The sequence below is a fragment of the Pipistrellus kuhlii genome, unplaced genomic scaffold, assembly GCF_014108245.1.
Source record: "Pipistrellus kuhlii isolate mPipKuh1 unplaced genomic scaffold, mPipKuh1.p scaffold_m20_p_3, whole genome shotgun sequence".
Lineage (NCBI taxonomy): Eukaryota > Metazoa > Chordata > Mammalia > Chiroptera > Vespertilionidae > Pipistrellus > Pipistrellus kuhlii.
The window spans coordinates 180325558-180613915 of NW_023425529.1; the positions used below are offsets into that span (position 1 = coordinate 180325558).

The window sequence follows — 288358 nt, forward strand, 5'->3', positions numbered from 1 at the left end:
ATGGGCAAATAAAGAATAATAGAAAAGGCTAGGGACCCAAAGACAAATTTGCAGACTTCAAAAGTTCAGTTCAGACAGTAGACCTGGACAAGAGTGTTGATTGAATAGGAGTGAGAAGGTGAGGAGGTGTAAAACCAGGATTAAATATTATGGTTGTGTAATAGAGTTTCATTTGATCATCCGTTCTCTAGAAACAAAATGGGAGGGGAGAGGGCTCAGTTCCACGGGTCCACAGGGGGAGAGCACTTGTGTCCAGGGAGCAGATCTTGCTGGAGGTCAGTTTTGAAAGCGTCATTGGAAATGAGGGTTTCTCATAACATACAACTCAATTGGAAATAAGTAGCCAGGAAGTACACCCTGCCGGTGTGATATAAGTATTAAGTACAGGGATGTCATGTGCAACAAGAGGACCATAGCTAACACTTCTGTGTAAGACAAAAGTAGGTCTACAGTTGTGAGTACATGAAGCAGAGTTTATTCTTGTGTTATTATTTAATTACTATATTATTTTCCATAGGAACAACTGTACTAAATCTACTTTTGCCTCAACCTGTATATAAGCAAAGTTGTTCAGAGTAAATCCTAAGAGTTTTCATCATAAGAAAATGTTTCTCTAGCTTTTTTCTTTTTTTACTTTTTCTTTTTATTATATCTATATGAGATGATGGGTGCTAACTAAACTTGATTATAGTCATCATTCCATTACATGTATGTCAAACTGTTGTGCTGTATACCTTAAACTTATACGGTAATGTGTGTCAATTATACTTCAATAAAACTGAGCGGAGAAAAGAAATTAAACCTTTTTCATAGATTAAATCTCTGAGCCTATGCCTCAGCCTCCCCAGAGTGCATGACTAACAGAAATCAAGGCAGTGATTTTCTCTCTGGCCTAGTGAAGTGTTAACCCAGGTTTGGAAAGGACAGGGAGGGCTTGCTGTAGCTTTTTTTTTTTTTCTTAGAATCAATTGGTAGGAACAAAAAATGTGCCTATATGTCTTTTCCTCCCCTTCACTGTACTCAATTTTTTGTTAACTAAAGCAAACTGCACTTAGCCAGTCATGGATGTTGGGACCATCCAGCATAGAGTCCAGCTTTAGTATGTATGTCTGAGGAGATACTTTTTTCAATATGTTTTAGAGTCCCAATTATACCTACATAACCTTCAATTAATATTTTGGTACTAATCCCAATATTCTCTTTTGGTTTCTCAGATTCACAGATACAGAAAACATTTTGACTGATGCCAGAGGGGCAGAGAATGGGAAGGTTGGGTGAAAAAAGGTGAAGGGATAAAAAAGCACAAGTTGGTAGATACAAGGTAGTCACAGGGATAAAAAATGCAGCATAGGGAATATAGTTAATAATACTGTAATAACTCTGTATGGTGCCAGATGGGTATTAGATTTATTGGGTGATTACTTCATAAGTTAGAGAAATGTCTAATTCCTGGGTTGTACACCTGAAACTAATATATATTGTATATCAACTGTAATTGAAAAATAAAAAAATTATTAAAGAAAAAAACATCTTTGGTTTCTAATATCTTTAGACTGTCTTCATCACTAGATTTTTTCATCTCCATGAAAATTTAATATCAATGTGTTGGGCAAGGAAATGTATCTGCATATAAATAAGTGAAGTTCAGACCTCATCTATTTGGCCCTGGGTGGTGTGGCTCAGTTGGTTGGAGCATCATCCTGTACACTGGGGGATGGCAGGTTCAATACCTGGTCAGGACGCATACCTGGATTGGTCACGTTCAGGAGGCAACAGATCTGTGTTTCTCTCTCTCTCTGTCTCTCTCTCTCTCTCTCTCTCTCTCTCTCTCTCTCTCTCTCTCTCTCTCTCTCTCCCTCTCTCTCTCTCTCTCTCTCTTTCTCTCAAATCAATTTTTAAAATAGTAAAATAAATAAATAAATAAATAAATAAGCCACCTGAGTAACTTGTATGTCACTTGTTTCAAAACAGAAGAGGAATGGGTACACTCTAAAGCACCCATTTGGTGAAGAGGAGCACACCCCAATCTGCAGAGTCAGGGCTGAAGAACGGAGGGTGACTGCCACCTCTGGCCCCGCCCACAGAGGAGAAGCTGGGAACAAGAGTCCTGGTGCTTTGGGCCTGAAGGCAGCAGGTGGGGCCTCTGAAAGGCACAGGTGAGCCTGTGATGAAGAGTTGACTCTACTGATAAGGAAAGTATCAGTTAATGAGCAATAACACCTTACACAAATCTCTACATTAGTGAGATCTGCCAGGGGTTATCATTTCTCCCGTTTTATATATGAATATGTTTGGAATCAGGAGATACATGATTCATTGAAGTCCCATGACCAGTAAGTCCAGGAAGCAAGACCTGAGCTTTGGCCTGATTGGAAGAGAGGTTATGCTCTTTCCAAAGTACCTCATAGTGCAGATCAGATTTGGCCCCTCCAGTGACTACAGTCTGCTTCTTTTAGGCTGTTGACAATTCATGAATACAGTGACCACCCCATCTTTTCTGACCCTCATCAAGCTAGTAAACTTGCATGTGGATTGGGAGAAAATATGGTGTGTGTTTTTTTATTGTTGTTGTAAATAAAAAGGGTCTGTCGTGCTTATATTGTTTGTTGACAGACTGTAAGTAGGTCGTCATTGATTTGCCAAATGCAAACAATATGAAAAGATGATCATCTCTTGTTTGTCCACTCAGCTGTCTTGATCCCTATTCCTGAGTGTTTTTTTCCAGGATAACACCAGGTAAGGGTTAGGGTCCTGAAAACAAGCCAGGCACAGAAATATTTTCCAAGACACCTTAGCTGAGTTTGCTGTGGCTTCTTAACACCCTGCTCTCTGGCTCCAGGTACTGAGCTGGGGTTGGGTGGGACGGGGCCTGGAAGGGCAACAAGGCACCAATAGGTTCATCAAATGCAGAAGCAGCAAGCCAACTTTTGATGCAGGGAGCTTTTCAGAGCCACAGTGACAGGGTTAGATACAGAATTTAAATTTTAGCGATGCAGCTTCTTTTCTTTTCTTTTCTTTAACACTATGTCCATCTGTTGGCCTCATGTGCAGGCAGCTGCTCTAGGACCTGGGTATCAACATTCTTAATGTCAAGAGGTTGTGAAGTTCTGCTTTTGTGACAAGAAGTCTTCAGGGCCATAATTAACAGACCAGGGAATTTCAACCCAAATATTATAACTTCTTTAGCCCATCTGCTAGCCTTATGTCCTCAATTAAGCTTGAGTCCCAGAAGAGGCAGGGGGGAAAAAGTCACAAAGCTTAGTTTTTATTTCGATGGTTGTTTTTGTTTGTCTGTTTTTTTAGAGTAGTGAAGTGGTGATGAAGGAGATGTGGACATTGTTCACAATTTTCCCAGGAAGAAAATAGAACTGTTATAACTGGGCTTCTATTCTGCTCTTAGAAAGTTTCCCAGTGGAAGTAGAATTACAGGTTTGGAGAGCACTGGTCTGAGGTTATACAACTAGCAAAGCTTATGCTTTTGTTATTGCTGTTATCCCCTTCTTTCCTTTCTCCCTCCCTTCACCCCATTCCTTTCCAGTTCCCCCAAAATTTGCAAAGCAACTTTATTTCTCTTAGTAATATAGAAATGCGGATCAGCCTCCTACCAATGCTTCTGGTGGCCAAAACGCAGGCCGTAGAGTTTGTCTTGCACTGAGGTGAGGCAAAAATTGAGTTCAGTCCTTTACATACCATAGGTACATAGGCACAGAAATGCAACTTAAGTTCAGAGAGTTGTTGAGAAATAGAGATGCAAATATAGAATTTATCTGCATAGACGTGAAAACCATGACAGTGGAGGAAATGATCTAAAGAGAATGTATGAAGTGAGGAGAGTTGTTGACAATGAGCCCTAGGCCTCATGCTTCAGCAGCCCTCACAGGTCTAATATTGAAGTCAACATGGTCAATGGTCTCACTAAACCCGTTTAGACATAAATCAAGAAGTACCCACATTCAAAGTACAACAGGTAACTTATGAATCAACCTTTCCTGAAAGGTTGACTAATTGGATGAATCATTCATTTATTCAACAAATCTTTATTAAGCCCTACCAGGCAGTTAACAGTCCAAGACGCTGTGTGTGATGGTAAGAATGTCATGATTGTTAAAATATTGAAATATTTCTATACCAGAGAGCATATTACAATGGCTGTCAGCTAGGGTGGCTTCGCTCCCAGGAGACACGTGACCATAGCTGAGGTATTTAAGGTGGTCAGAATTAGGGGGGAGGGGAGGGGAAGTAATGGAACCTGGTGGATAGAGAAGCCAGAGGTGCAGCCACACCTCCTCCAATGCATAGGACAGCTCCCAACAACTACGGGTCATTGGTCCCCAAATGTCACTGGTGCCAACACGGAGAAACCCTGGTAGAGAGTCACTCTCATGAGCCCACAGGAGCTCCCTCATCTCTTCTCTGCCTCTCTCTTAGTCCATCCCCTCCTTCTCACCTCCTCAGAATCCAGCACCTAAAGGGTTAAAGTCTATCCCCAATGGGAACTGAAGGACTTTGTTCAGCTTCATGGCTCACAGCTATTCTGATTGGTCAGTGCCCCTGCCTTATCAGTTGTTAAATATTTGGAACAGTTTATAAGTATTTATAAAATATGGTCTCTCTCATCAATAAGTGTACCTGAATCCTGTCAGTGATGATATCGGTTGGAATTCCTTCCTTTAAGAAAGTGAATAGCTTTCCCTAAATAACAAGTATCATCAAGAAAATGCAGATTTGATACACCAAGCTCTTTGTGAGGGGTTGGGAGGATAAGATCTGGAAAAACTCTTAGGCTTTTTTTTTTTTTTAATGACCTGGACATAAATAGTTTATCCCAAGGTATATCGAAGTATAAAGATGTAAACAGTTCTCAAAAAGATATTTTTAACATAGCAGGTGGTGATAGGAAAGAAACTTTTCTTACACAGTTGTTGAGCCAATAATTCCCTACCCTTAAGCTTATGTAAATTGTATTAAATATGAGCCACAAATACTATGTGGATAAGCTGCACAATGTTTTAAAGGCTTTAATATGAACACTTTTAAAAATGAAATATCTCAAGGAAATTGCATAGCAAAGGAAGTCTGTTTTGAACATGTCATTTTTTTTTTCACATCTTCCCATGTCGACATGGTTAGTTACTAAAGATAGACATAAAATATTAATCAGCCACCTACAGTGATGCTTTCTGTTCGATGCTCCTGGGAATTAACCAACTGGCTTATGCTTATTAAAATGCACTGTAAATTAGAAAAACAGTTTTGTAAAGACATCATTTTTATGGTCATACAAGTTAAAACAGGGTAGCATGCCTCTCCTTCTCACCAGAGCATTCAGACCTTAAATAGGTGACAGATAGCAGAATTTTTAGCCTACAAGGTCAATATTTTACTTTTGGTGGCTTAAAGAATGTGTCAGTGCACTGTCTTCAGAGCATACTTCTATTTCTTCTGTTATTTGCATTATTTTTAGCAGGCAGTGACTGTCTCCCCAAAAATAAAGTTTGCTCTTCTTCCACATAAAATTTAAGCTAATGTTTGCATGAAAGTGTCATTCAAGAGTTGGCATAAAGGGATGAATACATACAAATTGGTAGTTAGAGATTGGTCACAGAGATTGTAAATTACATTGTGGGGAAGATAGTCAATGATATCCTAATAACTATGTATGGGCCCAGGTGGGAACTTATCATATTGGGAGGGCTACACTGAAAAGTATATGATTGTCCAGCCACAATGCTATCCATCTGAAACTGACACAGAAGAGTGCTGAGTAAAAACTGTGATTGAATAACAAAAAATGAAATAAAAGCAAACAAAGTTTAAAAAATTAAAAAGCAAACATGATAACAATCAAAGTGTTCTAAAAAGTATAAAGTAAAGGGGTTCAAACAGGCTCCCCTCCCTCACAGTGTCATTCCTCCACATGGCACCTGATGCCAGCTGGCTGGCGACCTCCTCACGGGGAGAGACCCCACCTGTATTCCTTTCATTTTCTGTTGCTGCTGCTTGAAAGCTGCCTTGGAAATAACCATCTCTATGACTATGTTCTGGGTCTGTTTTTGAAAAAAATAGATATTTTATTGATTTTTTTACAGAGAGAAAGGGAGAGGAATAGAGAGTTAGAAACATCGATGGGAGAGAAACATCAATCAGCTGCCTCTTGCACACCCCTTACTGGGGATGTGCCCGCAATCAAGGTACATGCCCTTGACTGGAATCGAACCCGGGACCTTTTAGTCCGCAGGCCGATGCTCTAGCCACTGAACCAAACCAGTTAGGGCATCTGGGTCTGTTTTCAAAAAACTTAAGAATCCTTCACTTAAAAATGTAATGAACATAGTAATTAACTTTTCTTAAATTAAATTTAAAATTTGACATGTTTAAAAAATAATCATCTTTGATTGCTTTTGATTAGCTCAATTCATTCAGTTGGTCACTTACAATTTTTTTAATGATAATGGTTGAAGCTCACCTGTCAATGTTGAAACAAATACACAAAAAGGAATAAAGTAAAAAACAAGAATATTTCTCTCACTGTCATTGATGAAAAGTCAAATCTTTAGAGTAACACAGGTTTAGTTTGGCAAAACACACACACACACACAGTATCGCCCTTATAATATTAGCATGCTTTAAGGACATCTGAAATCTCACCTACTGAAATGGCTTTAAACTTGGCAACTTTTTCCCTTAAGGACCATACCTTCATTTTAGCGTCAATGTAATATTTACTCACAGAGTGCCTGTATTATGTACAATGTTCTGTTCTGCACTATGAGTGATTTGGCATTTTGAAGTTTCTCATGGATGCCAGGATATTGATCACAAAGCCAAAATGCACTGTGTGTGGTCTAGTAGGGCAATGACCCTGAAAATCAGGTAACAGACTATCTTAAAGCACCCAAACACTAGGTGTTGACACAATTCCTGTCAAGGTAATTCTTGAACCAAACTGAACATTCAAGTTCACTTGGAACTAAGGGGTCCATGGTGAATACTCACTAACTAGTTGCTAAATGAATGAAGTGGCTCTCTTTACCCTAAGAGATCCTCCATTGATTTCATGACATTTTAGACCTGCTATAAACTATAGATTCATGTGATTCCCTTGAAATTTTAGGAAACTTACCTTTACACACATGCACACACACACATATATATATACACACAAATTCAATTGGAAAGAAATCTATTCTGTAGAAACAATCTGATTATGTTATTATATTATATGTATTGAAATGCAAAATTTTCATAATGGTTAAAGAAATCAAAGTGTTCCAATGTTTCACAGACAGTTTCAAAAGACATCATATTGCTACATCCTTTGAGCCTCCACCACTAACAATAAATATTTACTTATATAAATATTTATTTATATAAATAAATAAGCAAATACTACCACACACATGAAAAATCACTGACTGAATATTTCTACATGAATGAAAATTGGGGGCACACCTAAAGTTTCATTGTTCAACATCCACTGAGAATCTATTTCAGCAGATTATTTATTCTCTCTAATTCTTAGTTTTTACATCTGTTAAATATGAATAATATGTACATCATAAGTTTGTCATAAGGAGTAAATGCAGGTGCATGCAAAGAAATGAGCATTTTCTTATTCCTAGACAAATAACATTTTTAAGCTGTAAAGACCTCAGCCTGCTTCTGCTTCAAAATGACAGGATGAAGTCTGAGAGAGGGTAACTTGAAGAAATCACACAGCTTGTCAGTGGAAGATCCAAATTCAAAACCTGGGTCATTGGACATTCAGTTTGGTGCTATGTCCATGGTATTACACTAGAGTCTGAGCTCAACTAACTTTGAAATAATTTGTAAAGTTCGTGTCATAACACACACCATAAAGTTCTACCCTCAAGCTTGCCACTCATCAAAAAAATGTATCTTAGGTTGGTCTGTAGTGCAAGCCCTCAACAGTGACTAATTTGATTTATTTTCTGGGTTCGTTACTATAGATGCTTCTCAAAATGTTTTTTCACAAGCTTTCTCATGGAAATAAAAGCTAAATATGAACACTCATTAATCTTGTCCTTCTTCCTGAGAAGGAATGTTAATAAAAGTACTACAGGCAGGTTCTCAAGCATCTTGAGTCCTTCTGCATTGCTGAGACGGTGAGTCCATGAGAATAAACCAGTGACCAAGTCTGAGAGTGCTGCCCCTGGGCCTGGGAAAGCAACTGGGGATAGTTCGGGGAGGGGTGGGGAGTAGGAGATGGGGGAGGGGATTGTTCCAGCTTCTCCACACCTGCCTCACCTTCATCCCAGGGTCCTCTCTGCCTAAAGGAGTCCCAAAGCTGAATGACTTGTCAGAACCAACTGGGAAGCTTGTGTGCTTGTTTAAAAAGAACTTGCTCATGTATTTTAACCTAAATAAATAATTTTATTTATTTCAATACATTTTATTTAAAGAAAATTATAAAATTCAAAATTTTATTCATTTACTTTTAAGTAAGTTTAATTTTATTATAAACATTTGCAGCCATACCAAAAAATGCAAATAACAATGTAATGCATGCCATGAATTCCCATCTAGCTTTAATTAACTAGCAACATTTTATCTATATTTTGTCATCTATTCCTCCCCTCCCCCCCCTTTTTTTGTTTCTATTGTTAATTTACTAGTAAAAAGTAAATCCCAGTCATGATTTCATTTCATCCATAGACACTTCAAATACTTTTAACAAATCATCACCATGTCATTATTACACTTGATAAAATTAGCAGCACACCTTTAATATCATCACACACCCAATTTGTGTTCAATTTTCTTTAAATGTAATAAAAGTTTGTTTGAATCAAAATCCTAAAAATGTATTTGGTTGACATGTTTTTTAAATCTCATTGTCTTCCTGTGCCCACTCTCATGTTTCTATGCCATTTACTTGTTTAAAAATGGGTTCATCTAATTTCCTTATTCTGAGTTTGACAGATTACATCCTTACTATGTCCGTTAATATGTCTCTCTTTCTCTCCAATTTCCCACAAAATGCTCCATAAAGATGCTTCCCTTCCCGTTCAGTTTTCGAGGCAGATAGCACTTCAGAGGGACTTCCTGTCTGTAGGACTTTGAAAGTGATATACGTAAAAAAAGGAAGTGGAGGAAGTGTTGAAATAATGACATATACCCCAGTGTTTTTCTTTTCATGCCTTCACTTTTTTAAAAATAAAATTAGGGATTATTTGGCTTAATCCAGACTTTTATTCTGAATTCAAATCAAAATGATGCCGCTGTAATAACCTGGTTACTATTTAACAGGAAAGGAGGAAGGGGAAGACCAGATATAGGCATGCCATTCACATGGCTTTGCCAAAAAGCTGCCTTTACTATCCTCCAAGTCTGTCCCCCTGCAAGTTGGTGGGGGAAGGGACTAGACAAAGGCAGGTTATAGCAGGCCCAGTGAGGTCTGGGTGATTGGAAGGTTGCCCACCTGTCTGCCAGTCATACCTGGGAACAAATCAGTGGCCACCAAAAGCACAAAACCTGAATACTTAAAACTTCCAAATAAGGAAAGAGTGTTCTTTCTCTCTCTCTCTCTCTCTCTCTCTCTCTCTCTCTCTCTCTCTCTCTCTCTCTCTCTCTCTCTCTCTCTCTCTCCTCCCTCTCATGCTCCAGGTCCCAGGCTCCTGGCTCTCCTGTGGCGGGGATGTGTTCCCATGTGGCCCACAGCCATATGTGACTCCACACATGGACTAATGGACTCTAATTAGCTGGATGCTGAACTACAACATGGAACGGACGCTCTGCCCTGGCCTTGTGTCTGGCTCTGCTGGAACCCCTGCTGCACCCTTTCCCGCCTGGCATAAGGGACAGGGACTTTGGAACCTGAGCAATGCAGCTCCACGCCCATACAATCCTCCACATCCCACCCTCCCGAGCGGGCTTCTGAAAATGCTCCTTTCAGCGGCGCCCCGAGAACCCCCACCCCTCTCCCAGAAGCAATAGGGGTTTGGTTCTAGGATAACACAATCAAACTTTCCAACCAAATGAATCGGCATTCAAAACAGGAAGTGGACAGTACATGCACTGTGTGGTATCTGTGTCCCTGATTCACACCCAGGGCCAATCGACAAACATTTGAACCCCTTATTTCTATTGCTTTGTTTTTTGTTCTGCAAGCATTTCAAAACCCCAGCCTCTCATCAGCCACACACCTGAGCTGTTAGACCTAATGAGTTGTCAATAAAACATTACTAATAAAAGTCTTTGCTTTGAGAGATCTACGGGAGGCAGAAGAGGACATCCGTGCACCCAGCACCTAGCTTTGTACAGTCTCCTTAAGGAGCAAGACTTGACAGACACACGGAAGATCTCTGTTCTTCCCTGTCCACAGTCTCACTCTTTTCACTGTCCTTTGAGAGCGAACCACTTTTCCGAATTCAGTATTTATTATTCTATGCACATTTTAATAATTTCACCACAGAGTATATATTATAAGTAACATACAATAGCATTTGACATCTTCTAAAATTTATATAAATTATATCAATACTGTATGTAGCCTCCTGTAGTGTTTTTTTTACTCTTATTGTTGTTTTGAAAATTTATATAATATATTGATAGATATTATATATTGTTCACTCCGTTTAACTGTTGCATTTTATTCTGATCTGAATATTCCACAATTTATTTATTCATTCTTTTTAATGAATATTTAGGTCATTTCTAAATGTCACTATTTGAACAACATTGCCACGCAATGATATGCATTAGTTAGCTTTCGCTGGGATACAAAAAAATCCCCAAATATCAGAGGTTTACGAGACGAAACATTTATTTTTCTCTTAGTGGAACAGTGGCTTGGGAGAGCAGAGAAAAAAGAGAGAGAGAAAAACAAGGGGGTTTCTCTACTCCCTCTGAGCTTTAGGCATTTCCTTTCTTGCCCCTCACCAAGGGCGTAGGGGTGTGAACTTGTTAGAAATGCAAATTCTCAGGCTACAATCTGACCTATTGAATCAGAAACTGTGGGTGGAGCCCAACAATCAGTGTTTCAGCAAGCTCTTAGTGGTTCTGATGCCTGATAAAGTTTGACAACCACCAGCACAGAGAAAGAAAGGACTCACAGTAATTAACATCTTAAGATAAGTAATGTGAGCTTGCTTGCTCTTCAATGTCCTTACTTGAGGTAAGTGACAGATATTTACTAAACAATGAAATTCTTTTTATATTGCTCGGGGTCATCAAGAATTTGCATAAAACACAAAGAACCAAGAGATGCTGCACGAATGACATATTTGTAAATAATTTTGATTGATTTGAGTGTATTGCCACTGAGTTATAGGAAGGCTCTCCTTTGATTTATGCCTTTTTTTTTTTTTTTTATTACTACTGACCTTTGTGTGATCCCATTCTATGAGGAAGTTCTTTGGATCAGAGTACTACAATATTGGTCTCTAAATGAATGCTTCTTTTGGAGTTCATTTTCTGGCTAATTTGCATCCAAATGGCCCTCTCTGAAACACTGATAACAGGACTAAAGATAGTTTAAAGACCCAAACCTTCAGGAGAAAGCTTATCAGAGTTCAGCTGGAAGAGCTGTATTTATGCTAGGAGATCAAATTTCCTATATAACAGTTTTCTAATCTAGGTCTTTTAAACAAATAAACAAGCCTCCAGCTCATTACATAAATATAACTTGCAAACATTTTACAACAGTTAATACATAACAAGTATAGTAAAAAGTGAAAAAAGTTGAAACTTATATTTAAGGACTTGCTATGTCTCAGACTTTAAGTATTTACACATGTAATTTTAATAGCCTATTGAGTAAACATCATGTACAATTTTACATAAGAAAACGAAGGTTCCAAGCTGTTAAGTAACTTGTCCCACATCACAGGTAGATCTGCCTGCAAACCCCATGTCTTCCCAATGGATCACGTGTCCACCTCAGCAACACAGACCTCCCATTGAGCTTCTTCACATGGTTACTGGGTGGATGCACTGAACAAAGTCTTTGCACAGGAAAGTACAACGCAGACTTACTCAGGCAAGGTCAGATCTGAGGCTGAAATAAAGTTAAGTGGAAGGCAATCTCATCGAATGCATAAAAACATCCTCCACATTTTAAAGTGGGGATTTCCAAGAACCTTTATACACTGAGGTATGTAATTTTGCCCCAAACGAATTCACACATCATGCCACGATGGTAATCCCAGGGCCACAATTAGTGATGAAAAAAATTGCTTGATGCAACCACCTGGGGCCACTCTCCCGGATGCTCGGTCTGCTCGGTCCCTTCTCCAGAAGCATCAGGATTGGCTCACTGTGTCCTGTGTATGCAGCCTGTGGCGGGCAGCACACATCATAGGGACACTCCATGGTATAAACACTGTGATGTGAATAATAAGATGCTTACTTGTCCTTGAAACCTTCCTACTTAGCTAGTTATGAAACTGCCTACATTTTACAGAAGTTTTAAAATAAAATGCAACACTAAATAGAAGTTGCCTGAAGAGTGGATTTTAAAAACTAATCATCATCCATTAAGAACATTAAACTTAACAAAGGAAGAACTTTGTGCATCCTGAAGATTCTCAGAAGTGGGTTTACGTGAATTGCTGGACTAGAGTCTACCAAAAAGTTAGCCTTCTTCACAGAATCACTCACTATTTTTAAAATGTACACAGAAAAAACACTGTTCAAAAGTAACTATTCAACCGAAAGTATTTGGACCTAAAAGAAAACCAGAATATGTTTCCATTGCTACACACACACACACACACACACACACACAGTCTAAAGGCAAATTATATACATTTTTACTTAAACAGGACATTTCAAAATCAGAATATATAAATTTAAATGAATATATGTGTGTGTGTGTGTGTGTGTGTGTGTGTGTATATATATATATTTTTTTAAATAAGTACTTGTATTGGCGTTCATTTTCTGGCTAATTTGCATCTAAATGGCCCCATTCGAAACCCTGATAACAGTGCCTACGTGGCCCTCCTACCTTCTCCCACTTGTGCAGCACAGAGAATGCCAGGTAGCTCAGTCATCCAGACACAGGTTGTGCTATTTCCTGACACGATTCCAGAGAATGGAACAAGATCTCAGAATCTGTGTGCCTGTTCTTGGTACCACCATCTCACCATCGGCTCTTCTTTGCAGTTAGGGCTGCTCAACAGAAGGCATGGATTGGCAGGTAGCCACTACGTTCAATGGAATATCATTCAGCCTTTAAGTAGAAGAAGATCCTGCCATTGTAACAACATGGATGAATCTGGAGGACGTTTTTCTAAGTAAAACAAGGCAGGCATAGAAAGAAAAATATTGCATGAGCTCATATATATGAGTTAAAGTGAAAATCATAGAAGCAGAGAGTAGAGCGATGGTTACCAGGGGTGGGAGGTGGGGGAAATGGGAAGATATTGGTCAGAGGGTACAAAGTTCCATTACTTAGGATGAATAAGTTCTGGAGAGCTGATGTGCATAAGCATGGTAACTGTAGTCAATATACTGTACGGTTCACTGGAAACTTGCTCAGAGAGAGACCTCAGGAGGTCCTCTTACTACACACACACACACACACACACACACACACGTAATCACGTGAGGAGATGGAAATGTTCATTAGCTTGATTGTCATGATCACTATGTACATGCACATCAAAGCATTCATTAAAAATTAGCTGCTATTAGCTAGTGAACCATGGTCATTGGTGTCAGTTCAACACCCACAGGACCCCCCCAATTGGGGTGTTATGAAGGAGAAAACTTGGTTCATTGGAAACCAGCTCTCTGTGATACAGCAGGGCTGTGAGGCAGCCCTGGGGCCAGGCCCTGCTCAGGCTACACAGCTCTGCTCTGCTCCATGGTCTGCTCTGCTCCCCGCCGCTCCTGGCTGGGCTGTCTTGTGCTGGGCTGGGCTGCTCCACTCTGCTGAGCCCCAGAAAGGCAGCCTTCAGGATGTGATGAAAAGGGAAAGTGCTTTCTCCCAGCAAGAGGGGGGCTGGCTGATATGGACAGATTCCGCCCCTCTCCCCCCCTCAACTGGTGGGTCTTCTTTATAAGGGCTGGCTCAGATGGCAGGAACCATGCTGGCAGCAGTTAGAACAGGGTCAGGCAATTAAGCACAGGCTTCTTCACAGTTTGCAGGAGAGGCCCCTGTGCAGAAATGGCAGCTAAGCTCAGTGTTGTTTTGTTTTGTTTTGTTTTGTTTGTTTTTTTAAATGGAGTCAAGTTAGCCATCTTTTTGTAGGTGTCTTTTTTTGTCAGTTGCACAAGCTTCATTGGGTTACACTATGCTAGTGTACTCACACTTGAATACATGTCAGAATAATCTGCAGGGTCTACAAAAGCAGATTGCTCCCCTCTCCTCCCCCCCAGGAGGTTTGGGCAGGCTGACCTCTGCCTGTCTAACCAGTCCCCAGGAAATGCCGGTGCTGCTGGTGTGAGACCACACGTGGAGAAGCACTGCTCTATGCGTTTTGTTTACCAGGACTATAGGAGAATAGTATGGTAATGGCTGCCAGGAAACCACACCCAGGATCGCCAATAGCTGGTTTGAGAGTTCATTAATGGGCCTGCTGGTATCATTCATACAAGTTGGGGTCCCAACTGGAAACAGATGGCACACTTTAAATGGGATGAATTCCCGACAGCCAACAAGTGAATGTGCAAACCTTGTTAGGCCCTGGGGCTTTGTCCTGAGGATCTAAACACACAGGGGGAAAAACTGAACTCTGCTCATGTCACACACATCATTTAAAACAGCTGACAGGAATGCATGGTGCCAGGTTGCATCCATGTGCGCTCTAGCAGAAGGCCATGTGGGCGTCTTACCGTGCTCTCTGAAACTTTCGATGTCTTCCTGGTGGCCTTGCCCGCTTTTCCCCACTAATTCATCTCCACTCGCAGCATGACTCGGGTCATTGTAAGTACCTAGAGAAGCTTTTCGTGATGGATCACAGTTTTATCTAGGCAGTCCTGTCTCCCTTCTTCTGATCTATGGCCCCTTCCTCTGCTGCCCGCTATCACGGCCATTCTCATGTCAACACATATGCAGAGGAGTATTTTCTTTCCTTTCATTTCTGTATTTGAGGTCCTATCCATTCTCGCTACCCTCTGCCTCTCCAAATAGCAGTCAAAAGGGTATACAGCAGACACATTGAGAACTTTAGGTAACAGGTGAACTCTATAGAGAACCCTAATTATTACAGTACTCTTCTTTACTTTTGTTTGGGTGTTAAATATTTTTAACAGTAACATGTTAGCAAAAGAACTCATGTAAAATATTTTAAGTTAATAAGCATAAAATGAAATCAACTATTCCCTAGCTCAGAACTAGAATAGCCCTGTACCTTAGTCTATCTCCCTATCCCTCCCACCAGCCTTCTCTCAAGCAACCACTATCCTTATAAAACATGAACACTCCATATCTGATGAATATTCCCCTCAGCAACGCATTGTTTAGTTTTTGCTGGATTTTGAACAAATGTCTACATCTACTTCTCACTCCACATTATATTTTTAACAATCACTCATACTGTTATCTGTAAGTGCACATTCATTTTTCCCTCTGTAAAATTCACAGTGTGAAGATGCTGCAATTTATGCATTCCTTCTCCTATTGCTGGACATGTGTGTGTTTTCCAGTGTTTTTGTTATTATGAACAAAGCTGCTCTAAGTTTTTATAAAGCTCTCTTGTGGTGTACATGGTTTAGAGTCCCTCATGGGTGCACCAATTTGCAATCCTACCAGTACTGTGTAAGAGTTCCTGTTAAGCAGCATATTCACCACGTCTGATATGATCAAGCATCTTGATTTTTGCTGATATGGTTACATGGATGACTTAACTTTCGTTTCTCTGGTAATTAAGGAAAGTATCTCTTCGTATGCACTGTATTGTTTTAGCGTTGCCATAACAGTTTACCACTCACTGAGTGGCTTGAGACAACAAAAATGTATTCTTTCCCAGTTCTGGACACCAGGAGTGCAAAATCAAGGTGTTGGTTTTCCTTCTGAAAGCTCTCAGGAAGATTCCGTCTCTGTAGCTCCCGATTTCCGGTGGCACCAGGCGTTCCTTGGCTTGTGGCTACATAACTCCAGTCTCTGCTTTTGCCTTCGTATGGCTCGTTAGCTCTGTGTGTCTCAACTGAATGACTCTAATAAGGACACTTACAATTGAATTTAGGGACCACTTGGATAATTTAGGAAGATCTCATTTTGAGAGTCTTAATTTAATTACATCTGCAATGACCCTTTTCCCCAGTAGTCCACATTTATAGTTCTGGGGATTAGGACATGGACATATAATTTTTGGGGATGGGAGCATAATTAAACCTACCACATGTATAATCACCATTTATAGTTCTTCTTCCAAAATACAGGTTTATGATTTCCCCCATTTTTTTATTGAAACTTCTTATTGATTGGTAGGACTTTTTATATTAAATACTAGAGGCCTGGTGCAGGGATTCATGCACCGGTGGGGTCTCTCAGCCTTTCCTGTGCCCTTTTGCAATCTGGGACCCCTTGCGGGATGTCGGACTGCCAGTTTCATCACAGTCCCTGCAGGCCAGGCCAGGGGATTGTGCTGAAATCTCTTCCCATTCAGATTCATCAGTCTGTTCCATGTTTCCATGCCTGTGCATTGAGTGTCTGTCCCCTGGTGGTCAGTGCACATCATAGCTACTGGATGAATGGTCGAACAATCACTTAAGCTTATAGATAGATAGATAGATAGATAGATAGATAGATAGATATTAAGTTTTATCAATTATATTTGTGAACTGAGTATTCTCTCAAGGTGGGGCTTGTGTTTTGTACTTTTTAAAATGGTGTCTTTTGGTAAACAGAGGTTCTTAATTTTTATGTAATTAAATGTACCAACCTTTCATGATTATAACATTGTGTATCTCTTCTACTAAATCCTTCCATAGATTCACATAAATTATTTTCTTCTAAATATTTTAAAAATCAGCCTCAAAGCTTTACATATTTAAACCATCAAAAGAACATTTTTATTATTGTATGAGGTAAGGATCCAATTTTCCTTTTTTTATGAATGGGGATAAGGAATTTCCCTTCATCCTCCCTTGAGCAATGCCTAGGGCAGAAGCAGTTATTTTGTTCAACCGCAAGCTTGAGAATGAAAGGCAGGATCTGACATGACAAGGTACTTATGTTAGAGATACAGTCAACAGTGAAGACAGCCAACTTTCTCATAGAGCACAATTCAACATGTATCACTTAGAAAGTACAAGAGAACCCAGGTGGACATCCCTACTCTTCTAACAGCATGAAAAACATGACATCCTGTAAGCCTTAACTGATATAATTTTGTAAACGCTGAAGTCTACCTCTAGTCAGGTTTAACTGTCATAGAAAGTAACCTAGAGTAGTTGTTTTTGCATTTTAGTTACATATTTAAGAAACTGCATCATTGAATAAAGTGATGCCAAGAAACACTCAGGTTATTAACTCTCTCTGACCCACCCTAGGGATAAGTCAGCAGTGCCCTCCCTGTGTAGTTAAGGAATCAGCTGGTTCATCGCATCCCTCTACAATCAATGATGCAAATTAGCCAACTGTGTGAGACAGTTAACTTAATCCGTAATTTCAAGTCTAAGAAATGACACACATACATACAAAAAACAGTGGTCTTAGAAAACTCAGTTTTACAAAAGGTATTGCCCTTCTTTGCACGAGGAAAGAAATAATTGCTTACTTTAACCCATAATTTCCAGATTTCATAAATAACATGTGCCTTCCTTTGTTTTATTTTCAAATTACAGGAGAAAGTGACAGAGGTAGTAGAAGTGAGCCACCTGGGCTGCATGGACTCAGGATACAAGTTACAGAAGCAAAAGAAGGCCCTGGAGCTTAGGAGAGAGAAAGGCAAGGGTAACACCTTGATGGGGGGGAGGGGGGTAGAGGGGAGGAAAGAAAAGGAGAGAGGAAGGGGAAAGGCACAGGTGTGTCTCCCTTAGAACAGTCACAACTGGGAAAGAAAGCAGGCATGTGATTTTTATGTGCTGTGTTCTTTCTGACTGTTTTGGAATAGTCATTGATTGGTTTTGAAACTTCTAGACCAGTTCTGTCCAAAATGGTAACCATGACCTGCCTATGACTATCTAAGTTGAAATGAATTAAAATTAAGTAAAATAAATAATTCAGTTCCCCAAACTTTTGCACTAGCCACATGTCAGGTACCCAATTGTATCACACAGGACAGCGTACGTAGGTAGAACATTTCCATCTTCACATAGAGTTCTTCTGGATAGTGCTGTTCTAGACCTTGTCGTTTACTCTATTCAAATGGTTCTAGCATTCATGGAGTCCTTGATGGTTTACCAAGTGTTTTCTCATCCCTGTTTTACTGAGTCCTCATTTTATTAGTAGAAAGCCATTAGTCCAAATTTTTTATCTATGGCTAAGTAACAAATTCCCCCTAACACTTAGCAGCTTAAAATAACAAACATTTATTATCTCATATAATTTCTGAGGGTCAGAAATCTGGGAGCAGCTCAGCTGAGTGATCTGGCTCAGGATCCAATCAAACTGGATGTTGGGGATGCGGTCATCTGAAGGTTTGACTGGGACTGAAGGACCCACTTTCAATCTTATACCTGTGGCTGTTGAAAGAAGTTTTCAGTTTCTCACCGTGTGGGATTTGGGCTTATCTCAGAACAGATAATCAGATGATAGATAGAGATAGATAGATAGATAGATAGATAGATAGATAGATAGATAGATAAATAGATAGATAGTAGATAGATAGATAGATAGATGATACATAGATAATAGATAGATAGGTAGATACGTCATCATCTTTTATAACCTAATCTTAGAAGTGACAAACCAATCGCGTCTGGCTTTTTCTACTGTTATACAGATTCTGGTTGGGTTATGGGAGGAGACTAACAGGGTGTGAATGTCAGGAGAAGGTAATCATTGGGGCGCATGTTAGAATTCAGCTGATTGTGTTGCTGTTTAAGAAGCTCAGTATCCTGCCAAACTCACACAGCTAGTAAATGTTAGAGGCAGAACTCTCACTCAACCCCTCTGATTTTAACTCCATTCTTCCGCAGCACTCTGGGTACTACCTCAACCTCCTTAAACAATTTGGCTATTTTTGCAAAGCAGTGACATAGACTAATGTCAGATCAGTTTGGCCAGAATTCTCTCTCACTCCTGAAGATTTCTTCCTAGTAATTTCTTATCCACTAATTAACACTTCCCCCCCCCCCTACTACCCCCCCCCCCCCCAACACACTGTTCCTTGGCAACTGGAGGAACAAACAGATTCAAATCCCAAATGTCATGCATGGACCGACAGTGGGCACTCCAGCTGAGTGCTGAATCCTCTGGTAATTATTTGAAGTCAGGCTTTGGTTTACATTCATTGCAAATTCTAAGAAATTACTTCTGGGAGGTCCTTACAAAGAAAATATGCTAGAAAGGCTTTAGACACTTGAGAGGACTGAAGAAAAATCGTTTAGTTGAACCAATACAATTTCGTATTCTTATTTTCATCATTTTTATGTTTTTGTGGTTTTTTTAAAAGGGCAGTTTGCAAGACTGAATCATTTTGTATTTATCAGTTTCTTTCTCACCATTAAGGGAAAGCACCAAGAGTCCTTCCATCTTGTCATCAAAGTCAGTCTCAATTCCTATTGGCCAATGAGTTGAGGAGGTACATCATTTATTTTTTCCCCCCAAATAATTCCTAGTATATTTTAAAAAGGATTTCCTAGCTATGGGAGATGATGCCGGGTACAAGTTACCCAAATACTAGCACAATCCAACTTAAATAAGATGGAAATGTATCCTCTTCCATGAAAAGAAGCCTTGAGAGAGTTGATTCGATTCATTGAGAAGCCTCATCTGCCTTCCCTGGTTTAGGCCTCATCCTCAGCGAGTAAGAGGGTGTCAGCAGTCCCAGGCATGGCATCCTAACCTGACCACACCCAGTGAAACATATGCTGTCTCTGGCAGATCTTTCTTAGGAGGGAGAAAGATTATTTCAGAGGCCTCCAGCAAACTTCTTCTAATATCTCACCCGCTACAATTGGTCTCCATGCTCAGGCCAAGGGGCACAGGACTACCACCCATGGCTTAGAGCACATGTGTCAAACACAAGGCCCGCGGGCCAAATCCGTCCCGCCAGGCCTTGCAGTGTGGCCCGCACCGCGTTGTCATCACTGCACTCCGCTGCGTTTCCATCACAATGACAGTTTATGACTGTTCAGTAAACCATTCGGCCCGCAATTTAGGCTGGATTTTAGATTTTGGCCCCTTCTCTGATTGAGTTCAACACCCCTAGCTTAGAGAAGGGATGCTAGGGTCTATACAATCCTCATTTTCTAAATGAGATCCTTTTAATTTCTACATCAGACTAGCTTTTAAGAACAAAAATTTGTATGTGGAGGATATGGGTTCTTAATAGTAAAAATAAATACATATCGATGAAGAGAATTTCCCATGTTGTCATATGAAAAAGAATAAATGAAAGGAAGAAAGGAGAATTGGTGAGATCAATGAACATAAGTCTGTCCAGACCAGCAAAGGGAAAAACAAAGTATAAATTTAAATGCTGATCATGAAATCCTGGGAGATAGTCCCTGTCAGAATTCATTGAGAATCATTGGTGTGTATTTTTCTGCTGTTCAGACTAAACAAGTTAAAAGCCAGGCAGCGATTTTGAATTGAAAAGAAATGTGTTTAAGAGCGTGTATATCTACCTAGGAAAATATGTAAGCCCCACAAATGATGGATGTACAGTATTACATATATATTTCTAGACACAATCAGTGATGCTTTCACTCTGTGATTAAAGGACCTGCCTTTAAATGATTTTTTAAAATCCATACTCAGGGTAGCTGCTGGAAAAATAGAATCTTTCTTAGCCATCACTGGGTAGTTTTCTGTTCTCCTCTTAGGTTGCTTCTTAAACCACAACATTGCTGCAATAGCAGCCTTGGTTCATAGAGGGAGTATTAGGAGCTAGCATATAACAAGAGTGCTGGCTGTGGACACAGCTAGCCTTGGGGTCAGTCCAAAAGGCGATTCAGTGTGACTTGTCTAATCTCCTAAACCTCAGTTCCTCATCTGTAACATGGTGGCTGGCTATTCATCGCTGCCATCTTACAGTATTTTATAAAAATTACATGAGATTTGCATATAAAGAAGTTGGAACCGAGTGTGGAGGATAATTGGCATCACATCGATGTTACTTATTGCTCTTGGTTCTACAAAGCCTCATAACTGAGTTGGGAGTGGTAGAGTGAGAAACAGTGGGTACATCTGAGTAGAATAATGGCATTACCGTGGTTATATTCCTTTTTTTTTTTTTACTGGTATCTCACAATTAGAGAGGAAGATTAAATATGTATTATATATATATATACTAGAGGCCCAGTGCACAAAATTCATGCAAGGGTGTGTGTGTGTGTGTGTCCTTCAGCCCAGTCTTCACCCTCTCCAATTTGGGACTGCTGGCTCCCAACTGCTTGCCTACCTGCCTTCCTGATTGCCCCTAACCACTTATGCCTGCCAGCCTGATCACCCCCTAATCATTTCCCCCCCACCCCAACTGCTCTCCTCTGCAGGCTTGATTGTCCCCAACTTCCCTCCATTGCAGGCCTGGTTCCTCCCAACTGCCCTCCCCTGCTGGCCTGATTGACCACAATTGCCCTCCCTTGCAGACCTGATCCCTCCCAACTGCTCTCCCCTGCTGGACATCTTGTGGTGGCCATCTTGTGTCCACATGGGGGCAGCCATCTTGTGTATTGGAGTGACGGTCAAATTGCATACTATTCTTTTATTAGACAGGATTGATTACAAGGGGAAGAAAGAGGGAGAGAGAGATGGAAACATCAATGATGAGAAGAATCATTGATTGGCTGCCTCCTGCACACCCCACACTGGGGATTGAACCATGACCTTCTGGTTCGTAGGTCAACACTCAACCATTGAGCCACACTGGCAGGGTAAGAGTCAGATTTTTTAAAGACCATTTTAGAGATGCACTTCTATAGAGGAAAGTACTGCTTCTCAATTTCTGTAATAACCAAATCCATTAAATTTTATGTGGTGAAGATGAAACTCAAACCAGATTTACTGACTTCAAGTGTACTGTTCTTTCTACAACCTCTGTTGAGAAAATATGTTTACATTTCTGCATGATTCACTGCTTACTGTTCAAAAAGGTAGACTTAGAGTCCTTCAATCACTGAGCTGGAAAAGCATCACAGAAATTATATTTCTCCAGCAAGATCTGTTCCCTAACCACTAGGGAATTTGTAGGGACAGAAAACCTGCAACCAGCCTGTTTCACTATGTATTTATCCCTAAAGTAAAGGTATACTTTCCCTTTGTTGTTGTTAACACTAGGTGATTTGCAATGCCTCCAAATATTTTCCCAACTGGCTATGGCATCTGGAATTCCACCATTAAGGGTTACATTTCATCTTTAGGGTAGCTTTAGAAAATCCTTGTTCTGGTGAACATGGAAGGGGTCAGGAATGTTAACATATTCACACCCACATTAACCTACTTTTACCAGTTGACTAATTGTCTGCTCTAACGGCCTTCCTTCAAGATCCCAGAGGAGAGCTGTGCTTCAATGCAAAGGGTAAAATAATCCAAAAACTAGGGAAGTGGAAAGGAATGATGATTAGTATGTCAGCTTCAGGAAGTGTAGGCAGTAAGGGATGCAAGCCAAGGAGAAAGCAGTGTCAAGGAATGGAGAGCATAGCATGCTGGGAGTCAGTCACCTAACAGATGATTATGAAGTTACAGTGTGCAAGACTTTGCTATGGTTTTCCAAGGCTGCATCAAGTATCATAACCTTGATATCTTGATGCGTTCAATACTGAGCCACTTCCAAAGTAAAAAAAAAAAAAAAAAAAAACACAGAAGGATTCACGCATTCCACAAATATTTATCAAGTACCAACAATATACCAAGTGAAATTAGAAGGGCTCAAAATTTAATGAGTTGAGTATATTTGATGATTAAGAGATATTAACATGATTAACATAGCTTGCCCAGGCCAGGTGGCTCAGTTGGTTGGGAACTTCCTCCTATGTACCAAAAGTGACATGAACTATTCCTGGTCAGAACACAGACCTAGGAAAGTTATGTTGCTCATAACAAAAATGTTTTCTCACCGGCCCTGAACAACACGGAAGACACTACCCACAGGTTTATATTGAGTACTTGACAGGTAGCTAGTCAGACTAAAGAACTGTCGTTAAATTTAATAATAGCCCTTTGTGGTTAGTAGCTACCTATGGCATTGGATCTGGCAGGTCTATAGGTTTTATTAAATATTTTCTGCCCCTCTCATTTTGTTTCTGGAAGTAACTATGTTGATTAATTCCATCAACTATTATTTATAATGTTCCTCTCACGTGCACTTTTCTTTTTCTTTTTTTAATAGGAATAATTAGATTTATCTATGATAACTCCAAAGACTAGGATAGCAAACCCAACTGCCTTGCAGAGCAGTGTCTGGGGGGATTTATGTGTATCATTTACAGAACTTGTAATACATGGTCAGCTTCTAATCTCAACTACTGACATAAAAGGGTGAGCATGTGCTTGAAAGAGGGAAGCATGAGGAGTCTGTCCTCTGCTCGGACACACTGGCCTTTCCAGCCAGTCTTTCTTTTGATGGCCTCTTCCTTCTTCTACAACCTGGTACCTCGGGGCAGCCCCCTGGCTCTGTGGGGGCCTCTAAGTTTCTTCCCCAGAGCTCTCCATTCTCCTAGCCTCTCCTTGCTCCCCCCGCCCTTCCAAATAAAAATGTACCTTGAATGATGTGTGATAACCTCCCTTGAACTCTTCCTAATTTATAGGCGAGAAAAGAGTGGGTAAGACAACTAATCTTACCCATGTGCTTGCTAGACACGTCAGACGATGCTCAGCGAGAGGACTGCCTGCATGAATGCATGCTATGCCCCAGGCAAGCAAGTGGCATGCATTATAAATTTTTTGAATGGGCAAACACGAGTATTATACATCCTTACCTTGTGGAACAGGCATTATTCCCTTACCACGGATGAGGAAACTGACCCTTAGATAAGTTATATGACTTCCGTAAGGCTAAGCACATACAGCACTCCAACACTTAATCTTTTATTCGCTTCGCTGTTCAATTTCTTGTCTCGCTTCCTGTGCCCTCCGGGGTTTGCGCTGTGCCTTTCAAAGACAGGGACCCGCTAAAATGACCGCTAGATTTACATCCACGGCTGCCAACAGCAACGTGGGCAGCCGCTTGCAGTACTCCCCCCAACCCAGCCACCCCCAGCAATCTTGGGATTTCAATGCCAACTTTCTGGGGATAGTGTCAACCAACTCACAGAAATGGCTCCCTGGAGATTTCCGCTGTTCAGGAGAGATTTTATTTTGGCATTTTAGCGACATTAAAAAAAAAAAAAAAATCCGCAACAGATTTTTTTCCCCCTGGGGTCTGGACCATTACGTAAAACGACGCATTCATTTATACATTAAACATCAACACTGCTTGCATGTATTGCTTACTATGCTAAGAAGAGCAGACAACTGATCAGTGCATTGGCCCGTGTCACGCTCAGAAACTGGCTCCTCCTCCGCTCTCCCCCCACCTCTCGGCGCCGTCTCAGCTCCCGAGTCCGGTCTGCAAACCCAGGCTCTTTGGGAGAGGATTTGCACATTAAAACATGGCTCCGTGATTCTCCACGCCGAGACCCCCGGCTGCGCCAGGGCTCAGGAGCTGTTTCCAAGGACCGATCCCCTCCCGAAGTTGGAGGCTGCAAAGTCCAAGGCCGGGCTGCAGAGGCTGCGGGCGCGTCCTCCCTGCGAACCCCGGGCGGGCAGGCGGGCGGCGGGCGGCGGCGGCGGGCTCCCGCTGCAGAGGGGGCAGCGCATCACCTGCAGCTCCCGGTGTGGGAACCGCGGCGGAGGGGGCTGGAGGGACAGAGACCCGGAGAGGGGCGCGCAGCGGGGGCCCTGGGATCGCCCGTGCTGGGTGCGGGGATCGCCAGCGGCCGGAGGGAGAGGGGGGCCCAGGCTGCCCGGGAGGCACGGCGGCGGCGGCAGGTGAGCAGCCTCCGCACAGCCTCCCCGCTCGCCGCCGCCGCCGCCCGGGTCCCGGAGGCGGGCTCCGCCCGCGAATCCCTCCCCGCAGCCCCCGGGCCGGGCCGGGCGGGGCTCTGACGTCACCCCCCGCCCCCCGCGCCTCCGAGGGGGCGGGCGCGGGGAGAGCCGGGATCCGCCGCCGCTCCCGCCGCAACTCTCAAAGTCGGCGGCTCGCCGCCCGGACAAGTCCGGACAAACTTGGCTTCGTCGCGGCCGCCTCTCCAGCCGACCCCTGTGCGTCGCAGCCCGCCGCGCTCTGGTCCCCAAGTTTTTCCCCCGGACGGACGCCTCCGGAGGAGGAGATGCGGCCGCCGGGGTCCGGGAGGCGCGGGTGGGTGGCCCTCTGGCTGGGGACATGCTGAAGATCGGAGGGAAGAGGCGACGTGGGCACCTCGGACCCCAGGGCTTCTAACCAAAAATCCACATCTCGTGGGGATTACCGAGCGGCCCAGGACTTGCAAGCGGAGCCCCCGAGGACCCGGCTGGACCGGTGAGTTCTTTGATGCATGCAAGCCTTCGGTGTTTAAGTTTCAAATTAAATTAAATTAAATTAAATTTGCGTGGGGGTATCTGGCTGTCGGCGAGTGCGGGAAGCGTGTGCACCCTGCGGGCTCTCCGCGCGGCCGGCTGCGCGCCCCGCGGCTCGCGGATGGGAAAGGCCGGTGCGCATCGGCTTGGGAATTCGTTAAACACACACCCAGGCTGTTCAAGGAAACTTGAAAAGCTGCGCTGTCTGTGCGTTATTTGGAAATGTAACTTCTTATGGACACAGTGCCCGGGAGGGCGCCTCCGGGCCGCGCCATTCGCAGGGGCGCAGCGCCCCCTAGGCCGGGCGCCGGGCACCGCGCTCCCCGCCGGCCGCCGGCTCCGGGCCGCGAACTGGGCCCCGCTCCTGGGACCGGGGTGAGCCCCGCGCCCGCCGCCCCGGCCTCCATCGCCCGCCGCCCGGCCCTTTCGGTCCGCAGTGTACAAACCCTGGGTCTGGTGGACCGGATTCGGAGGCGGTGCTGGTTGGGGGAAAGCGTTTTTGTGTTTTTCGGGCGTCCTCCCCCAACCCCCTGATCCACGAGAGCCTTTGGGGTCAGGGATTTAGGGAGGAGCGACCGTGGGAAGGACAAACGTGGAGTCTGCACTACATCTCTCTTTCGGGCGAAGGTAATCCGATGGTTTGCAAAAAAAGGCACCCCCGTTTCATTCATCGGGGCGGAAGGATCGGGGGGACCGTGGCAGCGCCGGCATCTGAAGTCTTCATCTCTGCGTTTCGGGGCGACCCCAGGGTAACTTCTTCCGGGCAGTCCGGTTTCGCAGAGGCCGGAACGTGGGGGCTCCCGAGCAGCTGTGTTAGCCTGAGTGACCCTTTCATGGATTCACGAACGGTCATTTTCTCCAGGAATTCTTGTGTGCCGTTTTTTTGTTTTTTTTTTTAAAAACAACCCTGTAATTTTATGTTGCAGGATGGTGTCTTTTGACTTTTTTTTACTCCACCCCCACCCCAGCGGTTGGTGTATCTGGGGTGATTGTGTTTGGCTGAGCTCGAACCGGGCGAAGGGCGCAAACCGGTTGAGCTTGGGGATCCGGTCACCCACTGTCGAGGTGTTCCGTGCCTGGAACCGAGCCCTTGGCGCTTCCATCGCGGCCGCGGCCCGGGGTCTGGGTGATGGGATGCCGGGTGCGATCCTGTGTGCGCGCTGCACCAGGCGCAGGGCACACTCTGCTGTCGCCTTACTGCCACGTTCCCATGGGCACCGCACTCTGCAGGCGTTTTCCTTCCCGGCCAGCCTCTGCCAGCCCCCCCCGCCCCATCCCCTCCGGATGGGTTAAAGGCGGGCTGCGTGAACGTGGGAACGGAGGGGATGGGGATCCTCTCTGGGAATCTAGACCCCCTCGCCCCCGTCAGCCTCGCGTGCGCCCCGCAGTCCCCGCCACGGGTTCCGGGGAAGTCAGATCGTTGTGCTCAGAGAGTTAACATGTTCTTCGCGCCCCAGAAACTTTCTGAGGTCACGCCCGGCCTCTCCTCTCCGCGGGGCGGGGTCCCAGCGCCCGGAGCAGCGCCGGCTCCGGCTCCGGCGGCGCCTCCGGCTCCTGCGCGGGGCCCGCGCCTGGCGCTGTGCGGGCGCGGAGGGCCGGCGGCCGGGCTGCGCCCCGGCGTGGCGCAGGGGGGGTGTCCGGGGGCAGGGGGGTCCGGGCTCCCCTCTCTCCCCAGGGAACGTGTAGTTTCTAGTAAGAATGGGCTTTCGGGGTGCGGCTTGCCGGCTGGAAGGCGCACGAGGCGGCAGGACCGCCTTTTGTCCCGCCGGCCGGGGAGGGAGTCGGGGGTGTCGGTCCGGGACGGCGGGTTCTGGGGGCGCCTCACCTGGGCTGGGGAAGCTTCGGGGTCTCGCTAGCTCCGCGCAGAGGTCGCGGAGGGAGCGCTTTCCAGTCCCCGGACCCTCTCTCGCTGTCGATCGGAGGAGGAAGTCATTCCGACCCAACCGCATTCCTTCCAGACCTCTCTGAGGATGTGGTACCCCCTCCCCCTAAGCCACGGCAGACCCGGAACCCAGGCATTCAGATGCAGATGGAGCCATTCCCCGAAGCTTCTGGAGGCGCTACCAGGAGGCGTGGGAAGCTTTTCCATTGGCCTGAGCTGACTTTTTTTTTTTTTAAACTTGCCCTTTCCTAGCAAGAAGCATTCATTCCGGATTCATTCTCCGTGCAAATCGGTGCTGGCCTTACCCACCTCGGCCCCAGAGCCAGCCCCTCCCTGCCCCTGGGACCGCCGCCAGGTCGCCCCCGGTGCTCGCTCCCGCCGCCCAGTGCCGGCCGCCGGGGCGCTCGGACCCGGGACCCGCGGGCTGCGTGCCGCCGCCGCCGCGGCCGGGAAAGTCTCGGCGAGTTTCCAGCCGCGGAAACGAGCGCCGGCGCGGGCGGGCGTGGCCGCGGGCGGAGGGATCTGCGCCGCCGGGCGGGCGGGGAGGGAGCGCGGCGCCGGGGCGGGTGCGAGCGGCGATCGGGGCCACCTGGCCGGCCAGCCATGCGGACCTGCGCGCCCCCGGAGCCCCCCGGCCGCCCGGACCCCCGCTGCTCCGGGGCGCGCTGAGGACAGGAGGTGCAGCCCCTTCTCCCTCCCGAAAGCGCCGCCGCCGCCGCCGCCGGCGCCGCCACTGGAGCCAACTTTGCTGTAAGTTTGATCGGAGCGAAGTGGGAGCCCAGGGCGGCGGGCGGTGGGTGCCGGTGGGGTGGGCGGCGTGCCGCCTGCCGCGCGGGGTGGCCCGCGGGGGGATCGGGGGGGTGCCAGCCCCCGATCGCCCGGCTGCGGACCCCGCTCCCAACCCGCGAGCCCCGGAAAGGGGATGAAAGAAAGGGCCCGACTGGCCGGTGGCGCCTGCCCGCCCGCCGCAAAGTTCAGAGCCGGCCCTGGAGGGGCGGGGCGCGGCGGGCGCGGGGGGACGCCGATCGGCGGCTGGAACGGAATGGGAATGGGCGATCCGGGCGCCGCGGAGAGCCGGCCCCGGCCCGGAGCCACTGCTGGGAGTCAGCGCCGCCGCCGCGGCGCGGGGCTCCGGGCTCCGGGCGGCCGGGCGCGGGGGCCTCGGCTGCTCCCCGGAGCCGGGGAGCCTCCGGCGCGCTCCCCGCGCCTCCCCGGTAACCCTCGGGCCCGCGGGGGGCTTCAGCGATCGATCTCTGCTGGCTCCGTCCCTCCAGTTTGTGCACAGGCTCTCACGGCGGAGGGGAGATGGAGAGAGAGAGGCCGGTCGCCAAGAGGTGGCATCTTCGCAATGGAGTCGCGGAGTTCGGCCAGATGTTGTGCGCCCCGAAGGGGTGCCTGCCCTGAGCTTTCTGTGCTAACCGGTGGCATGGATAGGCGCGATTGATAGATACATTTATAGGCGCGATTGATAGATACATTTATAGGCGCGATTGATAGGTACATTTATAAGCGCGATTGATAGATACATTTCGGGCTAACCCTTTGCACAGTGTGCTGGTGATCAGTGTGTTTCTTTTCCTGAAAAAGAGAAGAGGCTTTTAGAGAAAGATTTTGGTTCTTTCATGATCTTTTTTCTTTCCTTCTCAAAGGGCCTTCTGGGAAGCTCGCTTGCTGTTGTCTGTAAGATTGTTTTGTTCCCACTGATGTGAACCGCGGGGCTTTGGAAACAAGGACGCGATTGTATGCATTAGGAAAGTAAACTCATAAATATTTTCTGTGCAGTTAAAGGGCTTTTTTCCCCCTCGTGCTTCCGAACTATGGTTTCATTAAGTGGTTTTGTTAAGCAACTCTCTGGTGCCTGGTAGAGTAGATTTTTTTTATTTTTGAACTGGATAATTACAGTGACTATTACAATTGAAGAAAAAAAAACAATGTAAAAGGCAAGTTATCTGTTATGTATTTATCTTTACAAAAGCAGATTTTTAAGTCTTTTATGTATTCAGAGGTCGGATTCAGTTGTTTAAGGAGATAGCTGCACGTGTTAGATGGAGCGTGGTGATGGTTTTGCAGAGTATTCCTGAAGTTGAGGGGGTTACTCAGTACATCTAGTTAGTGAAGTTACTCATGAACATGCGTTTCTCCAGTGATACAGGTTACTTCTGGTACTTGGCTTTGGTCTTTGTGTTTTAGAGGGACCAGCTCTGGTTCCACAATTACTCCTCTTTCTTTGAAGCTTTAAGATGGATGTAAAAATACTTAAAACGTTAGATAACTGTAAAAACAGTTGACATAACTCTTAAGTTATGCTAAATATGGCATTGAACAAGTTCAATCCAAGGTTTGATTTGAAGCAATGTGCATTTGGGTACCCACGCCTGGCAGAAATGAACATCTCAAAGGAGCCAGATTCTTTGTCACCCTGAGAGGAAGTGAGGCTGTTGGAGGACTTCATAAAACCAGTCAGGTCAACTGCGGATTCATTTGTGTCTTTTAATTAATCACTAGAGCCATCCCAGTAGGTTCTTACCATGTCGATAGGTCATTTAAATCCATATTTTGGACAGGTGCCAAAAGAGGAATCCAAGTTCTGTGCAGACTAACAGTTTTCATTCCTTTGATCCCTTGCCTTAGATTTAGCTCTTGAGCCACCAGGGAGGGAGCAGTCGCTTCTCTGAATGTCAAAGGTGAAAGGGACCTTACAGATCAGGTGTTTTCACTCCCTTATCATGAAGTCTACCACAACCTGTTTCACCCAGGCTTGGCAGGCGTTACACAGAGGCAACAGGTTGAATCAAATTAGTTCATTATTGTTGCATTCGGTGTTGTCTCCGTGGCCTAGACCTGCCTGAATAGCTGGAAGCCATCAGGCTAGGTGTGTGTTTAATCTTTATGAGAGGGAAATTGCGGTAGGTGAGCTCTCTTTTGACCAAATTATATAGATGATGAAGCCAAGCTGTATCTTTCTCTCGGACTTAATTGTTCAATTTGCAAGTGTCAGTGTATCCTTAGGCACTGGACAGGAGTTTCTGAAATGAGTTGATGCAGGGAACTCATTTAATGAAGGTCAGAAGGTGCCATTTTTTTTCTTCTCATATTTGAGAGGAGCCTTTTATGTCAAACATGTATTTGATCAGATGAAGACTCTGAGTATTTCACATTTTAAACTTAAAAAAAATTCTATTTTTAAGTGCAAGATTTAAGTGTATTGCCAAAATTCTTCCTTAATTGTATAGTTTATTATAATAAGTGTGTTCTACAAACCTCTTAGGGAAATCAGTCATTTTTAAATCCTTATCCTTCGTGGATTATTCAAGTATGGCGCCTCATAATAAGCTGGGCAGTGTAGACACTGATCTAGCATCACCTCTAGCCCAGTGGTCGGCAAATTCAGTCAAAGAGCCAAATATCAACAGTACAACAATTGAAATTTCTTTTGAGAGCCCAAATTTTCTAAACTTAATTTTAAACTTCTTCTAAAGCCACTTCTTCACAATAGACTCTCCCAGGCCGTGGTATTTTGTGGAAGAGCCACCCTCAAGGGGCCAGAGAGCCCGTTTGCCAACCAGGGTACTAGCCAACCGGGAAGCTTTGTGAGGTGGGTGGCGACCTCTTTCTGAGCTGTTGGAAATGAGAGCTATCTGCAGTCTGCAGTGTTGTTACTGGCCTGGTGGTTGCACCTGGATTTCCTGTTAATTTTGGAGCAATGGATGTATTGTTATTATCCCTTGTTATCCCCCCCCCCCTTCCCTCTGCATCCCTCCCCTTTCCTCTTCAGTCCTGTCTGCCATTCTTCATCCCTCAATCCTCATCCATCTGTTCATTCACGAACCCATCAACGGTGGCTCTCCTCTGTGCCACACGTGGATTGGGCCAGACCTCGTGCATGGTGTGAACAAAGAATGAGTTCTGCCTTCAGGGAGCTTACAGTCCAGGCAGGAGGGGAGATGAGGAGTTAATACCCAGTGTGAGGAGAGCGATGCCTCCCGGTGAGGGCAGTTCATCATGACAGCTTAGTGAGCTGGGGTGTGGGTCGGGGAATATTAGGATGCTCTGAGAGAAGGTGAATCTGGAGCAGGCGTCTTCAAACTACGGCCCGCGGGCCACATGCGGCCCGCAGAGGAGTCTGATCCGGCCGCCAGGTTTTTTGGGCAGTGAGCGCAGCCGAGGTGTTACAGTAGGAATTAGTAGTTCATATAGTCCGGCCCTCCAGCTCTCTGAGGGACCTTGATCTGGCCCCCACTTGAAAAAGTTTGAGGACCCCTGATCTGGAGGGACTGATTTGGGGAGCGCAAATGACACGCTGTAAAGCAAGTCTTAGAAATGTTAATTACTTGCCAAGTCTTACTTGGGGATTAGGGATTAGTTGCGATTTGATTGTGGTGTGATAAGTGGTGAGAAGGGAGACCCGGGATTTAAGCATACCGTGTTATCTTTAGGAAAAGGGTTGGTCGGATCATCACTGCTTCTTTAATTCTCTTTTCGCCTGATGACGAATTGTCTTTTTCCGTTGTGTGGGTCTATGAGTAGGGTTCAAAAAGACTGGGAGGATCATGTTATGGGCAGTTGAGAAGAGAAGGAAATAAAGAAAAAAGGTGGAAATAACTAAATTGTATGTGAGGACTGAAGGGCGGGAGAAAATAAAGTGACAGTGTTTGCATGATCTTTTAGAAGGTATGAGGTGGAGATGTTACAGGTTAGATCCATCACCAGTAGACAGTTTCCTCAGCTCAGGACAACTGGGTTCTTTCAAGCTGTAGGACAAGCATGTCAAACTCAAAGACTAACACGGGCCAGATAAACAAGGTGAAGTGTGTGTGGGCCACAAACAAACAAAGCTTCCATTTTCATAGACACGTAGGTTTATTTCCACAGAGACACGCTGAATACCAAGGGCTGAAATAAGCGAGTCATCGTTAACATAAAATAGCAGAACATTTTAATAAAAATTAATATTCTTTTGAACATCAACTTATCAGAACTGAATAACTTCACAAATTAACAAGGGTAACGCTATTAATAAACCTATTTCTCTTGTTCTCTGAAAGCGAAATATTTCCCGTTGAGCACACCAAACAAGTCGGTCCAAGACTAACGACGTGTCCATCGGCTGCTACAATATTCGCTGCTGGTATTAGTGGAGAGAAATGAATGCAACACGATTATAGTAACCAGTCATTATCGAACGGTGTAGTTGGTTACTAATAATTATGTATAACAGGATATTGTTTGTGAAAATTAAGTTATGAAATTTTTATTAAAACGTTGCTTATTTATCGTTATATTGGCCGAAAAAATATTCCCTGTGGGCTTCATGTGGCCCCAGGACACAGAGTTTGACATACTTGCTGTAGGATATACTCTTTTGGTGTGAAATAGGAAGTACCAGTAAGCTTGGGAGGTTAAATTAGTGGAGTAGGCAGTGGTTGGATTATCAGAGGTCTTTAATGTAAGGCTGAAAGGAATATTCTTAATCAGCAGGCTAAAGGGAAACTGTTTATGAACTGGGGGCTGATATTACAAAGACGCTTGAATGGGATTAGCTTGATTGCAGTGTATAGGCTCAATAGGGTGGGGAAGGCAGGAGAACTGAAAGGCTGTGCAGGTGCTGTGTGGCACACACACACACACACACACACACACACGTGAACTAGGTGACAACGTGAGGAATGGAAAGGGAACAGCTTTGAGAAAATGAGAAAGAAAAAACAGTCTAGATAACTTGGTAGATCTGGAGGTTTGGAAGTGAAGAATGGAAGACCATAGACATCTGGATTTTCAGATGAAGAGCATTTGTGGGTGCATTTACAGAGGGGTATGTGTAAAAGGTTATGTATCTGTGAGGGGAGCGGAGGAGGCTGTAAAGATTTTAGTCCAATCTCTAGTTTTTCAAATACAGAAATTGCATCCAAGGATTAAGGAATTTCCTTCAATTCACAGAGTTGATTAGTGACAAAGTTGGGACTGGATCATAGGTCTTATGTCTCCCAGTTCCTTCTTTTTTATTTAAATTACTATTTTTTCCTGAAAAGCTTTATTGTTTCATTCGGTCCAATGCATGGGTGAGGGAGGTTAAAAGAACGGCTAGTAGTTTGGGGAGAGGCTCAGGCAAAAGCCAGACCCCAGGGGCCCCCAAGGCAGAGGGGTCCCTCCAAGGCCTCTGGGCTCCAGAGGCTCCTGGCGGAGCTGGGGGGGAGCTTCTGGGAGAGACTCGCCCAGCCCAGCCTGGGCGGCAGCCTGTGGGGTGAGGCAGGTGGGGCCCATCTCCTTGATGAGTTTCACCTCCTCACCCGGAAGTGGTTCTGCAGGAAGTCACAGAGACAAGAGTGACTGCACTCTATTTCATTTCTTAAATTGCAAACTTGGGTGATTAGGGAAGAGGTGAGACTTCTCCTTAGTAGGAAAATACAGTGGAATCCCTGCTCCAGGCACACCTCATTTTATTGCTTTCCACAGATACTGTTTTTTTTTTTTTAACATATTTTATTGATTTTGTACAGAGAGGAAGGGAGAGAGATAGAGAGCCAGAAACATCGATGAGAGAGAGTCATCGACCAGCTGCCTCTTGCACACCCCCTACTGGGGATATGCCCGCAACCAAGATACATGTCCTTGACCGGAATTGAACCCCGGTCCCTTCAGTCCCCAAGCCAACGCTCTATCCATTGAGCCAAACCGGTTTCGGCTAGATACTGTTTTGTACAAGTGAAGGTTTGTGGCAATCCTGGTCAGGCAAGTCTGTGGGTACCATTCTCTAATAGCGCTTGCTCACTTCTTATTGCTGTGAAACATTTTGGTAATTCTCACAGTATTTCAGCTTTTCATTGTTCTTTTTGTTATAGTGGTCTGTGATCAGTGACCTCTGATGTTAATAAATTCTTCAGGTTACCACAGACTTCACTCATACACGACCGAGAATGTAATCCATAAATATGTGTGTTCTGGCTGCTCCACTGACCTGGCCTTTCCCCCCTCTCTCCTCCTCTCCTGGGGTCTCCCTGCCCCCTGAGACACAACAGTATTGAAATTAGTTGTTCAAGTAGAGGAAGGGGTGCATGTCTCTCACTTTAAATCAAAACTAGAAATGATTGATTGTAACGAGGAAGACATATCAAAAGCCGAGTTAGAACAACAGGTAGCTCCAAACGGCCAAGTTGTGAATTCAAAGGAAAAGTTTTTGAAATGATAAGTGCTACCCCAGTGAACACAGGAATAATAAGAAAGCAAAACAGCCTTATTGCTGATTCCGAGAAAGTGTTAATGGCCTGAAGAGAAATCCAAACAGCCCCAGTATTCCCTTAAGCCAGTGGTCGGCAAACTCATTAGTCAACAGAGCCAAATATCAACAGGACAACAATTGACATTTCTTTTGAGAGCCAAATTTTTTAAACTTAAGCTTCTTCTAACACCACTTCTTCAAAATAGACTCGCCCAGGCTGTGGTATTTTGTGGAAGAGCCACACTCAAGGGGCCAAAGAGCCGCCTGTGGCTGGAGGGCCCCAGTTTGCCGACCACGTCCTTAAGCCAAAGCCCAATTCAGAGCACCATCTCAACGCTCTTGACTGAGGGATGAGGGAGTTGCAGAAGAAAAGCTTGAAGCTAGCAGAAGTTGGTTCATGGGGTTTAAGGAAACAAGCCATCTCTAGAGCATGAGAGTGCAAGCTGCAACTTGAAGTGCTCATGCAGAAGCTGCGGCAAGTTATCCAGAAGATCTAGTTAATATAATGAGTCAAGGTGGCCTCACTAGACAGTAGATTTTTCAATGTAGACAGAGCAGCCTTATATTGGAAGATGCCATCTAGCATTTCATAGCTGGAGAAGAGAAGTAATGCCTGGCTTCAAAGTTTCAAAGGACAGGCTGACGCCCTCGTTGGGGGCTAATGCAGCTGGTGACCAAGTTGAAGGCGGTGCTCATTTATCATTCTGAAAGTGATAGGGCCCTGAGGAATTACGCTAAGTCTGCTCTGCCCGTGCTCTCTTAAGTGGAACAACGAAGCCTGGATGGCAGCACCTGTGCTTATAATATGATTTACTGAACACGTGGAAAGGCAAAAGTAGGTTTACAGTTGTGAGTATGCAAAACTCAGAGTTTAATTCTTACATTTATTACTATTTATAATGCCAGACTTTATATATTTACAGAATTGGTATGAAAGCATGGAAGAGAATCGGGAAAAGTGTGCCCTTGATTCCCCATATGTTATAGATTGCCTCTGTGTTCTGGGCAGCCTGTGACAATACAGAAGGCACAAGGGTGCTAGGGATTAGAGATGAATAGTGTCAAAAGTGACCCCAGGTCCAGGAGGTGAGCACTGGGGAAAGGTCATTTGAGTTGGCCTTGGCTGGTGGTGCCGGAAGGAACTTTCTGTTGCTGGGTGGACCTGCGATCCTGTGGGACAGGTGAGGGCGGAAGTCAGCTCTTTAGAGGGGAGGGAGTTCTAGGGAAGTCAAGGTAGCACAGGAAACTACTTCTTTTTGGAACTCTTTGCCAGTGAAAGAGAGAGATAGCGTGTTGGTTTGAATGAAGTTTATGGTTAAGTAGGGATGAACCTGCACTTGTAGACTCTGCAAAGAGTCATTGGAGCGCCATGTTTGAGTGGGAGAGGATTTAGGAAAGAGCCTCAGATGAGGTAGAATTTTAGGGCCTCAAGGATTCCTTTATTTATAGCTGAAGGCGGATTGGGGGGGGATGGGAGGGAATTCCCATCTCTTAGATGTGGGAAGAAGAGAGAATAGGGGAAGAGGATCTTGTAAGAAGAAGAGGAGGGATCTTCTACCTGGTCACTTTCATTTTCTTATTGTACACTAGAGGCCTGGTGCACAAAATGTGTGCACTGAGTGGGGATGGGGGAGGCCCTCAGCCCAGCCTGCACCCTCTTGCAGTCTGGGAACCCTTGGGGGATGTCCAGCTGACGATTTAGGCCCCCTAGTGGGCCTAAGCCATCAGACGGACATCCTTAGCGCTGCTGTGGAGGCAAGAGAGGCTCCAGCCACCACCGCTTCGCTCACCAGGGCTTCTGGCTGAGCAGTGCTCCCCCTGTGGTAGCACACTGACCACCAGGGGGCAGCTCCTGTGTTGAGCCTCTACCCCCTGGTGGTCAGTGCATGTCATAGCGACCGGTTGTTCTGCCGTTCAGTCTATTTGCATATTAGCCCTTTATTATATAGGATTGAACGTTCACATTGCTCACCCATTATTCAGTGAGATACCTGGATGTGTACCAGAAATACACAGAAACCGTGTCCTTTGACCTGTACTAAAACCTTATTAATTCAGGCTTGGCAGAATTGGCCAGTGTTCATTACTGCTTACCCTGCCAAAACATCATTTGAATGATTTCTGTTTGCAGAGAAAAATAGGTCCAGAGAGATCATCTTCAATCACAAGAGGTACACAGACTGTCTGCCTCTGTGGGCAGAGCTTGCCTTGGAGTGTGGATGAGGAGAAGGTGTTGGAGGATGAGCGGGAGATGGCGGTCGTGACAGCGAGGAAAGAGAGAGAAGGGGGCAGCTCAGGGCCGCCTGGTCCCGCCGGAAACACACCCACAGCCCTTGGTCGCCTGTCTCGTGTCTCAGGTCACAGCAGCACGGAAAAGCCAGAAATAGTCATCTTCGAAATGCTCACAGACATGTTTTATGGGCTCCTGCAGCCGGTAAATTACATGGTACATTTTACAGGGAGGCTATTTAAAAAGCGAGGAAGTCTGTTTAACTTTTTCTGCAGGGCGAGAAAACTTTAAAAAAAATTATTTGGGATTAGTTAAATCATGCAAATGCTGACATTCACTTTCTGAGAGAGCGGTAACGTGCTGAGGAGAGAGGTTGGTGGTAGTTTTTCCCTGTCAGCATCAGTAGTTTAAGGACTGTTTTCGGTTAACTTGGAATCGGTTGTTGATCATCTGAAGGCAATATGGGAATTAAGTTATTGCTAGAGCAATCAGACTTATGGCAGCAACAATAAAAACTTAACAATGCACAGAGTTACCAGAAGCAGTTAAATATACACTGAGCCTGAGGCTGCTGTTCAATGCTGGGTTCATAGCTGGGCCCCCACCCAGTTTTATTGAAAAATGTATTAAGATTGCTTAAAAAATTTAGTATGCGCCCAGACAATAAAGATCTACCCATTAATTTTTTTCAGTGTGAGAACGAAAGCTTTTAAGAGTCCTGCCTATGACTATTATAATGTAATTAGAAAATGCAGATTTTCTCCCCTGATATAAATGTTATCTGGAAGCTGTGAATTAATTATAGCTGAGTAACAAATAGGCTTTCTTAGGGAGATGCAAAGCTTTTATTTGACTCCTCTATTAAGTGACTTTAGAGAGCATAAAACATCTATTTAATATACAATATTTTAAAAAAGGAGTATTTAATGTCATATTTTGTTTCTATTTGAAAATGCAGTGATCGTCCTTGCAATGTAGACATCTTTAAAAAATACTCAAAAAATGTGACGCCACTGAAACCGAACGTGAAACTCTAACTTTGAGTGGTCCGTTACCTTCTAGCTGCGTCCCTGGACTTGGTAGGGATGGGAGCTGCAGGAGACAGGAGGAGGATCATGGGGTTCTCGGATGTTGTTGCGTGTTTTTATCATACGTGCAACAGAAAAGTTTAGCATTGCTCCTCTATTGCATCGAGAGCTAGAATGACTAAATAATACATATACGACACCGAGTAGATGTGTGTGTGTGGATAACCCTGTGTGCCACGCAATGCCCGGTTTCCCAGCACAGGAAACTCCTCTGAATCTGCAGCTTTCCACCTAAACATGCAGCCAGGTCCTCAGCACGGGGCTGGGTTCTGATCTGGGAAGACTGTGCAGTCACAGGAATTGATTGGATCTCTTTACAATGAAGCTCTCCCTAATGAAAACATAGGAGCATATTAATAGCTGAGCTCTACCAGAAAAAAAAAAATTGTTTTTCCCTTCTTTTTGCATTTTCAAGGATCCTGAGCTAAAGACAGGTAAGCTTTGGACCCGAGGCCCTTTTCCCTAAAGTCTGCCCTGGGTGAACATTCTTTGTGTTCCCTTCCGGGACTGCAAGTTCCAGTAGCTGGTCCCCTTCTCAATATCAAAGGATAGCCTTTGGCTAAAAGGGGTTTTTGAGTTTAATTTTCATGAGCACTCGTGCTCTAGGTGATAATGTACTGTTTAGGCTTTTTAGATGACATGGTATTATGGTATTGGTATCTTCATTCCCTTCAGCTTAATTGTTTGTTATGCATAGCATAGCAGCCATAGTTTTTTATTGTTTTTTGATCAGGGCATTTTATAGTGAAACCTGAGTTCACTGTTCTTGGTTATATTACTGCAAGGTTAACAATAGCTCCTAAAAAATGGCCTTTTTTTTTTTTTTTTTTCCTGATCAAAAGAACTACCCTTAGTCATTTATTCTCATTGCCCTGGCATTCGGTTAGCCAGCTTTGCTCAGAACACTCAGAGTCTTTAAAGGTCTTGGTTAATAACGTGGTGCGGTCAGTTGCTTCCAGCTGTGCTGGGTCCCGCGAGAAGGGTGGTGGGTGAGCTGAGAGAGGTAGGTGACTGAGGTGTTTGGGGATCCCGATGTGGGAAGGAAGGGGGTGCTGGCGGAGTTGTGGCTGGAGTGAGTGACTGAAATGCATGGCCATAGAACAGCTGTAGAAACTTGACATGTTTGGTGTTTTCCTAGTGACCTGTAGGGGTAAGGGAGGACATTGGGGGGTGTAAAGAGGGTATCCAGGACCTCTCAGTGGTGGTGGTGGTGGTGGGGGAATAGCAGCAGGGCATGAACTGTATGGGTCCTTCATATCCAGGTTCTAAGGTCAGGCTTCAGATGTTCAGGAAGACTGATCTCCTTATGTCTCCATCCCACCCCCATTTCTTGCTTCTCCTTCCTCAGCTGCTGTCTCCTTCGCTGGTTCTTCTCCTTTGCTGTCTTCTAAATCTTGGGGAGCAACGGGGATTGCTTTCTTCTCTATCTGGGTGGCTGTCCATTGGTGATCTCGGTCTTGGGGTTTTCGATACCATCTTCTATATTCTGACCATTCTCACATTGATGTCTCCAGGCTGGCCCCTGCCACACAGCTAACCGCCCGTTTAATATTTACAGCAGGCATTTCCACCTTGACTCGTCCAAAGCGGAACTCCTCATCTTCATCTTACTCCCTTCAACTTATTCTTCCTCCCTCTTTTAGTACCTGACAGTTTTCTTACTCAGCACACCACACTTGGAATCTTCTCCGATATTTCTTTCTCTCTTTCTCCCCTCCCCTCCCCTCTGCCTCCAGTTCTTCAGCAAATTATGAAATAGATCCACAGTTTGACCACTTCTCCCCATCTGCCTCCACCGTCACCACGTTTGGGCTAAGCCACTGTGGCCGCTCACCTCGAACTGGCCTCCCTCCAGCTTTGCCCTGGCCACCCTGCATTCTGTTCCCAACACAGGCACCAGAGCCACCCTTTTCACTTTAGGTAGGGCATGTCACTCCCTGTTCAAAAATCCTCAAGTAAAGTTCAAAGTCCTAAAAGTCACCTTTCCTCCTGATCTGAAGGAATGATTGAGTAAACACACAAGTGAGAGAGACTAGGCAAATCTCCCCAGGAGAAGAAGCCTATCTAATAAAAGAGGGAATATGCTAATTGACCCTCACACCATCGCAAAGATGGAGGCACCCACAGCCAATAAGGAGGGAATATGCTAATTGCCACGTCTTCAAAGATGGTGGTACCCAGTCCCCTTAACCCTCAACCTCCCAGGGCTGGCCCAAGGTGCAGGCAAACCTCAGATGGCAGCTGCCCAGCCACCCAGGGCCTCCCGAGGCTTAGGTAACCAGGGCTGACTGAGGCTTGTGCTGCCGGCAGTGGCAGCAGCAGAGGTGTTGAGGGCTCCTGGACTGTGAGAGGGGGCAGGCCAGGCAGAGGGACACCCCCCCCCCCCCCACTGCCAGTGCATGAATTTTCATGCCCAGGCCTCTAGTTCTAAATAATTGATGAAGCATACCTCTCTTCCCTTAAGTTTTAGCTGAACATAAGAGTAACTTCATCACGGAGAAACCTGACAAGCACTACTTAAGTAACTGAGCAAGATCAGCATCAATGTGGAGAAGTTATGGTGATGGGATGTGATTAATATGACACTTCACCCCCTCCCCCAGACACACAGCCCCAGTTACTCATGGGAAGAACATCAGGCAAATTCCACCTGAGGGACATTCTACAGAATATATGACCCGTACTTCTCAAAACTGTCCAGGTCATTAAAAATAAGGGAAATCTGCCGAAACCGGTTTGGCTCAATGGATAGAGCGTCGGCTTGGGGACTGAAAGGTCCCGAGTTTGATTCCAGTCAAGGGCATGTACCTTGGTTGCTGGCACATCCCCAGTAGGGGGTGTGCAAGAGGCAGCTGGTCGATGACTCTCTCTCATCCATGTTTCTAACTCTATCTCTCTCCCTTCCTCTGTAAAAAATCAATAAAATATATTTAAAAAAAAAAAAAAAGGAAATCTGAGAAACTGAGTCCAGAGGCGTTGGAGATATGGTGACCCAGTGTAGTGTGGTGGGCTTGGGCTGGGATCTCGGGACTGAAAGAGGGCCTTGGGATTTAAATAGTTGATAACAGTGCATCACATTCGCTCATTGGTTGTGGCAAAGGTACCATAATAACGTGAGATGTTACCCATAGGGGAAACTGGCCTTCCTAACTTCTCTGTAAATCTGAAACTTTGCTAAAATTGATGGATTATATAAAAAATGGTTCACTTCCTGTCCTCCCCTCCCCCATGTGCTCTAGCCACAAGAGTCTCTGCTGTTTCTCTAACTAGGCTTCTCTACTGAAGCATGTTTTGAGCCCAGTATATATCTGAAGACACTTTTAGTCGGTGGGGAAGAGATGCTACAGGCTGGTCATGGGTGGAGACCAGGAATAATACTAACATCCTATAATGCATGGGGCAGCCCTCTAAACCTTACTCACCTCCCAAAATCCAAAATGTCCATAGCGCTGAGGCCGAGAAACCCTGGATCTTCTGAATTTAGGGTTCTCTCTTTCCTTCAGGTTACTGACCAGTGTCTCTTGCCCTGCTTTATTTATTTTTCTCCTTAGCACTTAATAGCCAGCATCCGATATGCGATATGCATGGTTTTCTCGTTTGTCTCCAAGGAAATGTATCACCATGGGGGTTTATTGGTAGGTTGTTCGGTTCACTTTTATAACCCCAGCACCTACAACCGTTCCTAGCACGTAGTAGATGCTCATTTAACCAGTTAACTGCCATAAGCATTGGACCTTTTTAAATTAAATTTAAAATATCGTGGCAGTTAACTGGTTAAATATTTGTTGATTGAATCAAATAATTGATGAAGGGAGTGAATGAAAAAGAAAACATATACTTATGCCAAAAAATTCGGATAGGAAAGTGAAAATGTGAACATTTCTCCAGCCGCCGAGTCTCCAGAAGTTACCACAGTTAACAATTTATTTTTTAATTTGTGCCCCGAATGTTTCAGTTCAGTTTTAAGCACATTCATGTACTCTGCACACAATTTATCTCTGGCCCATTTTTTTTTTTTTTCCCCAAACATACATGGGATCAGTTTAGATTTTCCAGTTAATATATCTGGACATCTTTACATATCGACATATACTAGTGGAGTGCGTTCTTACTCCTTTTAATGCATAATATTTTATAGATAGAATTAAGCAAAAATTTTTCAGTTGCTTACAATAGAATCCTGGTATAATATTCTGTTGTAAAGTGGGTAACAGTAATTATGTATTTCCTAAAACAAAGAAATGCTTATTTAACATCATCTCTCTGAGTGTTCTTTAAAGCATTTTGTGTATATGTTTATTTCCTCCTCATTTGTAAATACCTCAGGATGGGAATCTGCACGATCTGTTCCATAGCAGGCTGGCAGTACCTGGGGGCGGGATGGAATTAAGTTTTCACTTGTTTTGATAAAATTACTGGATCATTACAAAATATTAAAGTTTCACTGGGTTGTAGACATGATGACTAAATTAAGAATAAATAGTTCTGGGAGGAGATGGCTTTGTTATTTTGTTTAAATGAGAATTTCTCTTTCAGAGGCCAGGAATCTAATTTCCCTCCTTCCCTTGCCGAGCTGAGGGTATGATGATATCTGAAGAACAGGTTAGGGTGCCCAACTTGAACCTGATTCAGTATCAATTACGCTTCTAATTGCTTTCAGCATATCTGGCCTTTTCCTTTTTCCCCCTGATGAAATGGGCAATGGGGCAAAGCTGGCAGTAGCCAGCTGAGCTGAGATACTGTAAGTGAATGCTGCCATTTCCATGTGGCCGTTAAAGCAGCCCTCCAGGCTGCTGTCCCTTCCACCTCCGGTAGTGTTCACACTCCGTGACTGGCCACTCTGCCAAGGGTCCAGCCCTGTCCTCGCCTCAGTGCTGGCATGTTTTGTGAAGCTGCACTGAGGTACAAGGTGAGTTTGCTGGCATTTAGGCGAACAGATGGTGGAGAAGTAATTGTTCTGCTCCCCTGCCAGACCTCAGCCGTGGAGTTCCGCCCTTCCAGCCGTCTCCCTCTGACCTGCAGTGCCTACCTCCTCGTTGCATTGATTGGGCATTAGCTTAGCGATTTGGCTCTGTGTGTGTGTGTGTGTGTGTGTGTGTGTGTGTGTTGTGTCCTGGTGACAGGCTGTTCAGTGCCCTCAGGACAGTACTGGTTGTTGACAGTGGAAGTGAGAAGACGTTGGTCAGATGTGCTTGGTGGACTGGGAGAGGCAAAGTTCTGTTCATCACCAAACAGCGGGTTTTCCTTTTGTAAACTGACTTTTTTTTTTTTTTCCTTTTTTTTTTGGCTTGTGGTGGTTCAGAGATGTCCTCAGTGTGACACTTGAGTGATATAATTATTTTAATACACATAAGTTGTTGTTGAGCACTGAGACAGTAAACCCTCCCATTATGTAGGGAGTGAACTTGTAATCGCGTAAAGAAATAGTTTCAGGATAAATTCTGGGAAATGAGACTGCACGCTGTCATTATGAGAGGTGATATACAGCCACCGTTGAATGTTTTGTTGTTTTACATTTAGTTGTCCGAAGCTTCCCATGCTTAGGAGAATGTAGTAGCATGAAGTTGGTGAGCCTTTGAGCATTGTTGTATGTAAATAAATCGAAACAATGTACTTATCCTTCTTTTTAACAATTGCTTATTCGGTATTTGCCTTGAAGATTTAAGTATAAGAATACACGTTAGTTTGTATAGTTGCCAATCTTTCATCTGATGCACATTAGTATTCTTTTATTTGTTTTTTTAAATTAATTTAAGAGAGGAAGGCAGAAGGAGAGAATGATAGAAGCATCGACAATGAGAGAGAATCATTGATTGGCTGCCTACTGGGGTTTGAGCCCACAACCTAGGCCTGTGCCCTGACCAGGAATCGAACTGTGACCTCCTGGTTCATATCAACCATTGAGCCACAGCAGCCAGGCACTTACTAGGATTTTTTAACTTGAGTCATTAAAATATGAAAAAAAGTGTATCCTTAAACTTAGTATCTCTAGACATGTAAGGGTTGATATACCTATATGGTAAAACAGGAAAAAAAAAATCTTCAGCCACTGCATTCATTCATATTCCACAAAGATGGAAAACGCTTTATTAAAAATCTGGGGTCTAAAGCAAAGGGTAAGAAAAACAGCTTACATCCTGTGGTTTGATTTCCCCGAAGTAACGGTTCTGATCTCTCCCTCCCGCCAGGCCCCTGCGAGCGAGCGGAGCGATGGGGAGGCACCTGGCGGCGCTCCTGCTGCTGCTGCTGCTCCTCCAGCACTTCGGACACGGGGACGGGAGCCCCGCGCCGGCCGCAGCCCCGCTGCAGTTCACCCAGCCCCACTACCACGTCACCGTGCACGAGAACTCCGCCGCCAAGACCTACGTCGGGCATCCCGTGAAGATGGGCATTTACCTCGCCAGCCCGTCCTGGGACGTACGGTACAAAATCGTCGCGGGGGACAACGAAAACCTGTTCAAGGCGGAGGAGTACGTCCTCGGCGACTTCTGCTTCCTGAGGATCAGGACCAAAGGCGGGAACACCGCGATCCTCAACAGGGAGGTGAGGGACCACTACGCCCTGGTGGTCAAAGCCGTCGAGAAGAACACCAACGCCGAGGCGCGGGCGGCGGTCCGGGTGCAGGTGCTGGACACCAACGACCTGCGCCCGCTGTTCTCGCCCACCTCCTACAGCGTCTCCCTGCCCGAGAACACGGCCCTGAGGGCCAGCATCGCCAGGGTCAGCGCCACGGACGCGGACATCGGCACCAACGGGGAGTTCTACTACAGCTTCAAGGAGCGGACGGACATGTTCGCCATCCACCCGACCAGCGGGGTGGTGGTGCTCACCGGGAGGCTGGACCACGCCGAGAGCCCGCTCCACGAGGTGGAGATCCTGGCGGCGGACCGCGGCATGAAGCTGTACGGCAGCAGCGGCGTCAGCAGCCTGGCCCGGCTGGCCGTGCACGTGGAGCAGGCCAACGAGTGCGCGCCCGCGGTCACCGCCGTGACCTTGACGCCGTCCGAGTCCGACGGGGACCCCACCTACGCGGTCGTGACCGTGGAGGACTGCGATCGGGGCGCCAACGGCGAGATAGCGTCCCTGAGCATCGTGGCCGGCGACGCCCACCAGCGGTTCAGGACGGTGAGGGTCTCTCCGGGGAGTAAAGAGTACAGAGTCAAAGGCACCAGCGGTGGCGGCGGCGACATCGACTGGGACGGCCATCCCTTCGGCTACAACCTGACGCTCCAGGCCAAAGACAAAGGCTCGCCTCCCCGCCTCTCCGCCGCGACCGTCATCCGCGTGGCTTCTCCCCGGTTCCGCGCCGGGCCCGTCCGGTTCGAGAAGGATGTGTACCGGGCGGAGATCAGTGAGCTGGCGCCCGCCAACACCCCCGTGGTCATGGTCAAGGCCACGCCTCGGTATCCCCACCTGAGGTACGTCTTCAAAAGCGCGCCCGCCAAAGCCAAGTTCAGTCTGAACCCCACCACGGGCCTCATTTCCATCCTGGAACCGGTGAAGAGGCAGCAGGCGTCCCACTTTGAACTGGAAGTGACCACCAGCGACCGGAAAGCCTCCACCAGGGTCCTGGTCAAAGTCTTAGGGGCCAACAGCAACCCCCCGGAGTTCACCCGGACATCCTACAAAGCGTCCTTCGACGAGAACGTCCCCGTGGGCACCACGGTCCTGCGGGTGAGTGCCGTGGACCCCGACGAGGGCGAGAACGGGTACGTGACGTACAGCATTGCCAACCTGAACCCCGTGCCGTTTGCCATCGACCACTTCACCGGGGCCGTGAGCACCTCCGAAAGCCTGGACTACGAGCTGATGCCCCGGGTGTACACCCTGAGGGTGCGGGCGTCGGACTGGGGCGTGCCCTACCGCCGGGAGGTGGAGGTCCTGGCCACCCTGACCCTCAACAACCTGAATGACAACACCCCCTTGTTTGAGAAGATCAACTGCGAGGGCACCGTCCCCCGGGACCTGGAGGTGGGCGAGCAGATCACCACCGTGTCCGCCATCGACGCCGACGAGCTCCAGCTGGTCCGCTACCAGATCGAAGCCGGCAACGAGCTTGGTCTGTTCAGCCTGAACCCCAGCTCCGGGGTGCTGTCCTTAAAGCAGTCGCTGACGGAAGGTCTGGGGGCCAAGGTGTCCTTCCACAGCCTGAGAATCACAGCCACGGATGGGGAGCACGTCGCCACGCCGCTGTACATCAACCTCACGGTGGCGGCCAGCCGCAAGCCGGCGCACCTGCAGTGCCAGGAGACCGGGGTGGCCAAGATGCTGGCCGAGAAGCTGCTCCAGGCCAACAGGCTGCACGGCCAGGGGGAGGCCGAGGAGGTCTTCTTCGACTCCCACTCTGTCAACGCGCACGCACCGCAGTTCGGCAGCGGCCTCCCCGCGGGCATCGAGGCCAAGGAGGACCTTCCCGTGGGCGCCGGAGTCCTCCTCCTGAACGCCACCGACCTGGACACCGGCTTCAACGGGAAGCTGGTGTACGCCATTTCCGGGGGGAACGAGGACAGCTGCTTCGCCATCGACATGGACACGGGGATGCTCAGGGTTTTATCTCCCCTGGACCGGGAGACCGCAGACAAGTACACCCTGAACGTCACCGCGTCCGACCTCGGCCTGCCGCAGAAGGCGGCGTGGCGTCTGCTGGATGTCAGCGTTCTGGATGCCAACGACAACGCCCCCGAGTTTCTGCAGGAGAGCTATTTCGTGGAGGTGAGCGAGGACAAGGAGCTGGGGAGCGAGATCATCCAGGTGGAGGCCGTCGATCAAGATCTGGGGCCAAACGGACACGTGGCCTACTCCATCCTCACCGACACCGATCAGTTCTCCATCGACAGCGCGACGGGGGTGGTGAAGGTGGTGCGGGCCCTGGACACCGAGGCCCAGCCGGTGCATTACCTGAAGATCGAGGCCAGGGACCAGGCCACGGAGGAGCCCCGGCTGTCCTCCACGGTGCTTCTCAAGGTCTCCGTGGAGGATGTCAACGACAACCCCCCCAGGTTCATCCCGCCCAACTACCACGTGAAGGTGCGCGAGGACCTCCCCGAGGGCACCGTCGTCATGTGGCTGGAGGCCTACGACCCCGACCTCGGCCCGTCCAGCCAGGTGAGGTACAGCCTCCTGGACCCCGGGGAAGGCCACTTCGACGTGGACAAGCTCAGCGGGGCGGTGAGGATCGTGCAGCAGCTGGACTTTGAGAAGAGGCAGGCGTACAACCTCACCGTGAGGGCCAAGGACCGAGGGAAGCCGGTGTCCCTGTCGTCCACGTGCTACGTGGAGGTGGAGGTGGTCGACGTGAACGAGAACCTGCACCCGCCCGTGTTCCCCAGCTTCGCGGAGAAGGGGGCGGTGAGGGAGGACGTCCCCGCGGGCTCGTCCGTGATGAAGGTGTCCGCCCGGGATGAGGACGCGGGGAGAGACGGGGAGGTCCGCTATTCCATCAGAGACGGTTCTGGCGTCGGGGTGTTCAAGATAGACGAAGAAACAGGTAACCGTGTCCCCCATTTCTCTGCTTGGTCTCCCCTCCCGTTTTTTCTGCAGTGACCCCTGGCCTGTGCTGGCTCCTTCACGGTCCCCAGGCCTCGTAGGGTTGGGGGTAGCAGTGGCCGTGCCCGCGCATGCTTCCTGTCCTCCTGCAGGCGTCTGTATGTAGAGCACATGTGTCAAACACAAGGCCCGCGGGCCAAATCCGTCCCGCCAGGCCTTGCAATGTGGCCCGCACCGCGCTGTCATCACTGCACTCCGCTGCGTTTCCATCACAATGACAGTTTATGACTGTTCAGTAAACCATTCGGCCCACGATTTAGGCTGGATTTTAGATTTTGGCCCCTTCTCTGATCGAGTTCGACACCCCTAATGTAGGGTGTGAGTCAGGAAGATGGAACCGGTGGAACCCGGATGAGCTGCCCCGAGATCAGCCAAAAATAAGGAAGCATTGAACTCATGACCACTGATAACGGATGTCTATCTGTGTTGCTGCTCTTATCTGATCAGAAGCATCACTGTGGTTTTGCTGTCACTTAGAGACGCCTTGGCAGGGTGTTCACAGCTGGAATGTTTGCAGACTTCAGGCCGTCACTGCCACCCCCTCTAGCCTGCTGTGCAGAGGTCACTGCACTGTGCAGTGCACTGAGAGACGACTCTGCTGAAACTTCCGCCCCATGATCTGCTTTGCTCAGGGCCCCTGCAGGTGTTGTGTGAGAGGCTGATAGAGAATGTGGTGTGGAGGAGACCTGGCTTGGCGTTCTGGCTCCTTCAGTTGTTAAGTGGGTGATTTTGGACACGTTCGTTGTCTTCTTAAAACGGACTTTCTTCATCTGTAAGATGGTCGCACTCAAAATGACCACAAGGTGTACATGAGGATGCGAGGGAAGAGCACGGGAGGGTTGTAGCAGGAGTTAGGGTCTAATGGTGCCTTGGCCATGGTAGCTGTGCTCTGTTAGGATAGTCTTTCACCTAGCAGAGGTCCTCACACACAACATCTGAGGCAGCCAGTGCATGCTGGAGAGTGTCCTGTTTTGCACTTTGTACATAGCTCTTCATTTAGCTGCTTTTCCTAGCTGATTCCTATAGTTCTATGTCCTTCTCCTCTGATGGGATGTGAACCTTTGCATTACTTTGCTGCGGCTGCCGTAACGAAGCACCACAGACGGGGTGGCTTAAACAACACGAGTTAACCTTCTCACAGTCTGGAAGTCCAAGGTCAAGGTGCTGCCATGGGAGGCTTCTTCAGAGACCTCTCCTTGGCTTGTAGATGGTTGTCTTCTCTGTGCCTCCACGTGGCTTTCCCTCTGTATGTCGCTGTCCTAATCTCTTCTTATAAGGACATCCGTCACATTGGATTAGGGACCACGTTGGTAACCTCATTGTAACTCTTCAAGCTCTGTCTCCTAGTTCAGGCATGTTCTGAGGTACAGGGATTAGGACTTCCGTACACGAATTTTGGGTGTTATAATTTACCCCTAAACCACTTTGAAGGGCAGGCGTTATAATTTCAGCTCATGCATTCTTTATCCTCAGCACCTGGCCAGAAGTGCCTGCCGTGTAGAAGCTGCTCACTAAAGATTAAAAGGCTGAGTGATTGCATTAATGGCTACTTTAGCTTTGAATGGCCCGCCCTCTGAGAAGGAAAGTGGAAACAGAAGGAAAGTGGGTAATCACGGCATTTGTCAGCATAGATGGAACTCATTTTGTTTACTAATCTCATTGATGTTTCCTTTATTACTGATTCCATTCTAAAAAGGGATGTTTTCGTATTATAGTAAAAGTTTTTTTTTTTTAAAGTAATACCTTGGGTATTCAGTCAATACCACTCCCGGTACCCACTCCCACATCTAATAGGTATATAACACATGAAAAATAGGATATTCTCCTAGAAGTAAGTTATTTTAGATGCTATAATAAATAATGTGCTCTGGTTTATTCAAGGGATTCTTTTTCTCATGAATTAAATACTACCAGCATGTATCACACATTATTTATCACCCATCTAAAATACCCAAAATAGTTAAATTCAAGAGAAAATAGCATCATCAACAGCAATTAGTAGTCCTTCATCAGAAGAGAATAAATTTTTTTCCTTGTTGTCATATTCTCCAACATGAATTAGAATTTTCAGGTGTAGCCGAAACCAGTTTGGCTCAATGGATAGAGCGTCAGCCTTCGGACTGAAGGGTCCTGGGTTCGATTCTGGTCAAGGGCATGTACCTTGATTGCAGGCACATCCCCAGTAGGAGGTGTGCAGGAGGCAGCTGATCGATGATTCTCTCTCATCGATGTTTCTAACTCTCTATCTCTCTCTCTTCCTCTCTGTAGAAAGTAAAAAAATAAAAAAAAGAATTTTCAGGTGCAATGTCAACAGAAAAAAATACCCCCAAGTTAGAAACTGAAACTCTGAAGTGTTTTGAATCTCCTCAGGATAGTTACCCCTACTTTCTTCCCTTTTCCAAAGTGGGTCTTAAAAACCTAAAAGGAGCTGCTGTAAGTTAAAGTTCGAACAGAAAATAGAACCAAAACCTTAATTTACATTTCTTTGATGACTTAAATTATATGAACACCGCCTTGCTTTTTTTTTTCCTTTGCAGTGAAAAGAGTATTTTCGTTGCTTTTTTAAAGCCTCGTTTAGAAATGAGTACTTTTCACCTATATATTTAAGAGACGGAGATATTTTTGCTACCAAGAGAGAAAAAAGAGGGAACAACCCACCCATCCAACGCTGCCGCGACCTGAAATAGATCCCCAGTGGTTTGCAGGCTCCGTGGCAGGCCAGCCTGTCCCCCGGGTGACTTCTGGGAGGCAGGGGTGATGGGCAGGGGGGCTGGGAGTATATAGGAAACTGTTCTGCGTTTGTATAAATATTGACACTTAAAGGTGAGAGAAAAGTTGGCCGTTTCTAGGTCACCTGTTCTGTCATTCTTGCTTTCCAGAGCAAAATACGTCATCTACAGTAGACTTAACATTTAGATGCGTTTTGAAATGAAATACAAGTGATGTAATAATTATGCCTTGGCCTGGTATACATTGCAAGGGGTATTTTTGGCGGTAGAATTACCAGCGCATGTTATTTTGGAGAATCCTGATAAGTCAAAGGGGATCATGATGTAGAATTCCTTCAGGGAAGGTCAGTGGGTTTTGTGCAGTAGAAGTACTAAAATTGGATATGCTAATTTTTGTTTGGGGGTTGCCTGATTGATTTCTAGGACTGGTTGGAGGTGTAGAGTGGTGCCTGTCAGATGAAGGAAGGCCGGGCAGTTCAGGGACACCAGTGGGGATCCCCGTAGGACTCAGCACTGGCACTTGGTCTGGGTTGAGCTGGCTCAGGTTGGGTGTATTAGCGCCTGCCTAGAACCTCAGTGTCCAGGCTCTGACTGTCTCTCCTAGTCATGCCTTTCCTGTTGGGCTCACTCAGTGGTCGGCAAACTCATTAGTCCACAGAGCCAAACATCAACAGTACAACGATTGACATTTCTTTTGAGAGCCCACATTTTCTAAACTTAAAAATTCTTCTAATGCCACTTCTTCAAAGTAGACTCGCCAAGGCCGTGGTATTTTGTGGGAGAGCCACACTCAAGGGGCCAAAGAGCCGCCTGTGGCTCTCGAGCCACAGTTTGCCGACCACGGGGCTAACTCACATGGGCCCACACAGGAGTCCTTTGCCTCGAATACCAAGAACCTGCCCACGTAACTGGTTACTTCTTGCCCTTGACTTTGAGTAACGTAACCGAGCATTCGGGATGTTCTGCCCATTTCAATATTGTCAGGTATGTGTATCATTTATATACTTTTCATAGAACAGACAACATATCCAGAAATCTGAATTTAGTTCCTACTGTTTTTTTAAGATCTTTTTTTTTTTTTTTTAAAGGAGCTTACATTTGAAACGTCCCTTGAAAAGTAGTTTTGTTTTTTATTTTTAAAGATAAAATTCTGTGGACTACCTAAAATATGTGCAGTCCTGTCAGGTTTAGGTTTTGTAGGTACTTGATAATGGGTTTTGCTGAAAGTTCACAGTAATTGCCCTGTGGGAGTGACAGCTGACTCATCTGCTAATCTCTGTATCACATGCTCTGCCTGGCAGGCCTCTAGGTGGGCGGTGGGAATTGTTCTCACAAACCCTGCCCACACGATTGCTCTTCCATTTGAGATTTGGAAGGGTAGGGAGTGATGTGAACAATTACTCAGAAAGTCAGTCTTGTTAAGAGCCAATCTCCAGTGCTGTCAGTGAGATCCCCCTCTTCCCCTGCTTTTTGTCCCAACATCTACAGCAAGAATGTCAAACTCAAAGGCTAACCCGGGCCAAAGAAACAAGATTTAAGTTTATGTGGGCTGCAAAAGAACAAAAGCTTCCATTTTCATAGAAACGTAGGTTTATTTCGACAGAGAGATGCTGAGTACAAGGGCTGAAATAAATGAGTCATCGTTAACATAAAATAATAGAACATTTTAATAAAAATTAATGTTTTCTTAAACATTAACTTACCAGACACTGAATAACTGCGCAAATAGGCGACACGTTAATAAACCTATTTTTCTTGTTCTCCGAAAGTAAAATATTTCCTGTTGCGCACGCCAAGCAAGTCGGTCCAAGACTAATGACGTGGCCATCGGCTGCTAAAATATTCGCTGCTGGTATTAGTGGGGAGAAATGGTGTGCCTGCCTGTAAGGTGTGTAAGGGAAATGAATGCAACATGATTATAGTAATCAGTCATTAGGGAACGTTGTAGTTCATTATTAATAATTATGTATAACAGGACATTGTAAAAATTAAATTACAAAATTGTAACTAAAACATTTCTTATATACCGTTATATTGGCTGGGACACAAAAATGTTTGTTGTGGGCTGCGAGTTTGACATGCTTGACCTACAGCGAGGGTTACAAAGCAGGTTTAATAGGTGTTAGCAGAGCAAGTATCTTTAAAAGGAGTGTAATTTCACATTTACGTTTGATTTGCCTCACTTTCTACCTCTCAGCATTCACTTCATTCTCACTTCAGATGTGTTCCCAGTTCCCTTTGTTGTAAGCTTCCAAGTTGAGTGGAATCTTGAGCATCTGTCCCTAGATTTGTGGAATTCAATTCAGTTTAGTGTTCCGGGCTAACGGGTACCCTTCCATGTTCATTGCTACTCGAGCACCAATAAAAAGTTCAGCTTTTTGCCAATTTTGAAAAATGAAGGATATGTCCAGAAAAATGGCTGGTCACAGACTCTCCTCAAATGGTTAACGGAAATGTGAGCACGTCTGTCCCCTGATGTGGGCATTATAACGGAATGCCTGCGTGGGTTCCCCCTTCTGTCTCAAGTTCTTCGATTCAGGGTTTGGCAGTTTTTATAACGCAGCCCCATACGAGTGTTTCCCTCTCTGACAACTTATTTGGGGAGACCATGTTTCTCACTAAGATAAGGGCAGATTCTCAACTTTCTGAGCGCCGTGTGACTTTTAGAATCCCACTCGGGGTTTCAGGATTGAAACGGACGTTTCGATGAAAAGACTTGGAGTGAATGAATATGGAAATGCAACTATGGCAACAAGATAAATCACCGGCGGTGAGATCTGGGAGGGGGGATTAGGACTCCCCTTTTCTTAAGAGACTTTGGCCACATTCTCATTGCGGGGGAGTGTCCCTGCTCCATTCCTGCCTTACCCATCGGGAGTCTGGCCCCTGGCCTTCCTTCATCAGCGGGACATGCAGAACGAATGAGTCTGTGTCGTGGGGAACAGAGAGAAGGGCCTTCCAGGAGCGGGGGAATGCTGCTGGGGCTTCTGTCTGTCTGGCAGAATGCTTGAGCTATTTTAATTATTTATTCCACATTTTAAAACAATCTTCCTCAACGGACAGCGGGATATTCAGTGTAGCACAGGGACCTCTGCTTTTCCCCAGGGCTGGTTCTCTCAGGACAGTAGAACGAGGAGGGTGTCCATGGGTCACGTGGCATGACCATAACGTCTGGAAGAGTGGCCGCTGGAAGTGTGGTTCACTGGTGGGGAGACCAGCCACCTGGATGGAGCTGGGCCCGGAGCTCCTGGCAGCAGGAGCCCGTAGATGCAGTGGGAGGCCCCGGGAGGGAGCTGAGAAATGTGCTGGTGAAAGGGCTTTTGTGTGGCTGCCTTCTCCCCGCTTGGCTGCAGCTGCTGACCTGCTCTCTCTGTCCTCCTAGAAAAGGTGAAGAGGAAAGAGGGATTTCCCAGCCACAGTGCCACTGGCAGTCTGGCTTAGGCAGACGTTCTGGTAGATGTCCAGCTGTGGCCGTGTTGGGGGGAGTATCAGTCCGCGCTTCTGTGCCCTGCGATTCTGAGTCGAGGCAGGGCCCAGAGTAATTCCTACTGAGGAAGGGATCCTCCTGTGAAGCAGGAGGGTGTTTAGGTGCCTGTAGGGTCTAATTAGCAATCCTGAGGAAATTCCATTTTTGTTTTCAGAGAAAACAGAGGATCAGCTAGTCTCTGGTTCTGTGCGTGGTTATTTGGCTAAGGGACTCCTTCAGGCCGGATGGGCGCACTGGCTGGGTTAGGAGGCTGCATGGCCTGTGGCTCAGGGCGGATTGTGCTGGGACCAGGACGTGGGGAGGCTGCGCAGTGCTTCTGTGCGATCTGAACGATGTGTGAGGGCCGGGACATGGGTGCCTTGGGGAGAGGCAGCTTCCTGTCTGGTCTCCGTGGCCTCATGCTTTCAGTGATGACGATAGTAATGACCACGGCCATTCGGATAATCAGAAACCACAGACACGGTGACAGCCAGGTGCTGTTCCAGGCACTTCCTGTGTGCTCATTTCTTTAATCCTCACACCTCCCAGACGGAGGACCCACTCACGGAGAGAGGCAGTGACTTGCCTGAGCCCCCCGGGGTGCTCAGTGGCCGGACTCCGGAGCCTTGCTTGCAAACACAGCCTGGAACTGCCTCTCACTTATAAAGGACCACGGTGAGATGCTCTGCGGACGCCCCTGTGAAAACTGCTAGGGGAGCAGGGCTCTGGGCTGAGCTGGGTTGGGTCAGGCTGGAGACCTGAATCCTAGATTTGAACTTTATCTTAAAAGGAGTAGAGTGTCTAAGAACCTTCATCATTTTTTTTTTAGAATGACATGTTGCTCTTCAGCACATTTAGGAGAACAGGCTTTTGGTGTTTCAAAGTGGTGGCATTTCAGCAATTTGAGATTATTCCAGGGATGTCACCGGTGAGTGGTGGGAGAATCCGCTCCAGTTGAGGTGGACAGGTATCTCACCTGTGTTTTCAGTTGTGATCTCCTGATCTCATATAAAAACACGGGTCAGAATGCCAATTTGAGTGTCTTTTCATAAAACAAAGCTCGAGATGGTTGTTGGGGTTCTAGCTAACCTTGGAAACCAAATCAACCCACAGGGTAGCTGAAGTCAACTGAATCTGCACTCGCCCTGTAAGCAGGTTACGTGCATTGTTCTCTGGCCTCGCCCGCCGGGCTCCCCTGGCTTGGCAGTTGGCTCACCCGCCATCCGGTGCGGCATTTACATGAGGGCACGTGGCTCTCCTTAGCCCTCTTGGCAGGGAACCATTTTTTTTTTGTTCTCAGAGTTGTGCTCATAGCTTGGTGAGTGACTATGAATAGAGATGTAATGCTCCGTTGATATCTGGCCTGTTTTTTCCATGTTGTCCACCTTGCACACTTATTGACACTGAGTAGATTTTAAACTTCAGGTGTTTGTCCCTGTTGGATTTTTTTTCCTTACCCACTTAGTTCCTGTCATTTTGACTCTGTGGATTATTTCAGTACGGAAGACTGGACTTGTCAAGCTCTTGGTCTCTATGAGCGTCTATTTTGCAGAGTGCGTTCCATTGCATTATGTTTTATGGCACTTCATTGAAAAAGAATCAAACCATGTTGGTTATAAAAACTGCATGCTCACCCTACAGGACATAATACCACAAAACACACGCTTTCGTGCCTTTGTTACCGGGAACACGTGAACTTGGGAAGATTGCCATGCGGGGCACATGCCTGTACTTGCTGACTTGGCAGGTAGCCAGCTTCGCAGCAGTGATAGAGTCTGGAAGCCATTCACATATTTCCTTCAGGGGCCGGCCAATCTCATCAACTAACCCGCCTTGTCAGTTATTCTACGTGCTCTCCCCTCAGAGTATCTGATCCTGGATCGAACCCATTTCATTGCTAGGCCTTTTATTATTTACTTACCACAAGTAAAGGTCAGGAATTGTTATCTCTCTTTTAATTTGTTTTTTCTGTGTCACCTCATTACTGCTGTGTGTGTGCTCCATGTGAGGAATGTAGGTGCTTATGCAGGTGGGCTCCGACTTATGGGGAAATGACGTTCCGTCGCTGTAGGAACGGATCTCCGCCATACCCGAGGACCTCTGTATGTCCCTTTCCTCTACATGGCCAGCTTTGTGCGGGGTAGAGTCTGAATCTTCTCTACCGGCCTCCTGGAACAGGCACTCAGGAGATATTTGGTAGGATGGCCAGGTAAGCCATGGTTATCTCTTCTGAAAGTTCTTTCCCAAGACCCCACCCATGCACAAATTCATGCACAGGGCCTCTAATACACACACGCACACGCACGCACACGCACACACACTGAGTGGCCAGATTATTATGTGTTCAGAGATCATAATCTAGCCACTCGGTGTATAGTCAGCAGGTATTTCTATGTGTACTGTGTAGCATGCCACTTTGTCTAGTATATGTTTATTTTATAGTGGGTTTTCTTTCTATTTTGTAAGTGAGGTAGGTCAATACTTTATAGTGATGACATAGGAATCACTTTTCTTTAGGTTTATACATGTGCTTAGAGTGATTCAAGAGAACCTGGCATTCAAGGTTGCCTTCAAGTGAGATCATAACCTGTAGTTCTTTACAGACCTGCATCGTCAGCTAGCCCCGTCTCTCTGTTGAGGTGTACGAGACAAACGATTCTAATAAACTAAGTATAATAAACAGTACACCTGTTTTTAAATCAAGCAGCCCTCCAGGCCAACATTTGAGCTTCAGTGTCGCCAGCTTACCATGGAAGCCTTCCTCTGCTCACCTACTGGTAGAAGTAAAATAATCTGTCAGAAAATTCTAATAATAAAGTTAATTTTCTTGATAGACTGGGTTTTTACTTAAATGAACTTAACAATCAGAGCATTTGGGATTTAATAAACCGTTTTAGGTTTCTAAATCGTCCCTTTATTCAGCACAAAAGAAAAGTTGGTAAATAATTCCTATTTTTATGGGTTAGTGTTCATTGTAAAAAAGAACAGTAAACAACTTTATGGTGAGAGATGAAAGAAATGCCTGTGTGGCAAAATGTTTTGAAATTTGATTGATAGGCATTAATTTTTTATAATGTCCAGTCAATACGTTTTTTGACTTTTGTGGAGGTCCTTTTTTATTTTATTTTATAAACAGTGATTTTGGAAATATTCATGAAATAACATGTTTTCTGTACCACAAGTTGAGGGCGTTTCCTTAGTTGAAAACAGCTTTTTGGAAGATGACGTTAAAACAGTTCCACCATAAATTCTGACTTAAATGATTCTCTAACAGTCCACTTGTTTTTGGCTCTTTACTAAGTTTCTTACTAGGTTCTTTACTCTTAAAGCTGCTTGATAGCAGGATGTTCAGACATTTTTATTTCTCATCTCAGTGCTAGCCAACAGTTGGTGCTTAGTAAATAGTTGTTTCATAATGTTCATCTTTTGGTAAAACTAATAAATGTTTGTCATATGATGTTCTTTTTTTTATTTGTTTCTCAGATTGAAGGTGTTTACATGTTTAAATGGGGGGGAAAAAGATGAGTTTGTCATGTAAACACCAGGTTAGTTTCTCAGTTGAGACATCAGCATGGAAATCAGTTATTTTCAAAAGATCTAAATTTTTTAAAAGTATTTTTTTCTTAGTAGAGTGATAACCACATGTAGAAGTAGAAAGCTAATTAAGAAGGCATGAATACAAATAATATTCATGTTTGGTTTTAATTAACTCAATATTGTTGGTTTTAGAAAAAAGTCAAATTTAAGTATCACATCTACAGAATATGAAGTTCTATAATCTAAGACCCATGATTTTAAAAGTATGTTTTGCATATAGTGTAAATTTTCCTAATAAAGTAAAACAGATTTGCTTTTCTTATTTTACTGACACCACAATAAAGGCTTCATGTATTGCTGGTGCCCAGTGCTCTGCCTGGCACATGGTAGCACCCAGCTAGGCTTTGTGGGTGAGTACAATTTCAAATTGAAATAAACTATCACAAAATCGTAAAAGGGAACCCTAACTAAGTAACTATTACTGGGAAAGACCTTCTTAAATTTGTTATATTGGGTAAATAGGAAATTTTAATTGGTGGTATAGTTCTGCCTGTTCTTTTTTGAATGTATTTTTATTGATTTCAGAGAGGAAGAGAGAGGGAGAGAGATAGAAACATCAGTGATTCTATCAAACAATCATTGATTGGCTGCTCCCTGCACACCCCACACTGGTGATTGAGCCTGCAAATTGGGCATGTGTCCTGACTGGGAATTGAACCGTGGCCTACTGGTCCATAGGTCAACTCTCAACCACTGAGCCAAGCCAGCCGGGCTGCTCTTCCGCTTAAAGTGCCCTCTTTCCCACACCTATGAAGTAGCTAAAAACAAAGCATTAGAACATCAGCCACAGCAGAATGTCAGTAACAGTGCCAAGTGCCTTTTTAAATTTTCCTTCTCTTGACGACACTTCACCCAGCAGTCTCGCCAAGACTTGTTCGTGTGATGATTTCAAGGTTCCACAAGCTAGAGGACAGAAGCCTCAAGCTCTCTTGGGGTCTGCCTACCTTGTCCCTTCCACATTCTGCTGGCTGAGTAAGGTGATTCAGCAAATTGGAAATTAGACTTGTGGAAATATCTACTGTGGTATCTTAAAAAAATTCTGTCGTATATAGTCAGCTGTATGTAAGATTTTTTAACACTGTAAAACGTTTCATGGCGTTAAAATACTTTGACATAATTTTAGTGTATTTCAGTTTAAGCTAGAATTTAACCAGGCGTACAAGATGTATGCGTGATGCCTAAAGATACCAAAGCAATAGTGCTCTATCCTTTCTCTATTTTAGTTTTTATCGCAAAGATTTCTGTTTTCTTTCTCCCAAGGAAACTGAGGATCCCAATTTTTGAAGAGCGTTTTAATACCAAAGGAATATCCGAGGTGAAAGGCAGCAAGGAGTTCTTCACAATAGCCTTTGGCTTCTAGATGTTACCTACCTCATCAGCACCATTTTTCTTGCTAATTAATTTGTCAGAAATTATTTCATTCTCTTATTGCTTTCTCCAGAGCAGTGGTCGGCAAAGTCATTAGTCAACAGAGCCAAATATCAACAGTACAATGATTGAAATTTCTTTTTAGAGCCAAACTTTTTAAACTTAAACTACATAGGTGGGTACATTGTTATTAATTAGGGTACGTGGTATTTTGTGGAAGAGCCACACTCAAGGGGCCAAACTGTGAGCCACAGTTTGCAGACCACTGCTTTAGAGTAGGGGTGTCGAACTCAATCAGAGAAGGGGCCAAAATCTAAAATCCAGCCTAAATCGCAGGCCGAATGGTTTACTGAACAGTCATAAACTGTCATTGTGATGGAAACGCAGCGGAGTGCAGTGATGACAGCGTGGTGCGGGCCACATTGCAAGGCCTGGCGGGACGGATTTGGCCCGCGGGCCTTGTGTTTGACACATGTGCTCTAGAGGATGGAAGACTTGGGGGAAATGGAATGGGAAGTAGATAGGAGATTTAGGAGACATGAAAATAGAAACTGAAATCAGGAGAAAAGAGGAGTGTTGCTTTGATATCTGTTGCTTGATACCACTCCTCAAGTTTCAGCTTAGATGGAAAGATATTAAAAATAACTTAAAGATGTATTAATGCTATGGTATTATATTAAATTTTGCTTGTGTTGGAGTTATAGGGCATATATGCAACAGAATAACCAGAAAAAGGCCCTGTGTGAGTTGAAAACAAATCTCATGGTTTGAAAAGAAAAGAAAAAAAAGTTAAAACAGTTCTGATTCACAAAGCATCCCAATGTTTTTGTCTGGAAAGTTTTGAAATTAATATCTATTAACACTGTGGAGAAGGAAACTTGGGGTTGTCTTATAAGGAAGTAAAAAAAATCATCATTTGGATGATGGAAAATATAGGTGACCTTGGTAACGCATAATTTTTTTTTTTTTATTGCTTGAAAATAGTTCAGAGCTCATTAAATATCAAAATGAATAGTCTTGTTTCTAATAAAATTCACTGGATGAAATTAAGGTTCTACAACAGAAGTGTATTGGGTTTCATTAGAAACTTAATTTAGAGTTTAAGCTGACCTAAAATTTGATATTTTAATAGTGAGTCTTGATATAGTATGTAGAAGATCATTATATCTCTAGAAATAACAATCTTAAATTCTTTATGTTGGCATTTTTATTATAAGCACCCAATCAGCCTATATAAACTAAAAAACAACAAAACAATTCATGTCTCAGAATACACCATAAAAACATTTATTAGAAATGTTCTGTTACTTAGATTCTATTATTTAGATACAAGGGTCAGTTAAGTAAGGTGATTTTTACCATTTCTAGTAGCACCTGTGTGTAAATTCTGCCAGTATTTTTTATTTTTTGGATCATCAATGGATTAGTTTAACAGGTTAGGGCAGCACTGCTCAATAATACTGTCCATATATGTAATTTTCAATGTTCTAGTTGCTACAGTAAGAAAAAATAAAAATAGGTGATATTTCAATGATATATTTTATCAAAAAGTATCGTTTCAGCATGTAGTCAACATAAAAACACTAGAGGCACGAGATTTGTGCACAGCGAGTTTCCCTCAGTGCAGCCTGCACCCTCTCCAATCTGGGACCCCTCGAGGGATGCCCACCTGTACGTTTAGGCCTGATCCTCCTAAATGGGCAGTCGGGCCTCCCTCTTACAATCCAGGACTGCTGGCTCCCAACTTCTCACCTGCCTGCCTTCCTGATTGCCCCCAACTTCTTCTGCCTGCCAGCCTGATCATCCCCTAATCACTCTCCTGCCAGCCTGATTGCCCCTAACTGCCCTCCCTTGAGGCCTGGTCACCCCCAACTGCCCTCCCCTGCTGGCCATCTTGTAGCAGCCATCTTGTGTCCACATGGGGGCAGCCATCTTTGACCACATAGGGCAGCCATCTTGTGTGTTGGAGTGACAGTCAATTTTCATATTACTCTTTTATTAGATAGGATAGTAATGAGGTAGAGCTTTCACGTTCCTGTGTTCATGTGAAATCTTGAAAGCGGTGTGCACTTTACACGTGGAGCACACCTCAGGACAGGTTAGAGATCTATGTAGAGTTCAGCTACTTTACAGAATATTGATCCGTGTAAAGCAAGGCTGGGGCACCCGGGGGGGAGAAGGAGGTGGGGAGTTAGTAGGTGCCCATGTGGAGTTCAGTGTTGTGAGGGAGCCAGATCCCTTCTCCTGATGGCATTCAGGAGAAGCATCACACTGGTGTTGCAAAAAACCCATCACACTGGTGTTGCAGAAAACGCCCTGTCAAAGATGCTGATGGTGTCGATCCTGGCATGGCTTCTAAAATATTACACGGAAGTGATTCCTATGATTCAGACTAGCTCCAAGCTCGATGGAGACGCATCCTGCCATCCTTTCACCTGGGCTCACTCTGTGCTAATGGATGTTGGAAAACAACTAAGCAGTTCATTGCAAATTGGAACTGTGTTCTCAGTTAAACATTTTCCACTGATGGCTTCTGTAAAATTCTGAGTGAATCGAAAGTCTTTTTCTTTTCTTTTTTTTTCAAGATAAACCTGTTATTAAACTTGTCCCATTTACATTGTTTTTTGGGGGCCTCTTTGGGGTCAGTAATTCTAATGTAAAGATTAGAAATTTATTTCACCAGTAAAACAAATGAATCTTTTTTTATGTGAAAATATGTGAGGTCACAAGACAGCTAGCTGTTTTCAACCCTTTTCATCTCATCTCATGGCACACATAAAATAATTATTAAAATTCTGCAGCACACCAAAAACATATTTACTGCCAGTGTCTGACCAAAAAAAGGTATAATTTTGATTCATTCACACTCGCTGAACAGCTATTATTGTTGTGTGGCTATTGTCATTTTTAAAAATTTGACAGTCTTAAGGGAGAAGAGGTCAGTGCCCCCGACTGAGTAATCAGGTGCTGCGTGTTTAAAAATTCTTGCAGCACACCGGGTTGGAAATTGCTGTCCTAAGACATTGTTTTACAGAGTAATTTCCCCCAAGAGTTGATTAGATCAGGTCCACCATGTCCAAAGGGAAATAAAGCCCGTGGTAATTAGCCAACAAGTTCCTGCAGGCTTGCAGAACTCGAACCTGTGTAATTCATTCAAAGCTCACAATATCCATCCTTCTCTCTGGAACGAAGGACCATAAAGTTGTCCTTCTGCAGACCTGCCCTTGGTGTTGATTCAGGGTCCCACTTCCGGTGTGGGGATCTTCTGGGTAAGTTTTGGGACGTGCACAGGATACTTTTCAATGAACACAGACTGGGAAAGCCCACGGTGCCCTCCTGCCCCTGGTCGCAGCGCACAGACCCACCTGTCTGCATGTGGGCTTCAGCAGCGTCCCACCCAAAGCAGTGAGTGAGGCCTAAGTAAATATGTTTGTTCTGTGCCTGCTGCTGGCCGGGAAATCTGCTGAAGCAGCTGGAGATTTTCTTTAACCTCCTTGGCTGCCCTGCCGGCTGAATCATCACCGTGACAGGTAAATAGCATTCTTCTGGGATGCCAGGTCCCTCCCCCCTGTCCCCAGCCCCTGCATTTCTTAGGGCTGTTGAATGGAGGGATTGTCTTGTTTGGAACCCCGTGGATCTGGTCACAGCCTGGTCCTCTGAGAACTGAGCTGCCCCAGGCCATCTCCCTTCAGGGGGCATTTTGGAAAGCCCGTGAAAGGGCCGCCTGGGGAGTCACTATTACCTTCAGAAGGGCAATCAGTTTGGACCTGGGAGTGCGTATTCAGGACCTGTTAGCTTGGGCAGGCTTCTGGGGGTAGAGAACAGCCCTGGGGAGGGGAGGGATAATCAGAGGAAATGGTTGCCAAAGCCACCAGATGCATCTGCCACCTTCTCTGTGGGAACACCCCTTCAGTTGCAAATGTCTTTTCTGCAGGGGCTGGCTGGCTTTGGAAACCCCCTAGGAGGTCCGGGAGGAGTTGGAAATGCTTACTTAATGTTGGTTCTTTGAAGAGTTGACTCCCCACCGCATTTGAGCAAAATTAGCAGAGAAGTACCCTCATTTTAAAAGTGAGCTTTATTTTTCAATGAAAAAAAAAAAGATTAATATATAACCATTGTAGAAGTCTGTGAAAAGGCAGACTGTTGTGAAGAATAAAGAAACTTCTAAAGCTCTGCTCCTTAGAGCACCATTGAAATATTTTGCAATTTGTGTACACACACACACACACACACACACACACAACCACAACCACCCCTACCTCTGCAGCTCCTGGTGCTGGATTAAAAATAAAAGTAAACATATACTGCACGTTGTGTTTTGTTGACCGTCTCTTAATATGTCCAGACCCCTTAAGATTCTTGAGTTCACTTAGAGAACATGGTATGTTATCACAGAGATAAACTATATGTATAATACCCAATATTGGAATATTCAAATTACTTGCTTGTTGGTGTGTTACTCTGTCACACTAGCATGAATTCCACAAAGTGGAATTAGTAGATGAAGGAAATAAAAGTGTAAGCTTTTTTATGCCAAACAAATTGCCACATTTTTATCAAGGAAAAGACTCATCCGCAGCCCAGAGCACGCCTCTCTGTATTCTTGGCTGCAACTGAATATTTGGATTTAAAAACAAAACCTAAAAAGGCCCCAATATTGTTGGTGAGAAAATGACCCCATTCAGGGAACTATCATAATCAAAACAGTGGTGGTGAATTTTGTGCCTATAGTTCCGTGTTGAGAAAAATTCTCATTTTTATAAACCAACCTTTTGAGATTGTACTCTCTGATTTAACTTAGCTTTTTCAGATCTTTGTCCCCATTGGCATCTGAAGAGTTATTTGTGTTAACTTACTGTTATTTTTAGATGAGATTTTCCTTATGTGCCAAATAATGGCCCTGTGAAAAAAGAACTCTAAAATGGCGATTGACTTTATTTCACTTGGTTAGATACTGCTTATTCTACACTGAGTGGCCAGATTATTACATCTGAACGCATAATTATCTGGCCACTCAGTGTATATATTAGAGGTAGGCCTAGTGCATGAATTCGTGCATGGGTGGAGTCTGGCCAGCTTGGCCAGGGGGAGGGGATATGGGCAGTTGGCCAGCCTGTGTGCTGTTCGAGGGGACAATTTGCATGTTAGCCTTTTATTATATAGAATATACACTGAGTGGCCAGGTTATTTTGCATTCAGAGATCATAATAATCTGGCCACTCAGTGTATAAAACCACGTGTTTAGTCACCAACAGGAATCCCCCATTTGGGGATGCAGTGAGGAAGGAAACTTTACTCAGTCTAAACAGCTCAGTTGTGATACAGCCCTGCTGTGCACAGCTCCACGGTGGGGTCCAGTTCAATTGTGAAGCAGCATGGCTGGCTGTGAAGCTGCACAGCTGTGAGAGGGCCCTGGGGTCAGGCCCCTCGCCAGCTAGACAGCCCTACGTGCTTTTCCAGTGAGACATCCTTAGGGTTTTAGCTCGGGCTAGGAAATACAGCCTTCAGTCATGGGTGGAAAGAGAAAGTATGCTCCCTGAGCCAGAGGCCACCAACTTAGATACACAGAAGCCCCCACCCTGGTCCCTGATTGGTCCATCCTCATGCAAATGAGGGCTCCAAATCCTTTGATTGGTCTAAAAGACACTGTCCTGATTGGCCAGAATGGAGCTATCTGATGGGCAGATGGAGATGTTGATAGGAATACGGCTTTGAAGCTCTGATTGGCCAGGGAGAGCCTCAGTCCTATTGGTTGAAATGGGATCCCAGGAACTTCTCTAAAAAGGCTGGACTGGCTCTGGTGGCAGAAATGCAATGCAGGCGGGCAGTTCAGTGCCGGAGTCAGGCAGCGTAGGCCAGGCCTCTCCCTAAAGTGAGGTGGGTTAGAGGCCCCTGAGTGGAAGTTACTGCTAGGCTCTGTGTTTTAAGTTTGAGTCCAGTTAGTTGCCAAGAGTCCTTAGTAGGTATCTTCTTTTTCAGAATCCACTGTATGACTTTCTCATTTTAGCTGCTGTGAGGCTTTACAAATAAAAAAAATATGATTTTATAGTTAAAACCAAGAAAAACAATTTTCTCTCTTTCCTGGATGGTCAGTGTAAATTAATTCACCATCTTCATAGCTAGTATACACTGTATGGCCAGATTATTATGATCTCTGAATGCATAATAATCTGGCCACTCAGTGTGTGTGTGTGTGTGTGTGTGTGTGTGTGTGTGTGTGTGTTAGAGGCCTAGTGCATGAATTTGTGTATGGGTGGGGTCCTGTCAGCAGCTTGTCCAGGGGTAGGGGACATGGATGGTTGGCTGGCCCACCTGCTGGTGGAATTCCTGGTCGAGGGGACAGTTTGCATATTAGCCTTTTATTATATAGGATATATAAACTCAGCACCACCGTGTGAATGAATTAAAACAAATTATCCTATTCACAGGGTGATTTGGTAAGAGATCAATGATCTGCTATTGGGCAATAAGCAATTCCTTGGCAGCTGTGAACTCAGTGTCTTGGGAGAGCCTGAAGTAAATAAAAGACAGATTTCTATTCAAAACAATTGGGCAAAGAACAGTGTTTATTTATTTATTTATTTTTAATTAAATTATTATCTGTGTACATATCTTACCATTCTCCCAGCCCCTCCCCAGAACAGTGTTTTTAAAAAGAGCAGAGTGATAACGGTTTAAGTTAATTGCTCACGTAATAGATAGAAGAATTAAATATGGAAATTAGCTTTGGAGTGAGGCAGAGTGCTGCATTTACATGGATTAGGCCTAGATATCGGAGGCTCATATATTGGTCTAGATGTGCCAAGGTGACTTGATTGAACCCTGGAAAAAAGAACACTCATTCAGAAACTGATATTTTATTCTTTGTTAAGTTCATGTTTCGTGCTTATCATTGCAGTCACTCAAGAAAACTGCATTTCAGTCTAACGTGCCAATAGCATGAAAGAGGCGGGAGGAGGGAGGTACGCAGGGGGAAAAGCTCCTACAGGTTGCTAGAGTGTGGGTGAAAAGAAATTCACCAGTAATGATGGCACCCGCACTTCTGCCTTCCCACGCCCTGGGGGACTGCTTCTGAAGGCACAGCCCTGACTGATGCATCTTCACTCACGTGGAAGTAGGAATTCCATTATTTTTCTAAACCAGACGCTGGCTGTCTGTTTCAGGGAACAGTTGGTTGATTGCATTTCTTCAGGGCTTCATTTGCCAGTGCGTACTTCTTGTATGTATTTGAATTCCAGCTTTAGGGGTTGAGAGAGTCAGAGAATGCAGAATAGGGATCCGAGGTGGATTAATCTGTTTTAGTACTTTTTATGACATGGCAATCCGACCGTTTAAGGGAAGCAGATTTCCTGACCATACCGTAGGTGTTTAGCAATGGACTCATTTACAAATGCACAAGCAAAACTTTCCTATGTAATAATGTGACCTGCCGAGTAGAAGAGAGAATTCAGTGTCTGCCAGTGTTGTTTTTACAGTAGAGAGAATAATACTTCTTACTCTCCTTGAAGGGAATAAAATAGTCTGTTGTAGAAGTTAACAACAACAACAAAAAACACCTCCACTTTTTTTTTTTAAAGTAACCAAATATATGCTTTATGGAAAGCTCTGTTCTGTTTTAATTGCAGACTCCCATATATAGAAAGCATTTTATGGGTCGAAAATTACTGGCTCAGTGCTTCAGAAGGTTAAAGAAAGGAGCCTCTGAGATGTATTAAAAGGAGAAGCTCGCTGGAGTAAATAATACGTTGAACGCATAATCCCTACCTACGGGGTAGCTAACAGCACCAAAGCAGTCGCAGGCTGGTGGTTGAGATCCGCTGCGATTTTAAGAAAACCTTAATGAAGATTTTTCATTTCCAGGTGGAATTTTTAGGCCTTCGTATGTTCTCCGTTCTTACTAAACACGAAGGAAGTTTGCTTTCCCACGGACTTTCTCATTGCAGTCCCTCGGTGATGGCATGTGAGCATTCTCTGATGGCACTCTCAGCTCTTTGAAATGGTGTTCAGGACACAGCAATGCTTCATTACAGCTTATTCATTCATGAAATGGGAGCTTGCTCTTTCTCTCCCTGGGAGGAGAGGTGCCTGTGAGCGCCTCCTGTGCCTTTTAGGAATGCTCTGTTTGATCTCAGGGGAATGCCCTTGGCATCCCCTTCCTGCAGGGAGAGAAAGGTGAGGTGGATCAGGCCAGATAAGACAGGAATGCGCTTCTTGCTTGCTTGCCTCTCATTTTGGCTTGGAGACTGCAGCTATATATTTATATCCTTTCCCTTTTTTTGCCTAAGCAGGCAGCGAAGTCAGATACAGGGTTCCACCGGCCTGCTGAGTTCCTGAAATTCATGACTTGATTTGGGACATAAAAGAAGCTGCCAAAAATAATAAAGAGATGCTGGCATTTTCAGTTGGTTGAAATGGAACTCGGAATAGCAAGGGAGAACTATCCTACCTCTCCTTTGTGTCCTAGGTCGCCCTGCCCAAAGGTTACCCTTGCTGTTCGGATTTGTTTCCTTTCTGTTTAGCTTTGCCACCCTCTTCGGATTATTGGTCTGAACATGTTTGTCTGCCTTCATTCATACTGACCGGTGGGTTCAAGGGATCTGTGATTTCTCTTTTTTTCTTTCTTTTCCTGTTACCCCTCCAAGTTAATGATTAACACGTGGCCATTCAGTTGTGAAAGGAATGTTGATTGCTTTGGAAAAATACATGGTCATTATTTAAAGTTTCCTGAAGAAGCTTGCTAGTTATTTCGTTCCGTTGAACGCAGGCCCAGCGCCAGGTCCATTGGTGCTGGCTGGAAGGCACAGGTGTGGGAGGCAGCCCGGCCAACAGTAGCTGGTGAGGCTTGTCCCGGAGCCAAAAGGAAATTCACAAAAGCACTTTCTTCCTCTGCCGGCCTCCGGCCCTGCCTTTCTAAGCACTGAGCACCCCTGAGGGTTGTGCCAATGAACCTCAGTACTGGAGCTGGAGGAGAGCGCTGGTCTAATCACAAGCTTAAATAAAAATTAAAAAAATCGTGTAATTAAAAACATCTTGAAAACAACTTTTTTAAAATTTATTTTTTTATTGATTTCAGAGAGGAAGGGAGGGGGAGAGAGAGAGAGAGACACATCAGTGATGAGAATCATTAACTGGCTGCCCCCTGCACGCCTAGGGATGAAGCTCCAAACCTGGGCGTGTGTCCTTGGCCAGAATCTAACCTGGAACTCTTCAGTGCACAGGCCAACACTCTATCCATTAAGTCAAACCATCTAGGGCAAAAAAAAAATAAAAAAAAAAATGAAATTTTTAAAAAAAGAGATAACAGTTTATTGTTATCAAATACACATTGTTCATAATGACTTAATGGAGTGGGGTAGTGAAGAAAAATTTCTTACGTACTTAATCCATTCTTAAATACAAGAAACATGACAAGTTCCAGCTTATACCTATATAGTTCTGTCTAAGCTATTCATTTGCATGTTCAATTCTTTGCATAAGTGAATGACATAACGCCTATAATGTGTTGGCCTAGTGGAATTAATGGTATGGTAATCTCACTAAGCCATAACTCTTGGAAACAACTGGAAAATTCAGTTCCATTACATGTTATGTGAAATATCTTGTCATTTTTGTTTTTAATTTTCTGCGAATATTTTGCGGGTCCCTGTGGGAATTTTATCTGTTTGCAAAGGGATCTCTTGTTCCTAAAAGGACTTAATCACTCTAGAAGATGAGACGAGAGAGTGAAGAGCCAAAGAGCGAGCTGTGATGGCCCTGGTGGGGGAGGGTCTGTGTGTGACCTCCGGGGGAAGAGCCAGTCCAGTTGTCTGTCCTGGGCTGTGGGAGGAAGAGATGAGAAAGGGAGATTGAGGGGGTGGGAGGTGGAGTGAGGACGTGGTACCGAGTCTGAGCATCAGTGACTCATGTACTGCTTGGGTCCCCAAAGCGGGAGGACTTTGAAAAGGAAGCTCTGGGAGAATTTCACAGCGGCAAGATTTGAGAGGATTAAAAAAAAGGCCTCGGTGAAGAGTTCATTCATTCGCTTATGACTGTTTACTGCAGGCTGCTACCTGCAGGAACCTGCCCTGGTGTCTGAGATCCACACACTGTGTGGTCCGCTGGTCTCTGGGGAGAGGAGGTGGCTAATGCCCACGTACAGATAAACACACACCGCTCCCGGCACAGACGGGCTGCAGGGAAAATGCACGGGGCCAGGTGACCGGGGTGGTGTGCAGGGTGGGGATGGCCTTCTCTGGGTTGAGTGGTCAGAGGAGGACTTCTGAGGAGGACTTCTAAGGAGGACTTCTAAGGAGGACGTAGTGCTTGAATACCAAGGAGGAAGAGCCAGCCATGTGAGGACAGTCTGTGATCGGAGAGAGTAGTGGCCCCCAAATACAAACAAGCTGCTGATGGTGGGAGTCTGAGGCGAGGGGGGTGAGAAGACAGGGCCAGGTCTATGACGACGGTGGGTCTATGGCAAGGTGAGCAGGTGAGCAGTGGGGATGCAGGACAGACCCTGGGGAAGGAGTAGCCTGCCCTCTCGCTTTTAGGATAGATTCTCCTTTTTCCCCTACGACTGTCATGTCCCGGAAGCCCTGTTTTGAATTTTGTCCCAGCTCAGGCTTTCCGCCTGGCTCTTGGGGACCACTGTGCTCACTGGTAATCATTGGTGACAAGGAGGGAGGCAGCAGAGTGTTCTTCCAGTCATCTGACTGCTCTGTTCATTTTTGATGCTTTTCCCAAACCAGTTCTCTTCCCAGGTCACACACAGGCTTTCTTTTGGATATAAACCCGTGAAATCGTGTTGCTGTTTTAGCTGCTTTAAACAAAAATCAGTAAAAGCAAGTTGCTTTTTCTCAGAAGTTATTTATTGTGCATATTCGATTTTTCCCCTAATTCTTTAGTTTTTTTTTTAATGTGACAGTATTCTTTTTTAAAATTTTTATTTCAGAGGGCAAGGGAGAAGGAGAGAGAGATGGAAACACCAATGATGAGAGAGAATCATGGATCGGCTGCCTCTTGCAATGCCCCCTACTGTAGACCTAGCTCAGTCCGGGCATGTGCCCTTGACCAGAATCGAACCTGGGACCCTTCAGGCTGGAGGCGATGGTCTATCCACTGAACCAAACCAGCCAGAGGACCGATGGATTCTTTATAGAGCCTTTTATTATCTCAAGTTAAGAATTATGGCTCCATAGTCTCTGAACTGATGAATTAGCAAGAATCCTTCTCCAGGAGCCTCAGTTCAGTGTTTCAAAGTAGGTACTCCCTGAAAAATTTCCAGATTGCTTAAAATAGTGCAGATTATATAATTCCTATGCATGGATCACAGGCCCACTGGGGAATCTTGGCTGGGATTGTTCTGTAGGTGAGTGTATGCAGGATTTCATAGATTTGTTCAGTCTTGATTTTTCTCTCTAGTTTAGAATCCACTCATAAATGTAGGTCTTTTGTGATTTTTTAAATAAAATATTTTTATTGATTTTTTTTGGGGGGGGAGGGAGAAAGAGAGAGAGGAATAGATAGAAACATCAATGAGAGAGACACATCAATCTGCAGCTCCCTACACGCCCCCTACTGGCGATCATGGCTGGGTCGAAGCTCTTCCACTGAGCCACACCAGCCAGGCTGCCTTCTGTGATTTTTAAATATGTAGCAAGTGAGTCATCTTCAGCTGCAGTTAAGTCTGTCACTCATGCCTTTCTTTATGGAAAAAAAAAAATCTGAATTTAGAAAGATAAATTAAAAGATGATATGTATTTACAAATTGATGTTTTGCCTTAACAAAGAATCTTAGTAAGGTTTCAATAATCAGATCTTGCAATGCTTTTAGGTCCTTATTTACAGGTGACGGATTTAATTTGGAGTGTTTGTTAACACGAAACATGGTATACCCGGAGTTCCTCCTGAGTTATCAGACTCAGTGAATCAACTCTTAACTAGGTTAGCTTTCCCTAACTTCAGTTTCTGAGTTCTTACGGTATCTGGTTCGGCAGCAAATTCTATATTGAAAGTAATTGAATATTGTCTCTACGTTAATACCTTTTCAATTTGTACACTCATTTGGATTTTTAAAATGTAAAAACTGCTTGGTGGCTGAAATGGAATTGAATGGAGAAACCAGTTTGTTTTTTCCCTTGATCAAAAGTTAAAGAGAAACACCCGCTGGGAGTGGGTGGGAAAGGGGCTTATGCAGGTTCATTACCCCCCTGAGCCAAGAAGTAAATGGGATTTTACTTCCTTTCACTGCTGTTCAATTCGTGTTCTACACACCTTCCTTTCTGCAGAGCCGGGCTGCACGTGGGTCCTGGGCTTTATTTTAGGAAAAGTAAATACTCCTTGCGGCGTCCTGGGTTTAGAATCTGTTTCACAGAAGCCTTAGGAAGAGGGGCAACCTGCCCTTTCGCGCCCCCCCTCGCATTCTGGAACTCCCAGGCGGCCGTCTCCTGGAAAAAGCCCTGTTTACACAATGGCCAGTGTGATGCTTGGCTGGCGCAGGAGGAATCTCATTCCATTCCTTCTTTAGCCAGTGAGCGCTCGAAGGCGTTCGGCATGAGGCTTAGTCATTTCCACTGACATTTTCGTCATTGAATAGTGCCTTGTCTTCGTGCGGGGACACACTGCAATACTGATGCCTCAGCCCGTGGTTACCCAGCTTATGGAGACCTGGACTCGCTTCTTAAACCTTTCAAGGCTGCTTTCATGTTTCTGGAATGTCTCAGTTCCGCTAGTATACTTCAGATTAATCCTTGATACAGGTGGGTTTTAAAAACATCTTTATGCAATGGGTATGTGTGTCTTGTAGAAAAATTAGAAAATAGTGACACAAAAGAAGAAAGCACTCATTCCTGTAACCCACCATGTTTAGTGTCTATACACACCTTCTCCTTATCTTTTCTCACAGAGTGGAATTAGGATTTATTTCAAAAGTGATATCATTATTACATGTTGCATCATAACACGCAGGCCCGGACTTCACCACCTCAGAAGGGTTTGTTTGACCTTTGTGTAAGAGATAAAATAAGGGGAAGTCCTTATCAACGTGGCAGGGGTAATGCTGCCCTTTTGAAACACGGATGGTTTCTCTTCCTCCTGCTCCCCCCGCTGCTCCAGGGATACATTACCCTCCACTGAACTGTCTTTTCCTGACCGACTCTTCTTGGATTCTTCAGCACCGTGTGCCATGTTGGCAGGCAGATAGTAGGCATCCTGTGCCTGTTGAATGAGTGAAGCAGGTTCCAGATGAATTTCTGGCGAGATCCAGGCCACTGCCACAGCACTAGATCCCTTTTGATACAGAGAACAGTATAGGGTCCCGCTTTTTAAAAGTCTATTACTTAGGTATGGGGGATTGGATTAAGAAGACCCCAGGTTTCTTTTCTTTTTTTAAAAAAATATATATATTTTATTGATTTTTTACAGAGAAGAAGAGAGAGGGATAGAGAGTTAGAAACATCAACGAGAAAGAATCATCAATCAGCTGCCTCTTGCACACCCCCTACTGGGGATGTGCCCGCAACCAAGGTACATGCCCTTGACCAGATTCGAACCTGGGACCCTTCAATCCTCAGGCCAACGCTCTATCCATTGAGCCAAACCGGTTTCAGCTAGATTTCTTTTAAGAGGGATATTTCCTAAGACGTTCGTTTTTATCTGGCACAGAACTTGGGACAGCTGGCTTGTGATTTAGGTCTCTGGTCCTACCACCCAGCCACCCTCAGTATTTTGAAATTAATAACAGTATCTGCAGTCACTACTCAAGGGTCACACAGGTGGTAAGGGCCAGGCCCGAGTTTTATGATGCAACATGTAATCCCTTTTTGAAATAAATCATAATTCCACTTTGTGAGAAAAGATAGGGAGAAGGTATGTATAGACACTAAAGATGGTGGGTTACAGGAATGAATATTTTCTTCTTTTGTGTCACTGTCTTCTAATTTTTCTACGAGAAATACATACGCATTGCATAAAGAGGGTCTCGCCATGATTCCGGTATTATGTCGTGCTGTAGACGACCTGTGTTTCACTGAACATAAATTTAGTCTGCATTTTTACATTAACGAGATGGTGTGATAAAGGCAGCAAACTCCTGAATATTAAACAGAGTTAGATTCTGTTTTTCTGTCTTCCTTTTTTCCCTTTTTTATTCTAAGTGGACTTGGTTACTTGGATTCTTGATCTCTGTTCAGGGATCTATTTGGCCCACAGTTAGTTGGGTTTATACTTTGTTATGCCTTTCCTCCCGCCACGGGCCAGTGATGGCAAACTTTTGCAGCATCAGTGCTGGTAAACTCTTGCGGAAGTGGTTTTATTCCCCCCCCGTTAACAGTGATGGTTTATTTCTGGGCTTACAAGGAAAGAACCGGGACTTGAGAGTCAGACATGGCTGTTGTGTTACACTCTGCCACCCCAGCCTGTAGGAGTGGGAAAAGCAGAGCCCCCTGGCAGTTATGAGTGTGACTGAGGACCTAGCTTAGGGGTGTCGAACTCAATCAGAGAAGGGGCCAAAATCTAAAATCCAGCCTAAATCGCAGGCCGAATGGTTTACTGAACAGTCATAAACTGTCATTGTGATGGAAACGCAGTGGAGTGCAGTGATGACAGCGCGGTGCGGGCCACATTGCAAGGCCTGGCAGGACGGATTTGGCCCTCGGGCCTTGTGTTTGACACATGTGACCTAGCTAGTCAGCCATGTTTTGCTTCTTGCTTCTCTATAACTAGTTGGGTAACAAGACAACTTACTTAACTTTTGAGTCTTAAACGAGTTACTCAATATAAAGCATTGTGGAGGCTAATTGGTCAGGGAATACAGTAATGGATTTGCTGATTGATTTATTGCTGTTATAATGATGAGTAACTGACTCAAACCGGTGACTTTTCAGCTGTAGGCCTCTACATGCACGTATGGAAAAAAGGGCCAGACCACCGAGTTTACAGACTGATTGTGAGGATTAAACAATATGGCATAACTGCAACATGTGCTGAGTGTGTGTCCAGTAAAGACAAAGCAGGAAGAGTAATAATGAACACTGGTTTCTAAAATATAAAACAAACTACTAGGAACATTGCCTCTGGCATCTGAAATGTTTCCTTTGAATTTTAATGTTGCCAAAGGCCATCTTATGTATGTGGTTTTGTCCAATTAACATGTGTTCCAATGGTACTTGTGATACCCAAGGATGATCTTCTGTAAGAGAACGTATCCACGAAAGCCCTCATTAGCAATATTAATTATTCTAATATGGAAATCAGAACTTGGAATCACTTCTCGACCAAGCATACACACGTGGTTTAGCAGAGCTGACCGTGGGAGTGACTTTTTGCAAAGCTAAAGAAATCCCTGGACTTGAAACCTGATGCTTAAAATCTGATTATGAACTTAATTAATGTTAAGTTCTAGTAAGTTTGTAAGTGAAAAAGCCTCCTCAGCTAATTTTAAAGTTATTGCAACCATTTTAATGGAAAGAGCCGACAGACCTACATTTTAATTAAAATGATTTGAACAATCTGAATAATGAATAAAAAGATTGACAGTTGCTATTACAAACAAACTTGCCTTTTAATGATTAACTTATGACCTAATTCTGGGCATAACAATGATAGAATTTCCTAGACCCAAAACTTTGCAAGTCTTTTCACACATAAATACTTTTGGAATAGTAAATTGTTGAAGTTGTCAGAATATACATTTAATCATCTACTCATATTTCACGAAATAAATACAAACTTGAAATGGAACAATGTCTGAGATACAAAGGTGAAATAAAACACAAAGGTTATACTAACTACACTTCTGAGGGACTCGATGGTACATTTTATTCGGCTTTTTATGATGTCCACTTTAAATATGGCTTAAAACTTATTGTTACAGAAGCCCACATCTTAAAAACATTAGTGTATTAGGTTGATTTTCTTAATTGCCCCTTCATCACCTTATTCGTTCTAGACTTTTTTTTTTTACTCTGTGTGTGATTGAGTAGCTTTTACATTTTGAAAACGGAACTAAACAGAACCACGACTGTGCTTTATACACTTTCATAAAGATTTACATTTTTCACTCAATTTGTGTATCACTGACATTCTTCCATGTGATGAATGTACACATCTCATTGTAAAGCTGTATCTTCGTTAACCGTTACACATGAAAGCAGTCCTCCTTTTCTGTAGACACCGTGGAATGCTGAGTGTCCTAATGGCACAGAGCAACTGGGGTTCTGCAGCCCCACTTTACCCACATCCCCCAGTGTCAGGGAAACAGCAAAACCAGTTTCTCCCATCTGGTGACTCCACTCTGCATTCCATGGCAGCCAGGACTTCTTCTCTGGAAACTGCAGCTCGTGTGCAGTTGCTGTCCTGTTTCTCACCAGTGAGAAGACCCAGCCAGCCACTCCGGGTGTGAGCAGGATGTCTGGATGGAGTCAGTCTCCGTGGGTTGAATCCCAGTCCCCTTACTAACGAACTGTGCGACCTTAGGCAAGTTGTCCAACTGCCCTCTCAGTTGTAAACCAGGGTGATCGTAGCACTTCTGAGGGCTGCTGGAAAGACTCGGTAAGGTAACTAACGTGTGCGAGGTGCTCAGAATGGTGGCTGGCACACCGGGAGCTCCATGTGTGTATTTGCTGTTTGGTGATGTCTCCTCGCCATCACCATTTCCCCGAGCTTGCACATTTCCCCATTTCAGCTGTTTCCCACAGATGGACTTCAGGACAGGTCCTCTTGGTTTTGAAAGGTTGGCTCTTGGGAGTAATCAGTGCCATGTTTTTGGTGACACTGGGGAGAGGATTTTACAACTGAGTTCTCTCTGGTTTCAGTAGCGAGAGGGCAGAGAGGTGTCTGGTGTCTAAGTAGCCCGCCGAGCTGTTGCTTGGCCCCTGAGGGCTGCTTCTTAGTTGGCTTTATTTTACATACTTTGATCTATTTTAAAATTATTAAAGGCATAGGACATTCACCTTACATTTGTGGTCTCAAGCACTTAAAAATTAATTATTTATGCCCCAGGCATTAAAAAAATAATTGTATCTTTCTATTTTTGGAAGTGCTGGGATTTTTTTTTGCAGAGAAATGTTCTCTTCAACGTAAACTGTTAAACACGACTGTATTTTCCATCTGTTTTTATGATTACCAGCCAGTAAAGGAAATAGGAATGTCTTGTGTAATTGAGGTGAAAGGAAGTATAAAGTTTTAATTTGAGCACTGAAAGCATTTCTCTGTCATTTTCTAAGTGGACTGGATAGCCATTGTAGAATCTGAAAGGCCTTCCACTCAACACAGACTCTTGTCTCACTTGCTCTTCATTAGTCGGCAGTAGGAACACAATTTTGCCAACTAATGGCAGAAACAGGCAGGAGCACTGGATGTACATGTTATCCATTTATATTATGTTTTACTATACTTACATTTCGTAAGGAATTAAAGGGCGAGCATGTCTCATGCTTGTGTCTTGATGTACATCCTTTTCCCACACATGCTTACTGTGCATCTCTCTGTGGACTAGCCCCTGAACTAGACAGACAACAAGCCCGTGCCCTCATAGGGCTTGCATGTCAGCAGGAAGCTTAGAGTCTACATTTTAAACTTAATTTCAAGGAAGAAAGGATGTCTTATAATAGATTAGTATTGAGTAGAACAGTTGTGGTACCTCTGATTTTTTTCTGTAATTATCAGGAAAAAATTGAGTAACTGTTTATGGGTTAATTGCAAAAACCTGGGTATTACATCTCTAGTATGTAGAAGATATTATTCTTTTTGTTTTTGTTAATCCTCACCAGAGGACATTTTTCCCATTGATTTTTAGACAGAGTGGAAGAGAGGGGGGCGGGTGGGGAGAGATAAGGGGTGGGGAATAAGAATGAGAGAGAGAAACATTGACGAGAGAGAGAGAGAGAGAGAGAGAGAGAGAGAGAGAGAGAGAGAGAGAGAGAGAGAGAGAGACATGCATCGATTGATTGCCTCCTGCATGTACCCTGACCGGGGCTGCGGATTACACCTGGAACCCAGGTACATATATCCTTGACTGAGAGTCGAACTTGATACCCTTCGGTGCTTGGGCCAATGCCCCAATCATCGAGCCACACCTGCCAGGGCTGTGCTTTTGTACTTGGGAAGCACTTATTTCCAAAAGAGTTATTCTGTTTATGGCGAGGCCGTAGAATTGGAGAGAAGAGTTAGTCAGTTCCTTGTTGCCTCCAGAGAAATACCATTAAAAAAATTACATTTTATGTGTAGTAAGTTTATCTTGTGATGGACCAACGATCGTTGCCTTAAGCTTGGTTCCAGAAAAGTGTGTGTGTGGGAGGGGGAGGCGGAGGGAACACACACACACACATACACACACACACCACATGTAGCATGGTATACCAGAAAGGTGGAAGGGTTTATAGCAAATTTAAGTTGTCAGGCAGTTGGTGATTTTAAGTATTTTGGAGTTGGAGTAGCTGAAGAAATAGTAACATTTTGTGGAAAGCTTTGGCACTGGGACTTGAGAGGGGGCCAAAGCCCGTTACACAAAGAAAATAGGAACATTCCGGGAAGAAAGGTGTTCTGCGGCCATGGAAATTGGAGTCAGTGAAGTTGTTGTTGGCAGAGACGTGGCTCCATATAACTTTATTTTTGTCTTAGAAATGACTACGTTGAAAGGACCTTGCTCCACCCATGGCAGGCAGAGGGCTGCTGTCTTTTCCTGTGGAAGGACAGTTTGCTTTAACCGCAGCCTTAGCCCTCAGTGCTGGGCGGTAGACATGAGTTATTTGCTGAAACCTTTATTTACCTTTGGGCCCCTTGCCGGAGCCCCTGATGTTGTCCCTGTGACCTTTGCATAATCATCAGGCTGTCGGAAGATGACATCAACCCCTGTTTAATTAAATGTAGGGACATGAATGAATCCTTTTAGAAAGAAATTTTGCCCTGATCTGGATTTTCAGGTCCGTTGGCCAAGCTCTTTGAACAATTGCATTGTGTGTGTTTTTTCTTCCTTCTGTCTGTTTTTGCCACTGTGTTCACATGGAAAATCAGTTTCCATAGTGACATCTGGTGGTGGCTGTGGAACCCCGGAGGGTATGTGTGGAATGATAAACATTTTTACTTAATAACTCCAAATTTTCAGCTTCTTTCCATTGTTTCATCTTAGGAACAACTTTTCCTGAGTATGTCTTCGTTGTGTTCTTGAGTTTGGAAAGCTGGGCATTGACCTCTGTTGTTTCCTTAAAGCAAATACAAAGCAAATACAAAATTCTTTATACCAGGGCTGGGGAAGTGCGTCTGGCAAGCTCTGTGGACTTGTCTTCTGTGCTCAGAATATACAATAAAACACTACAAAGAGAATGCAGAGTTTGTAGATTTCATATATATATATATATATATATATATATATATATATATATATAACAAATAAGATGCAGTATTATTGTAAGTATGTGTTGAGGAGAAATATGTTTAAAACTGGAGCTTAAACATGTAAAGTTTTTGTTGGTTCCATAGAGAATTATTTCAGGAAAAGTGAGTTTATAACCCAGGGTGAAAAAAAGTAGTTACTGCCTGTTGGATGGTAGGTGATCCTGGATTGAGTGAAGTCGGGGTGAGGTAGAGTTTTGAGAATGAACCCAGTGGGTTGATGGGTTAACATTCAGTGATGGCCCGGAGTGCAGCTATGGTTGTTTTCCTATGTTACTTGCAAAGCTACTGAGTAGAAAGAAGTCTTTACAGTACAGTTTTGGAAAGTTGTGTTTCCCTTTTGGGAATTCAGGTGACTGCTGAAGTTACAGGAGAAACCCATCCACAGATGCTAGTTGTGGTTTAGGAAGGCTGGGGACAGAAGTGTAGGAATAAAGATTTGAAATGACGGAAAGAATGAAGACGGCCTCCGGTGAGTCATCTAGACAGTTGGTTTACTGGTTGCCTCTGCACCAGGGGCCGGTGAAGGATGATTGGGATTTTGATAAGCCCCTGACTAAGGAGGCACCTGGCTCTGGAATCTGCAATCTCTGTGTTCAGCTTCCTGAAGTTGGGCGAATCGTTTCAACTTCCTTACAAAACGAGAGCGTTGCAATGAGGCTTTCCAAGGGGTGGCCAGTCTACAAGTCTTGAGTTTGAGACGCCAAGGCAAGGTCTCTGGGTCTCCCTTCGCAGGTATCTAGACTGTCTCCTGCCATGAATTTTCATGCACTGGGACTCTAGTTTATCAAATTAAGAAAATGGCAACAGCCAACACAATAGTAGCCCTCCAGTGTGAAGGGATCAAAATCATACCTTTTTTTCTTGTCAGATCAGAAAATAATAGAATACATTTTTGTGGGCTGCAGGATGTTGGTAGTTTCTATGTGCTGTGAGATAAAAAAGCAGGTTGGAAATCTCTGCCTAGCATCCTGCGGAAGAGCCTGAGTTTGGGAATCAAATGGCTCAGATCTTGGTGCTACCAAGTCACTGCTGATCTTGACTTTGCTTCTTCAGCTCCAACGCTTGGGCAAGTTGATTACTTTATCTGAGCTTCTGCCTCCTTATTTGTGAAATTGGGAAGAAAATAACGGTTTTTATGTCTATTACATGACTTAATGCACGTAAAGCACGCAGTGAGATCCTCGGCATACTATAAACATTTCTATTATTAAATGGCTATAAATACAGTGAATACACTTGTATTAACATGAATTTGAGCATTTTTCAATATGAGACTTTTCAATATGCCCACATTCCCCTTTGACGGTCAAAATTCACTTTATAGTTACGCAGAAGCTGAATTAAATACTTTTGTCCTTTTACGAGGATGCAGTAATTAAAATCCATCACAGCATAACTATCTTAAAATCACCACATGATATGAAGAAACAGAGTCTATGAATTAATGAAACATGAACGTCTGAGCATCTCACTGTGCATAGTTAATATTTAAATGGCTAATGAATGCAATTTTAGTTTTCGTCCATACTTGTGTAGAGCCACTGAGCTATCTCACATGTAACTGTCATTAATATCCGGGGATTACCCCTTTCGTGGCTGGGAGGTCACGCAGGGGCTGCGGTGTGCCCCCAGGGCGGCCAAAGAAGGCATCAGTGATTGCACAGGGCAGTCCGACACTCGCACGCCAGGCCAGAGTGGAATTCGATGGAAAAGAAATAGCTGACTCGCCTGTGATTGAAGCCTCACACTATCCTTTCCTTTTCTATCTTTTCTTTCCTACGCCGACACTAGGAAGAGCTATTTCTAGTCTAGATGAACGAACACCGAGTACACTACTTCTGAATCCTGACATGTTAAAAAATGAATGAAGTATGAGGTTCAGCTTGGCTTTTCACATAAATCTTGCATACTCCACTCGGGTCATAGGAACAGCAGGACTGACGCGGAATCTGCTGGCACTGCAGTCAGGGATCCGTGGTGTCTGAATGCCAGTTCGCATTTACTGTGAGCCTGGGAAAGTTCTCTCTCTCTCTCAAAAAAATAAAATAAAATAAAATATATATGGATTTCAGGCAGGAAGGGAGAGGGAGAAGGAGATAGAAACATCAGTGATGAGAGAGACTTATTGATTGGCTGCCTCCTGCATGCCCCCTAGTGGGGATGGTGACCGCAACCTGGGCATGTGGCCTGACAGGAAATCCAACCGGGACCTCCTGGTTCATAGGTCGACATTCAACCACTGAGCCATGCCGACTGGGCCCTCCTCTCTTAATCCAAGTTTTGCATCCATGACTTAGGGATAATAACACCACATTTGTAGGCAGGTTGGATTGGGTGTAAGGATTAAATGAGATAATGCCTGCCAGACAGTTTCCGAAGTGCTTGGCATATAGCAAACTGAATGAATGTTTCCCCATAATTATTGTTGTCATTAAACGGCTACAAATCGCAATTGGAGGGACACACTTTGCAGAAGTGGATGATAGCAGCATGAGCTGCCTGAGGATTAGAGCTGGAGAGGGGCGAAGACATGCACCATGTACCTGTCCCCTTCAGATTTCCCACAATCCTTCACCTGGCCAGTGACTTAGGTTATACTGTAACGAAAGGCAGGACTGTGCACTTGTGTGTTAATAAGTGATCCCAGCAGAGAGAACGTTCTGGGATCCCCCAGCTGCCCTGTATCAGCCAATGGGTGTGATGGAAAACTGAGAGCGGAGGGGAGTATTTCCTCTTGTTTACTGAGAGCACTCTCTTCCAAGCTGAGGCATTCTATTTTAGCCTGGCCGCAGGGGCCCAGTGGGCTCAGTCCCTCGTGGGGGACGTGGTTCTCTCTCATCATTGATGTTTCTCTCTCTCTCCCTCTCCCTTCCTCTCTGAAATCAATAACAATATTTAAAAACGAACCACACATACTGATTTACTAGTTTAGGGTGTAGAGTGCATAGACGGTGTTTGGACCGGAGGAAAAGGGAAGCTTGCTTGAGTTTACCTGACAGTGGGCTCTGCTCCATGGAGAGACCAGGTGGCTGGATTTGATTTAAGAGTTCTGAGACTCTGTTCCGTATTTCTATGAGTGTCATTCTCCATCCATTTATAAACTTAAGTACCTGTCCATTTGAAGTAGTCAGTAGGGAGGGAAATGTCATTTATTTTGCATATTAGATAATATCTAACACTACCAAAAAGGTTTACCACTTACAAATAGCAAAGTTCCCAAATGTGAAATAGATGATAAAAAAAAAAGAATGTTTATTGCTATTCAGAAGCATTATAATTATTATCGATTCCTTAATTCATAGCAAACCTTCAAAACAGAATTGCATCAAAATGGGAAATTTCAGGACTCAAGAGTTGTAGAGTTTTCAAAATCCAACCTGGACCACAGTGTTGAACCCTAAAAGCAGAACCAGTTTGGAGTGGTTCATGCACATGGGAAAACGCAGTGGTGTATTTTTGGCAAGCCCTAGGACATGACTACACGACGGGGTTAGCCTAAGAGAAATGGATGTTTTCTCTGTTCCTCACCCTGAGGAGAGGTTAATCCTGGGATCAAGTGAGATTCTAGCTAATTTCAGTGGTGGGGCTGAAATGATACACTAGCCCTCTTCTTTGTAATTATATCATTCCATCTTTTACTAGGTGACTTAAATGAGATAGGTGTCCTCGTTTGGGTCTTCATTGAGGACTTTTCTGTATCAGTTCCAGATACCTATTCATTTTTGTTCACTCACTTAAGGAGTGATTATTGGGCTTTGGGCAAGGTGCTGGTACACAGATATTTGAGAACCATGTAGGAGAAAGTATATTTCTGGCACACTGGTTGTCTTGTCATGTGCTTACGATGGTGAAGAGAAACTGAAGGTTTCAGCACAGAAGACACCTGAGCAGTTCCTTGTTCTGGATAAGGCGTCCTCAAACTTTTTAAAGTGGGGGCCAGATCACGGTCCCTCAGAGAGCTGGAGGGCCGGACTATATAAACTACTAATTCCTACTGTAACACCTCGGCTGCGCTCACTGCCCAAAAAACCTGGCGGGCCGGATCAGACTCCTCTGCGGGCCGCATGTGGCCCGAGGGCTGTAGTTTGAAGACGCCTGTTCTGGACTCTGACAGACTGTCCTCTGGTTCTTAGCCACTAAGCAGGGAGTGTCCATCAAACTAAGAGGAATGTTGTACAGCCTCTTCCTCTTTACTGTAGTGGGTAGGGGTCACATGAGTGCAGCATGGGGAACAGGAGTGCTAGACTGTGGCCCTCAGATCTGGGTCATATCTCTGGTCTTGTCTCTGGTTTCCAGATTAAATCTAGAAAAGTGGACTCATCTTAACCAACCATAAATGCCATCCTCGGAAAAGCAGATTATGGGGCCATTAGATAATCTTGTTGTACCCTTCCGTCTCATTTGGGTTGTTTTGAAATGTAAATGAGGTAATATTTGCAAAGTGCTTCACAGAGTACCTGCCACCCAATACCAATAACGACAAATACTTTAATATCCGGTATTGTGTACCAAGTCCCATTCTAATCATTACATGTGTAGGCGTTCATTCAACTTGGGAAGAACATACTGTCATTATCTCCATTTTATAGGAAAGGAAACTGAGGCATAGAGCTGAGCTAACTTGCTCCAGACCTCATAGCGGTGACCCCTAATCAGAGTTGTCATTCAGGTTGGCACTCTCTCAAATGGGCAGCTTTTGTGATGGTTGACATGCCTCCTCATGGTCTCCTTCTCTCTCCCAGGTGTCATTGAGACGTCAGATCGCCTGGACCGCGAGTCGACCTCCCATTACTGGCTGACCGTCTACGCCACCGATCAGGGTGTGGTGCCCCTCTCCTCATTCGTAGAGGTCTACATCGAGGTGGAGGATGTCAATGACAACGCACCCCAGACTTCAGAGCCGGTTTATTACCCAGAAGTCATGGAAAATTCTCCCAAGGATGTGTCCGTGGTCCACATTGAGGCATCCGATCCAGATTCTAGCTCTAATGACAAGCTGACGTACAGAATCACCAGTGGAAACCCACAAGGCTTCTTCTCTATACATCCTAAGACAGGTATGCCTGAAAACTACCGGATGACATGCTCTTTTTATACTCTCCCAATAGGGGAGCATTGAAGAACGAGTGCTCCGATTTTCTTTAGTTGTTTTTTTGTTTTGTTTTGTTTTTAATATATTGTATTGATTTTTTTACAGAGAGGAAGAGAGAGGGATAGAGAGTTAGAAACATCGATGAGAAAGAATCATCGATCAGCTCCTCTTGCACACCCCCACTGGGGATGTGCCTGCAACCAAGGTACATGCCCTTGACTGGAATCAAACCGGGACCTTTCAGTCCGCAGGCTGACGCTCTATCCACTGAGCCAAACCGGTTTCGGCCGATTTTCTTTAGTTTTTAATAAGCTGTTTCCCTTTTGAGTTGTTCACAACAAGTCTATTGCCAGATGAAATTTTAATCCAAATAGGTTTTTCCTTTGAATTTGCTTTTATAAAGCTATTTTATGATTTTGCATATGAGTGGAGTTTCACTTGCAGGTTAAAAAGCAAATATTGTTTCAGTAATAGCTCCTCAATTAGTGGTATCTCTTTTCCCCCCCATTAATTTATTCCCTGTATTTCTCTTTGAATAGGTAAATGCTTAGGACCAAAGTACGTTTTAGAACCTCATCCACTGAGAATTTCATGCTGAATTTCAAAAAAAAAAAAATTTGCACATTTCTTCCTAGGCCTATTAGCTTCCAAACTTACTGCAAACTTTATGGCTGTTAAGTATTCCAGTTTTCTTAACTACTTTTTTTTTTTCCCCCCAATGTATATTTTTACTAGAGGCCTGGTACATGAATTCGTGCACAGGTGGGGTCCTCTGGGTGGCCGGCGGGGATTGGCCGAAACACACAATCCAGTGCCGCCTGCAGCTCCTCCCTGCCGCTCCCCTCATCCCCACCCCAGTGTGCCTGCCTCCGGCTCAGTCCCGATCGATCGGGAGAGGCTCTCGATCGATCGATCGGGAGAGGCTCTCGCTGCCCAGCAGAGCTCACCAGCCACGAGCCCTGCATCTGGCGCCCTCCCAAGGGGAGTGGCCTGTAGGATCAGGCTGAAACCGGCTCTCCAAGATCCCTCTAGGGTTCCTGGATTGCGAGAGGGACAGGCCAGGCTGAGGGACCCGACCAGTGCAGGATCGGGCCGGGAGGGACTGTGGGAGGGCTCCAGGGTGTGTCTGGCCGGTCTTGCTCAGTCCAGATTGGCCGGACTCCAGCACCAAGCTCACCTACTGGTGAGAACATCTGCCCCTGCTGGTTAATGATCATAGTTGACTATCTGCCCCGCCCCCCCCCCCCCATGGTCAGTGTACTTCATAGTGAGCGGTTGAACAGCCTTAGCATATCTTTAGTATATTATGCTTTGATTGGTTGTTCAGTTCTGCCATTTGGTCTATTTGCATATTATCCTTTTATTATTTAGGATTGATTTCAGAGAGGAAGGGAGTAGAAGAGGGAGAAACATTAATGATGAGAGAATCATTGATTGGCTGCTTCCTGCATGTCCCCAGCATATGCCCTTGACTGGAATTGAACCGGAGACCCTTCAGTCCGCAGGTTGACACTCTATCCACTGAGCCAAACCAGCTGGAGTCTTAATTACTTTTTATGAAGAATATCTAGAGTTTGTTACACAATTCACAGTCATTTATTTTGTGTTGTTATGTTGCTTGGAGTTTTTCTTTAGAGCAGTAAGGGTCTGGACTCATTGTTTTAAAATTGGGAGAAGTTACTTTCTTGAACTGATAGCTTGGGTTTTCTGTTTGCTCCTCTCAGTGTCTGAACCCTTGCTTCTAAGCAGAAGGCATGTTGACTCCGAAATCCTCTTCCAAAATTCTACAGACTTCTAACCTTTATTTCTTTACATTAGACAATACATCTACGTGTCTCTTAGTCCTTGCTTTCTTTTCTTTTTTTACATTATTTTGCAAAAGAGAAAGAGGTTCACACTAGATTCATTTGTGTAGGGCAAAGTTGGCTATTGCTTATGCCCTGAAAATTTCACATGTGGAAACCTCAGGTTTCTTAATTAGAATGGAAACAAAAACCCGCCATGTGACATTGAGAAGACAGTTTATTGAAAATAAAGCTTCTTATTGAATAGATCACCTGGCCTTTGAGCCAAGATGCTTTGGCTACGTGTTCGGCTGAATTCTGCCATGTTCCTCTGATGGAGCCTCGGAGGAAGGTTTGGAGACACAGGAAACCAGGAATTGGTTAATGACTGAGCCATGGAAGAACATAATTATACGGGGCAGAAAGGGGATCTGAGGGTTTTTCTTCTGGGAAGCATTAGGGGCAGGGCGCAGGACCCCAGCCTATGAGAAGGGGCCAGAATTGAGAGGGTATACAGGAGCAGGAAGGCCTGACACAGCATCTTTAAACGGTTAATAAAAGGCTCGTATCAGCAGTGCAGTCGCACACTCTTTACTGCACAAGTAGTAGCCACATTCCGCCTTCTTTCTGCAAAATCAACTGAAAGAAAACCGCTAAAAAAATCAGGGCACTGCCAAATGTAAAAGAAGCAAGATGAGAAATGTATACCGATTTGGAAGGAGGATTTCAGAGTTAAGAAACTATTTGCCTGAAAGCAAGCCTTGAGAAACAGCGAAATTTAAAAGCCAAAGCCGCCAGGCGGTAATTCAAAAACTAACATAAGCACTCCTTTTAAAACATTGTTTGACGATGTAGACTTCAAGATGATTTCATGTTTCTTTATGTTGTCTTTTAGATTAGGTTAAGTTCTCTGTTGAAGAGACGGGCAAGAAAGCCATCAATGGCCTTTTGAATGTCTGAGCAAACATAGGTCTGGACATGATGTATATCGGAGGAGAAAGAAACTTAAGGAAATTCTCTCTGTCAGAGCCCTGGGGCTCTGAAGCAGTGATAGCACTGCTGTACTGTTAGGTCTTGTGCAAACAGGATTCGTGTGGCATTGCCTCTCCCTGTTACATCCCTCTGTCCGGACAACACTTGGGAAACGATGTGTGCAGAGACCTCTTCCTTAGATGAGGGAGAAGAACCCGTCCCAGCCAGCTCCCAACCCTGAGCAGGAAGCACATGCGTCCTGCTGCCAGGACAGCAGAAGACAATTCCTAAGGATTACAGAGAGGGTTTATTTTCTTTAGGATTTGGGCAGGTAACAGTGGGGAATAACTACAGTTAGCACATAGGCATGTTTGTCGTGAGGTATATCATAGACTGTGTAGCTAGTGAAGAAATCTGATAGTTCTGCCAATCACCTGATGGCTTTCAAGATCAAGAAATAATTGTATTGTGTCTGGCCGGTGTGGCTCAGTGGCTGAGGTCATGGTTCAATTCCGGATCAGGGCTGGATCCCCAGGGTGGGGCATGCAGGAGGCAACCGATCCATGGTTCTCTCTCATCATTTGATGTTTCTTTCTCTCCCACTTCGTTTCTCTCTGAAATCTGAAAAAATATATATTTTAAAAAAAGAAATAACCACGTTTTAACTGAGTATTGCAAATACAGCTTCCCAAGGCCTGTGTCTAGATGGCTCTCTTCCCTCCGCTCGGCAGAAAATTGGCACATGATCCTCAGGGTCCAAAAGGGCAACGCTTCAAAGAATCCTCCTTCCCCAAGACTTTCAAAGCAGACGGAGTCCTAACAGGGAGGCCAGATGGGGAGAGCTGATGAAAGGCAGTCTGGTCGAGAGAGTTCCCATGAGTTACTGACCCAGAACACCACCTGGAGGACCTGAGTCATGTTGTTTAATAATTACTGGCTGAGTGAGAAAATTACTGGGCTGGAAACCAAGAAGTCTGGGCGACAGCGTGGCCTTCCCTCGGGGACCCTGGGGAAACGGGCTCCCGGCCCTGGCTCTGGCCCCGGCCCTGGCCTTGTGTGACCAGCGATGGTGCTGGCACGCCTGGTGAGTGAGGCCCTGTGTGCAGAGGGCGGCGCTCAGACCCAGGTATGGGGAGGATGCTGCAGCCTCTCTCACTGGCATGTGCTACTTTACTGCTAAACAGAAGAGAACATACGTGTGCATCTCCTTTGGATAAACAGCGCTGACCAAGTACAATGAGTGTAACGTGCTGCTTAGGGGTGAAGGGGTCTTTAGGACCCTGGGGAGTGTCCAGGCCGGCGAGAGGAAAGCCTAGTTCATGGCCATTGAGATCATGTGTTTATGCAGCAAGTGCATGTGAGCCTCATTTCTGTATGCAGCGCATTCAGAAGTGCTTTGGCCGAAACCGGTTTGGCTCAGTGGATAGAGCATCAGCCTGCGGACTGAAAGGTTCCGGGTTCGATTCCAGTCAAGGGCATGTACCTTGGTTGCGAGCACATCCCCAGTAGGGGGTGTGCAAGAAGCAGCTGATGGATGATTCTCTCTCATCGATGTTCTAACTCTATCCCTCTCTCTTCCTCTCTGTAAAAAATCAATTAAAAAGAAAGAGAGAGAGAGAGAGAGAGAGAGAGAGAGAGAGAGAGAGAGAGAGAGAGAGAGATGCTTTGAAAAGTGATCGTCAACGAGGGTGAAAGAGCAGAGAGAAAGAGGGGGCGTATAAAGGGGGGGGACCGATAGTGGGCTAGAGGTTTCATACACACTTGCGGAGGAAGTAGGGGGGGCACATTTGGAAGGAGTGGTGAGTTAGTGGCCAAGAGACGACGTTAAACGACATACACTTGCTGGAAAACCTTAGCTACCAGAGGAAGGGCAGAAGGGTGTTTATGTGGTGTTTACAAACAGTGACCTGTTTTTGAGTGTCTCCAAGCCATCCCTTGGAACATGTTGTGTAAACATCAATGCGGCGACCTCGCTCTGTCACTTGGGAGAGGAGAAGACTCCACAGCACCCGTCCTCCCTCTGGCGTGCGATGGCAAAACATTTGAAACCGAAACCAGGAAATCGTCCTGGGGCTGGATCTGATCATCTGAGTTTTGGGTTCCAAATGACAAGTTTGAATGAACATTTTTTTTAAATTTTTATCTCCCAGCCAAAGTTCTGGTGCTCGGCGGTGGTGCCAGGAGCCGTCTTTCTACATCTCAGATGGTTCTTATTAGGGTGTTTATAAGCAGAGGGATGGGGTGTGTTTTTGTGGTGGTGTTTTTCCAGATTGTACAGGCGAAAGAGACTCGATCCATGTTGTTGGCACCAGAATGTTTTATAAGAATTTTGTATAACCTCATTTTGTCTGATGATGTTCAATATCAGTTAGGGTGAAATTTGCTTCTTTTAAGATAAATTGTGCGGTTGCTGAGGGTGGGAGACAGATAAGGGTGCAGAATGTCAGATTGTCTGAACCTCACCGCCCCAGCCCCTGCTGACAAGCGCGTCACAGCCTCCTTGTGGTATGTCAAGGCCAGCTGAGGAGGGGCGTCCCGAACAATGGGGACCAGTGTGTCTCAGGGGTTTCATTGTCCACCAGTGGCCTCGGGAAATCGGAGTGACCCTCGCAGGCGTCTTCTTAGCCCATGTTTTCCATGTGAAGTTCGGAGGCGGGATGTGCCACTTACAATGGGCAGATACACTGTGGAAAAGACCAGCGTTTTATTCTCTTATCGGTACGTTGGGTGTTTTCCATGCGTAGGACACAAAGCAAGAATTGCTTTTTATTCTTCAGAAGTGTTGTTGAAGTCTAACTGACGCAGAGTAAATTGTGCAGAGGGAAAGCAAGCCTATGGTGAGTTTGGGCAGAGCTATCGAATGGTGACACCATCACCCCCATTGAGTGGTGAACATACTCATCACTTCATAAAGTTTCCCCTTCTCTTCGCCACCCCCCCCCCCCCGGCCCCAGGCCACCCCTGCTCTGCCTTCCGTCCCTGTGTAGTGGTCTGCATGTTCTTAAATTCTAGATAAATGGACACGAACTGCTTGGATCATGGGGAAGCTTCTGGCACTAGGCACGTGTACTTTGTGATCTGTGCACGTTGTAGTGAACATGCGTTCATTACTGTGTGTGCCCGCGTCTATGTTCTGCAGTTGGATTGTGCAGGACCCGCTGATGGACGTTTGTGTGGTGGCCACTGTTTGGCTGTTACAAATAAAGCTACTGGGGACATTCGGGAATAAGTCTCTGTGTGGACACAGACGTCCATTTCTCTTGGGTTTCACCACGGAGTGAGTGACCGTGGAAGCTGTCTCAGGGCAGTAGGCCTCACCCCCTTTGGTTCTGAAAGGTGAAGTCATGGCATGCGGGCAGGCTGAGGAGCCATCTCATCTCAGACGGTGATGAAAGAGAATGGAATTTATGGAAGGAAAGGGGGATGGGAGACGGATATCCAAGGAGAAGGGCTGCACAGAGCAAAGGGGGCCTCGGAGGCAGGTTCAGGGGGTGAGCCTGGGATGAGCGGTCACTGCCATGGCTCCCCTGGTTGTGAGTCTCCTGGGGTCCTTTAGAGGGTGGGGGGTACGTGCCTGTGGGAGGATGGCACAGGGACGATCCTTGGAAGGAGAGCGTGCACGGGATATTTACCTCTTTTCTGCAGGTGGAAATCTTAGGGGAGGGCTCAGGGGAGAATCTCAGTAGAGAATTCATCAGGTTTCCAAGGATGCTCTTTCAGGGTCCTGGTCTCCACTGATTGGTGGTGTTGGGGTGGGCTGTGTGTGTGTGAGAGAGACTAGTCAGTGTAGCTGGTCCTGAGGCAGCTATGGCACCACCTGTCTGGTTTTGCTGCTTTCCTGGGCCTGGAGCTGAAATACAACTGAGGCCGATGTTATCTTCAGGGAGGAAAAGGACGGGGTATAAACCACCTGATCAGTGATACGCTAGGGGAGGTTCTTGTTTTCCCAGGCTTGCCCTTTGCCCTGTCTGGGCTTTTCTGCCCCAGGAGTTTCTGTTCCTGGCCCATCCTCCTCGCTCTGGGGGTCCAACAGTTCCCCATCTCTCAGGATCCGCCATCTTTCTTTGCCTGTCCGGTGTCCCAGAAGCCAGATTTCATGTATTTTGTCTTGTGTTTTGTTTGTTTCCTGTTGGAGAGTGAATCTGATTCCCTGGCTAGAAGTGGAGGGTCAACAATTGCTTTTTATCTGAAAGGAAAAAAAATGCTTATTTAGCTTTAGAGCTGACACAAATATGTGTATACTGTTCGACCCTCATTTAATAAACAGTAGGAATCTTCTTAACTAAGATTTTGTTTTGTGTTTTCAAGGAATTAAAATTGAATTTCTAGATTTATTTTAAACCTGAACTTAACAACATCCTGAGTATGATTCTAGAGTTTGTAGATGGCTGTACAGTTTCATCTGCAAAATTGTGTCACCGTGTTGTACCCAAAGCCCAGAATCCTGATCCTCCAGCTCTGGCTGGTCCTCCTTCCTCAAAATGCCACTCCTTCTCGGTATAGTGGGCTTACCAAGACCAGAAAGTAGTTGCGTGTGTGAGGGTGTGTTTGTGTGTAACTAGACTTGATAAATTATATTACTTGTTATAAATACGTAATGCATTCACACAGTACAAAATTAGAAAGGTACGAGAGAGAGGATGCCCATGGAAATGTTTGTTCCCAGTTGAGTTCCCCAGTCAGTTTTCTTCCTTACTATATTCGCTCTGTTTCATTTTCTGTGTTCTTGCTGCTCTGCTGTCTGGATTCTCACTGTCAGAGGCTGCCCTTCTCAGGACTCGACAGTTCTTAGAGGCAGCAAATGACTCACCTTTCATGTGCCCGCTGGCCAGTCCAGACCCCATCCTTGGGACCAGCCTTTATCCAGCCAGTATCCCCTGCCCTCACCTCCCCAGGGCCTGCACCCCGAGCTCCAGGCCCACGGCAATCCTCAAACTGGCCGGTGCTGCAGAAACCACAATAAAGGCTCTTGCCCGGCCCTGGCACAGCCTCCGTGGCCCAGGTGCTCTGGACAGGCGTGCCCGGTGGTATTGCTTTGCATGTCCCTCTTGGGGATTGTGGGTAACCAAGTGTCTTTTCAGTGACAGTTGCCTTCTGACCTGTTGGCTTCACCATCTATATATATAAAAGCCCAAGTGACCAGCCGACCGTCCCACCAGCCGACTGTCCAGTAGCTATGATGAGCACTGACCACCAAAGGGCAGATGCTCAACTTGGGAATGGAAACCACAGGCATGACAGGAGCAGGCTGATGAATCTCAGAGGGAAGTGGAGGGGGATGGGCAGGAAGAGATTAACCAAAGATCTTATATGCATATGAGAGGCCCAGTGCATGGATTCGCCCACTGGTGGGGTCCCTCGGCCTGGCCTATAGGGATCGGGCCAAAACCGGCTCTCTGACATCCCCCGAGGGGTCCCGGATTGTGAGAGGGTGTAGGTCAGGCCAAGGGACCCCACTGGTGCACAAATCCGTGCACTAGGCCTCTAGTACCTGCATAATAACAAAACCTACATTGGAAAGCATGGTAAAGCCATACAATGCTGAAGTAGCTAATAGGTATACTCATCTATGTTCTAGTCCAGGATCGCACTATTATACTATTTTTTTTTTTCACCATCAAAGTAAGTGGCATTTTATTGTGGCTGGAACAGAAGCTGGACGAAGTGCAATAGGAAACAGCTACAGCTGCAAACAACTTCCAAGGGTTTCCGGTGACATTTGATAGCGGCAGCGGAAGGAAACGGAGGCCGGTCATTCACAATGGCAGGAATTCATTTAAAAGGAAGAAAAAAAGTCTACCTGTTTGTAGTTTTTCTTCCAAAGATATGCAACTATTATAAGGAAGAATCAACATATCTGTCTTACCTAAGCTTATTTTTAATTTTATAGTGAAATGTGTTATCCTAGAAATCTGAAGGAAGTCAGATGTTATTCAGTGCCTTTTCTCTACACATGTGAAATGCTGACATGCTTTTCTCTTAAAATCGGTTGGTGGTGAACCCTTAGGATTCAAGTGGTATTCTATTTTTAAAAAATATATATATTTTATTGACTTTTTACAGAGAGGAAGGGAGAGGGATAGAAAGTTGGAAACATCGATGAGAGAGAAACATCGATCAGCTGCCTCCTGCATACCCCCCACTGGGGATGTGCCCGCAACCAAGGTACATGCCCTTGACCGGAATCGAACCCAGGACCCTTTACTCCGCAGGCCGATGCTCTATCCACTGAGCCAAACCGGTCTTGGCGGTATTCTATTTTTTTAAAGCATGTTGCTGAAACTATTTTTAAAGACCAATATTGTAAGATTTTTCATGTTGAAGCTCACCTTTTCTTGTCACCTTGAAAGTGGGTAAACCTTGAAAGTGGGCTGAGTTTCCTGCTACAGCTGACATTATAGGCACGATGAAGGCAATTTCCAATAAAGCACATTTGGCTTTTGATCATATGTCTGTCACGGTTTTCATGCCACCGATTTCCAACAAGAAGCAGTTACTCAGATAGAATGAAAGCCAGCAGAGAAGCCTGGAGGTTTCTGGGTGTCAGTTCTTGATCAGCCGCTGCCTGTGTGACTTGATCTGTTTGATGAGCGCTCTCCCTGGGCCTCGGAAAGTTTCAACTCCCCGAGGCCTGGGCTTCCCTACACACCGGACTGTCTGTGAATAGAATTCCGTTTTTGGCTCCAGGCCTAATCTTGCCGGCACCAGGGTGACAACAATAGCTGCTCAGATGGCCACAGCTGCCAGGGAGCCCTCTGCGGCCAGAGGCAGACTTAGAACAGCCGCTAAATAAAGGCATCGCGATGCTGGGGCATCTCTGAGCGCGTGACCTACAGCTCCAAGCTGGTGGATGTGGAGTGATAACCGTAGGAGACACTAAGCATTCGCTTTTGGCCTGTCAAGCCATCGGGGTTTTGAGGCCGGGGCCCTGGGTAGTGCTGCCCAGCCTCCCTGCCTACCTTGCAGGGCTGATCTGCCTTTATTCTCAGGGTGGCTGCTGGTCTTGCCTGTTGGGGATGCAGTCCAGGCTCAGGCCCTCGAGGGCCAGGACCACCCCATATTCATCTGTAGCCTCCCGAGAGCCAGACATGGCACTGAAAGTGTGGCTGCTGCTTAGTACTTACTTGCCATTCGACTCACACAGATGTTAAAAGTGAGCAAAACGGACACCTGTTGGAAGAGACAGCTTCAAAGTCTGCCCAGGAGAACATGGTCCCTGGTGTAGTGTCTGCCCTTGTCCCTCCTGCCTGTGGGGCCTCTGCCCACCTGCTGTGCAGACCTCAGGACCTCAGCTGTGACCTTGGTAGATGGCAGGGAGCAGCCTCGCTCTGAGTACGTTTTTACTTGGTTCAAGCTGGTTGGGGAAGGTACGGATAGAGCAACAGGCTTGTGCTACTGGGAAGCTGGAGTTGCCTTCGCCTGCTGCCCCCTGCTTTGCTTACTTGAATCATTTATTTTAAAAATTAGAATGATTGCCGACTGTCTTGCCTCCTTTGTTTTCCATACATTTGATTAGTCCCTGTAGTTTTTTGATAACTAATTCGAAATATGTTATATTGTACAAGTGTACATGAAAATTAACAATGTGTATTCAGGAGCTCAATATCTCAAAGTTCTAAAACACTTTTAACTTCCAACCTCTTATATGTTTTATATTTATTTTAAAGTTTATGCTAATTTTTCCTGGTAGTAGGCATTTTATTGTTTTTCCCCACTATCTGCAAGAGAAAAGAGAGGTCATGATGTCTAAAATAGAAAGGATAGTTTGGGCAAATGTAGGGCAAGTACAGGTAAATTTTTTCTGACTAAAGAGAAGATTTTATTGGGTATAGTATTGAAAAGAAAAACTGTTCTCTTATTAATCTCATTGTACCCTGAGACCCACAATGCTTGAACTTTAAAAAACAAAACAAAACAAAAACACACAAAACAAAACACAGAGAAATTGTTTTGGTTTATTCAGAATAAAAGGGCCTTTTCTATTTTTCTATTCTTAGTTAAAACAACTAAAAAAATGGGGCTTTGTATTTTATAGGCATTACGCTAGTATTTGTAATTATTATAATGAGATTACTGAAAAAAAATTTGGGCCATTTTTACTTCACTATTCTGTTTTTGAGGAGGAAAGAATATGATAAATAATAATCAGTGGTACAGTGATATACAGTTTGTGGCATATTTAATATATTAATTTTTTAAAAAAGAATAAGACAGCTTATTTGGGGTTCTCAGCTGAGCTGTTTAGGAGGTTCTCCAAGAGCTGGGGCAGCCTGCTTCCTCTTCCCTTCTTTTTAGGAGGAAACATATAATTAACCTGGGTAATTTTGAGCATTTGGCACTTTTCTGCCTCAAAAGCATCTTTGGACCTGAGACTCTTTTTTTTTATTATTTTTTTTTTAATTCTCTGCCTTTTATTCAATAATTTTCTTGTGTATAGAATAATACCCTGTAAAGTCATACAACATTTCAAATGAAGACAACAGTACAGTCTAGAAAGCAGTCTGAGTGATTATCTTTGGATTATGGGACTTTGTACAGTTTCAGTTCTTAGAAAACTCCTACAGATCTCAAGTACTTGCTCTCTCCTTGCAGTTGGATCTTAAAAGAAACCACCCAAAAACTCAGTGGCTTACAACAACCACCAAAAAATAAAATTAAGAAAATTTTTAAAAATGTGAGTGATGGGCAGGTCTAATCTTGTCCACATTTGTCTGATCTCCCGCGCAGTGGTGGCCATTCGGCCGGTGGGCTTGAGGCTGGCTGGTCGTGGGTGGCCTCACTTGCATGTCAGGTGGTGGGTTGGTTATCCACAGGAGCAGTGGGGCTGGCTACACTACATGTCTCATCACCCAAGTTCAAAGTTATTTGAAATGCAGAGCCCTGAGCAGGAGCCCTTGCTGCCTCTCCCCCGGTTTCAGTATGCACCCTACACGCTAGGCCCCTCTTGTTGTTTCTTGAATGTTGTCTTTGCCTTCTCCCCTTCACCCTTGTGTCTCAAACACTCTGAACACAAGACTGTCTTAGTCATCTGCGTTCTTACTGGACAGCACAACGTAGCTGAAGAATGCATAGAGGCAGTCTCACGTATGAGGACTATCTCCGATTATCTGTACCTACCGATCCTCCAGTACTCACCAGTATGTGCATTCTAGTCCATGAAATCTATTTGATCTCTTAAACTGGGCAGTTTGCCGATGGTATCTGGTACGGATTTGTAAGAAATGTCAGAGAATAAAAGTTTCTAGTGAAGCATGCAATTAATCTACCATTCTCTCTTTTCTTAAAGGAACTCTTCTCTAAATGTCTAGAGTGGCATAGAGAGGCTATGGATCATTTTTAGTAATATTCACAAAATATAGGAAGGTTTGGCTTCTTAGTCTTACATATATGTATGGGGGTAAACTTAATTTTATATACATGTATGAGGATGAACTCCAACTGATAAATTGATGAGAAGATATTGTAATCTGTCCTCTCAGCCCACCTATTATATATTTATAATAGTATTGGTCTACAGTTTTCAAAGTGGTGTGCCGCAAAAAATCTTAAAAAACATGCAATTCCTGACTGTTCAGTCAGGGGCCTGAACCCTTCTCCCTTAGATTGTCCAATTAAAAAACAACAACAACCAAAAGAGCAATAGTTGTCCAGTGTTAGTGAATTAGAATTATAGCTATTTTTTTGTTATATCAGCAAAAAATATACTTTTTGGTGTGTCACAGAATTTTAGTAATTAGTTTATGTGTGCCATGAGATGAAAAAGGTTGAAAATTGCTGGTCTACAGAAAGGGATGTTTTTCTAGGTCAAGGAAAGAAAATTTTTTATTTTCATTTCTATTTTTAATTTAATAGGGCTTCGCAGAAAAGAAAGATAAAACACAAAGTTACAAAAGCCAGCACTTGCGTATGCATTTTCCTGCTTTCAGCCATCCTGTTTTCTTTTCTAACTTGCATTTTTTGAACCCGTTAAGTGAATACTGATTGACTATGGCTACCAACTGCTCCCTTTCCCCCCTTAACTTTTATGTAAGTCACAGTTCAGAGTTTATGAAGCGTTGAAATGCCATAATGCAGTAAATTATGCAGTGTGTAGTGGAATGGGGACGGGGAAGAACAAAACAAAACAAACCCCTTCTCATTGGGGCCACAGAAAAGCTAAACTCTAAGCCTGGCCTTGATAACGACTTACTGGTGACCTTGGAACAATTTAACTTCTCCTTGGCTCACACACCTGAGCATTGGGTTTCTCTGCAGTTTGGAAATATTGTGCTGTTTCAATGAAGCATATGTCTTCCTGGGATTTAGTAATAAACATTACAGATGAGCACAGATGTTTAAAATGAAAGAAATGGACGCCCTTTTTAGACTATTGAATACCTAAGGTTAATAGCATGGCTGAGGTACATAGAAAAGGTATACACTGGGCTCCTTTTTGAAGTGAGTGTTTATCACAGTGGTGAGGGCGGGAGAGGGGTTAGAGGGGTCATTAGCAGGGTCACAGAGGTGGAAGTAAGTGTGAAAGGCAGAATGAATTCTACAGCGGAACCCAGGTGGTCAAAGCAAGCTGTTGTCCTAGTGAAGTGACCACTGATGATGATGACTTTTTGATGGACACTTTGGGACAATTGTATGGTACTCATCCCAGTGACTTCCTGTCGTTTTTGAATTATTTAAAAGCACTAACAGAAGGGATGTTAGCCCTAATCGGTTTGGCTCAGGGGATAGAGTGGCGGCCTGCGGACTCAAGGGTTCCAGGTTCGATTCCGGTCAAGGGCCTGTGTCTTGGTTGCGGGCACATTCCCAGTAGGGAGTGTACAGGAGGCAGCTGATTGATGTTTCTCTCTCATCTGTATTTCTAGCTCTCTATTCCTCTCCCTTCCTCTCTGTAAAAAACAAAACAAAAACCAATAAAATAAATTAAAAAAAAAGAAGGGTTGGTAAACTTTTGATGGGGGGAAAAAAAGAACTTAAACTTGAAAAGGTTTTTAAGAAATGGGCATTAAACTTGTGCCAAAGCAACATACTCACACCATGAAGCTTTGGAAAGCATTTTCTTGGAACCTCTATTAATCCACGGGTATGTTTTAGGGAAAACCTCAGATTCTAACTTACAAAATAGTCCTTTGTTGTTCTTATTCAAAAGAGAGCATTGCTTCATTGAAGGAAGTATGGCGAATACTTCAATCTGGATTTAGATTATTAGTGACTAGTTAAGAAAAAGAAATACCTCAAATTACATGAAAACACAAGCCCCTCATTTACAAATGTAGAGAAACATTTTGAAGAGCCTTAAATTGGTAGTTTTGTGAAAATAGGATACTAGAGAAAATCCAAAAGAGGGATGAATTCTGTTCTTAAATATGGATTATTCGAAGTATTTCCGTGTGGAACCACAGAAAGCTGGGCAGCGGGAAGGTTGGCGCTAACTGTGGTCTGGCCACAGGAGGCTGAACCTGACCTTCAGAGCGAATGCTGGAGCCGCCCCGCACCCGCCTGTCCGTCATCAGCACGGGGTAGGGAGGGTATTTCAGGGGCTGGGCAGTTTTGTTTGTACATTTTGTGAAGTTCAAGAATAAATTTATCAATTTTAGTGGTCCTCTTGGTTCCAACATATGTTGACAGTTTACCACACAGTTGTCATAATTCAGGAGAGAGATATAAATTCAATATTATAGTTTGGTAGAAAAATCAAAGAAATAAGGAGGTCTCAATTTTCTTTTTTTGTTAGAAATGAAACAATTGTTATTTGAGCAGCTGGAAAGTCACATTTCTTTTATAATAAATCTTCATTTTTGGAGAGTAGATGTTGCAAAGGTAATGAAGCATAGTCAGATACATTATATTTCCCGATGGCCTTTCTCTTTTATATATATATATATATATATATATATATATATATATATATATATATATATGTATGTATGTATATATGTATGTATATATATATGTATGTATATATATATGTATATATTGATTTCAGAGAGGAAGGGAGAAGGAGAGAGAGAGAAACATTAATGATAAAAGAGAATCATTGATCAGCTGCCTCCTTTTGATGGGGAAAAAACTTTTGATGGAGAATAAAGCAACCCAGGCATATGCCCTTGACTGGAATCGAACCTGGGACCCTTCAGTCCGCAGGCCAACACTCGATCCACTGAGCCAAACCAGTTCCAATGGCCGTTTTCACTAGTGATAGCAATTGCTTCTGTCAATTTTGTTTTTAAATCCTCACCTGAGTATATGTGTGTGTGTTTTTTAATATTGATTTTGAGAGAGGGATAGAGGGAAGGGGGAAGGAGGGAGGGAGGGAGGGAGGGAGAGAGGGAGGGAGAGAGGGGGAGAGAGAGAGAGAGAGAGAGAGAGAGAGAGAGAGAGAGAGAGAGAGAGAGAGAGAGAGAGAAAGAGAGAGATGGGCCCTGCAGCAGTTGAAGGAGATATGGATGAGTCTGAAATCCTGAATAATTCCATCTCGTGTTCTAAATATCTTTTTTTGACAAGGCAGATTGAAACTACTAAACCAAAAAAATGTAACTGATTTGAGTTCTTCACTTTCTTAATACTTCTGCAATATACCTACTGAGTTTAAGAATTGTTAAAATGAAAGTTTTGTATTAATCATTCTTTTCCCTTGAGAATAACTTAAGAGGTTTGCTCAGACTTACACATGGACTGTGGTGATGTGTTTATTGTTGTGAGGACTAATGAATGAACTGTTATGCCTTATAGGTCTCATCACAACTACATCGAGGAAACTAGATCGAGAACAGCAAGATGAGCACATATTAGAAGTAAGCATTTCTTTATTTTCAGTTGTTTTGAAAACGTAGTCGTAAATATCTTGGGAAAGAACATTCTTGTTCTCATTTACTAGTATTCACAGCTGTTAATAGTCTGTGAATACATTAGCTTACTGTCATTAATAAAAAGGAATATAAAACATTGCGCATATATTTTATGCCCCTTTTATTTCCCTTTGTGTCCCCAGCATGCAAGACCACTATCCTAAGTTCCATTCTAATGTTTGTACTTACTCGTGCACACACAGAGAGTATAAGCAAAACTGAAAACAGTGATTTGAATTTAAGTTTTATTTACATAAGTGGTTTTTTGGTATGCTTTCTACTTACTAGTATTAAAAGGCGTGCTGCTTAGCATATATTTTAAATTGATGACTTAGCTTATTTTATTGAGGAAGCTTAAAAATGATAGTTTTTTAATGGACTATGTGGAGATTTTACTTTTAAGTATATGTAATATCTACATCTTTTAAGAAGACTTTTTAGATACTTAAAGCAAAATCTTCATGTATCTCTTCCTTGGCTTAAAAATAATACATCTCGATAGCTTAGCATTTTGGTGACATTCACAGTAGGGTAACAATTACGTGAGGGCCCTGGCCTGGTAGCTCAGTTGGTCAGAGCACCGTCTTGATAACACCAAGTTTGCAGGTTCGATCCCCAGTCCAGGCACATACAAGAATCAACCAGTGAATGCATAAATAAGTGGAACAACAAATGGATGAGTCTCTCTCTTTCTCCCTCTCTTGCTCTCTAAAATCAGTTTCAAAAAATGGCAGTGTGAGGAAGGGAGAGGTTAGGGCTCACAGCCAGTTCTTCCTTAGCCCTTGCCCCTCCCTGCATTTCTATCTGAAAATGGAGAGGTCGTCCCGCCTCCTCACAGGGCTGAGAGGAGGTGGTTTGTGGTTAGAGCTGTGTGCCCTGGAGAGTTTGGGAAGGTAGATTGTGTACTTGACAAGTACGGTCAGGATCCATCCACGGTCGTGTAAATAACAGGATATACCCCTGTCAAGCTTCAAACAGAAAATAGTTCCCTGGGAAACTTCAGTCCATTTTAGTTTTTAGCATCCATTCTCGTTAGGAAGAAAGCATCACTTTTATTGAGTGTATTTTAAAAACGTTGCTGATCTCTCACCTTTAAAAAATAGGTTACCGTGACAGACAATGGCAGTCCCCCCAAATCAACCGTTGCAAGAGTGATTGTGAAAATCCTCGATGAAAATGACAACAGACCTCAGTTCCTGCAGAAGTTCTACAAGATCCGACTCCCCGAGCGGGAAAAGCCGGACCGGGACCGGAACGCCAAACGCGACCCCATCTACCGGGTCATCGCTGCCGACAAGGACGAGGGTCCCAACTCCGAGATCTCCTACAGCATCGAGGAGGGCAACGAGCTTGGGAAGTTCTTTATTGAGCCCAAAACCGGACTGGTGTCATCCAAGAAGTTTTCTGCAGCCGGAGAATACGATATTCTTTCCGTGAGTAAAGATCTAGTCTTTGAATTTCTTATAAACGTTTATTATCAGTCTAGTCTTAGCTCTCGTTCTCTTATAACTTTATCTGGAAATGGCCTCAGTAGGACAATGCGAAGTATGGGTTTGTTTTCCTCTTCTCAGTTGTCACTCCAGTTGTTATTTGTTGAGTGTGGCGGGAAGAGGTTGCTTTTTAAAAAAATATATATTTTATTGATTTTGTATAGAGAGGAAGGGAGAGAGATAGAGAGTTAGAAACATCGATGATAGAGAGAAACATCGATGATAGAGAGTCATCAATCAGCTGCCTCTTGCACACCTCCTACTGGGGATATGCCCGCAACCAAGGTACATGACCTTGACCGGAATCGAACCTGGGACCCTTCAGTCCCCAAGCCGACGCTCTATCCATTGAGCCAAACCGGTCCCGGCGAGGTTGCTTTTTGATCAAGCATTAAACGCATGGAATATGCAAAGACAGATATTAAGTGATTGAAATTGGCTCCGTCTAAGACCAACCCAACCCACGCCTCAGTGACGGGATGTTACTTCTAATCATTTGATCTTTTGATCACCTCTGCTCATACAGATCAAGGCGGTTGACAACGGTCGCCCCCAGAAGTGGTCAACCACTCGCCTCCACATTGAATGGATCTCCAAACCCAAACCGTCCCCGGAGTCCATTTCCTTCGAAGAATCGTTTTTCTCCTTCACTGTCATGGAGAGCGACCCCGTCGCTCACATGATCGGAGTGATAGCCGTGGAGCCTCCAGGCACCCCTCTCTGGTTTGACATCATTGGTAAGCGCTCCTCATGGCTGTCATCGTCCTTGTCTGGGTTATACCGTGGAGAGCCTGTGTATGCTTTTCTGACTTTTGTGCATGTCTCAGAAATGGAAAATCGGAAAGAAGACCAATCTGTTTTAAATTGCAGTATCTTGATTGCAAAGTTTGTCACGGTATCCAACGTATATTCAACTTGTCTAAAATAGATGCTCTATGTGTACCATCTCAATATGAAAAAATAGGGTTTTTAGAAGTACGTCAAGGACTTAGAGAAATGTTAAACATTTTGGTCCAAAAGTACAGTTTCTGATCCAAAAATACGGCTTTTTAATTTTTCCCTCTAGAAACATAGCATATGGCAGATTGCTATTTTCAGTGAATATGATTTAAATGTTTAAAATAACTATGTGTGGTGGTCACGCATCAGTATTTTATAGAGAAGAAGCTTAAAATTTTTTTATGTTATAACTTAAAAACGATAGTGGCAATCATGACTTTTAAAGTTTTATTTACCTCATTTTCAGTAGGAAGCAAGATTCACTAGATTAAATTACATGCGTAAGCCAGTGGTTTTTTTGTTTTTGTCACTTAATTCAGTATAGACATAGGATCTAATAACCTATTCCAACACACTTTTAAAAAGTTCACATTAGACTTTGATACGTTTTTATGGTTTCTTCACACTATTTTAATGATAAGGATACTTAAGGTCAGAAGCACAGATTACAATTCATCTCTAGTTGAGATTTTATATCCCTTTTCCCTCATCCACCTCTCAGCCATGGTAGCCCCAGATGCTGTTTCAGCAAGCTGAGCTGGTGGGCCATAGGCTGAGGGACCACAGGTATACCGGTACAGCTTTTCCCCTTGAACTTGCACACTGGACCGTTAGGCTGTGTTCATCATGCGGGTCAATGTATGGGATTGTGGTTGTCATCAACACTTATGAAACCATTACAGGTTAGTTTTAAAGAAAAGAAATGAGACTGTGTTTGTAGTCCACCGCAATCAGAATAGTTTGTTTGCTGTCTTTTAATCCCTCTCACATTTCCAGATGAGCAGGCTGCTTCCGTGCAGCCTCTAGCATCACCATATAACCCTGCCTGCCCTTGGAAGCGGTCTGATTGACGGCTCTGCCTTGTTCTCTGCTTTCTTCCATGCTTGCTTGCTTCTTTTGGGCTGTGCCAGGAGACACACTGGCTAGAGACGTGTTTCACATCTTTCAGATGACTTGTGACCTGAACTGTACAGCAGAAGGTATCTGCTGAGATCACATAATTTGTCTCGGATTATGAGATCTGCAATAAACGCATCACTTTTTTAGAACTGTTTTATTTCCAGGGCCTTCCTTTCATTGAGTTTTCTTTTCATAGTGTGCACGTGGTCATCCATTTTAATTGCAAACTTACCAACTTTTCATCCATCCCTAGATCCTTTGTTTTAACTGAAGACTTGGCTGTGTATGTGTGTGTTATTTTTATTTTTGGTAAGATTTAGCAATAGAAATTCATTGTGATGTCAAGACATTTTCATTCCATTTCATTGATGTAAGTATCTCAAGTTCAATGGATTTGAAAAGAGTTTATCAAGGATATATAATTGGCATTGTATTTGGATAATGTAAGGAGCACAGAAATATTTGCTTCATTCCTCTTTGACAACAATGGAAAAAAATTCACATACTAGAGTCATGGCTAACTCTTGATAACCATCGCTGTTTTTGTCCAAGTTAACATTTGTTTTTAATAAGTATTTTATTAGGGCCATATGCCCAAAGTGTTACAGTTGTTATTTTCTATAAATAAACTTTTAAACCGCCAACTTTGGTTACCAAATGATATCTTACATAGCTACTGCAACATCAATTAAAGAGATTTTTAGAACCCCTGAAAAAGTAAATCCGGAATCATTCATGGGCAATATTAGCCATGTTTTCCTCTTTTCAGAGTTGCTTTCTTGCTTCCTTTTGCTTAGTTGTTGCCTTGACAGTTAGGTCTCCACTTTGCGTTCCTAAAAGCAGTGTCTTGGTCTTCCTTGTTTTCAAAATGAAAGCTCCTGAGAATCACAGTGGCCAATATTGATTGATATATCAGAAGTGTTCTTTTACTGGCATTCAGAACGAAAAAGCCACAAAGCAGTTGGCAGGCTTTCATCCTGTTACCTGTTCTCACTTGTTTGTCCTAATTGAAACCAGGCGGCAACTATGAGAGTCACTTTGACGTGGACAAGGGCACGGGCACCGTCATTGTTGCCAAACCTCTGGATGCGGAACAGAAGTCAGATTACAACCTTACAGTCGAGGCGACAGATGGAACCAGCACGATACTGACTCAGGTTAGTGGAGGATGGGGCAGTGCTTGTCAGAGGAGGATCTGAGCAGTTCATCCTGCCCCCCCGAGGTTCTCCAATCAGAAGTTGCCATGTGACTGTAGTTAACACACATGCACACCCAGGACTTTTATTTAGGGAAAGAAAATGAACTGCAAATCCCGATTTAGGTTTTGCATATATTTAACCAATTTTGAAGTTTTTGAAAGAAGACTTAAGAGACCCACATATCTTGTTATATTATCAAGATAATTTTATATATTTCTGTTGCCCTGGCCAGTTAGTTCAATGGTTAGACCATTGGCCCAGATGGTCTCCGATTTGATTCCAGGTCAAGGGCACATATATCCATTGCAGACCCAAACCCCAGCTCCGGCCAGGGTGCAAACAGGAGGCCACCAGTCGATGTGTCTCTCTCATCGCTGTTTCTCCCTTTCCTCCACCCTGCTCTCTAAAAAACAAACAAACAAACAAAAAACACAATGGAAACAATATCTTCAGGTAAGGATTACAAAAAATGTGTCCCTGTTGAGGATGATTTGTCCAAGTCGTTTTCATCGAAGCTGGTTAAAGCCTTGGCTACCTTAGTGAGGGCTGTGTAAGATAACGGGTAACATCCTTCTGATAATCCCTTTAGCATCTTCCTCCTACCCAAATAAATGTACATTCATCTACCAACCCCTGACCTAGGCAAGCAAAGCTTTACTTCTTCCTGAACAGCTTCTCCGAAAGACTTACTTGGTCGTGTATGAAACCTCCTTAGACTTTGCCTGTACAGGACATGGCCCAGGAGGTTGGGAGGTGCATGAGGCGGGATTGCCACATTTATTTCACACGCTCAGAGCTGACCTGTTGGTGCCCAAAGTGTCAGTGGCATGGCCTTACCGAGAACGGCTGGTCTTCCTTCAGCGGTTCCTGCTCACTTGTGATGAATGGATCTGGGAGCAGGATCACACTGTGTCTGCCCCGCACTCCATGAGAAGAAGCGTTTCTAAATTTATAGTGGGAATAAATACATAACGATTTAATCTATAGGAATTGCCTTTGGAGCCATCCCTTCTGCATCACCGTTAACATTGAAGAGTGAGGCCTCTGTCGCTTTAAATATTTACATAACTTTCACATAAGAGCTTGCTGCACTTGGGCGATTGCATTTAGTGTTCATATAAAGTCTGATGTGACGATCCATCATGGGCTCGGTGTGCTCTGAGCGCTGGTACAGGCTTCTTGCACCAGCTGCTGGTTCACACGCCCCCCAGGCGTTCCTGGGGCCCAGGCCCCTGTGCCATCGGGACCAGCAAACCCTTTTTTCCAGCAAAACCTAGCTTGCTTGTTCATACTGTAAATCGCTTTAATAGGCAGTGGTCATTTCTACTTTGCCTCATCTGAATGCGCCTTTGCAATCTGACAATGACTCCTCCTGGCATGGAGAAAGATTTTACTGGGGACGGAATTTTTAAAAAAATATATATTTTATTGATTTTTTACAGAGAGGAAGGAAGAGAGAGAGAGAGAGAGAGCTAGAAACATCGATGAGAGAGAAACATTGACCAGCTGCCTCTTGCACACCCCCTACCGGGGATGTGCCTGCAACCAATGTATATGCCCTTGACTGGAATCGAACCTGGGACCTTTCAGTCCGCAGACCGACGCTCTACCACTGAGCCAAACCGGCTTCGGCAGGGACCGAATTTTTTTAACATCAGCTTTTTTCTTCTAAGGTTTTTATTCGATGCTGACATGTTTAAGAGAGTTTATCTTTTCGTTGTACTTCAGTTGCTTTTAGGAAATAAATGTGTTTACTGTTTACACATAGGTTTCACGATCACAAAAAGATAAGGATTTAAAAGCGCATTTCTTACCTTTTTCATAAATATAAAAACAGTCTGTCGATAGGAATTTGGAGTCTCAAAGATTGGAACAAGAAATTTAGATCCTGTGACGGTCTAGTATTTCCTCTCTCAACAGCAAGATAGGTACAGATTCATCGCTGATCCAGGAAATTAGTCTTCTGTAAACCTGAAAGCAGATTCTCTGTTACCGTTATCTAGGGATCTAGAAATACCTCTGCTGCATTTCATAAATAAGTGTGTGAAAGATATTACATTTTCTCTCCAAAGTTGGTCTCAGGAATTTAGGAGGGTCCTCATTATCATACTCATGTATAGAAATAATAGATCCATGAAAAATCTAAAGAGACTTTGATTTTTGTTACCTTTCTCATGTTTGCATTTTATTTTTGCTAAAAAAAAAAAAAAAAATCAGTTTCTTAAAATGTGCACCTGATCCACTGGTTATTTATTAAAAGGCCAGACTTAGGAATATGATCATGTGACCCGTCCTGTCGTTATAGGTATTCATCAAAGTCATAGACACCAATGACCACCGTCCTCAGTTCTCCACGTCCAAGTACGAAGTTGTGATTCCGGAGGACACGGCGCCAGAAACAGAGATTTTGCAGATCAGCGCGGTGGACAAGGACGAGAAGAACAAACTCATCTACACCCTGCAGAGCAGCAGCGACCCGCTGAGCCTCAAGAAGTTTCGCCTGGACCCTGCCACTGGCTCCCTCTACACCTCAGAGCCCCTGGATCATGAGGCCATCCACCAGCACATCCTCACTGTCATGGTACAGCTCTCTGCCCCTGCTCCGGCCGCCCTGCAGCGCCGAAGGGTCTCATGCATTCGAGAGGGGTTTTAAGTCAGGAAAATCCCGACGGGATCGATCGATCACGTTGCTGTCTTGCAGGTACGGGATCAGGACGTCCCCGTGAAGCGCAACTTCGCGAGGATCGAGGTGAACGTCAGCGACATGAACGACCACGCGCCCTGGTTCACCAGCTCCTCCTACGAAGGGCGGGTGTACGAGTCGGCGGCCGTGGGCTCGGTGGTGCTGCAGGTCACCGCACTGGACAGGGACAAGGGCAGGAACGCCGAAGTGGCGTACTCCATCGAGTCCGGTACGTGGGGAGCACTCCCGAGGCTCAGAGCTTTGCACTTTTTTTTTTCATTTTCATTTCTTTATTGGTTTCAGAGACGAAGGAAGAGGTGGAGAGAGATAGAAACATCCATGATGAGAGAGAATCATGGATCGGCTGCCTCGTGCACGCCCCCCACTGGCAATCAAGCCCGCAGCAACCCAGGCATGTGCTCTTGGCCAGAATCGAACCTGAGCCCGTCAGTCCACAGTCTGACTCTAGCCACTGAGCCACACTGGCGAGGGCAGAGCTTGGCACTTGTTAAAAAGTCTGTTTCTTCGCTTCTAAAATCGGTTCTGGGGGTTAACCCATCCCCGTGTCTCACTGTAGGAGAAGCGAAAACAATTTAAGCGCTAGCTCTTCAGGAAGCCAGGATAGAGTGCTAACAAGTTTGGGTCAAGTGCGTGGAGACAATATGAGCATAACTCAAAGCTGAGAGGTCCTACCACACAGAAAACTTGATTTGATCAATTCAGTATTTCTAAACTTGTGCTGTTTTTTTAAAAATATGTTTTTATTGATTTTAGAGAGGAAGGGAGAGAGAGAGAGAAACATCAATGATGAGAGGCAATCATTGATTGGCTGCCTCCTGCACACCCTCCAGTGGGGATCGAGACTGCAACCCAGACACGTGCCCTTGATTGGAATTAAACCTGGGACCCTTCAGTCTGCAAGCCGATGCTCCATCCACTGAGCCAAACCGGCTAAGGCTGTATTTTTTTTTAAATATATCTTCATTGATTTCAGAAAGGAAGGAAGAGGGAGGGATGGAGGGAGGGAGAAAGAGATAGAAACATCAGTGATGAGAGGGAACCATTGATTGGCGGCTGCCTCCTGCACTCCTCCTCCTGGGGATGGAGCCCACAACTCAGACACGTGCCCTGACCAGGAATCAAACCGCGACCCCCTGGTTCATAGGTCGACGCTCAACCACTGAGCCACACTGGCCGGGCTCTAAACTTCTTTTTAACCATGTAATCATTTTCCTTCTTAAACTAGAAAGCGTTCTTAGGAAAATGCTGGCCTCTTAATGTCATGCTTGACTTGTAGTCGGGGTGTTTTCTCCTGGGCAGAGCAGGAATTTCATGGTGGAGTGCTGACTATTCCAGCTACGACCCACTCAGGTCTCACAAGAGAGAGGGTCACGCCCCTGCCCTTCCGGGGTGAGTGTTGCTGCCACAGTGACCCCCATGCAGCTTGAACAGTTGCGTGGCTGTGTTCAGGTTGCATGGGGGTGGCTCCTCGTGGTCGGTCCCAGGGATGGGATGTGGACTCAGTGATGGTTGAAAAGCTGAAGGGGCTGGAGCTGGGCAAGAGGCACAGGGCATGGAGAGCAGCTGGAAGTGAGGGCAGATGCAGGGATGAGGAGGCAGGAGAGCCGAGTCTTGCCGGGGGACACAGGAGGAGCGTCACAGAGAAGCACTGGCCAAGCACAGTGTGTTTGTTCTCTGTCAAATTGCTGCTGTTCAGCTACCCCGTGATTCGTCCCAGGATCTCCTGGAGCTCATTGCATGTGCAGGTGCCATGCTGGGCACGCTCCTGTTCAAACGTGATAGGCGTGGGGTTTCCCCATGGGTCCACGCAGGCATGTTCTTGTTTGAGACAGAGTTCGCTCAGTCTGCGTTAGAGCATGTGTGTGTGGTCAGATGCGGCCTTGCTTCAGGCCTTTCCCCACTCATGGCAAACGATGAGAGTTCGTGATGCAGTATGGAGAAGGCACTTTTCAGCTCTCTGTCTTCCTTAGTGCCATTGTCTGTACAAAGTCTCTCTCCTTGTTCTGCCTTCATAGACGCTGGAGTATTGAAATCATCTCCTTCACTTGCCTTTTTTTTTTTTTTTTTTTTGTAAGTCCATACTGCTACATTTTTAGAAATTGCATCTATCTTAGGCATTAGAATTCAAAGAGGTGAAAATCAGCTATTAAGTCATATAATCAAAAGACACACACACAAATGGAGAGTAATTAAAAAAAAAAAAAACTTTGTTGATGTATTTTATGTGGTCAAACTGTTTTTTATTAATATATTTGAAGTTTCATTTATTTTGCTGAAAGTGACCAAAGCTAGCCACAAGGAAGACCTGCGCTGCCCGTGGCTGCAGCAGTGAAATGTGTTTCCATGTGGTTGGTGCCTTGCCTAGCGATGACGGCTTTCCCACTGGTTCAAAAATGTAGCTGTTAAAAAAAAACAGCGCATTCCACGTGTGCATGCCCGAGCACTTGAATAAAATAATGTTCCCGCAGACACACTGGCTGGGTCTGTGTAGGAGAAAATGTGAAACTTTCCCTTAGCTTTCACATAATTCTCAACAACTGGGTGGTTAAAATATGATGGTTGGTGCCCGGCTGAAGGCACACACATTCCTTAAATGCTTGCAGGGCTGACGGAATTAGTAACTCGGTATTCCAGGAATGGAACTGCATCTCCACTCAGCGAATGCGGAATACCAAAGGGCCCGTTCCAGCCCAGACCTTGGACTTTTACAAAGATCTTGTTTTCGATTTGGTATTATGAAAATAGTGCTGAACAAGTGCTTCATAGGAAATGACTCCCTTTCCACGCTGTGGGGTTGCGTGGGAGTGAATCTGTTCGAACAGCAGGAACTGCAAAATGGTCCTGTGGCCACGCTCTTACCGTTTATTCATAATCACCTGTTTCTCGTGTCTGTCAGGTTACATTTACCAAAGCTCACAAGACTAGTTATAAATTCAGGCCATCGCACGGCATGTTGAATTAGCAGCGATTTATTGAGCAAAAGGTTGGGTCTGATGAGGAGTCTTCAGGGGAAAAGGAATTAATTAAAGATAGTTCAGTAGCAGTTGAGTTATATGCTCGGAGACACAGGCTCAGAACGGTACCCCGGGCAGCTTGGCGTGCTTTATTTCTTAAAGTAGGTAATTGTAACTTCAAAACGATGGGAACACCCGGAAACAGAAGCCTCTCAGTAAAGATGCTTATCGGCCGGAATGGATTTTCTTTCCAGACTGAGGTTCAGTTGTGATTGCACTTGAAGTGTATAGAGGTTGCCTCACTGGCCGGCGGTCGGCATCCACGGCGTGTCCCTGCTGGGTGACACGGATGCCCTGTGAAGTGTGTGTGTGTGTGTGTGTGTGTGTGAGAGAGAGAGAGAGAGAGAGAGAGATACAGTCATAACTAATTAGCACACGCGTGCAAGTTCGCCCAGTTATTGCCTTGCTCCAATAGCCGGAGCAGTGTAAGGCTCTTTAGAAATCACAGTATCTCCAGCGAAGGAGACTGATAAGCCCCCATCCGAGGACAGACTTCCGCCACGGCCCTGTGAGTCCGTTCACAAACAGCATACGTGTAGTTCAGTATTTGGTGAGTGTGTCTATTACCAGATCAGATGGCATGCCCACACCACTCAGCAGCCCTCGGTGTTCTTCCAGGAAGCACCACGTTGCTCTTCCATCTGCAAACCTTGTGCTTTCTGCCATGGTCTGTGCGGGATCCATGTATTAATTGGCTGGCTGGCTGGCTTCCTGTTTACCTATGTTACCAATGCCGGGGCCAGAGCTGTCTGTAGCAAAGCCATACGGCTCCAGGTGATAGAGAATGTGATGCCTTGTATATGTGAAGCATTACGACTTCACTGTCCACCCGGCTGGCGTGGCTCGGTGGCTGAGTGTCGACCTATGAACCAGGCGGTCATGGTTCGATTCCCGGTCAGGGCACATGCTCAGGTTGCGGGCTCCATCCCCAGTGAGGGGCGTGCAGGAGGCAGCCACGGATCAATGATTATCTCTCATCATTGACATTTCCATCTATCTCTTCCTCTCTGAAATCAATAAAAATATTAAAAAAAAAAAAAAGATTTCTCCATCTAAGATGAGGGAAAAATGCATATAGATGAAGGAGTATAAAACACAGTAGGTCGGCTTCTTTTTTAAAAACAGATAGACGGAAGTCCGAGGGGTGGGGATAGCGACACGTCTGCAAAGGTTTTCGCAGTCTCCTCCACTATCCAGACAGCCTGTCACAGTTTTGGCAGGCGGTGGGGTGGTGCGCGGGCAGGGTGAGAGGGGATGACTTGATGACTGACTAAGAGAGAGACTCCGGGGTCGTTGATTCATAGACACAGACGGGCCGGAGACAGTTCTGCAAGGCCTGGCAGAGACAGCACGGCCCCGTCCATGGGCCAGGGGTGAGCTCAGAGCTCAGGAGCCTGGAGGAGCCTGGGCCTCCGCCCTGTGGCAGGACCGGCCGTGGGTCCGAGTGCAGAGCCAGGCAGGCCTAATGAGAGCCAGACCAGGTCGGGCCTCAGGAAACATTATCATGGGGTTTTGGAAAATGTGTTAAAGGAAGGAAATGAAGGCCAGAGAGGAAGCGTTTCCTAGTAATGCTGTGGAGAAAGAAGTGCTGGGTTAATCCCCTAGTCTGCAAATCACAGTAGGTAATGGGGTTCTGTGAAGTGCCGCCGCCCTCCCTAGCGAGCCTGGAGGAAAGCAGTTGGGGGAAGCAGTTAAGTGGCAAGTCAGCCTTGTTCTGGGGCTGAGTGTAACAGTCCCTTGGGAAAATCACATTCAGCTCTGTGTCTAGGATGACGGAGCCGGGCTCCTGTGTATAAAACAGAACAGGGACGGGGGTTCACGGATGGGGCGAACCCTCAGACCGCCTTGATCTATTCAGAGAGATAGGTAGCTGCTAAGCTGTAGTCCGCTGCTGGTTTTCGTCAGGAGGATTCCAGCAGATGCGACCCCCCAGCAACAGGTCTCCGCAGAGTTGCACTTGCAGCTGAATACATGTACACAGTGCAGGTGACAAAGGTCCAGTGAGAAGCCAGTAAAAACAGTCTGAGAATTTCTCAGCCTCAACCCTGCGGACTTTTTGAGCGGCAGGTTTTTGTGGTGGGGGCCGTCCTGTGTATCGCAGGAAGTTGAGCAGCGTCTCTGGTCTGTCGCCCAAGGTAGTGCCAACCAAAATGTCTCCAGAAACTCCAGCTGGTGTGGCTCAGTGGTTGAGAGTTGACCCATAAACCAGGAGATCAGGGTTCGATTCCTGGTGGGGCACATGCCCTGGTTGTGGACTCAATCCCCACTAGGGGGCGAGCAGGAGGCGGCCGATGAATGATTCTTTCTCATCATTGATGTTTCTGTTTCTCCCTCTCCCTTCCTCTCTGAAATCAATAAAAACACATTTTTTTAAAAAAATGTCTCCAGGCATTGTTGAACATCCCCTTCTGGGTAGGATCACCCCCACTTGAGAACCACTGACTTAGGGGATACATCGACCTGAACATGATTCAGAAGAGACTACCGAATTCCTCAAAACCTCCGAAGTGTAGAGCAAGTTATACACAAGCTTATTTATCAGTCCCCTGGATATAAGGGACTCTTGAATTTGGTTAAATTCTCTTAATGAATTGAAGCTTTCCCTTTTATAATGAATGAGAATCTTGAGCATTTTCAAGTGATAAATGCGGAAATATAAACTTGTTCTAAAGGGTTTTTTGAGGGAACACTTGGAAAATTATGAACTTAGCTGCTTGATGAAGGGGAACCATGCCCTTCCATAAGAGCATTCTTGGGTCAAGCAAAAGGGGTGTTAGATACAGAGTGATATTTCTTCTGTTTCTTACTTTCCATCATTGATGGACAGAACTCTGATTAGTCTGCTGAAATGAAACAAGTTGAAAATGGAGACAAGTTCCATTCAAACGTTGATAACCCCACGATTTCTGTTTAATTTCAGAATATAGTTTTTAAAGTTACCTTCATTGGTTTCTGTATTTCCAAACAGTACTTGGTCCCTGTAGTTTTCTCTAACATGCTCCTTTTTTTCTTCCCCCCCCCCTCCCAGGAAATATTGGAAACTCTTTCACAATCGATCCCATCTTGGGCTCTATCAAAACTGCCAAAGAATTGGATCGCAGCAACCAAGAGGAATATGACCTGATGGTTAAGGCTACAGACAGAGGCAGTCCACCCCTGAGTGAGATCACTTCCGTGCACATCTTCGTCACCGTTGCCGACAATGCCGCTCCAAGATTCACCTCCAAAGAATATTCTGTTGAAATCAGCGAGACCGTCGGCATCGGGAGTTTTGTCGCAATGGTGACAGCCCACAGCCAGTCATCAGTGGTCTACGAACTAAGAGAGGGAAACGTAGCGGATGCATTCGCCATCAACCCGCACTCGGGAAGTATCGTGACTCAGAAAGCCCTGGACTTTGAGACTCTGCCTGTGTACACGCTGACGGTGCGAGGGACCAACATGGCGGGCCTGTCCACCAACACGACGGTCCTGGTGCACCTGCAGGACGAAAATGACAACTGGCCCGTGTTCCTGCAGGCGGAGTACACGGGCCTCGTCAGCGAGTCGGCCTCCCCGCACAGCGTGGTCCTCACCGACACGAACGTCCCGCTGGTGGTTCGAGCCACCGACGCCGACCAGGAGTCCAACGCGCTGCTCGTGTACCGCATCGTGGAGCCGTCGGCGCACAAGCACTTCGCCATCGATTCCAGCACGGGTGCGATCCACACGGTCGCGAGCCTGGACTACGAGGAAGCGAGCGCGTTCCGCTTCACCGTGCAGGTGCACGACATGGGGGCGCCGCGCCTGTTTGCCGAGTACGCGGCCAACGTGACCATCCACGTCGTTGACATTAACGACTGCCCCCCTGTGTTCTCCACGCCCGTGTACGAAGCCTCCCTCCTGCTGCCCACCTACAGGGGGGTCCGGGTCGTCGCGGTCAACGCGACGGACGCCGACTCCCGCGCCTTCTCCCAGGTGCTGTACTCCATCACCGACGGCAACATCGGGGAGAAGTTCCTCATGGACCCCCGGACCGGCTCGGTCACGGTGCAGAACACCACCCAGCTGCGAAGCCGCTACGAGCTCACGGTGCGCGCCTCCGACGGCAGGTTCGCCGGCCTCGCCGCGGTGAAGATCCACGTGAAGGAGAGCAGAGAGAGCCCGCTGAGGTTCACCCAGGACTTCTACGCGGCCACCGTCAAGGAGAACTCCACCGAAGCCACGACGCTGGCCGTCATCGCCGCCGTCGGCAACCCGATGAACCAGCCCCTGTTCTATCGCATCCTCAACCCCGACCGCAGGTTTAAGATGAGCCGCACCTCGGGCGTCCTGTCCACCACGGGCGTCCCCTTCGACCGGGAGCAGCAGGAGGCCTTCGACGTGGTGGTGGAGGTGACGCAGGAGCACGGGCCCGCCGCTGCCGCCGCCGTGGCCCACGTGCTGGTGAAGGTCGCCGTGGAGGACCAGAACGACAACGCCCCGGTGTTCGTCAACCTGCCTTACTACGCCGTGGTGCGGGCGGACGCCGCGGCCGGCCACACCATCCGCCAGGTGACCGCCGTGGACCGGGACAGCGGCAGGAACGGGGCCGTGCACTACCACCTGAAGGAGCACCACGAGCACTTCCAGATCGGCCCGTCGGGCGACCTCTCCCTGAAGAAGCCCTTCGGGCCCGACACCTTGAACAAGCAGTACCTGGTCACGGTGGTGGCCGAGGACGGGGGGGACCCGGCGCGCTCGGCCGAGGCGGTCGTCCCCATCACGGTGACGAACAAGGCCATGCCCGTGTTCGAGAAGCCCTTCTACAGCGCCGAGATCCCCGAGAACGTGCAGGCGCACAGCCCCGTGGTGCACGTGCAGGCCAACAGCCCCGAGGGCCTGAAGGTGCTGTACAGCATCGCCGACGGCGACCCCTTCGGCCAGTTCACCGTCGACTTCAACACCGGCGTCATCCACGTCGTCGCCCCCCTGGACTTCGAGGCCCACCCGGCCTACAAGCTGAGCGTCCGCGCCACCGACTCGCTGACGGGCGCGCGCGCTGAGGTGTTCGTGGACATCGTGGTGGAGGACGTCAACGACAACCCGCCCGTGTTCGCCCAGCGGGCCTACGCCGCCACGCTGTCCGAGGCGGCCGTCGTGGGCACCTCCGTGGCCCGCGTCCGGGCGACCGACGCCGACTCGGAGCCCAACCGGGGCGTCTCGTACCACCTGTCCGGGAACCACAGCCAGAGCCACGACCATTTCCACGTCGACAGCGGCACGGGGGTCGTCTCCCTCGTCCGGGCGCTGGATTACGAGCAGTGCCGGCGGCACAGGGTGGCCGTGCGGGCCGTGGACGGCGGCATGCCCCCGCTGAGCAGCGAGGTGGAGGTCACGGTGGACGTCACGGACCTCAACGACAACCCGCCCGCGTTCGAGCAGCAGGCGTACGAGGCCAGGATCAGCGAGCACGCCCCGCACGGGCATTTCGTGGCCTGCGTCAAGGCCTACGACGCGGACAGCTCGGACGCGGGCAAGCTGGAGTACTCCATCCTGTCCGGCAACGACCAGAAGCACTTCGTCATGGACGGGGCCACGGGGATCGTCACGCTGTCCAACCTCCTCCGCCAGGCCGCCCTGAGGCCCTTCTACGGCCTGAACATCTCCGTCTCGGACGGCGTGTTCCGGAGCTCGGCCCGGCTGCACGTGACCGTCGTCGTGGGCAACCTGCACAGCCCCGCGTTCCCGCAGAACGAGTACGAGGTGGAGCTGGCCGAGAACGCCCCCGCGCACACCCTGGTGACCGCCGTCCGGGCCGCCGACGGGGACTCCGGCGTCTACGGCCGCGTCACCTACCACGTGGTGAATGACTTCGCCAGGGACCGGTTCTACGTCGACGAGAGAGGGCGGGTCTTCACTCTGGAGAAGCTGGACCGGGAGGTCCCGGCGGAGAAGGTGATCCCGGTGCGCCTGATGGCCAGGGACGCGGGGGGGAAGGTGGCCTTCTGCACCGTCAACGTCATCCTCACCGACGACAACGACAACGCGCCCCAGTTCCGAGCCGCCCGGTACGAGGTGAACGTCGCCTCCGACGCCCCCAGGGGCACGTCCGTCGCCAGGGTCCTGGCGAGCGACGCGGACGAGGGATCCAACGCCGACGTCACCTACGCCCTGGAGGCCGAGGCGGCGGGCGTCCGGGAGAACCTGGAGATCCACGCGCTGTCCGGCGTCCTCACCACCAGGGAGAGCCTGGTCGGCCTGGAGGACGAGGCCTTCACTTTCTTCGTGCGCGCTGTGGACGGCGGGTCCCCGCCCAGGGAGTCCGTGGTGCCCGTCTACGTGAAGGTGCTCCCCCCGGAGACGCGGCTCCCCAAGTTCTCGGAGCCGTTCTACACCTACACCGTGTCCGAGGACGTGCCCATCGGGACCGAGATCGACGTCGTCCGCGCGGAGCACAGCGGGCCCGTGCTGTACAGCCTCGTCCGAGGGAACACCCCCGAGAGCAACAGGGACGAGCTCTTTGTGATCGACCGGCAGAGCGGGCGGCTGAAGCTGGAGAAGAGCCTGGACCACGAGACCACCAAGTGGTACCAGTTCGCCATCCTCGCCCGCTGCGCCCACGGGGACCGCGAGGTGGTGGCCTCCGTGGATGTCAGCATCCAGGTGAAGGACGCCAACGACAACAGCCCGGTCCTGGAGGCGAACCCGTACGAGGCCTTCGTGGTGGAGAACCAGCCGGGGGGCAGTCGCGTCATCCAGGTCAGGGCCTCGGACCCGGACTCGGGGGCCAACGGCCAGGTGATGTACAGCCTCGATCCGTCCCAGGACGCGGACGTCACCGAGTCCTTCGCCATCAACATGGAGACGGGCTGGATCACCACCCTCAGGGAGCTGGACCACGAGCAGAGGGACCGTTACCAGATCCGAGTGGTCGCGTCGGACCACGGGGAGAAGGCCCAGCTGTCCTCCACGGCCACAGTGGACGTCACCGTCACCGACGTCAACGACAGCCCCCCGCGGTTCACGGCGGAGATCTACAAAGGGACCGTGAGCGAGGACGACCCGCCGGGCGGCGTCATCGCCATCCTGAGCAGCACGGACGCCGACTCGGAGGACATCAACAGACAGGTGGCCTATTACATAACAGGTAAGACATTTCGCCCCAGCGGCTCCATTTAAAACCGAACGCATTAGAAGTCGGAGTGAGTGCTGAGAAGTGAATTTTATGGGATTGAGAAGGCGAAGGGATGAGTTCAGTTAAGCAAAACCACAATAAGGAGAAATAGCACCAGTGAAGCTACATTTGAAGTTCTTTGCCATGTGCAAAGGGAATGGTTGCTTGGTTATAACTTTTTTTATTTGTATGACTCGTTTATTCAGCTTTATCTTGGTGCTTAATATATAGTGAAAAGCTATAGTTTCAGAGTAGGCTAAAGTATTACTTAGTAGTCTTTGTATTTTATTTGACTGAGTGCTTTATTTTATTTTTTTAAATATATTTTATTGATTTTTGTACAGAGAGGAAGGGAGAGAGATAGAGAGCCAGAAACATCAATGAGAGAGAGTCATCAATCAGCTGCCTCTTGCACACCCCCTACCGGGGATATGCCCGCAACCAAGGTACATGCCCTTGACCGGAATCGAACCTGGGACCCTTCAGTCCCCAAGCCGACACTCTATCCATTGAGCCAAACCGGTCTTGGCTGACTGAGTGCTTTATTGAAATACAAATGTTAACGGGGAAGCTCATACTCCAAATTCAAATGTAATTAAAAAAAAAAAAAAAAACCACCTTAATTATTTTAAACCATAACATTATATATCTGTTCTATAATTTACTTCTTCTATCACGTATTTCCTTCTGTATGTTAACTGTCATCTTTCTCCATTGATTTAATTAATAGGAGGGGATCCTCTGGGGCAGTTTGCTGTTGAAAACATACAGAATGAATGGAAGGTGTATGTGAAAAAACCTCTGGACAGAGAGAAGAGGGACAATTACCTTCTGACCATCACAGCAACGGATGGCACCTTCTCATCCAAAGCTATCGTTGAAGTGAAAGTTCTTGATGCCAACGACAACAGTCCAGTTTGTGAAAAGGTAGGCTGCTCTTTAAGTTTCTAGACTGCGAATCCAGGCTTCTCTCCTCAGCCACCCCGCAGGACTGTGGTGGGCGGTAGGGCTGTGATGGGATGCCGGGGTGTCATTCGGTGTGTTTCATATCATAACCTCTTCCTGTTTAAGCGGAGGCGAGTGTGCAATGGGGCAAGGGATGGCCTAGCCTCAGAGCTGGTGCAGGGCGTGCTCCAGGAGTTTGGAAATGATTCAGAATGCTGTCAAGTATGGGCAGGATTGCAGTTGTGTTTAACTCTACAAATGCCGTGTAAAGTTTTCAGAAAGTGACTCCCTTCATTTGGGGAAGAGGTTGCTTTGGATCTGGCCAGCAGTTCTTCAGACAGAGCTCACTTTTGCTCTTACAGTTTTAGGGATGCTTGCTCTTAACACACCAGAACAGTGGTTGGCAAACATGGGGCTCTTTGGCCCCTTGAGTGCGGCTCTTCCACAAAATACCACGTGCGGGCGCGCATGTACAATGTGATTGAAACTTCGTGGCCCATGCACAGAAGTCGATTTTCGGTTCTCAAAAGAAATGTCAATCGTTGTACTGTTGATATTTGGCTCTGTTGACTAATGAGTTTGCCGACCACTGGCCTAGAAAAACTATAGGGCTCATAGTGCGTCTCCTGCAACTAAGCTGCTGTTTCATGTGAGATCAGCTAACCCAGAGCAGAGCTGTCCTGTGGAGGTGCAGGGTGGGGACTTGGGCAGGAGTGATCGCCGTCTTATGTGGTGGTTTACGGCACGGACTTCTAAATAGTTGGATCAGGAAACACCCCTTCACTTGAGAGTCTGGTTGGACATGAAGAGAGATCAGAGCTGGTGATGGAAGGGCCCTGCCCTGAGCTTCGTTCACCCATGGGGCCAGGGGGAATCTGTCTTTTCTGCCAAGACACGAAGATCGAGGATCGCTTCTTTCCGAACTGCCCGTCTTTGGATACGTGTTAAGAACGATTGCTAGGGATAGATTTCTGTATTGGGAAACCAATCTTTAGGTCCATGTGGAGCGCTATTTATCTTTTCTCATGGGAATTGAAACTGAATAGGAACTCAAGTCAAAGACATAAAGCACTGCCTTCAGGCCTGTGTAGGTTAAATGTCACGCCAGACTCCGCAGCATCGGGCTGTTCACTGTTCCATGGCTCTGCCTCGTTTCATGAGAAAAATCATTTTGAAAGCTCCTTGGATGTTCACGTTAGTCATTTCCCGTGTTTTCTGTGGCCAACGCGAAATGATTGATTTTCTGTCATTTGCTCAGCCGCCATGCGTCAGTGTTTCATGTTGACAGTATTGTTTCCGATCTTTGCAGACTCTGTATTCAGACACGATTCCAGAAGACGCCTTCCCCGGGAAGCTGATCCTGCAGGTCTCCGCCACTGACGCAGATATCCGGTCCAACGCCGAAATCACATACACCTTGTCAGGCCCAGGAGCAGAAAAATTCAACCTGAATCCAGACACAGGTAATGATGGAGTTTGGGGCAGAATTAACTGGGCTCCAACAAAATCGCACACGTGGGTAGTGGTAGATCATGCACAGAATTTGAAATTCCATTTTGTTCATGTCACACGTACTTGGTTGCTGCAAAAATTGTCATCTTTTAGAAACCGAAAACAGCAACTTAACTGGGTAAAATTTGGGGTGAGATAAAACGTCAACAGCCAAGGATTCAGAGTCGTTTTTATCACCTTTATATATAAAAGAAAACCTCAAGATGTTAAAGTGTATTTAAAGCTTTCACTGTCTCCATTTTATATATATAGCTTGCTTTCATGAGTACGTGACCATAAAGTCATAATTTAGCATATTCCTTAAAACAACTCACAATGTATGATTCATCTTTAAGTTGCTACAATTGTATTTCTAATTCATATTTTAGTGAAATTGGGGTCCAGTAATAGTTTTCTATTAAGCTGCCCCCCACCAAAGAGCTAATTATGAACATAGGAATCTAATATTTTGAGTCACCTAGAAACATTTCAATTTGGCCCAGTCGGGGAGCCGTTTTGTGCTGTGACATACACACTGCAAGAGGCCCAGCCCTGCTATCCTTGGGCCTTAAAGAGCGGGCACCTGACAGGTTGGAAGCCGGGAACACACTGTACTCACCCAGCCGCTGGCCCTGTCATTGACAAAACTGTCCCAAAGGAAGGCTGTTATTCAGGTTTTGTGATTGTAAGAGAAAAGGGGAAGACGTAGCATTTAGGCCATTTTATTTTTGTTCGTTCCTAGGTGAACTGAAGACACTAGCCCCCCTGGACCGCGAGGAGCAAGCTGTTTACAACCTGCTGGTCAAGGCCACCGACGGAGGGGGAAGGTTCTGTCAGGCGCACGTGCTGCTCACGTTGGAAGACGTGAATGACAACGCCCCCGAGTTCGCTGCCGACCCTCACACCATCACCGTGTTCGAAAACACGGAGCCTGGGACGCCGCTGACCAGAGTGCAGGCCACGGACGCAGATGCAGGTACTACGGGGTGGCGCTCTGTCTTCCAGCCATGCTCCTGGGCCCTAGGGGCCTCCGTTTCGAAACATCCCAGACCCGGGCCATTGAGTTATTGTACCTCAGGGGTGTTGAGTAACTCCTTGTTCTTGTGTTATTTCATTCCTGGAATGAAATATTTGAAATAATGAGTTTACTTATAAGGAGTATTTGCAGTCTCAGAATTGTGCCTGTAAGGTGTCTGGGGTGTCCCTACAATTCTGGTTAGTGACTATGTTGACTGGTATTCAAACAGGGAAGTGTTGTTTTGTGACTAAACCATTAGTGACATAAAGATATTTTAGTATCATAGGGACAAATGCAATATTTTACAGTTTCACAAACCTTCAAATTCTTGTGGAGAAATAAAAAGTCTAGGATGTCTAGCATTTTGATAGTAGAGAATAAAAATAATTTCTTCAATCATATTAATACTGAAAAGCTAGAAGAATAACAGTCTTATTATTTATTTTACAAATAAATCTGTGTCACTGAGGGTAAGTAATCAATAGACTTTGAAAGAGCTGCTGGGGCCTTTGGCTGGGTGGCTCAGTGGCCTGAACACCAAAAGATTGCAGGTTTGGTCCCCAGTCAAGGCACATATGGAAGGCAACTGATCAATGTTTCTTTCTCCCCCTCTTTCCTTATCTTTCTCTCTCTCTCTCTCTCTCCCACTCTCTTTCCCTCTCCCTTCCCTCTCTCTAAAAAAATAAACCAATAAACATATCTTCCAGTAAGAATTAACAAAAAAAGATCTGAGTGTTATAGCAAAAGTTTATATAAAACAGTCTTAGGAAGCTGGATAACGATGAAATTATATTTACCTTAACTCAGTACATTGATAATCTAAACGTTTACATTTTTAAGGTCATAATACAATGACTTTCAAAATAACGTGTCTTAGCCCTTTTCCTTTTCAATACATATGCGGCATGTGTTTTAAAAATATGTACTTTAAATTCTTAGAAATAGAGCCTTCTGACGCGATGTCCTCTGTTGACAGGGTTGAACCGGAAGATCGCCTATTCCCTGGTGAACTCCGCGGACGGGCACTTCTCCATCCAGGAGTCGTCCGGGATCATCCAGCTGGAGAAGCCCCTGGACCGCGAGCTGCAGGCCGTGTACACGCTCACCGTGAAGGCCGTGGACCAGGGCGTGCCCAGGAGGCTGACGGCGACCGGCACTGTGGTGGTGTCCGTGCTGGACATAAATGACAACCCTCCCGTGTTCGAGTACCGCGAGTACGGAGCCTCGGTGTCCGAGGACGTGGCGGTTGGAACAGAGATCCTTCAGGTGTACGCGGCCAGTCGGGACATCGAGGCAAACGCAGACATCACCTACTCCATCATCAGCGGGAACGAGCATGGGAAATTCAGCATCGATTCTAAAACAGGTGACTCGCCATGTCGATGACAGGACACCCTGGAATCTGCCGGAAAGGGTAGATTGCCTAGCACGCGGCCTGATACAGGGGGGCTGGTCATACATTGTTAGCAGATCCTCTAAAACACATGTGTCAAACACAAGGCCCGCGGGCCAAATCCATCCCGCCAGGCCTTGCAATGTGGCCCGCACCACGCTGTCATCACTGCACTCCACTGCGTTTCCATCACAATGACAGTTTATGACTGTTCAGTAAACCATTCGGCCTGCGATTTAGGCTGGATTTTAGATTTTGGCCCCTTCTCTGATTGAGTTCAACACCCCTACTCTAAAAGATGAAGCTCACAGTTCCTTTGTGTTGTTATTTTAAGTAGGGCTTAACGTTTCGAAGACTTCAAACTGGTTCTACATAATAAAATACACTTCTGATGTATCCATTATAACTACAAGCACGTTAACTTTTTAAAAATATATATATTTTGATTTTTTTACAGAGAGGAAGAGAGAGGGATAGAGAGCTAGAAACATCGATGAGAGAGAAACATCGATCAGCTGCCTCTTGCATACCCTCTACTTGGGATATGCACGCAACCCAGGTACATGTCCTTGACTGGAATCGAACCTTTCACAGGCCGACGCTCTATTCACTGAGCCAAACCAGTTTCAGCCAAGCAAGTTAACTTTAAATAGGAAATTAAAGTATCTCACTGGAGGGATTTAGTAAAGCTATAGATAGAAAATGCGACAAATTGGTGAAGATGAAGACTAGAGGATAGAAGGGGACCTTGCATAATGCCTCTTTTTCATCCCCGTATGGAACTCGTGGGAGATAGCTTCCCACGTGAAATGGTGGTCCCCACCTCTTCGATCTTTTTTTTTTTTTTTTTTTTTTTTTTTAATATATTTTATTGATTTTCCACAGAGAGGAAGGAAGAGGGATAGAGAGCTAGAAACGTCGATGAGAGAGAAAAATCGACCAGCTGCCTCCTGCATACCCCCTACTGGGGATGTGCCCGCAACCAGTGTACATACCCTTGACTGGAATCGAACCTGGGACCTTTCAGTCCACAGACCGACGCTTTATCCACTGAGCCAAACCAGTTTCGGCACCTCTTCGATCTTAGCTCCTATGGGGGCATCTGATGATTCGGAAAGATAACTTTTTTTTATTATGCCAGGTATGCATAACAGGTGGAGTTCTTTGAATTACACTGACAGATGACTGCCAACAAGGTCAAAAGTCATTGGAGTTTAGGCTCTTGCTGCATAAATACTTCCCTAGTTGTCGTAAACTGTGGTCTAAATACCTTTACGTGTTAGCACATTGTAAAAAGTTGCTCCATTCAAATTTTATTTAATTGTCCATAACTGTTTCCTGGGAGAAGTAAGTGTGTGAGGATGCTATTCAAAATGTATTTTTAACACATATCATAAAACTTATTTTTAGGGCTCTGTAAGTAGTATGGGCAATACAGCGGTGAAAAAGAAAGTATGAAATTGTTATTAAATCAAAGGGATTTTTAAAGTGATGAGATGTAGTTATTCTAGAGAGTTTTGTAAAAAAAAAAAAAAAAAAAAAAACGATGCGTATTTCCATAAAAGAAAAAGTATGAGAAGGAAAAGAACACAAAGCCAAAGGAAGTATTTTTATGTTTTTATTTTATTAAGTTACAGTGAAGTCTGTGACTTAGAAGAGGTAAGACATATAGTCATTTTTATAGGTGGGGTATTGATGGTGTTGATTGGGCGAGTGACTTAAAAAACACAAGGAATATAAGGAAAATAAGAGAAATAAATAAGGATCGAGGGTGGCAAATTCATAATTCTAATTGGTGAGTTAAGAAATTAGAAAACAGCCGAAACCGGTTTGGCTCAGTGGATAGAGCGTCGGCCTGCAGACTGAAAGGTCCCGGGTTCGATTCCGGTCAAGGGCGTGTACCTTGGTTGCGGGCACATCCCCAATAGGGGGTGTGCAAGAGGCAGCTGATCGGTGATTCTCTCTATCGATGTTTCTAACTCTCTATCTCCCTCTCTTCCTCTTCGTAAAATATCAATAAAACACATATTAAAAAAAAAACAACATTAGAAAACATACATAAACGGGAAGTAAACATTTGAAGTGAAAGTTACATTTAGTTACAAGTGCTGGTTAATCCCCGAGTAAGCAGTAGCGTTTCAGAGTCGGGAGTAATTTGGATTTTCTTGCAGGGGCCATATTTATCATCGAGAACCTGGATTACGAAAGCTCTCACGAATACTACCTGACTGTGGAAGCCACGGATGGGGGCACCCCTTCCCTCAGTGACGTGGCCACAGTGAACGTGAACGTGACGGACATCAACGACAACTCCCCGGTGTTCAGCCAGGACACCTACACGGCCGTGGTCAGCGAGGACGCCGTTCTGGAGCAGCCTGTCCTGACGGTGTGTATTTTTTTCCTAAGATACATTGTTATTGATTTCAGAGAGGCAGGGAGAGACAGAAACACCATTAATTAGAGATAATCAGTGATCCACTGGTTCCTGCACACCCGGGGGATCGAGCCTGCAATCCGGGCTGGGGGTCGAGCCTGCAGTCCGGGCATGTGCCCTGACTGAGAATCAAGCTGTGACCTCCTGGCCTGGCACAGTGCGTATTTTTTTCCCCCTGTAGTTTTCTTCTCCTGGATCTCTGCGAGAGGTTTTTCTGTTTCTTTGTTTGTTTTAGAAAGATTGATCCAGCTTTTCTGGAGTGGCCTTAATTGAATATATTTTGAAGATATGGAAATGATTTTTGTTAAGCCATTTACTGACTCTAATATAAGTAACCAGAGGCCCGATGCATGAAATTCATGTGTGTGTGGGGGGCGTTCCTCCTAGCCTGGCCTGCACACTCTCACAATCCGGGACCCTTCAGGGGATATCTGACTGCCAGTTTAGGTCCAACATCCCTCTCGCATTCTAGGATCCCTTGCTCCTAACCGCTTGCCTGCTCACTCCTTACAGCTTGGCTCGCCGCTCCTTAGTGCTGCCTCGGAGGTGGGAGAGGCTCCCACCACCACCACTGCGCCCACCAGACGCGAGCCCGGCTTCTGGCTGAGCGGTTCTCCAGCTGTGGGAGCGCCCTGACTACCCAGGGGCAGCTCCAGCATTGAGCGTCTGCCCCCGAGTGGTCATTGCGCGTCATAGCAACTGGTCATTCCGCCGTAAAGGTCCCTGGGCTTTTCTAATACAGATTGCCTTATAATAGCTAGCTGCTGATATCAGAAATCTGCTGAAAGATTTCAGTCCCCTCGTTCGCTGTCTCCTGAGCCAGAGTGTCCTGTGTTCTAGGTGATGGCTGATGACGCGGATGGACCTTTACACAGCCACATCCACTATTCCATCATCGACGGCAATCAGGGAAATCCGTTCACCATCGACCCCGCCCGCGGAGAAGTGAAAGTGACCAGACTTCTAGACCGGGAAACAGTAAGCGAGAACATTTGGCTTCCGTGGTTCACGGGTGACAGAATCAGGCCGTGGAGGGGCCCCTTAGTCAGACACGCCAGCGTGATGGGAAGTGCCCAAAGGGTAGAGCCAGCCTCGTCCTCCCCAGCGGACAAGCACGATAGAAGTACTTGAGAACGACTCTATGAAAATATGGGGAGCGTGTGAGAGCTGTGCTTCCTACTTAGAGTTCGGATGACCTGGGTACACAGTTGGGAGGAAATGAGTGTTGGCTCTGGTGTGGTGAGGCACCTCGGGGAGCGGGGAGCTGGGCTGGGAGAGCAGCAGCATTAGGGAAACCACAGGTGCTGAGAGAGGCGCTGCAGAACACACTCAGGATGTGGGCAGTGTTCCCGCTCCTCCCATCGCTCCTTCTGGAAAGAAGCTGCCTTCCTGGACTGCGATGTTTTATCGGAAGTCAGGACGGGAAAGTCTCAGGGGCTTTAGGCAGTTCGATGACAGTCCATCTGGGTGAAACTGATGGGGGGAGGGGGGGATGTGGAATGCTTCTGACTCTATTAGGTGGGGAATTGATGTGGTGCTTTGAACCAAATAGGGTTCATTTGGTTCCTTTATCATCGATGAGGTGTTGAAATCGGCAGGCACTCGGTCTGTCTGCCTGCAGCTGGCTGAGAGGGGGAACCTAGAGGAGGTTGCCCTCCCCCTCGTTACAGCCTTGGAGCTCCGTTAGCATGTTTTCCTCGTCATCTGAATCACTTTTCTTAGTTTTTGTTAATAGGTCCGTCAGTTTTTCAAGTTTGTACAGTTTAGCAGAATGAGGACGTGGTCAGGGAGCATCAGAGAATCCACTCACCACTGGTGTTTTTTTCTATTGAGCCAATACTTTCCACTTGGCAGCTCTGTTATTGGCCATGACCTTGCTGTAGTTTGAGGGATTGCCCACATGCGGGCTTTCAGACCTGCCCTTCCCGGTCGTCGGGAGTACATTTCTGACGGAACCCCGCCCTTTGGCTTGGAGAAAACGGACACGCCGTCTCTGTGTCTTGTCCCCGGAAAGATTTCAGGGTACACGCTCACGGTCCAGGCGTCCGACAACGGCAGCCCCCCGAGGGTCAACACCACAACAGTGAACATCGACGTGTCCGACGTCAACGATAACGCGCCAGCCTTCGCCCAGGGGAACTACAGCGTGATCATCCAGGTACCCGGCCCCCAGGGCTCACTGCACGCGGCCCTTCTGAGACCAGCTCCTTTACGGCTCAGTTACTCCTGTGAGATGTCTTCCTTTCCCAAAGGCTGTGCCTTAGAAATATGAGATGGTCAGAGGAGAGGGTCTTCTTCCCCACTGACAGGAGCTTTTTCTCTTGTCTTGTGCTTTGGTGTTCGAGATACTCTCACTAGCCTGATGCTTTTTTTTTTTAATTTAAATTCTTTATTATTTAAAGTATTACATATATCCACTCCCCCTCCCCCCCATTGACCTCCCCCTGCCACTCCCCCCTCTCCCCCCCCCCCTCCAGCACATGCCCTCACCCCTTACTGTGTCTGATTTATGCTTATATGCATGCATACAACTTCTTCTGTTGGATCTCTTACCCCTCTTCCCATCCCCCCTGCCCCACCTTCCCTGTAGGGTTGTTTGGATGGTCTGTTTGATGCTTCTATGTCTCTGGCTCTGTTTTTGTTTATCAGTTTGTACAATAGTTCATTACATTAGCCTGATTCTTACCAGTAACCTTAAATTCTGCAGTCCCTCTTCTCCTCTCCTTCTTCTTGACCTTCCTCACCCCACCCCCTCTTCTCCAAACACCCCTCTTTCCATTCCCGTCCTCTTTCATGTCACTTCATCCCTCCCCCACTCCACAATGCCCCCATCCACTCCCATCCTCCCTCATTACCCCCCTTTCCTTCCTTCCTCCCTTCTCTCTCTTCTATCAAATGGAGCAGCAGTAGACTTTGCTTTCCATATATTTCATAGTATAGGATAAACTTGCTCATGTCTCTTACTATAAGGATTTGGTTTTGTTGCCTTAGCCGGTGTGGCTCAGTGAATAGAGTGTCCAGCCTTTGGACTTAAAGGCCCCGGGTTCAATTCTTTTCAAGAGCACGTACTTCAACTGCCTGGGTCCCGGTTGGGACTCATGCAGGAGGCAACCAATTGATGCGTTTCTCTCTCACATCGATCTTTTCTCTCTGACTTTCCCTCTTTCTTCCACTCTCCCTAAAAACCAGTGGGAACATATCCCGGGGCCAGGATTGACACACCAGCAGAAAAGGATGGGGTTTTGTTGAAAGCTGTGGGGGTTTTTGTCTTGGTGTTTGTTTTCTGTGCAGGAAAACAAGCCGGTGGGCTTCAGCGTGCTGCAGCTGGTGGTGACCGACAGGGACTCCTCTCACAACGGCCCCCCCTTCTCCTTCACCATTGAGAGCGGAAACGACGAGGGCGCGTTCGAGGTGACCCAGCAGGGCGTCCTCCTGACCGCTGGCGCCATCGAGAGGAAGGTGAAGGACCGCTACTCCCTGTGCGTAAAGGTACGGACGTCTTCCTTCGGGATTCTCTTGTGGGTGCCTGGAGAAGATCTGCTTTGGGGGTTCTCTCCTGTGTGTGAACAGCTCATGGGTCATGAGAAAACACCAACATGTGTAGAGTTGTGTTCTGCCCTGCCTTCATTTTCATTCTTCCATGCATTTCCGGGGCCCATTGACTCATTTGGTTACTCTGTCGTAGACGTTGATATGCTTCTAATGTAAGGTGACCAGACATCCCGCTTTTGGCAGGGCAGTCCCACTTTTTAACAGTTTGTCCCACGGCTTTTTAAAACAAATTGTTAAAAAGCAGGACTGTCCTGCCAAAAGCGGGACGTCTGGTTACTTTATTCTAATGGGGGGGGAGAATACCCAATAGTTGTTCATTTTTAAGAACTTAAACAATGTAAATACATTTAAAAAAATTTTTTTAATATATTGACTTTTTTTTTATAGAGAGGAAGGGAGAGGGATAGAGAGTTAGAAACATCGATGAGAGAGAATCATCATCGATCAGCTGCCTCTAGCGCACCGCAACCAGGGTACGTGCCCTTGACCGGAATCGAACTTGGGACCCTTGAATCCACAGGCCGACCCTCTATCTACTGAGCCAAACCGTCAGGGCGATGTAAATACACTTTTGTTAGGAAGTTGTGAACAGTGATCTAGACCATGGTGATTTTTTTTTCTTCTTTTTTTTAAAATATATTTTATCGATTTTTTTGTTTTTACCAAGAGGAAGGGAAAGGGATAGAAAGTTAGAAACATCGAAGAGAGAGAAACATCGATCAGCTGCCTCCTGCACACCCCCTACCAGAGATGTGCCCGCAACCAAGTTATGTGCCCTTGACCAGAGTCGAACCTGGGACCTTTCAGTCCGCAGGCCGACGCTCTGCCCACCGAGCCAAACCGGCCGGGGCGATGTGTAAATACACTTTCGCTGGGAAGTTGTGAACAGTGGTCTGGACCTCGGCCATCTCTCCTTCCCTCCGCTCCCAGGTGGCCGACAACGGGAAGCCTCCGCTGTCGTCTCTGACCTACGTGGACATCGCGGTCATCGAGGAGAGCGTCTACCCGCCGGCGATCCTGCCCCTGGAGATTTTCATCACCGCCGTGGGCGAGGAGTACGCGGGCGGCGTCATCGGGAAGATCCACGCCACGGACCAGGATGTGTACGACACCCTCACCTACAGCCTGGACCCCCGGGCGGACGGCCTCTTCTCCGTGTCCGGCGCGGGGGGCAAGCTGATCGCGCACAAGAGGCTGGACCCGGGGCAGTACCTGCTCAACGTCAGCGTGACCGACGGGCGGTTCACCACGGCGGCCGACATCCCGGTGCACGTGCGCCCCGTCACGCTGGAGATGCTGAACCACACCATCGCCATCCGCTTCGCCAACCTCACGCCCGAGGATTTCGTGGGCGACTACTGGCGCAGCGCGCAGCGGGCGCTGCGGAGCGTGCTGGGCGTGCGGAGGGGCGGCCTGCAGGTGGTGAGCCTGCAGCCCGCCGAGCCCCAGCCCCAGCCCCACCTGGACGTGCTGCTGTTCATTGAGAGGCCCGGCGGCGCCCCCCCCGCGTCCACCGGCCAGCTCCTGCGCAGGATCAACGCCTCCGTGGCCGACATCGAGGACCTGGTGGGCGTCCGCATCCTCGACGTGTTCCAGAGGCTGTGCGCCGGCCTGGACTGCCCCCGGAGGTTCTGCGACGAGAAGGTGTCCGTGGACGGCAGCGCGATGTCCACGCACAGCACGGCCAGGCTGAGCTTCGTGACGCCCCGCCACCGCAGGACGGCCGTGTGTCTCTGCAAAGGTACTGTCGGTGCATGCGTGTGTGTGCGTGTGTGTGTGTGTGAGCGCGCGTGCAGACAGGGGCTACGTGCTCTGGCCCAGCGGTCGGCAAACGGCAGCTCTCCAGCCACATGAAGCTCTTTGGACTTTTGAGGTTTAGCCAAGGCCAGCTTAGGAGTGCCCTAATTCAGTTAATAACAATGCACCTACCTCTATAGTTTAAGTTTCAATACGTTGGCTCTCCAAAGAAATTTCAATCGTCGTACCGTTAACATTTGGCTCTGTTGACTAACGAGTTTGCCGACCACTGCTCTGGCCAGCATGGCTCAGTAGTTAGAGCGTCAGACCACGCACCGAAAGGTCTCGGATTCAATTCCTGGGCAAGGACATGTACCTGGGTTAGGGTTCAATCCTAGTCCCATTCAGGGTGCATGTAAGAGGCAAGCAGCTGATGTGTCTCCCTCACATCAGTGTTTCTCTCTCCACTCTCTCTTTTCTTCCCCCTCCCCCATGCTTCCTTCCCTCCCTTCCACTCTAAAAATCAATGGAAAAAATGTCCTTGGGTGACATTAACAAGAAAACAAAAAGAAGAAACCAGGGGTTACGTATGATCTCACATACACTCTTTGAAGGCTGCACGTTAAAGAACATTTTCTTGAAATTCCTATTAATGAGCTCTCCCTCCTCCCCCTTTTTTTTTTTTTTTTTAAAGAGGGAAGATGCCCGCTCATCCATCATGGGTGTGAAGACAGCCCGTGCCCCGAGGGATCGGAGTGTGTCACTGACCCCAGGGAGGAGACGTACACCTGTGTCTGTCCGGGTGGCAAGTTTGGGCAGTGCCCAGGTGAGTGCCCAGTGACGAGGCATGCTTTTATCTTAAAAAGGCACTTCCCGTGTTTCTAATCATTTTCTTCTTTAATGGAGTGAGAAGTTTCGTAAGTTATGTTTATTATAACGTGTCAGACGGAGATGTTACCTTCTTGTTGCGTGGCAACTCACCTGAGTTAATAGTGGGACGTGTTTCCTTTATCATCAGTGCTCGTGTGACCATATAGTCCCATGTGGACAGACTCACTGTCCTTTCTCTCTCACATCCTCTCTTTTAAAAAAGAAATTAAAAAGTATCTCACATAGTCCTGTACCGCTTGGTTTTTCCTGCTTAACAGTAAGTCATGGGCATCTTTGCAAGCTGCTGTGTGTAAACCTGATGAATAGCTATACAGTGTGTCCTATCGTTCGTTCAACAGAGATTTAGGTTGTCAAAATGTTTTCTTCTGCTAAAAAAGGGAATCCTTAGTTTGCATCCTTACATATTGGTGCTTTCGATACTAAAACTAGGACTATGTCAAAGACTAATAACTACACTTAACTTTTTTAAATGTGCCATTATGTTCGTTTCTCACAAAGTTATACCACTTTCTAGGTCTTCCGGTCCTGTGTGAAGGTCCCATTCCTTCTCTTGCTAATATTAAAGCTTTTCAATTGAAAAGTAAATACCCCCTTCCAATGGGCAGGAGGTGATGACCTAGTTATAGTACTTTGCATTTCCCTGGCCACTTGGGAAAGTTGTCTTTTCATTTGTTGGTTGCATTGAGCATTTTTCCTCCTGTGACTGGCCTGCTCGCACTCTGCCTGGTTTTCTGGGTTATTTTGTCTGGCTCTTGTATGGAGCTGTGTGTGTTGCAGTGTTAACATTATCTGCTCTGTGTATAATATTGACCTTTTTATTTGTTTAACAGTATTTTTTTTACTCTGAAATTTAATTTCTGTTTTGTCAGTTGTACATCATTTTACATAACGATTTCCGTCTCTGTCCGTGAGTAATATTTTCATCATTTTGGAGAATCAGGATTATTTTAGATCTTCTTTCAGAAGGCTTCCCAAGCCACCTGGAGGATATGTAAATATTTTTCCAATGTACCTTGTAGTAATTTTACGTAGAATATTTTTATAGTTACTTTTTTGAGTATTTCAGGATTCGTTTCTTTCTGACACCATAGTCTCATCTCTTCCAGAAGGAGACCCAGTTACGCTAAGCCGTTTATTAAGCAGCTAGACATTTCCCATTGAATTCAGCTTAATCGTGTTCTAATCTTAAGTGAAAAATCGGGTCAGTGTCTGGGCGGAAGAAATCGCACGTTTAAAATGCGCTTCAGCGCGGCTCTGATGCATTGTGTCCGGCTCTGATGCATTGTGTCCGCTGCGATCGCAGGCAGCTCCTCTGTGACGTTCACCGGCAGCAGCTTTGTGAAGTACCGGCTGAAGGAAACCGAGAGCAAGCTGGAGATGAAGCTGACCATGCGGCTCCGGACCTTCTCTTCCCATGCCATCGTGATGTATGCCCGCGGCACCGACTACAGCATCCTGGAGGTTCGTGTCTGTACCTCAGACTAGGGAAGGCTTTGAAAATGTGTGTTCCACTTTATGTTCAGATTGTCAATTAAAAAAAAAAAAAGTGAAATGATTGAATTCCTCCTACAACTAGTTCATTGGTACCTCGTAGACTGTAAAAGCTCTTTTTGCTGTGCAGTAGCTTAGAGACTGACTTCTGCGGCTCGCACACATTTTTAGGTTCATGTGACTGTGAACATTTCAACTCTAAGTGCTGTTGCATCTTATTGTGAAGAGGGAGCCTGCATAAGCCTGAAGCGATCATTATCTTGCCCACCCTTACTGTTTCCTGAAGTGTGATTAGCTTTTGACTTTTGCTACAATGCAGTGCTATTTTGGGCTGTTGTTCGGTTGCTAGTTGATTATGAGTCCCTTCCCTGATGCTTTTTGGATGTGCAGTTCACAATTGAACGCTGTACCCCCAGAGGTCTGCTGTGATGTGTACAAGGAACACAGGAGCGTGGGGTCTGTAATACTTAAACCCCAGGCCTTCCTAATACTTAAACCCAAACATCTGGAGTACGGGGTCTATAATATTTAGACCCAGACATCTGGAGTATGGGTCTGTAATACTTAGACCCAAACATCTGGAGGAGGGGTATGTGGGCAAACAGAAGTTTCTGTGTTCAGTTGCCCACATGCCCCTCCTCCAGATGTTTGATCGGAGGCTGTCCTCGGGGATTCTGGGAGAGTAACGCGAGCCGTGCCCCGTTCCCGCCGCAGATTCACAACGGAAGGCTGCAGTACAAGTTTGACTGCGGGAGCGGCCCCGGCATCGTGTCCGTGCAGAGCATCCAGGTCAACGACGGGCTGTGGCACGCGGTGTCCCTGGAGGTGAACGGCAACTACGCCCGGCTGGTGCTGGACCAGGTCCACACCGCGGCCGGCACGGCCCCGGGGACGCTGAAGACCCTGAACCTGGACAACCACGTGTTCTTCGGCGGCCACGTCCGGCAGCAGGGCCCGCGGCACCGGCGCAGCCCCCAGGTCGGGAACGGCTTCCGGGGCTGCATGGACTCCATCTACTTGAATGGGCAGGAGCTCCCGCTAAATCACAAGCCCAGAAGCTACGCCCACATCGAGGACTGGGTGGACGTGACTCCGGGGTGCGTGCTGACGGCCACGAAAGGTTGTTCCAGCAACCCCTGCCAGAACGGAGGCGTTTGCAACCCCTCGCCTGCGGGAGGTAGGCTTCGCGATGCCGTCAGCTTTGAAATGTTCCATGTGGTTTCGTTTTTTTCCTCGATTTATTTTTAAAACATTTATTTCAGAGAGGAAGGGAGAGGTAGAGAGAGAGAAACTTCAGCAGTGAGAGAGTCAGTGATTGGCTGCCTCCAGCATGCCCCCTACTGGGAATTGAGCCTGCAACGTGGGCATGTGACTTGACCAGAATCGAACCTGGGACCCTTATCAGCTGAGCCAAACCAGCTAGGGCTGTGTTTCCTCTTTATTCCAGTCCTATGGTCAGGTCCTGCATCAGGGTAGGAATTGAGGCGTATGTGCTATAAACAGGAGAGCAGAGCAGCCGGGCTGACAGGAGCGGTGTCTGCCTGCTGGGCTCCCGCAGTCACGTCTCATCCCACAACTGGGACCACAGCTTATTCGGAACTCTCTTCCAAACCCAGACATTGACCCGGCGGCATTTAGAAGGGGTACCGCTAAGTTCTCCTTGTGTGCCCCCTTCGCCCGATGGCCCAGCTCAGGGGCTGCGGTCCTGCCAGCTGTAGGTGGGAGAGCTGCTTTCCCAGAGGCCTTAGGTGTGCCATCCCTGTCCTGAAGCCCTGGCCCAATGGAGGCCAGGCTTCTGCATCCTAGACCCGTTTGCCCGCTTACCAGTAATAGCACGTTTATGAAAACGACAGTCCCTGTGCTCAATACACAGAGCTTTGTGTAAGGGATGGAGCAGAAATCAGAATAACCCTGTCATCGAGTGGTTTTCTGCTGTTTTCTTTGGAACGGGTCTGTGGTCTGGACGCCAAGAGCAGGCCAGGTTATCCCCACGGCAACACGTGGAACAGAGTGCCCGTGGCTCCCGTCACGTGTCGGAGGAGGCTGTCCCCACTGTCCTCGGGGGCGGGACAGAGAGAGGCATTTTCTTGAAATCACCACAGCAGCAGGGGGAAGGGAGCTGGGAGACCGCACAGTGGCTCTCCAGCTCCGAGCCCGAATGGCACATTTCTGCGGCCAAAGACAATCCCACAGCTATGGCCAGCGCCAGAGGTGCCCTGGGAAGTGCGGTCCTGGGTCTTCTCCAAAGACCAGGGTTGGAAGCGGCCTCCACAGTTCCCACCGCCGCAGTCTTCACAGATGAGTCTGCCGTTCATCTTTCTCCTTTATACAAATGCGAGGTCTGCCTTTCTGAAAGTGGTAGCTTATAGTTTTCAGAGTACTTTTTTTCACTTATTGCTATCTCATTTAATCCATACACGCGAATGAGTGCAAATAAATTGCAATGTTAAGTATTATACTAAGTGTTGTCCACCCAATGGCCACTCAGATACAGGATTACCTTTCCCCCGTCCTGTGTGCTCGGCCCAGTCCTACCTTACATCTTGGTGAACTAAAGCTAATGATGAGTTCTCGCCTTCGTTCTTTGTGTTTTGGTTTTACCGAAACAAGCAGTGGCTTGTGGGTCTGCACAGGGTTTACCTAGAGGGAATGGGGATGGTCCCAGCTTTTACAGGTCTTAGAGAACTAAGCCTTCACCTAAACATAAAAGTAAAAAAACAATAACAATGCCCTAAGACGTGTAGGTTGAATTTCTGAGTGATAGGACGTTTTCGTTCCCTCGTGCTGATGTAGGCTATTACTGCAAATGCAACGCCTTGTACGTCGGGACCCACTGTGAGGTGAGCGTCAATCCCTGTGCCTCCAACCCCTGCCTGTACGGTGGGACCTGCCTGGTGGACAACGGAGACTTCGTCTGCCAGTGCAGAGGGTTATACACTGGACAGAGGTAAGTGCATTCTTCTTTCTTAGCTTCTATAATTAACTAGAGGCCTGGTGCACGAAATTCATGCACAGGGCATTGGGGTGGGAGGGGTGTCCTTCAGGTCCAGCCTGCACTCTCCCATATTCCAGGACCCTAAACTGTCAGTCAGACATCCCTCCTGCAATCTGGGACTGCTTGCTCCCTCTCCTAACCGCTCACCTACCTGCCTGCCTGCCTGCCTGCTTGTTTGCCCCTAACCGCTTGCCTGCCTGCTCAGTGCACATCACAGTGACCAGTAATTCTGGTCGTTCTGGTTGTTCTGTCGTAACAGTCACTTAGGCTTTTATATAGATAGACTTTATATATCTAAAAACGTTTTAAAGGTGATCGAGTATGTAACACATCTGCATTCCTTTGTCCATGTGTTCTGCCTCGCGGTACTCATTGGTGGTAGGAGGCTTCAGTTCACGCCTCTCCTTGTTCCTCAGGTGCCAGCTCAGTCCGTACTGCAAGGATGAGCCCTGCAAAAACGGTGGCACCTGCTTCGACAGCTTGGACGGCGCCGTCTGTCAGTGTGACTCTGGCTTCAGGGGAGAAAGGTAACGACCCTTGTTCATGACTTCATTTCCAGGTCTCTGTAAGGTCACGTGGGTTAGCAGGTGCTAACAGACCCTAGTAATTTGGACACTGCTGCTTCAGCATTTGAGCGTTCTCATATTAGCTCCTGATGTAAATCATCTTGTTGCTCTTAATTAAAAAACACCAAAAAAAAAAAAACCACGAGCAAATGAATATAATATTATAATTCTTGGAAAAAACCTACTTCTATACTTTCAAGATATGTATAAACAAATTATGCGTGGGTTTTTTGCAGGAAGTAGGTGTGGAACGAGTGAGATTATTGGTGTGTTTTTTTAAGCAGACACCTATGGTCTGCTGTCTTTGAGGATGGCAATAATGACATTTTTTCATAATATGCTATAACTGACACTTGTATAGCATCTGGAAACCTTTTCCAGCTCTCATTATCTTTTGTAACCCTTACCATAATCCTAAGAGGTGATACTGTTTTCCAGGGAAGAGAAATGAGGCACTGAGGTGTCTGTCGTAGACCTGGAAGGAGGTAGATTTTGTTCCAGATGCCATTTCACCTTAGACTTTCTATCAGTTCAGTTTTTTAAAAAATGACTCAGTAAATGGCCTTCGTAAGTGCCCGTTCAGATGAGCCTTGACCATCAGACCTTCAGTGTGACCTGCGTCTAGATATTCCCACGTGGGTTTGGTCTAGCCTTGAATGTTGCCGCCGGTCATGTCCTCTTAGTTCGTAGGATAACTTCCCTAATGCTAACCCATCAATACTTAATATCATGGACAAATACGTCTCAGTAGTCAAAACGCTATGCCAGGTCAGGATGGGGGTAGGCAGCAGAAGATTTTACTAACGGAGGAAAGGTTTGCAGAGCATCAGGGCAATCTGCGCAGATGCAAACGTGAACCGTGCTGTAAGTGGGAGGAGCTGTGGGGCGTTCAACAAGGAGAAACACCTACAAGTGGAAAACCGAGTTTTCTAGCTTTTCCCGTGTTTTATGGAACTCTCAGAGTCCCCTCTGGGAGGATTTTTCTTAGACATTTAATCTAAGCCAGTAAGGAACGGCTTACTGCTCCCCATGTATCAGAATGCACATTATAAACGTCTGGATCAGAACAGAAACAACCAGCCGATGCGTTGGATTCAGTCACCTGTGGAATCCTCGCAGCATGGCAGTTCAATGTGGGCTTGACCTTGTGGTTTTGCCCCAGATGCACCACGTCTGACACAAACGGTTCATTACTCCCCAGAAGGTGTCTGGTGGTAGCTATCCTTTCAGGGTAGCGTGTTTTGGGTTGTGACCTGTTTGATTTTATTTATGTTCCTAAGAAGGGGTCAGATTTGTCCTTGGTCTCTAAGTGCGTGGGGCTATTTCTCTGTGTTCCGTGTCCATCACGGAAAATGACAGGTTCCTGAGTGGAGGAGCTGGGGATTAAGAAAGAAAGAGACCAGAAGGCAGAAACAGATTCGTCAAGCTGGGCGGTAGGTGGGCGCCATCTCTCTGATGGAGAGGCAGCAAGCGACCCCCCACCCCCACCCCGACAAGCCACGCAGCAGGTTTATTAAAGGGTCAAAGGAGCTTATTTGCATTCTTAACTAGGCCCTAGCATTACTGGATTTACATATCTAGACCCGCCCCTGCCGACACCTGGACAAAGGTAAGTCAGAAACTGAATACACCCTCAGCCCTCGGTCTCAGCTGACAATTTAAAAGATGTATAATTCTGATTTCTCATTTTGTTGTTTTGCATTGGCATTGTTGTTATTATTTAATAGCCAGAGTTTTGCTCTTGACATTCAAGTTTTGAAAATAACATGTATGTCATTTAGTTTTTGCAAAAAAAAAAAAGTTAAAAGATGTCCATGTGCCTTCTCAGGGGGCCCTCTACATCTAAGAGCTCTAGGCCTGCCCTCGTCGGAAGGTCTCTCCTCACTACGGCGCCCTCTCTCTCTCTCTCTCTCTCTCTCTCTCTCTCTCTCTCTCTCTCTCTCTCTCTCTCTCTCGGCAGGTGTCAGAGCGACATCGACGAGTGTGCGGGGAGCCCGTGCCGGAACGGGGCGCTCTGCGAGAACACGCACGGCTCCTACCGCTGCAACTGCAGCCGCGCGTTCCACGGGCGGCACTGCGAGGACGCGGCCCCCAACCTGTACGTGTCCACGCCCTGGAACATCGGGCTGGCCGAGGGCATCGGCATCCTCGCCTTCGTCGTCGGCATCTTCCTCCTGGTGCTGGTGTTCGTGCTCTGCCGCAAGGCGGTCCGGCGCCGGAGGAGGAAGAAGAAGCACCCGCCGCCGCCCGAGGACAAGCGCCTGGGCCCGGCCGCGGCCTTCATGCCCCGGCCCTACTTCGATTCGAAACTCAATAAGAACATCTACTCGGACACCCCGCCCCAGGTGCCCGTCCGCCCCATCTCCTACACGCCCAGCATCCCCAGCGACTCCAGGAACAACCTGGACCGCAACTCCTTCGAAGGCTCCGCCATCCCGGAGCACCCCGAGTTCAGCACCTTCAACCCCGAGGCGGTGCACGGGCACCGGAAAGCGGTGGCCGTCTGCAGCGTCGCCCCGAACCTGCCGCCCCCGCCCCCGTCCAACTCCCCCTCCGACAGCGACTCCATCCAGAAGCCCAGCTGGGACTTCGACTACGACGGTAGGAACCGCGTCCCCCTGGCCGGGGTGTCGCTGAGATGAACAGGGAGATGGCAAGTCTCCCCTCGAGCCACGGGGCTTCGAGGCCACGTGTGGAGTCCTTGGCAGTGCAGACAGGCTCCGTAGACCCTGGAAAGATTTGAAAATCCTTTCCGGTGCCCTGGGCCCTGGCCTAGCATTGTGGCTGTGATTGTATTTTAATTCAGGAATGGAATCGGGTCATGTTCCAGTGAGACTGGGAAGATCATTGCATTTCTATAATCGATAAGGGTCCTCAGCTATAATTTGGGGGGGGCGGGGGGAGAGGCTTATATGATTAAAAAATTGGGAGCAGGATCAGAGAAAGTGACAATACAGAGGGGGCCAAAGTAGGGATACAGTTGGTAAGGCTAAAGACTTGCAGGTTATGATTATTACATTAGCTTTATTAACTCAAAAGAAGGTCATTCACACGTGTAAACCTGCTTTTGCTCATCCTTGTATTGATATTCATGGCCTGACATGTCATTGATGGCCCTGGCCCGTGTGGCTCGGTTGGTTGGCGTGTCATCCTGTACACCAAGCATGTCAAACTCAAAGGCTAACTCGCACCAAATACACAAGCTTTGAGTTTTATGTGGGCCATTAAAAAAAAAAAAAAAAAAAAAAAAAAAGCTTCTATTTTCATAGAAATGTAGGTTTATTTCAATAGAAATATGCTGAATATAGAAGGCGGAAATAAAGGAGTCATTGTTAATGTAAAAATAATAGAACATTTTAATAACAATTAATGTTTCTCTTGAACGTTAACTTGCCAGACACTGAATAACTGCACAAATTAATAAGCATAACACAAATGAACTTATTTTTCTTGTTCTCCGAATGCCAACTATTTCCTGTTGCACACACCAAACAAGTCAGTCCAAGACTAATGCCCTGGCCATCGGCTGCTAAAATATTCACTGCTGGTATTAGTGGAGAGAAATGGTGTAATTGTGTGTTGTAAGGTGCGAAAGGGAAATGAATGCAACACGGATATAGTGTAATCAGTCATTCATGAAGGTTATAGTTTGTTATTAATAATTATATATACAAGGATATTATGAAAATTAAGTTATGAAATTTTTTTTTAAATGTTTCTTCCAAGCCGTTATATTGGCTGGGCCGCAAAAATACTCATTGTGGGCTGGGAGTTTGACATGCTTGCTGTACACCAAGATTCCCAGCCAGGATGCATCCCCAAATTGTGGGTTCATTCCCTGGTCATGTTTCTCTCTCTCTATCTCTCTCTCCTTCCTCTCTCTCTCAAATCAATAAAAATGTATCTCCAGGTGAGGATTTAAAATATGTAAAAAGTTCTAGGAACCATTGTAAAACAAAGTTTTAGTTCCCTGTTGTCTAATGATACCCATGGGCAGGTTCATTTCTATTCTGTGCATCTGCAGGAAGTGCTATAGGTTTTTTGTGGGGTTTTCTGTGTTTTTTTGTTTGTTTTTCAAATGTTTCTTTCCGGTGTTCTTTGACTGACTACGCATCAGGTGGTCTTGGCCATACTTGCTCTGTATCTGGCTACCGCTGAGACCAAAACACAGGCCAGGCCCTCATGGAGCTTCCCCTCTGTCGTTCCTTCCCTTCAGCTAAAGTGGTGGACCTGGACCCCTGCCTGTCCAAGCAGCCCCTGGAGGAGAAGCCGTCCCTCCCGTACAGCGCCCGGGAGAGCCTGTCCGAAGTGCAGTCCCTCAGCTCCTTCCAGTCCGAGTCCTGTGATGACAACGGTGAGTCAGCGGGGCTGGGAGCTCCGGGCTCCCGGCTCATTCCTGGCGCTGATCACGGGGTGCCATGTCTGTCCTGGATGCACCCAGGCCCCTTGTTAGGTCTCAGGGTGTGTCTGTGTTTCACTCGGGACCACTGTTCACGCCCACTGCACACGTGCATGAGCATCTGCTGGGGGAGACATTTAAAAGGTGTGTAGCGGGTTGGCATTTGAACTTATGTGGCCACTTTCCCAGGAATAGGGCAGAAAGTAGAATTAATTGAAAGATGATGTTTACCTTGGTGGCCAACCTTGTATTGACTTTTCCCCACAACAGAAAGTGTTCAATGCCCCGTGGGCTTTTTCCAAACCCTAAGGGCTGCCTTCTGGGACATCTCTCCCTCCCTCCTCCACCTCTCCCCTCTCACACTCAAAGGAGGCTGGGCTGTCTGCAGCGTGACCTTTGGTATTACAAGGTTTTATCTGTTTCTTCCCCCACCCCTGCTGCCCCAGCTCCCCTGTGGATCAGAGCGTACTGACTGGGCACGGTTTAAGAGATTGCTAGTAAGTTTGCTTACCTTCCTAACGAAGACAGTTTGACAGCCGGTTCTGGGATACCAGTCCGTAGGGTAAATTGCATGGATAACTGGCTTCTCCGTAATAACACACATACCAGCAGAGAAATTTGTCAGGATCCACTAAATACAATAAAGTGAGTTTTTAGTGGAAACTTTCAAATCCCAGAATGAGTAAAGTTTACTGTAATTTTTTTTTTTTTTTGGCACGAAAATGCCATGTGTTTAAACATTTCAAGTATTTTATTGGTGGAAAGAAGTAACCCGCTAATAATTATTTGTTTCTGAATCTGGGGTAATAGATTGCAAACTAAACTTTTCCAAACTAAAGATGACCTTAATTTTATGTTCTATTCTTTTCTGACTTCAAGTATTCTATATATGATATCAAAGTGTACCTGTGTTTATTATTGTGACGCAGCATATGAGCATAGCTTTGCTGAGTAAGCCAACCACAACAAATTAGAAGTATTTTTTCATTACACTTAATTCTAAAATGTTACAGTTGTCAGTGTATGTAACAATTTACATTTTGATCTATAAGTGCTTTCTATAAATACATTTCAGAATTTTCTTTATTTTCTAGTTATTTTCCTTAAGACATTCTTAAAAAAAAAAAAAAAAAAAAAAAAAAAAAAAAAAAGCACAACTCTTAAATACTTTAAATAAATTATGGTCCAGTTAGTTATAAAAATTAATTGCCAGATAATGCAATGTGAGGGAGAAAAAAAGAAGTATGTCTAGGAGTTTATATTTTAATTTTCATCATCATTTATATCATTATCAGTTGTGCATGTAAGTCTGAATTAAGAATCTGTGCTTAAATTATAGCTTTAGTTTTCTAGGCTATTGTAACAGATTGCCATAAACATAGTGGCTGAAAACAAAATAAACGTATCTTACAGTTCTGAGGTTTGGAAGTCTAACATTAGTTTCCGTAGGCTAAACCAGCAGTCACCAGCCAGTGATCTGTGAGGTCCGAAAGGTTGGCGACCGCTGGGCTCAACGGTGTCAGCAGGGCTGTTTTCTTTCTTTTCTTTTTTTTCTTCTTCTTTTCCTCTCTTTTAAAAAAAATATATTTTATTGATTTTTCACAGAGAGGAAGAGAGAGGGATAGAGTCAAAAACATTGATGAGAGAGAGTCATCAATCAGCTGCCTCCTGCACACCCCCTACTGGGGATGTGCCCGCAACCAAGGGACATGCCCTTGACTGGAATCGAACCTGGGACCTTCCAGTCTGCAAGCCAACGCTCTAGCACTGAGCCAAACTGGTTTCGGCATCAAGTTGCCTGCCTGGCTTTCTCCCTTCATCTTTCATCGCGATGGCCATTCTTCTGTAGTCTCTGCCCCCTCCAAGCACAGCTGGGAAAGGCTCTCTCCCCATGGAAGGGCCCTTGTGGTTGCACTGACTCACACAGATAACTCAGGATAAGCTCCCCACCTCAAGCTCTTGACCATCATCGAATCAGCAGTCTCTCTAGCTGGGGGTGGGAACAGTTATGGTTCCCAGGGTCAGGATGTGGACATCTCTGAGAGCATCCTTCTCCCTGTGCGTGCTCACTCCCTTATCTTGGCACAAACACTCTAAAACAATTGGATACACAGATGGCAGGGAATTTACACAGGAAACTGCCAGGCAGGCCGTCTGCATTTTTCTGCTGGGAGTACTCGGAACAGAGACAAACCACCCCCTCCCCTTTTGGGTATTTATAGTGCATATTTTACCTTATTAGGGAGCTCTTTAAACTTCTTTTTCCTGGAACACTGTGTGAGTTCATTCAGTGGACTCAGAAAATTGTCTTAGCAAGTATTTTACTCTTTGAATGTGAAGTCTTTTGCCCATGAGATGTTAAAATAAGGACTGTTTCATCATGATTAGATCCATAATTGTAATTGTGGAAAAAAATTGACAGCTAATTTTTCCCCCCTAAATTACAGTATGTCGTGGTTATTATTCTATTTCTATGATTAATAAATACACAGCTTGATTAGAAAAATCTCTGAGATGTAGCACTAGCAGGAGGAGTGCAGGAGTCATGCTTAATTACATTATCTTAGAGTGTTCGCTTTGCATTTTTAAATTACAAGGTAGGAACTTCGTAAAGAAATCCTGTCTCATGCACTATGTTCTGACGAGCTGAAGATTTTCCTAACTTCCGCCCTCTGTCCCTTTTTACAAGCTTCCATGGTGACTGTCATACACCTTGTCAGCTCCGTGGCTGGCACGGTGACTACCGAAGGTACAGTCGTCCTGCCTGTGCTTGTGTTTGTGTTACAGCGACTGTCGCCAGGGCCGTGTGCCTGGGCCTCTCCCTGGGTTAGAAACAGCCGCCGGTGGTTCTGAGGGGGCTGAGGACTTTCATTGAGAGCGGGTGTACATATTCACCATCCAGGCCCGTGGCAGAAACATGTGTATGTTGTGTGTTTCCATTTCCTTTTGTCATTCATAGTGAGTTTCCACAGCATCAGAAGTCACTCAGGGGATCCTGACAGCGTTGCCTTTATGTGGCAAGAAGTTTAGAAGTAGTTCTATCAAAATAGCTTTCTAATATAAAAACTTACATTCCTATGACTAGGAATAAGAATAATTACTGAGTGCCTATTTATTAACAAAGGTTGTCAGTCTCCTTTTTAAAAAGCAATTATTGCATTTTTACCGGAGTTGTAAAAACATTCTATGGATGCCTGTTAACTAAATAGTGGCTTATTCATGTTTTAGAGCCACCAGTTTTCTTCTGTTCTTGATTTAAATTCCAAGAAGAGAACCATCAATCAAACCTTATTTGTTCCAATTACTTTATTACATGGGTTTTAAGAACGTTGTGGAAGGCATAGAAAGCATCTATCAATAGAAACTCACTAAGGTAATCATACTTCTCCGTGACTACAACTTTCGTAACAGCAAGAACCAAGATGATAGATGCCAGTTAGCACTTGACCTGCCTCATCTTCCTTAGTCCTCATCATAACACTAAGGGATTTCCACCCTTGTCTCAAAGATGAGAGCCTGAGGCTTGGCCGGGTCCGAACCTGCCCTGGGTCTGGAATTTACCTTCTCTCACTCCTGCTGGGTTCAGTGTATAAAATGAGTGTGCAAAGAGTGCGTGTCATCACAATTTGGGTGGCGTGAGCAGGAAGTGTAGCTAATGGTCCTTCCAAGGGAAGGTGAGCAATGTAAATATCAAATCTTAACTCGAAGGGGAGGTGGGTTGGAGAGATTTACTTTCAGTTACTTATAAGTATCTTAAGTTCCTTCTTGAATACCTCTGACTTTAGTATACATTTGAAGACCGTACTGTGTTTATTAAGTACGTATTATGTAGCTTCAGGTGTATTTGGGTTTCACCTAAGTAACCTGAGGCTACCTGGTATCAGACAAAGCGATTTCATAATGTTTCTGAGCAGCGTGAAGCTGTCATTTAACAAAATCCCGTGCTTTCAGGTTTAGATTGCCGAAACAAGGAACAGAAAGGGAAATAGCGTTTGAGCTTTCCAGCAAAGTCGCTAGGTCATCATCGGTCATCTTTCTGGCTCCATCCTCATGTCCCGTTGTATTTGTGCTCCATCCATGTCTCAGCCGTTTGGAGTTTGGGTAGCGGATGGCTCACTGGCATGGTACATGGCTGACTGGCCGTTACGAACAGTTTGCGTTGTATTATGTACTTGTCTTGATTGTCTTCCCAGCAGTCTTTCTGTTTTAATTATCAATGTTTTCTTTTCTCTCTGCACTGCCACCAAAAGAGTCTTTGGCTGCTCCTGACCTCGGCAAGTCAAGAGGTGACTTCTGCATGCTGGTTGTCGGTTGATATGCACTAACCATTGGCAGAGACCGGCCCCAGTGCTGACAGCTTCTTCCCTTGTTCGCTTGGTGGATGCGCAGTAACCACGTCCCTGCATTCCAAACGCCATCCGCTCGCCTTGCCCTCTCCGCCATAGGATTCCACAATCCTAAGGGAGGAAAAAAAAAAAAATTATCTGCATATTGGGAGGGCTTTTTAAAAAAAATTATTATACTCTGATAGTCTCTAAAATGATCAGTAGACTTTCAACAAATAACAAATGGATGTGGTCTGTCGAAAACGTGTTACACGTTTTAGCGTTTGCATTTTGCTTGGTTTGGGAGCATGCTTTGACACACACCTGCATTCATAGACCTTCCTTGTGTTTTTTAGGGCTAATGAAAAACAGTATCACTTTCTATATTAAACTTGTTACATTATCATTATTATTATTATTGTATAGGCAATTTATTTTTAACGTTTTAGCATGTCAAAGATTGCTTTTACTATGTTAAAGAGTTGCATTAAAGAGTATTTTTTTAAATGACAAGTGATTAGTGCAGATCACATGACATTTGATAACTTGGCATGGAGACCTCGTTGAAAGGACTGCGCTTCCTCCCTGTTCCTGCGCTGGGCCAACCCCTCCTCCTCACAGAGAGCCGAGGGTTCGCATGGGGGGCCGTCAGCTGAAGGACGGGGGTCCTTGGGGGGCAGGTGCATGTCTTAGATGCCAGCTGGCACACGGCTTCTGTTCAGACTGTGCCCTTGAATGGTAGGCACTTGCCTAAAATGAAGTCCATCCACATTTTAGGAAGTGAGCCTGGTTCTGAGCGGGTCTCAGAACTGGGCTGGGGTTGGGGCTGTCTTCAGAGCGAAGTGGGGAGCGGAGGGGGGTTCCAGACGATGCACCTGCACGTGTGTGAGGCTGGCCCCTCTGCTGCCGGATGCACCGAGCAGAGCTCTCTCTCCTCGGCCCTGACTCAGGAGGAAACACACCCGTTGACCTCTGCCGCTCTGCCCTCTCCCCAGGCTACCACTGGGACACCTCGGACTGGATGCCCACCGTCCCGCTGCCGGACATCCAGGAGTTCCCCACCTACGAGGTGATCGACGAGCAGACGCCGCTGTACTCGGCGGACCCGGGCTCCCTGGACACGGACTACTACCCCGGCGGCTACGACATCGAGAGCGACTTCCCGCCGCCGCCGCCCGAGGACTTCCCGGCGCCCGACGACGAGCTGCCGCCACCGCTGCCGCCCGACTTCAGCGACCGGTTCGAGCCCCTGCACCCGCCCAGGGACAGCGGGGGCTCCTCCTCTCGGGGCCGCCGCCCGCGCTTCCCCTTGGACCGGTACCTGCCCAGCCTCTACCCCGCGGCCGCCGACGACCTGTCGGAACCTCGGAAAGCGGGCCCCGGGGAGAGCCTCCCGTGTCGGGGAGAGCCCTACGCCCCGTACCCGCCCGGGGGGTACCCCAGGACCTGCGGGGACCCCCCCGCTGCCGCCGAGCACCTGCCGCTGTCGGTGTACGCCTGCACGGCCTCCTGCTCCGACGTGTCGGCCAGCTGCGAGGCCGAGTCCGAGGTCATGATGAGCGACTACGAGAGCGGGGACGACAGCGGCCCCTTCCGGGAGGTGACCCTGACCCTGACCGGCCCGCCGCTGGAGGCCCTGCAGCTGCAGCAGCTGCAGCAGCACACGCAGGTCTGACGCCCACCTCCCCCCGAAGTGCCTGGACTTTAGCGGACCTCGAGGTGACACGAAGGGCCCGCAGTGTTCTCTGCAGCCGCGGGGAGCTGCGGCGGGCCGTGGGGTACCCCTGCCTGCCCTGCACCCCCAAACGCTAGCCATTTCCAGTGTCTCCTCACCTACCGTCACCGGAGCCGGGGTGTCGGCTGTGCCACACGTCCCAGCGCTTGCTTGGTGTCCGCATCTTGTCCGTGTTGCAAGGTTGCGACGGGAAAATCGGTCCCGCCATCACCCTGTCCGCATGGTTCATGTATTTATATAGATTTGATTATTTTAAATGTCCTGTCTTCTCCCCATTCCTTCCCTCCCCGCCCCCCCCCCTTTTTTTTTATTTTGTAAATGTTATGTACAGATTTAATTTGTCATAGGTTTAACTCAATTTTTTTTTTTTTCCCTCCCCAAGACATTTGGCGGGGTTTGTTTATGTTTTTTGTTTGTTTTGTTGTGTGTGTTTTTTTACCGGATTTGGGTGGTGGTAGTGTCATGGCCTAGCACCCTGATCGATCGTGTTGACTATAACCAGGGTTTCGCTCAATGTCCTTTTTTTTTCCCCCCACGGAAGTTTTCGACATTTCATTTCATACATTTCAAGTGTAGTCGTGCATTTCTCGGTGTACATGGGGTGAGGAGAAAGGTCTGGTCCATGCCATGTCTTACATGGGTTGCTGTATTTTAGGATTGTCAACATTTTTCATTCTTGGAAAGTGTGTAAGGGGACCTTCTGCATACCTGTTTAGAACCAAAACCATCCATGACACGGTTTTTATAGTGTCTGTTATATTTGTGATGCAACGGTCTTGTAAAGGTTTTTACTGAAAACGACCATTAGCCAGTCTTTCTTACTGACAATAAATTATTAATAAAATATTTTAGCTTTACCGCCTGTTTTTCTTTCCTATTTATACTCCTGGCCAGGTTTTAGTTAAAGAGTTGAGAAGGATGGATGGACGGGTGGATGGATGGAAGAATGGATGTAGGAATAGCTTTGTGTTGCCAAATCCAGGCGATATTTACAGATGTCACCACTAGGTGGCAGTATATGGCTACGTGATACTGCTCAGAATTCTACAATAGGTCTAACGGTAAAGGGCAATCATTTTCTAACGAAAACTTTAAGAAAGTTTTTCTTTACATATTTTTATCTTATTACTATTTATCGGCCATAACTCAAATGCTTTTATGGTTTTCACCTGTGAGTTATATAAAAAGCAAAGTCTTTATGAAGCATTTGATCTTTCTGTGGGCAAAGGACTTATTCTACTTTTCTGTGAATTAATGTGAAATCCAGAAGCTATTTTTCATGAGTGTTTATACAGACAGATCCATCCATCCATCTGGCGAATATTTTTTTCGGTGTCTGTTACGTGCCAACCACTGTGACATGAATTACAAAGAATCAAGTACTCTGAGAACTTTGGAAAATATTTTTCCCGTTTTGTAAATGCTTGCTTTGTTTTATCAAATTACATATATTTATATAATTGTATAGTTTAAACATCAAAGAGAGATAGATATGTCTAACAAAAAAAACCCAGCAAATATATGCACTCCAATCACAGCTCTTTAAGCTGTTTTCTCATTTTTCTTTTCACATGTTTAAGTGTATATATTGTTTAGTTCTTGAGTCACTAATTTTAGGAATTGTCTATTGACTTAGCATGATGTTAGGAAAACCTACATTACTTTTGTTATCCTCCTCTTAGTTTAGCATAACTTTTGGTTTCATTCTTATATCGTGTTTTCAATGTTTTGATGATGTGAATGTTCCTGCTGAGCTAAGTGGTATATGATGTTTATTTCCATTTTCTTAGCAATTTTTTCTTGAACAGTTGCCTTAATCTTCCTCCTACTTATGTTGTAAAAAAATGTGTGGCCATTTCATTAATTTATCCAAGTAATATTTTTAGGTCACCCCCCATGTACTATTTACACAAGCACACAGACGTTCCCTACCTTGGATTTTGCATGGCTGGGGTGGTAGCAGAAGGAGATGGTCTATAAATAAAATCTGTAGCAGTGTACGGAGTGATGACTACTAAAGAGAAAAATTGGTTCTTGGGAAGGAATGTGTGTGATGGGCGTGGGGACGGAAGTAGGAGATTAAATAAAATTTTCAGGAGGCAGAATGCCTCGATGGCAAGCTGGCCTCTGGATAAAATCCTGCCAAAATCGGTTTGGCTCAGTGGATAGAGCGTCAGCCTGGGGACTGAAAGGTACCTGGTTCGATTCCGGTCAAGGGCATGTGCCTTGGTGCCTTGGTTGCGGGCACATCCCCAGTAGGGGTTGTGCAGGAGGCAGCTGATCGATGATTCTCTCTCATCGATGTTTCTAACTCTCTATCCCTCTCTGTTCCTCTCTGTAAAAAATCAATAAAAAATAAAAAAAATAAAAATCCTTAGGTTGATCATGAAGAACGCCATGTGACTACCTGGGGGATGAGCATCCCCAGCAGAGAAGTAGCTTAAAGGCCCTGAGGTTGGGAAGTGGGAGAAAAGAGGGGAGATAAGGGTGGCCTCTCTGTTTTGTAAAAGTGGCTCTGCATACCTGGCTAAGCGATTGGAAACTCTGCTGACATCTACAGATCTCTGTGAAGAGACTCCGAATCTCCGGGAGGGGGACCTTCCTCTCCTGGTTTGAGGAATGCTGCCTGACTTTCAAGTTGGACGGGTCAGAACACGTAGTCCCCCAGCTCCCAGTCCCATGACTTGTGCTCCCTCCTCTCTCCCTAGCCCAGTGGTTCTCGACCTTCCTAATGCGGTGGCCCTTTAATACAATTCCTCATGAGGTGGTGACCCACAACCATAAAATTTCATTTTCATTCCTGCTTCATAACTGTCATTTTGCTACCGTTGATGCATCGTAATGTCAGTATCTGTGTTTTCCGATGGTCTTGGGCTCTAGAGCCTTGAGAACCGCTAGCAGGGTCGCCTGAGACCATCAGAAAGCACAGGTATCGACATTACGATGCATCAACGGTAGCAAAACGACAGTTACGAAGTAGCAATGAAAATAACTATGGTTGGGGGTCACCACAACGTGAGGAACTGTATTAAAGGGCCGTGACATTAGAAAGGTTGAGAACCACTGCTCCAGCCCCTAGGTCTGCTCAGGATGGAGCTGAGAATCTGGGGTCGAACTTGTGCCCTGAAGCAGGCAGATGCCTGACGCTCACTCCGATGGTCCCCCTTTCCAGGCCGGCGCGCCCCCCCCCCCCCCCCGCAGGCTCCCAGGTCTGCCTCCTCCTCCGCAGATGCTGTGGTGTGGAGCCCAGGGCCATCTGCTGTTAGAGTGGACAGCCGTCTCCTCCTTGCTTGGAAAACGAGGCTGTGGAACCTTTCCCCCCATTTCCCTGTTCTGGATTTTCAAGACAAGAAATTGGGCGGAAATACAATACCCCTTTTCATGCAAGCACTAGAGGAAGCTGGAGGAAATTGGCGCTTTGGGCTGCCAAAATGACCTGCCATGCAGGTGTTGCCTGTGGTTACTTACTGGCCATTGAAACAGATCAGTGGCCAGGCGACCAGCAGGGCTGAGGAGAGGCCTGCATGGGTGAGCTCTTTTCCTTGTGATGTCAGAGGGTGTCGGGACCGTTGTCCCTGCAGGTGGGCGGTGGGCCCTGAACATGCACCGGGCCCCGGCACCAGAACCTCCTGTTTCAGCGGCCCTTCCAAGGGCTGGCGCTGAGTGACTTGGAGACGGTGACAACATGATCCAGAGACTGCAGAGCCGCTTACGAAACTCGGTGGTGAATTGTGACCATACTGACCGCACCTACCCTGTTTCCCCGAAAATAAAACAGTGTCTTATATTAATTTTTTCTCCCAAAGTTGCGCTAGGTCTTATTTTCAGGGGATGTCTTATCTTTCCATGCGCTAGGTCTTATTTTCGAAGGATGTCTTATTTTCGGGGAAACAGTATTTCATGCATGAAACAAGGGGCTCCGGCTGTACTCCTTCCTCTAACATCCATCGTCGAACTTTTACTATGTGCCAGGCACGGCCACTGCAGATTCTCCCCGACCCCTCTCCCGGCTTCCTCTTAAGAATCCTGGTCCCTTCTCTCCTTAAGCAGAATCGTTCACACACTTTTCCTTAATGGTTTAAAACAGAGGTCGGCAAACTCATCAGTCAACAGAGCCAAACATCAACAGTACAACGATTGACATTTCTTTGGAGAGCCCAGTTTTTTAAACTTAAACTTCTTTTAATGCCGCATCTTCAAAATAGACTTGCCCAGGCCGTGGTATTTTGTGGAAGAGCCACACTCAAGGGGCCAAAGAGCCGCATGTGGCTCGCGAGCCGCAGTTTGCCGACCACGGGTTTAAAACATCTAGACGTAAGCATTATAAGCGATTTGAAAGGTGCTTGTTGAACTTAATGATTAATAAATTCCAGGAGGGGAAAATGACCGGCTTCCGTCCATGCTGCCTCCCGGGGTGACGCAGAAGCACATAGTGGGCCACCCCTGCCAGCACATTTTCCCAGACGGTCCCTTTCCGAGCCTTCGTGATGCACCCTGGTCACGTGCAATTCACTTCTGCTCACATCTCAGACCACGTGGGAGGCATTTGGTCATTTACCTGCATGAGAGGAAAGTCACTTGACATATTTATATATTTTAATTTTTAAGAATCATAAAAGAAGCTGTACTATTCCCGAACATGTAATTTACAGGCATATCGAGTCGAAACTAACTGATCACTTCAGCACATGTTCTTAAGATTTCTGGAATATAATCAAGACGTTTAAAAATTGCCACTTGATGAATCTCATGCTTTTTGGTTTAATAACGTTTTTGGAAAAGTACAGGAGCATAAGCCTCTCACCCAAAAACAAATTGGCGTTGTCTTTCTGTGTGCACGATCAGATTTTTGTTTGTGAGAGAACTACCTAACCTGGGTTTTACAAACTTGGTGTCCTGCACCCAACTTTGTACCTTGCTTTCCCCCACTCCACGGTATCAGCGACCCATCTTAGGATCAGACAGAAAATGCCTTTTTAAAAAAGATATATTTTATTGATTTTTTTTACAGAGAGGAAGAGAGAGGGGTAGAGAGTTAGAAACATCAATGAGAGAGAATCATCGATCAGCTGCCTCCTGCACACCCCCTACTGGGGATGTGCCCGCAACCAAGGTACGTGCCCTTGACCGGAATTGAACCTGGGACCTTTCAGTCCACAGTCCGACGCTCTATCCACTGAGCCAAACTGGTTCCGGCAGAAAATGCCTTTTTAAAGAGCTGCACAATAGTTCACAATATAGTTTTTTTTTTTAAATATATTTTATTGATTTTGTACAGAGAGGAAGGGAGAGAGATAGAGAGAAACATCGATGGGAGAGAGTCATCGATCAGCTGCCTCTTGCACACCCCCTACTGGGGATATGCCCGCAACCAAGGTACATGCCCTTGACCAGAATCGAACCCGGGACCCGTCAGTCCCCAAGCCAACGCTCTATCCATTGAGCCAAACCAGTTTCGGCCGCAATATGGATTTATAACTTACTTAAAGATGATTTCATTTCTTCTCAGCAACTCCAACATGAACACCTTCATCTATTCACTTTCGGTTCTCTTTAGGACAATTTCTAGATGCCTGGCTTACTGGCGTTCAAGTATTGCATATGATCAACAAAACACTGGAACCAGGACATGATCAAAGGCAGAACCTTGGTGTGCTCACCGGTCCTTAACACTGGGTGGCGTAGTGCTCCGCTGTGATGGTCCTTTGACCACGTCTCCCCTGCCTTTCCCACGTCATGGCATGTGTAGGAGATGCTCACATTCTCCTGGCACCTGCTCTAGCCCAGAGGTTCCAGCTGTGCCTTGTGGGGCCCTGGCTCCTCCCAGCTGCTTGGAGGATTGGAGGGAGGGGGATGTCAGCACATCCGTCCGTCCATACCATCAGCTCTGGTAGAGAGCCCTCTGAGCATCCTGCTGCCTTTTCCCTTCCTGTGAAATGTATCCTTTAAAAAATAAAGGCTAGACAGACAGGAACCGAGTCGTCGTTGTTAAATGACCTTCTGTTTCCATCTTCAGTGACTTCATATACATGCATGACTGCAGTATGCATCTCTCAGACCTGGGACAGGACCCCGCCCCATGTCCCAGGGTCTCCCCAGCTCCCCGGAATCTGGTCAGTAACTCTGCGAAGGTAGGTCCACGTGGGCTGCTCGCTCTCTCTCTCTTTTGCAGACCGGCCTGCGCTTCATCAAAGGCATTAGGCTCTGTTTCAATTAGTGCAGCCACTGAGCGAGAGGGCCGCTTGTCAGAATTTAATCTCCTCGCCGGTCGTGTATGCCTCTCCTGCCAACAGAATGAGCCACTTGGAGAGAATGATGAGTATTCCCCCCCCCAAGAAACCCTCGCTGGGTGGGCACTTAGGCGACGAAGGCACTTGTCACCGTGCTGTTAGAGAGCGGGAGAGCGCGGCCGCTGAGGAGGCTACCCTGTCCCATTAGGCTCCGCGGGGAGGAGGGAGGAGGTGGGTTACACGTTCGAGTGACAATGTCCTTGGACCCGCTACGTCTTGCAAAGAGCTCACCGTGCGGGTCCTCAGGGAGGCGCTGATGGTTATGAGTGCAGTGATTGTAGATCTGAGCCATTACCCAGTCACCTCAAGGCGTCAAATGACACTCTCAAGATGTCCGATGAGTGCTGCTTCCGTTCACTCTAATGGTTATGGCTACCACCTAATGGTTTCAGGAGAAAGGGAAGATATAGGGAAAGGGACAATCTATCCAGAGGGCCTGTCCACCCCCTCACGCCGGTCCCAAAGACCTGGAGGCCCAGTTCCAGCTCGTTTTGCCAAATTTGCAAAGTTCGCCTTCAGACATCATGGCTGGCAGAGGCTGCGTGCAGCTTTTGAGTCGCAGGCCTGAGTTCAAAATTGTGCCCCGCCCCTCTTCAGCTCTGGGATGTGTCACCCCTTAGCTTCTCCTGCTTAACTGAGTTACCTCAGCCTGAAAGCCAGAGGACCAGAGCCCCAAAGAAGTCGTGTGGAATCAATACTGACAACCTGAGTGAGAGTGGTTCGTACTGAGAGCGCATTATATTCCTGGCATCCGTCCAGCCACCCTGGTTATTGTCCCCATTTTCCAGATCAGGAAACCGAGGCTCAGAAAGGATAACTTTCTGAAGGTCACACCACCGGTCCGTGTTGCAACTGAAACTCAAAGTCCTGGCTCTGGCCTCCGAGCTCCTTCCCCCAAACCAAAACACGCAGTTTTGGCGCGAAGTAGATGTTCAATAAAGGCTTTGCTGTGGTTACTGTTTTCTTCCAACCCATCCTCATCTTCAAGGGCAAAGTTTAATGGACTTTTTTTTTTCTTTTTAAGAAAACGTATCCAAAGAAAGTTTAGCCCCTGCAAAACATGCTACAATTCACAGGCGTCTGATAAACTACCGATCTAGGTCATTTAACAAACTGGCTCTGATTCAGAAGACTTTGGGCCATTTGAATTCTTGTCTTGTGCCAATTCAGTGCATGCAACACGGGAGGCTTTATGTGTGTGCGGGGGGGGCAGTGAAGTCTGGAGGTGGTGCGTTGCTGCTCATGTACCCAAACATGATTTCTGAGTGTCTGCTATTGCCCGTGAACGCCGGAAGCACCGCGTTTGCCCCCCGGTGAAGGGTGAGCAAGACCAAGTCTTTGCCAGTTAGGACGAATGAGAGTGGCCAGGGTCAAGTTCACAGCTCATGCCCTCTCATCCTCACACTCTCACCCACCCCTTCATTTAACAGAACGGAAATAGCTCTCTATGCCATCTTGGCTGCACGTACTGGTGCTCCTGGGGCCCGGGTGCCCCTCCTATCATTCACTCACTCATTCATTCATTCCCCCCATTTCACTTCTTTTGCAGGCTGCATTAACACACACTTGTTTAGCCTTGACCCTCTGCTACACCTTGTACACGTAAAAGTGAATGAAACCTGGCCCCTGAGGTAAACACGTGTCCCTGGGGTCCAAGGTCTGTGCGTATGAAGCAACACATTTAATAAAAACAGGACTGTGGTGGTCAGTGTGTTTTTTCTCCCAGCCCCTAACATGCTCTAGTGTAGGGGTGTCGAACTCAATCAGAGAAGGGGCCAAAATCTAAAATCTAGCCTAAATCGCGGGCCGAATGGTTTACTGAACAGTCATAAACTGTCATTGTGATGGAAACGCAGCGGAGTGCAGTGATGACAGCGCGGTGCGGGCCACATTGCAAGGCCTGGCGGGACGGATTTGGCCCGCGGGCCTTGTGTTTGACACATGTGCTCTAGTGTATGTTCCTGCCGAAATAACAGTTAGGGGATCGGAGTCACAGAGTAAAGCAAAACAGGAGACTTTCCTTACTTACTTACCAGGTTTCTACCTGAACGCAAAACCAAAGCAGCAAGACTGTGAGCCTGCCCTGTGTGAGGGCAGCACTCAGGAGGGAGAGTCGCGGGGGGCAAGGGGATTGTTGGCTAGGGATCTGCAGTTAAAGACGCAACAACAAACAAACTTCTCCCGTCCCGGGTTGCTGATGCTCTCGTTCCCGCACCAAGGAACTAGGAACAGAGGGTGAGATCTCTCATCCTTCAGGCAACATGTGTGATGGGACTCCCCATTCCCAGGCTGCCTGCCCGCTGTGAAAGCATGTGTAACCCTGTACATGCATTTGCATGTGCTGAGCTCCATATGACCACTGTCCTTCCCGACACACACACACATACACACACACACACACACACACACACACTGCCATTTCAGATGCTGAGTGCGTGCACAGGCACAGTCCCCGTGCTGTTCCCACTGGAATTCCTCTGGAGTGCTCAGCAAGTCCAGTTATTCGTGGAAGACACAAGCTGACCCGGCTCCTGCCCAGACCCAGTCCACCGGGGTCCCTCCCTGGAGGTTTTAGATGGGGTTTCAGCTCCACCAGAGAGGAACTCCTGGCCCAGCCTCACGGTCACCCTGAGGAGGGCCCGGGGTGGAGGCCCTGGCATGGCTCTCTTGCCTTGGGCAGGAGGAAAACTCTAACAGCCGTGGGGCTGTTTGCTTGTATGTTTGTTTGCATGCCACTTGATCATCATTTTATGGGAGTATCGGAGGCAATATTCAAGTTTATTTCTTTGATTGTAGCTTTTTCTCTCTAGATGACAGAAAAGAGGCGTTTTTAAAAAATATGTATTTTATTGATTTTTTTTTTTTTTCAGAGAGGAAGGGAGAGTGATAGAGAGAAATACCGATGAGAGAGAAACATCCATCAGCTGCCTCTTGCACACCTCCTATTGGGTACCTGCCCTTGACCGGAATCGGACCTGGGACCTTTCAGTCCGCAGGCCAACGCTCTATCCACTGAGCCAAACCCGTTAGGGCAAGAAGAGGTGTTTGAATGTGTTTAGCTTTTGTGTTGGGGGATTTTTGTAGGGGTGGCAAGTGCACTGAGAAGGAATTGGATGAAGCAATTTCTCACACAGTCCCCTGTCTGCCTGGACAAAGGACACCCCCTGTCCTCTATGCCCACCTCCTTTTCTCTGCACATGTGACAATGGCACTCTCCTCCTTTGGAAATGGCCCACACCCATCACTTTGTTTATCCAAATCCTTATGAATTCTGATAATTGGGGGAAATTTTCCTTCTTTTTTTCCAGGTTTATGCAGCCTCTCCCTTCATCCTTGCTACTGGGAATTGTATTGTAACACGCACCCGGGAACCGGATGTTGAATTTACTGGCATTTCCCCTGTGTTCTCGGGGCTGGCAGGTGAGGATCTCTGAGTCAGAAGGAGAGTCTCAGGACTTCCTGGCCAACCTGCCCCTCACCTGCCAATCCCAACCCAGGTGGTTTGTTTCTATACAAGCACCCATCTTTCCCTACTCCCACTGATCGCCAGCAGTGTCATGGGGTACATCTGTTATGACTGTCTCACAGTGTGCATAGTAGGCACATTACTGAATTGCTTTCTTCCTGTATCTTCATGCATATCAACAAGAAACTTGGATATTCCTAATATCCCTTAAGTATTTTCTTCTGTAAACAATATTTTACTTGGCTTAGTGTGGAATAAAACATTGTGGATGACATGAAGGAATAGTAAAAAGGTTGTTTATATTATGGTGTCATTAGCTCTTGAAATTAGGATGCATGTATATTTAGTGAAAGTCTATTAAATAAAATTAAAAATTTTCAATTGCATTGTTTTACATCTTACAGAGTTATACAATGTTCTCACAGTAGGCAAACAAACGAAATCCATGTGAATTAACCTAATCACACCACACAAACATTCTTAGAATGTCTCCTCCTTCTGGCTATTGACAGGAGAAATAAACACTTAAAAAGTCTCATCCCTTTGACAAATGCATTAAAAACCCATGAGTCTGACAAATAGCATCTTTTCCTGATACATTACAAGTTTCCAAATATGATAAAAGACATAATTCATAGAAATTTTGTTCTTTTAAAGCCGCCAGACAATGGGTTCCCTTATCCTCTCATTTTACGCAACCAATGCCTGTTGGTGTCCACTGCACACTAGACATGGGTTGCTTCGCAAGCCGGTGCTGAGCTCCACCGAGAAATCAGAGAGGTGCGGCGTGTCACGTGATTGGCTCAGGATAATGGACACAGTGAACTGGGGGAACCCAGGGGAGGGGAACAGAGTCTAGATTTGGGGGATGAGCTCACAGCAAGATGGAGAAATCCAGAGAAGCGGGTGGGAAGTAGTGTTGCCTGCAGCGGGAACATGGGGGAACTGGGAGGAAGAGGGTGAATTCGATGTGTGAGGGGCCAGAGGAAGTTCACAAGGTTGCAGAGTGAGCGGGTGCTTTTGAGGGAAAGGATGCTTAGGAAGGGGAAGGCTGGAGGGCCATGTTATTATGGAAGGTCTTGGGAAATGTGTGAAACTTGATTCCAAGAAGCAGTGGCCTCCAGGGAAGGGTTATATGGATGGATGGATATATTTATTTGATTTTAACCCAACGGAATTTTATAATTAAACTAGAAGCCCAATGCATGAAGATTTGTGCTAGAATGGACCTTCCTTTCTCTAGATCCTGGCACTGTCTTTCCACTCCAGCCCAGCCCTGGAGCCGCCTCTTTCTGCTCTGGCCCCGCCTTCCCAAGCCGGCCAGAGGCCCTGAGAGACCAGGGGTGGGGCAGAATGCCCCGCTCCCCCATGGCTCGGTGCCTGTATATGCAAATTAACCACCATATTTGTTGGGTTTATTTGCATATCACTCCTGATTGGCTGGTGGGTGTGGTGGAAGTATGGTCAATTTACATATTTGTCTATAATTAAGTAAGATTTGGGGGGGAATCATTGTCTTTGAATATATTGAATGAAGGGGTGCAAGATGTGAGCCAGGGGGGTTAATTAGGAGGCTGTGATAGTAATTCCTGTAAAAGACAATGATAGACTCAACTGGGTTAGGGGCCATGGAGATGGAGGGAAAATAGATGATTAGGATCAACAGGGTTTGGTCTATTTTGTGTAAGAGGCAGAGAAGGTTTCCAGACTTACCTCACATACTTGCAGTGTCTCCAAGGGGTGGGTAGGGGTGAAGGGACCCGGTGGGACCTCTTTTATAAGGGCACGAATCCCATGCTTGAGGGCTCCACCCTCAGGACCTCATCACCTCCCAAAGCTCCCTTCCTCCCAGACCATCACATTGAAAACTAGGTTTCAACATAAGAATTTGGGAGAGACACAAGCACCCTATCTATAACGAAGTCTGTGTAGTCAATATATACAGGCTACATCCGTCTGACCTTTGCTTTATATCTGATACACATCTTTCATCTTGTTTATTCTCAATGATTTTGGCCCTCATGTATTAGGTGAGACTCACGTAAACAGCAGAAAGCTTCTTAGTTTTTATTCAATCTGAATATCTTGGGAGTTTTAGTCCGTTTACATCCTGATTTGCCAGGCTTGTTCTTTTAGCGCCTCGAGGACTGCGTTCTCACTTCCTTTTGTCCATCATTCCGGTGCTTCTAGTTTAATGGCCCCCAAACATGCTGTGTTCCCTCAGCCCTGTGAAATGTTAAATTACCCTGCAAACGGGGCGTTTCAAACTGCAGGCAGGGAGGCGAGGCGGAAGTTACAGTCAGAGAGGTGAAGCATGAATGGGACTTGGCCCGCCATAGCTGGCTTCGCAGGTGGGGAGCGGAGCGGGGTCAGGAATGCAGCCGCTGCTAAAAGCTCAGGTGGCCCTCAGTCCTGCAGTGCATGGAGCTGAACGCCAGTGGCTTGAACACGCGTGGAGGCAGATTCATCCCTCGGAGCTCTAGGAAGGATCGCAGCCTCACGGACCTCTGATTATGTCCTTGCTGGGTCCCAGGAGGGCCAGCGGAGCCACTCCCTGCCGGACTTCTGGACTAACTGGCTGTGTGCTGATAAATGAGTGCTGTTAAGCCTCTGAATTAATTTAATCGAGGTCATTTGTTATGACAGCAGTAGGAGGCTAACGTGGTTTCTGGTGAGAAATCAGCTGTTAGGTGGATTAATTGTTCCCCAGAATGTAGAATACACCAGGTGTTTCGTATTTATCCTTGGCTTTCGGCTGCGGAGGAAGTGGGGCAACGGGAACTTTCAGTCGCTGCCGGCTGGTGGGAGTGCAAAGTGGTGCGGCCGGTTTGGGAGACGTGTTGGCGATTTCTTACTCAACTACTAAGCAAACGTACAGATGCTCTGGCCATCGTCTTTCTTGCTATTTACGCAAAGGAGTTGAAAACTCATGTGCACCCAAAAGCCTGCGTGTGGATGTTTATAGAAGCTTTATTCAGAGTTGACTGAAGCGGAAAGCAGCAGAGATGTCCTTCAGTAAGGGAATGGAAAAACCGTAGTACATCCGGACAATGGAGTATTTATTCAATGAGAGAGAGAAAAAGAGAGAGAGAGAGAGAGAGAGAGAGAGAGAGAGAGAGAGAGAGAGAGAGAGAGAGAGAGAGGCAGGCATTGAGGAACCTTAAATCCATGCTAGGAAGTGAAAGCAGCCAATCTGAGGAGGCTCCATCCTGTAGGATTCTAACTGTAGACACTCTGGAAAAGACCCAACTAAGGAGACAGTAAAAAGACCAGCCATTGCCAGAAATCGAGGGGAGGGGGGATAAGTCGGCAGAGCACAGAGGATTTTTAGGGCAGCGGAAATGCTCATAAGGATGGACACACAACTGTCCAAACCCAGAGAATGCTCAATATCAGGGATGAGCACTAAGACTTCGGATGTAGTGCTGTGTCAGTGTTGGCTAATGGAGTCTAAGAAAGGTACCCTCCTGGTGTGGAATGCAGACAGTGGGGGCAGGGGCCTGTGCATGTGGGTGGACAGGGGGCACATGGGAAATCTCCATACTTTTCTGCCATTCGGCTGTGAACTTAAAATGGCCCCCAAATAAAATGTACTCATTAAAAACCCTATTATTTAATTCAGTCAGTGCAGCCACGAATCCCTTCCTCGGTGCTCTCATTCTTCGCAGACACTCCATGTCACTCTGCATTTCACCTGCGCATTCACAGCGCACGCTGCCCACTGCGTGCTGAGGACCATGTCCTGTGCCAAGCGTGTAAACTGTACGTTCATGAGGGAAAGGCCATTGGGAACCTAGGACTTGGATCTAGAAAAACGTAAGAGGGGACGCCCTAGCACAGTGGTCGGCAAACTCATCAGTCCACAGAGCCAAACATCAACAGTACAGCCATTGGTATTTCTTTTGAGAGCCCAATTTTTTAAACTTAAACTTCTTCTAATGCCACTTCTTCAAAACAGACTGGCCCAGGCCGTGGTGTTTTGTGGAAGAGCCACACTCAAGGGGCCAAAGAGCAGCATGTGGCTCGCGAGCCGCAGTTTGCCGACCACGGCCCTAGTCATCCTCATCCGGGGGATTCTGGTGGATTTATTTAATTCCTTGGTAAGTACCTGTCTGGCGTCTGGCGGCTTTCCTGGAAAGTTGCAGGCTTGTCTTGTCCCATCGCAGACGCTTCTGGAATGACTCCAAAGGCCTGGGGGCCGTCAGTGCCTACTGAGGTTGTCGGTTTCATGGCCAAGATCAAGTGCGTTATTTTTCAGAGCTACCTACCGGGTGAATATGGGTCAACAGGGGGGTGCCTGCACGGAGAGCTGGGCAGGTGTGGAGGTGTTCCGGATCGGCTCCTGCGCTGAAGAAATCCAGACCTGCCTCGTGCGGCTGCGGAAGCAAGGTCGTGGCCACCTTGAAACGCCTCAGCCGGTGGCATTGGAAAGCGACATGCAACTTGTACTTTGCTCGGAGTCAGGGTGCCCACGGGCGTGGCTGTCATTTCCAGAGGCAGCATCCTCCGCTCCTGCTCCGGAGCCCCGGGAAGCCGGCAGAGGCTGCACCCACGCTGGGGACAAGCACCTGGGATTGAAGGGCAGCTTTCAAAACACCTCAAACAGAAGTAGCTGTTGGGGAAAATGATGATGGTAAAACAAAATAAAATAAAAAATAAATTAAATTAATAAAATAAATAAATAAAATAAAGTAAAAATAAAATAAATAAAACAAAACAAAATAAAGTAAAAATAAAATAATAAAATAAAATAAAATAAAATAATTAATTAAATAAAATAATTAAAATAATTAAATATAAAATAAGATAAAAAATAATAAAATAAAGTAAATAAGATAAAATAAGATAAAATCACTAAACTTTTTATTTTTTTTAAAATATATTTTGTACAGAGAGGAAGGGAGAGAGATAGAGAGTAAGAAACATTGATGAGAGAGAGTCATCGATCAGCTGCCTCTTGCACACCCCCCACTGGGGATGTGCCCGCAACCAAGGTACATGCCCTTGACCGGAATCGAACCCGGGACCCTTCAGTCCCCAAGCCGACGCTCTATCCATTAAGCCAAAGCGGTCCTGGCTAAAATCACTAAACTTTTTAATATCCAGCATAAGAAATGATGGATGGCCCTTTTCAGAGTGTGGGTGGAAGTGCTGAGCGCCGGGAGCGGCTTGTGATGGACGCACAGAGAGGGCCATACCCGCCCCAGGACGGCCTTGCTGTCTGCACCCCCTGCTGCCCGCGGGGCGCATGAGCCGGGCCCTCCCTGATGCCCGGTCCACGGGCGGGGACGCTGGGCCCGTGGTGGCCCCAGTGCCCCTCTGTCCCAGGGAGGCTTCGCGCCCTCCGTCTGGTGAAACGTCCAGAGGAAACTCCGAGGACCCGGGACCCCAGGCTCCCCGGCCGAGCGCGCAGGGGCCGGGCCGCCGCACGGGGGCGCTGTGGGCGCGGGACGGGCTCGCGGGGCGCCGGGTCCGGGGTCCGGAGCGGAGCGCACGCCGGTCCCGGGCCGCGGCTGCAGGTGCGGAGGCGGCCGCCGGGAGGCGCGGGCGGGCGGGCGGCGGCGGGAAGGGGCCGGGCCGGGGCCGGGGATGGGGAGCGGGTGCGGGAGGCCGGGGAGGAGCCTCCCGGGCGGGGTGCGCGCCGGGGCTGCTGGCGGGGGGCGCGGGCGGGGGGCGCGATGGCCGGGCGGCCCGGCGGCCCCGGCGGCATGAGGGGCAACGGCAGCGGCGCGCTGCTCAACGCCTCCCAGCAGGCGCCCGGCGGCGGGCCGGGCCCGCGCCCCTCCTGGCTGGCCTCCACGCTGGCCTGCATCCTCATCTTCACCATCGTGGTGGACATCCTGGGCAACCTCCTGGTCATCCTGTCCGTGTACCGCAACAAGAAGCTCAGGAACGCAGGTAGGCGCCCGCTTCCTCCCCGACGGCAGCCTCAGCTCTCCCGCCACCTGTCCGTCCAGCACGCTGCACCCCCAGCTGTCCGCTGGCTTTTCCTAAGGAGAGTAAAGTCTCTTTTCTTAAAAACTGGGGACGCGGAGTCATTTTTTTTCTATTAGAGACTGAAGCCTATTAGTTTATTTACCCTGAACCTTCCTGCCAAATGTATTGTGGGGGTTTTTATTCCTGTGTTTTTTTCTCTTTGCTTTCTCTTTTCTTTTCATTTTCTTTTCTTTTCTTTTCTTTTCTTTCTTTTCTTCTCTTTCTTTCTTTCTTTTCTTTTCTTTTCTTTTCTTTTCTTTTCTTTTCTTCTCTTCTCTCTTTCCTTTCTCTTCTCTTCTCTTCTCTCTTTCCTTTCCTCTTTTCTTTTCTTTTTTTTCCTTTTCTTTTTTTTCGTTTCTTTCTTTACTTTCTTTCTTCTTTCTTTCTTTCTTTCTTTCTTTCTTCTTTCTTTCTTTCTTTCTTTTCTTTCTTCTTTCTTCTTTCTTCCTTCCTTCCTTCCTTCCTTCCTTCCTTCCTTCCTTCCTTCCTTCCTTCCTTCCTTCCTTTCTTTCTTTCTTTCTTTCTTTTTTTCTTCTTTCTCCCATAAAACAGTAAGAAGTCTGCAGGCCCCGTGGGGTAGCAATCCTGGGCAGGGTCAGGTTCTCTTTGTTTTAGAGAAAAACCCCACTGTGTAGTTTTCAGTTTCTGAGGTTTATGAAGTCGATAAAGGCGGCGGGAAGTTCCTCAAAAAGCCCTTTCAACTGCCATCAACAAGCTACCTCCCGATTGCTTGGTTTTTCAGACTTTAATGTTCCCAACTTTTTTAAAATAGGAGAGAGATACGTTGGCAAAATGATAGTGCAATTATGCTAGTTTTGTCGTCAGGAGTATTTTTCAGTTTTCAGCATGCAATTGCAAACACACACACACACACACACACACACACACACACACCATAGGCTCCTAACCATGCTTGGAGTGCTTCCTCCAAGTTCAATATTTTCACACTTTACAAACAGGAATTGTTGTGATAAACCGTGTGTTTGCCTGTAATATACTACTAAGGCTGCTTCTGTGTTTGAGTTACGCTTGCTTTCCCCTCCGGGCAGTGGATGAGAATTGGCTTCTGCGGGGCGGAGGACACTGGGTGGCCAGACGCCCTGGATGGTGGGATGCACACTTTGTGGGGGTAGATGGGGAGGGAAGGACCCTGCACTTCCATGTTTGTCAGAAAGGAACGTGTAGCTGATCAATGCTGTACATTTGTTTAGCTCCTTTCTAGGAGGGGCCCCCTCCCCATTTTTCTTACGTTGCTTGAGACAGTACATGATGTAAGAATTCGTTAATAAGCACATGGATAGCATGCAATTAGTTAGCCCATGGGATAACCTCTCTTCTTAGCGGACTGGCTTAAACCAGAGGCATTCTCCTTCCAGAGGAGGCCCCCAGAAGAAACGGGGTAAGCTCCTTGACTGAGGTCTTGGTGATGTTTTGTTTGTTTGTTTTTATCTGACACCAAAAGCGAAAGAAACAAAAGCAGACATAAACAAGCAGGACTGCATCAAACCAAAAAGCTTGTGCACAGCAACGGTATCCAGCAAGTTGAAAAGGCAACTTACCGAATGGGAGAACATATTTGCAAATCTTGTATCTGATAAGGGGCTAATATCCAAAATATATAAAGAACTCATACCACTCAATAGCAAAAAACAAACAAACAAACAAAAAAACACCAAATTCACTATCTAATTTAAAAGTGGGCAGAAGGTCTGAATAGACATTTTCCCAAATAATTCCTAACTATGGCCAACAAGTGCATGAAAAAAATCTTCAACATCATTAACCATCAGGGAGATTCAAGTCAAAGCCACAATGAAATAAGCCCTCACGCCTGTTAGGAATGGCTATTATCAAAAAGACACAAAATGACAAGTGTCAGGGAGGATGTGGGGTAGAGGGTACGCTCTGCCCTGTTGGTGGAGATATAAACTGGTTTAGCTCAGATGGAAAACAATGTGGAGGTTCCTTCGGAAACTAAAAATAGAACTACCCTACCACTCAGCAATTCCACTTCTGGATATTTATCTGAAGAAAATGAGAGCACTAACTTGAAAAGATAGATATACCCCTGTGTTTATTACATTACTTACAATAGCCGAGACACAAAAACCAAGTACGTATTCATTGATGGGGGACCAGGTAAAGAAATTGTGGGATACACATATTGGAATGTTACTCAGCCACTAAGAAGGATGAAATCTTGTCATGTAGGACGACACGGACAGATCTTGAGGGCATTATGGTAAAGAGAGGCGATCTCTATTATCACCATATATGATCTCTGTTAGATGTGGAATCTATAAATAAATAGATACAGTAGCTCATGCATACAGAGAATAGATTCATGGTTTCTAGAGGTGGGTGTGGGGTGGGATGGAGAGATTGGGGGATGGGTGAGTTAGCTTCATGTTTGTTTGTTTTAGTTTAAATCAATTGGTTTAAAATAGAAGGATAAAGGGTCTGAGAACACCCAGAGCTGTGAGAGTGGTGTGAGAATTCTCTCTCACCCAGGAGCAGAGCTGTGGGAGAGCCTGCTTGCTCACCATGGCGAGGTCAGCCCAGTCTTCTCTCCCCTGGAGCTCTGGGTCGGGGAGAGCTCCCCCTGATTATATAGTAATCTGCCTGTCACTCTCCTCCGTGCTTTATCGATTGTTTTGATTCCTTGGATTGGGGTTCAATAAGAGGACTTTGGCTTTGATCTGCTCAGTGCATTCTTCTGTTCCCTAAAAGAAAGGGAAGGAGAAAGAGAAGGAGAGAGAGAGAGAAGGAAGGGGGGGGGGGGGGGGGGAAGGGGGGGAGGAAGAAAAGAAAGGGAGGGAGGGAAGGAGAGAGGGAGGGAGGGAGAGAGAGAGAGAGAGAGAGAGGGAGAGAGAGAGAGAGAGAGAAGGGAGAGAAAGAGAGAGAGAGAAGAGAGGGAGTGAGGGAGTGAGGGAGAGAGGGAGGGAGGGAGGAAGGAAGGAATCTATGCTAACTGTATCCTCAGGGCAGCCCTGTGGTGGGTGCCACTCTCACATTCTTTAAGAAAATGAGGAACAGGGACACAGATTGCTGAGCAGGGTTTGATTCAGAGAATGTGGCCCCCAAGCTCACTCTGTTTTGTTGTGTCAACAATTGCAGCATTTTGGGAGTTTGCATCCTATAGGTCCTTTCATTAAAAAATAAATAAATAAAATAATTCACATGCCTGGAACAATTCTCCTGGTTTATGGAAAAAAACTTATAAAAAGTGCTGCTTCCCCACTACTTTGTATTTTATTTGAGAAACAACCTTTATTTTAATCCTCATTCAAGGACATGCTTATTGATTTTAGAGAGAAAGGAAGGAAGAAAGAGAGGGACAGAGAAACACTGACCAGTCACCTCCCATACACACCCTGGCTGGGGATTGAACTCAAAGCTCAGGTGTGTGCCCCAACCAGGAACTGAACCCACAGCCTTGTGGTGTACAGCATGGGGTTCCAACCAACTGAGCACCCAACCAGGGCTGCTAAGCAATTATTTTTATCCTCACCCTAGGACATGTGTATTGATTTGAGAGAGAAAGAGAATGAGAGAGAGAGAGAGAGAGAGAGAGAGAGAGAGAGAGAGAGAGAGAGAGTCATCAGTGTGAGAGAAAAACATTAGTTGGTTGCCTCCTATACATGCTCTCCTGAGGATTGAACTCACAACCTAGGTGTGTGTCCTGACCTGAAATAGAACCCGAAACCTTTTTTTATTTATTTTTTTTATCGTATTTCTTTCATTACTTTTTAAAAAATATATTTTATTGGTTTTCCATAGAAAGGAAGGGAAAAGGATAGAGAGCTAGAAACGTCGACCAGCTGCCTCCTGCACATGCCCCACTGGGGATGTGCCCACAACCAAGGTACATGCCCTTGACCGGAATCGAACCTGGAACCTTTCAGTCCGCAGGCCGACGCTCTATCCACTGAGCCAAACAGGTTTCAGCGAACCCAAAACGTTTGGTTTAGGAGCTGATGGATGCCCCAACTGAGCCCTGCCAGGGCTGCTGCTCTTTCTTGCCAGGGCGTTTATAGAGCATACAGCCCTGTAGCTAGGGAGAGCCGCAGAGAGCCTCACCCCGGGAAGCTTTGGGACTTCGCTACTTTCACAATTGGGCTTTGTATTCAGATATCCACTGTTACGATTCAAAGCACTGGAGGCTTGGCTGGATGGTAATTTCAAACAGTGACAGAGACAGTGGATTCAATACTATTGTTCCGTCCTTCCATTTCTGTTAAATGTATCTTATTAAGGATGAAAAGATGGAAAAGAGAATGGAAGAAATGAGGTAAGAATATAAGAACGTGGCCCTAGCCGGTTTGGCTCAGTGGATAGAGCAATGGCCAGTGGGCTGAAGGGTCCCAGGTTGGGTTCAGGTCAAGGGCACGTGCCTGGGTTGTGGGCTGGATCCCAAGTAAGGGGCATGCAAGAGGCAGCTGATCAATGATTCTGTCTCATCATTGATGTTTCTATCTCCTTCTCTCTCCTCCTCCCTTCCTGTCTGAAATCAATAAAAATATGTTTTAAAAAAAGAAAAGAATGTAAAAGCATCTTAAACGTGGAACTAGGACTTCCTTCCGGGAATCTGGTATAATTGCTGATTATTTATGCCCCTGTCCTTCCGTTAAAGGAGCCCATTGACATCTGATTTTCCAGGGAAGAAATTAAAAATATTAAACAGGCGAATGTACGTCAGGGATGCTGGTTAGAACAGATACAGGCTCCGCCAGAGCCTTAGGTGCTGGCAGAAGGCTGTTCTGCTCCTGTCCAAAATTTGATCCTCGAATGGATACTAGCATATTTGTAATTTCTGAGTAAATTTTGTAGTACTGTTATGCCTAGATTTCAAGATCCCCAAAGAACACCAGGGAGCCGAGTCCGATGCAAAAGCAAAGAGCCTCTATTCAAGCCCGAGCCTGGTCTCTCCAATCTACTGACACAGCGGCAGGATGCAAAGAGCCCTGAGTAACAAGAGTACAGCTTCTTTATAGGGCTTAGGGCTGGGTGAGGGGGTTCGGGCCAGGGTCCAGTTCCACAGGTGGCTGGATGCGGTTAGCTTATTTGGCCTTCTGCATTCCTAAGGGTGGGTTAGGCAACTGGAACTATTTTGTAAAAAAAAACAAAACAAAACTGCTGTTTAAAAAATGTTTGCTTTCTAGTCTGCGTTAGCCTGTCTGAAGATAAACTCAGCTATATGACCTGGTAGGCCAGAGACTAGATATGCCCATAATCTCAATGCCAGGCCAGGTGCATTTTTCCAATTGAATAGAACTGTGTTGTTTTCAAGGCCAGCATCGAGATCACCACTAAGTGCACATAGGGCTGGCTCTTCAACAAAAAGGGAAGTTCTGCTTATAGCCTTGCTCTGCCCTTTCAGTATAACGGAAGGATTACTGGGAGTAATTTGCTTGCGATCCACCTTGGGACCTGAGAAAGCCTCACTTTCTACCTCTGTCAGGTACAGAAGGTAGCTAACGAGTCTTTTCGCCTCCCACGATTGCTGCAGTGACCTAGTGACACAGGGGTACAGGGAGAAAGGACACTTCGATGTTGGCACGTGGAAATGGATGCTTGGAGATGGATACTTGGACCAGGGTAAAGCAGGGACACCGAACAAGGGTGACTTCCACTGTCTAAAGTAATCGAATTGTCGGCATGACTTGCGTACTTTTCTATATTACATCACACTTTAAAACTTTTACAAAAAATAAAGCAGGTGTGCGATAATAACGTGCCTATTTAGAATTCAATTACCTGGCAATCACACTTATCTAGAATATGGCCAATAAATGGAAATAAAGCAGAAAATAGCAGGCTTTCTTCCACAGTTGATTTGTTCTGCCTTGGAGTTCCATGAAACGGTGCGGCTAGTCCCCCATAGATTGTAGTCAATTAGGGGAAGATTGGTGCATTTAAAGGAACAGCTCATATGCCAGCAGCATAGACTGAAATACTCATTAGCACAGGTCTGGAAAACCGAACAAGCACAACCTTTAGTGGGCACACCATGAAGAAGCAAAAAGAAACCCCCCAAAAACAAAAACAAAAAACCCTGCTCAGCATTAACTGAAAAAGACACAGGAGTGCAATAACGTGTTTATGACATATGACCGTCAGCCGTCAGGAATGGGCCAGCCACGGACTGTGTGTTCTGCCTCCGAAGACAGGGACATCCTATTATTATTATTTTTTAATTTGGTGCACAGCGGGCTAAACTGTCAATATTGTGAGAGGAAAAAAAGTTCCCCAGAATGACTTTAAGACAGTGCCATGGACACTGTTAGGCGGTTCTTGCCCTGCTTTCTTTCAGGTCCACACTAAATACTATCTGCCTCCCTCCTGCATTAGCATTGAGAGAGGCTCTCTAGAGTATGGACTTTGGGGCTCAGGGATCTGAGTTTAAGTTCTTAAGATGCTTACATATCTTAGGCATGCCCACTTGAAAATATTATTTTTCAATTGAAGTGTAATGTACACACAGTAAAAGTGCACATCACAGGAGGCTGCAGCGGGGTGAAGTTTTAGGTGTGTATGTGCTTATGTGACCATCGCTTCAGAGAAGTGATTTGAAACAAGGCTGACGATAGACGGCAGTATTATTACCCATGTGAGCTAGAACTTACGTGGAATCTAAGTATAATATGAAAGCCATTAACTTGGACTTTTCCTCTGGGACCGTCCACATGTAGTCCACATGTAGATTGTCGCCTGTGTTAAACTGGACTCCTGTTTGTGTCCGTGGCTAAGGCTTCGGCTGAGGCTCACTGCCTTCTCCATGACCCGTGGCCCCACCCACCCTCCGTTCATCGGCGCTCCAGCCCCGCCCATTGCATGTGTTCATAGCTACCTAGATTGAGCCCTTGGCCATTCTGCTTGCTGTGCCCTGGCTTTTGTTGCCTCTTTTCCCTCCTTAATTTCCCTTCTCTTCCCTTGCCTTCTCTTGTCTTCTCCTCCCTTGTCTGTTTCCTGCTCTTGGCCTCTAATATTCTTTAATTTCCATAATTGTATTCAATCTTTTAGTAGAGGTCACACTTGTATTTCTGTTTCCTGAAAATCACCTGTATTTCCCTGTATTTCTGTTGAGTCTTTTGTACAACAACAAAAAAGTCATATATATATATATATATATATATATATATATATATATATCGACAGCCTTGTTTCAAATCACTTCTCCGAAGCTATGGTCACATAAGTACATACACACGTAAAACTTCAATTAAAAAATATATATATAATTGATCTCAGAGAGAAAGGAGAGATAAAAACATTAATGATGAGAGAGAATCATTAATCAGCTGCCTCTTGCATGCTCCACACTGGGGATGGAGCCCACAACATGGGCATATGTCCTGACTGGGAATCAAACTGTGACCTCCTGGTTCATAGGTTGACACTCAGCCACTGAGCCACAACAATTGGGCAAGACTTATAAGTATTTTAATGATGTTATAAGCATGTTATAGTCTAGAAGTTCACTTATAGATTTCTTAAAATAATATTTGATATCTTGTTTCTTAAACTAGCCCACAAAATCATTCAAACCAGGACTATGGCTGAAATCATGCTCAGGATTGCTGGGCCATTGAAACTTATTAGCCCCTGATAGCAATCTGCCTCACTCTGAGTATTGATTTCTGAGCCTCTTGGACCCTGGGAGAATGGAAAGAGTGGTATAGAAGGGAGCAGGGGAAGCTTTACTTGTAATCCAGAGATGTCAGGAGATGGCTCAGGGACAGGCATGATGCTAGGGGCGGGGTGGCGTCATCAGAGATGAGGTAGAAATAAGTAGAAAGAAGTATATGCGGCTGCTCATCAGTTGAGTGCTTCCGTGTTGGGGACAAACATAGAAGATCCTGCAGGCTAGTGGAAGGAGCCTGTGCACAGAATAAATTCAGAATCTAGGCTCCCGAGCTCTTACTGAGTGGCCAGTGGTTGCAGATGAGTCATCATCTCTCTGGATTGTCTTTACATCAGCAAAATGATAGGGCTGGACCAAGTCTGGTATCCTTTGATTTACATGATTGTAACCTCACTCTGCGTTTAGAGATTATAATGCTATAAAATCGACCAGCAATAAAGAGAATTGTGGATATAATGACATATCTATACTAATAAAAGGATAATATGCTAATTAGAGTGGAGGTCTTCCAGATGTCCTTCTAGACAAAGCCCTAGCAGCTGCGAAGGGCTGAAGCTCAGGCTAACAGTGGCAGCAGCAGCAGGATAATGGTGGTGGGGGTGGGTGGGTTGCCTTCCCCTGATCTGCCAGGTCACCTCCTGCAGAGGGAAGCCAGACTGGGAGCTTAGGCAGAGGCAGTTAGGGGTGATCAGGCCAGTGGGGGTTGGGGGAGGGGGGCAAGTTAGGGGTGATCAGTCTGGAAGGGGGGCAAGTTAGGGTTGATCAGGCTGGCAGGGGGGCAAGGTAGGGGCAATCAAACTGGCAGGCAGATGAGCAGTTAGGAGCCAGCATTCCTGGATTGCAAAAAGGATGTTCCCTGATCCCCCAAAGGTCCCAAATTGAAGAGAGTGCAGGAAGGCTGAGGAAAACCCCTCTGTGCACGAATTTCGGACACTGGGCCTCTAGTATGTATAATGATAATAAGCATCATAGATCTAGGGGAGTGGGTCCCTATGAAAGTGCACCTCAGGTGCCCTCAACTGTCTGGTTCACTTGTAACAATATCTCTTAATGACATCTGGTTTCCCTGTTTTACTTCCCAAGGAGTGTTTGGGAGTTTTAGAAATGTCCTGTATAGTTTTCCTTCTTGACATGGAATGCAGCATAAGTCAAGCCTTTTTTGTGTGTGTGTGTGGACTCTTTCTGGTTGAGAAACAGGGGATCAGCTCTCTGGGACACAGGCAGCTTCGCATGAGTTTTGGTAGGATGCGCTGGGCATGCGTATGATGAGTTGATAACTGTGTGCCACAAAGCAATCCTCCCGAGTGGGCTGACCTGCATGTCTCTGGGTGGATCATGGAGAGAGATTCTCCCAGGTCTGTAGTGACCCTTCAGAATGTCATTATTCAGGAAGAGCAGCCTGAATAGGCAGCCAACCTCACCATTCGTCTGCACAACAATATCCACCTAAAGATCAGAGGTTTCACAGAGTGAGCAACTCACATTCACTTAGGTGTTAAAACAGATGGGATAATCTAATCATTTCTAAAATAATCAGACTATCAACTGGGGAAGTCTCTATCCAAGTTATCAGTGTGGTTGGTCACATGGTATCCTGGCGATTTGAAAACCAGTGCTCTGTGGGACCATTGTAGACAAAAATATGTGAACCAATTGCCCAAGTCCCAAAAGAGAAATAAAGACAATGCATTTGGATAATAATTTTGAGTCATTTTATCCTTTCAGGGATTTTCTTTTTTTGCATCTTATATCCTCTTTTTCATTTTGCATCTTATATCCTCTTTTCTTTGTAAATGATGTTTTTCTGTGATGTATTTTATATCCATGGATATCAAGTATAAGATAAGTGGAATTGTAACAGAGGACTAACATCTGGGATATAGACAATTGGAACTAATATACAGTATTCCTTAACAATCTGTTATGGTATCTTAATTATAATTTGAGACCATTTGTGATAAAACTTAAGCCCCCTTTATTGTTCTAGTGCATAATTAATTTTGCAAAAATTGCTGGCCATCTTTTAGGGAACATTTCCATTATAATATGAATATATTACAGGATTCACATCAAAGTAATGCCAATTATTAAAGGAATTCAGTTTTTTAATCTCACAATTTTATTTGGTAAATTTATTCATTAATTTGTGTTTGAAACATTTTTCAAACTTGAGAAATTAAAGGAGGAGACTGGTAAATTTCACTTCTCACACTTATTGCAGACAGCTGGTTCATTTCTATTTCTGTGGGTAAAGTAGAAAAATAACTTTTTATTTATTTATTTAGAATGTCTAGTGCTTTTCCACACAAAGCAATTTACAGCTTTTAAAGCACTTTCCTGCATTCTGTTTCAGTTGTCCTTATAACATCCTTCTTGGGTAGATAAGAAAACTGAAACCCAAAATTCACAGATAAGTGATCGGTATTTCTTATCTCTGAACACAACCCAGGGGAGTGCAGTGGAAGGAGCAGGGAAATTGAAACGAGAAGATCCAAGCTGAGTCTTATATCTGCAGCACTTTAATTTGGAGTATGCTTAGGATCCAGTTACTCCATCTCTCTGAGCCTCAGTTTCCCTATCTGTCCAATGGATGTACTTATCTCACACGGATGCTAGGAAGATAAACTTAGATTCTGCCCATCCATCTATCCATGCACCCATCTATCTGCCTATCACTTTGAAGTTATAAAATATTATGCAAATAATGGTATTATGAAGTTATTATTAATAGGCATCTATGATTAATCCTTATTAGGTTGTTTTTATTTTCTAAATGCTCATTTCTTTTTGCATGTACTTTTTAAAAATAAGTGGGGGCAATATGAATGCTAAGAAGTAAGTAAAGCCAGACAGAAAATTAAGATTTAGGATCTAACTCTCTTCTGTGACATTATGCAAATTCTCTGATGTCTCTGTTTTTCCTTTTGTAATAAACATATTTCCCCACAGCAAGTAGGGCTGCAATTCTAATTATCAAATTCTGAGAGACTGATTATTTCAATATCCAAGCTGTTCTCTAATTTAATAAAAATCAGTTCTGGTTGATCCTCCTGATAATTCTAGAACCCACCTGGCACCATAGTTATTGCAATACTGTTGACTACGTTCCCTGTGCTGTATTTTACATTCTGTGACTGTTTTGTAACTACCAATTTGTACTTCTTAATCCCTTCTCCTCTCTCACCCAGCCCCACCCCCACCCCCACAAAAAGAAAAACCTGCTCCTATCCGATAACCCTCAGCTTGTTCTCTGTATCAGTGAATCTGTTTCTGTTTTGTTTGTTCATTCACTTTGTTCTTTAGATTTCATAGAAATCATATGGTATCTGTCTTTCTCTGCCTGACTAATTTCACTTATAATAGCATAATACCCTCTAGGTCCATCCACATTGTCATAATGGCCAAGCAACATTCCATTCAAAAAGTTATCACCAAACTTGTGTGTATAGACTTAGAAAATGGTTTCAAGCTATTGAAGTCAGTGCTTAATATAATCTCCAATTTGATAGTAGCTTGCTAACACTGTTGATGTTTCCCTCCAGTAGCTTTCCATGATATTTGAAATTATTATTTCAAGGCTATTTTTTTTTTTTTTTTTTTTTTTTTACTTTTTAAGACATTTTATTGACCACCCCATGCCCCTTGCATGCTTAGCCATTGTTTTGAGTTTTATGACTCCCCCCGCCCCCGGCCTATGTAGTACATTATTATGGAACCCTAAGTTTTTCCAAATTTGCCAAAATAATTGCCAGAATCCCCTGGAAACCTTAGGACCGGGGTTTCAGAGTCCTAGATACATTATTGAATTTGGACCTGATTTTTTTTGGCTTCCCCAGCTATGTATCTTTTGAGAAAGTAGCACTTTCCAGCATTCAATTAATCATAGAAAAGATAGAGCTTATTTTTGCCAGCTTTCAGAATCATTATTCTCTTGGAAAATTTGAAAGTTCACCAAAGACAAAATAGTTCTAAAGTGAACCTCCTGCTTTTGTTTTCTACTACTATTGGATGATTCTGTGTTTTTGTTGTTTTAAATAACTGCTTTGAAAGATATCTGCCTTAGAGGTCATTTTAAATTTCCATGGAGTATCTGCAGCTGGTTCTGCTCATTCTTTATTAAAACCTTTTGACATTAATAACTAGAATAATTTTGGTGAATATTAAGATCTTTACAAGGTGCCTTGAGTTTCTCCCTATATTTCCCAAGTATTTCTAAGTTGCCTCACTACCAGAAATGCTCTGTCTTACATAAAAGAAACACACACACCATCAGGATTTTCTAGGCTTCCAAAGAGGCAATTAGTGGAGTGTTTTCAAAAAGGTTTTGTATATGCTCAGAATTCCACATGGTATTATCAGTACAGTATTATCTACTCCCCTTCTAATGACGATCCCTTCATCAGCATCCTAACATTTTCATCTTTCAAAAAGATTGGCGAATCAAGTTGACCTGAAGCCTGAGGACTCTATGTGATATTTTAAAAATTTTTAGTGAAATTTAATAATGTTACAGATGAGGAATAAACTTTTGGACTTTCTCATCAATGTGTTCTAAGATAATTTTTTCTGCAGAGCTGTTTACTTTGGGCAATTACATAGAATTTGGTCTTAAAAAAAAAAAGAACAAGAAAGAGGGGAAAAATCTACTTGGCGCTATATATTTTTCAGGCTGTTGAGAGTAAATTTGAGTTGTGAACTTAGGTCTTAAAAAGATACTTGCTTTATTATTGAGCACTTTTGGTGCTTGTTGAATTGAATATTCATTTAGATAAATATTTATTGCATACCGTGTTTCCCCCAAAATAAGACATCATCCGAAAATAAGACCTACTTACAGGTTTCCTTCTGAGTGCAATATAAGGCATCCCCCGAAAATAAGGGCCCCCCTAGGCTAAACACGAGAGATTTGGTCCACTGATTCTGAAAAAAAAATGAGTCACAAGAAATTCACCAGGAAATTCAGGAATTGGATTGTTATGATGATGTTCCAGAAGATGATGACATGATTGTCACTGAATAAATGAGTAAATTCTTGATACTGTAGGATTCACAGTTTGTCTGGTTTGTGTTAACAACTACCGTACTGCCGTACCGTATACAGGCAATAAATTTCCTTTATTTTCATTTAACAATAAATGTGTACCATATTCTTCTTCATGGAAAAATAAGACATCCCCTGAAAATAAGACCTAGCGCATCTCTGGGAGCAAAAATTAATATAAGACACTGTCTTATTTTCATGGAAACAGGGTATCTACAGTATAAGACAGAACATAAATGGTCAGAAAATTCTGGTTTGTCAAAATGCAACACATTGTGTTAAGCTTGTGTAAAACATGGCTCCTGTTTTCAAAGAAATTATTTGAAAACAGGACCCATGGTACTCCTAAAATTTATGTCTTTTAATATTCAAATAAAACTGTAACGTGGAGTACAAAGATATGACTGCAAACATAATTGTATAATAGAGAATCTTCTCAAAAGAAATTTGAAAGTTGGTTGGTGGATGATGGTAGCTGGAGCTCAAAGTATACGGTGATGAGAATTTTTTAAAATGTTACCTCAGGATGAAAGAAAAATAGGTAATAGATGGCAAAGTTAAAGATAGAGCACACGTAAGGCAAAATTGGAGAACTTCAAAGAAATTAGTCAAGAATAGAAACAAAGCATAGCTACTTGAGGATAATATATTGACCTCTTATCCTAGCTAATAGAGGGAAGGTGCAAATTGACCATCACACCGTCACAAAAATGGTGGCACCCAATGCACAAGATGGTAGCACCCAGTCCCCTCAGCTCCGCCAGAGGCCCCCAGTCCTTTCAGCCCCACCAAGGGGATGGGTGGTAATGAGCACGCTGTGTGGCCAGACCCACCCTCAGCCCCCAATAGCCCAGTGCTGGCCCGAGGCACAGGCAAGCCTTGGATGTCAGCTGCCCAGGGCTCCCAGATTATGAGAGGGGGCAGGCCAAGCTGAGGGCTCTTCTTCCAGCCCTCCCCCTCCTCCTCCCCAGTGCATGAATTTTCATGTACCAGGCCTCTAGTCTTTGGAATAAAGCAATACAGTCTGAGAAATACTTCCTTAGAAAACCTCATCATAGAACTGAAGGTCTCTCTTTGGCTGCTTAGAAACCCAACCTGAGAGCTGGGTTGGAGATGCAGTACCCATGCTTCATCGAGGGAGGGCTCTGAGGAAGAACCCGAAGGAAGTGAAGAGAATAGGCTAAGGCACAAGAGAGTCAAGCAAGGATGGGCTCTTTTTGAAGCCTAGTCTTGGCTCCTGGGCACAAATCTAATCACACAGTTGTCACCACTGGAGGCAAGGGGGCTGGCCTTTTGTACTCTGTGGTCAGTGATCATCCTCATCTGTTCCACGCAGGGCAAATCTCTGGGCAAGGGTGCAGCTCAGCCAAATGCAAGCGCCGAACACTCATCCAAATTCCAGAGATAAATGCACTGTGCTGACAAAGGCCACCTGGGAAGGGAATTAGCAGCAGCTACTATAAGGCTTATAAAACAGAGAATGTACAGAGGCAGACTAGAGGCCAAGAGGCCAAGCTTGTTGTAGTAATGGGCTCCCATTGCCAGCGTTTTGAGGATAATATTTGACCCTTTATCCTATCTAATAGAGAGAATGTGCAAATTGACCATCACACCATCACAAAGATGGTGGTGCCCATAGCCACAGATGGTAGCACCCAGTCCCCTTAGCCCCACCTGAGTCCCCCAATCCTTTTAGCCCTGCTTGGGGGATGGGTGGTGGCAGGCACGCTACGCAACCCGACCCACCCACAGGCCCCAGTCACCCAGGGCCAGCCCAAGGTGCAGGCAAGCCTCAGGTGGCAGCTGCCCAGCTGTCCAGGGTAGTTCCAGTTTAACTAAATTGAAACAATACAAACAGAGAAGAAAATGAGTATTCTTGGGTTAAATCATTGCAGTTTTTATTATTACCTAATTAAAAACAAGGCAGCCGAAACCGGTTTGGCTCAGTGGATAGAGCGTCGGCCTGTGGACTGAAGGGTCCCGGGTCCGATTCTGGTCAAGGGCATGTACCTTGGTTGCAGGCACATCCCCAGTAGGGGGTGTGCAAGAGGCAGCTGATTGATGATTCTCAATGTTTCTAACTCTCTATCCCTCTCTCTTCCTCTCTGTAAAAAATCAATAAAATATATTTTTAAAAAAACAAAAAAACACAAAAAACAAGGCAAACATTGTTGATGAAAACCTTAAAGGCCCAAACTTGGCACAATATTATATGGGGAGATAAATTTCTCTGTAATTCACACAGCAGCAAAATGATGCATAAGTAATTATCCAAATGCAAGTCAGCATGAGACCCACAAAGTGTGAGGTTCTTATTTAAAGCAATAAAATAACTGATAAAAGATGAGCATCTGACCAAGGATAGGAAATTCTTGCACTCACACCAAGCAAAGATGTCACTCGTTAATGTGCCCAGTTCCTAATTGAGCCGTCTGAGCATTAAGAAAAAAATGTGACTTCTGCTTCACTTCCACCTTCCAAATCCTATACAGCATTCCTTTGAGGACCACGCTCACACACCAGGAAGGGAACTCTGGGAAGGGTACTTCCATCTTAGCTAAATTGAAACAATGCAAACTCACCACAGTCCACCCCTTGGCAACTTGTTATTCATATATCTATCTCCGTTAGCTAAACTCAGCTTTTAGATAAAGGAAACAGCATAACTATGATTCTCCCCAACATAATGCAACTAGCCTTGAAAACTAAAAACCATGCTAACCCTCTCTCCCCAAAGACAACCCTGTCTCTTTATTCATCTTTGCTTGATTTTCGTTATTCTTCTAGTTGAATCCCTGGCCCCATTAGATATCCTGTAATGCAAATACTGAGAGGTGAGGTGAACTGCTAGTACATAGTAGATGACACGGGGGAGAGAAGAGGGAAAAAGACAAACAAAATAACCCCTCCCACACACACAACACGCACCCACACACTCCACACTTACATAGCAAATATGATAAAGCTTCCACCCGAGCTACCTGATAGTCACATCTGCATGGAGTCTATGGCTTAATTCTTTTCTCCCAACACTTGTAAATGAGATTAGTTCAAAGAAAATTAAACTAATGATTTAATTAATATAATTACTTGAAGAGAAAAGAAGCATAATTACTACAAAGTAAATGGGACAGAGAATAAAAGCCATGGAAGCACTCTATGACATCATTTGTGATTTGATGCATAAGCCCTTTCAAAAATCAATCTGTTTTGGGCCAGTTTGTCATCATGACAATCTGGGTAAAAACTGTACTATTTTGATGATTATTTGCTGTATAACTGAATTTCACATATTATATTTTTTTAAATTGAACGTATTGGGGTGATGTTGGTGAATAAAATTATATAGGTTCCAGATTTATAATCCTATATTGCATCATCTGTATATTGTATTGTATGTTCACTATCCCAATCAAAGTCTCCTTCCATCATCATTTCCCCATACCCTCTTCTACATCCCCACACTTTATTTATTATACCTAATTTTAAACTATTAAATGTGTTGGGTTAAACATTTATTAAAATAATGTTTAACTCAACATTATTAAAATAAATGCCCACTTTGTAATTTAAATATTTCATTGGAATTTGAAATTGATCTGTAGAAAAAACCAAAAATATATTTTATTACTTTAATTTGGCCTAGTATAACCATTTTAAAAAATATATGTTTTATTGATTTTTTTTTACAGAGAAAAAGGGAGAGAGAGAGAGAGCTTGAAACGTCGATGAGAGAGAAACATCGACCAGCTGCCTCCTGCACACCCCCAATCGGGGATGTGCCAGCAACCAAGGTACATGCCCTTGACCGGAATTGAACCTGGGACCTTTCAGTCCACAGACCGATGTTCTACCACTGAGCCAAACCGGTTTCGGCAGTATAACCATGTTTAAAAGAAGTTATTTTTATGAAAATTTATTCAAAATTCCTAATTAATTTGCAAAATCTTACTTTTATTTTTTTTAAATCATGACTGCTATTTTACTTCACTTATTTGAAATATTTTTTGGGGGGGAAATCAAGATAATATAGGAACTTTAAGTACAAAGGCTATTTCATTTCAGATGTTGGGAGATGACAATTTAATTTACTTCATCAAGAATTTGAGCAAACGTCTCACCTGAGCACTATGCAGGATACAAATATGAGGAAGACATTCTCAGAGGACTACAGTATAGAAACTCAGAAAAGCCATATTTCCAAATGAATGCAATAAAAGGCAAAACATGCAGTCCCTCTCCTGGCATGTTTCTCCACACTGTCTAGCGCACTTGCTTCCTGAAGCCTCTTCTCTCTCTCTGTATGTACTCATGTACTTCTTTCTTTCCATTTTAATTTTGTTCGTTTTTTTAAGATCAAGGACCATAGGATCCCTGTCTATTAATTCCTGTTTCCCCAGCACTTGTCATAGGCACTTAATACGTTTCTATTGAGTGGAATTTATTATAATTTAATCTGAATTAAAATGATATATAGCAAATAAAGTGATCTAGGAACCTTCAAAAGAGGAAGTGCTTCCATGTGGTTGGGCAAATAAATAAAATCTGGGGTAACTTTTATTATGTAAGGTGGATTTGAGGAAATGGGGAGCATTTTAAAAGTGAAGAAAAGGCCGTTCAGAGCACAAGGAATAGTGACCAAGGCCAATGAGCCATAAACTAAAGAATCTACTTGCCAAACATCTCATAAAATTTGACCAGAGTTGTTTTTTTAAAAAAAATATATTTTATTGATTTTTTACAGAGAGGAAGGGAGAGGGATGGAGAGTTAGAAACATCAATGAGAGAAACATCGATCAGCTGCCTCCTGCACACCCCGCACTGGGGATGTGCCTGCAACTAAGATAGATGCCCTTGACCGGAATCAAACCTGGGACTCTTCAGTCTGCAGGCTGACGCTCTATCCACTGAGCCAAACCAGTTATGGCCAGAGTTATTTTTTAAAGTTTAAAATGTGTTGCATTATTATATTCATATAGAAATTGACCACTTAATCTGAATATTGAGGGTTAATTTTTGTACCTTAAGTTCTTTATTCACCTAACCTTTTCCCATGAAGTAGAATCCCAGCATCACTTACTGAGCATGTAGCATGTGACAGGTACTGCTCAGCACTGGCCATCGATGGCCTCATCCACTCCTCATCATCCTCCCTCTGAGGGAGATGCTATCATTATTCCCATCTCAGAGAAGAGGACTCTGAATTTGATGGGACAATGTCCCTGGCCCCAATTAGTTAGCTGGTAAGGGTTGAAGCCCATATTCTCACCCAGACAGCTGAGGGCAGAGTCCTCTTTTCTCTTAAATATTATGTGATGGACACGAATCCGTTGCTCTCCCGGAAGGGGAATTAGAGGTCCATTGGAGAGGGGCAGAAGGCCTGGAACTGAAGGAAGCCTTGGCTAGCTGGGGAAATAACACCACATGAAGCTTCTCGGGGAATGTGGACGGTTCCAGACCAAGAGATGTGATGGGAGTACACTGAACTCAGGACTGTAACGCACATGAGAAAGCAAACGCTTTGAAAGACAACAGTTTTTGAAGATGGACCATGCCTTGCTCTGGGGCTGTGGGAAATTGTGAACCATGGAACTAACCTGACAGAGGCAGCAAATGGGCTCGCTTCCTGGTGAAAATAGCCTCCATCATCCTTAAACCATAGGGGCCAGATGTCAAGTCATCCAAATTGCGGAAACATCTCAGTTTTCATCATATATATATATATATATATATATATATATATATATGAAAAAAAACTTTAATTTTAATTCTGTTCTAAGCATAAAATGCATTTATATACCACGGTTAAATTTAGTACAAACTATAAAAATGTTAACACTGATGTTTCAACAGAAATCTATTAAGATCCTTTAGAAAAAACTAAAGAAACAAGTCATTTACTGCTGTGAGGTTGATATTTTTAATGATGTCAGAGAGAGAGAGAGAGAAACATCAGTGATGAGAGAGAATCATCCATCGACTGCCTCCTCATCCACTGGGGATGGAGCCCACAGCCCTTGCATGTGCCCTGACCTGGGATGAAACGTGGCCTCCTGGTTCCTACGGCTCTGCTCCATCCCTGAGCCACGAGGGCTGGGCACAGCTCAGTGTTTCCAACCAATGCGACCCGTGCACTATCCATTGGGCGTTCAGCTGTGTCTTCCAAACCATTCTCCCCCGCAGGGAACATCTTCGTGGTGAGCCTGGCGGTGGCCGACCTGGTGGTGGCCGTGTACCCGTACCCGCTGGTGCTGACGTCCATCCTGAACGACGGCTGGAGCCTGGGCGCGCTGCACTGCCAGGTCAGCGGCTTCCTCATGGGCCTGAGCGTCATCGGCTCCATCTTCAACATCACGGGCATCGCCATCAACCGCTACTGCTACATCTGCCACAGCCTGCGCTACGACCGGCTGTGCAGCAGCCGCAACTCGCTGGGCTGCGTGCTGCTCATCTGGGCGCTGACGCTCGCGGCCATCGCGCCCAACCTGCGCGCCGGCACCCTGCGCTACGACCCGCGCGTGTACTCCTGCACCTTCGCGCAGTCCGTCAGCTCGGCCTACACCATCGCCGTGGTGGTCTTCCACTTCCTCGTGCCCATGGCGGTGGTCCTCTTCTGCTACCTGCGCATCTGGGTCCTGGTGCTGCGGGTGCGGCGCCGGGTGAAGCCCGACCCCAAGCCCAGGCTGAAGCCGCAGGACTTCCGGAACTTCCTCACCATGTTCGTGGTGTTCGTGCTGTTCGCCATCTGCTGGGCCCCGCTGAACCTCATCGGCCTGGCCGTGGCCTCCGACCCCGCCGGCATGGTGCCCCGCATCCCCGAGGGCCTGTTCGTGGCCAGCTACTACATGGCCTACTTCAACAGCTGCCTCAACGCCATCATCTACGGGCTGCTGAACCAGAACTTCCGCAAGGAGTACCGCAGGATCCTCGCGTCCCTGTGCACCGCCAGGCTGTTCTCCGTGGAGAGCACCAACGACGACAGGGCGGGCAGGGCGAAGGGCAAGCCCTCTCCCCTGAGGACCCACCACAACCTCATCAAGGTGGACTCCGTGTGAAAAACAAGGCTCTCCTGGCAAGACATGCATCCTGCTCAAGGTCTCACTCAATGGCGTGTTTGCTTCCCTCCTGACAGATGTCTAAGAAAACTGTGGTTGGGAAAAAACAAACAAACAAACAAAACAAAAAACCCCGTGCTCTTCTTTTAAATATATTTTATTGATTTTTTTACAGAGAGGAAGGGAGATGGGGATAGAGAGCTAGAAACATTGATGAGAGAGAAACACCGACCAGCTGCCTCCTGCACACCCCCCACTGGGGATGTGCCCACAACCAATGTACATGCCCTTGACCGGAATCGAACCTGGGACCTTTCAGTCTGCAGAACCACGCTCTATCCACTGAGCCAAACTGGTTTCAGCAAACCCTGTGCTCTTAAGAGGTTGTCTCTATACTTCCTGAGCGGAGATATCATCAGCCTTCTGAACAAGTTTCCAATTCTTATTAAGTGAAACACAGAGCCGTATGTTCATTGAAGACAATGGTTCAAGGACAGAAGGGGGTACTTTGAAATAAAGATGCTGATTGTATTCAAATGGAAAAAAAGTGTGAAAACTTTTTGAAATTGCAAATGCATGCCATCAATGTCGTCACTGCTTTTCCCCCTCCACGTTTTAAAAACTTTCAGTAGGAAAACTAGTGGCATGTTTTATTTATAAGAGTTGATGGAACAAAATGGGGTAAGGTAGAATGAGTGACTCTTCACACCATGAGAGGCTGAAAATAAATCAGCAATGAACTCAACAACAGCAAGCACTGCAAAATTTTCCGCTGGCATTGGGTAGCCAGAGTCATCATCATAAATGTTTGCCGCTCTCTATTAAAAGTTGCACATTGAACTATATAGATAAATGACAGAGCCCTTTGTCAGTCCATAAAACCATAATGTTTTAAAGCCATAGCTACATATAAAACTCTATGTGACCTTATTAGACATTTGGTTTATTTGTCACTGAATGTCATTATTAATCATGCCACTAACTAGCTGTTCTGAATTGATTTCTGTTAAGTAATTGGCATCTTAGTTCATTAAAAAGAAAAATGACAAAGAATCAAAGAGCTGTAGATTCTTGGATATGGTGTTGAATGTGTCTCATACGGACAGTCCATTGGGGCCAGTAAATATCTAAGTTAGAAAGTTTTTCTTTTATCCCTATCTCAAAACAATATTCTTCAATAATTCATTTAGTATTTGATTGCCCTAATAAAACTGAAAGCCTAGAAGAAGAAGAAAAAAAAAGTGAGTGACTGTTTTTCATAGAAAGTGACCCTAGTTTGCCCCAAGTAGCTATTTGGGACTATTAGAGGTTTATTACATAGAGTGCTTTGCAGGATATTAGTGCAATGTTTTCTTGTATTTTAAAGTTCTTCAACCAAACTATCTCATCCTAGAATGAGTTGGTGATTTGCAGCTCTACACATAAAAAACAAACAAACAAACAAAAAACAAAACAGTGATCTAAACACATTTCCTAAAATCTCTATATCTAGATAATCACAATCTCCTTGGAAAGTTCTAAATCCATTATTTGGAAACATTCCTCTGATAATTCTTTTCATCAACCATATTTGGGAACTAAATTATGGTTTGTGGGGTGATGGTAGTGGTACATGTGTGTTATTTCTCAAACTTTACCTATTAAGTAATTTACGTGTAAAAATGCTAGCCAGAACCAAGTTAAGAGTAGCAATCAGTTCTTTTATTGTTAAGGTTTCATATTTTATTTTATTTTTTCCATCACCATTTTCCCCCTCTATACCCTCTTTTACCTCTACCTATGCCCCTCCACCCGTGAAATCATCACACTGTTGTCCATGTCCATTAATTTTCTCTCTTTTTATTTATTTTTTGCTCAATCCCTCTATCCCCACACTCTCATTCCCTAGTTGCTGCCTGCTCTCTATCTATGAGCTTGGTAATTCAGTTTGCTCCTTAAATTCCACATATGAGTAAAATCATATGGTACTTGTCTTTCTCTGACGGGCTTATTTCACTTAGCATAATGTTCTCCAGATCCATCCATACTGTTGCAAAAGATAAAATTTTCTTTCTTTTTATGACAGAGTAGTATTCCATTGTGTAAAATGTACCATAGTTGTTGTTTTTTTTAAATCCAAGAGTAGAGATCATTTTTAAGCTAACATTCCAAATTTTAGATAACTGAACCTTAAAAAAAAAAATCAACCTTGTTAACTGAACTCTTTTTGAAATGCATTACAGTTTTTTCTTGATGCTGAGGATCAGTTGCTATGTTGGTAACTCTAGAGCACATGTGTCAAACACAGGGCCCGCGGGCCAAATCCGTCCCGCCAGGCCTTGCAATGTGGCCCGCACCGCGCTGTCATCACTGCACTCCGCTGCGTTTCCATCACAATGACAGTTTATGACTGTTCAGTAAACCATTCGGCCCGCGATTTAGGCTAGATTTTAGATTTTGGCCCCTTCTCTGATTGAGTTCGACACCCCTACTCTAGAGCATAGTTGCTCTTTATAGAATTTTATGTATTAATTTATACAATAACAAAAATATGAAATAGAAACTATGCCCTTTACAAATTGTTCCTCCAAGTTGAGTATCTCACCTGAAAATCAGTTATGTAACATTAAAATATTGAACTGTTTTCTTCACTACCATCAGAAAATTAGTTAAAATGTTGACCAAGAAAAAGCAACTGATAAAGATCAAAGTCAAAGACCCAGATTTTCTCTAATGAAATCTCACTGTAGGTTATTGGTAAGCAAGCATTCCAGATATTATCAAGGGTTGTTTTTTTTCACTGTAGCATTAACAAGGAGCAAGTCTTTAGCTAATTATGTGGGGGTTTTTTTCTGCCCCCAAAACTTAATTAGTTGTGCCTGATTTTTCAGGGTACAAATTACTTTGATGACTGTTTGGAAGATTTGTCTGTCAAGACTACTAGATTACTATTATCAAATGACTATTGCTAGTACAAGTTGGTAGCTAAACTAATATTCACTTGGAGTAGACAGAGAAGAATTTGACCCTCCTAATTTACATAAGTCATTTGAATATTGTCATTGGAGGGTTAGTCTTAATTGTATCCTCTTATGGAATAATTGAAATCATGTAGGATTCTTTTTTTGCCTTCGGTGAATGTTACTTTTAAACATACATTATTGTATTTCTTATACCTGTTGCAATAGATTACTTTGGGCATATTACCTATACTTCATTATGTAAGCTTCAAAATCACACAAAATATGACTATTTTTTAAAAGTGAAGAATTAATAGATACTATAGATTGGGGAGGCAGAAGGAATAATTTCAGTTTCTCTACTCCACTGCATGTTTTATTACCAAATATTTATATATAACTCATTCACATGCATAAACATGATGCTTTTTCTGACAAAGCAGCAGAACTACTTGGCTTTGAATATTCTGGAAAGAAATAGAAAGAATAACAAATCTTGGATATTAAATCTATGATTACTCATTGAGTAAACACATTCAACCTGAGTAATAACTTTGACCACTTTTTGGACTGCCTCTGATGCATCATCAAATATTTCACTGTGAATAAGCAAACACATTTGGAAAATAAGGCATACATTTCAAGTCAGTTTAAATTACTAAATGATTATATCTGAGAATTACCTGAGCATAAACTTCTTTAAGCAGGCTTTTCCTTTTAATAAATAATGTTTACAGTTTCTTCTGAACCCTTCCTTTTACTTTTCTGTACTTTTATGCTCAAAAATAAAGAATCTCCACTTAAAAAATACTGTAGGTACCTACAATGCACCAATAGCAAACAGGGTAAATATTCAGGAACAAATGGGCACCAGCAGGCTGTCTGGTAATTGTAGTTGTGATGTACAGTTGTGCCAGGTTCCTGAAATGCTGGGACATATGCTAATTGTGTGCAGCTTATGCCTGTGTACTGCCAGAGGACACCGGGGTCAAGTGCATGTACAGTCACCTTGTTTCAAAGTGGCATTGGGAAATGTAAATTCAACCGTGGGGCATCCATCATAAAGGGACACATAATGATGTTAGAGTCATAAGCCTTAATCATATTATGCAATATTTAACACCTCTAGAACAGAAACATTTTAAATTAATGAATTTTAAATTATTTACAAACGTTTCTTACTGTTCAAGAGTTTAGTGAAGAGAGAAAGAGTTGGAGAGAAAGAGTTGCTTATGGGTGTTTGAGCCAGCTGGCTGCTTTTTGTTTCATCTTTAATGTTGATGATCTTTTAAAGATGAAATTCCACCGTTTTGAAGAGATAGAAGATTACTTAGAGGTTGTGCTATGTTGTCAGGAATAAGGAAATGATACCATTTTCCTAGGAAACAGTACCTTTACTATGATGCCACCTCCCTGTGTTCTGATTACAGAAGGTCTGTGGTTAACATGCCCGTTTCCAAACCATGTGGTTATCGTTGCTTTTAGACATAGATACAGATCCTGTCTTTCCTTCCTGAACCTGGTGCTCCAATTTCTGATAGAACCGCTACTTCATAGTGAGCGATGCAAACAAACCCGGTTTATTAACCAAGTGGGGAAAATAATTTTGTTTGGAATTAAAAAGAAACTGTACCTTCTGTTTCCATTATGTGTTCAACAAATCTCTAAGGACTCCTGAGTATTGGTGCCTAGAAAGTTCAAATAACTTCATGGACTCTGTGACCATTGAGCTAGAGAATAAACAAACATTTGTTTAGACAATTCAAAACCATTAAATATAAGATAACCTGGATTCAGACATCGTTTTATATGTATACCCGTTTTCTTCATTTTGGTTATAAATTTAAATAAGAACCTAAGAAGACATTTTTCAAAAGGCAATTTTTATATTTTTGAAAATACAGCCCATGATGTCATATACTTGCATGTTTCCTGCTTTTGTTTATTAATCTCTGTACTTTGTTCCTGCCAAGGATCAACTTCAATGGAACCTTGATTGTATATTTTTATTCTAATAAATGATATGCTATATGTGAAGGTACGTACCTATCTGTAAAAATGAATATGATTTCTTGTAACTATTTTGAAGGTAGTCAGTTTGTTTTTCCTGTTATTGGTTGGGAACTAAATAAAATAGACATTGTTTAAGTATGGAGAGTAGTTTGAAAATTACTTCAGATATGTGTCTGATAATGGACAATAAACTCGTCTTTCTTTTTTTGGCATTTTTCTTAGCAGAATCTAAACTAACTAGTTACTCATGAATTTATATCTCACATGTTTATATATTCTTACCCAACATGGAAGGGAGCTGAATTTAACTGAACATTATTTTCTCCAGTTTCATAAGGTCAACAAACTGAATTCTATTCCAAATACAAATTTGTTGCACTATTTAACAAACTGATTTCTGTAAAAAGAAAAGAAAACAGCAAAACACATTTCTTAGTCAATATGAATGTGTGGGATCAATTCTTTTATTTCTTCTTGGAACCTCTTGGAGTGGTGGGGGGTGGGGTGGGGGAAGACAGCTTATATTCTTGGCCTCTGCATGTTCATTTCATAGAATCATTGAAGGGACTTTAGAGGTCATGTTAAGTCAAACTCCTCATTGTACAGATGATGAAACTGTAATTCATTAAAAATTGCATCTCACCAATAATCTACAAAGATCATTAGTGATAGACAGCTGAGACTGAATTCACTAAACATTTAGGAAATATTGGGCACCTTTTATTTTCCAGAAATTGTGCCAGATAGTAGGGGTAAAGTGAAGAATACAATGTTCGCTCTCCAAAGGACATGCAAACACATAATTAAAACGCAATGTGGCTGCTAACATTACATAGAGAGCTATGTAGATGAAAGTATACAATACATCTGTGAAGTAGACTGTCTTTCCAAAAACTCAAATCTGATTTCATTAGACATTACCATGTAATACAGGGAGCAGGTGCACATAATAACATCACAGAAGGCAGTCAGCAAAATCCCAACTATACCCAAATCTACAGAACAACAAAAGGCTTTCTCTAACAAATATTTAAAAGAAAGAAAATGTCAGGAGAGCCTAAAGATTCAAAGAGACTTAAGAGATATATCAACCATTTGTAATCGATGGATTTATTTGAGGCAAACTTACTTTTAAAATTATATAATACAAAGTTAAAATGTAAACACTACTAAACATCGAAGATAGTGAGGCATTATTAGTTTCTTATGGATGTGATAATGATGTTTTGATCATGTTAAAACAGAAAGGACTGTCTCTTATTGATACATGATGAGGAATTTACACAAAAAATAAGATGATGTCTGGGCTTGCCTTAGAATAATTAGAGTGGAAAGGTGAGGCTTATTGAGAAAACTATTTTCCTTGAGTTATTCCTTTTGTAATGGGGTAATGAGTACATGGAAGTCTATTACACCTCTTCCTCCCTTAATGACTTGTTAATTGTTAATTGTGTCTGGAGACCCTGCTGTTACCTGAGAAGTAATTAAATGAAGAAAAATTGTCTGGTAGTTTTAGTGGGAAAATTAATGTATTCCACCCAACCCAAAGTGACAAGATTTTCCAAGGAATCATATTAATTAAGACTAGTAAGTGAATCTTGATCCAAATATAATTATCCATTTATTTAACAATCTTGGACATGTTTCAGATTTATTAGAGTACTATTTATTACTGTAATTTTGTGACTAATGGCTGCATTTATTTGCTTCTCATCTCACAGTGTTAAAATTATTACAAAATCTCTCGCGTTAGTAGTTTTATTTTGGCATTACAACTTTGAAATGAGGCTTCTTTTGTAAACTAGGCCAGATCTAAGCCCGCTGGTCCATTTCTTATAAAATTGTTTAGAGTTTGTACTGATTTCTAAGAACTTATGAAGTGTGGAATAACTCCAATAAAAGAACAACAATAAAAATGCTCTGTGAAACGGAACCATGTCAGTACTTAAAAAGAATTCAATATTTCTAAGTTTAAACCAGGTTAAGTGTATGATCTAAAGGAGGTAAAAATGCTTGATTCTTCACCCTAATTTTATAAAATTCCATTGTCTTCATGTCATTTCCAGGCTGAGCTCTCTACCCACAGTGCTTTTTCCAATTTATGTTGCAACCAAAAGAAAATAAAGAAAAAAGCCTGAGTGTGCTCAAGATGCTGCGAGGAAAATGTCTAATAGAGTAATTTCTTTCAAGAGCTTCCAAAGAACTCCATTTGGGGAACTCATATTAGTAGATTGGGTTCTTAGATTCTCACCTTTGAAGTGACTAATGCATTTATTGAGATTATTTACTCCACTTTTCCCTCTCACTTGCAGTAAGGTTTGTTGAGAAAGGCACTGGATCAGGCATCAGAGGACCTGAGATACGATTCCATGTGAACTTAAACTTGAGTTGTCTCATCTGCCAATTTTCAAGAATGTCTTCCTTAACTATATGAGGGGTTGTTTAGTGTTAATTCACATAATGTATGAAAAAGCATTTTGAAAATATAAAGGGTTAAAATGCAAAGGAGCATTATTATTGTTTTTAAATTTTAAACCATATTTTTTTTCTGTTGGACTAAAAATGTTTCAATATTCTTTTCTGCTAAGAAATTTTTAGAGAAAATAGTTCTTCAAGAGATTTTAAAATTTAAATGAACTTGTATGATACTTCGTTCCTAAAATAAATAGGCCATTATTTTAATTATACAGGCCATTATTTACTTAGTCATCGCTGCTTAGTCCTTCCAAAGTTCCAGTCTGAAGCTCCTTTTTTTTTTTTAGAGGATAAATAGCCTTAAAGATAGGTCATAAAATTGTGATTGTTCCACTTACAGCCATCCAGAGAAGAGCCTCTTTATAGCATGTATAAAAGTGTCATGAAATATTAATTCATAGAAGACCCCAAGCCAGAGCATAGGCCTGAGACTCCAAACCAAGTGCAATGCCTTATAAAGATGCTAGCCATCCCTGGGCACCCAGGCAATCTTCCCCACTGCTGTGCCTGTCCCATCCCTCATCTCTCCTCGATGTCCCAGCAGGTTCCCAGGCTTCATAAAGAGATGACTATGGAAACAAGAAGGAACTGGAGAGGGACTGGAAACCAACATGGTGAATCAGGAGATAAGAACCTGTAGAGTGTGGGTCCGACCTCATTCATGGTCTCAGGGGCTGATCCTGGGGAAGAGAGTGGGAGGGTTTCCCTTGGGGATGGATTAAAGAGCAACTGATGCTGAAGCCCCAGGTTTTACGGTGGCTCATGGATTAATGTCCACAGGGGAAGGTCAGTGACAAAATAGGCACTCAATGAATCAAAACAGGTCCGACTTGTTGAGTGGCAAGCATTTTTAGAAATAGAGTGGTGACTCTTATGTATCTAGAGTTCATTAGTTTTCACAATAACCCTATGAGGTAGGTACTATTTTTATTCTCACATGAGGATAAAAATAGTACCTACCTCATAGGGTTACTTATTTGTTTGTTTATTTATTTTTTTTTTTGGAACATGATAGTATAAAATAAATACAGAAGTAATTACTGGTGAGTCTTAGTTCACTGCCAAGTATCACTACTCATTGTATATGTGCACATCATAACTGTATGAGCAAGTCCTCCTTCTTAATTCCTGTTTCCTCCAGATGAGATCCAGAAAGTTTAAGTAACTTGCTCAGGGTCACACAGCTAGTCAGTGATGGAGCAGGGTTGGAAATCAAGCAGTTAGACTCCTGAGTCCCTGCCTTAGTCAACTGTTCTGCAGAGAAATCAGAGCCTAGAATTCTTCCTGAAATCCAAAGGATACTTAGGAAGGCATCATTTGATGCCTGATGAATGACCCCTAGTAGCAATGTGGCTTCTAAGAGCTCTTTTGGACAATTAATCAACTACTTAGTAGCATAAGAAGTAAATACAATATGAAGTCAAATGAAGGATGCATTATTGAATGGAGCAGGGCTTCAGTCTGAGTATTATAATTTTATAAATACCGTATCCAAGTAAAGGAAAGGGTTTTAAATTTAAAATATTAATTAAGTAACTGCTTAAATAAATTACGTAGAGCTACTATGCTATAGTAAGTTCAGTTATCATGTTACTGATTCATTGAGCTCTTTCAATGTCTCATCATTCCACTTTGTTCATTTGACCATGAATAAGAACTGTCCTTACCCTCATAATCTCATAATCTACTCAGGATGGTAAAATTTTAAATAAGTTACAATTCATAGAGATTTTAAATAAAGGTTGTGAAATACTGAAGAATGAATAGGAATTTGCCAGGTGGAAAAATGGGGGCCAAGTGCAGAGGGGAAAAAAATCTACTATCAAAATTGTCTTATCCCCTCAGCTAGCTAAGTGGCCTTCCCACTATCCACACCCAACAATGTAAATAATGACATTAAGGTTTTGCCCAAAGCATCCTTGGCCTCAGTTTCCAACAACTAATACAACAACATTGAAGCTTTACTTTAAGAAATACTTCCTCTATCTAGATCTTGGAATCCCATTTTAAGAGATCAATATGACTGTCTCTTTTTGTTTGTTTGTTTGTTTGTTGGAACATGATAGTATAAAATAAATCCAGAAGTAATTCCTGGTGAGTCTTAGTTCACTGCCAAATGTCACTACCCATTGTATACGTGCACATCATAACTGTATGAGCAAGTCCTCCTCCTGAATTCCTGTTTCCTCCAGATGAAGCCCCTGCAGCTGGCTGCTCACCTTTCTGTGATTTCTAACCTACAGAGTGAGTCATGCTCTCGAGAGGGCCACATTTATAAAGAAGAAGAGGCTATTACCAGAGATGACAATGGTTTAAAGAAGTAATTTGGAGACAGACTCCAACCATTCCTTCGAAAAGCAGTGATGCCATTTCTTACTGCTATGTGCTGTCAAGAAAGAAGCATAACGTTTGATCCAGAACATTAAAGCTTTTCATCTTTTTAAGGCTCATACAGATAATCAACAGTGAGGAACCATAGCAAATAGCAAGATGAAATGCCAAAGTGTAAAGCTATGAATGGGAGCTGTTAGGGGCTAAACTGGGTCCCCTGCCCAGTTCCCAGTCCCTCAGAATGTGACCGTGTTTGGAGGTAAAGCATTTAAAGAAGTAACTAAGTTAAAAGGAGGTCATGCGGAAGGATATCTAATCCAATATGATTGGTGTCCTGAAGAAGAGAGGAAAACACAGGCACACAGGGAAGGTCATGTGACCGTACTCAGGGAAGGTGGCCAGCCATCTGCAAGTCACGCATAGAGTCCTCGGAATAAAATCAACCCTGCCGACACGTTGACCTTAACCTTGCAGCCTCCAGTGGTGTGAGAAAATGAATTTCTGCTGTTTAAGCCACCCAGTCTGTGTGGCAATCGCAGCCCTAGGGAAATAACCTAAGAACCAAATGAGTGCTCTGCTCAAGAAGTGCTCTTTATGTTAGAAAAGAGACCACTGTGAGGTGAGAGGTCAGCGAAAGCTTGTACAGGAGGTAGGCCTTGAACTAGTCCTTGAAGAATGAGCTGGAGCCGAAACCGGTGTGGCTCAGTGGATAGAGCGTCGGCCTGCGGACTGAAGGGTCCCAGGTTCGATTCTGGTCAAGGGCATGTACCTTGGTTGGGGGCACATCCCCAGTGGAGGGAGTGCAAGAGGCAGCTGATCGATGATTCTCTTTCATCGTTTCTAACTCTCTATCCCTCTCTCTTCCTCTCTGTAAAAAAATCAATAAAATATATATTTTAAGAAGAAGAAGAAGAAGAATGAGCTGGAGTGGGACAGAGTTCAGAAGGGAAAGGCAGTCTAAGAAGACCCAGTTTTTTGTTGCTGGGTGAGTGGTGAGTAGCTCACACAGGAGGATTGGAAGAAAAGACTAGGTGGATGAATTGAAGGTTAATTGAGGCCTGCACATATTCCTCAAAAGGAAACATTACAAGTATGTTGACGCATAGCCAAATATTCCTCTTTCTTTTGAACATTTCTCACTCTCTAGAACCCAGCACAGCAATGCCAGCCTGGATGTCTCTGGGAAACATATCACACAGGACATTTTCTCACAAATAACCGACATGGTTTACTTCCCAGATGCTCTCAACGTAAAGCATTTGTCATACTACCCTGCTAGTTATTTCTGTAGCTAAAATGTCAAGAGGCGGTCCTCTGAGCCCTTTAAGAACGAAGGTAAATTGATCGTAAATAATCTAACTTAAAAAAAGAAAGACAGCTTTAAAAAAAGAAATGTTCTAAAATGTTGTGTGTTTTTTCTTGTTAAACACGAAGCCTAAGAGACAGGTAAGGCATTTCTGGTTAACAGTGTTCAAAGTACTAGCGCTCCCGTATCTGAGCTGGTGTCTTCATGCCTTTTACCCATTTCTTTCCTCCTCTACTGTTCATGCATCATCAGAGTGTTTGTTCCTTCTCTAACTTGTTCCTTTCCTAAATTAGAGAGTAGGCGACAAGAAAAACTTCCATAATCTGATCATTCAAGTATGGTCAGGATGGCTACTAAAATGATGAAGACTACACTTCTAATCATTTTCCTTCCTTACACGTGCCAAGTATTTTACAAATATTATTTTTAAATATATATATATATATATATATATATATATATATATATATATATTATTGATTTTGTACAGAGAGGAAGGGAGAGAGATAGAGAGTTAGAAACATCGATGAGAGAGAGTCATCGCTCAGCTGCCTCTTGCACACCTCCTACCGGGGATATGCCCGCAACCAAGGTACATGCCCTTGACCGGAATCGAACCCGGGTCCCTTCAGTCCCCAAGCCAACGCTCTATCCATTGAGCCAAACCGGTTTCGGCACAAATATTATTTGAATTAACTCTTATTATGATCTTTGGAGACTGGTATCCCTTTCATGTGCATGTTATCCGGTTTTCAGGAAGGGCATTTCTCCTTAAAATCTAAACACCAATAAACAAAATGCCAGTTTTGTAGGCAGCAGGCAGGTCATTTCACTGCCAGGGAGGGCACTTTCCCAGCGAAACTCCATAGAGTTTGAAGGCTGTTTATGTGGAGCGGAACCTCAGCCTCCTGACCCTCCCGTCAGCACCACTGCTTCTCAACATTAGTTCCAGAGCTCCTTCTGTCTCCTCAGGTCATATTTGTCATCTTTGTAAAAAAATCAATAAAATATATTTTTAAAAAAGATGTAGTTAGTAAGTTTATAAAGTAGGGCTAATTAAATAAAATCATGGGGCCAGAAATAAGGTATGCTCTCTTTGTCTTTAAGGACATCGGGCATGTTGGCTTCAATTCTGACTGCACCATTAACTGTACTCACTTCATTCGCTGTTTACAGACCATCTGACATGTGGCAGGCACTGGGATTCCAGCAGAGAACAATGCAAACTTTTGTCTTCACGGAGCTTAAATGTGCATTTCTGCTGTGGTGGTACATCTGAAACAGGTGTGTTTGTTTTTCTTTCTCTCAAACGTGGTATGAATTAGAATTGTAGTCCAACCTCTTTGGAAAAGAAAAAAAAGAAGAATTTCTTCAGCCTCTTAGAAAAAAAATTCATTTTCAGTACAGGAAAATTAAAAACTGTTAGTTGACTAGCTGACTGTGTATCATAATGAATTGCTGTATTGATTGGGTAATCTGTAGGTGGTGAGCAGGAGATCAAATAGTCCTACTTCCTAAGGGCTGGAAAGGTTTCTCAATATTTACTTTGAATATTTTATATTATTTATCTGAGCATAGTTCAATGATATGCCCTCCCTGCAAAACGTTGGAGACATGGGGAGAGAGACTACTCATGGAAACTGAGATGTGCCCAAGAGGTATCCTTACTCTCTGTACTTAGGAGCCTAAGAATACATTTTCTCTATTAAATGAGAACTCTTCCTGTCCTTGTTTGATGTTCCTTGTTCTTTATTTTATCTCCTCTGGAAAAAAAAAAAAAGCTATATGTAAAAGGAATAAATAGGTGATTGGAGTTAGAGATGAAAGTTATTTTTAGGCTTGTAACTGCATTATTAATTTATTGCTACAAAACTCTTTTTTACAATAAATATATTTTTTATTGATTTTTTACAGAGAGGAAGGGAGAGAGATAGAGAGTTAGGAACATAGACGAGAGAGAAACATCCATCAGCTGCCTCCTGTATACCCTCCACTGGTGATGTGCCTGCAACCAAGGTACATGCCCTTGACCAGAATCGAACCTGGGACTCTTGAGTCTGCAGGCCAATGCTCTATCCATTGAGCCAAACTGGATAACATAACTCTTTATCCCTAGATTTAGTGACTCAGAACAGCCAACTTTGGTTAATTGCGTTCCTATGGGTCAGAAATCTGGGAGTAGTTTAGCAGCATCCTATGGTCCTGCATCTCTCTTGAGGCTGCCATTGAGATGAAGGCCAGTCCTGCAGTCACCTCAAGGCCAGCCTGGGGGTGGGGAAGGTAGCCTCTAACCTCACACATGCAACTGCCCATAGGCCTCAGGTCCTCGCTGGCTGGTCTCCAGGGATTTCTTCACCGTGTGGGTCTCTCCTCAGAGCTGCCCACAGCATGCCAGTTGGCTTGTCCCAGAACCAGGCCTCTAAGAGTGTGTGTGAGAGAGAATGCCCAAAACAGAAACCACAGATTTTTGTAATCTAATCTCCAAGGTGACAATGCCATTGCTTTTGCCACCCTCTTTTCCCTGAAAATGGATGGCGGTGTCTAGGCTATACTGCGGGAGAGAAGACCGCATGTGTGTGTCTACATGTGTGTGTCTGCCAGGAGAAGGGGATCATTGAGAGCCCTCTTAGAAACTGCCTACCATTTAAAAAAATTATTTTCATGTCTAATAGGCCATTGATTCCTGCCAGGTGCTCCATTTGAAATCTCTTCCTTAGTCATCCTTCCCTTCCCATTTCACAGCCAATAATATCTTGGTGTCTGTCTTCATTACCACGTAAACAGATTATTTAACAGCTCTCTTCACCCTACTTGAACTCCCTCGGATCCCTCATTCATCTCTGCTCATTAATATTCTTGAAATACTGCTGCATTCCTTCACTTTCTTGTTCAAAACCTTCAAGGGCTCAGTGTCTCCTTCTGATTGTGTTCCTTCTTCCTTCCAATGTGTAGCCCCCATTCTAGGAGGGTCAGGGATATTCAGTATGTTCTGTACATAACATGCTTCAGGGGTGTCTGTCTTTACTTTGACCTTCCTCTCCAAACTGTACCCACTGCCTGTCCATAAAGCCTCACCGACCCTCTTGTTCTCAGGTCCTCCAGCACAAGTGGTCTGTGCAGCGTAATTGAGCGTGCACACGTGTCTGATGGCTGTGAATTCTGATTTCTCTGTTTCTCCTTTTCTTCAACCAGCTGGAACCTGTGTTACTTGTTACATTACTGTGACCCTTGCATCTAACAAGGTTGTGTACAATATAAATTCTCAGATGCTCGTGGCTTAAGGTGAAAAGGAGAGAGCTTCTTAACCCAACAAAGCATTCAGAAAAAAGCTAAGAATGGGAGACCAAGCACAGGAATATATTGAGACACTTCCTAGTTAGTCTATTTGGGAAGGTAAGGAGACATAGCAGGATTATCTTTAGTAAGCTCATATTTTTTAAATTATCATTTCTCCTTTTCAGTTACTCTGTTTCAATGACAGGAATGTGTGTGTGTGTGTGTGTGTGTGTGTGTGTGTAGGGAGTATTCAATAAAGGAAGATTTTTTCCAATGGGGACATGTGGCCATTCACAACTGGGGGGGCGGGGGGGGGGAAGGTTGCCTAGGAGACAAGTAGAGATCAGGGACACTAGAAGGCACAGGACAGTCCACTGCAAGAGAATGATCCTACCCAAAATGTCAACAGTGGTGAGGTTGAGAAACCTGCTTTTTCCTGATTACAGGAGCAGGGCAGCAAAGACATTCAGGACCTGGATTCTCAGTGCCCAAGTTCAAATCCCACCCAGCCATTGACCAGTGGTGTGACATCAGGTGTAACTAACCATCTAGGCTCCTTCATGTTTAAGTGAGCAGAACAAGAGAACTCATCAGTGAGTTTATTGGGCGGGTCAGGTGGGTTAATACTCGTAGAGTACCGTATTTTTCGGACCATAAGACGCTCCGGACCATAAGACGCACCAGTTTTTAGAGAAGGGAAATGAAGAAAAAAAGATTCTGAAACAAATAGTGTCCTAAAATATTTTATGTGCATTAAAACCCAACATCACAGTCATAAACACATGTAATCAACCCTGTAAAGTAAACAGCAGCATTTAGAACCATTTTAGAGCCGGGCAAGCACACAGAGACCACACAGAGCCGAGCAAGTAAAAAACCTTTTTTTTTTTAAGTGTATGTGTAGGCTATATTTGGACCATAAGACGCAGGGACTTTTCCCCCCCACTTCTGGGGGGAAAAAAGTGCATCTTATGGTCCGAAAAATACGGTACTTAACACAGTGCCGGGAACACAATGTGACCTGCCATAAGTGTTTGTTAAGTAAAACAGTCTTTGCAGGAGTTCCTATCACTTACGTTGGACACTCCATCCTGATGGTGTTCATTAGTCTCACGAGTAGACAGAAATCTGAGGAAGGGTTTTCAAGCAGAGTTGAGCCTTACTTGGCTACAACAATCCCAGTGGATTGCTTCTACGTTTAGTACCTGTGATGATCTGAAAGTTAAAAATCATGGCTAGTTTAATTCAGCTTTAACATGTCACTGCATAGCCCTCGCCAGTTTGGCTCAGTGAATAGAGCTTCAGCCTGCGACTGAAGGGTCCTGAGTTCAATTCTGGTCAAGAATACCATACTCGGTTGCAGGCTCCTCCCTCACTGAGGCCCTGGTCAGGGCCCATGCAGTAAGCATCCAATCAATGTGCTGTTTCTCTCTGTCTTTCTCTCTCTCTTCTACTTTCTCTAAAAATCAATGGGAAAATGTCCTCAAGTGAGAATTAAATAATAATAATAATAATAAATAATGTGTCACTAAACATTTCAGCATTTCTCTGAATCTAATTTTACTAAATACAACAGGCAATAACCAGCTCTTTCAAATAAGAGCTGATGTGCTGTGACTTTAAAGCCCCCATTAGATTCCAACCAGAGGGAGCCACCCACCCTCAGACTGGCAGGTGGCGAGGCCCAGCACAATGGAGAGGACCTGGGGTGCCAGAACCATTAAGGTGATTAGCAAGAACCATGCAGAACAAACACACTCCTTGCTGAAAGGCTCCATGCTCTGTGGATCTTTCCAGATTTTCAATTTACAAAGTAAACTGTAACGTGTGTATGTTTAAATTATTCATCCTGTGAATCTGACATCTGAATTGCAAAAAAACAAAGCAGTTATCTGCAAGGAAGTGAATTTCTCCTGCACACAACAGAAGTTTCTTGACACCGGCTTTGCATTCTGAATCTGGGGGAGGGTTGGAATTATAGGAAAGTCAGGAAGATGGGATCTGAAAAGCACTGTTGACACTTTAATTACCCTGCAATACAGACATCCGGGGACAGGCTGGTTACTCCTTCAGTATCACACTTCTTAAAGAAACTGGCAGCTGGTTCCATTTGCTTTGCATACTGAGAGGATAGATAAATTTCAAATAATTAATTCGGTCATCAATATCAGTTTCTCAATGTTCTGTATTAAATATTCAGAAACGCTGGGAGCAGCTGAAATCCTCATTTTTAGGGTCTTATGGTTTCATGATTATGTTAATAGGAGTCAGACTGTGCTAAGAATAATCAACACTTAGGCTCTCCTATAACAAAATGCATGATAAGCGCAAACAACAGTTCTATACCGAAAGACTGTGATATGCACTATTCTTAAGTGGCATTGATTGATTATGAAAGTTCAGGTTTGAGACTTCTCAGTTCATAGTATTAATTAAAAATCCCAGGTCCCCTTTATGCCTCTCCGAGAGAAAAAGGCCTCTTTCATAGGCCAGGATTGCAGATTCTAAGAGAAGAAAACATTCTGTTTGAGCAGTGGAGCAAAAGAAATGCTAGGCAGGTTTTTCAGAATATTTGCTTCAGATTTAAATGATAGTTAGTATATATCTTATTTGTGCTTTTTATGTAGACAAAATAAAATTAACCCACCCTAGTTCCAATGTAATTGTATAATTTCTTAGTTGCAGTGAAAGTAATGGCCCATGTTCGAGAATGAACTCTTAGCGACATTAAACCATAGGGAGTCTCTCTGGATAGTCTATTTTTCTAGTTAATGATTTTTCTCCATTTAAAAAACAAACAAACCCTAAAACTGAAAACATAATTCAATTCTTTGTAATGGAAAATTCCTAAGTTCTTATCTAATTAAAAAGGTAAAAGAAGAAATACAGGAGTGTGATTAAAATTTCAAAAGGAATAGAAGGGTATAACATACCTCTTTTACTCCCAAATGCTCAGTCCCATGCAACTGTGATAACTATGGACACTTTATTATGGGTTTTAATACATTTTTATCTGAATACAAGCCATGTCCTTTTTAAGCCATATTAATTAATACTATGAATACTGTTAAATACCTTACTTGTCCCTTGATCCATCTTATAGACCTTTCCCTGTCAACATATATAGAACAATCATACTCCTTAATGAGTAACTACCTTTTCCTCTAATTTTTCCATCATTTTAACAAACAAACAAAAATTTAGATGTTTTTTCTGATTTTTACATTTTTTTATGCCTTTTCCTTTTCTAGTGTGATTTGCTTCCTTTTGATCTGTAGGAGTCCTTAGTACTTCCCCAACATTATACTGTCATGTGTTTAGAACCGGAGAAAGGGACTGTGTTTTAATTTAGTTATAGGAACTGGTGTCACAGCTGTGGCCTGCACCTTTGGCCATCATTTGCCTCAGTTTTCGTCTTTTCCCTCTGTGTCAGCATCTACGGCCCTCCTCACTGCCACCAATTTGCTTGGCAGCTATGAGAATCCCGGTGTTTGCTATTTCTAATTTATTAGCTTTCTGATGACATTTGGTCCTTAATTTGTTTTCCTCACTCTCCAATCTCACTTTCGAGCTAGTTTATCTTTGAATGTTGTTGGTTTGCTTCCGTGTTGCTTGATTTCTAGAATGCAAAACGTGTGTTAAATATTTAATCCTCTGCTCCCTGTGTGCTTCCTCTGGAGTGTGTTTCTAAACTGTCCTTCCTACACGATATTCCTTCCCACCGTGGTTTTGGGTATTTACTGCAGACAATGAATGCCTGGTCCTGAGAGTGCTTTAACCAGCCACACAGCAGGCTCTCCCGGGAGAGTTTTGAAAATCCCAGTGGCAGGGACCTTTCTGGGCCTCATTCTTGGGCCTGGTCAGCGGCGGGGCCTCGGGCTCGCCAGCTCTGAGCCGCCAGAACCATGTATAAAGCCTGTTTCATTCACTGGCCATGGCCCAGCTTTCTTCTTGTTTTCTTTGTGGGAGCAATGCTTTTCCAAGTTCTTCGCATCCATAAGCTGGAACAAGATTTTATGATTTTGGCAATCTGGTTTTTAATGTAGAGTTGGCTTTTTTTTCCATGAGTGTTACGTTCTCAGGTCTCTGATGGATACTTCTTCTCAAGTGTACGTCTATTTGTTCTGTTACCTTTGTGTCTAGAGTTAGCCCTTTGGTTTTTGTTTGTTTGTTTGTTTGTTTTAAATATATTTTATTGATTTTTTACAGAGAGGAAGGAAGAGGGATAGAGAGCTAGAGACATCTATGAGAGAGAAACATCCACCAGCTGCCTCTTGCACACACCCCCACTGGGGATGTGCCTGCAGCCAAGATACATGCCCCTGGACCGGAATCGAACCCGGGACCCTTCAGTGCGCAGGCCAACGCTCTATCCACTGAGCTAAAACAGTTTTGGCAGCCCTTTGGTTTTGTGTCTCTTGTTCGTGGTGGTGGCGTCCCTGGGTTTGGGTGATTGCTCATAACCTGGGAGTCAGTTTATGTGAGAATCTCTGCTCCCCTTTGCTGTGTACAGGAGCCTCCTCCTGCAGCTGCGCAGAGGTTCAGATGAGCTTCTGCATTTGGTCTCCTCCTTTCAAATACATGTACGGTATTAAAAATACACATTATTATATCGGCTACAACACAGAATAATACCTAACGAGCGCAAGTTCTAATATAAAACAACTAGAAGCAACAGAATTCGTGCAAGAGGAGGCCTTCCTTTCCCCGGCTGCTGGCACCGGCTTCCCTCTGGCACCCGGACCCGGGCTTCCCTTGCAGCCCTGGCTTCGTCCAGAAGGTCATCCGAAGGACGTCCAGTCTAAGGAGCATGTTACGCTTTTACTGTTATAGATTTCAATGGGACTCCCAGTCTGCTTCCTCTGGGCCCCCAGCACCAACCTGGCACCGTTTCTGAGGAGAGCTCATGCCAGCCCGAGGAGCAGTCCTGCTCCCTTTCCCCCAAGTTCACTTCCTTTTGGCGGCCGTGAGGCTGGCTCATCAGTATGTGTGGGGGCAGCCCCATGGAGGGGACCCCCAAGCCCCAGGGACACGTCCTACCCTCCTTCCACAGCTGTTGGCAGTGAGAGCTTTTCCTGCTTTCCTCCTCACCCTGCGTGGCATTCGGAGCAGCGCTGTGCCTTCCAAACGAAGATTTTCCCCTTTAAATCTTGTTTGAGCTGAAAATAAAAATTGACTTCTGAGAGGGAGCTGCCCTCCCGCCCCCCGCCGGGAGCCCTCGCTCCTCGGGGACGCTGTGCACAGGCTGCCCCGCGGCCGAGGAGTTCTCTTTGTTCTGGACGCCCTGCTCCTGTTCAATCAATGCCGCCCGCGCTCCCTCCACAGCCCAGCCAGACACCTGCTCCTGCAGGGAGGCAGTGGGAAACAGCCGCTCTTCGTCTGAGGTGAGGGAAGTCTGTTTACGCTTTTGGCAACAAACAAACAAACAAACAAACAAAAACCACCACACACACACACACACACACACACACACACAGTGGCTTATTTGCTTCTTTTGTCTCAGACATCCAGCTCCCAGTTGCTAAATGTCTTGTGCAGTTTACTGGTTTTCCTTATATACCTATACCTATACCTATTCCTATACCTATACCAATACTTATACCTATACTACACCTATACCTATTCCTATACTTATTCCTATACCTATACCTATACCTATACCTATACCTATACCTATACCTATGCCTATGCCTATACCTACACCTACACCTATACCAATACTTATACCTAGTACACACCTAACCGATTCCTAGACTAGTCCTATACCTATACCTATGACCTATACGACCTATACCGAGACCTAACCGATACCCTAGACCTATACTACACCTATACCTATCATCCCTATACCTAGACCGACCTATCCTAGACCTATCACTAACCAGATACCTATGTCCGAGGCCTCGACCGACACCGACACCGAGACCACATAGACGGAGCCGAGACGACCCGAGACCTAGGCCCGATACGGAGGCCGAGACCGAGACGACCGAGGCCGAGGCCGATAACGAGACACGAGACCGAGACCGAGGCCTGAGGCCGAGAGAACCGACACCGACACGCTGTACCAATACTGAGTACCGTAGACTACACCTATACCTATTCTATACCTACGCCTATACCTATACCGATCCTATACCTGGCCTATACCTATACACTATACCAACACTATACTAACTACCCTAGACCTACTGTAGGCCTATCCAACACACCTAACCAAGACCTATACCTATTGACTACACCTAGACCCGCCTATACTTATACCTATACCTATACCTATTCCTATACCTATACCTATACCTATACACTATACCTATACCTATGCCTATGCCTATACCTACACCTACACCTATACCAATACTTATACCTATACTACACCTATACCTATTCCTATACCTATTCCTATACCTATACCTATACCTATACCTATACCTATTCCTATACCTATACCTATACCTATACCTATACCTATACCTATACCTATAGGTACACCTACACCTACACTTACACCTAAACCTACACCTGCACCTATAACCTTTATCTATGCCTATACCTATACCTATATCTACCCCTACACCAACCCCTACACCTATACCTATACCAATACTTATACCTATATTACACCTATACCTATACCGATACCTATAGGTACACCTACACCTACATTTATACCTACACCTACACCTATACCTACAACTACAGCTACACATACACATACATATTGATTTTCAAACCATTTTATTTTATTTGGTAAGCACCAAGACCCCAGCCTGCATCCCAGACCTCCTGAGTAGGAGTCTAGAGTAGAGATTTAGGGGAAGGGAAGCTGAGAAAACCCGGCTTGGAGAATTGTCAGGCAGCTGCATGTTTAATTGGTACTCTTATAGGCTCTCATAAAAAGAAAAATCTTAATTTGCATAACTACTGTGATAAAACCCAGATGATGGCTGAATATGAAAATGTGGCCTATTCCATTAAAATTCGAATGGGCAAAGAAAGTGCTAGCAGACATATACATAGAAAAAGGTTTCCTACCAATCATTAGCTTTACTTTTGTGGACTCAATTTCACAAAAAGGAAAACAATATTTTTTCCCCCCTGATATAACACCCATAATCCTGCAAGGAAGCAGCAAAATAGGTTATTGGTAACTTACATCTCCAGCTCCGTAACTGACAGTCCACTTTCAAAACAGCATTCAACTAAAAGAAAAAGCAATCGGAAAAGCTGGTCTGGATGGGACTCTTCCAAGGTTTAAATTAAAGCTTGGCAAATAAAAGTAATTCAATATGACTAAGTGTTCAGCAACTGATATTTTTGCCTTCTTAAACAAGTTATAAAATACTTGTTCAATTTTGTTTTTATAGTCTCAGGAAAAATTTATGTTGAACCTTATGACTCTTTTGTTGTTGTTGTTTTTTTAAATATATGTAGATCTAGTTGAGTCTTGAGCCCAGAATTATCTGGTGTGAAAAGGAACTATTTGTGCATAGAATTTTGTCTACTTGGAATTATAGCTGTATTGTTTTAGAGTTATTTTCCTTCACTTTGCACATTTAAGCAAAAACACAAATACTGTTCTAAGAGCATTTTGCAAATGTAGAAAAGGTATAGCACATATTAATAGGTAAAGAGCAACATCTACTCCTAACAGATTTCCTAGCACTGTCTCATTGACCACATATGTGTAGAATACACTAGAGCAGAAAAGAAAAGTCCTCCTTTGAGATTGTTACTTCAGCTTTACTTATAAGAGACTAGACTTGGCTTTCTGAAACATTTCATTTGTCCACCTAATGGGCTGGGAAAGAAATATGATATTCAGGAAAAAGACCAGCTTTAGTGGTAGCAAAAGTTAGCCTCAACCTGGAAGCTGAGATTAGGATTGCCCACCTGGCCCCACCACCAGCCATCTATGTAACTGCTATAAATCCACTCACCTCTGCAATCTCAGATTCTTAACTTATAAAATCACAGGGTTTAAAGTCCTGTTTAATTCTATCATTCTCTGAGTATATTTGGGATTTGAACTTAGTTGGAGGTGAGGAGTTGCACTCCCTCTGTTGGTGGATGAGAGTAAAATAGTAATAGAAAGCATACCAACACACACATACACAGATACAAGCAAAAAAAAAAAAAAGAAAGAAAAGAAACTAAACCACCGACTTACACCATACACAAGAATAAACTAAAAATGGATAAAAAGACGTAAATGTAAGTCACAAAACTGGATAAAAGACTTAAATGTAAGTCTCCATAAAAATCCTAGGAGAAACCACAGGCAGCAAAATCTCTCATAGCAATATGTTTACAGATATCGATACATCTCCTCGGGCAAAGGAAACTGGGAAGAAAATAAACAAAAGGGACTACATCAAAATAAAAAGCTTCTGCACGGCAAAAGAAACCATCAACAAAACAGAAAGTGAGCCCATTGTATGGGAGAACATATTTGGCAAAGATACATCTGATAAGGGGTTGATATCCAAAATATATAAGGAACTCATACAACTTAACAAGAGGAAGACAAGCAATACAATAAAAAATGTGCAAAGGACCTAAATAGACACTTTTCCAAAGTGGATACACAGATGGCCAAGAGCCATATGAAAAAAAAAAAATGCTCAAAGTCACTGATCATCAGAGAGATGCAAATCAACATGACAATGAGGTACCATCTCACACCTGTCAGAATGGCTACCATCAACAAATCAACAAATGACAAGTGCTGGCGAGGATGCGGAGAAAAGGGAACCCCTAGTACACCGCTGGTGGGAAAACAAATTGGTGCAGCCACTGTGGAGAACAGTATGGAGTTTCCTCAAAAAACTAAAAAATGGAACTGCCATTTGACCCAGTGATCAAAAAAAGAAAGTATCCCTCCTGTCAGAGTCTGGGGTGTGCTGTGGGACTCAGAGTCAAGTCCCTGCTCACCTGCATGTGCCCCGAAATCACGCAAGACCAGACCCAGCCAGCCCCACCCCTATTGATCTAGGCTGGCCCCACCCCGTCAAGCCCTGCCAGGTGGGTGGCATGCGTTAGGTCATCTGGCCTGGTGTTAGGGCCGGGGGATGAGGCCTGAGGATCCCAGGTCTGGGCCAGGGGTGCACCTTGAGATCCCTGGCTAGGGCCAGGGGGCGTGGCCTAAGGATCCCTGTCAAGCACCGCCAGAAAGGGAAGGGTAGCCTCAGGTCACCTGGCCTGGCATAGGGCAGGAGACATGGTCTGAGGTCTCCTGTCAAGCCCTTCTGGGCGTGGGGTGTGGTTTCAGGTCCCCTTGCCTGGTGCCAGGGTGTGGGGCATGGTCTCAGGTCCCCTGTCAAGCCCTGCCAGGTGGGGGGCATGGTCTGAGGTCCCTGCTGATTGCTCGTTAAGGCTCATTATGGGAATTCAACCTTGGCTGTGGGTGCAGCCATCTTGTGTAACAGGATCACCACCTCGGCTGTGGGCGCAGCCATTTTTGTTGTGGCATGATGGTTAATTTGCTTATTCCCTCTTTATTAGATAGGATACAGAGCTGGGTTCACATTGGAAATTTAAATAATTGTTTCTGGCAGGTTACACTAAGCAGCTTGCCCGGTGGTATCTCTGTTTTATAAGATGGGGAGGCAAAGCTGAAGATCTGATGCAAACAGTATGAGGTTGGCTCAGATTTACTGCTCAAGAAAGCACCAAATCTGATTTTTTAAATTCATAATTCTTGAGAAAGGTAAACATCTTTTATTTACATAGATTTATTCTGAGGGGGGAAGATCATGTCAGTTTTGTTTAGAAATGTCCCCATGCATTCTCTTGAGCAGATTATAACATGACATTTTACCTGGGAAATGTGGAGACCCATTGCTGTCTCAGCCCCATTTTCTCCTAGAGTCTCTGTTCTGAGTCTGTCTCTTGGTGAAGTTCGTTGGGTGTCTGACCTCTTTCTCTCAGTCTCTCCAGTTGTCCATAGAGAAAGGCTTTCAGGACATTCTTTTCTGTCTATTCAAGCAGTGCCATTTCCGCCATTTAAGAATGTGTCAGTGCCTGTTCCATTGAAAGGGGGAGTGAAGTGCGCAGGAGAGAAGGAAGGAAAATGACTGGCCTGCTAGCACCCACTTTTATGCCTGCATCTGCGAAGCCTAGGCTTCTGAAAAGAGAGGTGTCCTTCTAGGACTGCAGCCAATTCTAGCCTCGCGCCCAATTGTGTCAGACAAAGAAGCTTCTCAGACACTCAGACTGCAGGTGCTTCAGAAGCTGAGAGGTCCCAGTCCAGGGCCCTCGACCTTTATCAGACCCTGGCAAGCGTGAAAGCCTCATTCTAGTTCTGCAAAATGCATCAATCCATCGAGACCTATTTGCAGAACTTCACGTTAGTTTAATCAAAAGGCAGGATGCTACCTCAAAAGCAAAGGTCCACAAATAAAACCACATATAAATAAGAAACATTTTTAAATAAGTTGATTAATATAAATGTGTTTACCATAACTTTATCTAACATGTGCTTTGTTTAAATCTGAAAGATTATTACTATCCAAACACCCTGCTATTATAAAAATATTTCAAGGGGGGGGCAGGAAATGGGAGATATCTGTAATACTATCAACAATAAAGGATATATTAAAAAAATTTTAAATAAAAATACAACTTAAAAATATTTCATGTCAGAAAAAAATAATTTTTGGAAATTCCTATATTAAAATCATTATATAACTATTTGAAAAGGTTATCTCCTATAAATTTCCATGCCTACACTTTTATAATGTTAATTTTATGTAATGTTTCTAGTGTTCAGCTAATTTTAGGGCTTTTCTCTGTGTGCCTAAGCTGCAATGTTTATGATGTCCAGGAGGTAGAATGGAAGAAATATTGGAAGAAATCTAGATTGTACCAATTTTTCTATTGGGTCCTTTTGTGGTCTGTCCATTGGCTCCTTCTGCTTTTTATTTTCATTCAGGCTTTTGTCTACATGTGAGCATTTGACTAAGGAAACATCTAGATAATTCAATCTCCTCAGGCCAAAACCAGAACAAAATAAAAACGTTTAAATTTAGGCCATTGTAGAAACTCTGGATTTCTATATAAATATATAAATGTAGCTATAGTTCAGGAGAAAATGAAATTGTTTTTCCAGGATATTAAACTACAAAAACATGAGTAAGTAGATTTTTAAAGAAATCCCCATTGACATTTCATAATGAGTTTAAGAAGTGTTGGATAATTCTGGAAAATAATCTGAATTTTTACTCAAGCAGTGATTTAGCAGAGTAAATACTGTAGCAATTTATCAAGATACCCAATCATGAGTTCAGAAGTCCTATCTTAAGGAAAGAAGAATAAATTCCATCTTCAATGAACTACCAAAAACCCCCAAGTTCTTACAGAACACACAAAATGAGAGGGATTTGCATTTTAAAACATGAATCACTTTTGTAGCTAAAGAATAAAATATCTTGGAAAGAAGTGAGTGGAACTAAAATTGCGGCATCTTTAAGAATGAAGTCCTCACCTGATCCCTCTATCTCATCCCCAGTCCATTCATTAAAGACCCTCCAGTTAAAGTTAACTTATCTCTTTATCCATCCATCTATCCAACCATCCACCCACCCATCCATCCATCTATCCAAAGCCCCCTCTACAGGCCAAGCAGCTCTAAATCTGTTCCATCTCAAATATTCTTTCCACCCAACTTAAAATACCATCTGTTTTATGAAGCTCTTGATTACATATTTAGAGTTAATTATTTCCTTCTTTGGCTTCCAAGTATAGTATTGCTTTTCATATTTATATAGAGATAGGTAATACTGTGTTGCCCCCTTCTACATATAGGTCTTCCCAACACACTATGACCTACTCAGGGCTATAATCCATCTTTGTAACCTCAGAAATTAGCACATTTTCAGGACTAGAACAACATCTAAATGTATATTAAATGAAGAGTTACATGGTTTTGCAACTGGAATACTGAGAATGCATGAATTGTATGTAATCAAAATTCAGTTTTATTGTTATTTCTTTATTCTTCTGTTAAGCTTTATCCACAATGAGATACAATTCCTCTGCCATTGGACAAAAACTCATGGCAGACCTTCTGAATTCTGTGTTCTAAAGCAATACACAGTCTCAGGTTAGTAATTCACAGTTCCAAGGGTTCAGCTCTTTTATCTGGAGCCACGGGCAGATAAAAGAAATCTTTACTATTTGAAGAAAATGATAAAGTATCCTCTTGTGTGTGTGTGTGTGTGTGTGTGTGTGTGTGTGTGTGTGTTTTAAATCATAGTACAATGAAATTTTTTCCCCTAAACCATTTGGGAGCAAATTGCTGATTTAATGCACCATCTCCCTGATATTTCAGTCCATCTTTCCTACTAAAACAGTATTCTGTGAAAAATAATTCCGCAATCTTGCCTTCACCTGCTTGTGCTTGTCAGACAAATACACACACACACACACACACACACACACACACACACACTTGTGTAGTATATAAATATATACATACTAGAGGCCCAATGCATAAAAAATTGTGCAAGAATAGGCCTTCCTTCCCCCAGCTGCTGGCACTGCTTCCCTCTGGCACCTGGGCTTCTCTCTTAGAGGGAGGCCGGGTGGCCTGCGTCTCCCTCTACAGGAAGATCATGGAGCCACCGCCTGGCCCCCGACCAATAGCATTGCACCTGCCTTGGCTGGCCTGGCACCAGTGGGTGTCATAGCGTGGTCCCAGATGGTCGTTCCACTGTTCGGGCATTTGGTCCATTTGCATATTACCCTTTTATTGCATAGGATATGTATATTATATACTTCTTTTCTATACATGTTTATGAATACACACATGCACATATATGCTTCTTATTTTCTTGTGTCTAGGACTTCATTTCACATTTGGTCATAAGTGCCTTCAGAGAAACAATTCTGTCTGTTCCGAAAGGCTTAGAAAGAAACAGCCAAGCTGCCGGTGAAAACACCACCATTTTTAATTTCTTCACATTAGAAAAATGGTCCAGGGCCGGTTTGACCTGGGATCTATGGACAGTGAACTTAAAGTTCTAACAGAATAAAAATAACAGTGGAGCTTATAGAGTTCTGATAAGTATAGGCTTTGTGTATAGACAAGGAAAATCATTCAAATCAGCCTGTTTCTCAACCCATGTTTCCAATTGCTGGCTCTTCTAAGTGACAGTGCTAACCCATTTCAGTAGTTGTCCTGGTATACCTTTTTCTAAGTTACACTGACAATGTAAAAAAGTCAAGGCTTTTAAAAAGAGGTTATCATTAGGGTGATTTTAGAAGAATCACTAGGCTCTAAATTGGGACAGGAGTAATAGGGTGGGGGGCAGGGTGTCTGTATCACACACCAGAAAGAGGAAATAACAACACATACGAATAGGAGAGCCATGAACACCATGCTGGAAGTGTAAGTTGGTAGGAGTGATCATGCCTATGGCCAGGGTCAGAGGACTAAGAGCATCGAAGTAGATCAAGGCCTGGCTGAGAAGATGCAGAGCGAGGTTTTGCTAAGGAGTTTGGATGCCATTCTGAAGACAATCCAGGAAGAATTTAAGCAGGGGAATCGCACAAAAGAATTGAGTTTGAAAAACCTAATCTTACACCATGTAAATCAAAAAGGAAGTGAAAAGAGCTTATTCAATTGGCAATTCCTAAGTATAATAAATGTTCTGAAGCTATCCTCCAATAACTAGCACAAAGTCAAAACGGGAATCGTGCAATGTTTTCCTCCTTCCCTTAACTCTCTGGGGCACATGAAATAAAATACTTGAACCATTATTTTCCACTAGCGTTAGGAGAAATAGGCAATCAAAAGACACAAAAGAAAATGCAATAAAAGAGCAAAAGTTGTCTTGGTGATTAGGTTTTGTTTTTAATACCTCGGTTCCTGTTATTGGGCGGGCCCATCTGGTGGGGATAACCACTCAATTTAAGTGAGAGCAGAGTCTTGGGATAGAGATCAAATCAGCTTCAGAGAACAGCTTTTAAGCAAATTGTATTTTTTTACCATGTAGGATGTTTGGACATGTGCAATGTTAAATCGTTATGTAATTGTCAGAAGGAGAAACTTATTTTTAATAGATAATATCTCAGTAGAGTTGTGAGAAGTTGGACTCCGGAAAGTAAAAATTGTAAAAAAAAAAAAAAAAAATCTAGAATAAAGGGAAAGATTCCTCACCTGCATGAGGAATGGATACATGAAAGACCTGAATGTCACTCATTCAAATATATATTGATCATCCAACGTAGGCACATATTGGCTTTGCTTCTCTGGAGATTCCTGACTGATAATTGGCTCAGAGGCAAGAACACGTTTGGAAACCACAGAGGGCCCGGGTCAGAACAGTGGCCAGTGTTTCAAGAGCAGCAAAATAGGAGTTTAACCACTTGTCACTGTTTCTTTTCTTCAGTGAAGTCTTTTCTTATCTATCTTGTTTCCTAATGTTTTATTTAACCCAGACAGAAATATTTATCTCATTTCATCAGCAGTTTTTAAAAAAAGCAGCCCTGAATTTTTCCTGTAATGGCCATCTTGTCAACACCAGTGTTCAAAGCGTTTTTAATATTTTAAAATTCTTTTTATTGGGCCACTAGTGTTGTAAGAAATATGGCTACAACGTTACTTGTTTTCACAACTATTTCTGATAGAGAGTAATGCTATTTTGTAAAATTCTAAAGCACATGATAGGATTTTTCTCTCTTCACTTTTTAGAATTACATTTACTGGAACAACATTGGTTAATAAAATTGTCTAGGTTTTAAGTGTATAATTCTACAATACATCATATGTATATTATAAAGTTTTTTGTGCATTTCAATCAGTAAGAATATTTGAGCCTGTATTTTTTATATATTCATATATTTACTTGTAAATTTTTATAGTATTACTCTATTAATGCACTATTCATTATATAAAACCTGCAAAAATAGATATTTTAAAGGTGTGAGATGAAGGTGAAATTGTATTTAAAATATTGGAGCTATTAAATGATAGCTAACACTTTCTACTTTCACAAAAATATTATTAATAATTTAGAGAAGCACAATATGGTAGAAAATGCCTCATGGTTTTTTAAAATATTGCCTTAAAAGTCTGTGCACAGCAATTTGAATAATTGGACCTAAGTTCAGTTTATTTGCTGGAATCATTACTCGGCTTTCAGAGCTGAGAGGGATGTTTTATAAAGAGTTCTAACAGGAAGCAATCAAACTTGGCCCCTTTACGGAATCCTGACATTCATTTTTTTTAATTTCATCCAGTAATTGGAAAATGATTTTTGTTGAACGACTTCTAGAGACTTTCCCCGATGTTTATTGGTTGTCCTTGAAGACTATTAAGAAAGTGGTGCATTTTTGTATTTCTGAAAATCCACTTCAGATTTTATTTGAAAACTTTTAAAACAAGCTTATAACTAATGATTTTGATTTTTAAGACAACAGATATAAGAGTTATGATGGGTAGCATACATTGTTGTCAACGTTCAAATCACATCACAATAACACAAAAATCCACTTCCAAAATATTCCCTATGTAGCACATGCTTTCAGGAAAGAATGAAATATTACCTACTGGAATAAAATTCTGATACATCTTACATGAGCCAGGATGAATCATGAAAACATTATGCTCAGCGAAATAAGCCAGACACAAAAGAACAAAAACTGGATGATTCCACTTAGGAATCACGATCATTCCTCCCTGTGCGAGGCGGACAGGGCACCTTACCAATGGCGTCATTTAGGAAGTCAAGGTCTGACACAGATTGATTCTTTTTCTAATTAAAAACTTGCTTCCAGGAGCACATTACACCAACAAGAATTAGATATTTTGAAAATTCAGTGTCTCACCATTGGCTTTCTTTCTGAGTCTTATCTGACTGGCAATACAATAGCGTGGAGCTCTTGGCCAATTTATTTGGTGTTTAAAGGAACTGATTGTATCCTTGGGGTTACCGACTCACTAATTAGCATGATTAGATTTTGTTTTCCATGTATGCAAAGGAAACATGACCTTAAATGGAAATAAATACAAATGCGATAGGACTTTAATGGAAATTAACACGATCACAATGGTATATCTTAAGTAACAGGAGACGTTCTTTTACTTAGATTTTAAAACACACACACACACACACACACACACACACACACACACACACACATACACACTCCACTTTTCCAAAACAGTGAACTGGTGGCAATAATTTTGATGCTTTTAATTTGCAGCTAAGTATGACAGCTGGGTCAGGGGAAGCTTCGGAAGCTGCCTCTGGACACGGCACAGGTGGCAGCAGCAGGTTCCGTAGGTCACGTTTGTGCTGTGGCTGCTGCTGCCGCCGGTGTTGCTGGTGAGGATGCTGAGGCTCCCCTTCCTTCTGTAGCATCTCTTCTGAGCGAGGGCCTTGCACCCCATGCTTTGATCCACTCCCAAGGCCACGGTTCTACCAGGTTCACTTCCAAGGTGTGCACATACTGCTGGCACGGTGGATGGGGCGGGTTCTACAACAGCCATGGCCATGGCTGTCCCTCCTGAAGCCTGGGGACCCCACCAGGTTCTTCCACTGGGGGTAGAGGCTCTGTCTTCCTAAGAATTCACTTTTTGTAGCTCCACTCCCAGCCCTTCTTTAAAAGACTTGGCTGAATATCGGAACCCCAACCTTGCACCTACCGTGAAAATTTTTTAATGTATTTCATTGATTTTTGACAGAGAGGAAGTGAGAGGGACGGAGAGTTAGAAACATCAATGAGAGAGAAACATCCATCCATCAGCTGCCTCCTGCACCCCCCATCCCCAATGGGAATGTGCCCACAACCAAGGTACATGCCCTTGACCGGAATCAAACCTGGGACTCTTCAGTCCACAGGCTGACACTCTATCCACTGAGCCAAACCGGTTTCGGCCCTACCATGAAATTTATCCCGAAAGCTTTTGAGCCCATCATTAGGGCAAACACCAGGACAGGAGCAGTCAGATAATTCTAGTAAGATGTATCTGAACACCAGCTTCTGCCAAGAAAGAATTCCTGCTGCCCCAGTTGTTTTTGTACTTTTAAATTAGAATAGTCAACCATCTAATTTGGGGTCATGAGAGAAAGTTTACAGACTGCAGTATTCTAAAAGCAATCAAGAGTCACATGTCATAAAAATGTCACAACCAGGAGTGCATTAGACATGGATCTTCTGTAGACCGAAGGAGTATTTTAATGGAACCGTTATTTTTATAGCGATGAAGTGAAACTTCGTTGATTAGTCTCATCAAATCCTCTGTTACAAATAATGAGGACAATGGCAGGTGAGTTCACTAAACTCATTCCTTCTCTATTAAGCTATATTCTTGCGCTCTCTGACATAATAAAAATAATAGAATGAATTCATATATGTGCTTCTTACTGCCCTTAAGATAATTTTTTAAAATTCTTATTCTAGTTTATAAGAATCTGGTCCAGCTTATCTCTCTGGCTTGATTCTTTTCCTCTTGCTATGAGTAATAAGCCACACAGACTTCTCTCAGCATCCTAAGCACTCCATGATTTTGCTCAATTCCCAGCCTTTGCCCAGAATGTTCTTATCCACCACCATCTTCACCTGGCAAAGCCCTGTCCCTTCTTAAAGACTTAGGTTAGATGTCACATCAGTCAAAGGCCTCCCATCCACCCCCACCCAGCCACTGCAACCAGATTAAGCGCCCCTTTACAAACCTCTTAGACCGCAGTTAACTGGACCACTGCCATTGCCCAGCACTTAACACAGTTTTTGGCACATGGTGAGTGCTCAATTAATAATGATTGAGCTGCAATAAACATTTCTGTAGCATAATGTCAATGTGGTTCCCTAAGCTAAGAATAAAAAACATACTTACTACCCAATTCAATTATACAACACAAATAATCTTGGATTACAATGTTTCCTTCCATCAAAAAGTCTGATGGTTGGCCGAAACCGGCTTGGCTCAGCGGTAGAGTGTCGATCTGCGGACTGAAAGGTCCCAGGTTCGATTCTGGTCAAGGGCATGTACGTTGGTTGCAGGCACATCCCCTGTAGGGGGTGTGCAAGAGGCAGCTGGTCGATGTTTCTCTCTCATCGACGTTTCTAGCTCTCTATCTCTCTCCCTTCCTCTCTGTAAAAAATCAATAAAAATACATTTTTTTAAAAAAAAAGTCTGATAGTTGAAAAAAACATACCTGTGTCAATGGTAGTACCCAATTATTTGGTCAAATGCTAGTCTAGATGTTGCCATACAGGTATTTTGTAAATGTGATGAACTTTTAGTCAATGGACTTTAAGTAAAAGGGATTCTCCTCACTATTGTAGGTGAGCCTCTTACAATCCGTGGAAGACCTTCAGAGCAAAACTGAGGTTTTGGAGAAGGAATTCTGCAAGCTTCCCATAGAAATTCTGCCTGAGCTTCCAGTCTGCTGGCCTGCCTCAAAGGTTTCAGATTCAGGACTTCAAGGTCAACTCTCACTGGAGTTTCCAGTGTTCCCCCTTGCCTAATCACACAGACATAAATAAATGAAAAGATACATGTTAAATCCACATGAAAACTTATCTATAATTCTTTTTAAATAATAGCATTAGCATAACATATATCAATATGAATCCACACTATATATTTTCCTGAGATATCATAGAAAGTAAAAGTAAAAGAGAAGAGGTTATATATACATATATATAAGTATATGTATTTATGATCTTTTAGGAAAATACATAACATTGATCAAAGTAGAATATGTCAGTTAAATCAGAGTAGCTTCCAAATTTGGAAATATTTTTTGAGTTATAACCCTTTGCATATATTATACAATAAATTTTAAAGCTATTTCTGGGCTGTTTTAATATAATTTTATTTGCCACCTTTCTTCTTAATATGTAGGAATTTATGCACACCTGACAAAAATTATAGTCTTCATTCACTTGAATAATTTTTGGCTGACTTACTACCTTAGAAAACTGATTTTTTTTAAAAAAAAAACTTCATTAGCATTAAGTATATAGAATTTCTTAACACTGTTATTAATATTTTCTTTGAAGCTTTTAAAGTTCAGTGGTCCTAAGGGAAATGCCACCATATTTCAGTCTGATGGCTCAGCTTTCTGAGATTATGAAAGCAATCTGACAACCACAGAACGAAATCCGCTTTGGTCATACAACATGGCAGAGGTCGGGGGTGTCTGGCCCTGAGTCAGTTACTCTGTGCAAAGTAAAGCCTGTGAATTTCCAAATTGTTGCTATGGTTGTAGGGGGCTTTTAAACTTTTATTATGAAAAATAGTATTTTTAATAGTCATTTATTTAAGTAACCATTTAGAACTTAAGTAAAATGTGACTTAATGACATAATGATCTGCCTGCCCTCATCACCCAGCTTTCAAAGTAGCCAGCTCACAGGCAGCCTCGTGTCCCCCACACTCCCTCATGTTTTCGCACCCGAGACTACCAACAGTTAATCTTGAAGAGAATGTGGAGAAACTACACTCACACTTGGCTGGGATGTCAATGGTACAACCATTTTCTAAAAATATTTGGTATTGTGTACTAAAACTGAATATAAATTTCCTATGAAAGGATCTTATTCCTTGTTACATGCCCAACAGAAATGCATAAATATGCACCTAATGTACAAGAATGTGTGCAGTGGCATTAAGTTCAGTTTAATTTGAAAACAAGTTTAATACCCATCAGCAGTAGAACAGATCAATAAATGTTTGTATATTTATAAAAATAAAACACCAATTCGATTTGAAAATGAGTGAACCACTGCATGAGGATAAACACACACACACACACACAACCCCACAAAAAACAGTGAGATGAGACTGAAAATTTAGCTGATGGTCAGATGGTGCAGGGACTTGGCAGTTAATGATGAGAAGGCAGGATTTTTTATCTACCTGATGACAAAGACCATGAAAGAGTGTACAAAATAATCTGATATGATTTGTGTGTTTTTAAAAGGTGGCTGCTGTATGGAGACTGGTTTGAGTTATGAGTCAAGGAAGGAATCCAGAAGACTTACTAAGATGTTAAAATCATCTAACCATGGATGCATGGCTTGAACTAGAAGGTAGAATGTCTCTGAAAGATTGTTGAAAATGACTAGGAATACACTGTCCTTATTGCCTGAAATAAATGCCAGGATTTGCTTCTTGATATATCCAACTGAGATTGATTGTATTGTATATATACCTAAGCGACCATTACAACTGAATGGCCAAAACGACCAGAACAACTGGTCAACCAGCCTCTATGCCGCACACAAGGGTCAGATGCTCAATGCAGGAGCTGCCCCCTGGTGATCATTGCACTCCCACAGCCAACCTCCCATAGCCCCTTCCTCCTGTCTGGCCAGCCCCCCAGATAGGCCCCAATTGGGGGGCCAGCCAGCCAACCTCCTGGGGTCCCTTCCCCTGGACAGGGCTGGGCCCCTGATAGGCCTCAATCACTGGCCAGCCGAGTGACACCACCTGTGCACGAATTCGGGCACCAGGCCTCTAGTAATTATAAAAAAGGTACTACATGTCATAGTGAACTAAAAGCAACTGCAAAGGCATCTTTGTAATTCTCACCCAACTCTCAAAGGCCATGCTTTCCACATAGATGGGAACTTTCCTCCACCTCGCTCTTTTTAAAACTCATGAATCACTAGACTTTCATCCGTCCCCCTGGAAGTTCCAAAGATGCTGCACTTAGTTACAAGTCACAGGGGCCTTTTATTTATTTCCGTGCTTACTTTGTTCTCTTACAGACACAGTGGTAGTTGGCACCATGCTGTCATGTGTTTGCTTATCTGAATGGTGATGTGAGTGATTAGCTGGTGCAGTTTAGTGTAAGAGTCAGGTCATGGTAAATGAGAATAGACTTGATAAGAATTATATCCTTTCATTAACAAGATACACGTTCTCTCTTTTCAAAAACTGCCCCTCATATGTCCCCTAATGAAATCTAGCAATACAGAAAGACTGCTCACAGACTCAAAATATCAATGAAAATATTAGGCGAGCACATGGGAAGCCAACGTGGCTTGCTTGTTATTAGAGAATCTTCCAGGTGTAATTGATTTTGTTGAGGGTAATGCAAATGAAGAATGTCATGTTGTGTTTTGTTTTGTTTTGTTTTTGTTTTTGTTTTGCTCCTTTACCTCTGAATCAAATGAAATGTACTGAAGTGAGCCCCCACATATGCCTGGGACACTTTTCAGGAAATGACAGTAGATCTATTACCTCCCCAAAGAACTCAGATCAGAAGCCTGCACAGTCACTGACTCATGTTGCTGGTTCTTGCAGTAAACTTTGTGTTCTAAACACAAAGAGAATATTTTAGCCACAATACATAAAGATGATAAATATGGATACAAGGCTATATAAACAATTCCCCAGACCAGTAATGGGATTTAAAAAAAAAAAAAAAAAAAAAAAAAACTCAACAAAAAAATGGCAAGAGAGTCCAATGATGCTGGAACCACTGGATATCCATGTGCAACCAATGAATCTTGACACAGACTCCACACCCTTCACAGAAATTAACTCACAATGGAGCATAGACTTAACTACAAAACACACAACTATAAAGCTCCTTCATGATAACGTAGGAGAAAGCCTAGATGACCTTGGGTTTAGCAATGGTTTTTTGGTACAACACCAAAGGCATGATCCATGAAAGAAAAGTTAATAACCTAGACTTCTTAAAAAAAAAAAAATTCTGCTCTATGAAAGACACCATCAGAGAATTAGAAGACAAGCCACAGAGTAGGAGAAAATATTTGCAAAAGACACATCCAAAATGTACACAGAAACTCTTAAAACTCAATAAGAAGAAAACAAACACCTTGGTTAAAAAAATGGCCCAAAGACTCTCACAGACATCTCACAAACAGACAAAAATACAGAGGGCAAATAAATATCTGAAAAGATGTTCCACATTTCTGTCACCAGAAACACACATTAGCTGAATGCTCCTGAGCTGGTTCTCTGATTATCCCATGCTTCAGTCTCCCATCTGTGAAATGGGCAGGATTAGAGTGCTCACCTCGGGGAGTGGTTTATGGTGAAAGACGTTCATACCTGGGAAGCTTTTCTGCGCACTGCTTGGTTCATAGTAAGTTCTCAAATCATATCCTCTCTCCGGCCTTATCCATTACCATGCTTAGCTTCAGCTCTTCCAGTCTAGCAATTCAGTGTTCTTTGAAGTGTCCAACTTTCCTTGCTCACATCAAAGCTATTTCTTGGGCATGGGATACTTTGAGTCTCCAGCACCTAACCCCATGCTGGATGTTGAAAAATTAAACCCATTTATTAAAATACTCATGAATATAAAAACAAACGACTGATGAGTCGGTCATGGTTCAACCAGAGAAGCAGGACCAGGAGAAGACAGATACCAAGAGTTTTATTACAAGGAACTGGTTTCAGCGGTTGTAAGGCTCGCTAGGCGGGACATCACAAGGCATGCAGGAACGCTCAGGGACGGGCCAGAGCTGCTGTACACAGGAACAGTTTCTTCTTAAGAGAAAGCTCAATAGTCTTTAAGGCCCTTCCACTGATTAAACCAGGCCCACCCAATTATCTACAATTATCTCCTTCACTTAAAGTCAATGGGTTACACATGGCAATCATTTCTACAAAACACCTTCACAGCCATACCTAGTCTGCTGATTGAATAACCGGGGACTGGCCATCCCAAAATGGTATGTAAATTCTGCTTATGTGAGGCACCCACCAATGAGATGTCACTCAACAGAGTAAAGAAGGACTTACTGAGGGCTAAGATTTCCACAGAATGTAGCCCCATCTCTAAGAAATCTCAGTTTGTTGGTGGCTGTGTAGACCTCATGCAGCTGAATTGTAAGTCCTTAAGGGTAGGGACTATAACCCTTATTTGATATTTTTAAAAATCCATTTTTTTTTTTAGTTTGTCTGTTTTTTTTTTAAAACAATATCTCTCTTTATAAAAGGTACCTAATGAAATTGCATGGAAAATCGAAAAACCAAACGGGGATTTATTTATTTGCCATGTCTAATGTGATTCATCACTCCATGTCTGCATAAAATTTAAATATTGGACGAATCTTTGTGGGATTAAATCCTACTGAGAAAATGAGGCGATGGAGGGAATGTGTGAACATAATGAAAATTTCAAGCACAAGATTAACATATTTATCTCACTTGGAAGAGGCAATATTCTATTTTCCAGCACAAATGATTACCAGTAAATGGAAGCATTTTGCTTCTTCTTGCTGCCTTTGATTGAAGTGTAATTCACACCATACAGTCACCAGACAAAGCTTTAGTCTCATAAAAGTGGAATAATTCAGATTAAACTATTGTCAAAAGATGGTAAATAGATGGCAGGCCTTTTCGCTAGCTGGGTGTGAACGAAATCTTCAAATGAACAGGACATGCTCACTTCCTGTGAGATACATTGTACTTTTTGCCTATTCCTTAATTATCTTTTCTTTTTTAATATGTTTTTATTGATTTCAGAGAAGCATGGAGAGACAGAAACATCAAAGGTGAGAGAGAATCACGGATCGGCTGCCTCCTCCATGCCCCCTACCAGGCAACCATCTGAGCACGTGACCTGACCAGGAATCAAACCAGGACCTCCTGGTTCATAGGTGGATGCTCAGCCACTGAGCCACACCAGCCAGACAATGCCTTAATTATCTTAATGCAAGCAGTGGGGGGAGGACAGGTGCTCTTCCTTCATCGTTTAATGTTTAAAGCGATCGGGGCCCACTGCTTGCTGGTGGAACCTGCAGTCTGAGAACCCCTGGTGCAGACATGCCTCTGACCAGAGGTCTATGGAGCAGTGGGTCTCAGCCTGGAGCGTGTGGTGAAAACCAGCTGGGAGCAGTCAAATCTTTTTGCCGGGCCCACCAGTGCTCGGGGTCCCACAGGCATGGAAAGGGAGCCAGGTAGTTTTGAGATGCTGAGTTGAGGCTACAGAGAAGAGCTCCCTCCTTGTCAGTGATGTCCCTTACACCAGTGATCTGGACCTGCCCGACTCTCCACCAGCATATTCTCGGCGGCTGAGTCTCCAGTCCTTGGGGCCACCCTGGGCTTTTCTCCTTGTGTGAAAGTTATTTTGACCCTAAACAGAGCATTTAATTTCAGGCTGATCTCAGGAAGAAGGGCTAATGGGCTAAAAAATGTCATAAAGCATAGAAGAATGGGAAATCCAGAATCTACTTGCTTTCCCCCAGGAGCTACCCAGAATGGTTCAGAAGACTTCTTTTTGTTTGGATCTGAACATTTTGATCTCAAGCTCTATCAAATCTAACCAAATGCACTCTCCTAATGGAATGGCCTGATCCAAGAAACTGTACCTGATGAAAAGCTGCTTTAATCCATGGCCTTTTTATTATATGATAATGCTGAGGAGGATTCAGGATTTGCTGAGGAGAGAACCTTTGCGTTTCATGAGGCTGTTCGAGGATGGAGCTGGGAGACCAGGGAATGGCTGAGCCTGGGCCAGGACTGATAGTCCCTTCACAAAGCAGGTGGTGGTTATTGGTGCTGGCTGCCTGCATCAATCCCAGGATCCTACCAGCGCTCCCCTGCAGGCCTGGGGGATGCTGGAGAGATGTTCTCTCCAGCACCATGGAATGTCATTGCTCCAGTCCATATCATTCACTCACTATCATCACCAGTTCAAATTTTATGCTTCTATCAAGAAGTAACAAAAAGTAACAAAAATGCATAAGTTAACTAATGCAATCTCTTTCTTTGCACCATATATTGGTTTTAGTTTTTAATTGTTATAAAAAAAATACTATGAAAAGTGAAAAAAATTAAGTGCTCGATTAATAATACAGAAGATAGTAGGTGATAAAAATGATTTTAAAGTAACTTGGCTCCCTTAGAAATACTTGAGTATTAAATAATTAATAATGAATAAAGTATCTTTTATAAGGCCTTAGTTTCAAATTAAACAGAGATATATATAATTCAGAGAAACTCATGATGATGTTTAATTAAAACATGGCTAATTAAAATATAAATGTACTTTGAGATTTTTAGCTTTCTCATGTTCTACAGTTATATATTTGCAAAATAGATACCTAGACATTTGTTACCTAAAACAGAGCTCTATTTTATCAGACCTCTGGCCAGAAAGCTTTTTTTTTTTCTTTCCGTTTTCTGCTTTCATTTTTTTAAAACAAATCTTTATTGTTCAGATTATTACAGATGTTCCTCTTTCCCCCAGTTATAGCTTCCCTCCACTCAGTTCCCACCCTACCCCATGCCCTTACTCCCATCACTGTCCTCGTCCATAGGTGTAAGATTTTTGAGGGTCTCAGGGAATTATCAGGGTAGAGCAAACAGCAATGGCTACCAGTCAACACTACACTGGGGAGGTGCCCTCATTGCTGTGTCTCTGTGTCCCATGCCTCCACACAGGAACAATGATCACTGCAAGCACCTCTGAGAGAAAGCCGCTCTCGCATTCTGCCCGATGCCAGACAGTCCAGTTTCTCCCCATATGAGTCTGGGTCCCCAGAGTCTCACCAGGAACTGGAGTTCAGAGCAGTCGGTAGCTTGTATCTCCCTCCTGATTGAAAAAACAATAGTGCACCCAGTTGCCAGCCTGTATCATGCAAGCCTCTGTACCTTCACACTTTTGCACCTCTTACCAGACTCAAAAAACTTTTTTCTCTTCTTCTATTTGTAGAACTTCCACTCAGCCAGCTTTCCTGCGGGCTTGGATGATATTTGTTTTATCTTTTAGCTGTCAGAGGCACAAGTACAGGTGTTTACCCATGTCGCCATTTTGGTTCTCCAAGTGATGCAATCTTATTACTTTTTAGAAAAATACCCACTTGGTCCTGGCCTTACTATAAGAATTCAGGCCCTAATTGGTTTGGCTCATTGGATAGAGCGTTGTCCTGTGGACTGAAGGGTCCCAGGTTCAATTCTGGTCTAGGTCACATGCCCGGGTTGAGGGCTTGATCCCCAGTGAGGGGCATGCAGGAGGAGGCAGCCAATCAACAATTCTCTCTCATTATTGATGTTTCTTTCTCCTTTGCTCTCTGAAGGCAATAGAATTATAATAATAAGTGGTTAGCATTTCCTAGGAATCCCCAATTTTTAAAAATTAGAGTTGAAAAGGCTTACAACATCTTCCTATTTTGATATCACTACCCATCCTCCTGCAATTCCAAAAGAAAGAACACAGAGACAAGATCCTTGGGCAATTGGTGAGCCCAAAGTACCACCCCAGGACAGCACAAACATTTCTCTCCTGGGCTCTCAGCATGCCAGCTGCCCCAGCAGACATTTCTAAAGAAATTCTGCATCATGTAGGTTCACACAAATGCATTTTTTGGCACGCCAGGCTATGGGCTGTGTGTGATTAAGAATGTTATGGAAGGAAAGGCTCAAATCAGAGAGCAATCAGAGACAAACCAACTGAAGAAGCCCATAGGGTGCAGGTCTTCTTCGGGATGAATCTGAAGAACAGGGAGCCCTTCTCCTGCTTCCTTCCGATGGAGTCCGCAGCGAGGGCAACACACCCATCAGCACATCCACTAACACCTGAGTGACAGGAGTGCCCATTCTCCTCACTCCCAAAGGCACGTGGGCTGTGAAACACAGGGTGCAGAATTAATTTAGAATTTAGGTCAAGTTCGGACTGTATTGGAGTGGTACTTCAAAATATACCAAGATCACACGTGCTGATCCATTTCTGTAAATAGATACCATGGGGGCACCCTCCAGTACCCACAGGAGTCAAAGAGGCAGGTAATATCCTGGAACATTCGGGTTAAAATAGTACCTTCTTCACCTTAGCAAGGAATCTGTCTATATGTAAATGTTTGAAGAAGCAGTTTATATCTCTGGGCAATTCAAATCCCTCTGACGTTAAGGGCACACATAAGTCCGTTTATTTAATGTTTTAATTAATGCGGCCACGCAAGCACACAGCAGCAGAGCAGTGGATTCATCTCGGCTGTGCCTTGGGCGAGATGAATCCCTGTCGGAGGCAAAAGCCTGAAGGCTGACAGCCCCCTGCAGTGAGGACAACCCAGCCATAGGAAGCGTTTCTGGGACGATCGATGCGTTTTCTCTGCCATCACCTGGGTTTGTGAATGGCTTCAGCAGCGCTCCCTGGTAACTCTATTAAATATGTTGTGTGGGGCTCGGCCCTCACAGAGGCGGCCTGGAGGAGAGCCAGGCCCCCGGCTGAGCCTGTGATGAGCCTCCAGGAGCTGGTTGAATAGGGATCAATGACTTGCAGGTTACCAGGCACAATAAGGACTAGCTGCGGGACCACTGTGTACAGAAACTGGAGCAAGAAAGGAGGACCCAGGGCGAGCAGCCCACAGAGGGCAGCTGCAGGAGCTGCAGAGCTGGGTGCCAGGCCCACCCTGTCAGGTACTGCCCAGACAAGGCCAAAACCATCGTAGATGCCGGCTGCCTGAGGCCCGGGCTCTGGGACATAACCCACATTCTAATCAATCTCAAGCAGGTGTCTTTTCAACATCACATTTAGGGGGTGGGGGGGAATTTCAGGTTTTTAGAAAATCTTCTCCTTTTACTTAAAGTAGATGAATTAATATTGAATAAAACCCACAAAAAACAGTTGATAGAACAGGAACCCCCCCCCCCCACACACACACCCACACACCCACTCCCCCACATACACACAAATCGAGATAGGAAGCCAGGGTTATTCACAACGAAGAAATGCGTCTAAACTCAGGTCCTTTGTAGTTTTCACATAAAAATATAAAATTAGCCCTAACCAGTTTGGCTCAGTGGATAGCGCGTTGGCCTGCAGACTGAAGGGTCCCACTTTCGATTCCGGTCAAGAGCATGTACCTTGGTTGCGAGCACATCCCCAGTAGGAGGTGTGCAGGAGGCAGTTGATCAATAATTCTCTCTCATTGATGTTTCTAACTCTATCTCTCTCTCTTCCTCTCTGTAAAAAAAAAATCAATTATATATATATATATATATATATATATATATATATATATATATTGCTACCTGGTGCCTCTGTTCACAGCACTATTGAAGAGGAGAGAATACCACTTATTTAGGGGCATCAGTGAAAGAAATGTACGCCAGTGGTCGGCAAACTCATTAGCAGACAGAGCCAAATATCAACAGTATAATAATTGAAATTTCTTTTGAGAGCCCAATTTTTTAAAATTAAACTTCTTCTAATGCCACTTCTTCAAAATAGAATTCCCAGGCCGTGGTATTTTGTGGAAGAGCCACACTCAAGGAGCTAAAAAGTTGCATGTGGCAGTTTGCCGACCACGGTACTAGACTGTATTTCAGCCAATGACTGGAGCTGAGTAATTACTAGTATTTCTGAGGAGGGCAACCCTCAGGGCTGCACGTCCGCTCTCACCAGCAGCCTAGAAAACAATTCAGATGCTGGTGTCTCCCCACCTCCTATGCCATGCACATGTGTGTGTTGTATGTAACATGTATGCAGATGAAATGTGATGCTGGAAAGTAGTGCAGGGGAGTATCCCTGCCATAAGAAAGCATAACAGGGCTCTGCAGGTGGGGGCCTGGGAGTGAGGGAACCCAGAGCGCAGAGAGGAGGCGAAGATGCTGGAGAGGAAGGGGAGGCGCCTGGGCCCTGGCAGACAGACCAGAACCCACCAAGCTCCAGGGGCTCTGAGAAGGATTTGGATTTTTATCCTGAAAGCACTGAGGAGCCTTTAAAGGATTTCAAGCAAGGAGATTCCATATTCAGGTTTTCTTCATGAAAAGACGATGGGGGTGCGTAAAGCCATTTATCAGATAAAGGCTTTCCCGCCTATAAATGCAGCCTAGAGAACTGGTGGCCCTGTGGGGCCGGCGCCCCCTAGCGCCCAGTTTGAGGAGCTACACACAATGCAGTAAACACCTGGGACCCCTGAAGGCCAGAACAAGACTTTTCATAACGGTTTGTTTTCATCCTTCCAATAGCCATAGCTGCTTGGCAGGCGCCCGGTCCCAGAGCTGCTCCCTCCCTGGTTCTGTTTCCTGAGACAGAAGCTGAGCCGACCTCCCGGCGGAGTAGCGGGCTCATTACCCCAGATTATGTAAAGGAGCTCTTCCTTACAAAAGGCAAAGCATGCCGTTCCTTGAGGGAGACGGTGCTCCGAGCGCCCGCACCTGGGCAGCCACCATGTCCCTCCGTGAAGTTGTTTGGGTTTTGCTTGTTGGTTATTGAAGCACAAAGCCCTTTTGTTTACGTTCATGTCAACAATTGCTTGGAAGGTTCCTCATCTGGCAGCAGCCAGCCTCACGCCTGCCCGGCTGGGGGAAATCCCATTCTTCACGCAGCCCTTTCACGAGTATTCATGGCTGCGTGCAGAACACTTGGGAATCAGACGGAGCCAGACAGCTCTCTGGTGGAATTTAGGCAGCAAAGCACCGCCTAATTCACTCCTGGGCGGGTGTCCAAGTCCTGATTAAGAACGGCTGTGACATTTGGACCGGTTTGCTCTGTCTTCCCTCCCCGCCACAATCACCTGTGTTCATCGAACATGCCGTCCACCTAAATCTATTTACTATTTTCATTCTGAACACCGATGTGAAGGGTATCCAACTGCCCTCCCTGCTTAGGTAGTAGGCATGGGATACTGAGAATCAATCACACAGGCCTCAGTTCTACCCTTTGTAATAAACAAACAAACAAACAAACAAACAAAAAAACAGTTAAAGGCATTGCTTATGGATACAAAAAACAAAGTGGATATACTTTGTTTACATTATAGATGTAATTTAATTTTAACGGTTAAGAGTATGGCAAGAACAATGCTGTGTTGACAAACCCATTGACCTTCCCTCTTAGGAACCCTGAAGATTAGATTTCCTTGCAGGTATGTGAGAGCCATATACCTAGAGTCCAGTCAATGGGATGAGGACAGAAATAATCTATAATCATAAAAGCATAATATGCTAATTAGACCGGATGTCCTTCTGGACACCCTTCTAGATGAAGCCGGGGCTGCAGCCATGGGATCGAGGAAGCTGCTGTGGCCGCGAGGGTTCCAGGCAGCCACCGTGACTGCCAAGGCCTACTCTTGCACAAATTTCATGCATTTGGGCCTCTAGTGTATTATGATTCAAAACTTGGACATGAACACCCCTGTGGAAGATTTCCTGCTCCCCCTTTCCCTTCACACAGCAAATGTGGAGGTGATGTGGAGAGAGCCATGCAAAATGGAGAAGGCTGGATTCCTGAGTCAGTGCATGGTGCACGAGGGCTGCCATCCAGGGTTGGCCGCATGGTACTTTGTATGCTTGAGAGATGAAGCTCTCTTGTGCTGAAATTTCAGAGGTGCCACAGAGGATAGCCTGGCCTAGTACAAGAGACTGACATTCTTACATCAAATCTAAACTTCATGAAAAGGAAAAAAATATGTTACCGTCTATGGCCGTGTGGGGGTACTGCTTTGATTATGAATTACAAACACCCAGGATAAAAAGCTCTTCTACAACCAAGATGTCCTTCTGGGGTACATTCAAACAGTGGAATAGTATGCAGCACTGAAAACAAACGAGCTATGAAGCCATGAAAAGACATGGAAGAAACTTAAAGGCATGTTACTGAGAGACAGAAGCTAACCTAAAAGGCTACCTGCTATATGTTTTCAACTGTATGACATACTGGACAAAGCAGAACTATAGAAACAGTAAAAATATCAGTCGTTGCCAGGGGTTAGGGGGAAAGCAGGGAGGAGGGAGGAGTGGACAGAGCATAGAGGATTTTTAAGGCAACGAAACTATTCTGTGTGATACCATAATGATAAATACATGTCATTATACATATGTCCAAATCCATAAAATGTACAGCGCCGAGAGTGAACCCTAATGTAAACTATGGATTTTGGAAGATAATGAAGTGCCAATTTAGGCTCTTTGGCCCCTTGTGTGTGGCTCTTCTACAAAATACCACAGCCTGGGCAAGTCTATTTTGAAGAAGCGCCGTTAGAAGCAGTTTAAGTTTAAAAGATTTGGCTCTCAAAAGAAATTTTAATCATTGTAACAAAGGTACCACTCTGGTGGGAGATGTTGCAAATGGGATGGGGCTATTATGTGTGGGGCAGAGAGTATAGGGGAAATCTCTGTACCTTCCCCTCATTTTTTCTGTGAGCCTAAAAGTATTCTAAAAGTAAGGTGTTAAGTTAAAAAAAAATGTTTTTGCAGAAAATAACTCACTAAGAAGATGTTTATATGGGCAATCGTGTTTAGCTAGTTTCAATACAAGACTATCTAGAAGATACTGCCAATTATGTATTTGTAACTCCTGCTAAAATGCTATTTCATTGACTTCAAGGCCATAAGCTTACATGACTAGGATCAAAACAGAACCTACTGAGAAGCCTGAAGAATCTGGAGGGTAAGTTAGTTATTGCAGAAAGATTATTTTTTTCTGCTTAGAAGTACTTTTTTATCTCAGTTAAATATCTAGAGCTCATTTAACTAAAATAATGGTAAATGTTATTTATTAATGACATTTAATGTCATAGTAATACTAAAACACAGTTGCTTATTTTTTGGACAAACTGACAAAAATGGATAAGGATATTGAGACACATTTCTGCTTCCCATTTAGTTGCACTGCTGTACTCACACCAAATGCCAAATATAAGGTAAGATTAAACACAGCTATGTATTACTGAGTTGGGAGCCATACTGGTATTTATTAATCAAGTTTTACTCATACAGAAATAGGTAATAAAATGATAATGTTTTATGCCATTTGTCCAGATCCATGGTCCGCAAACTGCGGCTCGCGAGCCACATGCAGCTCTTTGGCCCCTTGAGCATGCCCCTTCCACAAAATACCACCGCCTGGACAAGTCTATTTTGAAGAAGCGCCATTAGAAGAAGTTTAAGTCTAAAAAAATTGGCTCTCAAAAGAAATTTTAATCGTGTACTGTTGATATTTGGCTCTGTTGACTAATGAATTTGCTGACCACTGGTCCAGATAACTTGGGAGTAGAAGATAAGATTATGTTGAAAAGTAAGTTGTAAGCTCCTTTACTGACCTTGCTGTTTATACTTCTTAGCATGTTATAAAATGCATGTAAGGTAGGCCAAGAGGAGACAGGGAGGAGACAGAAGCAAAGGAAGGAGCCTGGGAAACACAGCCTAATACAATGCCTGCCCCCAAATATAGCATCCCAGAGATACATTGTACAAAAGGCAAGCCTTGCCCTGGAGAAGCTATTTTTGAATTTAAAGGTGTCCAGCTGTTAAGTAGGGCAGGGATTCAAAAGAAAGGTATTGTGTCAGCTCAGACCCAAAAACAAGTGGGCATCAGGCATCATTTTGACTATTTAATTTAGCAAAAACTGGGGGGTTGGGGAAGAGGGAGGAGGTAATGTATGGGTGGGAAGGATAGGAAAGAAGCAGGGTCTGGCCTCTGAGAGAGAAGCTTCAGGAAGATAACCAGAGATTTGGGGCAAGGTTCAAGTTAAGGTTGGCAGGAGAGGTCTGGAAATCTTAGGCAGGGGGAACTGAAGCATAATATCACTGAGATGAACTGGCCTAAGTGAACTTCCATTATCCTATCTAATAAAAGAGTAATATGCAGATTGACCATCACTCTAACACACAAGATGGCTACCCCCATGTGGTCAAAGATGGCTGCCCCCATGTGGACACAAGATGGCTATCACAAAATGGCCAACAGGGGAGGGCAATTGGGAAGGACCAGGCCTGCAAGGGAGGGCAGTTGGGGGTGATCAAGCCTGCAGAGGAGGGCAGTTAGGGGTGACCAAGCCAGCAGAGGAGGGAAGTTGGGGGCGACTGAGCCTGGAGGGAAGGGCATTTGGGGAGGGGGGGGACCCAGGCCTACAGAGGAGAGCAGTTAGAGGCAATTGGGCTGGCGGGGAAGCAGTTAGGCATCAATCAGGCTGGCAGGGGAGTGGTTAGGGGGTGATCAGGCTGGCAGGCAGACGTGGTTAGGGGCAATCAGGAAGGCAGATAGGTGAGCAGTTGGGAGCCAGCAGTCCTGGATTGTGAGAGGGATGTCTGACTGCCCATTTAGGCCCGATCCTACTGGGATCGGACCTAAATGGGCAGTCAGACATCCCTCAAGGGGTCCCAGATGAGAGAGGGTGCAGGCTGGGCTGAGGGACATACCCCCCCTGTGCACCAGGCCTCTAGTTATCAATAAACATAAAGGAGTAACAGCTGCCATCTATTGGATACTTCGTGGGTGCTGGTACATGATATGTCACCTCATTTGAATGTAATGCTTACAGGAGCCCAATGATATTGTTACCAGTGTCTCCATTTTTAGAGACAAGGAAAGTGAAATATGGAAAGACTTATCAACAGGGCAAAACCATATAGTTAGTAACAAGCAGAGGTGGATATAAAGTGCAGGCTTTCTAACTCCCACACCCAAAGAGCTTGGCTGCTACCAGGCACCATAGGGGTCAAGGTCTCAGACAAACTGTCCTACGTAGGATCCGATGAGGAACTAGATTGTGTGAATCAACTGCTGAAGGAGTAGGAGACTTCAAGGGACATTGTCTTTCACCCATCCACCTAACTACAGGAACCTCCATCCACTTGGTGAATGGTCATTGTTCACTTGTGGGTTGCTTTTACATCCAAGTTAGAGAGACTCAGGATAGAACAGCAACAACAGAACCTTCTCCTCTGCTAACCCAGGATGGAGGTCTAGCTGCTTGGGAGAAAAAAATGTTCCTTTTCACAGAGACAAGATGCCACATGTATCTTCTCATAAATCATGAACCTTTGCAATCTGACTGTTTGGCCATCTGTACAATTTTGAACAGTTGGCTCATTATGTCAATTGACCCAATTTAATAAATGTATGTATAACTTGAGTTAGACACACAGTGGCTACCCAAATGAATTAATTAAGTGTGTCTTTTTAGTGTTCTCTCTTCCCATGTATGCCTGGCATGTAGTAAGTGCTCAATAAAAGTTGACTGCTCTTATGTGTGTTACTATAATGTATAAAAATAATTGATGTTACAGCTACAAAGGTTTTAGATTGATAACCCTCGGTTGAAATACTTCTGTATTTCTAGTGGCCATTAACCAGACCATCATTAGATATTTTGAGAAAGATTAGCTAATGAGCTAATCATTGATTCATTAACGTGCTTTCTCTTCCCTTAATGGCAGATCTTCCTACTCTCCAAGGCACTTTTAAACTATTAAAATAATGAATGAGATCATTATTGTTGTCAGAAAAGTCCAAGTCTGAGCAGATATCTTTACCAGTAAATGTAAAGTATCTTTCCAAGAGAAAGCAAGGTCTGGCCTCTGGGAGGGAAGCTTCAGACATATAACCAGAGGTTTGGGGCATGTTTGACATGCTCAGAAACATTAAACAGAAGGGACACAGACAACAGTGCAGTGGAGGCCAGCAGTGGAGTGAAAGCTGGGTGGGGGAGGGGAGGGAGGGAAAAGGGAAGAGAATGGGGGACATCTGTAATATCTAAAACAATAAAAATGAACTTGAGAGAGAGAGAGAGAGAGAGAGAGAGAGAGAGAGAGAGAGAGAGCGCAGAGGACTTCTGAGTCCAAACAACAGTAATAGTATTTTAGCCTAATGCAGTGATGCAGTGGTCAGCAAACGGCAGCTCACGAGCCACATACGGCTCTTTGGCCCCCTGAGTGTAGCTCTTCCACAAAATACCACGGCCTGGGTGAGTCTATTTTGAAGAAGTGGCGTTAGAAGAGGTTTAAGTTTAAAAAATGTGGCTCTTCAAAGAAATTTCAATCGTTGTCCTGTTAACATTTGGCTCTGTTGACTAATGAGTTTGCCGACCACTGGCCTAAAGTTACACTTCTTCGCATAATTGCTTTGTGCGAAAACAACTTAAGGTTGAATTTCTGTTTGATTTTTAAATCAAAATGAACACAAATTCTAATTGTCAGTCAGACTCACAGGAAGCACATGTCCTCGCCAGCACAGACTGTCACTGGTGGTTAGGAAAAGCGTGCATGATAAAGGTCAGAGCGTGCACACACTGGTCTCTAGGAGGTGCAGACCCCTGAGATCCAGCTTCCTGCGTCCCCCCTCCACCAGGATGTTGGTTTCTGAGAGAGGGCTGTGTGGGGCCCGGTTAGCACACAGCTATCCCTGAGTTCAGGTCTCTCAGCTTGTTTACCTTCCATATCCTGTAGTTCTTTCTGGCTCCCAACATTCACTCTTCAACGCCGCTGCTGCCCACGAGCGGCAGGCTTATTGACAGCCAGCGATCTGTTCTAGGCAGACCAGGAATGTCTCACTAAAAGCATTTCTGGGTGAGTCATCGCTACATAGCAACTCCTGAGTGACCTCGATGTCACAGTTCATGTTTGCTAGGGGTTCTGCTCAGGGCCAAGGTGGCTTTTGGTGTGCACAGGAGGGAGAAATGGTTTGCACACCTGTGCCAACCCTTTCCTTGCTAAGAACGAAGGGAAGTCAGAGAGAGTGTAAACGGAAGCCAACTGTTATCAGAGCATCAAGGCTCTCAAGGGTCAGCCGCTCCAGCTCCTGCCGTCTTAACCTGAACACAGCAGAGTATGAACATCACCATTGCTTGATCTCACAATGAATCAAAGACAAGGTGAAATTTTTTTTTAAAAAGTCTTCGCGATAGATTTTTTTTAGAGAAAAGGTTACATTTTCCAATGTAATTATCTTTTAACTCAACTCTATTCCTTCAGAGAAAAACAATTTCTATAAAATACAGCCGGCTGTGAATATTTGTCATATTGGAATGTTTACCTTCAGAGAGCATGCGTTACATGTGAGGAGTAGAAAGGACAGCTAATTAACCACAGTTCTCATAAATTGTGCTCATTTTATAGCAATTTTCTGTTATTTTACTGGTTTATTGGGTAAAATGTAATACTATTATTAAATACTACTGTGATCTTAAAAATGACATATACACACCGGGTCGGGTTTGGCTCAGTGGATAGAGCATCGGCCTGCGGACTGAAAGGTCCCAGGTTCGATTCCGGTCAGGGGCATGTTCGATTTGGTTGCAGGCACATCCCCAGTAGGGAGTGTGCAGGAGGCGGCTGATCAATGATTCTCTCTCATCGATGTTTCTAGCTCTCTATCCTTCTCTCTTCCTCTCTGTAAAAAATCAATAAAAATATATTTTTTAAATGACATATACTTACAAATATTGGTTATGATATACAGTATTAAAATCTCATAACTAAAACAGTGTTCCGTTATATAGCCATAAAAACACATATTTGGAGTAAGAAAAAGGGGTTTGGCTTTCTATATTTGTAATTTGCTTATTTTTACTGTGCTTTGGCCCAAGTTGTCTATGCATCAGACAGGACGAACATGGACCTTTTGACTTCTCCAGTTTTCTCTCCTGGAAGAGGGGAAAAACTGACAACCAAGCCAGTGCACGGGAGTGGGCAATGGAGGAGGAAGGGTAATGAGTATTGCAAATACTCAGCCACATCCTTGCAGTGGACACATTGCTAAATTTACTCTACCCTGCTCGTACATTCTATTAGAAAATCAGGGGAAATGTGAGTGCTTTTGAACCTGTTTTTGGATGGAATGGTGGAGAAATACAAAGAAAGAACTATATGTCCTATGTTTATTCTTTCAATATTTTAAAAGACTTTTGATGTGTTTATTACTGGGCATAACAAAATTGATCATCAAAGTCCCTTCTACATGCCACCCATGTCTTCTGGCGAGTTAGGTATCTAAGAAGGTAAATATAAGCCATGGAATCAATCCTATACTATATTATGTGTAGATGTATTAGACAGAGAAGCGAATTTTCTCTTGTTCCCAGAGGAAATTTTAATGGAAGTGGTAAGATTTGTGCTGGGTTGAGAATGATGGTTAGCAGTTTCCCAAGCATAAAGGGAAGGGTAGGGAATAGCATTATATGTAGAAGAAAGAGCAAGAGCAATGGCATGTGTTTCTGAAGCGCCAGGTAGCCTCCCTCCCCTGCAAAGAGAAAGTATGAAAAAGAAAAGTCTGGAAAGGGTTTCAGGAATTTCCAATCTGGGTGCCCTGCTCGCTCACTTGTTTAAAGCTTTCTCACTGTTCAGGAGCATATGCTGGGAAGACAGTGAAATTTCCATAAGGTGATGGGCTGCTGGAAGACGCACACATATATTTCTTAAAGTTTGGGGTTATCGCAACCAAGGGGGTATAATGAAATGCTATCTAGAAATATCTAAAGATTAATTTTTAAGAAGAAACTAATTTGAATGGCTAAATACCTACACAGATGAGTCATACAATGATGACTTGCATGTATATGACTTCAACTTTTTAGAAAATACTTATGAGAGTTATTAGTAGCAAGAATTAAAAGTAGTGGCTATAATGAACTAAAAATGGGAAGATCCTTCCTGCTATAATGACCCTTTAGATTGAGTGAGACCCATCTGTTAACCCAGCTGCTAATACTGGGAGCCCAGATGCCCTTCTGAGTAGTGTCTACTAATAGAACCCTGAGAATTTTCTGCCTATAGTGCTCTTAAAAAAAAAAAAAAAATATATATATATATATATATATATATATATATATATATATATATATTGATTTCAGAGAGGAAAGGAGAGGGAGATAAGAACATCAATGATGAGCCAAAACTGGTTTGGCTCAGTGGATAGAGTGGAGGCCTGCGGACTGAAAGGTCCCAGGTTTGATTCCAGTCAAGGACATGTACCTCGGTTGCGGGCACATCCCCAGTAGGGTGTGTGCAAGAGGCAGCTGATTGATAATTCTCTCTCATTGATGTTTCTAACTATCCCTCTCTCTTTCTCCCTGTAAAAAAAATCAATAAAATATTTAAAACAAACAAACAAAAAAACAGTAATGATGAGAGAGAATATCGATAGACTACCTCCAGCATGTCCCGCACTAGGGATGGAGCCTGCAACCTGGACTTACACCCTGACTGGGAATTAAGCCGTGACCTCCTTGTTCATAGGTCAATGCTCAACCACGGAGCCACGCCAGCCTGGTCCATGATTAACATTTATGCATTTGATTGCAATAAATGTGAGCTTTTGGCAAGCTTTGTGACCTCAGTGTTTTTGAGACCACTAAACTAACCTACAATAGAGTTAAGAGTTTAGGTAGAAGCTGAGGTTAGTGAGCTCACTGTGTTTACACGCATCTCCAAAACTGGCGGACATTGAGAGCCCAGGAATAAAATGCCGGAGACACAAAGCTCCCAGGAACCCACGGGAGACAGCCCTGGTGAGCTGCCACTGTGGCTCTCAAAGGCTTTCAGGCTCTCTGATCAGAAAGGCTGCCTTCATTTAAAGACTCAGTGACAGAATGGACACTATTTATTTAGCTAGTTAATTTATTCTCACCTGAGGCTATTTTTCCCCATTGCTTTTTAGAGAGAGTAGAAGGGAGAGAGGGAGAGAAAGACACCAGTGTGAGAGAGACACATCAATTGGTGCCTACCACATGCTCTGAGACCAGGGCCAGGGATCAAAACTGCAACCCAGGTATGTGCCCTTGACTGGGAATCAAACCCGAGATCCTTCAGTGCCTGGCCTAATGCTCTAACCACTGAGAAAGACAGGCCAGGACTGGTCTGAATCTTAACTGTATCATTATTGATATCCTGGTTGTGATATTCTATTATAGTTTTGAAAGATATTACCATTGAAAGAAACTGGTAAAGAGTACATAGGATCTCTGGATTATTTCTTAAAACTGCATGTTTAGCCTGGCCGGTATGGCTCGGTGGTTGAACATCAACGTATGAATCAGGAGGTCCTTGTTCAATTCCCAGTCAGGGCACATGCCCGGGTTGTGGGCTCCATCCCCAGCGTGGGGCATGCAGGAGGCAGCCTATCAATGAATCTCCCTCATCATTGATGTTTCTATCTCTCTCTCCCTCTCCCTTCCTCTCTGAAGTCAATAAAAATGTATTTTTACAAACAAACAAACAAAAACCCCTGCATGTTAATCTACCATTATGCCAAAATAAAAAGGTTGATTAAAAGAAACAAACAAACAAAAAGTAAAGTTGGGCTGAACATTTTTTCTTTCTCTTTTTACCATCTTCAAACTCTTGTATTCACTTAAAGATCTTCCAGAATCAGACTGAGTGGTGATGGGAAGTAAACAATGAGAGAGAGGTCCCTTTGGACTTCATTGGGAAATATTAAAAACAATTATTGACCTACTCTTCATTGCTTGATCATGATTTATCATGACTTATTTGCCTCTGCAAGTTAAAGATGCTTCTTTCTGACTAATTTTTATGAGCCAATTTGCAATGATGAGTACTTTTTAATTGATCTCAATGAAACCTACAATAGCCCTGTGAGAGTAGCTAATTAACTATGCTCAGTTTGCAAAGAAGAAACTACAATAGCCTTGCGAGAGTAGCTAACTATGCTCAGTTTGCTCAGAGTAAACGGATTGTCAACTAAAAGCCAAGAAGTCATGGGTCAGATGGAACCCTTGCTTCTCTCACTGCGATTCCTGTCCTCAGGGAGGCGCATCACGGCATACCCTCTGCCTGACCTCTTCCTGTTGTGTTCCTCCTGGAAAACTCTGCGCATTCATTTGCCATCTGACTTAATCTTCTCCCATCTGTTGAGTCTTTCTCGACTGTCAGGCAGAACTGATGACTTACAGTTATTTTCCTAGATATTTTGTATCTCCCTCTTTCAGCATACTTTTCACACACCTGCAGCTGCCTCTGAGTCTCTCCTCGGAGACTGAGATCCTATGGTCTCTTCCCTTTTGTTGTGTTCTCAATATCCAGCCTCATGTTCCCTTAGTAAAATCACAATAAGTGCTTGTTACTTGAAAGAATAAATGGTGAAAACTCTCACAGTTAGACAGGGTAGAATCCAGACGGTAGGGGCATGAAGTATAAAATCAGGGAGAACGTGGGCTTGAGTGCTAATTAATCTGCATTGTCCAGTGGAGCTCATTCTTGAACAAGGCTGGTGAATAATATTCAGCCATGCTTCTGGCAGTTAGAATGAGATGCAATCAAACATCTGCTTGTGAAGTCCATGTATTTCTTTGGGTGATGCTCTTAAAAATATTCATTGGATGCTTCAATTTATTTGTTGTATTCAATGTAAAGTTTTATAAACATAAACCAAGTTACAAATGAGCAGATCGGATCATGTTATATCTACATTATGTCTCAATGAAACATACAACAGCCTTGTGATAATATTGGTTAATATAGGTATTAACCAAAATTATGCATAAAGGGGAAAGGTTGTACTCTTTATTCCCACCTCCTTTGATGAATTCAGGACCCCAAACCTTTGCCAGCCTAGGTGATTGGCATAGTGATGGAGAAGGCACAGTTCTTAATTTCAGGGGTGGTGGGTGATGGGTACTCTTAGAAATAAAGTTGGAGAGCCATGTCAAGGGTTCAGGTCTACATTTGCAGAGGAGAGCAGGTGACTTGGGAAGTTGGAGCATGATCACAAATGATAACATTGCTGGCCGTTCCAGGGTCATGCCTGTAACATGCAGACACCATTAGGACTCAAATAACCAGTTACAAAATTATTCTTTCAGCCACAGTGAATAAATAAACATTAGGAATTACATGACTTTGCAGGGTGCCTACATGTGGAACGTCTTTCCAAAGGTGTTGTTGTTGGGTTGCAATATTCTTGTTGCACCACCCTCTGATGGTAGGTGTGTGGAAAACCAGAGACGGTGGTCATGGTATCTATTAATCACTGCCTACCTCACCAACACACTCTCTCTAAGCAAGAAGAACGCTGAGAAGCCACCTTCCATCGAGCTCAGCACCCCTAAACTATTTTTTTGTAGAAACTTGAGGTAATTAATGATGCTAAGTGACTTGCCTAAAAGTCAACCTTGAGACATTAATTTTTGGCAGAATGTCAGACTAGCTATTGTAAGGGAAGCTTTCCATGGAAAATGCCTACATCTTGCATAGAACATCTTTCAGGGCCATTCGTATTAAGTATTGATTATATAAAAGCCAAGTTTCTCTGCCCTTCTGGAGCCAGTACAACAATCCAGAGCCCCAGAGCCTTTGGAAAGGTGAGTGGGACCCCAGGACCACACTCCCCCCAGAAGGAGCACACTGTTTCCAGGTCAGAGTGCTCCCTGGCTCCCAGCAGAAGAAAGATGCATTTTCTCTCTAAACAAAAACATTTTAACCCCTCAGGCTCTTCACACATTAAATGAAAGCAGTATTTTTATTTTGCCATTCAATTTATCATCATAACTCTTTGCACAGAGAAATCAGTGGGCTCAGATGGTTTTTACAAGTAAAACGTTGTGCAAAAGCCAAAAGCTCAGAAATGTGAGCATTTGTTTAAAAATAGTGTGGAGATACACTTTTAAATAATAGTGTAGAGAAAACAAATAAACAGAAAAACCGTATTGAAAGACAATAATAAGAAAAAAAAGAAATGAAGAGAGTCTGTGTTCACGGATAGAAAAACTCAGTATCACAAAGCTCCAAGCAGTATACTCAACAGTGTTCACTCTCCAAGTTAATCTAGATTTTATCCAAATCCAGTCAAAATCATACAGGTTCAACTTAACAACAAATAAATAAAAATGAGAAGAAGTAATATGACAGTGATTGGAAATTGCTTAGTGTGTGGGTGCTATTATGATGTTGATAAGTGAACAGCATTGCCCCATGTTAGGGACACATTTGGGGTTGCAGGATTGTATTCATAGAAGGACCAGCACACGGAGTGACTTTCGCACAGTGATGGCCGCTGCAAATGCTCTCCCATGGACAGTGAAGATTATGGAGCTTCAAGAAGACACTTCGAAAAAAAAGAACAAAGGTGCCTTTGTTCAATATAACTGTGGAGTCTTTAGGGTTCCTAAAATGTTACCACAATTGGAAATAAAGATGACAGTGTGTATAATAAACACCCTGAACTACATTTTAGATCCATAGTTTAAACTCAGTTCTATCACTAATTAGCTTTGTGGTCATGGGGAAATCCCTCAATCTCTTGAGCCTCTTAGCTGTCATCTATAAAATGTAGTTGAATTTATGAGCACTGAATTTTCTCCAACTCTGACACTGCACAGTCCCAAGGCTATGAAGGAATTTTGTTGACAATGAGCTTAACTATGCAGTAAAAACTGAAGATGTTGCCAGCAATGTCTTTTATGTTTGGCTCTCACAGTTTCCTATGTGGTTTTACATGCATCATCCCCTTTCATAAGTTCTTAAAATTTCACGCTTTTTAGGGATACTAGCCAGCATGCTATCTGGCCAACCTTTTGAAGATGTGTTGTTGTTGTTTTCAAAATCAGTACTAACGGCACAAACAGTCTATACTTGAATATTCAAATGACCTGAAACTGTTGTTCAAGGGAACTCAATTCCATCTTAAGAGTTTCTGATTAGTAGAAATTTCCTCAGAAGAATTATGTCTAATAATGATGTGAACAACCAGCCAGAGGCACTCAGCTGAATGTTTCCTGCAAATGATTTCATCGGATCCTCAAACCGGCCTAACACTTAGGCAGCCTCACTGCCAGCGTTCACATGTCACCTGCTCCAGGTCCCTCTGGCGTCTGGATCCAGAGCTCAGCTTTACACTAAACAAGCTCTACCCAGTAGGACTTATTTCCAAACCGGTTTACACTTACTCATGCTCTTTGGCCATCATCTCCCTATCTCCCCCATCCCCTTGCAACCACCACACACTCCATTTCTACCAGTTTGGCCTTTTCAGACGCGACAGACAAGTGAGACCATTCAGTAATTGTCTTTCCTTCTGATTCATTTCATGGATGTTTTCAGGTCTCATACATGGTGTCAAAATTATAGGATTTCCTGCTTGTATGGCTACATAATATTTGTAAATAAACTAGAGGCCCGGTGCACGAAAATCATACACTGGTGGGAGGGAGTCCCTCAGCCCATCCTGCACCCTCTCGCAGTCCAGGAGTCCTCAGGGGATGTCCAACGGCCACCACTGCTGCTGATGCTTCTGGCTGAGTGGTGCTCCCGCTGTGGGAGCACACTGACCACCAGGGGGCAGCTCCTGCCTTGAGTATCTGACCCCTGGTGGTCATTGTGCATCATAGAGACCAGTCATTCTACTGTTCTGTTGATTTGCATATTAGCCTTTTATTGTATAGGATATCACATTTCCTTTATCTGTTCACCCATTCTTGGACACTTAGGTGGTTTCCATGTCTTGACTGTTGTAAATAACACTGCAATGAACATGGGTGTGAAGATATATCTTTAAGATAGTAGCCGTACCAAGTTACATTCCCAACAGTGCACAAGGGTTCCCTTTTTCCACATTCTCACCAACAGTTAATCGCTGATCTTTTTTATACAAGCCATTCTAAAAAGCGTGAGGTGATATCTCATTGTGATTTTGATTTGCATTTCCCTGCTGCTGAGTGATGTTGAGCACCCTTTCTTGTACCTGATAGCCATCTGTATTTCTTTTTTGGAAAAATTTATCTGTTCAGGTTTCTTGCCCATTTTTAAATAAAATTATTTGGCTTTTTTGCTATCAAGCTGTGTGGTTTCCTTGTATATTTTCAATATTAACCTATTATCGGATCTGTTTTCTCCCATTCCATATGTTGCCTTTTCATTTGTTGATAATTTCATTTTCTCTACAGAAGCATTTAAATTTGATGTGGTCTCATTTGTTTATTTTTGCATTTGTTGTTTATGCTGTAGTTTCATATCTAAAAAAATCATTGCCAAGTCTAATATCAAGGAGCATTTTCCCTATGTTTTCTTCTAGAAGTTCAACAGTTTAAAAAGTCTGACATTTAAGCCTTTAATCCATTTCAAGTTAACTTTTACAAGTGGTGTAAGATAAAGGTCAAATTTCATTTTCTTGCATGTGAATGTCCCAACACTTCAAGCTCCTTACACACTGGACTGAAAACTAGAAGTCTAGTACACAGTTCCTAAAATAAAAATAGTTTCTCAACAAAACAATCAGGCATCTCTTTAAAAGAAATAGGTTTTCTTCAGAGTATGATTAGGCAAACTTCATACCTTATATACATATTACATCTTTTAATTTGCATTCTGTTGTTTAAGCCACCCAGTCTAAAGTATTTAGTTATGGTAATCTGAGCTAATCTATACTAATATTAGAGGAATATACAAATTGTCCAGGATGCCATCACAGTAACAGTAACGACCAAACAGCAAACTGCTTGGGACAACAAGGCCAGCAGGGGGATTAGTGAGGGACAATCAAACAACTGAACAGCAGGCTCTGTGGAGCAACCAGGCTGGCAGGGGGTGTTAGTGAAGGACGACCAAATGACTGAACAGCAGGCTGCATGGGGGGAGGTTGGGAGTTACCAGGCCAATGTGGGGGAAGGTTGGGGAGGGCAGCTGGGCCTCGATTGGGCCAGCAGGGGAGCAGTTAGGTGTTAATCAGGTCAGCAGGGAAGCAGTTAGTGTGTGATCAGGTTAGCAGGCAAATGCAGTTAGGGGCCATCAGGCAGGCAGATGAATGGTTAGGAGCCAGCAGTCCTAGATTGTGAGAGGGATGTTCGACTACCGGTTTCGGCCTGGGATCGGGCTAACACCAGCAGTTGGACATCCCTCAAGGGGTCCCAGATTGGAGAGGGTGCAGGCCAGACTGAGGGACACCCCTCCTGTGCATGAATTTTGTGCCCTGGGCCTCTTATAGATGTGGCTATAATAAATGCACTTAATCACATGCGACTTCCAGGTCAAAAATAGTTTCAATTTGCATAACCTAGTTGATTACATTGTAAATCCCTTCAGTCAACAAAGTCTAGTGCGCATAGATAACACATAGATAAGATGGTATAATGTTCATAAGCCTCTAGGGCCGTGCTGTTCAATATGGCAGCCCCATCACACCTGGGGCTCCTTCAAATTGAAGTTCAGGTTCACATAATTAAAACTCAGCTCCCGAGGTGCATCAGTCACATTTCAAGTGCTCAGGAGCCACACGAGGCTGGTGGCTACTCCACCGGACATTTCAGCCTCACACCGAGCAAGTTATTTCCATCCCTGCCATTTCCATCACTGCCGAGAGTTCTACCGGACATTCTCACCCCAGAGGGAATAAAACAATATTGTCCGAGACTCTATAAAGGGCCTACAGCAGGTGCCGATGTCTGGTTTATGGAGTGCCAAATATATTGCTAGGAGCCATGAAATCAAAGGCCATTTCAATGTACCACAAAGGCAATTTCATCTTACAAGGCTGCTGTCCTGCTATTTAGCTTCCTGGGGGCTGCCTGAGGGAACTTCTGATCGTCAACAGCCATTATTCCTTGGGATATGTACATACCTGCCTCAACATAGAACACAAGTGGAGTCAAGAAGATTCAAGAAATGTTCTTTCCCCCTGGCTCTCAGAACTGTGGGACACAGAAGCTAAAATAAGGCTAACTGAAAATATTTAGATTATTACACGCTGATCACGAGACTCTGCAAAACAGTCGAGCGCTCCCTGTTCTGGTTTGATTGCACTGATACCTGAGGCTGCAGACTTTTGTGTGCATGTTTGTATGTGATACTCAGCAACCCTTACGGGGAGCCAAACACCGTGGAAGTGGGACTATAGCAGGGTGCAATCCCTGCCCGCAAGGAGCTCAGAAGTAAAGAGAGGCACACAGGCACCAGGTAGCTGAGGCGGTGAGCATCTTAGAGTAAGGAGTCTGATTTTCAATAAAAATCATAGACTTAGAAGGATTGAATCTAGAAGTTCCTCATCTACTTTCTATATTAAAAACTGTTACTTATTTGAAAGGAATTGAAACAAAGCAAAAAAGAGAAGGCAAAGAGGCCTGTGAGGAGACCGACTGAGTCCCGGTTGGCGGTGATGGCTGCAGAGAAGATTGGGTGGACAGATGGAGGGCAATTGAAGTTGGGAGCAAAGCAGTTCTACGGGTGAGAAGTGTAAATCTCATCTCGTTGATATAAGATCAAGGTGTTGGCGGGGCTGTGATCCTTCTGGCGGCTCAGAGGGGAAACCCCTTTCCTTGTCTGGTAGGGCTTCCAGAGGCCACAGGCATTCCTTGGCTGGTGGCTTCTCCCTGCTTCACACCAACCTCTTGCATCTGTGGTCACATCTATTGCCGACTCTGACCTTCCTGGCTCCCTCTTCTAAGGGCCCTAGTGATAACATGGGGCTCAGTGGGACCATGCAGGGTAGTCTCCCCATCACAGAATGCTTAACTTCATCACCCACACAGTCCCTTTGCTACGTAGGGTCACCTCGTCACAGGTTCTGAGGAGGCAGACAGGGACGTCTTTGGGGTGGCACGGGTCAGCCTACCACACCCACTTCACATCCTAGTGTCTGCAAGATGCGGAACTCCCTGAGGGCAGCAGACTACCCCTGCAAGCTGCAGCCTTAAAAAATAACTTATAGGAGCAGTTAAAAATGAATACATAAGAAAGTTTAAAAGATGCGATCAATTCGTGTCATCTCATTTCTCTCACCAATGTAATTGTGGCAGCCTTGGGTGCTGTACGTTTCAGTGTGGTCTTCTTACCTCTTAAAAATGTCCATGGGGGGCAATATTTCTTAGAAATGAGAAAAGAAAAGAAATGATTGAGAAGGTAGCAGTAATGATTACCTGTGATGCCCTCATACATAGAGTATCAGATGTGAATGTCAATGAAAATAGACATCGAGTTGACAGCCTGGGGCTTTGACATGTTGCTGTGGAGTATGTTGGTGCTAAAAATAAAATTTCCAATAAACAAACATTTCTTCTGGTATTTAAGTGATCTTTCGATTAATTCGGGAGCTCCTCCAGGCAGGAGAGCACCTTTTCATTCTGCGAGAGTATAATAGCCGCAGAAGTAAGAATATTAAAGTGAGGGTGTTGGAAATACAACACACCATTTATTATGGTGCCCATTTGACAGTTTATTTTTAAAGCATTTTTGTATTCCTTGTTTTTTTTTTATTCAGTTATTCATGCAAAAATATGTGTGGAGTCTCTCCTTAGGTCTGCCCGGCACATATGGTGCCTGATGGGCTGTTGTGTGAATGTTGCCCATTGCTCTGAGTGTGACATCGAGCCCCTGAAATAAAAGAGCGATATAATTAGACTTATATTTCAGCAGCATCACTTGGACTCCCGGTTGACACTAGATGAAGGGAGAGAAGGGTGTAAGCCGGGCCCTGGTATACACAATGTCCTGCCTATGTGTCAGGCTGCCCTGAACGGTGACGGAAGAGTGGCTGGTTGGCGTTCCATGTGTCCTGTTCCAGAATCAGAAACCAGACATGGCTGCTCAGTATTTCAGAGCAGTCTAAACCTACAGTGATGCCGAGACCGGTGTGGCTCAGTGGATAGAGCGTTGGCGTGCTGACTGAAGGGTCCCAGGTTTGATTCCAGTCAAGCACATGTACCTTGGTTGTGGGCACATCCGAGTAGGGGGTGTGCAGGAGGCAGCTGATCAATGTTTCTCTCTCATTGATGTTTCTAACTCTCTAACCCTCTCTGTAAAAAAAAAAAAAAAAAAAAAAAAAAAAAAAAAAAAAAAAAAAAAATCAAGCCAGGATGGATGGAAACATTTGCACAGGTCTCACCATCTGGGCGGGAATATAGTATGAACCATCTGTAAGTCTCACCCTTGGGTCTGCTGTGCTGAGTTTAAGATCTAGAGTTCAAGCCCCACTGATCCTGAATTTTTCTTCTTCTTTTAATCCGCACTTGAGGATATTATTCCATTGGTTTTTAGGGAGGGTGGAAAGGAGAGTGAAAGACAGAGAGAAACATGATGTGACAGAACACATTGATGGGTTGCCTCCTGCATGTGCCCCTACAGGTCCCCGAGCCTGGGAGGGGCCTGCAACCGAGGTACATGCCCTTGACCAGAATCAAATCCAGGACCCTTCTGTCTGCAGACCGATGCTCTACTCACTGAGCCAAACGGGCTAAGGCTGATCCTGGCTTTTTCTACCAAACACCACCCCAGCGCTGACTAGTCCTCCCATCAGAATTTTGTGTCATTCAGTAAACCTTTCATGCCGTATGTAAGGCGGGATGCCTGAGGGCCGAGGGCAGGGCATCCGGTAGCTATGAGAATAGCTTGTATGACTGTTCTGACATGCTTGCTAATCAGTATTGGCGTGCTGGGCAGAATTGTGTCTAAGACTTGCTTTCCCTGTCACTGCCATCTTACAGTCAGTTAATGGGAACAGGGGATGTACAGTGGCCAACCTTCCTCTCACCATGGAAGACTATTTGCCAAAATAACCTGACCTTTACTGAGAGGTCAAATCGACTCAGATCCACTCACATCTATTAATATGTTTTAGCTCATTTTAAGTCAAATGTGGATTCTTTGTGCTTGTGTCCCATGTTATAATATTCCTGCCTATATTTAAATATGACATTACTCTGAAGTTTCCAATTTAACTGTTTTAGGTCCTAGGAATATAAAAGTGACTGGAAAAAATCGAGTCAGGGTATGAGCAGTGCATTGGGATCATGGGTGGTTTTTATTCTAATCTCTGTATTTTGATGTATTTTCTTCAAGATATTTGTCATATTCATGTTCATAAGATGCCATTAAACATTCTTAAATATTTAAAAGACTTAACTAGTGCCATTTGGTCATTTGAACATGAACAAAGTGAAAAAATTCCATCAGTTAAAAAGAGAAAGCTTTTCAGCATCTAAGCACATAATAAAACATTTAACAGAAATTTTTATGGCTTGATTCATTGAAAGAAATATAACTGCTTTTATAGACCTACAACATCAACAAAGAAATCTTTTTGAAAATTGACATTTATTTTAAAATTTATGAATCAGGTATATTAAATTAACCCTTCTGCCCCCTCTTTTGGGGGATGAAACTAGTTCTTTTTTTCTTTCTTTTTTTTAAAGTTAAAGTTGACCTAAGGCAGTTTTAGATTGTTGAGCCTTCAAATTTTATTTATGGGATATGTTTAGAGACATTCCGTGGCTTGTTCACTTCAGGTAATTACGGGTAGTCCTTGTGCATTTTTTTAAATTTCTTTATTGATTAAGGTATCACAAACTTGTCCTCATCCCCCCCTTCCCACTCATGCCCGCATCCCTCTGTTGTCCTTGACCACTGGTTAGGCTCATATGTGTGCACACAAGCCCTTTAGTTGATCTCTCCCTTTTGTCCTCACCCTCCCTCTGAGGTCCAACAGTCTGACCCATGCCTCCTTGTCTCCGGATCTGTTCTTGTTCATCAGTCTATGGTGTTCACCATTTCCCCTAGATGAGTGAGCTCATGTCCTACTGGAAATACACTTATAAGAACCGAAAATGAGACAGGCAATAATGGTTGTGCTGAAAGGCAATTGAATCAGCCTGTGGTGAGTTTCTTTCTGGGCCACCAGTTCTTTTGGAAACTAGTTCTTTATTTCACAAAAGTAATGCGAGTGTTTGAAAGGGATATGACTGAATCACCCATTGTTTTGTAAATAAATATCTGAAATACAACATTTTCAATAAGTTCTCCTCCACTTAACAATTCTCATTTATGTTTTAAGTTTCTTTCCTATCTTATACACAAATAAAACGCAGCAGTTATAAGCCTCAGAATCAATTGTAGTACTTATTCTTGGATGAGCTGGATAACGGTTAATACAGTTAATTTTATAAGTTTGTCTCAGGGAGTTTTGAATATTTTTGATAATTTGCATCTCGAGTCCTCTGCAGTCTTGATTTGGGGTAAGTTTAAAAGAAACTCCTAAACTGAAATTCATACCCACAAAATACTTGTGTGTGCAAGTTTGCTCTGGATTCTAAAGAGACCATGCTGTCTTCTTAGGTAAACAGCTCAATGGCTTCATGTGAATAAAATATGACATCCTAAGGCTTCACTCCCCACCCTCCCACCTCTCATCCCTCCACCTCCGAAAAATATGTGGCACTCAAAAAAAAAAAAAAATGCCCATCAGACACGGCTGCCAGTCATCTTCCAACCTCACTTTCTGAGAGTTCTGTTTGCTTGTTGTTGTTCTTCCTTGGTTTTTAATTTTTATTCCATAGAAGGTGGTTTTAGCTTCTTGGTGTAGGGTAGAACTGGGGAGACGATGATGGTCCGTCCTTGCAATGTCCAGGCAGGCAGGGCTGAGGCTCTAAGTGAGCTTCCTGGGGGCAGGTGAGGACGCAGGGCCTCTGCTCCTTTCAGGTAGCCTGAGGTACCACCTAAGTAGGCCTGCTTAGCAGGGTTGATCATAACTGGGTTATAGGGTGCTCAAGCTGAGACTGGGCTCCAGTAAGTTGTGACAACATGAGGGCTAAAAATGGAAGAAAGCATAAAGATTTGGGGAGGTGGGGGGAGCGAGAATGGGGTGACATATGAAGACTTCAAGTAATTTCTCTAAACTCTAAGCAGTCTGGAGTTGATATTCAATTCACAGCACAGCTGCGCCCTCCCGTGGCCATCCCTGGAAGCTATGACAATTGTGCATCGTCCTTCCATGTCCTGCACCTACATCCCTTTTCCCCAGACTTGTCTTCCACCAGTTTAATTTCATTCCCCCTCTCCCCCCCGGTCCTAGCCCACTGGCCAACTTACTAGACGCTGTCCACGTCAGGGCAAATTCGTATTTTGGGCCTTTTCTCTGTCCACGTGAAGGGACAGAGAAGTTTTACTTCTAAAAGGCCTTCTATGCCATAGTCACAAAATAGTACAAATTTGGGCCCCACTGAGTCTGGTGCTGCTCCTGTAGGTCTGTGGCTGGAGAGCGCTGAAGCTGTCCCTGCAAGCGAGGGCCATGGGGTCACAGCTCCTAGGGAAACCTGCGGAGGCACCTGCCCTGGCGACCTGGACTGATGTGTCCATATCTGCAAGCATGTGTGTGTGTGTGCGTGTGTGTGTGTGTGTGCGTGCGTGTGTGTGTGTGTGTGTGTGTGTGTGTGTGTGTGTAGAGTGGGAGTGTGTTTTCCTTTTCTTTTGTTTTGTTATCACCAAGCCTTCCATAGTCAAAGGCATTTGCTTATTGGTTTGTTTTAAATACTGCAGTGATCTTAGCAATATTCTGAGTAATCAGGAAAGAAGGTTCAGCTCACACGTCCAGTGGGGCTGGTGTGGGGGTGTGGAGTGACCGGAAGGCTGGGGGTTGGGGTGGCGAAAAGTGGGGAGGGCTGCAACACGTAGAGGGAACCACAAAAACATGGCATGCAGGAGTCCTGAGCCACGTGACTCAGCAAGATGGCAAGTGACAACAAGGATGGGTTAGAGGCATGCAGTTAAGCAGTCCTCGGAAGTCCTCCAGGTGTCTGGGGCGATCACCTGGGTACACCCCCCATCCCACTGCGCACCCACTGTTGGGTGCTCTCAATAGCTGGTCACTAGAGGGGAGTGACAGCCCAAAGCTGGGCTTCTAGAGAGATATTTACAAACATCCTATTTGAAAAGTCAAGCAAAATCAAGTTGAAACAGTCGAGCTGATTTCATATTTCCAGATATTACCTGCTCTTGGATTGTGCTTAATCATGTGCATGCTGTCCAGATGTTGTGGTTTGAAATGTAGCAAAAAGAGGTTAAAAGTGCCATCTAGTGGGAAGGTGGAGAATGGAGTTGAAAATGTCCACAAGCTGATTTTTCTTTCTTCCTCCTGTGACAACAATGCCACTTTGTTACATTGCGAGGGGAGTAATGATACCTTGTCTTGCACGGTGTGACAAGGGGTGTGCGGTGTAACAAGGAGCAAAGCACACAGCACTGTGAGCAGCACGCGACAGGCATGCCATTGGAGCTAGACATGGTCACACTCTCACTTGTATTCCTTGTCTTATTCCATGTTGTTGTTTTCTTTTCTCATTGCACATCCCTCCTTTGTGATAATGATCTGAAAAAGATTTAGTAGTTATGCTCAAAAGGCTTACTGGGCCCAAGTGACAGGGCCGAGCCACAAAAACAGGATTCAGAACTCACGTGCACTGAGGGACACCCCAGCATGTGATCAAGAGGCCTTGCACTGCCCATGAGACAAGATGGCTAGGGAGGAATTCAAACACAGTCTAGGAGCTCATCCCACCTTAGTGTGAGGAAGGGCTTCTTTTATGATGACCACATGTGGGAATAGTTCAACTGCCACAAAAAACTCCAGAAGGGTTTTTGTTTTGTATTATCCTATCTAATAAATAGTAATATGCAAATTGACCATACCTCCACTATACCCACAAACCACGTCCACCAGCCAATCAGGAGCAAGTATGCAAATTAACCCAACCAAGATGGCTGAAGCCATGGAGAGAACAGGAGGCTTGGGTTTCCCCAGAGATGGAGGAAGCCAAACTTTCCTCCTGCCCTGGCCTGCCTTGGCCTCCGCTTAAGGCTACAAAGTTTCAATTATAGAAGATAAATAAATCCCAGACACCAGAACCTCCGCATGGGGCACCAGGGGCGTGACCAGCCTGAAAACCACCATAGGGCCCTCGCCCAGGCTACCCCACACCCCAAGGAAACCCGCACCCTGATCCAGGACACCCTTCAGGGCAAACCAGCTGGCCTCCACCCATGCACCAGGCCTCTAACCTACCTAATAAAAGAGTAATATGCAGATTGACCACTCCAACACACAATATAGCTGCCCCCATGTGGTCAAAGATCCTGCTCCTACATGGACACAAGATGGCCACCACAAAATGGCCAGCAGGGGCAGGCAGTTTGGAGGGACCAGGTCTACAAGGGGGGGAAGTTGTGGGAAATCAGCCCAATAGGGGAGGGCAGTTGGGAGGGACCAGGCCTCCAGGGGAGGGCAATTAGGGGTGACCAGGCTGGCAGAAGAAGGAAGTTGGGGGCGACCAGGCCTGCAGGGAATGGGGGGGTGGGGGGGAGACCCAGGCCTGCAGGGGAGAAGATGAAAGATGATCCACGATTAGAACTACAGATGGGTCTTTCAGAACACTTACGCAAAGAGAAACATTGGGGGATGGGGGAGCGGGTAAGAGAGAACTCACTGAAGGTGACAGTGAGAGAACAGTTGATAAAGGTAAATTTGAAGCTTAGCCCCATATAAACTCATCTGAGACTTTTGGAGAAGAAAGAAGCCAACACTTTTTGTTGTTGTTATTCTATAGAACAGAAAGTTAAAGGGCAGTTGGACTTGGAAGAGGTTATTATATAAAATGCTAAGGAGCTATTGTGACATTCTATCTGGCAGGCAGTTATTCAGATATTTTTATTTGATCTGTTGCTAAGGTTTTACAGCCTATCTGGGTATAAAGAGTCCTTAGTTGCTTTCTTGAGTTTCCAATTTAAAATTAAGTACATTCCAGCTACACAAAAAGCACATTTTTAAGTATGTGCTCTGATTTTTGCGAAGCTCGACTTGGAATGGCAAAGTTATGTCAAGATAGGTTTTCATGGAAAACTGATATGTGAAATTATGTAAGTTCTTTATATTCTGGTATTATTTAACCATGAAACCCCATCTCTATCTTAAAGCCCCAATAAAAAGGCCATAATGATAACTCTCCAACCCTATTGAGAGAAGCAGAAAGACTGGAATGAGAGAAATACTTTCTTGGGAAACTGAGTAACATTTTCCTAAATTTGGATTTGCTAGTTGGTGAAATCTCTAAACCAAATGAAATAATATAAAGATTCTAAAATTATTTTTCTCTTTTCACATAATAGTGCATAAGAGTCTTAATTGCATAGAGATTCTCTGAGATTAAATAGACCTTCCTTTCACTAATTAATTAATAATTAGTTTATTAATAAGTAATTAGTCTAAAAACTTTTTTCAAGGAATACCATTGCAGTCTAGAATCCTCATGATGATTACTGTTACATAAAGACTAGGGGCCCAGTGCACGAATTCACTCACCTTGTGTGAAGCGAGGCTATAGTGGGCACAGGGGCTGGTCTTCACCCAACCTCCACAGCTCCCCCCCCCCCCCGGCCCCACCCATCACAACCCCCAGTCCCCTGTCTGCAGGCAGCCCTGTTCCTGCTGTTTCCCAGGTGCTGAAGGGTTGGGGTCAGCACCAGCAGTGGGTGTGAATGGGGCCGCTGCCAGCAACAAATGCTAGTACTGGACAGTATTGCAGTGTTTGCAGGAGCAATGAATTTTCAGCAACCAATAGAGGCTCACTCCACTGACGGCTACCGGAGCCTCGCCTTGGTCTGGTGCCCCCGCTCACCTGCTCCACCATCCCACTATGGCCAACGCCAGCCATGTTCTATTGCTCTGCCACCTGCTGCCGACATCCACCATGTTCCACATGCGCCCCCTGGTGTCAGCGCACATCATAGCAACTGAGGGTTCGGGGGTTCTGGGGTTTACCGTTCAGTATATTATCCTCTTATTATATAGAATGAAGTTTCCACCCCAACCCTCACAGGTGAAATAAAATGCTGAAGCCCAATAAAAATGGCAAATTGCTAGACAAAAATCTCAGGAAGAATCCAGAATTTAGCCTACAGGGACCCAGGGGCAAGTCACAAGTTAGGGTCATTGGTGACCCAAACTCCTCTGTCTGGGACAGGGGACACCACACCGGGATTCTGCTGCCAGAGACCCCTCTCTGTCCCAGCACAGAGAGCTCCTTCTCTCTCATCAAGTCTCACTGTGAACAAGGGCACAGCCTCCCATGTTCTACACCCCCTTCCTTGATATCCCTGAACTACCCCCTTTTCCTTATAAGGTTTTAATACTGACCTTGGAGCAGGGTTTCTCAACCATGGCATTGCTGGTATTGGGGCCAGATAGTTCACTGTGAGGCCCTATTTGTGCCTGCTGTGATGCTTAGCAACCACAGGCCTTTGCACACTAGAGGCTGGTAGCACCCCCTCACCCAGGTGAGCCAACCAAAAATGCTGCTAGTCATTGTCAAATGTCGCCTGGGTGGGGCTCAGGGGCAACACTGGCCCTGGTTGAGAACCACTGCCTTAGATGATAAGGAAAATGACTAATGGTGGTGACAAATGCCCCTGCCATCTTTTGTCCTCACAGTCTGAGGATACATGGCATGGGCCATTGTCTTGGATACGAATGCCAACCTTGGTCCAGGTTCTGGACTTGCCATACCCTCGAGCTAATAGTTGTATTTCTTTAAGCCTCCATTTTAGAATAGAGATGTATTCATTCATTAGACATGTACTCAATGCCTATGGACATGCAATATGAAAGGGGCCTCCTTCAAAGTTGTTCACAGTTTAGTGAGGAGCTAGAGATCAACAATAATCCAAGTAGGAGCTTTAAGTTCCAACTCAAGGCTTCCCATACCTTGTTCCAAAAGGAGACAGAAAACGAATTCTTTGGCTGTCCTATCAGATGTGTACCTGGGAAGCCCATCGCCCAAGTCCATGCTCTGTTGTTTCCTCGCTATTGGGTGGCACTGCCCAAGGCCTATTCCTTCTCTGTACTCACATCTCCCTTGAGAGTTCAAGCCATGGCAGTCTCTTGCCTTCTTAGCCTCTTACCCACTTCTCAGTCCCAAAGGCTCTGACTGTGGGAACAGCTCCTCTGTTCACCCCTGTACAGGAATATGTTGTGAGTAATAAAGAGATCGGTCCAGTAGCCCTGGCTTCCACTGGCAATTTTAATCTCATCCTTCATACCCCAGGGGAGTTCATATTTTAAACCTCTCCTCCCAATGCCACCCAATGCTTTTGACCTACAAAAGCCCAGCGGTTACCCTGCCACACAGTTCAAAAGCCCTATAGGGTTATCAATACCAAAGGGCCACAGATAAGGCTTTTATTACCAAGCATTTTTTCTGTTTCAACATCAAACAGCATCCACACAGAACAAAGAGCAATATCTTTATTACATGCCCAAGTAAAAGATGAGGTTGTGTTTATTTGTACTCGTTTCCTGGAACCCAGCCAGGTTTTATTAAATCTGGAGATTTTTCCCTCTGGAGGAAGTTTAACTCTTCAGTGTCCTGTTGTGTGGATTGTGAAGAACCCAGACCTCATGGTTGTTTTTCAGCCCCTCCATCTTTAGTCCTTCCTATCACTGAGAGTCTGAGTGTCAAAGGAAAAACTCCATCTCTCTTAGCAACTTTTCTATTTGTCTACTTAACCTACACAGTTATAAATGGTCACTTCTGTGTGAAGGTATATTAGTGTAATGTAGCACACCTGCTATCAGTATGGTTATCACAAGCAACTTGGAAATTTGTGTTACATAGAATATATATATATATATATATATATATATATATATATATATATATATCAGAGAGAAAGAGAGAGAGGGAGAGAGAGAGATAGAAACTTCAATGATAAGAGAGAATGATTGATTGGCTGCCTCTTGCATGCCCCCATACTGGGGATTGATTTTCCAACCCATGCATGTGCCCTGACCAGGAATCAAACTATGACCCTCCTAGTTTATTGGTGGACACTCAACCACTGAGCCATGCTGGCTGGGCACATTACATAAATTTACATAATTCAATCCAGGGCTACTTGCTATCACCATGAGCTCTATGAGAGTTTTTATACTCAACTAGGGGACCAGTGCACAAAATTTGTGCACTGGGGGGGGGGGGTGTTATTAGCCCAGCATGGCCCCTCAAACAGACTGGTAGCCCTCTGGGGATGTCTTACTTACAGCTTAGGTCCACTGCCCCTGTTGCCCCCCTCCCCAGTCTGGCCATGGCGGCTTGGAACATGCCACTGAGGGCCTGCTCCCAGCTGCGCCATGGAGGCTTGGGACAGGCACCCCTGTGTGTTGTTCTCTCAGGCTCAGGGCCATGCCCGGCCCCTCCTCCTAAGCTGGTCCTGACTGTTATGGTGTCCTGACCTAATTTGCATATTACTTCTTTATATGTATAGATGATACTTCCAAATTGCTATCATGGATTCCGATGTCCACTGAACTTGCAGCCAAGCAGATTCCTTACCCTCCACAAACGCTGGGCGATGAGCCCAGGACAGGAGCTGCAACCAGATACCTGTAGCCTCAACAGTTGCCTGGGTACAGTCAGCCTGGCACCGGTGGCCACTCCAAGGTCACCAAAGTAAGATACCAAAATGAAATGCATCGCCATTCTCTCAAGTTCAAATATCTCACCTCTTTCTTAGACAAATGGATGTTACACAGGTTTCTTTACTTGCATTTGTCCCAGAAACCCCAAGCTTACTGGCTCTTCACCCCCAGTAAGGCAGGCAGTGGTAGGGTTAATGACCGTGTGGGTGATACACAGAGGGTTGTTATCTCTGAGATACACTGAGTTCCACAGATGAAGGGAGATTAGAATGGCACCAGGCACTGTGCTAGAGTCTGAACTGTTTTTTTTTGGTTCTGTTTCACATCTGGGGAAAACACTCTCTTTAATCACACTCTTTAATCATTTTATTTCACACCAAACAATCGTGGAGACATTCAGGGTTATGTCTATTACTAGTTTAATTAGCAAATACTGGAAGCATGCCTCTGTGAGACATCACCCTTAGCGCCATTGTATGCTGTGTCTCTTTTTATCCCCATGGCAAGGATGTGAGGTAGATACCACTCTCACGGTTCTGCATTTCAGAGCCCCAAGGGTCAGTGTTTGAATGAAACCCACATCGCAAAACTTATACTCCAGAATGGCCTCCTCCCCACCTCTGCGGAGCTTCCTCATGCGGTTGACTTCATCAGAGACTGTCCATCACGTTTCTGTGTTTTTTCCAAAATCCAGTCCACGTACTCAGCAACTTTGGTGTAGACACCTGGTTGGTCCCTGCGGCCACAGCCATCACCCCAACTGGTGATGCCCACCAAATGCCAAATTCCGTTGTGTTTGCAAACTAAAGGACCACCTGAATCTCCCTGTATCACATGGGCAGAAAAAGAAAGCGAGGGAAGGTTATGACAGATGTGCCTTTAACATTCTGTACTCATACCACACCCACCACACACATCCAATTTCTTAGAGATCTTCAGGCATCTCATAGGGCTCATTAGCTATTGAATGTGCTAATAAAATATGTAATTCAATAATGTATTATCCAACGAAGAAGTGTTGATATCTTCATTCCACTGTCAAATAAATCTAATATTTAGCCAGTCAATGATTATCTTTCATCATTGATGTTTCTATCCCTCTCTCCCTCTCCCTCCCTCTTTCTGAAAGCAATAAAAACATTTTTTAAAATGAGCTTAATATTCTTACATTTTAGTACAATTATTGTACTTACAATTGTCCTTTATTTTTTATTTATTTTTAAAAAAATATATCTTATTGATTTATTCACAGAGAGGAAGAGAGAGGGATAGAGAGTTAGAAACATCAATGAGAGAGAATCATCGATCAGCTGCCTCCTGCATACCCCCCCACTGGGGATGTGCCCGCAACCAGGCACATGCCCTTGTCCGGAATCGAACCCGACCCTTCAGTCTTCAGGCCGATGCTCTATCCACCAAGCCAAACCGGTCCCGGCGACAATTGTCCTTCTTTAAACATAGCATTTCCCCTCACAGATTGTGGCATATGTTATATAAATTATATATATTGAATATATATACATATATTCAATTTTAAAGTTATGTATGAAATTATAAGATCATTTAACTCTAATTTTAAAAACTATAATGAAATATTCTATTAGAAAACATATTTTGAAATGGATTTGCTCAAGTTTGCTGATTATTATAACTGAAGGCATTACCTTACAAGCATCTTTTCCCCCTTCTTTATAGCCAGCACAGATCATCTGTTTGGTTATTTTGTACTCTCTATATCTTTTCTGGCATTCTTCATTTGGTACCAAGGGAATATTTGTTTTTTTAAGGATATTTTGGATCTCACCTATGAAGTAACCAATATATAACTTCAGAAGGAAGAAATACAATAAATGTGAAAATAAGAGTGAAGTCTTAAAGCAAATCAATCAGAATGATGAACTTTGCATTAAGGCCATTCCTTTAGATATACATGCTAAACGTGAAAAGAGAGAGTTACACATCACACACATACACACATACAAACACACACACACACACACACACAGAAACTCACACAGAAAGAGAAGGGGAACTGTACCTTTTATTGGCCTCTGATGCTGTGTTAGAACAACCCCAGACCCCAAACTGATCAGAAACTTTGCTTCTATATTCTCTGCCATTCTTTCATCTCAATAGAAGATTCTCAGAAATTCCCTCCTCTTGCCTACAATTCAAAAGACTAAAGCTCTTACCTTGTTTTTGATTTATATATTAAAAATTATAATTTTAAAATATATGACTAAAAATATAAACCAAATTTCTGGCAATAGAGAAGCATTTTGCACTTTAAGTAAAAGCAAGTCAGCATTTTCCATGAAGAACAATTTATTTACAAATAATTTCCAGATAAAGTTACTTTTAAATCTTCCTATCTGGAGTAGTCAAAAATTTGAAAAATTTGAATTAGTTGGATAAAGAACTGAATCAGGAAAGATGAAGAGAGCTTAGCAAGCTATCTCTTTTTGCAAAAAGTGATGTATATATTGTTCCTTATTATGTCTATCAGGAATGTCATTTTGGAAGATTTCCTGAAATTTTCAAGGGCAATTGAAATGCCCCTGATATTCATAAGCAGGTGTTCTTAACCTAAGGTCCATAGAAAGAATCACACTGTCCATAAACTTGGATAGAGGAAAAATACATCCTTTTTTTCACCAACCTTCAACTGAAGTCTAACATTCCCTTCAATTATGAGAGTAGGCAACAATCTCAGGAGTGTTAGTTGTACCTATGACTTTCCCATAACTCCAAATTGCAAGTATGTTCCTATTGATTTGCTCTTGCGACAGATAACTGAAATGATCAGGTGTTCTCATCACAATTTCAAATTGTGGTAGTTATTAGAACAATTTGCTATTTAATCTATTCTAATATTATAAAAGGGTAATATGCTAATTAGACTGGACGTCCCTCCAGACAAAGCCATGGTGGCAAGGCTGAGGAATACGTGATTAGGTGTGTCCAGGCCAGCAGGGGAGAGCAGTTAGGGGTAACCAGCCAGGCAGGCAGGTGAGTGGTTAGGAGTCAGTGGTCCCAGATTGTGAGAAGGATGTCCTATTGCCAGTTTAGGCCCAATCCCACTGGCATCCCCTGAGGGGTCCCATATTGGAGAGGGTGCAGACTGTATTGAGGGACCTCTCCACCCCTCGCCCCCTGTGCATGAATTTGGTGCACCAGGCCTCTAGTATATCAATAAAGAAACACATGTATGACTATGTTATATCTTTTATAAAGTATTTTTGAGAACTGTCTTGCAATTTCATTGGTTGTTTTTGTAATCCCATGTTTTTATTTAAGCATTTAAAAACATCATTCTGGAAGTGGTCCATAGGCTTTATCAAGATTGCAGGAAAGATGCATAAAAAAATAGATTAAAAGCCTGCCATTCAGAGAGATGGTGTGCCTGTCTATATTCCTGGTCATGAATATCAAGGGGAAACGGTGTCACTGGAAAATAGGAACGTTATCAACACTACTAACAGAATGGGCCTCAATGGAATTGTTAGCCCTTTGGGGGACCGATCCTTTATTTGAAGTCAAATGATCTCCATTATAGAGTAAGGTGCTCAAAAGTGTATCTTATTAATTCTTCTAGGTCCAGGCAAAAACTCATCTTCTCAAGAGCCACTGAACCGATACTTGAGAATCAACAGATTGGAAAGACCATGAGAATGGATATAATTTTAGAGGCCGATTGAACTGATCCATGCCATGTGCTTTAACATAGGAGACTTGCTTTAGGAACAACATTTAAAATGTCACACTGTACCTCTTTCCTTTGTGTACCCCCATCCTGTTATCCAACAGTTGGTATAAATGGTATTTGTATCATCTTCGGAAGGGAGGCATATTGGCTTTTGGAATTCTGAAAAGTAATTTTTAAATTAGAGTTAACATTATAGATACCTTAAAAGTACACTCTTACCCCCATATTCTCTTACTATGGAGTAGCACTAACAAGAATAATTCTTTTTCCTCCTGCTCATTTTCTAAGGCCAATGATTCAAGAAAATATCTCACCATCACAGTCATTTTCACATGATATTTTCCTTATTAAATTTTCTGTATTAAAGCAAGAACCTCAGAACCCAAATGTACAGTCAGAAGTATTTAGAAGTTCTGTCTCTTATTCTGTAGATGATATTTTTAATGGTCATGGAGTGTCTAACACTGTTTGAGGCACCAAGTTAAGTGGCTTAACTTATGAACTGACTTAAATATTCCAACAACATCATGGGGGTAATCATCATGCCCATTTTATAAATGAGAAAATCTGAGGTATTAAGACGTAAAAGCAACGTGCCCAAGGTCACAGAATTGTTCCTGGACACAGTGCACCTTCAGCAACTGGGGGGTATTATTCCACCTGAAAGGAAGCACTGTCTTCCCAGTGCTGCCTCCTCCATCAGTGTCTCCTCTGCTCAAATGACTCCTGGAGATTTATTCATTCCCCACTTGCCCCCACAGCCTCAATATGCCTCAGCCCCAGCAATGCTAATTCTTCTCCCCTCGTCAAAGGAAACCACAGGCAGACACTTCGATGTCCATTACTTCCTTAACGTCTGAGCACTGGCACCCCTACCTGTGGGAACGAATGAACGTGTCTTGCTCCTACCTAGAGGAGACTTGGATGTCAGGCCACTGGTCTTATCTGCCCTGGCAAGCTTCACCTCCTCCCCAACCCCACCAACCAGAAAATAAAGACAGTCTCTGCAGATCCCACTCTGTCACTCAAATCGGTGTGAAAATGTGACCCGGTGCCATTCAGCTGGACAGCTTCTCCTTGAGCGTGCTACGTACCAGTATAATTCAAAGGAACCTCGAGCTTGATCAAAGCAATGTCATTAGTATTTTCTGTGGTGCTATAATTTTGGTGAATGATAATCTCTTCTATCCGTGAGAACGGTGTTTCCACTGTAATCTCTGACAAATCTAAAATGCCTGCATAAATGCGCCAAATATCCAAAAAGGTGAGCCTACGGGAGAAAAATAAACACCTATTTGAAACTAGAATGGCTGGTATTGGATATTGGCCTTTTTTTCTTCCCTCTACCTTTAACAAAAACAAAACAAAACAAAACACTCAGAAGAGAATGCTATGTGTGATGTGTTTTACTTACCTAATCTCTCCTCCTGGCGATTTATCATCACCCACGCAGCAGTCCTGAATCTCTGAAGATTCAGTTAACAACACTGAAAACACACATTTATGTAACGATTTCATGTTGGCGTAAGTGCAAGTACAAGTGTTGCTGTCTCATTCTGGGAGGTGCTGGTCGGGAGACACACCAGGAGTTTATCATGGAAAGTACTGCTCAGCTCCCGGTCCTGAAGGCAACTGCTTGGCGACACTCAGAGCTGCGGGCAGTCAGGCTGAGTTTCACAAGCCCCTCTAAGAGGACAAATGAGGCGGGACTTCAGAGCCACTCAAAATCTATCTCTTATTTTGGGAAGTATGAACATTTAAATCAACTCTTTAAATCTGAACATAAACAAAGTAAACCTAAAATTATTATTTAATTTTGTGTAAAGGAAAGAAAGATTGGCTACCTCCAGCATGCCCCCACTGCGGGTTGAACCCACATGTGCCCTGACCAGGAATCATTCAGTGATGGATTGGTGCATGGGACAACGCTCAGCCAATTGAGCACCAGTGGGGCTAACAGCAATTTTTAGATGGGGAAGGGAGGTAGGGTGTGGAATTCTATGGAAATAATACTTTTTGAAAGATATCAAGAGCCTTTTATTTTAGGGCTATTGGCATCTCTTTTTTAAAATTTTTTTATTGATTAATGTATTACATATGTGTCCTTATCTCCCCATTGTCCCTCCCTGCACACTCATGCCCTCACCCCCCTGGTTCTGTGTCCACTAGTTAGGCAGCCATTGGCTTACCAAAGCACCCAGATTTGGTTCTGATTGGTCAGTTTCTATGCCAGTCAGGATCTCTAGGCCTATCAATGAGGCCTGATCAGAGAGGTGGGGCTGATCAGCAGCCCCGGTGGAGGCCTGGAGAGAAATGAAGGTATGGCTGCTGACCAGACTGGGAGAGAAAGAGTGAGGCAAGTGCATATCAAAAGCTGCCACAGAGGCAACAGATCAGTGCATGCTTCTCTCATTAGGCCTCTCTCTGGCTCTAGTTTGCAGCCCCCTCAGCAGTCAGTGCTGGAGTGACTGCAGGAATGACTTCCAGTTGGTTGGTAGGACCCAGGATTTTTATATATTAGGATTATATTTCTTAAAATAGGGTAACAAACTATTGCATTTTTGTTTTTCTACTTACTATTAAAATTATTTATTATATCTGTGAACCCATGGGCCTGAAAAAACTGTCTTTGAAAAAGACTTCAAACACCTGACTTTGGTCTCATGGTTCAGACTGGTCAGTGCTCAGATCCTACTAGCTGTTCAACATTTCTAATATCTTCTCTGCTTTAAAATATTTTTATTAAATAATAATAATCTTTCATTCTGAAACTGACATGATGATTGAGAAATCAATTATAGACTGTTTAAAACAAAAACAAAAAAGCAAGATTGGGCCCTGGATAACAAGAAGCCAAAACTTACCCGTCAAAGCAATGGGCAGCAGTGAGGACCCACCGGCCGCCAATGATGGACCCTCCACACACGTGGCTCTGGGCTGGCAACTTCACGTGCAGGCTGACCTGCCAGGGCCACTCTCCCCAAGAGGAATTGGTTCCTCCCATGATACGTACGTTGGATTTTGTCGTGCAAACTGGAAAGAGAGTGTTGAAGTTAATGGCTGGAATCAGAGTTGAGTGGGAGTCCTCCTCAGCCAAGAGAGAAAGATACAGAATTCCATCCCATTAGGACTTCGCAAGCTATGAAGACAATGCAGAAGCCCTTCACAGCTCTATGGGAAAATGAGGTGCACTCACCGGAGCTGTCCCCACTTCGACACAACCTCAAAGAATAGCCAGAGCTTGCTTGCATCCCATATGTGATTCTAGTCGGAGAGCCATCCAAAGATAATCGCAAGGAACATTTACACCTACATGGCATGATCAGAACAAAAGGTAAACCTTCACAGGTGGGGACATTTCATGGAATTGTCTTGCTGATGATCTTGGAAAAATAAACTCTCACTAACTTGTCTCCTTGACAGTCTTCTGGGAGTAAAGAGTATGTGAAAAACTGACAGCGCACCATCTTTGTGCAGGTCTCCTGGCAACCACTCGCTCCTTTAACGAGGGACACGCTCAGTTCTTCCCCTTCAAAATCAACTCCTGCGTAAACTTTTGAATGGCAGGGCTCTGTGGTGATTATAAAGATAAGAAAATATAAAATGCAAAAAGCAATAAGCCATATTTACACAAGTTTCTAGTACACCAACGATTGTTTCATCACTGTTACTTGAATAATAAAATTGGTCACATTATCTGTAAGATGATGGAAACATTACCAGGCAAAGTTCGTTTGCAGGTTAGAAGGCTATATCCAGACACGGTGTTTTCCTGAGGAGCGGGGGGACTTGGTGTCCCACTTTTGGAAGTCTTAAGTAAACACACATTTCTATTAAGAATAAAATAAATAAAATAAAATAAAGCAAGGGAAAGAAATAGTGTTAAAGACAAATAAATCGAACCCAATTAAAAAACAAAACAAAAAAACAAACAGAAAACAGCACCCTGTCTATTTTATTCTTCTGAGTCTCTTCAAACTAATTCAGACTGCAGGACTGGTTGAAAAAAAAGACAGAACAAAGAACACATTCTGGGGATTTATGCTGCTGACACTATTATATAACTGGATACTTTTTTTATTTTTTTAAAAAGAGAAACATTGATGTAAGAGCAGAACATTGATTAGCTGCCTCTCACATGCCCCTAACTGGGGATTAAGCCCACAACTCGGACTGGGAATTGAATCTATAATCATTCAGTGCCCTGGACAATGCCCAAACAAGTGAGTCACACCGGCCAGGCCTAGGTACTCTTCTCTTAGCTACCTATCTCTATATATAAAAGCCTATGTGACCATCCCAACCGAAAGGAAAACCAAACAGGCTGCATGGGACAACTAGGCCAGAAGAGGGGGCAGTTAGGGGTGATCAGGCAGGAAGAGCAGTTAGGAGCCAGTGGTCCTGGAATGTGAGAGGGATGTCCAACTGTCAGTTTAGCATTGGGCCTATTGGGATCCCCTGAGGGGTCCCAGATTGGAGGGTGTGCAGGCTTGGCTGAGACGACCCACCACCCATGCATGAATTTCACGCAACGGGCCTCTAGTTGTATATAAAGAAAATAGTTGGTTGTCTGAGGGCAAAAAGGTCAAACCAGAACCTTGGCCAGGAGAAGCAGGGCTCTGATTTCTGAAACAAAGGAGTTAGAAGGAGATGCTTGAAGAATATGCTTCTGGTGAGTGATACAAAACATTAAGCTAATCCAAAACATTAAGATCAGCAATAAAGAGATCAGATCCTTCTTTTTCCATGGCTGGTCCCTGGACTCTGTGGTATGCTGAGGAAGAGGAGGAGGGTACAGAAGTCCACTAATCTCCTAACTAATTTGCACCTGGCAGAAAAGTACCTATTTCACTGGTGGGGGTACAGCATTCTGAGGGAAATGAACCAAACTTTTAAAAAACTCAACACATAAAATAAAAGCGATGATGGGACAGCAGCAAATGCTACACATTCCAACTCACCTCTCTGATTCTATATTCCAGTCATTGGTATAGAAAGTAAAGAAGAGGCAGTTGGGGTGATAGGTGCAAATGGTTCGACAGACAAAAGCATCTGGAGTGATAACTCTGGCAACATCCACATCCGAAAATGCCGTATGTTGGAACATGTTCATGTGGCAGCCTGTGAACTCACAGAGGAAAGGTGCTACTCAGGAAATGACGGAACACTAAATGTACACGTACTTGGTCATCACAACTAAGGAAATTATGGCTATTCACAGCACTAAACATCTTAAGTAAAAAAATGTCAACATATCCCCAACCTTGTTTACCGTTTGGAAGAAGGAAAAAATTGATCTAACTCTAATACAAGACAGATTCCTATGTTAGAGAAATAAAATAGCTCAACCTATGCTCCTAGCTCTATTCTAACCAATGCATATCTTTTGATATGGCAATAGGTTACTCAGCATTGGTTCATACTTTCTTTATATTACCTTGACTCTAAATTCCAGGCCTTAGGAACATGAGGTTTTGTGTTATATTTTCTTGAGTATTGTGCAAAAGATTTTAATAAAAACAGATCAAGAAAAGCATCAGCCCCGGCCAGTGTGGCCTAGTGGTTGAGTGTCAACTCATGAACTAGGTGATCAAGGTTCAATTCTCAATGAGGGCACATGCCCAGGTTATGGATTCAATCCCCAGTAGGCAGTATGCAGGAGGCAGCCGGTCAATGTTTGTCTCTCATCATTAATGTTTCTATCTCTCTCTCAGTCTTCTTTCTTCTCTGAAATCAAGAAAAACACATTTTTAAAAAGAAAGAAAAATATCAGATAGCTAACAAAAATGTCATGTGCCCAATGAAATTAGAACAGAAGAAAATCCACTTTCATTATTCTTATTTAATCTTATTCTGAATTACATTTTGTGTTTACATTACTGTGTAGACGGCCCACTGAGAAGGCACATGGACATTTCTTTAATTATTGTCAGCTGAACTCAGGGCGATAGGCAGAGCCATACCATGGAACATACTTCTCCAAAAAGGCTGGACATGTTACCAGTACTGACATTTAACCTTGCCCAGGTGTCAAAGGTAGCAGGCTTAGATATGTATATCCAGTCAAGCACCAGGAATGCTTGGGCCTATTCAAGAATGTAAATAAGCTCTTTTGATCCTAAGTTTTGGTGGTATTTGGGGTATATAATAATAACTTTCTGTTATTTGGAGGTATATAATAAACACTAAACACACTGTATGGGCTAGCGGTCCTTGCCCCTCCATCAGAGGAGGCAGTGTTTCACCCAGCTCCCAGCTTTAAAAATCTATTGATATCTCTGCATCTTCTGCCTTTCTTTCTTTCTTCCTTTCTTTCTTTCTTCCTTCCTTCCTTCCTTCCTTTCTTTCTTTCTTTCTTTCTTTCTTCTTTCTTCTTTCTTTCTTTCTTCTTCTTTCTTCCTTCTTCCTTCTTCCTTCCTTCCTTCCTTCCTTCCTCCTTCCTTCCTTCTTTCTTTCTTTCTTCTTTCTTTCTTTCTTCTTTCTTTCTTTCTTTCTTTCTTTCTTTCTTTCTTCTTTCTTTCTTTCTTTTATTTTTCAATCCCTGGTTGCCTCCACTTAGAACCAGTTTATTCATCTCTCTTTCCATGATGGACACGGAAAAGGGAGATCCCCGCCACATCTGGCCCCCGCATTACTGTACTCATTTGATAGCACATAAATTATTCTGAAATTATAAAATTTAAATAACAATTATAGCAATTATGGAAAGATAAAAAATTTAATTTAATGCACTAAGTTAGATGAGGAGAGAGCACCCTCTATAACATAATCATCTTCAAAGGGGCAGGCTAGGAATTTAGACCTCAACTATTGAAATCTTTAATAGACTCTTGAAGCTGGGAGAGAACTTATGGGTCATCCATGTCAACCTATAACTACATTCTTTCAAAGATATCCCCAGCAAGTTGTCCAAGTGTTACTTAGACATTTACATTGATAAGGAGCTCACTACCTAATGACAAAGGCCCATTTCTTTCTGAACAACTCTTAGTATTAGAAACTTTTCTTATTTTCTTCATGATAATATTTACCTAGCTCTCTTATGCAACCACACAAATTAAACTAAACCCTTTCCCAATGGCAGATCTTCAAAACACACAAAAAATTAAGACAGTCATCCTGGCTCTTTTTCAGGTGAAATATCTTTAGCTTACTCCTTTAACCATTTTTTAAAATTTCCCATCACTTCCAGATGTCTTACCCTCCTGGTTATCCTCTTTTGAAGAGGGAATACAATTTTCCAGTCACACCCTGAATGGAGAATGACTGCTATTGAATTCAGTGTTTTTTGGGGGATGATGAAAATATTCTGGGACTGCATAGTGGTGACCGTCAAACAATTTTGTGAATACAGTGAAAATCACTGAATCGTAGATCTTAACACGTTTAATTATATAACAAATAGTTATAAATTATATAACAAATGTAAATTACAATATATAGCAAATTCTAAAAACTATGAAAATATATACTATATTAAAATATCACACAAGAAACATAAAAGATTTGCCTATTAAAAATTAAAAATCAGCTGGACGGGTTTGGCTCAGTGGATAGTGTGGGCCTGTGGACTGAAAGGTCCCGGGTTCGATTCCAGTCAAGGGCATATACTTGGTTGCAGACACATCCCCAGTGGGGGGTGTGCAGAAGGCAGCTAATCGATGTCTCTCTCTCTCATTGATGTTTCTAGCTCTCTATTCCTCTCCTCCTCTCTGTAAGAAATCAATAAAATATATTTTTTTAAATTAAAAATCAGTACCATTTGAACCAATAAATCTGGTTCCCATTGGGGGAGGAGAAAAGGGTGGTTCTGTAGAAGAGAAGGAACAGATAAGAAAAGAGATGCAGTGTTGCTGACTTCCCAATCTTCCATGGAGGGGTCCAGGCCAGCATCCACTATAGGGCTTGGCACAGAGTTGTCACTTGATACTTTGTAGAATTGGCTATCATTGATCTGATTTCAATAACAATTTATCTTTCCTGCCCTGATCAGCTATTTTCTTGATAATTCAAACTGAAATCACTTGTTTGTCTGACTCTACAGGGCTTCAGGGATTCCTCATGTCAGAGTCACTGACTAGACAATGGACACCACCAAGAAATGACCCTCTAGCTTTCTTTGCTGTATCACTGCACTAGCCTCCCATCTCTCCTGTAACAAATGACCATCAGTTTAGTGGTTTAGAGCAACACATCTATTTTCTCACAGTTCTGGAGAGGAGAAGTCTGAAATGGGTCTTACTGACCTACAATCTGGATGTTGTCAGGGCTTTCCTAGCCTTTTCCTACTAGGGGCCACCTGCATTCTTTGGCTCATGGACCTTTCCTCCATTTTCAAATCTCTCTCTCTCTCTCTCTCTCTCTCTCTCTCTCATGGTTCTGTCTCCCTCTTTTATAAGGGACCTTGTCACTTCATTGGGCCCATCCACATAATTCAGAATCATCTCCACTGTCAAAGTTCTGACCTTAGTCACACCGACAAAGCCCCTTTTGCCCTATCAGGTCACATAATCAGAGGTTGTGAACTCATTAGGAGAGCTCTTTTTCTGCCTACTACAATTACATAGTGAAAGAGTAGCCATCGGATTACCAATTTCTGAGAGTGCACAGGACTTCAGGGAGAATCCAGACGCCACGTTTTCTATCACTTTTATACTGGTTGGTGTTCCAGTTGGACTGTGTTTTAATAGGCAGTTGTTCCTGTAGGTGAAGAAAGGAGGTTACTTTGCTTCCTACACTGCAAGCTCCACACAGCCAGCCATTTCACGTTGAAATGATCCATGGTTCAGGAAAAATAAACAAAACAATCTAAACAATGACTGATAATGAAATAAACATCCTCCTCCTCTGCAGAGGAAAAGTTAAGGAGAGAATGGTGAGGGAGACCTTACTCTGTAAGACTTTTTCTACTGAACCTTTATTCCACAAGCACAGCTATCTGAACCAAATGAAAATTACTCTCTTCAGGGAAAATGACACCAAAGTAAGTTTATAAGGAGAGTAGTTAGGTCTAAAAGCCCTGTTTAGTTTTCAGGTGAAAAATAAAAAAGATTAAGAAAAATGCAATCCTATATAATAAAAGGCTAATGTACAAATCGACTGAACGGTGGAATGACCAGACACTATGATACACACTGACCAGGAGGGGGCAGAAAACTCTATGCAGGAGCTGCTCCATGGTGGTCAATGTGCTCCCACAGGGGAGCACCACTCAGCTAGAAGCCGGGCTCAAGGCTGGCAAGAAGCAGGCCTAAGCCGTCAGCTGGGCATCCCCATGGGCTCTCAGACTACAACAGGGCACAGGCTGGACTGAGGGACATCCCCCCCCTCCCAGGTGCATGAATTTCATACACTGGGCCTCTAGTTCAATCATAAAATCACTCTGGTAAAGAACAAACACTGTGAATTTTGCTCACCGGTACTCCGCATCATGAAATGTTTGCCTGGCATAGGTGAAAAATTTGCAGTGAATGCTATTGGTGCACCTTTTTTGGCATTCTTCAACACTTTCAACCTTAGATACATTGAAGTTGACTCCTCTCATATCAATTCCTTCATAAATGTCTCTGTGGCAAGCTGTACAAATAAGATGCATAGGGCAAATTCAGATTCCCTTCTAGAAGGTGACCATCTCTTTGAGATGTGTAGTTTTGAAGGGTGATATTCTGGTTTTGGCTACTGCCTAAATCATTAGGGGATTTAGGCTTTTTATTACATCATTAAGTGATCAAACTGCTTGGAATAAACACATTCCAATATGTGTTAGAGAACTGTCATGGAAAGGGGTTACTTTGCTTCTAAAACAGCAAGGTATGTGCAGCAATACTTTGTGTGCAGGTAATACTTTGCTGAAATGGTCAATGAGCAGTAGAAGATGAGGCAGTAGCAGTGAGGCCCTGCTACTGTGTGCTAGGCAGTTGCCTCAGTGAAGCCTTGACCTTTTGCATTGAGTAAAGAAGCTTCTTATCTCTTTGCCTATTCCTCAGTTTTCAACTACTCCTGTCTGGCTGCAAATTGCATCTGTAAGCCCAGTGACTGACATCTCTATGTCACATCATTGACATACAATGTGAAGAGTTCTTTGTATGCATAGTGAAACCATTTCCCTTCTTCCTTTTAAGTTTTCTTAAATTCCACTTACCCATCCTTCCAGTTAAAATGTATCTTATATTTTTTAAAAAAAGATAGATAATTCTTTTCACAGAGAAGCAAATTTATGTGTTAGGTTCTGTTTTTCCTTAAAGAAAAATAATCTATTGTATGCATTGTTCCACTCCTAAGAGTTAAGGTTGAAAAGGTCCTAAAACTAGACTTAATGGTGGGAATGACAGAAAACACACAAAGGATTAGAAAAACAATACATTGAGGTAGGCATGACATTGGACTATTCATGGTGCTTCACCCACACAGGAGTTTGCAGATTGCAGAAATGGAGTATCTTCCCAGTTCTGCTGCATATGAAAAAAGAAACAGTCTAAGAGGTGGGATGAGATACTTATAAACCAACACTTTTCTTTATGGATAGTTTAAAGCTACAAACCTACTTCTAAATTTTTGAAACTAAAATTGGTCCTGAGTTTAGAAACTTTATTTGCCTGGAAATTTTTCACTTTAATTTTTTCAAGTTATTTTGGGAGAGTTAGAAGGGAACATTAAATCAAGCTATGTGAGTAGACTAATGGGGAGGGAGCAATAAAGAGAATTGGAAAGGCACAATGTTATTTTTCTTTAAATTTCATTATGATATTATAATTTAAAATAATGCTTTCTTGGATAATTTACACTAAATTATTTTAAGATATAAATGTGATCTTATAAATTAGAAAATGTACTCCTTCTATTGGGTGAGGCACAAAATGTTATGTGCTGAGGGAGTGGTGTTAATGGGAGAGGAAAGGACAGAAAGTTTGTAAACATCTGAAATTTTGAACTATAAGGTCCACTGTAGAAAGGAAATATAGAATAGCAAAGGTGAAGAGTCACAATATGATTATTTTTAGTTTCTGCCAACCTATCAGTTAAGAGAATCTTTTGAGTATTTTTTTGTTTTCTGATCAGTCATGTGAGAATTACAGGTCATTTGCCTTAAATTTATGAGGATAGGGTTGGGAATTATTTACCAACACATTAGTAGCAATAAACATCAGAATTAAAGTTCCCTGGCCTTCTAGTCCTCACGTTGCTTCTAAGCAGTGTTGTTTTTAGCAAGAATTACAGAACCCAGCCCTTAGGATGGGGGTTAGCAGGCTTTCTAAACCTTAGCACTGCTGATATTTGAGGAAGAGTATCTTTGTGGAGGCCTTCCTTGTGCCCTGGAAGGTTTAGCAGTATCTCTGATATCTACTCACTGGGTGCTAATAGCATCATTCCCCAAGTTGTAACAACTGAAAAAAGTCTCCAAACATTGTCAAATGCCCCCTGGAGAAATGACAAAATTGCCCTGGGTGAGAATCAGGAGGAACCACTGGGATGACCCCCTCTGTGTTCTCTTTGAGATTCTTCTCCGGAATCAAGGAAAGATCACTGTCTGGATGTGCATTTCCTTTCTGCAACTCTTACCCTGTAGTGCTAAGGTCATCCTAATATATAAAAATGCTGGGTCATAAGGACCAATAATGACCAACTAGAGGCTGACCAAAAGGAATCAGTGCTGGCCCTGCCCCCATGTAAGCAGTTAGGAGTAATCAGGCAGAGGAGTTAGGGGTGATCAGGTAGGCAGACAGTCCCTCACCCGGCTGGCCCTACCCCCAAGCAAGTGGTTAGGGGCAATCAGGCAGGCAGGCAGGCAGGCAGGCAGAGTTGTTAGGGGTGATCAGGTAGACAGACGAGTGATTAGAGGCAAACAGATAGGCAGGCAAGCAGTTAGGGAAGATCAGGTAAACAGGCCAGTGCTTTGGAGTGATCAGGTAGGCAGATGGCCCCTTGCAGGGCTGGCCCCGTCCCCCAGCAAAGAAAGAGGGAGGCCCAGGACAGCCAAGCCATTACATCCCAACCTGTGGCCTGCAGAGGGAGGTCACCGATGGCAGAGGAGGGGGAGCAGTGCTACAAGATGGCAAGCAGTGGCAGTGGCGGGGGTCAGGCCAGCTGCCTGCAGCCTGGGAAAGGAAAGCCCCGATAGGCCCTCATCTCAGGCCAGACCTAGGCGCCCTACCCGAGGGGTCTCAGATTGTGAGAGGGTGCAGGCAGGACTAAAGGACCTCCCTAATGCACAAATTTTCATGCACCAGGCCTCTAGTAAATAATAAAGGCTCACTAAGCATGTGTGGACTAAAGACAAGAAGATACATCCAGAGCACTACCCCTCTGTCATCTTTCTCAGAGCTCCCTTCCAAATATCTGCAGGAATACGGACTTGGAGCAGAAGCTACTCTTAGGGGAGACTCATTATTCATTCAAATTGAGCTGAGCAATCTGCCCCTTACCACTTATCCGATGACCACATTGCTTTAAGGAGTGTCCAGAAATGGCACCTGTCCACGGCACTCTCGGCAGAGCTCCTGTGACACTGTCTTTCAAGAAGCAACCAAACCTGTTTTGAAAAGCAGCGTCACTTAGGAAGCAGAGGAGTAAATGCACATTGAGGAAATGTCTAGCATTTTTGCACACTAATAAATAGAGCCAGCAATAAGAAAAACAGGGCAGCTTCTCCGACACTTGCTGGAAAGAACATTCTTAGAGGCAATACACTAATATTTAATGGTATTTGTAACGCCTAACTTCTGCCTTGATTTCCTTTCCATTCACAGTTTTAAGTAAAGAAAGTCAGTCATATCAAAGAGTTAATGATGTTTCCTGAGGTCCTAGACTTTGGAGGAATCATGTTCCTCTCTAGTGATTATTTTTATATATGCTTTCATTTACTTAAGAAATTATTTCCTCCTGGCCTGTGTGACTCAGGAGGTTCACAGTTGGATTTAAGGTCAGGACACATAACCCAGTTACAGGTTCGATCCCCAGTAGGGGGCATGCAGGAGGCAGCTGATCAATGATTCTCATCATTAATGTTTCTATCCTTCTCTCCCTCTCTCTTGCTCTCTCTGTAATCAAGTAAACAAAAAAGAAAGTATATCCCTAGCCAGTGTGGCTCAGTGGATAGAGTGTTGGCCTGTGGACCAAAGGGTCCTGTGTTTGATTCCAGTCAAGGGCACATACCTTGGTTGCAGGCCTGGGCCCTGGTCAGATATGTACAGGAGGCAACTGATCGATGTGTTTCTCTCACATCGATGTTTCTCTCTGTCTTTCTCTATCTCTTTTAGTCTCTCTAAAAAAATCAAAAGAAATATATCTTTGGGTGACAATTAACAACAACAAAAATAAATTATGTCAGTCATGAGAGTTGAATCTACATATGGTGTTTATCTTGCTTATTACCTCCTTCTAGTCCACACCTGATGAAAGGCTTTTTTCCATCTTTAATGTCAATCTTAATGGTAATTTCATTATTCTACAACCTAGCTCAACTTTTTATTTAAGCTATAGCCTCTCACATCCAATCTGGATTTTCTGTACAAGTTTAACTTGTAGAATCAAAGGATGGTTGTCTAATTAGTATTTTTTAAAATTCAAATAGAGTGAAGATTAAAAAAGAATTATAAATGTGGAAATGGGAATGATGAAGAAACATTCATTCTAGACATTGATCAAAATTAAAGAAAAGTACAATCAAACTATGGCTGTATATAGGCAAATTTAAGACCTAATAACATTTTTTATTAAAACTATTTTTCAGTGCTCTTACTTTTCCAAATTACCTGTTAAAAATATATATTCACCCCCATATGTACCCTAGATGACCCAACTGTCTTACTATAAGCACCATTCAGACTTGGCCCCTCCCAAGGTCACAAGTTCTGGGTCTTATTCAATTATAGTCTCATCAAAATGCTTTCTTTCCATTCTATTTTCATAAGAAGGTGCTATCAACAGTTGTGACCATGAGTCCTTGAGCTGGTGAAATATGCACCTGTTATTAGGTCCCTTCTTGAAACAATGGCTTCACCCTGCGATTCACAAGCATTTTCCTTGTAAATCTTAGATAGAAAATGACTAGCTTCTACTACTGTAAGTGAATGCAGCACTTGTTTAAAATGCAGATTTCCAGGCCAGAGCGCCTTTGGTTCATTAGATCTGGGCATCAGCATAAGAAATTACTTATGGAAGATCCACTCTAGGTGACTCGTTGAACCCCATTTGGGAAGCATTCCCCTATGAGATGCTGCACCCCTGTGCACACACCTGCTTCTATTTTGAAAAATGACTGGCTTCCCCAATCAGGAAACACCACCTTTTACCTTTTGTCGGTGCCGTTAGGTGAGCTTGCAGGGAGGAAGCTGAACAGCAGGCACCTGGGGTGGAAGGTGCACATCACCTGGCAGTGACGGGCGCTCGGGGTGTACATGGCGGTCACATCCCCGCCTCTGAAGAAGACATTTGGGTATAGTTGAGTCCGGCATCCTGTGATATTATCATTGAAAACACACATGTCAATTTGGAAGAAATGCAAATAATGCTTTTACTGTAACTGTATCTGTGTTCTGATTCATCTTAATTCCTCAATGAAATACGCAAAGATCTGTGCGACATGACTTTAAGTAGAGAGGCAGAATATAACATATGAAGGCCTCTATTTGAACAAGGTATGAGGCAAAGGCATTTTATGGGTACTTCTATATGAAAAAAAGCACTGGGGTGGATTTTTGTTAAATCTAATAATAATTTGCACATAGATTATTTGCAAGAAAACTCAATCATAGCTTGGCCTCTTCCTGTTGCCTGACATGCTATGAAAATATCATGTCTTAAAAATAATGAAGTATGGTCTCTTTTCAAAACACTTTCTTAACAAACACCCCCCTAGTTTCTCACAATAGTTCTGTAAGGGAAGCTAGAGACAGGCTTGACCAGCTGCATCTGAATTTTCTTTTTTTAAGAAAGCAGTTAAGTCCCTGGGTTCCAGAGCAGTACCGACTTATGCATGACCCACAGGGCTAATGAGTGTCCTGGGACATAAACCCGGCCCTTCCGACTTCCCATCTTGTTCCCTCCTTTTTTTTTTTTTTTTTTTAATATATTTGATTTATTTTTTTACAGAGAGGAAGAGAGTGGGATAGAGAATTAGAAATATTGATGAGAGAGAATCATCGATCAGCTGCCTCTTATACACCTCTTACTGGGGATGTGCCCGCAACCAAGGTGTTCATGCCCTTGACTGGAATAGAACTTGGGACCGTTCAGTCCACAGGCCAACGCTCTATCCACTGAGCCAAACCGGTTTTGGCCCATTTGTTCCCTTCTATTGTCCAATAGTGAATGTTTTTCCTTATCTCAGTTTAATCTAGCAAATTGTCCGTTATTGGGCATTTATTACTTTAGGAATGAGTGCAAGGCAGTGTTGGCTCAGTCTCTACAAGCTCTGTTTTTAGATCATTTAAGCAAATGCATGTATATGCCAAACTGAAAATATATTTGGAAGTATTTGCTTTTTGGAATTGTTCCTAGTTCTAAAGAAGCCTGCATCCCACTTATTATTATTGTTATCTTTACTCTCATACTCTTGGGTTTACCTTGAAAAACCCACTTCAATAATGAGCTCTATCAACTCCAGTAGTGCATTCCCTCTGGCTGGTCAACTGTCCGTTAACCACAGGATCTTCCCGAACAACCTTGTCCATGGCTTAGGGCAGCAGTCACGCTTCAAGGTTAATCATGTCTATGTTTGTATTGCCTTTCAGTTTAGACACATGTATTACATTCACACTCAGGCTTAAATTTCCTCTGCACTGTCCAACCCCTCTGAGGACTCTAGCCCTGGGCTCTATTCTGACAACCCAGCCTAAGAAAATTGCTTCTCTCCCTCTCAGAGGTGTGGCTAATAGGACTTGCCTTTGGGTATGGTTTATATTTAGGGAGAGCAGAGATCTCGTTAGGGGGGAGCTTCTGGGAATACAAGTGCCAAGAATGCAGGAGTGGCCTGCTTCTGAGGTGACTGATGTTTGGGGCTGATTCATAATTACTAAGCTGCCACCTTCCCCTTCTCAAAGCTGAGAAAGGGTCAAACAATGAGTGGTGTCAGCCTGAGAGCCCACATTCTGGGCCTGAGCCTTTGTCAACTGCCAGGTGCCTGGGCCGAGGGTAAGGCAGCTAGCAATACACTAACTTTGGAGAGAACCAGAAAGAAAGTTCTAGTGAGTGTTCTTCTTTATCCTCATAAGCTGGTGATGATGATGATGATGACAACTTGGTGAGAGGCTTTCTGTGTTGTACTGTATGTAGAGTGTATGTAAAACAATGTGACCCAAGTTATCTCATAACATAAAATTATGTTTCATCACCCTGGGCTCTGTGACCATAGACTTTGGGCTATTTGGTTTTATTTTTATTTAGTTACATAATCAATAAGTAGATTACAAAATCAAAGCATTCGGGTTTTTAAAAATTGGTTGAAGAATATGAAAAGGTAATTTGCAAAAGTAAAACAAGTGACTGATTAAGTATATGAAAAATTGTTAAGAATCGTAACTACAGGCAAGTTAAACCAACTAGATGCCATTTTACTCACCAGAGTAGCCAACATTTTAAATTACCTAAGTTCCCTGAGTTGAGGTGCTGACTTTAGTTGCAAATGACAAAAAAGCAAACAAACAGAAAGCCTAGTTCAAAGTTCAAAGTAACCGAGTACAAATGAAATGTACCAGCTCAGACCCCAGCGTCCACGGTGAACCTGGATTCAGACAGACCTGGGTGAGGGGCTCAGCTGACCCTGTCATGACCCCATTTGTCTGCAGACCATTCCTCTGTTTCGGTGTCGCCTTTGCTCCACATAATGGCAAGACCGTGTCAGGGCCCAGGCCTCTGCGTGCTCCCATGGCTCACGTCCAGTTTGAAGGAAAAATCAGCGTTCTCTCTGGCAGTGCAAACAGCAGTGCTGTTGCCAGGCAGTGGCTCTGAGAGGTCACCTCGGGCAGCAGGCTGTGTGTACTCACTGGTCAGCCTGCCTGGGTCACAGCCACCAGCGCATGGGCTCACACTGGGAGGCAGCAGTTTCCCAGAGATGAGTGAGGCCACTGCTCCAGAGAGGTGCAGAGGTGCCGGGACAGGAACAGCTGAGGAACATACCAGGCAGCCTACGTGGGGAAATGATCCCACTCATGGAGAGAAAGCCAGTTGTAGGAACAGCCTTTCTGGAAGTCACTTTCACAATGGAGCGCATGAAACCTTCCAAATCCTGACTTATTAGTGGCCTGGCTCCCCCGCCCCCTCCCGTCCCAAAGCTCTATGTTCAGTAGCTTTTTCCAGTGGTGCCCAGCCCTTCCTAACTTCCCTCCCACACCCTTAACTGGAGGTCTTGTAGGCAATCCACTCACCACAGGAGACTGTAGCAAACAGGCAAATGAAATAAGCTGCTTGGCTGAAGGGAACCATCCTAAAAGAGAAAGGGACACATCTGTGACTCTGCTGGGTGAGGTCTGTTTAACATGAGCCTTAATCTAAGGTAGGTGACTTAGAGTTTCTTGTCAACGTGTGGTGGGTGAATGGAATTCACACAATTACCAGCACAGAGAACACGGGTTTTCTACACATTCTGTGCCCTGGGACTCGACACTAGATGCAAAGCGAGACACGCAGAGGAATAATCGTGTTCACTGCTCATTGGTCACCTGTGTTGTTCGTCATTATGGAAAGGGAATTGGTAGAAGGGAACTAAACAGTTGTGAATCCTCTGGATTTGAGCAGAAGGAAAATTTTTGTAAATAATGGCTATCGTATCGTTCCAGATTCCCCAAGGAAAGCTCTCAAAATATTCAAGCACATTTATTAATTTCTAAATCAATGTTCTTTTGAGTTCAAAATAGCTAACACTTAAATATTTCCACATATAAGAACACCACTTTCTCCAACACCTCCTAACTAGGCAGGCAATTAAAACAAACTAGTGGCTTCTTCATAATGTAAAAACTAGACTTAATTTTTAAAAAACAAAATCTGCTTTATTTGGAAGCAATGGGAATAATATAAATTCTCTACCTGAAGGCACAGCTGCTTCCGAGCTCCTGGGCTGAGGGTCTCCCGCTGAGGACAAAGGGCACCCATCTGCGGCCTTCCTGCTGGGCTCTGCAGGCTTTGTTCGCTTGCCTTTGCTATTGACTTTAGCTTTCTGCCAACAGTTTCAGCATTTTGTCCTGTCAACATGGTCCATGCCATTCGTGTGTCCAGCTATTGAATATATTAACTGTTTGTTAGGGGCATACAATTTGTACCCAAGTTTCCTTTTTGAAAAATGTTCATTACATTCCCCATTCTTTGGGGTCAAAATGAAGCTTAAACATCATCTAATAGGACTTTTCCCATTATAATTGCCTAGCTGCACAACTGAATGACAGCTTAGGTGAGGATAGCTGCACCTGAAAGGATCTTCTGGCTAAGGATACCTATCCCATGAGCCAAGAATCTACTAACACTGAAATTTAAGTGCAGAAGGGAGTTGGCTGATGTCTAGGTCCTGCTCAAATCTAATTCAGAAAATAAGATGTAACATGGTTGACAAGCTAAAATTCCCAGACCAAATCTGTCCCAGTGCTTCTTTTTGAGAATAAAGTCTTACTGGCACAAAGCCATGCCCATTCAGTCATAGATGATGGAGGCTTGCTTTCACCCAACAACTACAGTGAAGCAGTTGTAATAGAGACAGTAAGGTTCACAAAGCTAAAAAGATTTGTGATCTGGCCCTCCTTAGGTGGCTCAATTGGCTAGAACATCTTCCTATATACCAAAAGGTTGCAGGTTCAAATCCCAGTCAGGAGCATACTGGGGTTGTGATTTTGATCTCTGGTCAGGGCACATACAGGTGGCAAATGATCTATGTTTCTCTCTTACTTCTATGTTTCTCTTTCTTTTTTCCCCTTCCTCATAATAAATATCATTGGATGAGAATTGTTTTTTATAAGTAGGTTGGAAACCCAGTTTAGCACTCATGGCATAGAGTTTGGACTTCTCTGTCAGGATACCTTGAGTGCAAAAAACATACCGGTTTCTGAGGAGCCCATTTCTATTTATTTTAACTTTTAAGAAAAAGTCTCCATATAGGCTGAAATACACCTCCTTGCAACTTCTATCCTTCCATCCTACATTTATCTACTCCATCCACACAAAATAATTTATTCTCCTTTTTGTATTTTTTAAAATATTTAAAGGCATATCCACTTTTCCACTAAATTTTTTTTGTTCTCTAACTATTTTTCAAAATTGCATTACATCAGTTTGGTTAGAAAATTAGATTTTCAGGAAGTTGATACTTAAGTAAATATTTACTGCATATTGCTGCACTGCAGAACTCTGTTTATTAAAAATGGAGTTTAGCAAGTCCAATAAAATAATTTCTGGTTGTAATGCAATAGCATATTTCAAATATGCAACCTATTGATGCCTTTTAGATTGAGGGTATCAATCAAGTCACGAGCAATTTTTTTTATTTCTTTTTATTTATTCTACATTTACTGAGTCCTATTTTTCCTGATCTTAATTGACTTATACTTCATGAGAATAAAGGCTGTGCTAAAAATCACATTTCTGTATAGAAATCTGATGCTAATACTTTCTTTTCTTCAAAAGAAAAATTGCCATAGGGTTTAAATGTGATTGTCCTCTTTGAAATTTGGGATTGGAGAAAGACTCTACAGATATCCTGGACCACCAGGGAGAAAAGCAATAGTGATACACAAAGTTATAGACTCAAGTTTCATAAAGCAATAGCATATTGTAGTAGAGATTTAGAGTTTAGACCTCTATCTATTTCTAGCTCTGTCACCCACTGGTGGTATGACTTTGGATAGAAACTTTCCCTGATTGATCATATCACCTTCAAAAGAAAAGGAATATAATCTGATAAGGTCTAAGGTGGCTCCGAAAGCCATTATGAGAGACTGGAGATCACCAAGAGGAATATCTCCTGATAATACATGATGTGAAAAGGTAATTGTGAGGTTATGTAGGATGAAATGAAATGAAGTCCCTATGTACATGATTAAAAGGGAAATAGGAATAGAACCTATGAGTCAACTTATAAATGATCTGCTCTCCTTGATAAAATCTCTTTTTTTAATATATCTTATTGATTTTTTACAGAGAGGAAGGGAGAGAGATAGAGAGCTAGAAACGTCGATGAGAAAGAAACATCAACCAGCTGCCTCTTGCACACCCCCTACCGGGGATGTGCTCTCAACCAATGTACATGCCCTTGATCGGAATAGAACCTGGGACCCTTCAGTCCGCAGACCAACACTCTACCACTGAGCCAAACCGGTTTCGGCTCTCCTTGATAAAATCTAAAAAGGTTCATCATCATAATTACAATATTATCCTAACTGATACCACTGATATAATTATTAAGATCTAACCTCAAGCCTGAGTATTTAATTACCCCTTCAAATTAAATGTATATGTATACATATATATTTGTGTTAAAAAAGAATACCTTAGAATATTATGGAACTTCAATTAACTTATATCCTTTGGGACTGTCAATTGAAATTGAATTGGCCTATGGGTCCCTCTGTTGGGAAATGTATGTTTATTTGGGTATGGACATCAGTAAACTTGCCTTTTATGATCAAGACACTCCCACTCTAAAATCAATTTAGAAACAGAAACAATCTCATTAAAATTATTTATTAAAAGTTTTTTAAAGTCACTGAGTGAGGGAGTAGAGATGTCAATAGAATTAAAATTCAGGGAATTTGTGTCAGTTATCAGCTTGACATGTTTGTTCTGAAGGTGGTGATGAAAATATAAAAACTCTTTCTTTGGTAGACTTGACCCCAAGGAAAGGGGGGATAGGAAAAAATTGGGTGTAGGGATTCAGACTATTAAATTTCTGATCTGCACATTGTAAATGCAAAGTTTCTCTTAAAGAAAGACCTCATTCGGACTAAGGCACAACCCAGTAATACAGTTAGGATGCATCTGCATTTCTCCTCTTCAACTTGATCCAGATGCCATTAGAAGGACGAAGAATCAGATCTCCTGTCAGACCAAGTTCTTCTCTTTTCTGGGTGGATTTGACCCAAAAATGCCTCAGGATGCATGAAAGAATGACCTTTTCTTCCATCATGGCAAACTTTTGACCTTCAAATCAATGTAAATAACATGAATTTATTACAGATCTATCCCAAATGGGAGAAAGAACAGGTTCTATCAGAAGAAGCAAGTGATGCTAGATTTTCACAGTAGGCCCTGGGCGAACCAGTACCACTCAGGATGCTTCCTAATAATAAAGATTCTTGAGTGCCCTTCCCTGCTCCCACCCAGGGCATCTGAACAGCTCTGGGGACAAGGAATCTAACCCACTCAGCACCCAGATGAATCCTGGCTCACTGAAGCATGAGAACCATTGCTCTAGAATGCTCTCCTCCTGGACCTTTCATGTAGTTTACTATACAGTTACCAGGCCTCATTGCACCAATGCCTGCATTTACATAAACAATAAAATGCCAGATATATTAAAACCAAAAGTGTTTCTAATGCATGGTGATGTGCTTTCTTTTTGTTTAAGTACTTCTGCTGGTTCTATGTTGAGCATTTTCTGTTTTGGATTTGAAAAAAGCAATTCTTAAAAGCAATAAAAACAGGTTAAATAAACTAATTATTATAAATCTGCTTTCTACCATATAGATTATATTCTGCTTCAATCCAAAGATCTACATTTTAAAACTCTACCATGAAGCTGGTTATGTTTTATGTTATAGGCTGAATGGTATTCTCCCAAATTCATCTACTGAATTCTTAACCCTCAGTACCTCAGAATGTGACTGCTTTTGGGGATAGGGTCCTTAAAGAGGTGAGTAAAATAAAGTGAGGTCCTGTGGATGGGTCTTAATCCAACCTCACTGGTGTCTTTATAAAAAGAAGAGATCAAGCCCTGACTGGGTGGCTCAGCTGGTTGGTTTGTCATCCCATTCACCAGAAAGTTGTGAGTTTAATTCCATCAGGGCATACACATAGGTTGTGGGTCAGATTCCTGGTTGGGGCATGTATGGGAGGCAACAAATCAATGTTTCTCTCACATCAATGTTTCCCACTCTCACTAAAAATCAATAAAAAACATATCCTTGAGTAGGGTTAATTAGAAACACAAACACACCCACACACACACACACACACACACACACACACGAATAAACTATGTGAAGACACAGGGAGAAGACATCTATCTATAATGAGGAGAGAGGCCTCAGAAGAAACCAGCCCTGCAGACACCTTGATCTTGGACTTCTGGCCTCCAGAACTGTGAGAAAATGAAATGCTGTCATTTAAGCCACCCAGTCTGTGGTGCTTTGTTACAGCAGCCCTAGAAAACTTATATACTTACGACAGTCATAGTAAACTGGAGGGAAAAAAATAAAACAACTTTTTTTTTTTAACAGACTTGGATCTGAGACACTACATCTCAAAGACATTATTGTGAGAAACCCCTTTCCATGTGCACCCAAAAGGTCAAATGATTCTGATGGATACAAACCTATACAGTTTCTGGGTCCAGCAGAGAAGGGCACATATGCGTATGGATGGCGTCCCGTCGTATTCTCGGGAAAGAACCGCTCTGGCTTGAACTCCTCAGGGTTTGGGAAGTATCTTGGGTCTCTATGCAGTGTGTAGAGAACGATGACTATTTGGGAGCCTTTCACAACTTTGTACCCTCCTGTCATGAGGCAGTTGATATGTCATGAGAACAGAGACACACACACAGAGAAAAGTCCACCCTCCCCACTACTTTCATGAAAGAATTCTCACCAACATCACAATCTTCATTAAGTTCACGGGCAATTATAGGCACAGAAGGAAAAATACGAAGGGTCTCCTTAATAACACACTCCAGGTATTTAAGTTTCTTCATGTCTTCTAAGGTAACAGGGCGATCAGAATTCCCTGCTCAAAGGAAATACATGAAATAAAATAAATGAAAGAACTATTTCAGCCTGGTAAATAAGACATCAAAAAGGAATATATATATATAGTGTCCATGATGATGAGGATGACCAAGTGACCGGTCACCACGAGGTGACATTAACTACCTTTTGGTCTCTCCCCATTTCCAGTCCATGAGCAATGGCTGGGTGCGACTGGGGACTGACAAGGAGGCTGAATGGCTGACTTCTAGGTCCCTGCCCTTGGCCTGCATGTCCCAATGGATCAGTGATGGCGAATGGGGGAATCGGAGTGGGTGGTGGGAGGACCGGGCTGGCTGTCAGGTTGTTGGGATCACAAGCTCATTCCTGGTTGCTTGGGGGCTCAGGCCTGTAGGAAAGCAGGTGTCGGTTACTTCATCTTCTGGGCCAGCTGCTGATGGAACATGCAGGGCTACTCACGCTGGAGCAGGTAGGACGCTGGCATACCCTGAAGCTTCCGTCAGCGCCTCAAGCCCCAGAAACAGTGCCAGCTGCGGCAGTGGTGATCCCAAAGGCCTGAGAGACCAGTGGCAGAGGCGGTGTTCAGCCTGGGGACTGGTGAATGGACAGAAGATGGTCCTGATCACAGGAGACTAGGCCTAGGAACCCTACCCAAACAATTTCGTGCACTGGACCTCTAGTATATTATAACATCAGTACACTGAATGTTAAATACCAACAGCTAAAGTAAAATTCTTAATAGTATGGATAATCAAAATAGAGACAATACTGCTAAATAAATAAAATTTTAAAAAGATACAAAAGGTGACATGCTGTATCATTAAATTTGGAGGAAGTAGACAAATCCATAGAGACAGAGTGTAAATAGGTGTTGCAGGCGCTGGAGGAAGAGAACATGGGGAGTGGCTGATTAATGATGCAGGGTTTCTTATTGGCTGTTGAAGAGGGTTAGTATTAGATAGAGGTGACAGGTGCATAGCATTATGAATGCATTAAACTGTAAGTTCAAAACATTTAATTATGAATTCTCAGAGTAGTGTATCTTGTCGTGGGTCAGATTCTTGGACTCTCCCCATAGCCTGGCCCCCAAATGCTCCCCATTCCCACCTCAAGAAGAAAGAAATCCAAATGGCTTCTTGGACCTGCCAACAGGAAAAAACAAACAAACAAACAAAAAAACAGCAGGAAGCAACCAAACATATTGAGAAAGCAAAAAATGAGACAGACCAACTCAATGAAAGAGCCAATCAGAAGATTCTGAAAGTCAACATATAATCAATTCTACCAACCATTGTTTTTCAGAAGAGGTAGGACTTGATGGCCCAAATCCAAAATTTCTAAGGAACAACACTTGCAACCATTCCTATGCCTGTACTGCTTGGGGAGATGAATGGAAAGGCACTGCATTATTTAACCAGAGTTGTAGTGATAGAATTGAAAAGTAATAAATCAGGTCACAGAACAGCTTTTCATTTCAATGAAAACCCTTCCCTAGAAAATAAGTGCACCCAAAGAATTTCATTTGAGTGCAAGCTCTGATGCATTTTCAAAGTCCACTGAAATATCTGGAAAGAATTTGATGAAATATTCAAACCCATGGCAGGATAAAGCCAGCAGGAAGAGGCTGAGAAATAAAAATGTGGTTTATGGACACTCTGATGCAGGTGCAGATAAGGTGGAGAGATCTTCCAAGGTGGTGTTTGCCAAAATCCAATTCATTACTACTTGCCTCCTGATATGGAAGATGAAGAAGGGGAAGGAGAAGAGAAGAAGATGATGATGGAGGGGGAGAGGGAGAGGATTGAAAGCTACCAATGAAGAAGTTGATAAGGATGAAGGAGAAGATGACTAAGGAACACTGATGGACTCCAACCTTCTTTTTAAAAGTTTCCTCCAGTCACAGAGAGCAAGTTACAACCTGGTTTTCTTGTTTTGTTTTGTTTTACTCATAGGCTCAGTCATTGTGCTCTTGAAGTCCTTTCTCTCCCTTACATCCTGGTTCTCAACTTACTTGGGGGAAATATCTTGAGCTGAATACAGTGGGAAAAGAATCTCTAACACTATCTGTTCCAAATTCACCTTTTTTTAATTTTAAAGGTATTTTTATTTTTTCCGTTGATTATTATTTATTTTTCTTTATTGATTAAGGTATTACATATGTGTCCTTATCCCCCCATTGCACCCATATAGCTCCACTCATCCCCTCACCTCCCTGATGTCTATGTCCATTAGTTAGGTATATATATGCATACAAGTCCAAATTCACTTTTGTCCCTTCCTGACTCAACAAACACTTTATGGAATCAATGCCCCTGTGCTCCCTGGGAAAGAAAAACCTTCTGCTTACATTGCTCCGCTGGAGGCTGGAGGCTCATTTCTCGCATCAGTGCACAGAATTCTAGCTTTTCCCCTCCTTTCCTTGTACATTGCACACACAGATTACACTGTGTCTCTGTGAAGGGGGACAGTTAGCATTTACCAACATACACCTGTCTACTTCCTCTTGTATGGAACATTTTTTAAATAACAACAACAACAACAACAACAGGGTTTATAAGGGGTCAAAGAGTAGATATGAGATGTTTGGGTTGGTTAAGTGGGTATTTTGACAGCAAGGCTTCCCCTTTGGTATGTTTAATTGTGATGTTTAATGGACTTCCATGCAGTTTAAGATGATACTTTTAAAATAAAATTCTGTCCTAATAATGACCTGGGCCCTGCCACTCAATGGGAGAAGAGCAGACCTGCAAAATTTTGTTTGTAACCGTCATTCTTTATTGTAATATTGTTCCTGTTTATTTAAATGTTTTTGTTTGTTTCACTGGAAAGAAAAGGTAATACTCAATTATAAACAATAAAATTGTACCAGTTGCTTTGTTATAATGAAACTAAATGTGAACTTTACCCAAATAAAAAAGAAAAGAAAAAAAAGATGAATGAATACTTACATCTCTATATCTAAAGATCAGTTGATCAAAACAAAAATTTTAGAACTAATACTGGGGATAGAAGAGAAGTGAGGCACAATTAGCAAAAAGCATGAGAAGCAGCAGAATAAAAATTCTAGTAAAAATGGTGTCACTATGTGAAATCCCAAAGCACTTGTGACACCAGCATGGGGCTAGAAATTGTAAAAAACACAAACATGGGGACACATTCCCAAAGAACCCGGGTCTCTAGAATACCCAGTTGATCCACCAGAGACAATATGAGAGAAATTCAACGTGAAAAAGAAAAAATTAAATGATGACAGAAACAGAGCCCAGGAGTTTAGATCATCTTCATTCTACAAAACACAGTCTTTCCTCTTGATATGAAAATCCAGTCCTCACACCATCTGGACATGAAATTACTTTTCCAACTTCACCTCTCAATGGCTCTAACAAATGTGCTGATTTCCACCTGTCCTTTAGTGCTTACTATTATCTGTCAACTTTTCTTCTCTGCCATTGTGCACCAGGAGCCTCTCTTCCCAGAATGCCTTCCACCGCCTCCTCTTCTCCTTTATTATTCCTCCCCACTTTGCACTGGGAAAACCCATCAGATACCACTGTATTTGGTTGGCCAACCATCCTTTATCTTTCTTTTCCCAGCTGTGGGAAGCCATATGACATCTGATTAAACAAATAATTAAGTTGACGGCACAATGCACAGTTCCTTTGTGGTAGGCTGATTGTGACTCACAAATATATCAGGTCCTAATCCCTAGAACCTTTAATTATTACTTTTTTGGGGGGGAAAGGTGCTTTTGAACATTTTATGAAGGATCTTAAAATGGAGAGATGATCTTGGATTATCTAGGTGGGCCATGAATGCCATCACAACTGTCATGATAAGAGAGAGCAGAGGGAGATTTGACACACACCCACAGAAGAGAAGGTCATGTGAAGATGGAGACAGAGATTTGAATGATGTGGCCATAAGCCAAGGTATGTTGGCAGTCACCAAAAGGAATGCATTCTCCCCTCAGGCTTCCAAAAAGTGCAGCCCTGCCAACACATTGATTTAACTCAGAGATACTGATCTGGGCCTTCTGGGGTCCAGAACTGTAAGAGAATAAACTTCTATTGTGTTAAGCCACCCAGTTTGCAGTATCTGTGGCCACAGGCAAAGGAGACTAATATAATCCTCCATCCCCCTCTTCCGCTGTCTTCATGCCTCAAAGATAAACGTAAGCCCAGAACAACGATCAAGAAAACAAAATCCATGATGATGAAAATGGCAGAGAGAGAAAAGAGCAAGCCCGGGATTCTCCCAACATCCCTATTGGCATCAGCCTAGGACTCCTTACCTACAGGTTACTGGTTGTGCAAAACAATTAATGTCCCATCAGCTTAACCCACAGCAATCCCATATGGAACAGCTCTCCTGGACCCTGCTAACCAGCTTCACTTCTACTCTAAGCTCTCCTCTAGGCCCTTCCTTCCTCATATCGCCCAAGCATACAACCATGAGTTGATACTTTATACACATGACTGCTTTACCTATGAAGCAAAGAGGTCCTGGGACAGGGATATATATCTGTGTAGACTCAGCATCTAGCCCAGTGCAGTCACATGCCAAGCAATCAGCAAGCGCCCGTAAACAATTGGGTGAGGCTTGGAAAGGACATTAGGGGTTCCATATGGCAGCCTTCCTGCTTATTACAGTGTCTTTAGAACAGGCCTGACTGCACTTTCTTAGTGAGCAAGAATGCCATTTGCTTCAGTGACTTGGGACCTTCGGTGAAAGCTGTGAAGGGGGCATACGTACCAAACACTTCGTCCAGTTCATTGTGCACTTTTTTCTGGACTTCTGGATAGCAACCCAATAGATACACCACCCAGTTTATTCCAGCTGCAGTTGTGTCATGGCCCTACAATGTAAGAAGAAAAAAAAAGAAAGAAAGAAAGAAAGAAAGAAAGAAAGAAAGGAAGGAAGGAAGGAAGGAAGGAAGGAAGGAAGGAAGGAAGGAAGGAAGGAAGGAAGAAAGAAAGAAAGAAAGAAAGAAAGAAAGAAAGAAAGAAAGAAAGAAAGAAAGAAAGAAAGAAACCAGCTTAGAAAGCAGAGTTCTATTGAGAAGGTTAGGGATGCTAGCTCTATTTTGAATTGTCTCTGGATTTGACAACTATGACATGACTCCAGACAGAAGAAGTTAATTTCATACAGTATTTTACCTAGGTGGGGAACAAACCAATGAAACAATTCCTTCAAAGGGGACGCCTCTGGTACAGAGATATTTCAATAGGACAGAGTCACATACTTGGTGAGAGTATGGGCTGGGCTGGGCTATCAGGAGGCCTTCCAAGGGAACTCCATGGGCTGAACTGTTTTTGAGGGGGAAAAAGTATGTCTTTCCTGAGCCAAGTGGCCAGATCTGCACTTCTCCTCTGTCCCCAATTTGTACAGTTGGCTTTATCTGGACACCAGGGAGCACATGGGTGGTTGTGAGTAGCAGTCACCACATCAAGAAGTTGGTGAATAGCCCCAATAGACCTTGCTGAGTTTGAGGCAAAATCTCCAACATTTTGCAGAAATGAACTCAATTATTCTTCACAAGAAAGCCCAAGGGAGCCCAGCTGACGTGGATCAGTGCTTGAGCTTCGACCTATGAACCAGGAGGTCATGGTTCCATTCCTGGTCACAATGCATGCTCTGGTTGTGGGCTCAATCCATAGTAGGGGCATGCAGGAGGCATCCAATCAGTGATTCTCTCTCATCATTGATGATTCTGTCTCTCCCTCTCCCTTCAATAAAAATATATTTCTCTGAAATCAATAAAAATATCTGTATTTTAAAACTCTCCATGAGATGCTTGATTCATATTTTAGAGATGACAAACTGAGCCCCAAAAGATGCTAAATGACTTTCCCAGGCCCAATAGCTTCATAGGAGTTGGAGGCAAGAATAGGGCTTGGAGTTTCTGATGACAAAGTAGAATCCACACGCTTCAACTCTGGGAGTGTTGTGGATGCGGGGTGAGGAGACTCCAGCTCCAATGCTGAGGGTGACACCTAGACAACCTTATTCTCTGTTCGTTCAGTGTCTTTAGGCATCAGCCCCTCATTTCCTGTCCTCACCTCACCAGGACACTCCACATGCAAAATGGTAAGTTCTTCAGAGAAAACAAACAAACAAACAAACAGGTATTTGAAAAATAAAAAATACTATTATAACTCTTACTGGTCCATTTACCCTAATTAACACAAGTGACGGTTGTAATATGTCATCTCCTGGGCAGAAGTCTCTGAAGCACTTGTTTTAGGTCTTCACTTGAATTCTTGAGGAATTTTCTGAAATTTTAAAAAATATCTTTAGAAGTCTCTGATGTTGGTATGATTGTTATTTTCACACACTTGCAATTTCTTTACAGAAATGACTTTGAATTCCAGACAAAAGCTGGCCTATGTTACTCAGTTGTTTAGCAAAGTCATAGAGGAAGTGCTCTTGCTAAACAATTTTAAGAGTTTCTTCTGAATTTGAAAATGAACACAAAGCACAGAGCCAAGTGTATTGGCGGAACTGCGCAGGGCAAGAATCTGCCAGACCAGGAGCATAAAGGGCCTGGCATAGACATAGCAGCAAGGAGCAGATTGTTCCATCTCAGAGGGAAGGAGGGGGTGGATGTGTGAGTAGGTGATAAGAGATCAACCAAAGAACTTGTATGCATATGTGCATAACCCTTGGACACAGACAATAGGGTGGTGAAGGCTGGGGTGGGGGGCAGGAGCAGGCTCTGATGTCATTGGAGGAAAGTGGGGGACATGTGTAATACTTTGAACAATAAAGATTTTAAAAATAAGTAAAATGAAACATAAAAGTAAAAAAATAAAATAAAAGGCCTGGCAGCAACAGCCTGCATCCTCTTTGGAGGAGGTCACAATACTATAGTTGTACATGCTATGCCCACTGTTTCATGGGAAGAAGAGAAAAATGAGAATTCAAAGAATGTTAGAGCAGTAAGAAAGATTGTTAGTGTGGTTGTTCTTTTGGAAGTGAAAGGTTACAATTTATCTCTCAGTTTGTTTATATGGTGTATTATATTTATTGATTTGTGAAGATTGTACCATCAGCTTACACCATACACAAAAATAAACTCAAAATGGATAAAGGATATAAACATAAAATGAGAAACCATCAAAATCTTAGAAGAAGTCATAGGCAGCAAAATAGAAGACATTAGTTGTAGCAATATATTTTAACAATACAGCTCCTAGGGTAATGAAAACTAAGGAGAAATAAAATGAGACTACAACAAATTAAAAAGCTTCTGCACAGCAAAAGAAACTATCAACAGAACAATAAGAAAGCCCACTGCATGGGAGAACACAATTGACAGTGTTTTCTCTGATAAGGGTTTATTTATTTATTTATTTATTTTTTAATATATTTTATTGATTTTTATACAGAGAGAAAGGGAGAGAGATAGAGAATTAGAAACATCGATGAGAGAGAGTCATCCATCAGCTGCCTCTTGCACACCCCCTACTGGGATATGCCCGCAACCAAGGTACATGCCCTTGACCGGAATCGAACCCGGGACCCTTCAGTCCCCAAGCCGATGCTCTATCCATTGAGCCAAACCGGTCCCGGCTCTGATAAGGGTTTAATCTCCAACATTTTCAGGGAACTCATACAACTTAACAAAAGGAAGATAAACAACCCAATCAAAAAATGGGCAAATGACCTAAATAGAAACTTTTCAAAAAAGGACATTCAGAAAACCAAGAGACATATGAAAACATGCTCAAAGTCACTAATCATCTGAGTGATTCAAATCAAAACAACAATGAATTACCATCTCACACCTGTCAGAATGACTATCATCAACAAATCAATAAACAACAAGTGTTGGAGAGGATATGAAGAAAAAGGAACCCTCCTTCACTGCTGGTGGGAATTCAGACTGGTGCAGCCTCTGTGGAAGACAGTATGGCATTTCCTCAAAATATTAAAAATGGAACTGCCCCTTGACTCAGTAATCCCATTTCTAGGAATATATCTCAAGAAACTAGGAATACCAATCATAAAGGATATATGCACCCCTATGTTCAAAGCAGCACAATTCACCATAGCTAAGATTTGGAAACAGTCTAAATGCCCATCAGCAGATGAGTGGACTAGAAAACTATGGTACATCTATACAATGGAATACTACACTGCTGTAAAAAAGAAGGAATTTGTATCATTTGCAACAGCATGGTTGGAATTGGAGAGCATTATGCTAAGTGAAATAAGTCAGTCAGTGAAAGAAAAATACCACAAGAACTCACTCATTTATGGATAATAAAGAACATTATAAACTGATGAACAAAAATAGAGAAGCATCAAACAGACTGTCAAACTATAGTGGAAAAGCTAGAGAGAGTTTGGAGAAGGAAGGTAAGAGATCAACCGATGGACTTGTATGCATACATATAAGCATAACCAATGGATGCAAGACACTGTGAGGTGGGTGAGGGCATGTGCCGGTGGGGAGGGGAGGCTGGGAAGGTCAATGGGGAATAAAAAAGGAGACCCATGTACTACTATTTGTAATACTTTAAACAATAAAAAAAATCCCTATAAATTGATTATTTCTTTAAGTTAAAAATAAATTGAGAACAGATCATCTCTTGTACCAAGGATCCCAACCTATTTTAAAAGTTGGCTACAAATAATACTTGCTATTTCGTGTTATTTCTAATTCTACTATTAAATGCTTACACATGCCTAAGTATTAGTACGAGCTCTTTCTTTATCCTTAGCATGTTTAACTCTCAAGATTAAAACAGAAACCTTATCTTGTTATGTAACAGGAACTGTAATTCATTTAATGAGGATACCTGAGACGAACATGACAACCCAAAATACCTCAAACATGAAGGTGTCCACTTCTTCTCGAATGGCCTCATGGCTTAGCTTGTTCCCTTCATCATCCACCACATTTAAGAGCAGGTCGAGAAAAGCCTTGCGTTTTCTCTTGGAGGGGGTCTTGCCCTTGTCATCATTTGTACGTTCTTCTTCTCTCTTTATTTCATTGGTCCGTTCATGGATGACCTGTATGATTTAAATGATCACATGCTTTTGTGTGGAATTTGATGTGGCCTAATGGTCCATTTTCCTGTGAAAACATACCAGCTTCTTTAACTGATTTTTTGCTAACCCTTTCCAATTCTGTCTCACTCAACAGGAACTTAGGTTTTTGTGAACATACAGTAAAGCTTTCTGTGAGTTTTTTTGGCCATAATATAATACATAATTTCCAAGGACTATTTTGCAGCCTTTCCAACATGGGAATAGAGCAGTAGTCTACTGAATAGGGCCCCAGCGAGTTGAAAGAGCCCATGAGAAAAAGCTGGGGTGGTGGAGAGAACACAATCATTATATGATAGACTAATTATAGATCACTCTACTTACGTGTTGTATTGGAGAAAATAATTACCCTGTATGCTTTCTGCTCTTCTGCCTGGAATGCTTTCCACTCCTTCTCTTGCCTCAGAGCCAGCATGACTAGCTTCCTCTTTAGTTTGAGATTTCCACTGCCCATAGTCACACTGTCAGGGTCACTGCTACCCAAGTCCATAGCACTCACTCTCTTCCTAAGCCTGCTTTACCTTTTTTTTGCATGTCACTTACTACCTGGCATTGTATTTGTTATTTAGTGACTTTATCCTCCAATTGCAATGTAGCAGCAAATTTGTCTTTATTCATTTATTTATTTCCAACCTTTAGAGCACTGCTTGGCATTTTAGAAATGTCCATCAGGTATGTGTTGAGTAAGTAAAAGAATGGAAGCCCCTGAGCTTAATTTGGTTACACATTTCAACTTTCTCCTTTCAGGCAATCATCCAAACCTGCTTCTGCTTTGAATGACCAGATCCCAAGTTCATAGAGCAAGCACCATGACCTCTCTTTGAATTTTGG

The 288358-nt window shown here is 44.1% G+C and overlaps 4 protein-coding genes and 1 long non-coding RNA gene across 9 annotated transcripts in view; 3 read left to right on the plus strand and 2 right to left on the minus strand.

Moving 5' to 3' along the window:
• Positions 1 to 25463: 25463 nt before the first annotated feature.
• Positions 25464 to 146068, plus strand: FAT1 (FAT atypical cadherin 1). Of its 4 annotated transcripts, XM_045588932.1 has the most exons (29): positions 25464 to 25577; positions 44220 to 47518; positions 82851 to 83165; positions 98683 to 98744; positions 99902 to 100231; positions 100815 to 101025; positions 103205 to 103344; positions 105692 to 105967; positions 106088 to 106298; positions 112133 to 116212; positions 116970 to 117166; positions 118494 to 118647; positions 119418 to 119651; positions 120670 to 121059; positions 123258 to 123472; positions 124361 to 124498; positions 125535 to 125678; positions 126812 to 127009; positions 128003 to 128813; positions 129504 to 129635; positions 131004 to 131161; positions 131906 to 132368; positions 133985 to 134138; positions 134603 to 134713; positions 136713 to 137353; positions 138969 to 139106; positions 141841 to 141900; positions 143402 to 143437; positions 144472 to 146068. In XM_045588932.1, exons 2-29 carry the CDS (start codon positions 44242 to 44244, stop codon positions 145149 to 145151), a joined length of 13956 nt encoding a protein of 4651 aa, XP_045444888.1. In that variant the 5' UTR covers positions 25464 to 25577; positions 44220 to 44241; the 3' UTR covers positions 145152 to 146068. The 4 variants fall into 4 exon arrangements, with proteins under 4 accessions (XP_045444888.1, XP_045444889.1, XP_036314890.1 ...); XM_045588933.1 differs by lacking the exon at positions 141841 to 141900; XM_036458997.2 differs by lacking the exons at positions 141841 to 141900; positions 143402 to 143437.
• On the plus strand, positions 47847 to 50551 carry LOC123653287. Its single transcript, XR_006743018.1, has 2 exons — positions 47847 to 49648; positions 49877 to 50551. It is a non-coding gene; the product is annotated as an uncharacterized LOC123653287 (long non-coding RNA).
• Positions 146069 to 160645: 14577 nt separating the features above from the next.
• On the plus strand, positions 160646 to 180784 carry MTNR1A (melatonin receptor 1A). The gene is made up of 2 exons (XM_036457880.1): positions 160646 to 160865; positions 179813 to 180784. Exons 1-2 carry the CDS (start codon positions 160646 to 160648, stop codon positions 180682 to 180684), a joined length of 1092 nt encoding a protein of 363 aa, XP_036313773.1. The 3' UTR covers positions 180685 to 180784.
• Positions 180785 to 252214: 71430 nt separating this feature from the next.
• Positions 252215 to 273742, minus strand: KLKB1 (kallikrein B1). 2 transcript variants are annotated; one of them, XM_036457741.2, is made up of 15 exons: positions 273597 to 273742; positions 272936 to 272994; positions 269864 to 270026; positions 267995 to 268101; positions 264989 to 265148; positions 264163 to 264272; positions 260534 to 260693; positions 259293 to 259402; positions 258981 to 259143; positions 258769 to 258881; positions 258437 to 258605; positions 256667 to 256842; positions 255636 to 255731; positions 253531 to 253670; positions 252215 to 252691 (listed from the first exon to the last, which is right to left on the minus strand). In XM_036457741.2, the coding sequence occupies exons 2-15, from the start codon at positions 272991 to 272993 to the stop codon at positions 252500 to 252502; spliced, it is 1917 nt and encodes a 638-aa protein (XP_036313634.1). In that variant the 5' UTR covers position 272994; positions 273597 to 273742; the 3' UTR covers positions 252215 to 252499. The 2 variants fall into 2 exon arrangements, with proteins under 2 accessions (XP_036313634.1, XP_045444891.1); XM_045588935.1 differs by lacking the exons at positions 264163 to 264272; positions 264989 to 265148; positions 267995 to 268101; positions 269864 to 270026 and having other exon boundaries at positions 273597 to 273735.
• Positions 273743 to 276467: 2725 nt separating this feature from the next.
• LOC118730060 (cytochrome P450 4V2) overlaps positions 276468 to 288358 on the minus strand; it is a 34895-nt gene continuing 23004 nt past the window's right edge. The window contains exons 8-11 of the mRNA XM_036457762.2: positions 283226 to 283328; positions 278358 to 278492; positions 278086 to 278265; positions 276468 to 276692 (exon numbers count right to left, since the gene is read on the minus strand). Of these exons, the coding sequence (XP_036313655.1) occupies positions 276520 to 276692; positions 278086 to 278265; positions 278358 to 278492; positions 283226 to 283328 (591 nt within the window). The 3' untranslated portion in view covers positions 276468 to 276519. The remainder of the gene's footprint in view (positions 276693 to 278085; positions 278266 to 278357; positions 278493 to 283225; positions 283329 to 288358) is intronic.

Coding starts and splice junctions, on each gene's coding strand:
- FAT1 (XM_045588932.1), top strand. CDS start 44,242: ATGGGGAGGCACCTGGCGGCGCTCCTGCTGCTGCTGCTGCTCCTCCAG. Junction 127,010..128,002: donor GCTACTCCCTGTGCGTAAAG/GTACGGACGTCT, acceptor CTCCGCTCCCAG/GTGGCCGACAACGGGAAGCC. Junction 129,636..131,003: donor CAAGTTTGGGCAGTGCCCAG/GTGAGTGCCCAG, acceptor CTGCGATCGCAG/GCAGCTCCTCTGTGACGTTC.
- MTNR1A (XM_036457880.1), top strand. CDS start 160,646: ATGGCCGGGCGGCCCGGCGGCCCCGGCGGCATGAGGGGCAACGGCAGC. Junction 160,866..179,812: donor CAAGAAGCTCAGGAACGCAG/GTAGGCGCCCGC, acceptor TCTCCCCCGCAG/GGAACATCTTCGTGGTGAGC.
- KLKB1 (XM_036457741.2), bottom strand. CDS start 272,993: ATGGTTCCCTTCAGCCAAGCAGCTTATTTCATTTGCCTGTTTGCTACA. Junction 259,403..260,533: donor TGGAATATAGAATCAGAGAG/GTGAGTTGGAAT, acceptor TATTCTTAATAG/AAATGTGTGTTTACTTAAGA. Junction 258,606..258,768: donor TCGAAGTGGGGACAGCTCCG/GTGAGTGCACCT, acceptor CTCTCTTTCCAG/TTTGCACGACAAAATCCAAC.